We start from the raw sequence: 288,358 nt of genomic DNA, 5'->3' as shown, positions 1-288,358 counted from the left end.
GTGAGAAGACAAGAAGAAAAGATGTACATCCTAGAAAGAAACCAACAGAACTCACTGGTGATGAGAAGTTTCTGTTAAAACATGGTTATGAACCACAAGGTTTTCTTTGGAAACCTAAAACAGAAACAAAGGTTGAGAAAGTTCCTGATGTGAGAGACTACTGAGAAAAGGACTATGTGATAAAAGAGTATGCCACTGACTTAGCTGAGTACCAGAACTCAACCTCACTAGTTAAAACACCAAGAGAGTATGGTTGTGAAACAGACAATTCAGACAATCTAGAACTCACTCATGAAGATCCTGAACCAACAACACTCACTTCCCAAGCTGTGTCTGAAACTGAATCTGATGAGCTGCAAGTTGATAAGGCTTGCACTTCATCACTCAACTAATCAAACTTTTTCTTATGTGCAGGAACAGTCCACTCCTCTGAATGACATATGGTACATGGATAGTGGTTGTTCTAGGCACATGACTTGTGACAAGAGGTCTCTTGTCAATTATGAAGAAAAGTTTGAAGGTCCTGTAGCTTTTGGGAGTGATGAAAATGGTGGAAAGATTGTTGGAAAAGGAATCTTAACAAATGGAAAAGTTTCATTTGATAATGTGTTTCATGTTGAAGGTCTTCAGTACAATCTACTGAGTATATCACAAGTGTGTGATATGGGATACAAAGTCAGTTTTGATGATTCAAACTGTTTCATTCTAAAACCTGAGTTTGTGATTCCACCTGAAATGATTATGATGATGGCACCAAGAAATGGCAACTTGTATGAATTGAATATGAAAGAAGCTGTTTCAAGAGGAGGTGCATGTTTTGTTTCCAAAGCCACTGAAAATGAGTCAAAATTGTGGCATAGGAAGCTGTGTCATGTGAACTTGAAGAACATTAATAGACTTGTCAAAGGTGAGCATGTCATTGGCTTACCTACAAGAGAGTTCAAGTTGGAAGATCATTGTAGTTCATGCCAAAAGGGAAACCAACACAAATCCACATAAGCCAAAAATCATCAACTCAATTGATCAAGTACTTGAATTACTTCACATGGATCTCTTTGGTCCTGTGAGTGTGCCAAGTATAGGGAAGAAAAGATATTGTCTTGTGATCATTGATGACTATTCAAGATACACTTGGGTTTATTTCCTAAGTACCAAGGATGAGACTGCAGAGTTGATTAAAAGTTGTGTAATAATAATTGAGAACAAGGTGAATAAGAAAGTTAAGATGATGAGAAGTGACAATGGGACTGAGTTCAAGAATGGAGTTATGCAAGAAAGTTAATCGGCTGTTACTTGGGGCATCGGTTTACGTAATTTGGAAGGAACGAAATAACCGGCTTTTCAGGAACTCTTTGAAGACTCCAAAGATTGTTGCTGATGAAATCATTAAGGGTACTCGCCTAAAGCTTATGACTCTAAAGTTCAAGAATTCTGATCGGGTCAATCGGGTTCTCGAAGATTGGCACTTTCCGAGGGGAGTTTCACACCAAATTGATGATAATGGTTGATCTGTTTTTGTTATGCTTGTTTCTTTGGTTCTTGTGTAGGCTTTAGCAGTGTTTACCTTTGTTTGGTGGTTTTGGTTTTGGTAGCTTTTGGTAGTGATGAAAATGGTGGAAAGATTGTTGGAAAAGGAATCTTAACAAATGGGAAAATCTCATTTGATAATGTATTTCATGTTGAAGGTCTTCAGTACAATCTGCTGAGTATACCACAAATGTGTGATAAGGGATACAAAGCCACTTTTGATGATTCACACTGTTTAATTCTAAAACCTGAGTTTGTGATTCCACCAGAAATGATTATGATGATGGCACCAAGAAATGGTAACTTGTATGAACTGAATATGAAAGAATCTGTTACAAGAGGAGGTGCATGTTTTGTTTCCAAAGCCACTGAAAATGAGTCAAAATTGTGTCATAGGAAACTGTGTCATTTTAACTTGAAGAACATGAATAGACTTGTTAAAGGTGAGCATGTCATAGGCTTACCTACAAGAGAGTTCAAATTGGAAGATCAATGTAGTTCATGCCAAAAAGGAAAACAACACAAATCTACTCATAAGCCAAAACTCATCAACTCAATTGATCAAGTACTTGAATTAATTCACATGGGTCTCTTTGGTCCTGTGAGTGTACCAAGTATAGGGAAGAAAAGATATTGTCTTGTGATCATTGATGACTATTCAAGATATACTTGGGTTTATTTCCTAAGTACCAAGGATGAGACTGCAGAGTTGATTAAGGGTTGTGTAACAATGATTGAGAACAAATTGAATAAGAAAGTGAAGATGATGAGAAGTGACAATGGCACTGAGTTCAAGAATGGAGTTATGCAAGAATTCTGTGATGTAAAAGGAATACAACAACAATACTCAGCTCCTAGAACTCCTGAACAAAATGGTGTTGCAGAAAGAAGAAATAGAACTTTGATTGAAACTGCAAGAACCATGTTAGCAGATGCTAATCTGCCTGTCACTTTCTAGGTTGAAGCCATAAAGACAGCCTGCTATGTTCAGAACAGGGTACTTGTCAACAAAAGGCATAACAAAACTCCATATGAAATATTTCACAATAGAAAGCCTTACATTAAGTTTTTCAAGCCCTTTTGATGCAAATGTTTTCTTCTGAACACAAGGGACTATCTTAACAAGTTTCAAACAAAATCCCTGGATTGTTTCTTTGTTGGATATTCTACACACTCAAAGGCTTACAAAGTATATGTGAAAGACCGCTTGAGTGTTATAGAATCATCTGACATCATCTTTAATGAGAATCAATTCAATACAGTTGATGATGCAGCATGGCTGTTTGATCATGAGAAGTTTATAAGGTCCTTCAAGATTTATCCTGAAGACTTTGATGACTCATTCTACAAGACCAGTGCAATTTAAGAGAAAAAGAAGAAATCATTGGACTTGGAAGAATTATGGAAGAAGGTTGCTAGAAAAGAAAGGGAGTATACATTTGTGAAGAATTCCTCATGTGACATTGGTGAATATGATCATATTGAGAACACTCAAGACAATCAAGATGTGCAGAATGATCAAGTTCAGAATGAGGGTGACTCAAGCAACCATGCAAGTGGAGAAGAAGCTGCCTCTACAGTAAGATTTCAAGATCTATTTCAAATATTAAATTTAGAAAACAATGGTGCATCTACTTCAGGACAACCTAATGATGAAGCACCAGAATTTCATGATGCAGAAACTGATTTTATCATTGAAGAACCAGAGCTCAATGAAACAAATCTCGACACAAATTTGTCTACAAATATGATTATACAAACTCCTTATGTGGAAAAGAATCATCCTTCTGAAAACATCATTGGAGATTTGCATGAAAGAGTTACAAGAAGTCATTCTGAAATTGCAAACATCTGTCTTTAGTCATGCTTTCTATCCCAAATAGAGCCAAAGAACATTGCTCAAGCACTAAAAGACAATAGTTGGGTAGAAGCAATGCAAGAGGAACTGGCACGGTTCAGAGATCTACATGTGTGGGATCTTGTTGAAAGGCCAATTGACAGATATGCAATAGAAACCAAATGGGTTTTTAGAAACAAAAGGGATGAAAGGGGTTTGTGATTAAGAATAAAGCTAGACGTGTAGCACTGGGATGTCTTCAAGAAGAAGGAATAGATTTTGAGGAAGTCTTTGCTCCTGTTGCAAGACTTGAAGCTATCAGGATTTTCTTGCATATGCTGCCTCAAAGAACATTAAAGTGTTCCAGCTTGATGTTAAGTCTGCATTTATAAATGGAAATATTGATGAAGAGGCGTATGTTGCTCAACCTCCAGGTTTTGAGGATCCAATGTATCCAAACAGGGTGTATAAGCTAAACAAAGCCCTTTATGGATTGCATCAGGCTCCTAGAGCATGGTATGATGAGCTGTCAAATCATCTACTTGAAAATGGTTTTAAAAGGGGAGCCATTGACAAAACACTCTTCTACAAAAGAAAGGGATCAGACTTACTTCTGTTACAAGTGTATGTGGATGACATCATGTTTGGATCTACAAAGGAACAAATGTGCATGGAGTTGAAGGGGTAATGAAGTCCAAGTACAGCATGAGTTCTATGGGAGAAATAAACTTCTTTCTTGGATTGCAAGTTCAACAAAAGGCTGAAGGGATCTTCATTCACCAAAACAAATATGTGAAGGACATGTTGAACAAGTTCAACTGTCATGAATACAAAACTGCTTCAACTCCAATGGACACCAAAGAAAAGATGATTGCTGATGAAAAGGGGGAGCCTGTGGATGGACATGAATATAGAGCCAAAATTGGATCTCTGATATATATGACTGCAACAAGACCAGATATTATTTTTGCTGTATGTGTGTGTGCAAGATTCCAATCAAGTCCAAAAGTCTCCCACATGAATGTTGTTAAAAGAATATTCAGATACTTGAAGGGAAAATCAGACTTAGGAATTTGGTATCCAAAGAACAAATCTTTTGATCTGATTGCATATACAGACAGTGATTATGATGGCTGTAACATGAGCAGAAAGTCAACCTCAGGAGGATGTCAATTTTTGGTGAAAGGCTAGTGTCATGGCAATGCAAAAAGCAGACTATAGTCTCAATCTGCCTGTTGTGCACAAGTTCTATGGATTCAAAATCAGATGCTGGACTATGGTTTGAATTTTCTGAACACCCCTATTCTTATTGACAATACTGCTGCATATTTTACTGTTAAGAATCCAGTTCAACATTCTAAAACTAAGCACATTGAAATCAGGCATCATTTCATCAAAGATTGCAGTGAGAAAGGCTTGATTGAAATGCAAAGATTTGATAAAAGTGATAATTTGGCTGACCTATTCACCAAACCACTTGATAGAACCAGGTTCAACTTTCTTCTGAAAGCCCTGGGAATGATCAACTCTGATGAAATCTAATTAAGGATGTGTGCCTGGTTGTGTACCTCTATGTGCTAACTGATTATTTATTTAGAGGTTTCACAAATTGAATGTTATGTGAATATGCTTGAGTATGTTACTGATTATGCTACTGAATATGTGAACTTGTATGTGCTTTAACTGATGATGATTGCATAGTTTTGACATGATTGATCTGTGCTTGTTTGATTATCAATTGATGTTCATTTGTGATGTTAGTATAAGTGTCTCTGTTAAGATTTACTTGTTAGAGTAAGCTTATCTGACATCTTTGCTTAATTGCTTGAATATGTGCTTTATCTGATCTTCTGATGTTATTAAGATAGGTTAGACTTTGAATGATAGTAATATTTACTTGTCCTGATAATATTAAGTTTGATTAAGATTTGATTATGTTACAACTGTTTATGTCAAAATGTGTTTTATGTCAAAATTAAGTGATAAAATGAATTCTATAATGAATTTTGCATAAATACTCTATTTTGGTCAAAACATGAGCAAGTTGATTAATGGTGTAGAGATATGATAAGATTATTCAGTTCATGCTTTAAAGAAGCTCAAAAGAAGGATTTTTAATGAAAAGACTCAAGTAGTTATTTTTGCTGAAAATTGAGTTATTTGCCCATTTGGAAGGACATGCACTTGTGTATGTTTGGTCCTTAAATCTCTACAGATTCAAAGGATAACCATTGACCTAAAAACTGAATGCATTTGGGGCAATCATAACTTGTTTCCTATTCGTTCACTTAAAACTATTTCAATAGCTCTGAATTTGAAAGGACATATATTCACATGCATGTTTGGTCCTGCTGATCACATGTGGTCAAACAGGATAGCCATTTACCTGCCAAGTTAAGAGATATTGGGGTGATTGAATATTAAACTGAACTAATGTTGGGAAATGATAGTACATTGACTACATAGCCAATCATATGGAATTAATAGGCTAAAAAGACCTTAGTATAGTCATTAACATGTATGTTTGTTTTCTCATGATGATGTAAAATCTAAGGTGATATAAACATAATAAATATGCTAATCTATATGTGGAGATACATAGTTGTCTTTGCATGTCTCAAAATAAATGTCTCCAAATGATAGGCAGAAAAGTGATTACCCAGTCATACACAAGCCTGTTGTTATTTGGTCAACCAAAAATGAAACATCTTTAAATATGACAAAGAACATGCTTTACGAAAATTTGAGAAAATATCAAAAACAAGGGGAAGAATGAATAAATCAACCAAAAGTTGATAAGTGTTTTAAATATTTTATCAAACAAGAGGGTTACAACTAAGAACTACAAAGATGTTGACAAATCTGTCTCATCTTGAATGAAAGGCCTGTTATTTAACTGTATGTCCAACGTTCAACCTTTATACATGTTTGAAAATCAAAAATACAAAAAGATACAATAAGTTCTGTCATACAAAAACAATTTTTGACCAAATACAGGAGGTTGGAGTCAAATTGGGGTGATCTGGGAAAAGCCAAATAAGCTTTGAGAAGAGATATGAGGCATCATAGCACAATGTTGACCATTAATGCATTATGCTTAAATTGAACCTTAATCATATTACCAAAGAAATGAAAGTCATACTAAGTTTATACCTGCTGTTAACCTATCTATGTTGCCAGAATAATGCTGAGAATGAAGTATTGAGAAAGCTACTTAGTCAATATGATCCCATTCTTGAGATCTTTATAGAAAATGGAAGAAACTGTTTTCAAGAGAAATATAACTGAAATTTGATCTCTAAATGCACCATTTTCTCTTAAACTATGATCTCTAATGAAAAATATATTTTGATAAATGGTTTAAGTCAAAAAATGTTGCATTTTGCCTTTAATAGGTTGAATATGTAAGTTCGGGTAAGGTTTGGTGTTTTATAACCTTTCCGGGCACAAAACAGTTGAATATGTTGAATATGTTATTTCGGGTAAGGTTTGGTGTTTTATAACCTTTTCGGGCATAAAACAGTTGAATATGTTTGAATATGTTATTTCGGGTAAGGTTTGATAATTTGTGACCTTTCCGGGCAAGCTTAGTCATTTTTGACTAGGTTTATGATTTTCGGGCATGCTTTGAAGTGTTTACACTTTTTGGGTGGAGTAAACTCTTGTACTAATTTCCCGAGCAAGCTTGAAGTCTTGAGATGTTTATGTGTTGTAGCTAGCTTTTAACAAGGATTTCTTGTTTCGGGCAAGCTTTGCATTTTAAATGCTGATTGTTAGTTCAAGCAAACTTTGTGAACTTAGGATTAGTACACCAAGTAAGATTTGTGATTTGTGTGAATATGTTGTTAGGAAAGGTTAGTTAATCTTTCCGGGCACACTTAGATATTATTATTTAAGTTTGTCATGATCGGGTATGGTTTGATATGTTGAAATCCTTCGGGTAAGGGCATACCTGATGATTGAATATGTGTATCCTAGTAAGCTTATTGCTAACATAGGTGTTTCGTGCAAGCTATTTGAAATTCTATACTGTAGCACACTTATCTGTTTATGTGTTTTAATTTCATTCCTAGCATGCTCTGTGATATTTGTGCTTATGATTTCTTTGAAATTACAAGTGTTTTCGGGCAAACTTTGTTTTCCGGGCACACTTTATATTTCGGGTACACTTTTGTTTTTTTTTGGGTAAAGGGATTCACCCGGTTAAATGCATTCCACACAACCAAAAAAGTACAAGTAATATGACAGAGTGCCATATTAGTTCTCATGTATGACATGCCATACAAGAGTAAACAAAACCAAAACCACCAAACACTGGTAAACATCGGGTACACTTTTGTTCCCTCAATATACTTTGTAATTTCAAAACTGGACTTTCCGAGTACACTGTCTGCTAGAAGTCCTTTTCCAGACACACTTTGTACTATAGGAAAGTTATTCGGGTATACTTTGCATAAGAAGGTTGTTCGGGCAAGATAAAACATTGTGAAGGTTGCACGGGCACACTATGCTTCCAAGTATACTTGACTGAATATGTTTATTACGTATGTCTGATTGATTATGTTTTCTTTTTAATAGAGTTTATGCTAGATTAAGTCATTTAATTTGAGTTTAAGAAATTTATATGGGGATCTTAATTGATTCCTAGCAAGGATGTTTATTTGATGCTAAATACTTGATTATTTGTCTTGTGGTTAATTTCTCAAGAAATCTGGTATCTCGGGTAAGCTTTCTTCAACAGTGTCTTGACTTTAAATTATCTGGTTTGACCAAGCAAGGTTTGATGTTTTTATTATTCGGGTATGCTCTGTGTAAGGGGAAGTATATCGAGTAGACTTTGGATATATTAATATTCCGAGTAAGGTTTTATTAACTTAAAAGATAAATATTGTTTTTAATATTGCAAGTGAATAATGTTACTGTTTGACATCTAATAATTCACAAAATGACAAAAAGCATTTAAAACCCACTTTCAAAAGGTATTCTTAAGAGGGAGTTAGGCAAAATTTTCAACATTATTTTTCCCTCTCTCTCCTTCCACTGCAACTGCTTACTCACAAAGAAACCTAACCGACTTATCGCATTCAACTTTAATCCAAACCCTAACTTGAATTAGCCATCTAATTCCGACTCGGTAAGCAATAATAATGTGTTTTCCGATCACGATTAGACTGTAATGGGCTTTGATTATGTATTTGATTACCAGTACTCTGTTTATGTGATTAGGTTACAAACTTGTCGAAGAACAGGTTCTTGATGATTTTCTATCTCTATTTCTTCTTCATTTTTATAACTTGAAATTATCTAAAGTTGAGAACTTTGTGACTAATTTCACTTTGAATATGTTTATTTATGTGATTCAGATATGGCAGAAGATCAACCCAAATATGTCTTCGAACCAAAACATAACATGTGTGCACTGTTACAAGTCACACCTGACAATGAGCCGTTGGCGAGGATGATAAAATGGATGGCTCGGTCAAAGTCGGCTTTGCGTTCACTGAATATCATCTACAGAAATCATTCATTAGATTTCTGGAGATCTGCAGAACTCGTTGAGGACATAAATGGAAAGAGAATCGAAGCAGCCGTTGCAAGACAAGAAATACACATAACAGAGAGGTTGATAAGAAGATGTTTACGGTTAAATGATGGTGATCATAATTCTATAAACTTCAGCACACCTCACTTGATGAAGATATTTGAAGAAACGATGGGGTATCAAGGAACTGTACATGATGGACAATTTCAAAAGGGAATGTTCCCTATGTTGTATAGGTTTCTTATCCATCATGTGATACATGGATTTGCTCCAAGGAAGGGATCATGGACCTTGATGAGTCATGATTTGGCAAATACCACGGTTGGAATTATGTATGATCTACCTTTCAATTTTTCAAAGATGATATTTGAAGGATTAGTAGAAAACTTAAAGAAGGCAGAGAAGAACAGATTCTTACAATATCCAAGGTTCCTACAGATAATATTCAACAGTGAACTCCAAGATCTACCCACTGTTGGAATTACACATCTACTGCAAAACCCTGACACATACAGAAGAATTAAAAATCCAGGTGTTTCCAATATGTATAACTCAAATGTCCCATTTGAGATATTGCCATGGTTATTGGACCATGACTTGAATGTGATGCCAGTGCCTGAGTTAAGCTCAGAGGAGGAAGGAGGAGATGATGATGAGAGTGACGATGATGGCGATTCTGATGATGGAGATGATAATTTTGATGGAGATGAAGGAGGAGCTGGAATAGCTGTGGATATTGTTGCACCTGATCAGGGGGAGCAATTTGAGAAAACAGAACAACCTATTTCAACACCACCACAGTCACCACCACAAACTCCACCCCATCAAACCACTCAATCCCCACTTCAAACCCTAACCATCACCACCACAAACACCACCAACATATAGCCCAACTCACACAGATTCACTTATTACAAGCCCACCTCATACACAATCACCACCACTATCCTTATTTCAAACCCACACCACAAACCAAGAACAACCTGAATATGAACAATTCACTACATCACCACCTACAACACCACCCACTGACACTGACCTGTTGACCTTGCTAAAAGAAAATGCTGAACTGAAGAGAAGGAATGAGGAGGTGACAGAGGAGAATGTGATGCTGTTAGAGAAGTTGGTACAAGCAAACTTGAGAATTCAAGCCATGGTGCAGGAGGTTGAGAAGACCTCAGCTGCCCCAAAACAGGGGGGAGAATGAAGAAATACCAACTGTCTTTGGTGTAAATGTTGAAGAAACTGTAACATTTGTGGAGACTGCAGATAGTTTAAAACTGATTATGAATGGTGAGGAGAGTGGTGAGGAGGGTAGTGAGGAGAGGAGAGCTGAGGATGATGAGTATGGTGGTGATAGATCAGATGTGGGAGAACAAGATTATGATTGCAATGATGAAACAGTAAATATGGAGAGGGATGGAGAGAATGTTGAGACAGAGGACAGGATTGAAAAGTTAAATGTTGAGGAGAATGTAGTTGCTACTGATATAGCTACTGATGTCTAAACTGACATGCAAACTGGAGTTGAGACTAAAGAAGGTTGAATGAAGGAATTACTGCTGCTGAGGAGCCCATCACTCAAACTGAACAACCTGAAAGCTCCAATAGGGCAGAGTATGATCCTGAGTTAGAGGCACTAGAAAAAGAGATTGATGACTATGTACATTCTGAGGATGAAGAGGATGTGAGGAGGAGAATTGAGAAAGGTAAGGCAAAAATCAGTGTAGAAGAGCCTGTTAAGGCATATCCATAAAAAGATGTGTCATTTAAAGATGATGCTATTGCCAATGAAGATGCCTTGAGAGAACAAGAGAACATTCTGAGAGAAACAAGGGATAGAGAGATACTGGCTCAATCCATGACTCCTGAAGAAATAGCAGAACAAGAAATCTTGATCAAACAAGCCAAACTTGCAAAACAAATTTTTGATGATGAGGCTGATCAGAAGCAGTTGAAACACTGATTATGATGAACACAACTGAGGAAGCTGACAATTCCTTGGCTATGGTGATAAGTATGTTTCAACCACAGAGCCAACCTGAAAAGGAATCTGAAAAGGCATGTAAATCTGAAGAAATGCCTCAAAAGGAACCTGAAAGGCCAACTAGTGAATCTGTTGAAGAAATGATGGCTAATATCACCAGAATCAGGATGGAAAGAGCCAAAAGATTTGAGCAAGTATACACAAGAAAAAGGAAGTTTGATGAACATAAAAAGAATGATGAGAGGAAAACAAAGAGAGGGAGATGTGATGAAAAGAACAAATGCTATGTTGAGACTCCTGATGATGAAGGTGATAATGATAATAGCCTAATCAGGGCAATTCCATTGCAGACACTACAACCAGGATAACAGATTCCAGGTGTTCCTGATGTGCCTGCTAGGTCTGAACAGAATCAAGATCATCCACCCTCAGATGAACCAAAGATAGATGCAGTCAATGTATCAACTGAAGAGGATGATGAAACTGATGATTCTGATGAAAACAATGATGATCAAGGAAAAGGTGGAGAAGCTGTGAATGTTGAATCTCCACAAGTTGAAATGACAGATGAGCAGAGAGCCAACATTAAGTTGAGTATGAGAGAAGCTAAAAAGAGTCATACTTTGGTTGTAAAGCTAAGAAGATATGGGATATGTTTTGAATCTTTGGCTGATCTTGATGATGATCAGTTGCAAAAGAGACTTAATAAAGAGAGGGATGCCTTGATGAAAAAGAAGGAAGAGAAAAACAGGGAGAGTCAAAAGTTTAGAGAATACCTTAGAAGGCATAACTATTCAAAGAAAGATCTATCTCACTTTAACTTTGACCAACTCCAAGATCTATATAACAGTGAGAGAGAAAAGGTGATTGAGAAATGTGTTAGAGAAAATGAAAATCTTGAGAAGTTGGAAGCTTTGAAGAAAAAGAATGGAGGTATGTGTGGATACCTGCTGGAGAGAGGTATGAAGCCTGAGATTGTTGAGAACCTATCTTGAGAATCAGTGTTGGACCAGTACAACAAGTTGAAAAGAAAAGAAAAATTGAAGAGAGTCCAAACTGAGAGCTCTACCAAACTGTCTGAACCAACTGATGAACCTCAAGCAAAGAAAAGAAGAATTCAGACCATGAGGGAGAAGTTAAAAGAACAGGTCAGATCAGTTGAAACCCCTACCCCACAAGAAGAGAAACCAGAATCTGAAGATGAACCCATTGTTCCTTGGGAGAATGAAGAAATGATAAATATTCTGAGGAAAATAATGATCAATCAAAGGGGTATGAGTGAAGCAGACTTTAATGTCTTGGAAAAGGAGGATTCAAAGAACCTTTTCTATATTCAAAAGGAAAAGTGGGAGAAAACCTTAGAAGCTATGTAGATGGAAAGTTTGTACCAGCTGGTCTGTCTGATAGACTTGGTATGGCAAAGATGCTGCTTGATCTTAAGGAACTAGCAGGCTTGGACATTGTTGATCTTGCCAACCTTCCACCAGAAATGGTTGAGGCCATCTACATTAAAGTCTTCAACTTGAGACCAGGAAAACCAAAGAAGTCTATTCCCTTTAGGCCTCCAATCTCAAGAAGACAACCACAAGGAGGAAGAGGTGAATCAAGTAGATCTGCACAACAAAAAACAACAAGACCACAATCTGATGTGGATCTTCCAAGAGAAATCTACTTTAATTCTGTTACTGAGTCCTTGAAGGTGATTATGGAAAGTAGGCAATTGAGAGAAATTGTTGTAAGAAGTGATTTTCGTGAGTATACAGAAGAGCAACTGGAAAGAATGGCCAATCTTAATCTGTATGACTTCAGAAACAGGAACAAGAAGGCTGGAAGGCAGATGAACGATCTGTCAAAGTTTTTGAGAGATGAAGCTGACAAGGGGTTCAAGTTCTTAAAGGAAAAGAGAAGTTGGAGAATGATTCAACTTCACAGGTCAAAGAGGACTGAAAAGTTGAAAAGAATGGATATTGCTGAAAGAGACTTTGTGATGAATATCACAGGAATGAATCCACTATCAAATATGAATACATGCATAATCTTAGGAAGAAGAATGATATGCCCCAACCACACAGTGCAAAGAAATGGCGTTATAACTAAAATAGAGTACAAAGAAAATAATGACCGTTACCTGCTGAAAAACTCAGATGGAAAAATATTGGGGATTATCAAGAAAGATGAAGACTTGACCAACCTGCATGATGAAGACTTAATGGATATAAGGGATTTGGTTATACCAGAAAGTCATACTCATTACCGAATCCTTAATATCTTCAAAATGAAAGCTGCATCAGAGATAATCAATAGAAGACAAGCCGCTCATAATGCAACAAAGAGACAAGATTAATAGAGTAGGCTTTGTGATGTAATGTCTTCAGACAGTTTTTGATTATGTAATTATTTTATGTCATTTGAATATGTAATTTGACTTTTAATTTGATGTGTATTTTAACTAAGTGTAAGTAACCTTAGAAATGTTTTGGGTCAGCTAATGTGTTCCCATCTAAGGGGAGATTGTTGAGTCAATGATTTGACCAAAATGAAGTATATGGAAGATTGGAATTTTCTCAACCTCCTCAGAATTCGCTAAGTATGGATCCGGGCACACCTTAGACCTCTGAGCATGCTTTTACTTAGCCGAGTACGATATTTTGTCTATCGGGCAAGGTTATCTTCAAGATGTTTTTATTAGTTGATATCCGAGCTGGGTTTGAAAATTAGTGCATTACCGGGTAAGGTTCACTAGTTTATATAAACCCGAGCAAGGTTCACTTTATCAAGCAAGTCTGTTCTTCAAAGCCAAGTATAGTTCACTCCCGAGTAAGCTTTTGGCTAACCAAGTCCATGATGCCAAGTGATTGGAAGACCGGGCAAGGTATTCATTAATAATAGTGGTCCAAGCAAGCTTGATGATTGAATGGAATATCTCCAAGTAACATCGGGCAAGGTTCAACTCAAGCAAGGAACAGTACTCCGGAGTACACTTCGCTAATAAGTTATTTTATAGCAAAGAGTTGAATATGGACCATTGAAGAACAAGGTTGCTTGTAAGGGTTTGTCGGGCAAAGTCTGACAAATTCAAGAAGACTTCAGTCTACCCAGTGAGTATTTTACTTGGTAAAATACTCTTCTAGTAAAGTCTACTCGGAAACTGATCCCGGGCACACTTCTATGTTACCAAGTCCTGAAGGATGGAAGAGTACACAGCGTACTCGGAGAATGAAGATTAATGCAAAGCCTACCTGGAAGACTTGTTTTACACTTAGACTATTTTCTGATTATGTAATTTGAATATGTATTTATGTTTGGGGTTTCTAGAAGGAGTGATAGCTGTCCCAGGGTGGCAGGCCTATAAATAGAATTTTTTAGGGCACGCCGCCTACGGACAAGGTAGACGGATACATTAATTAAGAAAGAATATTGTGTGTGTGACGGCTGTCCTAGGATTTGTACGGAAAAACCCTCCTTCAAGAACCCTAAACGATTATCCGATTTGTATGATGAATGTTATATGAATGGAAATATTTTGAGTGAATCTTGTTTCTGTTGGTTACCTTTTAATACTGATTATACAACCGTATGTTTGTTATTGATTCCGCCTTTAACAAACGGTCATCTTTCTAAATATAGAAACCTGTCATTAACTCCCTTGTCGACACATCAATTTTTGTGAGTTATGACATGATTAAGTATGATCCAGCTGAAATCAAGGGACCAGACAGAATATGATGGAGCTTCTTCTTCAAACAACTTCACTCCATCACCAAACGTGAAAATCAAAGAAGCTGAACAAAACTTTTCGTTTCTTTGTGCGTTTATGACTTCGTATGAGAATCTGTTGGGTAGTAAAATTGAATCGAGTGAATTGATTGATGAAGATTATGATCAAGTAGACCCTGATGATTTGGAACTTATGGATCTAAAGTGGAACATGGCAATGATCATGAGATAAGTGAAGAAATTCATGCAAAGAACTGGAAAAGATTTACTTGCGTTAAACCAGAAGATTGGTTTGACGAGCTAAAAGTCAAGTGCTTCAACTATCAAGAATTTGGTCATTTCGCTAAAGAGTGTGATAAACCAAAGAAAGAATATAATGGACCGTGAAATTCTGACAGAAAAAGTGATAATGGTGACAAACCATCTGGTGGTAAACCGTCTGCTTCGGGATCACATGCCTTACTTTCTGCTGCTGATGGAACGGATTGGTCTCAACGTTTATTAAGCAACGAGAATCAAGAGAATTTGGCTATGTTTGAGACACACGAAAGATTTCAAGATGCAAGTTGGAATGAATTGTCATCGGACAATGACACTGATTAAAACTCTGATGATTCCTGTCATATGCAGCCAACTACATTTGCTTGCATGGCTAAGATCGATGAGGTTAGTTCTTCTTCCTCTAACTCTGTTAAATTGTCTGCTAATGTGCCTTGTGTTACATGTGAGACAAATAAGCCTAAGTTAGAAACTTTGAAAGCACATAATGAGAGTTTGGTAAAAGAAATTGCTTCACTTAAGGAAACTTATAGACAATCATTAAAATCTCAAATGAGATTTAGGGATAAAATTAAAGCATTGTCTATTAGTAATCATGATCTTAAAGCTGAATTGTCTGCCAAAATGACAATTAATGATCAAAAATTTCAAGAAATCTAGAAACATCATTCCAATATAACAGAACTTGAAAATGAGGTTCTTGAGTTGAAGAATAAATTGGGTATATTTAAAAATTCTTTATTTTTGCTAAACGAAATTATTGAAGTATCAGGTAAGCAAAAAGATTCAAAGAAAGGTGTAGGTTTTGTTGAAGTACCACCACCTATTCACAATGATTACACAGCAAATCCTTTTGCTTGAAATGAAGAAACTGTTGTTAATGAACCTATTGTTGACACAAAATCTAAAATTGCTAAAAGTGACAAAGTGACTGTTCGATCTTCATCACAAAAACCTCAAATTCAAAGCAAAAAGGTCTTTGTTGAAAATAATGCTGAGAAAGTACTTGTTGAGGATGTATTTGAACCAGAAGTCACACACAAAAATCAGGACTTTCTACATTCGAATCACATTTTATGTGAACCTCATGAATTTGAGGAACCTGTGTATCGTTCACATACAACTCAAGTGAAAAAGGATAAACAAGTTAAGGTTAAACCAAAGAAATCTGAAAAACCAAAGATTTCGGATGAGGATTCGCTACGTTTTGTAAATCCTCTAGTTTCTGATTCTTCAACTGGAGGTGTGTTTAAACTAAAAGAAATTAGCAAAGTTTTCACCGAGAAAGACATTCCGCTTAATCTAATCAAGCCTGAGTTGATTGAAAGCGTCTTTCAAAATGAAACTTCCAAAATGCAAAAACGTGAACAGGAATTTGTGAAATCTAAGACATGAAATGTTGTGGATCCTTTAGTAAAAGCAAAACAATTGTTAACATCTGCTAAAAACGTTCAATTTGTAAAATCTCATGGAACTGATTCATTGCAAAGTTTTTTAATTTTTTCAAACTTGGATTTCTATATGAAAATGAAATCTGTGACATTTAATGACTTAGATAAAGGACCATTACTGGAGTTTATCATCAACCTTCGGTTGAGTCTGTTTCTGCACCACCTCATTGTGAACGTGTTGATATGAGAACTTGCTTTCTCTGTGGTGAACTAAGTCACGTGGTCAGAAACTGTGGCTTGAAGAAATCTCAGAATCTTCATCCATTTATCAAGGACCAATCTAAACCGACTTCTGTGATAAAGGAGATTTTGAAAAGACCAATGTCTTTGGATGATGAAACTCACATTATGTTTTCTGATGTGAATCCTCGCAAAGTGTTTCATGTTAATGAAAAATTGGTTAATGTAAAACCAAAATTTGTCCCAACCGAACCTATTTCTAAGAATGTGAATGCAAATGTCATTCAAGCTGCCTATCTAAGACGAAAGTCTAAACCCCCTGTAACTTATTCACAAGTTGCTGAACAACAATTGAATTCTGTTAATTTTGATTCTTCACATGAAACTCAAAAGGTGCCCAAGACCGAGGTCAGGGCTGCCTTTTTGAACTAATCATTTTCAATTTGTGTGTAGGGTACATACAAGACCGTGTCTGGTGAGAACTGGATAAAGGACAGTGGATGTTCTCGTCAAATTACTGGCAATCTTGACCTTTCAAAAAATGTTAGAAATATTCAAGGAGGATATGTTGCTTTTGCTGGAAATTCTGGTGGTATGATAACACAAGAGGGTGAAGTTTCAAATGGGCATATTACGTTTGAGAAAGTCAACTACTGTGACAAAGATGATCATAATTTATTGAGTGTGTCGCAAATTTGTGACAAAAAGTACACTACAGTATTTAATGATAAGGAATGCATTATGCAAAAACCAGGATATGTCATTCCTGAAGATATGATTGTCATGCGATCCGTTCGATCGAATGATATTTATGTCTTGAACATGAGTTCTAAGGTATCTACATCAATTGAAACATGTTTTGTCTCTAAAGCAACTGAGAAGGACTTTTTTCTATGGCATCGTAGGATGGGTCATATTCATGTTTGAAAGATGAATTATTTAATGGCTAGTGACTTGGTCGAAGGTGTTTCCTTGAAACACTTTAAGTTAATTGATCACTGTGTTGCTTGCAAGAAAGGCAAAAAGAAGAAAAAGTCAAACCCTTCTAAGTTAAACAATTCCGTTGATACTCCTTTAGAACGACTTCATATGGATTTGTTTGGTCCAGTGAATCGTGCAAGTATCGCTGGTGATTGGTACTGTGTAGTCGTCATTGATGATTATTCAAGATAATCGTGGGTGTTATTTATGAGTTCAAAAGATCAAACACCCATTTTAATTCAAATTCTAATCACTAAGATCGAATCACTGTATAAACTAAAGGTGAGACGTATTCGAAGTGATAGTGGTACGGAGTTCAAAAACAATGTGTTGGATTTTTTTTGTATTCAGAAGGAAATTCATCGAGAATATAGTGCTCCTTATGTACCACAACAGAATGCGGTAGCTGAGAGAAAGAATAGGACACTGATTGAAACGGCTCGAACAATGCTTGCAGATTCTAAACTTCCGGTTCAATTCTGGAAAGAGGCTGTGAATACTGCTTGCTACACGTTGAATCGTGTGTTGACGGTAAAGAGACTCCAAAAGACGAGTTATGAACATTTGAACAAACGAAAGCCTAGCTTAAAGTACTTGAAACCATTTGGGTGTCGTTGTTCAATGTTGAAAAGAGATGAGGGTAAATTTGAAGAAAAGGCTATTGAAGGTTATTTCTTGGGTTACGCATCACCTAAGAAAAGGGTATTTAATTTTACTTCGGGATGTGTTGAAGAGTGGTACCACGTTGATTGCCAAAGGTACACCATACCTCCTCAAGGTAAAGGACCTGACTGAATGTTCGATTATGAAGGTTTATTTGACTCGTTCACTCGATTAACCGAGCAGCCAAATTAAGACTTGGTGCGTGCTTTTTTTTAAGATCAATTCTTACCTCCAAGATCTTCTGGTTCTTTTTATGACGATGCTTCACAAGATGATCTTCCTGATAAGTCTGATGTGATTTCGATCTGATCTGATGATGGTCATTTTGTTGATTCCTCCTCAGCTCCTCTTCTTGAATCACATGAGACTGGTGAATCGTCTCATGATGCGGAGGAGAATAACACTAATTTATCTGAAACAGTTGTTGTGCTTGAAAATCCAACTCTTCGGATTCATTCTTATCATCCGCAGGACAACATCATTGGTGATCTTGATGTAGGTGTGAAAATACGTCACAAAATTTCTAATTCTACGGATTCAATTTTATGTGCTTATGCTGACATGCAATCTTCGGGAATCAAGAATCTCGCAAAATACACTTGCTTTCTATCTCAAGTAGAACCAACAAATGTCTGTGTGGCTCTCGCTGATCCATCTTGGGTAGAAGCAATGCAGGAAGAACTGAAACAGTTTCATCGACTCGGTGTATGGGATCTAACTGATAAACCTGATAAATTTAAGAAACCAATCCCTACGAAATGGGTATTTAAGTGTAAAAAGGATGATCCTGGTGTGATGGTCAGAAACAAAGCAAGACTCGTTGTTCAAGGATTTCATCAGCAAGAAGGCATAGATTACACTGAAGTGTATGCTCCTGCCGCTCGATTGGAAGCTATACGATTTTTCTTGGCCTTTGCTGCGTTCAAGAACATCAAAGTTTATCAGATGGATGTGAAGAGCGCATTTCTAAATGAAGAGTTACATGAAGATGTGTTTGTTTTACAGCCTCCTTGCTTTGAAGATCCAGATTATCAGGACCGAGTTTACCGTTTGAACAAGGCCCTGTATGGTCTCCATCAAGCCCCGAGAGCTTGGTATGGCACGCTTGATGACCATCTTACTGAGAACAGCTTCAAGCGAGGAACTGTTGACTGCACTCTATTTTATATGAATTTTGGTGATGATCTACTCCTTTTCCAAATTTACGTTGATGATATCAATTTTGGTTCAACAAACGACAAGCTGCGTAGGGATTTAGAGAAGTATATGCAAACGAAGTTCGAGATGAGCTTGATGGGAGAGATGAAATTTTTCTTAGGGTTGTAGGTTCACCAGTCTGATAACGGACTCTACATTCATCATACCAAATATTTGAACGACTTCTTAAGCCAATTCAAGATAACCGCCGGAAAACCCCTTCAACTCCTCTCCCCGTGGGTCACAATTTATCACCGGATGAATTGGATGATAACGTTGATCCTACCCTTTATCGTTCAAATTGGTTCATTAATGTATCTAACTGCTTCTCGACCTGACATAGTGTTTGCAGTTTGTTTGTGTGCTAGGTACCAATCAAGTCCCCGAGTGACTCACCTGACAGCGGTTAAACGTATACTTTAGTATCTGAGGGGTAATCCTGACATCGGATTATTTTATCTCAAGGATGATAACTTTGAACTCACTGTGTTTTACGATTCGGACTATGAAGGTTGGAAGATCAATTTCAAATCGACAACGGCGGGTTGTCAATTTTTAAGAAGCTGGCTTGTTTCCTGGCAGTGTAAGAAGAAGACAACGGTCTCCATTTCAACCGCTGAAGCAAAATACGTGGCAGCCGTGAGTTGCTGTTCACAGGTTTTATGGATACAACAACATCTGTGCGACTAAGGTTTGATATTTCTTACTACAATTTTAATTGATAACTCTGCCGCGATCAGTATCACCAAAAATCCTGTGCAACATTCGAAAACAAAACATATTGAAATTCGATATCATTTCATACGCGATTTTTTTGAAAAGAAGCTAACTGATATTGAAAAAGTGCACACGAATTTTCAACGCGCTGACCTTTTTACCAAGGCATTTAACAAAACTCGTTTTAACTTTTTGCTTGGTCTAAATGGTCTAAAAACATTTACTGAGGTCCTTAAACAAGGATAATTATCTTTATTTCGTTTTTAGTTTATGTTTTTCTTTCATTTATTCTTATATTTTGGGTTTTGGGGTGAAACATGAAAAATACAAAAAATATTGTGATTCTTGTTTGTATAGAGAAAAACCAAAACCATTTACGAACGATGATAAATACAAAATTATTGTGCGTTTTGTTCTGAAAATTCCGAAAAACCAAAAAGATTGTAAAATTTTTAAAGTTTGTTTTATAAAAATTCGAATAAGACAAAAATATTGTGTTTTTATGTATGTAAAGAGAAAATCCAAAAAGATTTTTGCATACGTTCGCTGAAAATTATGTCAATTACTTACATTTGAAGGACATATACGTGTATATGATTGGTCCTGATGTTTACTTGTAAATGTTCAGGATAGCCATTTACCTGACAATGAAATATAGTTGGGGCGATCGTTATACGTTTTACTTTATTCTTTCGTTGAAAATTATGTTAGTTATTTAAGTTTGTGGAACATGCTTGCATGTTTTGGTCCTGTTATCTACTTGTAGATTGTTAGGATAGCCATTAATCTATAGGCTGAAAGTGACTGGGGCGATTGAATTTATTTGTATGCTCCTCAAAAATGAGTTTTTGAAGCAAAAAGAGAAAATGATAGTACATTGATCATCTGGTCCCATATCGAGAAAGAAATAAGCTTAAAAGACTGGGTGCTTAATTGCATTGGTGCATTGATAGGTCTTAAACAAGTTGTTAGAGTAAGTATGTGATATAAACATAAAGAAATGCCAAATTGAAAGAGGTGTTAGTCTCTAACGAAAATCTCGGTAAGGAAGGCATAAATGTAAGAACTTATCATACTCAAGCCTTATATTTGTCTGATCACCAAAAACAAAATAAAGCGAATAACAAGCATTAGGCTTCTGGACACTATGATTCTTTATACGGTAAAATAATCTCGGTATTCATATGCATGAATATTCCAATCGCTTTTAGAGCAAACCCAAAGTCATTAAACCAGAATGAAGTATATGGAAGATTGGAATCTTCTCAACCTCCCCAGAATTCGCTAAGTATGGATCCGGGCACACCTTAGACATACGAGCAAGGTTTTACTTAGCCGGGTATGATATTTTGTCTAATGGGCAAGGTTTACTTCAAGAAGTCTTCTTTAGTGGATATCCGAGTAGGGTTTGCAAATTAGTGCATTGTCGGGCAAGGTACACTAGTTTATGTAAATCCGGGCAAGGTTCACTTTATCAAGCAAGTTTCTCTTCCGAGTAAGGTTTGGTTAACCAAGTCCAAGAAGCCAAGTGATTGGAAGACCGGGCAAGGTATTCATTAATAAATATGGTCCAAGTAGGCTTGATGAAGATGGAATATCTGTAAGTAACATCGGGCAAGGTTCAACTCAAGCAAGGTATTATTCTCCAGAGTACACTTTGCTAATAAGTTATTTTAGCAAAAAGTTGAAATGGATCATTAAAGAACAAGGTTGCTCGTAAGGGTTTGTCGGGCAAAGTCTGGCAAAGTCAAGAAGACTGAAGTCTACCCGGACTCTTCAAGCAGAGTCTACCCGGAAACTGATCCCAGACATACTTCTATGTTACCAAGTCCTGAAGGATGGTAGAGTACACAACGTACTCGGAAAATGAAGATTTATGAAAAGCCTACCCGGAAGACTTGTTTTACACTTAGTTTATTTTAAATATGTTATTTGAATATGTACGTTGTATTTAGGGTTTATAGAAGGAATGACAGTTGTCCTAGGTTGGCAAGCCTATAAATAGAATGTTTAGGGCAAGCTGCCAAAGAAACAAACAGAGAAAGACACATACACACGAGACACGATATTCACGGATAAGGATAGACAGACACATTTATTGAGAGAGAACATCGTGTGACGGCTGTCCTAGGATTCCTAAAACCCTAAATCGATTATCCACTTTGTATGATGAAAATTATATAGATGGAAATCTTTTGAGTGAATCCTGTGTGTGTTTTCTACCTTTGATTATTCATTGCAACTACCCTGTTTGTTATTGATTCCTCCTTTAACAAACAATAATCTTTCAAAATATAGCAACCCGTCATTAACTCTCTTATCGGCACATTAATCTGTGTGAGTTATGACATGATTAAGTAAGATCCAGCTGAAATCGAGGGGCCTGACAAGTGGTATCAGAGCTTGTTACTGCTATTTTGGAAAGATTGTTGTTGATTGAAGATTTGAAGAAGAATGACGTAAGCAGACCACTGTTCCATTGATTTGTGACGTCAGCAGCCCTATTTTAATTTTTCTTCCAGATCTACAATCTACCGGTGTTTTCTCTTCCTTATTTCAATTAAAGTTCTAATCTTTATATCTAAATCTTTTTCTAATCACATCAGACACATCAGATCTGAGCATTATGTTTTCAGATTTGATTATTTTGAAACTCTGTTTTTTTTACAAAGAAACTGATTTTTGATTTCTCAGAATGTCTGGATATGAGGAACAAGAAGTGTCTACTAACAAGATACCAAGGTTGTATGGTCAGGAAAACTTTACCAAATGGAAATTACTCTTTGAAGCAGCCGTTTGCTACAATGATGTTGATATGTGGAATTCCGTCAAGAATGTTCCACAAGCTACCATTGAAGAAGGTGCAAATCCGCAAGCAACTGCTGCTGTGAGAGAAAGGATGAGAAAGGTTGATGACAAGGCTTTAGCTATGTTGAAGCTAGGTCTGTCTTGGGAAATACTTACCAAAGTTGCACATCATCCCAATGCCAAGGCAATGTATGATGCAATTCTTGAGATGTTTGAAGGAAATGTTGAGTTCAAAAACATCAAGAAGCAGAGGTTAAAGCAGCAGCTAGAAAGATTCAAGTATAAAGAAGGAGAAAGGTTGAAATCAATTATGGAGAGGTTTCTGGGAATTGTGAATGAGCTAAGAACCACAGACTATGTCATGACTGACTTTGACCTCAATACCAAGCTGCTCAACTCTATACCAAAGGAATGGTATACTGCCTGCATGTTCATCCTTACAAAGCATAACTTCAATGAGCTAAAAGTAGATGATGTAGTGTGCTTTCTTCAAGCTGCTGAGATAGAGATGATAGAGAATGAGATGATAAAGGAGGAAAGACCCTTCTTCAATGTTTCAAATGCATTGATTGCACCTATGGGTAATCTGACTACCAAGAATCAACAACAGATTCCTACCATTGAAGAACCAACTGAACATAGCACTAACAATCCAAAATCATTTGTTGGTGGTAGCACAAGTAATCATGGAAACCAGCAAAGATTCAATGTGCAGCTGATTGATGACACTTATTCTGCTTCTATGGCAAGTGGGAATGCTCCTCACACTAGTGGTGGAAATGGTCAAAGCAGCGATAAACAGACATTGCTTTCAATGTTCACTGAGTCATATAATGCTTTTGTTGCAAAGAATTTAATCCACACCAGTGTAGTACAAGATGATCTTGAGCAGATAGATGCTAATGATTTGGAGGACATGGATTTGAAGTGGCAAGAAGCTATGTTGGCTCTTAGAAGCAAGAGGCTTTACAACAGGACTGGTAGGTCACTCCTATCAGGACCAAATGAAAGAATTGGTTTTGACAAGTCAAAAGCCATTTGCTACAATTGCCAACAACCTGGTCATTTTGCAAGAGAATGTAACATGCCAAGAAATTTTCAAGTAAACCAATTTCAGAACCAACCAAGAAATCAGCATCCTCAGTATCAACAGCAGCCTCAATATCAGTAGAGACCAAACACCAACAACTTCAACAACAATCCCAACAACAACTATAATCCCAACTTCAACAACTTCCAACCTCAAATGAACAATCATGATCAAGGAGTGCCTCAAAATCAAGGTTTTCAAAGAAATAATCAAAACATTCAAAATGTTCCAAACAACACTGCTCCAGCCAATCAAAACCAGATCAGAAATCAAGGAAATTTTGCTGTAACAACACATAATGAAGGTAACTTTGATTGGAGTAATCATGAAGAAGATATTGCAGATGATATCAAGAGGGCAAATGTGGCATTCATGGCCATAATTGAGAAAGAAGCTGGATCAACTTCTCATGTACATTCTGCTCCTACTATTGATTTAACTAAAGTTATCAATGATTTGAAAATGAAAGTAGGCAAGTTGGAAAGTGAGTGTTCTAAGAAACAAAGTATCATCAATGCATATGAGGCAAGAACATCAAGAAGCAGAGATTGAAGCAGCAACTAGAAAGACTCAAGTATAAAGAAGGAGAAAGGTTGAAATCAATTCTGGAAAGGTTTCTGGGAATTGTGAATGAGCTCAGAACCACAGATTATGTCATGACTGATTTTGATCTCAACACCAAGCTGCTAAACTCTATGCCAAAGGAATGGTATACTGCCTGCAAGTTCATCCTCACAAAGCACAACTTCAATGAGCTAAAGGTAGATGATGTGGTGTGTTTTCTTCAAGCTGCAGAGATAGAAATGATAGAAAATGAAATGATAAGGGAGGAAAGACCTTGCTTCAATGTTTCAAATGCATTGATTGAATCTATGGGTAATCTGACTACCAAGAATTAGCAACAGATTCCTATCATTGAAGAGCCTGTTGAGCATAATTCTGACAATATAAAGGCTTTCATTGGTGGTAGCACAAGTAATCAAGGAAACCAGCAAAGATTCAATGAGCAACTGATTGATGACACTGATTCTGCTTCTATGCCAAGTGGAAATGTTCCTCATACTGGTACAGGACATGGTCAAAGCAATGATACACAGGCTTTGTTGTCTATGTTTACTGAGTCATATAATGCATTTGTTGCAAAGAATTTGATTCACACAAGTGTAGTGCAAGATGATCTAGAGCAGATAGATGCTGATGATTTGGAGGACATGGATTTGAAGTGGCAAGCTGCAATGTTAGCTTTGAAAAGTAAGAGGTTGTATAATTGAACTGGTAGATCTCTAGTTTCTGGTCCAAATGAAAGAATTGGATTTGACAAGTCAAAGGCAATCTGCTATAATTGCCAACAGCCAGGACATTTTGCAAGAGAATGCAACTTACCAAGGAACTATCAGATGAATCAATTCCCGAATCAACAGCCAAGAGGTCAACAACAATACCAGCAAAATCAGCAAAGAAACAACAACCAAAACTTCAATAACAACTTCAATCCCAACAACAACTATAATCCCAACTTCAACAACTTTCAGCCTCAAATGAATAATCTGAATCAAAGTATGCATCAGAATCAAGGTTTTCAAATGAACAACAATCAAAACCTTCAAGCTGCTAAAAATGTTCCAAACAACACTGTTCCAGCCAACCAAAATCAACCAAGAAATCAAGGAAATGTAGCAGTGACTAGACAACATGAAGGAAATTTTGATTGGAGTAATCATGAAGAAGACATTGCAGATGATATCAAGAGGGAAAATGTGGCATTCATGGCTATAATTGAGAAAGAAACTGGATCATCATCTCAGGTACACTCTGCTCCTACTGTTGATTTAAATGAACTTATTAATGAATTGAAAACAAAAGTAGGCAAGCTGGAAAGTGAGTGTTTTAATAAACAAAGTATCATCAATACATATGAGGCAAGTGAACTAGTGAGTGAAGAAAGAATGAAAAGTTTAGAGGAAGACTGTGTAAACAGTTACAGAGCTCAGAAAAGATTCACCACTGAAATTGACGGGTTGAAGAAAATGATTATAGAAGAGAAGTTGTTAAACACAAAACTGCAAGTTAACAATGAATTCTTGAAGAACTTGGTCTCCACTGGAAACATCTGTGGAATTCTGAACCAAGTTAAGGAAGAGGACAAATACAAAGCAGTACCTCCACCATTCAACAACAACTTTATGCCAAAAGTTGATAAAGAGAAAAGAAATGCATATCTACAACAATTCAAAGATGTCTTTCAAGACAAAGAAGAACTTGTAGATTTGTACAAGAATGTTGAAGTCAGTGAAGAAGGAGAGTTTGTTGTGAAGAAAGAACTGAAAGAAGAAAAGTCAATTAGTGTTCAATTCTCTGAAGATGATCTTGAATCAATTGATTTGAATCAAGATGACTTGAGTGATTTGAGTGATCAAATTACTGAAGAGGAACTTAAAGCTGCTGAAAGAGGAAGAAGATACAAGAAGCCAGAATCAATTGATAAACTTCCAGAGTACCCACCAGTCACACCAAAAATGAAGAAACAGAATGAAAGAATGAAAAGAGAACATGTGTCTTTTGACTTATGTGAAAGAAAGAAGGTGAATTACAATGCTGTAAGGCCTCCTAGCAAGGATGTATTGGATAAGATAAAGAAAAACAGCTAGAAAAAGATAAAAGAAGATGTGAATGTTAAAAACTTTATTCCAGTTTACCTTATTTTCTCAAGCATTGAAGATTTTGACATTGGTGAAGTAGAAACAATGGAAGAATATGAAAAGAGGAAATTGAGACAAAGGGAAAACATTAAGGAAGAATCCTTGAGTACAAGAGAAATTGTTTTTGTGAAAGGGAAAGTGGAAAGAAGTGACATAAGAATAGCTGAGTTTGTTCCCTTCTCAATTGACTTTGACAGTTTAAAGTCTAAAAGGACAATTGGAGTTTATCCACCAAGACCAAGTGAAAGGTTCAAGAAGCCAAAAAAACATGAAATATTCAAAGGAAAGGTTTGGTTCAAGAAATGTGATGAATATGGTCATCACACAGACTCATGTAATGAAAGATTGAAATTCCAACATTTCCATGTACCAGATGGAACAAAGTATGGCCAAGACTTTGTTCTATACAAACAGAAGTATGATATATATCAGGGAAAAGGAAAGGTGTGTGGAAATGAAACTTTGAACAGAGAAGAAAAGAAATTTACAAAGGAGACAAGGAGTGAAAAGAAAACTGATGTTAAAACAAAGAAACAAATGACTAAATTAGTAAGAAGAAGTGTGTCTTCTAAGAAAAATGAGAAATTGGTGAAGAAGAATTATCAGCCTGTAGAAATCAGACAAGACAGTCAATTAGTCAAATCTGATAGCTCTCATAGATCATCAAACAGTGAGATAACAAGAAGAAAAGATGCACATTCTAGAAAGAAACCAACATAACTCACTGGTGATGAGAAGTTTCTACTAAAGCATGGATATGAACCACATGGTTTCCTTTGGAAACCTAAGACTAAGAGTAAGGTTGAGCAAGTTGCTGATGTGAGAGACTACTCTGAGAAGAAGGACTATGTGATAAAGGAGTATGCCACTGACTCAGCTGAATACCAGTGTCCAACCTCACTTGTTAAAACTCCAAGAGAGTGTGGTTATGAAACTGATAATTCAGACAACTTAGAATTGACTCATGAAGATCCTGAACCAACAACACTCACTTCCCAAGCTGTGTCTAAAACTGAATCTGATGAGCTGCAAGCTGATAAGGCTTGCACTTCATCACTCAACTAATAAAACTTTCTTTGTATGTGCATGAACAGTCCACTCCTCTAAATGACATATGGTATATGGATAGTGGTTGTTCTAGGCACATGACTTCTGACAAGAGATCTCTTGTCAATTATGAAGAAAAGTATGAAGGTCCAGTAGCTTTTGGGAGTGATGAGAATGTGGAAAGATTGTTGGAAAAGGAATCTTAACAAATAGGAAAGTCTCATTTGATAATGTATTTCATGTTGAAGGTCTTCAGTACAATCTGCTGAGTATATCACAAATGTGTGATAAGGGTTACAAAGTCAGTTTTGATGATTCACACTGTTTCATTTTAAAACCTGAGTTTGTAATTCCACCTGAAATGATTATGATGGCACCAAGAAATGGTAACTTGTATGAATTGAATATGAAAGAAGCTATTTCAAGAGGAAGTGCATGTTTTGTTTCCAAAACCACTGAAAATGAGTCAAAATTGTGGCATAGGAAACTGTGTCATGTGAACTTGAAGAACATGAATAGACTTGTCAAAGGTGAGCATGTCATAGGCTTACCTACAAGAGAATTCAAGTTGGAAGATCATTGTGATTCATGTCAAAAGGGAAAACAACACAAATCTACTCATAAGTTAAAACTCATCAATTCAATTGATCAAGTACTTGAATTACTTCACATGGATCTCTTTGGTCCTGTGAGTATACCAAGTATTGGGAAGAAAAGATATTGTCTGGTAATCATTGATGACTATACAAGATACACTTGGGTTTATTTCCTCAGTACCAAGGATGAGACTGCAGAGTTGATTAGAGGTTGTGTAACAATGATTGAGAACAAGTTGAATAAGACAGTCAAGATGATGAGAAGTGACAATGGCACTGAGTTCAAGAATGGAGTTATGCAAGAATTCTGTGAAGCAAAAGGAATACAACAACAATTTTCAGCTCCTAGAACTCCTGAGCAAAATGGTGTAGCAGAAAGAAGAAACAGAACTTTAATTGAAGCTGAAAGAACCATGTTTGCAGATGCTAATCTGCCTGTCACTTTTTGGGCTGAAGCCATAAATACAGCCTGCTATGTTCAGAACATAGTACTTGTGAACAAAAGGCATAACAAAACTCCTTATGAAATATTTCACAAAAGAAAGCCTTACATCATGTTTTTCATGCCCTTTGGATGCAAATGTTTTCTTTTGAATACAAGGGACTATTTGAACAAGTTTCAAACAAAATCCCTGGATTGCTTCTTTGTTGGATATTCTACACACTCAAAAGCCTACAGAGTTTATGTGAAAGATCACTTGAGTGTTATAGAATCATCTGACATCATCTTTAATGAGAATCAATTCAATACAGTTGATGGTGCAGCATGGCTGTTTGATCATGAGAAGTTAATAAGGTCTTTCAAGATTTATCCTGAAGACTTTGATGACTCATTCTACAAGACCACTGTAATTGAAGAAAAGAAGAAGAAAACATTGGACTTAGAAGAATTATGGAAGAAGGTTGCTAGAAAAGAGAAAGAATATTTTTTTTGTGAAGAATTCCTCATGGAGCACTGATGAACTTGATCATGCTGAGCACAATCAAGACAATCCAGATGTACAGAATGATACAATTCAGCCTGAGGATGACACAAGCAACCATGCAAGTGAAAATGAAACTGCATCCCTGCAAGATCTCAAGATCTATTTCTGAGACTGAACTTAGAAAACAATGGTGCATCTACTTCATGACAAAATAATGATGAAGCACCAGAATTTCATGATGCAGAAGCTGATTTGATCATTGAATATCCAGAACTCAATGAAACAAATCTTGACACAAACATGTCTGCAGATATGATTGTACAAACTCCTTATGTGGAAAAGAATCATCCTTCTGAAAACATCATTGGTGATTTGCATGAAAGAGTTACAAGAAGTCATTACGAAATTGCAAACATCTGTCTTTACTCTTGTTTTCTGTCCCAAATAGAACCAAAGAACATAGCACAAGCATTAAAAGACAATAGTTGGGTGGAAGCAATGCAAGAGGAATTGGCACAATTTAGAGACCTGCATGTGTGGGATCTTGTTGATAAACCATTTGACAGATATGCAATTGGAACCAAATGGGTTTTTAGAAACAAAAGGGATGAAAGAGGTTTGGTGATTAAGAATAAAGCTAGACTTGTTGCACTGGGATGTCTTCAAGAAGATGGAATAGACTTTGAGGAAGTCTTTGCACCTGTTGCAAGACTTGAAGCTATCAGGATTTTTCTTGCATATGCTGCCTCAAAGAACATTAGAGTGTTCCAGCTTGATGTTAAGTCTGCATTTCTAAATGGAAAGATTGATGAAGAGGTGTATGTTGTTCAACCTCCAGGTTTTGAGGATCCAATGTATCCAAACAGGGTGTATAAGTTAAACAAAGCCCTTTATGGATTGCATCAGGCTCCTAGAGCATGGTATGATGAGCTGTCAAATCATCTTCTTGAAAATGGTTTCAAAAGAGGAGCCATTGACAAGACACTCTTCTACTAAAGAAAGGGATCAGACTTGCTTCTGTTACAAGTGTATGTGGATGACATCATCTTTGGTTCTACAAATGAACAAATGTGTATGGAGTTCGAAGGGGTAATGAAGTCCAAAAACAACATGAGTTCTATGGGAGAAATGAACTTCTTTCTAGGACTGCAAGTTCAACAGAAGGCTGAGGGGATTTTCATTCATCAAAACAAATATGTGCAGGACATCTTGAACAAGTTCAACTGTCAAGAGTACAAGACTGCTTCAACTCCAATGGACACCAAAGAAAAGATGATTGCAGATGAAAAAGGGGAGCCTATAGATGAACATGAATATAAAGCCAAAATTGGATCTCTGATGTATCTGACTGCAACAAGACCAGATATCATGTTTGCTGTATGTTTGTGTGCAAGATTCCAATCAAGTCCAAAAGTCTCCCACATGAATGTTGTTAAAAGAATATTCAGATATTTGAAGGGAAGACCAGACCTAGGGATTTGGTATCCAAAGAACCAATATTTTGATCTGATTGCACATACAAACAGTGATTATGATGGGTGTAACATGAGCAGAAAGTCAACCTTAGGAGGATGTCAATTTTTGGGTGGAAGGCTAGTGTCATGGCAATGCAAAAAGCAGACTGCAGTCTCAATCTCTACTGCAGAAGCTAAATATGTTGCTGCATCTGCCTGCTGTGCACAAGTTCTATGGATTCAAATTCAGATGCTGGACTATGGTTTTAATTTCTTGAACACCCCTATTCTTATTGACAATACTGCTGCATATTTTACTGTTAAGAATCCAATTCAACATTCCAAAACTAAGCACATTGAAATCAGACATCATTTCATCAGAGACTGCAGTGAAAAAGGTTTGATTGAAATGCAAAGAGTTGATACAAGTGACAATTTGGCTGACCTTTTCACCAAACCACTTGAAAGAACCAGGTTCAACTTTCTTCTGAAAGCCCTGGGAATGATCAACTCTGATGAAATCTGATTAAGGATGTGTGCCTGGTTGTGTGTCTCTCTGTGATAACTGATTATTTTGTTAGAGATTACACATATTGAATGTTTAGTGAATATTCTTGATTATGTTACTTAAGTATGATATTTGAATATGCTACTGAATATGTTAACTGTTATGTGCCTTAACTGTGTATGTATGCAAAATTTGACATGTTTGATCTGATAGATAGGTTTGCATGATTATCAGTTGATGTGCATTTGTGATGTAAGAATAAGTGTATGTGTTATGATTTACTTGTGAGAGTAAGCTTATTTGACATCACTGCTTTAATGCTTGACTATGTATTTTATCTGATCATCTGATGTTGTTAGGATAGGCTTACACATGAATGTTGTTAAATGTTTGCTTGTCCTGATAATATTGAGTGTCATTCAGATTTAATTATGAACTGCAACTGTTTATGTCAAAATGTGTTTTATGTCAAAATTAAGTGATTTAATGAAATTTCTAATGAATTTTGCATAAATACTTTATTTTGATCAAAACATGAGCATGTTGTTAATGGTTCTGAGATATGATAAGATTATTCAGTTCAAGCTTTAAAAGAAGCTTAAAAGAAGGATTTTTTTTAAGAAAAGTCTCAAGTAGTTGTTTTTGCTGAAAACTATGTCATTTGCCCAGTTGGAAGGACATGCACCCGTGTATGTTTGGTCCTTAAATCTCTACAGATTCAAAGGATAGCCATTGACCTGAAAACTGAATGCATTTGGGGCAATAATAACTTGTTTCTTATTCCTTCACTTAAAACTATGTCAATAGCTCTAACTTTTAAATGACATATATTCACATGTATGTTTGGTCTTGTTGACCACTTTTGGTCAAACAGGATAGCCATTAACCTGACAATGAAGAGATATTGGGGTAATTGAATATTAAACTGTGTTTAATGGGAAATGATAGTACATTGACTACTTAGCTGATCATATAGAATTAATAGGCTAAAAAGACCTTAGTATAGTCATTAACATGTATGGTTGCTTTCCCATGATGATGTAAAATCTTAGGTGATATAAACATAATGAATATGCTGATCTTTAGGTGGAGATACATAGTTGTCTTTGCATGTCTCAAGATAAATCTCTCCAAATGATAGGCAGAAAAGTGATTACCCAGTCATACACGAGCCTGTTGTTATTTGGTCAACCAAAAATGAAACATCTTTAAATATGACAAAGAACATGCTTTAAGAACATTTGAGAAAATATCAAAAACAAGGGGGAGAATGAATAAATCAACCAAAAGTTGATAAGTGTTTTAAATATTTTATCAAACAAGAGGGTTACAACAAGAACTACAAAGATGTTGACAAAATCTGTCCCATCTTGAATGAAAGGCATGTTATTAACTGTAAGTCCAACGTTCAACCTCTATATATGTTTGAATCTCAAAAAATACAAAAATACAATAAGTTCTGTCATACAAAAACAATTTTTGACCAAATACAGGAGGTTTGAGTCAAATTGGGGTGATCTGGGGAAAGCCAAATAGGCTTTGAGAAGAGATATGAGGCATCATAGCACAGTGTTGACCATTAATGCATTATGCTTAAATTGAACCTTAATAATATCACCAAAGAAATGAAATTCATGCTAAGTTTATACCTGCTGTTAACCTATCTATGTTGTCATAATAATGCTGAGAATGAAGTATTGAGAAAGCTACTTAGTCAATATGATCCCATTCTTGAGATCTTTTCAGAAAATGGAAGAAACTGTTTTGAAGAGAAATATAACTGAAATTTGATCTCTAAATGCACCATTTGCTCTTAAATTATGATCTTTAATGAGAAATATATTTGACAAGTGGTTTAAGTCAAAAAGTGTTGCATTTTGCCTTTAATTGGCTGAATATGTATGTTCGGGTAAGGTTTGATGTTTTATAACCTTTCCGGGCGCAAAACAAATGAATATGTTTGAATATGTTACTTTATGATTTTCGGGTAAACTTAGTCATTTTTGACTAACTTTATGATTTTCGGGCATGCTTTGAAGTGTTTACACTTTCCGGGTAGAGTACACTGTGTACTCATTTCCCGATCATTTAAAACTCACTTTCAAAAGGTATAAAAGAGGGAATTAGGCAAAATTTTCAGCATTATTTTTCCCTCTCTCTCCTTCCACTGCAAACTGCTTACTCTCAAAGAAACCTAACCGACTAATCGCATTTTACTTCAATCCAAACCCTAACTTGAATTAGCCCTCTAATTCCGACTCGGTTATAAGTTTGTCGAAGAACAGGTTCTTGATGATTTTCTCTCTTTTCTTTCTTCTTAATTTTTATACCTTGAAATTATCTAAAGTACTGAACTTTATGACTAATTTCACTTTGAATATGTTTTGATTGTGATGTTCAGATATGGCAGAAGAAGAACAGCCGAAGTACTTCTTTGAAAAGAAACATAATATATGTGCACTTCTGCAAGTCACACCTGACATTGAGCCGGTGGCACCAATGATTAGATGGATGGCTCGTTCAAATGTCAGTTTTGCCTTAACTGAATATCCAGTCATCTACAGAAATCACTCACTTGATTTCTGGAGATCTGCAACACTGGTAGATGACATCAATGGCCGAAGAATTGAAGCCTCTGTTGCTGGCCATGAGATACATGTGACTGAAAGGATGATAAGAAGATGTCTACAGTTGAATGATGATGATCATAACCATATAGATTTCAATATAGCACACCTGATGAGAATATTTGAAGAGACTATGGGTTATCAAGGAACAGTCCATGATGGACAATTTCAGAAGGGGATGTTCCCAATAATGTACATATTTCTCATTCACCATGTGGTACAGGGGTTTGCTCCAAGAAAATGATCATGGACTTTGATGAGTCATGATTTAGCAAATGCCACTGTTGGGATTATGTATGATCTACCCTTTAATTTTTCAAAAATGATCTTTGATGGACTGGTTTCAAACTTAAAGAAGGCAGAGAAGGACAGATTCTTACAATATCCAAGGTTCCTGCAGATAATCTTTAACAGAGAATTACAGGATCTACCCACTATGGGAATTACGCACCTACTGCAGAACCCTGACACTTACAAGAGAATTAAGAATCCAGGTGTTGCTAATAGATTCAATGTTGAAGCTCCATTTGAGATCTTGCCATGGTTGTTAAACCATGACTTGGAGATAATGCCAGTACCTGAGTTAAGCTCAGAGGAGGAAAGTGCTGATAATGATGACAGTGATGATGATGGAAATTCTGATGATGAAGATGGTAATGTTGATGGAGATGAAGGAGAAGCAGGAGTAGCTTTGGAAGTTGTTGCACCTGATCAGGGGGAGCAATTTGAGCAAATTGAACAAACTATTCCAACACCACCACAGTCACCACAACACATTGACCAATCCATTACACAATCACAACCACAATCTCCACCTCAAACACTAACCATAAAGCCAACCAGAAATCTCAACACATACATCACCAACACCACAAACACAACCAACAACTAGTTCAATCCAGTCTGATCCATTCATTTCTTGCCCACCTCATATACAATCACCACCACCATCCATTTTCCAAACTCATACCACAGAACAACCTGAGTTTGAACCTTTCTCTACATCACCACCTATAACTCCACATACAGACACCTTTCAAAGAAAATTGGACTTACTATTTGAAAATGCTGAGTTGAAAAGAAAAATTGAAGAGGTGAGAAGAAAAAATGAGGAGGTAACAGATGAAAATGTGATGTTGATTCAGAAGTTGGTAGAAGCTGAATTGAAAATTAAGTCCCTGGTGCAGGAGGTTGAGAAGACCTCAGTTGCCCCAAAATAGGGGGAGAATGAAGAAAGGCCAACTGTCTCTAATGTGAATATTGAAGAAGCTGCAACAGTTGCAGAGACTGCTGATGCTTTAAAGTTGATTATGAATATGTATGATGATGAAGAGGAGAGCAGTGATGAAAGGAGGATTGATGATGATGAGTATGAAGGTGATATGTCTAAGGGCGCAGAACAAGATTATGATTACATTGATGAAAGGAGGAATGAGGAGAATGTTGAGAGAATAAATGAGACTGAAATGACAAATGTTGAAGAGCATGTTGAGACTGAGGAAAGGATTGAAGAGATGAATACATAAGAAAATGTGACTATCACTGACGTGGCTACTGATATTCCTACTGACATTGCTACTGATGTCTTGACTGACATACAGACATAAGTAGAAACTGAAGTGATAAATGAAGAAGATTATGCTACTGAGGAGATTGTGCTCGCTGAACTAGAAAATGAACAAGCAGAATGCTCCAAGAATGTAGAATGTGATGATGAGATGGATGAACTTGAAAAAGAAATTGATAATTTCCCTCCAGAAAGTGAAGAAGAGTTAAAGAAAAGGATGGACAAAGGAAAAGCAAAAGTTACAGAAGAAGAGCCTGTTAAGGCATATCCTGAAAAGGATGTATTATTTAGAGATGATTCTATTGTTGCTGATGCTGCCTTAAGGGAACAAGAAAGAATTATCACAGAAGCAATGGAAAGGGAGAAAATAGCCCAATCCTTAACTCCTGAAGAAATGGCAGAGCAAGGGATCTTGATCAAACAAGCCATTCTTGCAAAAGAAATGATTGATGATGTGGCTGATCAGGAGATGATTGAAGAATTGACTATGATGAACAGAGTTGAGGAAGTTGACAATTCCCTAGCTATGGTGGTTAGCAAGTTCCAGTCTCAAAGTCAACAATCAGAAACTGCTAAACCAACCAATCTGAAGTCTCAAAGTCAACAATCCTGAAAATAGCCCAATCCTTAACTCCTGAAGAAATTGGTGAGTCCATTGCTTCAATGGCTGCCAAGGAATGGACTGAGCAAGTAAAAGAAGATCTGAAGAAGAATCCTACTAACAGCCTGTCAGAAAGGGTGAATGTTACTGAGCCTCATGAAACACTTAACTAGAAAAGAGAAAGACTTTCTAAACTTCATGAAGAATTTGCTGAAAAAGTCAATAAGTTTGCCAAGACCTACATGAGGAGAAAGAGGACATATGAGCAGCCTGAGCATGAAAAAGCTGCTAAGAGGGGCAAGTGGGATGATAAGAACAAGTATTCTGTTGAAACACAAGAAGATGAAGCTAGTCCTCTAAGGGCTGTCCCACTACAAACCTTGTAACCAGGTGAAAGAGTTCAAGGTGTCCCTATTGTGCCAAACAGAAGTGAACCAGATCATCCACCTTCTGATGAACCACAGATTGATGCAATGAATGATCTATCTGAAGGAGATGATGAATCTGAGGATTATGATGATGATGATGATGATGACCATGAGAATGATCAAGGGAAAGTTGGTGTAGCTACTTATGTTATGTCCCCACAAGTTGAATTGACTGATGAACATAGGGAAAACGTTGAGCTGAGTGTTCTGGAAGCTAAAAAGAAAAATCCATTGTTTGTAAAGCTAAGAAAGCATGGAATAAGTTTTGAATCTTTGACTGATCTTGATGATGATCAGTTGCAAAGAAGACTTGATAAAGAGAGAGATGCCTTGAAGAGAAAGATGGAGGAAAAGAATAGAGATGCCCAGAAATACAGAGATTATCTCAGAAGGCATGACTATTCAGAAAAAGATCTATCTCACTTCACCTTTGACAAACTCCAAGATCTTTAGAACAGTGAAAGGGAGAAGGTGATTGAAAAATGAGTAAAAGAGAATGAAAAGCTTGAGAAGATTGAGGAGTTGAAGAAAAAGTTTGGAGGAATGTGTGGTTATTTACTGCAGGAGGTATGAAGCCTGAGATTGTTGAACATTTATCCAGAGAATCAGTGTTGGACCAATACAACAAACTAAAAAGAAAAGAAAAATTGAAAAGGGTCCAAGCTGAGAGCTCTACCAAACAGGCTGAAGCAACTTATGAACCCCAAGCTAAAAGAAGAAGAATTCAAACTCTGAGGGAGAAGGAAAAAGAACAAGACAGATCAGCTGAAACCTCTGCTCCTCCAGATGCGAAACCTGAACCTGAGGATGAACCATTAGTTCCATGGGAAAATGAAGAAATGATAAATATACTGAGAAACATAATGATCAACCAAAGGGGAATGATTGAAGCAGACTTCAATGTATTGGAAAAGGAGGATTTGAAATACCTCTTTTATATTAAAAAGGATGAATGGGAAAAAGCCCTAAGGGAAGGAGAGAACCCAAGATACTATGCTGATGGTAGGTTTGTACCTGCTGGATTGGCAAGAACTCCTGGCATGGATAAAATGTTAAAAGAACTTAAAGCAGCAGGACACAATGTTGTTGAACTTGCCAATCTACCAACAGAGATGGTTGAGGCTGTATACATTAATGTCTTTAACTTGAGGCCTAGCAAACCAAAGAAGTCCATTCCCTTCAGGCCTCCTATTTCAAGAAGATTTCCAAGAGGAGGAAGAGATCAAGGAGGAAGAGGTGAATCAGGCAGTTCAGCACAACAAAGAACAAGTGTCACACCCGGCCCTGAACGGCGGAAACAGCCGGGCGCGCGCGAGTGGGGATTGATACTTAAGCACGGGCCATTGCAAACATTCAAAGTAAGATTTTCATTGCGCGTGAAATGTTTAATACAAATACATTACATTGTTTAAAAATTACATAAAAACATCCAAGTATAGAAACTGTTGAAGATTTCCACGCCATATCCCCTTGCGCGGCGGGAACAACCACGCGCATCGAAGGGATAGAACTAAAATCTTCCAAAAAGCTAGTTTTAGATGTTCAGCGTGAGGTGCTCTAAGTGTGACTCCATGCGCTACCTAGTTATCTCCTGAAAGACACGTAAAACATTTGAATCAGTATAAACTGAGTGAGTTCACAAGTTTTAGTAACTTGATAAATCGTATCGCGTCATAATTTGATAAAAATCATTCTGAAACATAATTCTGATAGCATCATTAAAACACATGCTTGGTAAATCATAGTTCTATCAACATATTCTGATAAAATCGTTCCGCGGGTTACGCGCGAACATTTCTGGGAACTGTGCTCGTCTGTGTAAGTGGCGCTGCCACTACGAGCGAAATAAGTAATACCGTCCCGCGGGTTACGCGCGGACACTTCTGAAAAATCGTGCTCGTCTGTGTAAGTGGCGCTGCCACTACGAGCGAATAATACCGTCCCGCGGGTTACGCGCGGACGTTGTGCCGGAAAACAAGGCGCTCGTTTGCGTAAGAGGAGCGACCTCTACGAGCGGGCTCAAACCCATAGTACTGCCCCGTGCTAGGCACTCGTCTGTGTAAGAGGTGCGACCCCTACGAGTGGGTGGATCAAACCAGCAGTCCCTACCCTTAGAGTTCCAATGGTAAAGTGATCACTTACTCGAATCTGGTGCACTAACATCGAAAAACCATAGATAACCGTTTGCATTGCTCGTAAATATACCATAATGAAACATTATTTAAACACATAATTGCTTGTATTGCTTGTAAGAGAATCATGATAAAACATAATTTAGGTACGTGTCCCTCGCCCCGAAAACAGTTTAAAATAGTGAAAACAGTGAAAATAGGGGCTGTGAGACTCACCTGTGGTTCTTGTTAAGGGATTAATCGAGATTCGGGTTTTCTTGGTGTTGGCACTTGAATTGAAGGTCTAGAATACGATTAATCAAGAAGTATATATATTAAGATCAAGAAATAGGAGAATATAAGGGTTGGAGAGTAGATCTCAAGGTTATAATCTCGGCTTACCTAGTAACAGGATCGGAAATGAAAATAACGGATGCTTGGGAGATGATTAGTGCAAGTTTGCAGTTCTTAAGAGAGAAGTTTGAAGTGTGTTTGGGTGATAATTTGGGTTACATATTTATAGGCAAACTCAAGGGAACACAATCCCTTGCTTTAGGGAATTGTAATCTTTTCATATCTAGGTGTAATGATGATAAAGTATGGAAATTATTATTATTTATTTAAAAGTGGAGGAGTGGATAAAAGATTTTGATTTGATTTGGACAGGGCATGCAGGTCTGTGGTTGGTGGGAGTAGGGTGGCTGACAGTTGACTTTTCATGTTACAGCATGCTTTTTCAGGTGCTTTTGTCAGTGTACAGTTAAAAAGTAGAAATTTCTGAAACACGCTACTGTTTCCTTTTGGGCGGGAATAATCCTCCTTAAATCTGGAGATTAGGCTAAGTGTTCTGCGCATATAACTTTGTGCGCATAGCTTTCTGCGTGAAGGACATTTCTTTGCTGCGGGTAGGTGCGTAACCTTCTCGCAGTTAGGGACATTGAGTTTCATTTGTAGATTCTCCAGGTGGTCTTGGTATTTCAACATAGGGATCAGTCATGTTGAAGTCATTTCCATCTTGGAGCTTCAGACAAACTAGCTCTCAATGTTCCCGCCATGCGGGGAGGTTAGTTCCCTTCCGCACGCGCATAAACGATTTAGGATGCACCCGCCTTAGCATCATGCGGGACGGTCAACCCATTAGACAACATAACGTTAAGTTACATGAAAACATAAAGTCAAAACATTCGCGCATGGCGCATATAACATATGCCCACGCTGGTTCTTACATCGCGCGCTCGCGCAGGGCGCACATAACGTGCCCATGCTGATTCTAACATAGCGCGCTCGCGCAGGGCGCACATAACACATGCCCGCGCTGATTCTAACATAGCGCGCTCGCGCAGGGCGCACATAACATGCCCGCGCTGACTCTAGCATAGCGCACATAACATGCCCGCGCTGACTCTAGCATAGCGCACATAATATTCACAATCACCTAATTATTAGGTTGATTACTTAGTTTATAGGGTTGGGAAATTACCGGGTGTCACAACAAGACCACAATCTAATGTGGATCTACCAAGAGAACTGTACTTTGATTCTGTTACTGGTGCATTAAAGGTGATTATGGAGAGTAGAAAATTGAGAGAAATTGTTGTGAGAAGTGACTTCCATGAATTCAATGAAGAACAATTGAGAAGGATGGCCACTCTCAGATTGTATGATTACAGAAACAGAAGCAGATTGGCAGGTAGACAGATGAATGATCTATCAAAATTTTTGTGGGAAGAAGCTAACAAAGGGTTCAAGTTCCTAAAAGAAAAGAGAAATTGGAGAACAACCCAAACTCACAAGTCAAGAAGGACTGCAAAGCTAAAAAGAATGGACATAGCTGAGAGAGACTATCAGATGACTTTCAGAGAAGAGAATCCATTGTCCAACATGAATACTTGTATAAGTATGGGAAGAAGAATGAGACACCCCAACTTCACAGTACAGAAGAATGGCATTATAACTGAAATTGAATACAAGGAAGATGATGATCATTTTGTACTGAGAAACTCTGATGGAAAAATACCGGGGATCATTAAGAAAGATGAAGACTTGACATGCCTGCACAATGAAGACTTTATGGATATAAGGGATTTGGCTATACCAGAAAGTCACATTCACTACCAAGCCCTTAATATCTTTAAAATGAAAGCTACTTCAGAGATAATCAATCGAAGACAAGCCATTCATAATGCAGGAAAGAGACAAGATCAATAGAATAGACTTTGTTTTGTAATGTCTTCGGACAACTTTTTGAATATGTAATTTGCTTATGTTATTTGAATATGTAATTTTGATTTTTGATTTGATGTGTATTTTTGCTAAACGTAAGTAACCATAGAAATGTTTTGGGTCAGCTGAGGTGTTCCAATCTAGGGGGAGATTGTTGAGTCAAACAATTGACCTAAGGGGGAGATTGTTGAGTCAAAGATTTGACCAGAATGAAGTATATGGAAGATTGGAATCTTCTCAACCTCCTCAGAATTCACTAAGTATGGATCCGGGCACACCTTAGACATCCGAGCAAGGTTTTACTTAGCCGGGTATGATATTTTGTCTATCGGGCAAGGTTTACTTCAAGAAGTCTTCTTTAGTGGATATCCGAGCAGGGTTTGCAAATTAGTGCATTGCCAGGCAAGGTACACTAGTTTATGTAAATCCAGGCAAGGTTCACTTTATCAAGCAAGTTTGTTCTTCAGAGCCAAGTATATTACTCTTCCGAGTAAGGTTTAGTTAACCAAGTCCAAGAAGCCAAGTGATTGGAAGACCGGGCAAGGTATTCATTAATAAATATGGTCCAAGTAGGCTTGATGAAAATGGAATATCTCTAAATAACATCGGGCAAGGTTCAACTCAAGCAAGGTATTATTCTCCCGAGTACACTTTGCTAATAAGTTATTTTAGCAAAAAGTTGAAATGGATCATTAAAGAACAAGGTTGCTCGTAAGGGTTTGTCGGGCAAAGTCAGGCAAAGTCAAGAAGACTGAAGTATACCCGGACTCTTCAAGTAGAGTCTACCCGGATTCTGATCCCAGACATACTTCTATGTTACCAAGTCCTGAAGGATGGTAGAGTACACAGCGTACTCGGAAAATGAAGATTTATGAAAAGCCTACCCGGAAGACTTGTTTTACACTTAGTTTATTTTGAATATGTAATTTGAATATGTACGTTGTATTTAGGGTTTCTAGAAGGAATGACAGTTGTCCTAGGTTGGCAGGCCTATAAATAAAATGTTTAGGGCAAGCCGCCAAAGAAACAGACAGAGAAAGACACATACACACGAGACACGATATTCACGGATAAGGATAGACAAACACATTTATTGAGAGAGAATATAGTGTGACGGCTGTCCTAGGATTCCTAAAACCCTAAATCGATTATCCACTTTGTATGATGAAAATTATATAGATGGAAATCTTTTGAGTGAATCCTGTGTGTGCTTTCTACCTTTGATTATTCATTGCAACTACCCTGTTTGTTATTGATTCCGCCTTTAACAAACATTAATCTTTCTAAATATAGGAACCCGTCATTAACTCTCTTGTCGGCACATTAATCTGTGTGAGTTATGACATGATTAAGTAAGATCCAGCTGAAATCGAGGGGCCTGACAGGATACAATATATGTAAGCCTACAGATGGACTCGTGCATACTCACTCACAATAAAGGAAACTTGATGCATTTCGCAAAAACTTCTATAAATTCACATTTTGATCGATAATATAATGGTTTAAGTCAAACTAGGGTGATACGGGAAAAATCAAATTAAGCTTGAACCGAGATTATAGACTGATAGTTTATGATATTATGTGCTTTAATTGAACATTTGATCATATCACAAAAATGCTTGAAAGTTTTTATAAGATTTAACTGGACAACAATATCAATGACTGGCTTAACGCCAGTCATAATATCGATGAAATATAAAACTGTGATGTAAGGGCAATTTGGTCAACATGATTCTCTGATTAAACTCGTCAAAAGTCCAAAAAATATTACTTCTTTTAAAAAAAACATACAAAAACACAAAAATATTTTATTTTCTGCTTTATATTTTATTTTCGAATATTTAACATGTAAATATTTTGAAACAAAAATGTAAAATACCAAAAAGATTTTACTTTTAAGTTTACATATTATTTAATTGTTTTAAGTTAAGTGTTTTGGGCGTAAAACACGTTAAGGTATTTCAATTTACCACATCGGGTAAAGTTATTTAAAGTATTTGATCATCGGAATACGGGATTTCGTTGAATTATTTACTGATTTAAAATATTCTTTTATTCATATATTTAATTAATTTAATTATTCAATTTAAAATTAAATAAATGTAATTCGTCACTTATGAATAATGAATGGGGTCATTTATAACGAATTATTTCAATTCGTTAGCAAATTCGCTTCGGCCACTCTGTAATGAATGTCCATAATTCGTCATCCATAACTTAACGAATTAAGCACGAACTAAGCACAAATTTATGCTACTTCGTTATTGATTCGTGTTACTTATTTAACGAATTCGTGTGCCACGTGTTCCAAATGTGAATAACGAAGCAACTGATTCGTTATTTTAAAATCTGATTCGTTGCCTTGGAAACTGTGTCAACTCGTTATTTATAGAGAAGTGTGAAGACAGTTCGTCTTCATTCACTATTCATTATCTTCAACCTTATGCAAGGTTACTCTGCCCAAATTTTCCAGAAAATCCGAAATTAACCAAACCCTATTTTGATCCTTATTTTAGAAGCGCAGGGTAATGGGGAATAATGCGTGATGTTTTTCGTCAGATTATTTGGCCATTTAGAGGGTCAATTGATTGATTATATAGTCGGTTTTAACTTATATTTATAAACTTCAATTTACCTATTTTAGATCATGAATCGGTCATAATGGAAAACAATAATCATATATCGATGTGTTTTCGAGATCATTGAGATCCTTTGTTCGGCTTTAAATCGTAGATTATGTGTTAATCGATTCCATATATGAACTTTGAATTTTAGTTTTCTTTTTAATTTTGACTTGGACTCAAATTAGTCAAACATTAAGCTTTATAGGTGGCCATTCGTCAAAGGATAACGAATTGAAACAAGTTCTTGATTAATTCGTTACTAAGTTCGTGAAAATGATAACGAATCAATGCTCATTCGTTCCTTAATTCGTTATTTTTTTCACCATTGATTCGTTATAACTAATTCGTATAAGTTACATGATAACGAATTAGTCAATTCATTATACCTTAACATCAGTTTGTTATAACGAATCAGACTATCTAACGAATGACATTTTAAATTGTTATAAAATAAAATTTTAAATTAATTTAATATTATTATTGTTCGTTTTACTAAGTCTCGGGTTTATTTATTATCAGTTATAGCTGAAAAAATTGTTCAAGATCCTCCTTCTGCTGACCCACAACAACAACAAGAACAAAATCTTCCGTTGCTCCCGTACGACAAGAAGCGTAACATTTGTGCCTTTGTCGGTACAAACTTTACTGATGAGAACCTAATTGGAGATATGCTAGCTTTCTTGAGGAGATCTCGTATACATTATGCTATAACTGCTAGACCGACTGTACATTTCAGCATTGTACGTCAATTCTGGAACTCAGCATGTTATATTGAAGCAGAAGATCACATTGTGGCTGAGATTAACAGACATCCAATCACCATTACTCACGGTGTGATTAGACGGGTGCTGCAGTTTGGGGACACAATGGACGACCCCAGTTAATTTGACAAGGTGCTGATACGAGGTTTATTTAATCGGGTTTCTATACTGGGGATCTTGGCAAGTCTATGTACAACAAAGCATACGTCTGTTCCACTTACAAGTATCAGTTACATGTCCTTATTCATTGCCTCGGTGGGAGAAAGGGTGGATTTGATGAATGCCAAATCATGCTTCAATTGACATTTGTTGCGTTTATTCTGAACAAGCGATTCAATTTCTCAAAGATGATCTTCTATCATATTAAGGAGTTTTGTACGATGAAGTATAGATGTGGGAAGTATCTGATGTATCCATGTTTCATTCAGCTGATGGTTCAAGATTTGATTCCAAATTGGTGATTGATCAAACCATAGTGAATGATGTGCTGCCACTGGAATATATGACAGTTGATACTGTCAAAAGAATGAAGTCTTACAGGCGGGAACCACATCCTCGGAATAAACGCTTGATTGGTCATCTAGCTAATCCTGATTATGTATGTCCTTCTGATGATCGCTGGATCCATGATGATTCAGATTCTGGGCGTGAAGAGGGACCAGGTGGGAACGACGATAATGATGGCGATGATGGTGGAGATGATCACCAATATCGTGCTGAAGTTGAGGTAGCTGTTGCTCAAGAGGTGGCTAGTGGAGAGCCATATAAACGATGGGTAACTGCAGGAGTCGGTGTATCATTTGGAGTTCAGCCTCCGAGGTCGTCTACTATTCACAGACCGGTGGTACCGCTTACTACTAGCACCCCAGAACTTACATTGACGACTACACTCACTTCAAATCCTAGGCTTGGTATGATTCCGCAATCTTTTTTATCTACATTGCCAAGGCCTACTAGTGCTACATCGGTGGTTTCACCAACACCGACGATGATGCCACCACCGCCAATGGATATTTCATTCATGAGGATTAATAGTCCTCAAGGTCCTGTGCAGCCGGTGCCACCATCATTTCATGCTATGCCTCAGGAGAATCAGACGAACATGCTCTTGAGTCTGCTTCATCTTTAAGAAAATCAGATGGCTGCTGACCGTCTGGCTCAAGAGCGTATGCTGGAAAATCAATGAAAGCTGATGAGCTATGTCTCCTTCTGTCAAAAGGAGACCAAAGCCCTCCGTGATAATGTTACGGCTCAGGGGTGAAGATGAAAGAACAAGAGGATCTCATTCTGCAGCTTACATGTAAAGACGATGCATTAAAGAAGCTGAAGAATGCTGACGATGATCCTGATGCCTCGGGTACCAGAGGTAGTGAGCCGAAACAAGCTCGTGGTTCATATTCCGGTGCAGGTACGAGTGAGGCTGGTGATTTGGGGAAAAAGTTGGTCGTTTATCAGTACTCGACGAATGTAAAACCTATTGAGTCGATAAAGGCTAATACTGTTATATTTATGGATAATACGGCGGTGGTTAGGAGCATTCTGGATGCTGATGAGATAGAAGCGGGGTAGTACGTTGATCGGTCATTGACACGAGAGCATATTTCTATACTGTTGGGCTTAAATGATGAAGAATTTGATGTGTTAGAGGGCGAGAATGATGCCGGGGTTCAGAACGACGAGGAAGTCTTGGATGATATGACAATTCCGATAAACACATCGTTTATTTACGAAGATGAGGAGGTCGAGATTCTGGACGTGAAAGCTTAGGAATACCCTGATCGATTTCAGTGATCAAATGTTGATCAGGGTGTCCTGTATTTACTGAAGAAAACGTTAAAGCAGCCGAAGATCACCTGGAGAAAGTATCAAAGGGTAAGGGCATTGAAACAAGATTTGACTCGAAGCCTAATACGCCGATTGATGATATTGTTGAATGGTTCAAGTACCGGAGCAAACGGGCAAATAAGATTAATGAGGCGTACAAGTACGTAGATAAAGAACAAGAGCAAGAGGCCACTGCACGTGCTAAAGCTAATCAAATGACTTCTTTCCAATCCGTTTCTAAAGTGCGAGGTGATATTATTTCATGGTTGTATGATTCGGATTTAAAGGTTTGTATTGTTAAATGGGAGAACGGCTTCCAGTATTTTGAAAACATTACTGCCATTCTCTCATTACTGCGTTGGGATGTATGAACCCTCGCGTGTCGACCTTTCATTAACCGTGGTGGAAATCATCGAGAAGAATGGTTTCATCAACATTTGCTCTTCGAGGTCAATCATGGGTTTAAGTTCTTTAAGCCGCATATTCCAATTCGTAAACGTATTGACGAGATAGATTCAAGAACGGGTTGGAGGAAGCTCGTTCCTATAGTGAAACCACCTAAGACAATGAAGCGTGTACCAGTTAAGACTAATCAGCATATTTATTTATCATTCAATCGTGGTATTTTGAAAATTGTACTGGCGAGGCCGTTATTTTTTTGGGAAAAGGTTTGAAGACTGAGCTGATTAAGATTATCGATCCAATATGGCTCGTTAATTTAACTGAGACGGACAATGACATGCTGTTCAAGAATAAAATATTGATAGAGCGCCATGAATACTATGACCGAGCGATGCAGTTTCAACGTGTCGATCGTGTGTGTCATGAGTACGGAATCCATAGCTGTCAGGACTGGCAAACTATGCGCTTCAAATAAATTAAAGACAAGACAAAGAGCTCAAGACGAGGGGGGTGTCTGTTAGTGCACGATTTTGGCGTCCCAAGTCTTTGTATTTATCGTCTTTGTATTTATTATTATTATAATGAAAAAGATATTTATCTTATTAAGTTAGTTCGTTAATGTAAGGCTAGTTCATTAAGGATGTTTAACGAACTAGCCAGTTTGTTTAAGTTAACACCCATTCGCTAAGGATGTTTAACGAATGGGCTATTAGTGCATTATGTATGTTTCCGTTCGTCATGGAATGTTGACGAATGGGGCATAACGAATCAAGTAATTCATTATGTTTCCTTCAGAGTCTGTAATGTTGAATTGGACTCTAGTTCGTTACGGCATGTGTAACGAACTGGGTCCATCGTCTATATATAGAGGTTTAGACCTCTGCATAATTTAAGCTTTTGATTTAATGTAACAACACTCTGTCAAAATTCTCTCTCTATCAAAGCTTCGTTAATCAATTAATATACTACACCTAATACAACTAATATATAATATATATAACCTAATTAAGAGTAATCATGAACTAGATCCGTTTAATATATTAGATCTACGATTTACGGTTGATATCGTTTTAGATCTGAATATTAGCTTTCACACTGTGTAAGAAGCAGACAAGGGTCTCCACTTCAACCGCAAAAGCCGAATACGTGGCAACCTCGAGATTCTATTCATAGATTTTATGGATCAAGCAACACTTGCGGGATTATGGTTTGAAGTTTGTTACTACTCCTATATTTATTGATAACTCTAGTACTATTTGTATTACTAAGAACCCCATTCACCAATCTAAAACGAAACATATTGATATTAGATATCATTTTATTCATGACTGCTATGAAATGAAATTAATTGACATAGAGAATGTGCACACGGATTATCAAAAGGAGGACCTTTTTACCAAAACATTTGATAAAATAAGATTTAAATTTTTCTCGGTCTAAATGGTTTAAAAAAACTCTTGCTAAAATCTCTAAGCTCGGATAATCACTTTTTATTTGTATAGTTTTGTGTCAGGACCGATATATCAACCACGACAATCAGTCTCGTAACCAACAACAGCGTTTTGACAAGATGGTTACGAGTTCTGCTCTTGTGAAGATCTAATGCACTTAAACGCGGAATCAATAATATTCAAAGTGTTGCTAGACGAACATAAACGAAACAAACACAGAAAGTAACTCAAAAGATTTCCATTAATATTATGAAGGATACAACAAAAATCGATTTGGTTTTCTAGGTGCAATGTTTGTATTTTAGGCAGCTTTTCGTATAGAATTATTCTTTTACGAGAAAGTGTCAGCCGTCAAATCACAATATTCCCATTGTGTCCGTTGTTCCTCTCTTGACATAAATGTGACCTAAAGATTCCTTAAATAGGCAAACCTGATGTGACATTCGTGACAAAACGAGGTATATTATATTCACTATGTAGCAAGTAAACGATAAATTGGCTAATTCGTAGTTCTTAAACGAGTAACCGACCGATACTAATTATGACCCGTATACATACTGAGGGGTCATATACGAGTGATAGATATATTATAGAGGCTAACATATTGATATTTAGGCCCCAGTACATTTAAAACCATTTAAACGAAAAAGGTTTCGTTTATTGATACGCTATGAGTTTAAACGCAATCGTTAACATCAAAACGAGCATTGTAGCATCCGTTAAGCCGAAAAAGATTTATAAAACATTTATATGACATGTTCTAGGCAATCTGTGAAAATATTTTGGATTTTTAAAACGAGTCAGTACGTTTTTCTTATTTTACAAAAATGGGCTGAAAAACACTCGTTTTCGCGCTATTTTTCGCACTCGAACTAGTTTTCTTGCGAAAAACCGAACCCGAATTAAATTTTGGACCGACTTTTACGTGTGGCACGAAAAACGAGGCACCAATGGGCCAAAAAGAGGCCCAATGGGCCCCATTCATGAGCCGGCCGCAAATAAGGGTATATCCCTTTTGTTTCTAGCTTGTTGTATAAGTTAAAAATATTTTAACACACAAACCAACCAAGAACAAGATCAGCTCATTTCTTGCATCTTCCAGCCAAAACCTCCAAGGTAACAATCAAAACTCATGAGATTTTACTTGATTAACAAAGTTTAACCATGAAAAATTAATTCTTGATTAGTGTTAAACATGTTTAACCATCCAAAAACCCTAAAAATCACCTAAAATCATTTTTTGATGTCAAACATGTTTACAAGTCAGTACCATGTGGATTTTTGGCCAAAAACACGGATTAGAACATGAAATGTCGTTTTTACGGTTCGAAAGTTCGGTTTGAAACCAAAACCGAAACCCTAATTAACAAGGTTGTTATATGGATGACTTATGCTTATTTTGATGTTATATGATATGTAGATACACTGAGTTTGTGACCCAAGACCTGGAGAGTTGTTTAAACCATCAAAACTCATCGAAAACCGACAAGGTAAACCCGTAACACTCGTTTTGGGGCTGTTTAGTATTTGGTTGTGACTTTCTTGTTGTTAGCTTGTGAAAATTTGCAGGGACATTAAGGATCATTTAAATGAGTCCCTGTTCAAATTTGGTAATTTTCCGATAAACAGAGAATATTTGACGAATTTATTACCGTTTATTGGCGTTTATTCGGGAAAAATAGTTAAACTTCTTAAAAGATTATGAAATTTGGCTTGGAACCCATAAATGTTATGTGAATATCACTGGCAAAGTTTGAGGACATTTGGAGATGTTTAGGTATTTTTGTGCAATTGTGTTGTAATCGAGTTTTAACAGCCGAAACACACGCAAAAAAGGCATTTTGTCAAAAGAGTTAGGTTCTAGAGATTTTTCAAGAGCTATGTAATAACATTGAGGCCATTTTTAAAAATTATTGGATTTTTCGTAGGTCGTTTGATATAAACGGGCCATTTATTACACGATTATAACCTATTAAATGAATTTTTATAAATAAATAATTAATCATAAAATTTCTGAAAATATTTTTATTAAATTCTCCATATTTTAATGTATTTTTACAATAATTTACATAATTTATATATAAGTACCTATTTAGTTATGATTAATCAAAGATTTAAATTATTATTGTTTTAAAGAAACCGGCAGTTTGATGTTTAACGGACTGACTGGTACGTCAAAATATCAAAAGTGGTCAAATATTGTATTTTTGGATGAAATTGATAAAAACGAACTTTTTACGAGAATTCCGGACAATTCGGATGAATTGTACGCGCTTCGTATAATCAAAACCGTAAGAAAACGGAAACGAAACCTGTGATCAATCCATATACCGAAACCTTAAAATTCTTTTATAAATCAAATCATTTTATCAATCAATATGTTTACTTATGATCTTACCTATTTCCAAAACGCATAAACGATCAACTTGGCTAGGCTCGGAAAACGGTGAAACTGAGCCAAATCCAGTTTTAAACATTTCATAGTATACAACGTCACAATCTAAGACTGTGGTCATGTTTTGGGCCTAACAGCTATAACCAGACTAGTTATACAGCCCGATTTGGTTTAAACACTGTACTAGTATTAACATTACGATACCGATTATAGGATACGAGTTATAATCGAGGCATAACACTTATTGACGTATATTACATGCTCGAACTACAATAAGGTGAGTTTAACGACCCCACTTTCTAAACTGTTTTACGAACTTTTGGGGTGGAAAGCATGTTTACATATACTTATATACTTGAAAACTTGTGGTGATATGAATTATCTAAGTACTAACACTTGAAAGTCCCCACAAACACAAGTGATTAACTTCGTGCCGGTGACGTGTGGATAGTACTATCGGTTTGACAAACCCAACTGACAGAGCCGGTGGGGTATGCCGGAACATGTTAACCCAGTTGCACATTGTCATTTATACTTACTACATTCTGCTATGTGGTGTTAGACATAGTACATACTTGGGGCAAAGTGGCTGTTAAATGCCAACGGGAGTGCATGGGCAGGGGTGGCCATGTGTTTTAGCTCGTTTCGGTTTCGCTTGTGGCTTAGTATAATACATCATACACATACTATATTTGAGGCGGAGGTGGGCGAAATGATTGCTCGCCACCTACAAGAAGTGATACTGACTATTGTAGCGCAAGTCACTTCTGGCATACGTGAAAATACAACAGTTAACCAACCGTGAGCACTGATACAACCGCTAATACTACACCTCCGCCGAACACTAATACAGCTACGATTAGTATTTCCCCGTTGAATACAAATAATGTCACGAATATAACTCCCCCACTGTATACTAATATTTCTGGTAACACGAATTCCCCGCGAGAATGTTCGTATGAAAAGTTTATGTCGTGTAGACCTATAAATTTCAGTGGTACTGATGACCTAGCGGATTGGTGAAATGGATTGAGAAAACCGAGTCTGTAATCAACATTAGTGAATGTCCACCGGACCGTATAGGCAAATTCACCACTACTATGTTTCTGGATCATTCCTTGATGTGGTGGAACACAGTGATACAATTAAGGGGACAAGATGCTATAAACCATATGTCCTGGACCGAACTTAAAGTATTAGAACATTTTTGCCCAAGAAATGAGATCCTGAAATTAGAATACGAACTTTGGAATTTGGAAATGAGAGACGCTGATCATTTAAGTTACACAAATCGTTTCAATGAATTGACTCGTTTAGTACCATGGTCAATTATTCCAGAATTCAAGCGCATTGAGCGTTATATTTGGGGACTGACCCCCAGCCGTGAGAAGTATAGTCAATTCCACAACCCACCCAACTTTAGAAAGTGTTGTGTCACAATCCAGCGTTGTTACCTTTGACCTTACAAGAAATGGTGTATTAAGAGTACCAGGAGAATCGTCCGGTTTTAAAACGAACTAGTTATATCTCTAGAACACAAGTGAAATCTCAGAATAAACGAATCTGCCCTACAACTCAGAACTATGCTAAGACCAGTTCCGACATGAAACAAGATGCATACAAAGGGTTGTTGCCAAAGTGTGGAAAGTGTAATTTGCATCACACTGGTGAATGTCGAACGACCATATGTCAAAGATGCGGAATGATTGGGCATTATACCACAAGTTGAACTATAATGAATACTTCAAACCGACAGTCTCAAACAACCCAACCTCGTTATCCACAAACACCTAGTCCCAACCATTTCGACAACAATCTAATCAACAAACCCCATCTTCAATGAGCCTCCAGACATGTTATAAGTGCGGGTAGTACGAAACACTTTAGGAGACACTGCCCCAAATTGAATCCCGATATAGTAAAACGACAAAATCAAGGGCAACATCAACTTCCTATCCGGCTAGGGGATGCGCTTCCGTAAATGGATCAGGCGAAGCGTGACAAGACCCACATGTAGTAATAGGAAGTTTTGATGTTATAGTCGGTATGGATTGGCTATCTAAGTATAAAGCTGAAATTGCCTGTAAAGATAAGACTGTTAGGATACTTCATTCGAATGATGAGGCAATGGTATTTCAAGGCGAGAAATCTGGTACTATGTTGCATCTCGTATCCCAACTTAAGGCTTTAAAGTATTTGCGCCAAGGTTGTATATTATACTTGGTGAGCGTAACAGTCAAAGACCCCGATGAAAAGAGAATAGAAGACATCCCAGTGGTACACGAGTATTCAGATGTATTTCCTGACGAGTTGCCTGGTTTACCACCAACCCGACAAGTTGAATTCCGTATTGACTTGATACCGGGAGCAGCACCCATTGCTAAGGCACCTTATCGACTTGCACCTTCTGAAATGCAAGAACTGTCCAACCAGTTACAAGAATTACTGGACAGGGGTTTTATCTAACCTAGTTACTCGCCGTGGGGAGCACCAGTGTTATTTGTGAAAAAGAAAGATGGAAGTTTTCGGATGTGTATTGATTACCGGGAATTGAATAAAGTGACTATAAAGAATATATACCCCTTACCTCGAATTGATGACTTGTTTGATTAGCTCCAGGGTGTGAAGTATTTTTCAAAAATTGCTCTTAGATCTGGTTATCATCATGTAAGAATTCAGGAAGAAGACGTACCAAAAACAGCTTTCCGAACTCGGTATGGTCACTATGAATTTTTGGTTATGCCGTTTGGGTTGACAAATGCACCTTCAGTGTTTATGGACCTCATGAACCGAGTTTGCAAACCTTACCTTGACAAGTTCGTGATAGTGTTTATCGATGACATTTTGATATATTCGAGAAGTAAGGAGGAACACGAACAACATTTGCGGGAAATCTTAGAATTATTGAGGCAAGAGAAGTTATACGCAAAGTTGTCCAAATGTGAATTTTGGCTACAAGAAGTACAGTTTTTGGGGCACATTGTGAACCATCAAGGGATCCAAGTAGACCCAAGTAAAATTGAGGCCATTAAAAATTGGCAAGTGCCTAAGTCACCAAGAGAAATTCGCCAATTCTTAGGACTAGCCGGGTATTTAGAAGATTCATTGAAAACTTTTCAAGTATTGCCCAACCTCTAACCCTCCTAACTCAAAAAGATCGAGCGTATGAATGGGGGAGAAGAACAAGAAATGGCCTTCCAAACGTTAAAACAGAAGTTATGTGAGGCTCCAATATGAAGCCTTCCAGATGGAACTGATGAATTGGTGGTATATTGTGACGCGTCTCGTAAAGGTTTAGGATGCGTACTGATGCAAGGAAAGAAAGTAATAGCATATGCCTCCCGACAATTAAAGATACACGAGAAGAACTATACAACCCACGATTTGGAATTGGGAGCGGTTATTTTTGCATTGAAGATCTAGAGACACTACTTGTACGGCACAAAATGTACTATCTATACTGATCACAAAAGCCTACAACACATATTTGATCAGAAAGAGCTAAACATGAGACAAAGGAGATGGGTAGAGTTGTTAAATGATTATGATTGTGAGATTAAATACCATCCGGGTAAGGCCAACGTAGTAGCTGATGCTTTAAGCCGAAAAGACAGAGTCAAACCATTAAGGGTACGAGCACTCGGAATGATTGTTCAAAGTAGCCTAACCGAACAAGTTCGTGTTGCACAAGATGAGGCTTTGAAGGCAGATCAGCTAGAAAAAGAAGAACTACATGGGAATGAAAGGAATTTTGAGAAGAAAATTGATGAAGTATATTATTACAAAAACCGGGTCTGGATTCCAACACTTCATAAACTCCGAAAGTTGATTCTTGATGAAGCACATAAGTCCAAATATTCTATTCATCCAGGTACTGATAAGATGTATAAGGATGTTAAAGAATTATACTGGTGGCCTGGCATGAAAAAGGATATAGCCGTGTATGTAGGTAAATGTGCAACGTGTGCAAGATTTAAAGCCGAATATCAAAAACCTTCGGGAATGTTACAACAACCCGAAATCCCACAATGGAAATGGGAACAAATTACCATGGACTTTGTGACGCACCTTCCTAAAACCTCCAGAGGACACAATGCTATATGGGTAATTGTTGACCGATTAACCAAATCCGCACACTTTATTCCCATCCGTAACAACTACACCACCGAAAAACTCGCTCAAATTTACATCGATGAAATTGTATCCCGACACGGAGTACCTCTTTTGATTATTTCAGATCGAGACAGTCACTTTACTTCACATTTCTGGCAAGCAGTACAAGAATATTTGGGAACTCGAATAGATTTGAGTACCGCCTACCATCCCCAAACCAACGGCCAATCTGAGCGAACCATTCAAACCTTAGAAGATCTACTTCGTGCTTGTGTACTTGATTTCAAAGGAAACTGGGATCAACATCTCTCGCTTATTGAATTTTCCTATAATAATAGCTACCACAGTAGTATAAAAGCTACACCTTATGAAGCTATACGGGCGAAAATGTAGATCACCACTATGTTGGACGGAAGTGGGTGATACCCAAATTTCAAGGTCAGATTTAATTCAGGAAACCACCGATAAGATTCACTAGATTAAGCAAAAATTGAAAGCTGCCCGCGACCGACAAAAGAGTTATGCCGATGTTCGCAGAAAACCGTTATCTTTTGAAATAGGTGATAAGGTGTTTTTAAAAGTATCGCCGTGGAAAGGTGTTATAAGATTTGGAAAGACTGGTAAACTAGCCCCGAGATACATCGGACCTTTCGAGATTATTGCAAAAATTGGTCCCGTAGCTTACCGATTAAAACTACCCTTAGAACTGAGCACTATTCACAACGTGTTTCATGTATCGAATCTAAAAAAGTGTTTGACTGATGAAACGACAATAGTACCACTGGAAGATGTTCAGATCAACGAAAAGCTCAACTTCGTAGAGGAACCGGTAGTAATTGTGAATGGGAAAACCAAACAGTTACGACACAACAAAATTTCATTGGTAAAAGTTCGGTGGAATTCAAAACAAGGACCCGAATATACTTAGGAATGAAAGGACGAATTCCGAAAGAAATACCCACACCTGTTCCCTAAAAAAGAAACCGATGACACATTAAATTTCGAGGACGAAATTTCTTAACGGGGGGAGAATGTGACATTCGTGACAAAACGAGGTATATTATATTCACTATGTAGCAAGTAAACGATAAATCGGTTAATTCGTAGTGCTTAAACGAGTAACCGACCGATACTAATTATGACCCGTATACATACTGAGGGGTCATATACGAGTTATAGATATATTATAGAGGCTAACATATTGATATTTAGGCCCCAGTACGTTTAAAACCATTTAAACGAAAAAGGTTTCGTTTATTGATACACTATGAGTTTAAACGCAATCGTTAACATCAAAACGAGCATTGTAGCATCCGTTAAGCCGAAAAAGATTTATAAAACACTTATATGACATGTTCTAGGCAATCCGTGAAAATATTTTGGATTTTTAAAACGAGTCAGTACGTTTTTCTTATTTTACAAAAATGGGCTGAAAAACACTCGTTTTCGCGCTATTTTTCGCACTCGAACTAGTTTTCTTGCGAAAAACCGAACCCGAATTAAATTTTGGACCGACTTTTACGTGTGACAAGAAAAACGAGGCACCAATGGGCCAAAAAGAGGCCCAATGGGCCCCATTCATGAGCCGGCCGCAAATAAGGGTATATCCCTTTTGTTTCTAGCTTGTTGTATAAGTTAAAAAAATTGGATATTTTAACACACAAACCAACCAAGATCAAGATCAGCTGATTTCTTGCATCTTCCAGCCAAATCCTCCAAGGTAACAATCAAAACTCATGAGATTTTTACTTGATTAACAAAGTTTAACCATGAAAAATTAAGTCTTGATTAGTTTTAAACATGTTTAACCATCCAAAAACCCTAAAAATCACCTAAAATCATTTTTTGATGTCAAACATGTTTACAAGTCAGTACCATGTAGATTTTTGGCCAAAAACACGGATTAAAACATGAATATGTCGTTTTTACGGTTCGAAAGTTCGGTTTGAAACCAAAACCGAAACCCTAATTAACAAGGCTGTTATATGGATGATTTATAGTTGGTTTGATGTTATATGATATGTAGATACACTGAGTTTGTGACCCAAGACCTGGAGGGTTGTTTAAACCATCAAAACTCATAGAAAACCGACAAGGTAAACCCGTAACACTCGTTTAGGGGCTGTTTAGTATTAGGTTGTGACGTTCTTGTTGTTAGCTTGTGAAAATTTTCAGGGACATTAGGGATTATTTAAATGAGTCCCTGTTCAAATTTGGTAATTTTCCGATAAACAGAGAATATTTGGCGAATTTATTAGCTTTTATTGGCATTTATTCGGGAAAAATAGTTAAACTTCATCAAAAATTATGAAATTTGGTTTGGAACCCATAAATGTTATTTGAATATCACTGGAAAAGTTTTAGGACATTTGGAGATGTGTAGGTATTTTTGTGCAATTGTGTTGTAATCGAGTTTTAACAGCCGAAAAACACGCAAAAAAGGCATTTTGTCAAAAGAGTTAGGTTCTAGAGATTTTGAAGGGGCTATGTAATAACATTGAGGCCATTTGTATAAATTATCGGATTTTTCGGAGGTCTTTTGATATAAACGGGCCATTTATTACACAATCTATAACCTATTAAATGAATTTTTATAAATAAATAATTAATCATAAAATTTCTGAAAATATTTTTATAAAATTCTCCATATTTTAATGTATTTTTACAAAAATTTACATAATTTATATATAAGTACATATTTATTTATGATTAATCAAAGATTTAAATTATTATTGTTTTAACGAAACCGGAAGTTTGATGTTTAACGGACTGACTGGTACGTCAAAATATCAAAAGTGGTCAAATATTGTATTTTTGGATGAAATTGATAAAAACGAACTTTTTACGAGAATTCCGGACAATTCGGATGAATTGTACGCGCTTCGTATAATCAAAACCGTAAGAAAACGGAAACGAAACCTGTGATCAATCCAGATACCGAAACCTTAAAATTCTTTTATAAATCAAATCATTTTATCAATCAATATGTTTACATAAGTTTATATGATCTTACCTATTTCCAAAACGCATAAACGATCAACTTGGCTAGGCTCGGAAAACGGTGAAACTGAGCCAAATCCAGTTTTAAACATTTCATAGTATACAACGTAGTTTACTAGACGTAGTTGACCCGTTTTAACATGCCTTTCAGGTAAAGCAAAGGTGGAATGATTTGCTTACATTCTTGGTGTTAGGAATGAAGTTGAATAGCTGTGAATAGACGCAGATATATAATATTGAATAAGAAGCTCGTAAACAGGTTATGTGATTCTCATCTAGTTTGTAAACATAGTACCAACCCATGTATTATGATGTAAATTAGTTTGTGAATTTCTTTATAAACAATGTTGTTGATACCAGTATTATCTGTTACACTCCCGTTTTACGCTTCCGCAACTACCTAGTCGGGGTGTGACACCTGAAACCTTATAGAAACCCTAATGATTGTTACAAAACGTATTCTAACATATTCAAAAATAATACAAGTGTAAGCAGGTCTTCGAGTAAGCTTGTAAGCTTTTATCCTTGACGAGCAGACCTTGTAACCATAAGTGTGCCTGGAACAGTTTTACGAGTAAGCTTTACTTATAATATTTTCCTTAGAAAATATTCTTCAAGCAGACTTCAATCTTCATGATAATATCAAACTTTGCTCGATATAATTCTACTAGCAAACTTGTTCTTCATTGATCCCTTCAACATTTTTTCTTTAACTTATTTGAGGTTGAACCTTGCTCGTTGGAAGTCCTTAGAATAATTTCTTCAATGACTTCCTTCAAGTGTGCTTGGACCACTGTTTATTATCTAACCTTGCTCGATCCACAAAATAGTTGGTTTTAGCTTGGTTAAGTCTAGGGTTTGCTTTGAAACAAACCTTGCTCGACTAGAAGAACAACCTTGCTTGATGAAGTGCACTTTGCTCGAAATAACACTTGGAAGAATTCTAGAAGATAACTTTGCTCGAAAGTAACACTTGGAAGAATTCTAGAAGATAACTTTGCTCGAATTCTAGAAGATAACTTCTAGAAGATAACTTTTCCTTGGTTCTTGTGTAAGCTTTAGCTGTGTTTACCAGTTTTGGTGGTTTTGGTTTGTCTACTCTTGTATGGCATGTCATACTTGAGAACTAATATGGCACTCTGTCATATTACTTGTATTTTTTGGCTGTGTGAATGCATTTAACCGGGGTGAACCCCTTTACCCAAAAAAAAAAAGTTATAGGCTTGCTCGAATTCCATACTTAGCCATTTCTTTGAGGAGGTTGAGAAGATTCCAATCTTCCTTAGTCAAAACTTGATCCCAACAATCTCCCCCTAGATTGGAACAAACTCAGATGCACCAAAACACCTGCATGTTACTTAGACTTTTCAAAATACACATCAAATCTCTAAAAGCAATAAATTACATAAATTACATCAAATTTAAACAAAAAAAAACAAAACGGCCTTTATCTTCTTGAGCTTCCAGCCAGTCTTATGTCAAACTTGACTACATCTACATTCTTCTGAAATAAGGAGATCTCCCTGTGATGTGGATGTTGAGACAACAGATTCCATCTGATTATGTCTTTAAGATCTTCCACATGGAGATAATCCAAATCCATGTCATGCTCAATAATGCCAGTCCTTCCATTTGGAGATACTCCAAATCTGTGTCATGCTCAATTGAGTATTCTGCTCATAGATTATCTTTAAAATTCTTCCATTCTTTTGGACTTCATAGTTCGGCCTCGTCATCTGTTGCTTCATGCTGATACACTTTCATGGTGGCCAGAGGATTAGAGGATTTTCTTGATTTCTTGTAGGATAGTTCAGTCATCCTAATGTCACTCATCCTTCTCTACCTCTTTGTTCGTTCAACTTGAGAGTATTCCAGCTTCCTTTTCCTGTTAAGTAAAGGAAATCCCTTTCTAGATTGTTCTTTTAAGAACTTAGAAAGTTCATTCCTTTGTTGTCTTGCAAATCTGTTTCTTTCTGGTAATCATAAAATGAAGTCTATCCAACTACTCCACTTGTTCTCTATTATAGTCTTGAAAATCAAATTTGAACACAATATTCCTCAATTCACCGCTTGACATAATAACTTTGATGGTCTTTAGTTCTTGAGTCATAGTAAAGGTTTTTATGTAGGTCCACCTTTGAAGGTGGCATGTGTTTTCTTTGCAGCTTTGACCTTGTGGTTGGAATCGGGACACTTACAGTGGAGGCCCTTGAAGTATATTGTCTTTTAGGTTAGGGTCTTCTCACATGCCCTTTTTGTTCATACAACTTCACAATTTCACTTTTTCTCATCATTATCAACTTTAGATAGTCACCCCCTTCTTTAGACAGTGTGTTGATCATCTCCATTGTCTCTCTATCAAGTTGTTCAGTTTGAGGAGATCTTTGTCTTTGCACTGGTTATCCCTTTGGACCATATTGAAATGACATTAGTCTTCTGTGTTCTTATTCCACTTTCCTCCCAATGAACCTTTTTAGTGTAAAACAGATTTTTTAATTGTGCTTAGCCAATATTATCAAAGACACTTGCAGACATCCCTTTGATCAACATTGCTTGTCTCAGTGTTTTGATTCTATTTGCATCTTCCCATGTCATGAGATTTGTTCTTATACCAGTAACAAGAGGTTCTTCTTTCACTATAGTTATTAGGGAAGTAGCTTGAGATGGTTTATCAGTGTTGTAGGCTTCTTTCAACTCCTTCAATATCTGGCACGTTTTGACTCATATAGTTCTTCTTTGAGTTTCAGTCAGCTTGCTGATCTCATCTCCCACTCCTATTGCTTCCATCAATCTTTCAAGAAGAATTATTCTTTCTTGTGATAACTTCTTTTTCTCCTCCTCAGCCAACCATACTATGGGTCTATCAGCCTTTTCTTTCCTTATTCTAATTTCATCCTCTTCTTGCTTTGATCCTTTTATTTTTCTTTGTTTCATTTGTTCAGCATCTGCTTCCCTTTTTAATCTTTTTGATATTTGCCTGAACAACATCTCCACATCTTTCTTCTGCATTATTTCAGTATGTTCAAATGGAATACCATTATCGTCCAGAAGTTTAGTTTTTCCTCCAAACTTCCTCAATACACTAGCTTTTCTTTTTAGTTCATCCACTATTCTTTGTTCAGGTCTTCTTTTATCATCCCCTGCTTCCTTTGTTTCTACAACTTTAAACAATTTTTCTAAGTCTTCACCATTCATATTGATTAGCGGTATTTCAGTGTAATTGTGTAACTTGAGATAATTCATATACTGTTTTGTCAGTCTTTTCTTGTTTTCTCTTATCTTCCTTACCTCCTCTCTTTTTCTTTCAAACAATATATCCAAATCTTCTTCATTCATCACAGCCAAATCTTTAAATCTCAATCCTTGTGCCATTAGACTTTTGATCCTAGTATCTTTTTTAAGCTTATCAAGCATGGCCTATATATATTATTCCTGTGAATCTCAATCAAATTCACTTGTGGAGAATCATGTACTTCTTCATTATTTTCACCCACCTAATTGTCCTCAACATCAGTCAAATCATTTAAGGCATCAGTATGTGGCTAACGCATATAATCATTAGGTTTTATTGATTGTAGAGGTACAACATTAATAACACCTTCCTTCTTTTTAGGCAAAGCTTCTTCAGGGATGTTTTCAGCACCATACCTCTTTCTCTTCCTTGAATATCTTAACAGATTGACTGGCCAACTCTTCACATCCTATTTCATTTCCGCAAACAAACTTTCAATCACCTTTTCATTTACTTTCTTGATCATTTCATCTTGAATTGTTTTTGCATCAAGGTCAGCACCAACTACTTATCGGATATTTCAGTCACAGGTTCAGCAGCGGGAACAGTTAATTCAGGTTCAGGAGTTTGTTCAGGGGTTTTGGGTTGCTGGAATTTGTAGATAACAATTACTAATGCATTGTCAGCTTCTTCAGCTTGTCGTAACATCAACAACCCCTCAATTACCTCTTGTTCAACCTCCACTTTTTCTTCATCCAACTTCTTTCTCCTCATATTCTTCCAACAAAATCCTTTGTTTCTCCACCTCCTTATCAGTTAAATACCTGTTAAGCATATCTCTTTGAATCCACTCTCCAACAATTTTATCATTTCTTTTAATTTCTTCTTATACTGAATCATAAACAAAAAGTATCTCATCACAGGATTCAATTTTCTTTTGTTTCAAGGGTTGCAGTCGGCCCTCATGTTTAGCAACAACCTTGCCCTTGATCCTTGTATTTTCATCTTTTATGTCTTCAAGCCTTGATGGACCTACTTCCCTAACCACAGTGGGTGGGAATTCATCAATCTCCTTCATTAACTCCTCTAATTCATCATCAACTTCTTTCTCTTCCTCTCAATTAATGATTCAGTGTTGTCATAATCTTCATTTAGTACTTCAAGGTTAGAATCATTTTGACTTTTATCATTATCATCTCCAGTCTTCATAACCTCATTACCTAAATATTTAGTCACATTCTCAACTACATTCTCCACAATTATATCATCATTTAGCTTATCTTCATCATTCATTTCTACCTCAACCTCCTGCTCATTCACATCATCATCAATGTTCATATCAATAGCATTGTCTGCCTCAAATTCATTCTCATGGGCATTTACAAGATTTCGCTATGGTTCAGTTTCATAATACATAAATGAATAACACTTATTGCACTATGATGTTCCATATCTCTTCTCAAGGCTTCTTTGGCTTTCTTTAGATCACCCCAAATTGACTTGAACCCCAACATATTTGGTCAAAATATTTTTATGACAGAACATTTACAAGATTTCTTAGTTATTCAACTTTCCAAAACTGTTCAAATATTTGAGGTTGAATGATGGACTTACTTTCCATGAAATACGGACTTACATGCCTTTCATTCAAGGTGTTAAGGATTTACTTTGATGCCCCACCTCTGTAGTTCTAGTTAAAACCCTCATGTTTCTAATTTTATCAAATTTTGGTTGATATATAATATTTTTACTAAAATTTGTTCTTCGTCATATTTTAATTGTTTCATTTTGAGTGACCAAATACCAACATGCTTGTGTATGACTTGGTAATTACTTTTCTGCCAATCATTCGGAGAGATGTATCTTGAAACTTGCATATTTCAAAAATGTATCTTCACATTAAGTTTAGCATATTCATTATGTATTTATCATCTCATATTTTACACATCATGGAAAGCTACCATACATATTAATGACTGAATTAATAGTATTTTTATCCTATTAAATCCATATGATTGGTATAAATAATCAATCTACTATCACTTCCCAAAAGGTTGGATCAATTTTCATTGAAAAACCTTTTAAGCTTTTATAAAGCATGAACTGTATAATCTTATCGTTTCTTTACCCCACTAACTTGCTCATTTTGTCAAAAATGATTCACTTTGAAAAACTTTTTTGAAATATGTTCATTTGAGCAGACAAGTTTAAAATCAAAGCATAATTTTGATATAAGCGATCAATAACATATTCAAGAATAACCACCAATGAATGGTATGCATTAACACAATTTAGAATAACATAAAGTTCTGACCAACATAAATTACGCAAAGTCTATCATGTCCTAAGCACATTATCATTTCAGATTATTCACTCTCAAGCAAGATATCAGATAAGCATGCTGACTCATCATTTCAAAGCAGATATAGACACACCTATCTAGACATCATTATCAATCACTGAATTCGTACCTAAGCATCATAGATCCTTAAGTCAAATATTGACATTCGAAGTATCAGTCAAACAGAAACACAAAGTCAAACATATAACACAACTTACTCACTCAAGACCTTTTAAAAGATAGCCAGTTAGCACAATGAGCATAAATCATTAATCAGAGTTCATCAGCGTTAATCATGCCTAAAGCTTTGAATAGAAAATGAAATCGTGTTTTATCAATTGGCTTGGTGAATAAATCTGCCAAGTTGTAACTAGTGTCAACTCTTTTCATTTCTATTAGAGCTTTCTCATTGTAATCTCTGATAAAATGGTGTATGATTTCAATATGCTTGGTCTTTGAGTGTTGGACCGGATTCTTAACAATGAACAATGCATTAGTATTATCAATATAAATAGGAGTGTTCAAGTAATTAAGACCATAGTTAGGCAGTTGCAACTGAATCCAGATGACTTGAGAACAACTGCAACAATGTATTCAGCTTCAACAACTGAGATTCAAATGGTTGTTCGCTTCTTCTATTGCCAAGATACTAGTTTGTCTCCCAAGAATTAGCAACCACCTAATGTAGACTTACTACTCATGTTGCAACCATAATAACCACTATTAGTGTGTGCAAGTAGATTAAGGCATGGTTGTTAGGATACCTGATACCCAAATCAGGATTTCCTTTTAGATATCTAAAGATTCTCTTGACAGCCGTCGTATGAGAAACTTTTGGACTTGATTGGAATATTGCACACACACATACAACAAACTTAATGACTAGTTTTGAAGATGTTAGATACATCAATGATCCAATCTTAGCTCTATATTCATGTTCATCCACAGACTCCCCCTTTTCATCAGCTACCATCTTCTCTTGAGTGTCCATTGGAGTAGAAGCAGTCTTCATGTCTTGGCATTTGAACTTGTTCAATATGTTTTGCACATACTTGGATTGAAATGAATATTCCATCCATATTTTGTTGAACTTGCAATTCAAGGAACAAATTCGTCTCTCCCATTGGGCTCATACAATACTTAGACTTCATAATTTCTTCAAACTTCAAACACATTTGTTCATTTGTAGATCCGAAGATGATGTCATCAACATATACTTGAACCAGAAGCAAATCTCTTCCTTTTTTCTTATAGAAGAGGGTTTTCTCAATGGCTCCCCTTTGAAAACCATTCACAAGTAGATGGTTTGACAACTCATCATACTAAACTCTTGGAAGTTGAGTGACATACTCCTCCTCTTCTATCTTTCCATTCAAGAAAGAAATTTTGACATCTAATTGGAACACTCTGATATTTTTTGAAACAACATAGGCTAAGAAGATTCTGGCTTCTAGCCTTGCTACTGGAGCAAACACCTCTTCAAAATCAATCCCTTCTTCCTAAAACAACTAATGTTGCTTTGTTCTTCATTACAATCCCTCTTTCATCCTTATTATTCCTAAAAACCCACTTGATGCCAATTGCAAATGTTCCTCTTGTCTTATCAACAAGTTCTCATACTCGCAGATTTCTACCCAATTGTTATCTTCAAAGCTTGAACTATGTTTTTAGGTTCAATTTGGGATAGAAAACATGTACAAACAAATGTTTTAAGTTTCAGATGCACTTATGGTCTCTCTTCCATTCAGATCACCAATTATGTTTTCACTAGGATGATTTCTTTCAACAAAGGAAGTTTAGTTGATTTGATCTAAAGTTAAAGTTGAATCAAGATTTTTTGTTCATTGTAGCTTCATCTTCATTCTGATTTGATGTTGATGCTATGTAATTTCCCATATTCAAGTTTGGAAACCTCAAAACTTGATTGTCTGTCAGCTTGGTTTTGATCTTGTTGGTTACTTGTTTGTTCATCTTTTAGGACAGGATTTTCTTGATCTTGTGGATGATCAAGATTGTCATTCTGTTCATCAACATATTCAACATTAGAAGCATTCTTATCAAAGTAAAATTCAGTGTTCTTTTCAGCAACCTTGGACCATATTCTGTCCAAATTAACATTCTTCTCTGAAGTAGCTTTAGGGACACTTGTTCTATATAAAGTATCATCAAAGTCCTTAGGGTAAAGTTTGAAGGATTTGATTAACTTCTCCAGATCAAATAACCAAGATGGTCTATCAACAGTTTTGAATTGAATTTCATAAAAAATGATATCTGAAGATTCTATCACACTCAGATGATTTTTCACATAGACGCTGTAAGCTTTTGAGTGTGTGGAATATCTATTCGCCGATTGCATTAACAGGAATCTTAATTGACTCTTGGTCTAACACAAAATCAATGAAAATGAATTCAACATTGTTGAGGTGTCTACTAACAAGATTCCAGTGCACCCATAATTTCTGAACAAAGGATTCATTACAATAACATGAACAATCCAATGAACGTTTCTAAAATTATTGGCTCACTAGACTCTTGTTAGTAGAGACCTCTTGGTCATTCATTTGTTCATAAATGTTTTTGGTATTTTTGAAACATTTTAGAAATGAAAATTACTTAAAACTTAACAAATTTGATAAAAACAATAAAATCTGAGAATAAGATCCTTAGATCTGATGAAAATAGATGGATAATACCAAGATCTAGACTCAAATAAATAATAAACAAGGTAAATCTGAGTATATAACACTTTTGAACCTTAACAGATTGTAGATCTAAAAATTGAATAACAGAGAGTTGACGTCACTAACCAATGGAACCGTGCTCAGTTGACGTCATCATCTTCTTCTTCAAAACCAGAAAATAATCATCAAAAACTTCACAATCAGCAGCAATAGGACCTTCACAAGAGCAAAACCATACTTTTGATGCCACTTGTCAGGACGGATCTAACACAAAATCAATCTCGTAACCAATAACATTGTGTTAACAAGACGGTTACGAAGGATGATAGTGTGAAAGTCTGATGAACATCAAAAGCGGAATTAATATTATTCAAGGTGTTCCTGGATAAAAAAAATATAAAAAACACACACAAGTCACTCAAAAGATTTCCATTAATATTATCTAAGAATACAATGAAGATCTATTAGGGTTTCTAGGTGGAATGTCAGGTGTGAGGCTGCTTTCTGTACAAAATATTCTATTTACAAGAAAGTTGTCAGCCGTCAAATCACACAATATTCGCTCAGGTGTTTTTCTTAAACGTGAAATAATCTTTCAATAAATAGGCACACCTGACATCTTCTAAAAACCCAAAATGATTGTTACAAAGCATATTCAAATGTATTCAAAAATATTACAAGTGTAAAATGTCTTCGAGTAAGCTTTGCCTTTGTCGAGCAGACCTTGTAAACCATAAGTTTGCTTGGAATAGTTCTCCGAGCAAGCTTTACTTAGAATATTTTCTAAGAAAATACTCTTCAAAAAGACTTCAATCTTCATGATAATATCAAACTTTGTTCGAAAAAATCCTACGAGCAAACCAGTTCTTCTTGATTTTTCAACCTTTTGTCTTTAACTTATTTAAACAAACCTTAGTGTAGTTTTCTTGAACTAACACATAAAATAATAATAGAAGATAATTTTACTCGAAAGTAAAATAACTTGCTTGAATAAGTTCTAGGCTTGCTCGAAGTGCCAAGTTTGCTTGTATTCCACACTTAGCCATTTCTTTGAGGAGGTTGAGAAGATTCAAATCTTTCTTTATGAAATCTTGATCCAAACATATGATCGTACTTAAAGTTTAGAAGTTCATACATAGAATTGGTAAAGATTTACCGACATTGAACAAGCGGGTTGGCTTCGACAAGCTTAAAGTAAAATGCTACAATTGTCAATAATTTGGTCATTTTGCCAGGGAGTGTGACAAGCCAAAGAAGGAATATAATGGACCCCGCAATCAAGACAGAGGTTCGTAAAATAGGTACAATGATTCAACTAAAAACACTTTTGCGGGTGATTCTTTGTAAAGCTTTAGGTTCACAAGCCTTACTCACAGTTGACGGTATTGATTGGAATCAACGGCTACTGGGCAACAACAATCAAGCTAACCTTGTTGTTTTTTAACAAGCTGAACACTTTCAAGATGCTCAAGATAATGGGCTGAATACCGAGATCGACTCAGAGACTGAATCAAACTCAGATATCTCATGCAATATGCAACGAACTACGTTTGCATGTATGGCGAAGATTGATGAGGTTAGTCCTATTATTGATTCTTCTGTGCCTGACTGTGAAAATTTATCAACTAAAACTGTTAAATTATCTGAAATTGTTAAATGTGATACTTGTGAGGAATAATGTGACTTGATTCAAGATCAAAATGATTCACTGATGAAAGAACTTGCTTCAGTGAAAGATAACTACAGACAATCATTAGAGTCCCAAATGAAATCTAAGGATAAAATTAATGGTTTGTCGGTTAGTAATCATGATCTGAAAGCAGAACTTTCAGTAAAATTGACCATGAATGAAAAAAGTTCAAAGAAATCCTCAAACAAAAAACAAAAATAACTGAGCTTGATAATGTTATTCTGGAGTTGAAAAGCAAACTAGACAAATTTAGAAATTCATCCTTTTTGTTGAATGAAATAATTGATGTACCTGGTAAACAAAAGGGTTCAAAAATGCTCCACCATTTCATGATGACTATTCCCAAAATTCATTTGCGGGAAAAGAAGAAATTGTTAATGAACCAGTCATTCATCAGGAGAAACATAAACCAAGTGAAACAGAGAAAGTGATTACTCAAACATCAACTCAAGGAACACATATTCAAAGAAACAAAGTCTCTTTTAAGGACGTCATCCGGATGTAGTTGAACCCGAATTTTTACACAAAAAACAGAAAATCTACGTTCTAATCATATCTTGTTGGAACCTCAAGAATTTGAGGAGGTTGTGTGCAGTTCAAGTACATCTAAAGTGAAGATGAAAAAACCAGCTAAGGTGCTAAGAAATCAGAAAAACCAAAAATTTCTGATGAGGATTTAATTCTTTTCATTAATCCTTCTGGTAATATAAACACTGGTCGAGCGTTTAAATTAAAGGGTCTTAGTCAAGTATTCAAAGAGAAAGACATTCCCCTGCATTTAATCAAACCTGAGTTGAGTGAGAGTGTTTTTCACCAAGAAACTTCAAAAGTAAAAGATCTTGAGCAAGCTTTTGCTAAATCTAAGGTATCAAACACAACCGATCCATTTATTAAAGCTACACAGTTCTTCATATTTGTTAAGAAAGTTCATTTTTTTAATTCTTCTGGAACTAACACTTTACAGAATTTCTCTGATTGTTCAAACCTAGATTTTTATATGAAAATGATACCTGTTACGTTTGATGACTTGGATAAAGTACATGCTTCTGGTGTTTCTAGTAACTCAACGATTCCACAAGCACCTGTCAAACCACGACATCCGTTTGTGGATATGAGAACATGTTTCTTATGTGGTGAACAAGGACATGTTATCAGGAATTATAGATTGAGAAAGAATAAGAATGTTAAATATGTTAACAAGGAACAACCAAAAAACATTTATGTTGTTCAAGAAATTCTCAAAAGACAACAATCTCAAGAAGATGAAAATCACATTTTGTTTGAAAATGTGTAAGGTGGTTCATGTTGATTAAAACAATCTTAAGTTAAAAGCCAAATTGTTTGTTCCCACACAACCAATTTGTAAATATGTGAACACAAACATGGTTCAACATGCATATCTGTGACGAAAGTCTAAGAGACCTTCTATTGAAATTAAATAGGTGCCCAAGACTGAGGCATGGGCTTCCATTTTGGACTAATCATGTTTTCTTTATGTGCAGAGTTTATCCAAGACTATATCAGGAAAAGACCAGATTATGGATAGTGGATGCTCTTGTCATATTACCAGCAATATTGACCTACTAACCAATTTCAAGAATATTCAAGGGGTTTATGTAGCGTTCGCATGTAATTCTAGGGTATGATTACAAAGGAAGGAGTATTTCAAAAATACAAAAACATTGGAAAATTATGCTCCTCAAAATGAGTTTTGAAGCAAAAAGAGAATATGATAGTACCTTGATCATCTAGTCTCATATCCAGTAAGAAATAAGCTTAAAAGATTCAGTTCTTAACCGCATTGGTGCATTAGTAGGTCTTAAACAAACTATTAGGGTAAAGTCTGTGATATAAACATAAGAATTGCCAAATTGAAAGAGGTGTTAGTGTCTTTTAAAAGTCTCGGTAATGAAGGTAGGTATGTTTGTTTGATCACCAAAAACAATAAATCTAAATAAAATGCATCTAGTTTATGGTTAACACATCAATGGTGTAGGGTCGTATGGCTTCAAATCCTGTATTGATGGGATGGATCCGTTTTCTCGACACTGTGAGTCTTTATGCGGCTTATTATTTGGGTATTCATAATCTGAATATTTCAAAAGCTTTGAGAGCAAACCCTTAGTTAATAAACTTGATCACTACTGTACTTCGTACAAACTCATTATTGACTTGATCAAAATCTGTTGTGAGTCATACATTGTTTCTCCCTTGCGTGCTTCTTAATACCATTAAGAACCAGACCCCAGGGGAGACAATGTTTGTAAGCCTACAGATGAACTCGTGCAACTCATTCACAGTAAATGAAGCTTGGTGTATTGCTTGATAACGAGGGTATACCTTGTAGTGGGGATTATGAACTTAGATTGTTTATTCAATATAAATCATATAAACTATATATTTTGATCTTCAGGCATAATGGTTTAAGTCAAGTTGAGGTGACATGGTAAAAGTCAAACTACGCCTAAATCGAGAATAGAGGCTAATATTTTTTGATATTCTGTACCATAATTGAAATTATATCGTATCATAAAAATACTTGAAAGTTTGTTATAAAATTTAAGTGGACAACAATAATAATGAATGACTAAATGCTAGTCATAATAACGCTGGAATATCAAACTGAGAAGGAAGAGCGATTTGGTCAATATGATTAACTGCTCAACACAAATAGATGTGTCGACTCACACAAAAAGATATGTCGACAAGGGAGTTAATGACGGGTTGCTATATTTAGAAAGATGACCGTTTGTTAAAGGCAGAATCAATAAAAAAACATACGGTTGCTTAATCAATATTCAAAGGTAACCAACACAAAAAAGATTCACTCAAAAGATTTCCATTTATATAATATTACTCATACAAGCGATAATCTATTTAGGGTTTCTTGAAGGAAGGTTTATCCGTACGAATCCTAGGATAGCCGTCACTTTCAAGAAATATTCTTTCTTATCCGAAAAGTGTAAAGGCTCAAAAATCCGTAGGAGGCCTGCCCTAAATTATTCTATTTATAGGCCTGCCATCCTAGGACAGCTGTCATTCCTTCTAGAAACCCCAAACATTAATACATATACAAATTACATAATCACAAAATATTCTAAGTGTAAAACAAGTCTTCCGGGTAGGCTTTGCATCAATCTTCATTTTCCGAGTAGGCTGTGTACTCTGTCATCCTTCACAACTTGGTAACATAAAAGTGTGTCCGGGATCAGTTTCCTGGTAGACTTTACTTAAAGAGTATTTTACCAAGTAAAATACTCACCGGGTAGACTTCAGTCTTCTTGACTTTGCCAGACTTTGCCCGACAAACCCTTACGAGCAACCTTGTTCTTCAATGGTCCATTCAACTCTTTGCTATAAAATAACTTATTAGCAAAGTGTACTCGGCAGTACTGTTCCTTGCTTGAGTTGAACCTTGCCCAATATTACTTAAGGATATTCCATTCAATCATCAAGCTTGCTTGGACACTATTATTAATGAATACCTTGCCCGGTCTTCCAATTACTTGGGTTCATGGGCTTGGTTAGCCAAAAGCTTACTCGGGAGTGAGCTTTACTTGACTCTGAAGAACAGACTTGCTTGATAAAGAGAACATTGCCCGGATTTACATTAATTAGTGAACCTTGCCCGGCAATGCACTAATTTGCAAACCCTGCTCGGATATCCACTAAAGAGACTTCTTTAAGATAACCTTGCCCGATAGACAAAATATCGTACCCGGCTAAGTATAAAGCTTGCTCGGAGGTCTAAGGTGTGCCCAGAACCATACTTAGCGAATTCTGAGGAGGTTGAGAAGATTCCAATCTTCCATATATCTCATTTTGGTCAAATGTTTGACTCAACAATAATCAAATGTACTCATTCGTTATGTCTATTCACTTATTCCAGCCTGATAACGTATGACCTTATTCGTCATTTTTTGGTAACGAATTAAGAACGAATATTTTGTTATACGTTATGATTTTAACTTATTGTTTGATTCATTGTTGATTCGTAACAGATAAGTAACGAATGTGACCATTCGTTTTCACTGGGAAGTGTGCAGATCTGAGATTATATAATCAACAGTGGAGAACTAATTTACTCATTCGTTCACATCCACTATCATCTTCCATAACAGACCTCTTGCAAAAAATTTTCAGAAAAATCGATCATCATTAAACTTGTTTTTGTTGATTGATTTAGACTTATAATGTCACACCCCGACTAGGTAATTGCAAAAGCGTAATACCGAATGTAACAGACACCTTTGGTATCAACCACATTGTTATAAAGAAAGTTTAAAAACTAATTTACATCATATTACATTTGTTGGTACTAAGTTTACAAACTAGGAGAAAAACACATAACCAGTTCTCGGGGATTCTTATTCTTTATTATATACTTGCATCTATTTAAAGCGATTCGACTTCACTCTTGACACCGAGCGTGTAGTCAATTCGTTCCAACTTTGGCTCACCTGAAAAGCATGTTAAAAACGGGTAAACTACGTCTAGTTGGTGAGTTTCAAGTTTCACAAGTATGAACAAAAACCAGTATACGTGTAGTTCAGAGTATGTATGTATGTGTATGATGTTTTTATTCTAAGCCATAAGTGAAACCGAACGAGCTAAAAACACATGGCCACCCCTGTCCATGCACTCCCGTTGGCATTTAACAGTCACTTGCACCAAACAGGTACTATGTCTAACACCACATAGCATAATGTAATTAGCTTAATTGACAATGTGCAATTGGGTTAACATGTTCTGGCATACCCCTCCGGCCCAATCTGTTAGGTTTGTCAAACTGAGAGTATTATCCATACGTCACTGGCACAAAGTTAATCACTTGTGTTTGTGGGGACTTTCAAGTGTTAGTACTTAGATAATTCACATCATCACAAGCTTTCAAGTATATAGGTATGTGTAAACATGATTTCCACCCCAAAAGTTCGTAAAACAGTTTAGAAGGTGCGGTCATGACACTCACCTTATCATAGCTCAACTGGTAATACGTATCAGTAACTAGTGTGCCTCGATTATAGCTTGAATCCAATAATCGGTATAGTACTATTAACACTAGTACAATGGTTAAACTAAATCGAGCAGTATAACTAGTCTGGATATGGCTGTTAGGCCCAGAACATGTCAATAGTCTTAGATTATGAAGTTGTATTTTATGAAATGTTTAAAACCAGACTTGGCTCAGTTTCACCGTTTTCCGTGCCTGGCCAAGTGGATCGTTTACGCGTTTCGGAAATAGGTAAGATCACACAAACTTAAGTAAACATACTATTTGATAAAATGAATTGATTTATAAAAGAAATCTAGGGTTTTAGTATATGGATTGGTTGAAGGGTTCGTTTTCATTTTGATACGGGTTTGATCATATAAAACGTGTACAATCCACCCGAACTGGCTGGAAATCTAGTAAAAAGTTCATTTTTAACAAATTCACTCAAACTATGATATTTGACCACTTTTGACGTTTTGACATACCAGTCAGTTCGTTAAACATAATGCTGCCGGTTTTGTCAAAACATATATATCTTAAATCTTTAAATTATAACTAACGATGTACTTATATATAAATTATGAGAATTTTTGTAAAAATAAATAAAAATCTGTACAATTTTATAAAAATATTTTCAGAATTATTATACTTAGTTATTTATTCATAAAACTTCATCTTATGTGTTATAATTCACCGATAATTATCCCGTTAGTAAATGATTCTCAAAAAATCCGATAATTTTTCTAAGAGGTCAAAATACCATAAAATAACCCTTGTATAATTTCCAGAACCTAATTCTTTGGCCAAAAACCTTTTTGTGCATTTTTTGGCTGTTAAAACCCGCGTAAAACGCAAATACACAAACTGTACTTAAACATCTCCAAATGATCCCAAATTTTACCAGTGATCTTACCATCATATTTCAAAGTTCCAAACCATGTTTCATAATTTTTAAAGAAGTTTAACTATTTTTCAAGAAGTAATAAATTCACCAAATATTCTTCATTTATCAAAAACATACAAAATTTGAACAGGGACTCTCTTATATGATCTCTAATGTTTCTACAAAGTTTCACAAACTAAAAACAAGTACGTCACATTCTCTCCATGTTAAGAAATTTTGTCCCTAATATTTGATGTGTCAATGGTTTTCTTTTTAGGAAACGGGTGAGGGTATTTCTTTTGGAATTCGTCCTTTCATTCCCAAGTAAATTCGTTCCTCGTTGTGAGTTCCATCGAACCTTTACCATTGAGATTTTGTCGTGCCGTAACTGTTTAGTTTCCCCGTCCTCAATTTCTACTGGTTCCTTTACAAAGTTTAGCTTTTCATTTAACTAAACATCTTCCTGTGGTACGCTTGACGTTTCATCAGTAAGACACTTTTTCAGATTCGACACATGAAACACATAGTGAATGGTGCTCAGTTTCAGGGGTAATTACAGTCGGTAGGCTACGGGGCCAATTTTAGAAATAATATCGAAAGGTCCATTGTATCTCAGAGGTAACTTATCGGTCTTTCCAAAACTTATAACACCTTTCCATGGGGATACTTTCAAAAACACTATGTCGCTTATTTCAATAGATTACGGCTTTCTACGAACATCGGCATAGCTCTTTTGTCGGTCACAGGCAACTTTCAGTTTTCATTTAATCTTATGAATCTTATTGGTTGTTTCTTGCATCAAATCGGCTCTTATAATTTGAGTATTACCCACTTATTTCCAACAAAGTGGCGATCTACAGTTTTCGCTCGTATAATGCTTCATAAGGTGCTGCTTGTATATTACTGTGGTAACTATTATTGTAAGAGAACTCAATGAGTTGGAGGTGTTGATCCCAACTCCCATTTGAAATCCAGTACACAAAAACGAAGTAAATCTTCTAAGGTTTGAATGGTTCGTTCGGACTAGCCATCCGTTTGAGTTCGGCCCATAACATACGATTTATAGCCTCTTGTCCTCTTATCTGAACCAATGTGTTCCACCACATCAAAGCATGATCCAAAAACATACTGGTAGAGAATTTGACTCTACGATCTGGTGGGCATTCACTAATGTTAATAACGGATTCGGTCTTTTAAATCCACTTAACCAAATCTTTAGGTCCCTCAGTACCTTAGAATTCAGTCGGGTTACACGTTGTGAATTGCTTAAACGCATATTCCTGACGCGGAGGTTCTTGGTTGTTATGATTGTTACTGGTATTTGGTTTAGCGTTAACATTCGCAGTTGTATTAGTATTCGGTGTGGGAGTTGGATTTCAATAGATATCGGCTTTCCAAAACTTATAACACCTTTCCATGGGGATACTTTCAAAAACACTTTGTCGCCTATTTCAATAGATATCGGCTTTCTACGAACATCGGCATAGCTCTTTTGTCGGTAACAGGCAACTTTCAGTTTTCATGTAATCTTATGAATCTTATTGATTGTTTCTTGCATTAAATCGGCTTTTGTAATTTGAGTATCACCCACTTTTGTCTAACAAAGTGGTGATCTACATTTTAGCTCGCATAATGCTTCATAAGGTGCTGCTAGCATATTACTGTGGTAACTGTCATTGTAAGAGAATTCAATGAGTTGGAGATGTTGATCCCAATTCTCTTTGAATTCCAGTACACAAGCACGGAGTAAATCTTCTAAGGTTTGAATGGTTCGTTCGGTCTAGCCATCCGTTTGGGGATGGTATGCGGTACTCAGGTCTATTGGGGTTCCCAAAGCTTCTTGAACTGGTTGCCAAAAATGTGAGTTAAAGTGACTGACTCGGTCTGAAATAATCAAAAGAGGTACTCCGTGTCGAGATACAATTTCATCGTTGTAAATTTGGGCGAGTGTTTCGTTAGTGTAGATGTTATAAATGCAATGAAGTGTGCGGATTTGGTTAATCGGACTACAATTACCCAAATTGCATTGTGTCAGCAGGAGGTTTTGGGAAGGTTTGTTACGAAGTCCATGGTATTTTTGTTATGCAAGCTCTCACGTTAATTCTGCATCGAAAGGTTCGTATTGAACGATCGTTCCGTTTTCATCGTCATTGTGAAAAATTAAATATTATCAATATTTGCTTTGCGGATGATCTGTTCCTGTTTGCTCGAGGTGATGTGAATTCTGCTAAAACTATTATGGGGGCTCTGAATGATTTCAAAGATATGTCCGGGCTTACTCCGAGTGTTCCGAAAAGTACCGCGTTTTCCTGTAATGTCCCGGACCGCGTTAAAAGTGGTATTCTGAATATTATGCCCTTCGTTGAAGGAAGGCTCCCGGTTAAATACTTGGGAGTTCCTCTTATTTCTACGAGGTTAAATTACCATGATTGTAAGAGGTTGCTGGATTGTATGGATAGTCGGATTGGAGATTGGAAGAATAAAACTTTATCTTTTGCGGGTAAACTTCAGCTGGTCAAGTCTGTTCTGTCGCCTTATATATTTATTGGTCTGCTGTGTTTTCACTCCCTTCTAGACTTATTGCTGATCTTGAGAAACAGATTAAAAATTTCCTTTGGGACTATGGTCACAATAAGGGAAAGCATAAAGTCTCTTGGGATATTGTGTGTCAGCCGAAATGTGAAGGTGGTTTGGGTATCCGGCGTATCCGGGATGTCAATAACTCTCTTCTGGTTTATCATATTTGGAGTTTAATCAATGGTCGTAATTCGTTGTGGGTTAAATGGATTCATGAGTATAAAATGAAGGGGCGAAATTTTTGGAGCTTGCAGATTCCTAACTCGTGTACTTGGGGGTGGAGGAAAATTCTTCAGTTTCGTCCTCGTATTAGACAGTTTATTTGGCATGATATTGGTAATGGGAGATCTACTTCAGTTTGGTATGATAAATGGGATGATCTTTGTCCTTTAAGTGATTATATTAACCCGAGAGCTATACATCGGGCTGGCTTGTCTTTAGAGACCTGTGTCAATGATGTTGTTCATCATAATAACTGGGGTTGGCCGCCTGATTGGATTTTGAGATATCCAATTCTTTCGAACTTAAAAGAGGTCAGTATTTGTCCGGATAAGAGGGACAAGATCGTGGTAATGGATGAGAATGGGACTTCAATGAATTTCTCGGCTTCAGGAATATGGCATCTTCTTCGGAGACCGGCTGATAAGGTGTCTTGGGTGCATGTTGTTTGGTTCTCTCAATGTGTTCCAAAACACTCCTTTATGTTGTGGACTGTGCTTCATGATAGGTTGAGCACGCAGAATCGTATTATGGGGTGGAAAATTGGTGGGTATCCAAATCATAACTTGTATTGCTGCCTTCTTTGTAATGGAGAGCCGGATTCTCGTAATCATCTCTTCTTCGAGTGTAAGTTATCTTCTGAGGTTTGGAGTATTGTAAAAATGAAAGGGAAGTTTCAGGGGTGCAGGAATGGTTGGGCGAATATTCTTCAATATGTGTCTCAATTTGGAATGTCCAACTCTATTGATAATGTTGTTAATCGGCTGTTATTTGGGGCTTCGGTTTACGTTATTTGGAAGGAGCGAAACAACCGGCTTTTCAAGAACTCTTTGAAGACTCCTAAGATTGTTGCGGACGAAATCATTAGGGGTACATAAAGCTTATGACTCTAAAGTTCAAGAATTCTGAACGGGTTAATCGGGTTCTCGAGGATTGGCACTTTCCGCGGGGAGTTTCCCACCAAATTGATGATAATGGTTGATTTGTTTTTGTTTTGTTTATTTACTTGGTTCTTGTGTAAGCTTTAGCTGTGTTTACCAGTGTTTGGTGGTTTTGGTTTTGTTTACTCTTGTATGGCATGTCATACATGAGAACTAATATGGCACTCTGTCATATTACTTGTACTTTTTTGGTTGTGTGGAATGCATTTAACCGGGTGAATCCCTTTACCCAAAAAAAAAAAGTCCATGGTATTTTTTTGCAATTTCCATTGAGGTATTTTGGGTTGTTGTAACATTTCCGAAGGTTTTTGGTATTCAACCTTAACCCGAGTACAAGTTATAAATTTACTTACATGCGTGGCTATTTCCTTCTTCATATCAGGCCACAAGTAAATTCCTTACCATATTTTATACATATTATCAGTACCTGGATAAATAGAATATTTTGATTTATGTGCTTCATCAAGAATCCGTTCACGAAGATTATGAAGTGTTGGAATCCAGACCCGGTTTTGGAGTAGAATATTCTGTCGGTTTTCCTTTCAAAGTTCTTTTCAATCCTGTGCAGCTCCTCCTTTTTTAACTGATTTTCTTTTAAGGCTCACCTTGGGCAACATGAATTCCGTCGGTTTTCCTTTCAAAGTTCTTTTCAATTATGAAGTGCTCGTACCCTCAACGGTTTAACTCTCTATCCTTTTGGCTTAAAGTATCAACTACTATGTTAGCCTTGCCGAGATGGTATTTTATTTCACAATCTTATTCACAAAACAGTTCAACCCATCTTCTTTGCCTCATGTTCAACTCTTTTTGATCAAAAATATGTTGTAGACTTTTGTGGTCCGTATAAATGGTACATTTGGTGCCGTACAAGTAGTGTCTCCAGATTTTCAATGCAAAGATAACTGCTCCGAATTCTAAATCATGAGTTGTATAATTCTTCTCATGTACGTTTAATTGTCGGGAGGCGTACGCTATTACTTTCTTTCGTTGCATCAGTACGCATCCTAAACCTTTATGAGATACGTCAAAATAGACTACCAAGTCATCAGCTCCATCTGGTAGACTTAGAACTGGAGCTTCACATAATTTTTGTTTTAACGTTTGGAAAGCCATTTCTTGTTCTTCTTCCCAGTCATACGTTCAATCTTTTTGAGATAGAAGGATTAAAGTTTGCGCAATACTTGAAAAGTTTTCAATAAATCTTCAATAATACCCAACTAATCCCAGCAATTGGTGAATTTCTTTTGGTGATTTAGATACTTGCCAATTCTTAATAGCCTCAATTTTACTGGGGTCTACTTAAATTCCTTGTTGATTCACAATACGTCCTTAAAATTGTACTTTTGTAGCTAGAGTTCACATTTGGACAGCTTGGCGTATAACTTTTCTTGCCTCAATATTTCCAAAATTACCCGCATATGTTGCTCGTGTTCTTCTATAGTTTTTGAGTATATCAAGATGTCGTCAATAAATACTATCACGGATTTGTCAAGGTAGGGTTTACAAACTCGGTTCATGAGATCCATAAATACGGTAGGTGCATTGGTTGATCCAAACGGCATAACCAAAAGTTCATAGTGACCGTACCGAGTTCGGAAGGCTGTTTTTGGGACATATTCTTCCTGGATTCTTACTTGATGATAACTAGATCTGAGATCAATTTTTTAAAAATACTTTGCACCCTAAAGTTGGTCAAGCAAGCCATCAATTCGAGGTAATGGGTATCTTTTCTTGATAGTCAATTTTTTAATTCCCGGTAATCAATACACATCTTAAAGCTTCCATCTTTCTTTTTCACAAAATAACCGGTGCTCCCCATGGTGAATAACTAGGTCATATAAAGCCCCTATCTAGAAACTCTTGCAATTGGTTGGACAGTTCCTGCATTTCAGAAGGTGCCAGTCGGTAGGTGCCTTAGCAATGGGAGCTGAATGGTATTAGGTCAATACGGAATTCAACTTGTCGGGTTGGTGGTAAACCAGGTAACTCATCAGGAAACACATCTGAATACTCTTGTACCACTGGGATGTCTTCTACACGTTTTTCATCAACGTTCTTAATTGTTACACTCGCCAAGAATAATTACAACCTTGACACATATACTTTTGTGCCTTAAGTTGGGATACAAGAGGTAATACGGTACCAGATTCTCACCTTGAACAATCGTTGCCTCATCATTTGAAAGAGGAATTCTAACTGTCTTATCCTTACAAACAATTTCTGCTTTATACTTAGATAGCCAGTCCATACCGACTATAACATCGAAACTTCCTACATCCACTAGAAGTAAATCAAAATGAAACGGGTGGTCGTTTAGGATAAGGGAACAATTTTGGACTATATGATTAACTAGTATAGACTTACCATTAGCGAGTTCTATAGTGTAGGATTTTTTTTGCTCACTAACCGGTATAATTTCTAAGGGTAAAAAGTTAACAGACACGAAACTTCTATCGACACCCGTATCAAATAAAACTGAAGCATACTGACCGGAAACTAAGAATGTACCTATTACCACGTTTGGATCATATAGCGCTTGACCTGATCCTATTACAAAAGCATGTACCCTAGCTGCGTTGGAAGTTGATACATGTGCTTGGTTCTGTCTTCTCACTGCACCCTGATTCAACTTGGGGCAGTATCTATGGTAGTGTTCCATACTACCACATTCGTAGTAGGTAAAGAGGTTCATTGTAGGTGGGTTTTGTTTATTGAGTTGTGGTCGGGTCAGTTGAGGTCGAGGTGGTTGTTGAGGACGACGGGGTTGGGTTGTTTAAGATTGTCGGATTGGAGTATTCATTATAGTTCTACAATTTGGTTCATAATGCCCAATCTTCCCACATCTTTGACATATAACTGTTTGATATTCACCAGTATGTTGCAAACTACACCTTCCGCACTTCGACAATGACCCTTTGTATGTATCTTGTTTCACCTATGCACTGGTTATGGCATAATTTTGAGTTGTTGGGCGGGCTCGTTTATTTTGAGGGTTTCCTTGCATTCTATTCCCATAATTAGATCATTTTAAACTTGATGTTCCTCACGGCATCCTTATCACTCCACTTCTCATGAGGTCAAAAGTAACTACACCAGCTTGGGAACAGCACTTTCCAATGTTGATTGGGCTACTGAGTTTACTTTCCTACTCACAGCAGGGGTTAATCCCCAAATATAACTTTCTATACGTTTAGATTCAGGTGTAACTAGCCACGGCACTAAGTGAGACAGTTCGTTAAAACGGTTAGTATACCCCATATGGTCAGCACCTTTCATATCCAAATTTCATAATTCGTGTTCTAACTTTTGAATTTAACTTTTTGGAAAAAAAATTTCCATTAAAAGGGTTTTGAGTTCGGCCCATAACGTACGATTTATAGCCTCTTGTCCCTTTATCTGAACCACTGTGTTCCACCACATCAAAGCATGATCCGGAAACATACTGGTAGCGAATTTGACTCTACGATCTAGTGGGCATTCACTAATGTTAATAACGGATTTGGTCTTTTCAATCCACTTAACCAAACCTTTAGTTCCCTCAGTACCTTTGAATTCGGTCGGGTTACACGATATGAATTGCTTAAACGCATATTCCGGACACGGGGGTTCTTGATTGTTACGATTGTTACCGGTATTTGGTTGAGCGTTAACATTCGCAGTTGTATTAGTATTCGGTGTGGGAGTTGGATTTGTGACATTATTGGCGTTCAAAACAGGTTCAGGGTTTCCAACGACATTAACAGTCGGACGAGTATTATTACAATTTATAACATTATCAGTAGTCAGCGGAGTAAAAACGCTAAAGGCTACATTAGTATCCGACGGAGGTATATTATCAGTGGCCATAGTGATGCTCGAGGGTTTATTGACAGTATTATTGGCACATATGCTAGTAGTGACTTGTGTTACAATAGTCGGTATCACTTCTTGTAGTTGGCGAGATGCGGCCACTTCCGCCTCATATAGAGGGTTAGCTTTCTTCGGGGCCATTCTATAACCATAATCAAATATATAATAATTTATAACGTTTCCACCATAATAAGCACAATATCACGATACTACAATTCACAAACACATAACTATGCCAAAGAACACATTTGTATTACCCATAATCATTACTGTACATATACATCTCAAAATTAGCAGTATAGGGCAGCGCTTGTATATGCATATCAAAATTTTTCACTAATTAATAGATAGACTTAACCCTAAGGGCCAGTGCTTGTAATAGTAGAAAACCAAACATTTCCCATGTCAGCCAAACATGATTCTACAAAATGCTGCATGGGACGTCAAAAGACTATGTAAACCAAACTATACTACTAGTGTTCTACCCATTCATAAGTACATGGTACAACAACCACACAACAACAGCCATTAGGGCTGTACTAACCGCCATACAAGCTCCCAACAGTGTCAACGTCGGATCCTAATGCCAACGATGGTAAGCATTCGACCTCTGTACATCCCTCACTTCTCGCTGATGTACCACATGTGATCTTGTGGGTAGTCTGACTGTTCCTAATAGTGGGTGGGGGTACTGGTATATGATGCACAGGTGGAGTAGGGGATTTGGGAGATCTAATCGGTGAATGATACGCACTAGTAGCTCCAGCCTCTAGCCTAGGTGTTTCTTTAGTAGAGTAACATCGCATCTGTAGCCCGATAAATCAGGCTGGTCGGTCGGCACCTGGCGTGGTACTACGGTGTCCCCCAAGCTCTCACCTATTTCTTCCTCCTCTGATCCCTCTTCGGGTTCCTCTTCTGGGTCCTCTTCGTCATCATGAAATAGTGGTACTTCGTCAGATAGACGATCTGTAGCTCTCTACATATTTCGGCACAAGGGTTAGTAATAAGAATAATACTTTTCAATAATATTAATTATGTATTCGTTACAAGATAAAAATAATATTTCGTTTGAACATATATATATATATATATATATATATATATATATATATATATATATATATATAATCCAATAAACGAATGTCTCGTAAATAATTAAATTCGTGTATCAAAAAACATATACATATGTATATATATTAAATCTGATATATACATATACACACGAACACGTTATGAATAAGTGCACGTGATCTTGCGAACTTCAACTCTTAAATAACTAAACCCCTAGATATGAATGAATATAAAGACGTGTGTAGGCAATTATAAACACACTACAACAAAAAGTGTTTTTTAGTATGCACAAAAACGTTCTAAAATGCTATTTTACATGACCTTTCATTTAATAGGACCAACGAGAAAAGCGTTTCATGAAAAGGGGCCATAATAAGTCTCGTAACTCAAAAAGCGTCCTGATATCCCAAATAAGACTACTAAACAAATTTTATGGTCGCATAAAATATCCATTAACAACCCAAAAAGCGTCCCAATAAAAATATATTATGACACTTTTAGATTGTTTTAACATGGGCTTACCTACCTTTAATCTTTTGATACACATAAAAGCGTTCTTAAAAGTTAATTTATAAGACCCTTATGGTATAACATTATAGGTACTTTAGTACCAAGAAAAAAAGTCCAGATATCCCAAATAAAATTATGAAACCAATTTTATGGTCGCATAATATATTCGTTAACAACCAAAAAAGCGTCCCAATAAAAACATATTAGGACACTTTTACAATGTTTTGACATGTGCCTACCTAATCACTATTACAAAAAAAGTGAGAAAATATGATGTTTTCAATCAAATATGGCGGCAAATCAACCGCCTAACAAGACAAATAAAAACATCGCTAAGACAGAAAAAGTGAGCAAATAAACATCATATCCAAACAATGAACCATCTTAAAAATAGCTAAAACAGCTAAAGCATCCATCTTGACCGTTAGTCTAAATTATTCGTTTTTTTAACATACATATTATTAAAGCGTCCAGTTTAACACAAATAAAACAATCATCCAAAAACCTCCATAACTTCGTGCAAAACACAGAAAAATGTTTGTTAGTCACCATTAAAGATTAATATAAAGCAAGATCTCCTTAGTTTGAAATAAATAAGTCATAATAGAGTCAACATTAAAACAAAGCCCTATTGTGCTAATAAAAAACCCGTAACAATATGTGTGATATGTGTTGTCAAAATCCCTTTAGAGCGTGTAGGCCTTGAGGTCAAATGAACGACAAGTCAAAATGGATGAATGTGTCAAAGTGACTCAACCATCCGTGTAATTAACTCTCAATACAATAAATAGACTGTGTCCCAAGGGCCGAGTCTCACTCTCAAGTGTACTAAACAAATAATTTATAGAAAATGAAAAAAAAAATTAACACTTATAAAAGAGTATAATACTAATATACTGACCTTCGTCAGTCCTCCTAATCCTTTCCATCACACAATGACATAAACAAAGTATTACCCATACAGTTGCAACGGCTTCTACAGCACCAGCTGCTCCGAGAAATTAACCGATCATCGATTTTGTAGAGTTCACTCGCAATTGCAAAATGTTAAAAAAGTTTTTTTTTTCTAATATGGTAAAAAAACAAACACATATTTCTCCGTTTGGTTAGGTTTGGTTTGGTTTTGTACCTCTTTATTCTGGCCAAAAAAATGAAGAAAAGCTTGGTATTCCTTGAGGTCGCCGGCAGGTGTCGATGTACCATGCGCATTTATGTAGTTCACATCCTCCCTGCTTACCCCAGCCTGCGACAACGCTTTCTATGTAGTTCACACCGGTACCTAATGATAAACATAAACACATAGATCACATGCTTCATCTTCATTTCATTTATAAACCAACCAACAAAAGAACATACATACGTTGAGGATGAGGCTCGGTCATATGATAAGCATCAAAAGTGAAGCTTCCACCGAAAAACTCAGCATAGATTGTAGCACCCTTCTCTATTCAAATAAACAAATTGCTCATTAGCATCCAACGGGAACGAAAGATAGAAACACTAACTATTAATTAATATCCACCACCTTAGCATGCTCAAGTTCTTCCAGCAATAGAACTTCAGTTCCTTCTCCCATAACAAACCTGTCACGCCCCTGTATGAACTATGGATTTTCATCAAATAATTTTATTTAAATGATATACTACAACAAGTAAAATGAGTCTTACCGAATCCCATGGTCGGGACGCATTGTCAGGGTCATTGTTTCTCTCAGATAGAGCCCTGCCTGCCACAAATCCTCCCAATCCTACATCAGTAAGTATCGATTACATTAACAAACAAACGAACTTGCACTAGAAAACTAATAATAATAATAATAATAATAATCAAATTACCTATATGTATAATGAAAACATCCTCTAGACTGTCAGATAAATAAACATAAATAAAGATGTTCAACTGACTGGTAAAAACATACTTTTTTTTCTTATAAAGTTAAAATTATCAAAAAATGGATAAAAGGAATAAAAGATAACATCTTTGACCGATTTACCCTTGCAACCAACACTAAAAGATTTTTTGGATTGCAAAGAATGATGTAACACATGTCTTGTTCATGCGTAATGTTCGTGAACATTAATGTTTGTTCCTTTAAAGTCACTCGTTTACATTCGTTATTTTAAGTTTCACTAAGTTCATTCGTTTATGTTCATTAATATATTCATCTGTTTGTTAGGCCTATTAGTCCATTACAATTTAGTTTACTTTAATAAACTTTTACACCCAACATATTGTTGTTCGCATTTACATTCAATCGAATTTAGTTCACTTATGCTCGTTTATCTTTGTTTTCGTATGACCGTTCATTTACGCCCATTAACCATTCTTCATAATATAACGAACAAACATAAATGAACAAAACCATGTTCACAAAATGAACACGAACAAAAAAAATTTGTTTGTTCAATTGTTCGTGTTTGACCTTAGTTCGGTTTAAGTTAAACGAACTAACACAAACATGCGTGTGTTCATTTACGCGCCTACATAAGATGATACCTCTATTCATTTGAGGGCACCAAGGAGGATATATAATTATATGCTCTTAAACTGCCGATATATAATAAGAAGGTTAGTATTGTTGATATTTTGGTGTTTTAAGGAGCATGAAGATGTGAATTACCACATATACTGTGAAACAAAATTTTGAAGAAATATAGAAGATTAAAGGTATGCCTGCTTAAAGTTTCAAACCTATAATCTGTTCCAAATCGAACCGAAACAATTAGCCCGCCTAGTGAAAGCAAGTAAGTCCTACACCACTGTTTCCTTTTGAACTTGCTGGTGTATTTGCAAATGGATTACGGTTTCCACCGTCTCTCTTATTGGTCGAAAAAAGTAAAAACCCGCTACCAATTACTAATCAAACAAACACGAATCAATTATTTAAAGAAAAATTAGTGCAGTTGTTCACCTATCAAGCATCCAACAAAGAATAAAGCCATACTAAACGCTACTTGACATTCCATTGGTGTCCCAGTAATTGTTTAATAACCTGGCCATCAAAGTCCTATAGAAATGTACATAAAAATAAGTAGAAAACTAAAACACATGATATGTCAATAGGTAACCAATAATGGATACCACACTAACTTAGAGAGATTATACAGAAAACAACCTAAAAATAACTCAAATGGTCAAGTTGAAACATATATTTCATATCAAAATAATCAATTAAGGTGTAAAAAGTGATACTTAGTAAAAAATCTGTTGCATGCCTAAATATACCTTGATTCTGACAAACAGCAAGGCAATCGGTTTCGTGAGAGGCTTGAGAAGGAAGATGTTTAAAAATAACATCTATCCATGCTTTTTTACTTCTGGTAAAATAAAGTATCTCAGACAAGTAATCCTTCTCCTAAGCAAGGTGTTGTAAGCACTTTTGAAACTATTTTATGCACACTTTTGGCTTTTGAAGTAATTTTCCATCCACTCCTGCTTGATTATTCTCATCGCCACAATATCTCAATTTTTCACAAAGAGATCTAGATGCACATTTGATTATTCTCATCGCCAACAAAGCATGACACACCCAATCTTGCCCTTTCCAATCCATGCCAAAAGTCACCCTTTTGACCGTGTCGACTTTTGGTCCGTTTAGACCCATTGTCAATGAACCACGGCTGCAACTAGCTTTGACGCCAAGTAGCTGACCACAGATCATAATTTACAACTACTATTTCATTTGCATATACAACTAAAGGTGTTCATCAGTTTGGTTCTCAGTTTGTTCAGTTCAGTTTATTTGGTTCTGAATTTTTTAGACCTATTAAAAACCGAATAGAAAACTTTTATAACCGAACTGAATTCAACTTATATTCAATTCAGTTCGGTTAACCAAACCAAAAATCAGTGAACCTTGTTTAGCCAGAAACATTTTCAAATTGGTTTAACTTTTTACGATATACTTTAAAACAATTCAAGCAGAATAAATCAAAACAGATTTTGGACTCAGGTGGATAATAGCTTCCAAATTAATAATGCAGAAGCAAAAACCAATAAGCAATGCACAAATACTAAAACAATATAAACTCTACTTATTCATCCAAAAATTAAGCACCCATACAACCAATCACTGCTGAAACTTATAAATTAGACAACTTTGATTGACAAATCGAAGAGCAACTAAAAACTAAATCAATCACAATAACACAAATCCAAAAGCAATCGAGTAATCAGATTCAACAGCTATAAAAAAGTGTATATACGAGGAAAGAGGGGCTGGTGGAAGAGGGGGAGATGGAAGACGAACACGGTGGCAAATCTGATTGCAAACGATAATTGAAGGAATTAGGGTTTGAGTGTGATGTGAAGAAGAGGAATATCACATAGAAGAACTTCGATTGAAGGAGTCAAGGGTGCGGTTATGGTAGGGTTTAGGTATCGGGTAAAGGATGGAGAGGGAGTCGGAGGATGCAGATGATGAAAGCGATTGATTTTACCCATTGACGTGGTATTTGAAATGATATAACCTATAAGAGTTATTTGGGTAAAATATGGCTAAATTAATGAGATGTCTTCATTTAGAAATCAAGCGATTTGGTGACTCTAAAAGGGGTGGGGAGCGATGTGAGAGCGCACGTATGATTTTATGGTAGGTAATTATAGATAGATAGATATATACCACACACACAAGAATACAATAATAATAATAAAAAATAATGAAGAAGGCGATAAATAGTTGCCCCACCCTTATCTCCCCTAAAATCGTCGTGGGGGATGGGGGTGTGGTCGTCGGCCATTGCCCGAATTCGCTCAAAGGTGGCGCCCAATACGGGTAGCCTAAGAGAGAGAGAGAGAGAGTGTGTGTGTGTGTGTAAGGCTAAGGCCACCTGTAGTGAGCGACCTCTTCCGGCGAAATTTGGGCGATAGGGGCGACAAAACCGCACCATCTAAACGTCATGTAGATGTTAAAATTATAAGACCCAAGTGTCAAGTGTCATATTAAGTTATGCTATAATAAAACTCTAGCGAATAAGCATACTATAGAACATATGTTTCATGACTGCAATATAAGTGTCCAATTACGGTATATTATAATCACACCACAGTGATTAAGCGTCCTATAAAGGTTAAAGTTATAAGACACAAGTGTCAAGTGTCATGTTAAGTTACGTTATAATAAAAATCTAGCTAATAAGCGTCTAAAAACCAGATGTTTTGTGACTAAAATATCAAATGTCCTATTACGGTGTATTATAATAACACCACATGGTTATGCATCTTATAAAGGTTAACGTTATATGACCATAATGTAAAATGTTCTATTAAGTTATGTTCTAATATGACTTCGACTAGAAAGGGCCCTATAACACCGAACATTTATGACTTAACTACAAAGTATCCTATTAAGTTATGTTATAATAAGACCTCTAGTAATAAAGTGACCTATTACATTACCACATAATGGGACACCAACAAGTACATGTCTTATAGAGTACTTTATTAGGATTTACATTTTAAGTGTCTTATTAAGTTATATGATAATACGACCCCAAAGAATCATCCATCCTATTAAATAACTCTTTAGGAAATCGGCTCTTTAGCATATATTTTAAAAGGACCCTATTTGTCATATTAAATAAATTTTAGGGCCCTACTTTACAAGCGTCCCACACAAAATGTCCTAAAAAGCCTTTCTTGACAGTTTTCAAAATTTTGAAAAAACACTTAACTCATAGCAAACACTTAAAATATAAAAGTATGGAGTATTATTCAATTATTGATTTGTTTTGATACACTCACTCCCAAACCTAGTAAAAAAGCATGATAGCTTAATGTCACAGACCAAATATTTGAAGATCGAGATGCTTAATTTGGGTTCTAACGCTTGGGTTTGTTGGCTCGTCCCGGACTTCATTGGGCACGGCCTCAGCGGAAAAGAAGGCGTACATGCCTAGTCGTGCTTGCACGACGAACGCATCGCTGGTTGCGAGATGTTGCCGCTCGCCTGATGAGTCCAAGGCAGGACGAAACCAGCAAGCGCTCATCATGAGCGACCGATTGGCTGGCCATCGGGCGCCACACATAGTTAAAGTTATAGCTCCGTGACAAGTGGTATCAGAGCAGGTCGAACCTCAGATTCATTGGAACGTGTACACTCAACCAAACAGAGGTTAAAAATGTCAAGGATGAGTAATTCAATGGTGGTGGGAGAAGACCGAATGGTCTTTATAAGCCGCGAGTATGGGATCGTGAGCTCCGCCCTAGTCCAGTGAAGTGAAGCCCACTGTGCTTGTGTTAAAAGTTTTATGGTGTGGCAGATCCGTAATCTAGGTTGAAGTCTTCTAGGTTGGCGAACGTCGGCCTCATATAATCCGACGGCATAATTAACCGACACGGCTAACTCGCATTTTGGCAGAACTACCGGGCGTCCCATTTATCAGAGTGAATCATTCTCAAAACTCATGGCTTCAGCTTGCTAGCTACTATGGGACGGAGAACTTGCCCTTCAGACATGCATGGCATAGGGGAAGACCAACGTCTAAGTCTTGCACGACGGTATGGAACGATAAGTTCATGCACGAGGACGTGCGTGGTTATGGTGGTGGGAGAGTGTCACGGACCATATATTTGAAGATCGAGATGCTTAACTTGTGTTGTAACGCTTGGGTTTGTTGGCTCGTCCAGGACTTCATTGGGCACGACCTCAGCGGGAAAGAAGGCGTACATGCCTAGTCGTGCTTGCACGACGAACGCATCGCTGGTTGCGAGCTGTTGCCGCTCGCCTAATGTGTCCAAGGCAGGACGAAACCAGCAAGCCCTTATCATGAGCGGACCGATTGGCTGGCCTTCGGGCGCCACATGGAGTCAAAGGGATAGCTCCGTGACATTAAGCTTCAATATCACCCATCTATCAACTTTAATAATTTTTTGGTTTAAAATGACCACTACATGTGAAGCGTGGCCCCATCCCCTGCCACATTTCAAGACGCACACTCACACCGAATAAAATCCCATAATTCATGGGAAAGCAAAGTCAACACCCACTTCTAAGTTTCCCTCCCTCACTCACTCTATCGAACGAACTCTTCATTCATACTTGACAAACTTTCATCCAAGAATCCATTACATACTTTATTTTTGTTTGAAAATGTATTTGGTTGACCAAATACCAACAGGCTTGTGCATGACTGGATAGTCACCTTTCTGCCTATCATGTGGAGAGATTTATATTATGAAATGCATATTTCATCAAAATGTATTTTCACATTAAGTTTAGCAAATTTAATTAGTTTATATTATTTCAGCTTTTACACATCTTGGAAAGTTACCATACATATTAATGACTACACTAATGGCCTTTTTCGCCTAATAAATCCATAAGGTCAGTGTAAATAGCCAATTTACCTATCATTTTCCATAAGATTGGATAATATTTTCATTTGAAAATCTTTTAAGCTTCTAGAAAGGTTAAACTAAATGATCTTATCATTTCTCATAACACCAAAAGTTTGCTTTTGGTAAAAACATTTCACTCTTTTGAAAACTTCTTTGATTTATCATTTACTCATATTAGATTCAACTCAAAAAAAAGTTTAAAGGCACAAAAAATTCAAACTTCATACAAACATAATCTCATGAATAGCAGTTACACAATTGCACAAACACAAGTAGGCAGACATGAAATATATTCAATTCAAAACACATGCATAAACCTACTTGTTAGAACTAAAAAATGCACAATCATTTCAAAGCAACCATAATCAATCATTAATCAGGTATGTAGAGTAATCATTTCAAATCAAGCACATTCATACTTTTCAATTGATCATGAAACATAATAACAACATCACAATCAAGCATCACAATCACATCATTCATCAGATAGTCAGTTAAGCAGATAGCAAACATCACATAATTACCCAAAAACATATAAAACACTTAAGACCTTGCTAGAGAAATTCAGTTAGCAAAATGAGCATAAATAATTAATTAGACTTCATCAGAGCTGATCATGTCTAAAGCTTTCAACAGAAAATTGAATCTAGTTTTGTCTAGTGTCTATGTGAACAAGTCTACCAAGTTATCACTAGTCTCAACTCTTACCATTTCTATCAAGCCTTTCTCATTACAATCTATGATAAAATGGTGTCTAATTTCTATATGACTGGTCTTTGAGTGTTGCAGAGGGTTTCTAACAATGAACATTGCAGCAACGTTATCAATGTGTATAAGAGTAATCATAAAATACAGGCCATAATCTAGCAATTGATTTTGAATGCAAAGGACTTATGCACAGTAGGAAGCTACAACAATATATTCAGTTAAAAAAGTGTGGAAAATAAGGTTTTCTCTCTGGGCGATTATGGGCAATTATGGGCGATTAGGGTTTTTCTTTTCTTCTTGATTCAAATCTGTGCATCGATCTTCTTTATCGTTTCTTTTTTGAATTAGGGTTTCGTTGTCGTTCATCCGTATCATACCCTTTGATTCTGATTGCTTAGTAGGTCTGTTACCGATCGCGGCTATTGCTATAGTTCAGCTAGATTGGTACGAATTCTATTAACCTTTTAAGGATCATTGGTTCTTTGTGATTTGGATCTTGTGATTCTGGTTTTTTTCTCGTCCGTTTTTTTTTGGCAGAAGTTAAGCCTCTCTTGTGCTTTTGATGTCCGAGTATGGAGTCTAAAGAGGAGGTCAATCTTGTTACAAAGGTCAAGAACATTGATGGTGCTCCGATCCGTAGTATTCTTAAGAAACATAATCATGATGTTTCTACTCATGTGGCGGCTGATTCTAAGGTGGCTAGGGTTCCACATAATACAAAGGTGGCTAGGGTTTCTTATAATATTCATGATTCTATGAATCAGGATATTATTTTACCAAATTCAGTTAACAAAAATGGAGGTGTTTCCCGAAATATTAATGATCTGAATGTTGATTTGGAGGATGATAAGATTGCTGATCCCAAAGGCGATTCTGGTAGGAAATCATCAATAAAGGAGGTCAATGAAAGGTACGAAAATACTTTGTATGGTTACTTTTTGGACAAAAGACTCCCGTTTCCGGTTGTTGAATCATATGTTAAAAATACTTGGGTTAAGTTTGGTATCCAACGATGCATGATGAATGCGGATGGATTTTTCTTTTTTAAATTTGATTCAAAGGAGGGAATGGATAGAGTTATGGAACATGGTCCTTGGCTAATCAGGTCGATGCCTCTTATTTTAAATATATGGACCCCGTTTACTGTTTTATGTAAATCTGAAGTTACCCGTGTCCCGGTTTGGGTTAAAATGCATCATGTGCCGTTAGTTGCTTATACGGAGGATGGGTTAAGTATGTTAGCCACAAAGGTTGGTGATCCGATTATGTTGGATTCTTATACATCATCAATGTGTGTTGATTCTTGGGGTCGTAGTAGCTATGCTAGAGCTTTGATTGAATTGAAAGCTGATCATGAGTTTAAAGATTCTTTAGTGGTTGGAATTCCAGCGTTGCTCGGAGAGGGTGTCATTAAACAAACAGTGGAGATTGAGTATGAATGGAAACCCCCTCATTGTAGCACTTGTAAATCGTTTGGCCATGCTGATAGGAAGTGTCCAAAACAAGTTAAGGAGATTGTTAAAGAGAAGAATCGGAATGATGAGGAGGGATACCAACAAGTTCAACGAAAGCATAAATCAAAAGCTGGTGGTAGTGAGCATAAGATTATTGAGGGTGTTCATCTCTCTAAACCTAAGCCAAAATTCGTTTACCGTGTTAAAAAAATTCAGAACTCTGATAAAATGAAAGGGATTGAAAATTCTTTTGCACCTTTGTCAGAAACCATAGGAGATGTGGATGGGTTCAATGAAGAGTCGGATGATGATATTGAGGAAGTTTTTAATGAGATTAATTGTAAGGTAAATTCTGAGGGGGCAAGCACTCCCGTTTCAATGGTTCCCAATGTTTAATGCTATGTCTTGGAATGTGAGGGGTGTGAACCGCTCCCCTAAACAAAGTGAGGTTCGGCAGGTTATAGCTGAAAATAAGATTTCGTTATGTGCTATTTTAGAATCGCATGTTCAACCTTCTAATTTGAATGGGATATGTAGTAGGATATTTCGTAATTGGAGCTGGAGTTCGAATGGAAATGTTTGTGATAAGTATTCTCGGGTTATTGTTGGATGGGATACGAATGTGATGGATTTGATGATTCTCTCTCAATCGGATCAAGTGGTTCATACGCAAATTACCCTTAAGGCTGATCGGAAAGTAATTTTCTTTTCTTTTATTTATGCTCATAATTCGTATCTTTTGAGGCGTCAATTGTGGCAAAATCTTCTGATTCATAACAATTTTGTAAATAATCAGCCTTGGATTGTGATGGGGGACTTTAATACTATTATGAGTCTGGATGAGTCTACTTCTAGTTCCTCTTCGAGGAATATCTCGATGGTTGAGCTTAAGGATTGTATTCTAGAGCTGGAAATTTTAGATTTAAAATTTTCTGGTCTTCAATACACTTGGAACCAAAAACCTAAGGGTGATTCGGGTCTAATGAAGAAGCTGGATAGAGTAATGGGGAACCAGGTTTTCAATGATGTTTTCCCGGGGTCTTATGTTGAGTTTCTGCCTTATAGAATATCGGACCACACGCCGGCTATTATTTCTATTCCGTTGTCCAAGAAGTTCTGTCCGAAGCCGTTTAAGTTTTCAAATGTTCTAATTTCGCATCCAGGTTTTAAACAGGTGGTTACGGCTGGTTGGAATATAGAGGTAGAGGGCTATTATATGTTCTCTTTGATTAAAAAGCTGAAAAATTTGAAGAAACCTCTTCGTAAACTGTTATATGACAAGGGTAATCTTCATACTAGAGTTAATAAATTGCGGATGGAAGTGGATTCTGTTCAAAGGAGTATTGATGCGGATCCGTTTAATCAGATCTTGCGCGAGGATCATGCTGCGTTAGTTTTTGCGCTGAATGATGCTATTTTGGATGAGGAACGTTTTCTTAAACAAAAGGCAAAGGTGGAATGGCTAAAGTTGGGTGAGTCGAATACAGCTTATTTTCATAAAGTTGTCAAAGCTAATCAGTCTCGTAATCGGATCGATTGTATTGAAAATGAGGCGGGAAATGTGTTTCATGGGGAGGATGTTGCTAGAGTTTTAGTAAATTATTTTAAAGGTTTTCTTGGTAATATGGGTACGGTGTCTGAGTTGGATGATCAAGATCTTTTTCGTACAAAACTTTCGACGACTCAAGCTAACAGTATGGTAGGTCCCGTTTCGTGTGAGGAGGTTAGAGGTGCTATGTTTGATATTGGAGATGATAAAGCCCCCGGTCCGGATGGTTTTTCAGCCGCTTTCTTTAAGAGTTCGTGGGATATTGTCGGTCCTTTAGTGATTTTGGCGGTGCAGGATTTCTTTATGTCGGGGAGATTGCTTAAAGAAGTTAATCATACTATTCTCTCCTTATTACCTAAGGTGGGAAATGCTCGTTATCCGAAAGATTATAGGCCTATATCTCTTTGCAATGTGGTGTATAAATGTATTACTAAAATCATTGCAAATCGTATTAAAGGTTCGTTGGAGGGTATAGTTGATATAAATCAATCGGCTTTTATTCCTGGTAGGAGTATTTCAGATAACATTTTACTCGCCCAGGAGTTGATGCATAGCTACCACCTTGATCGTGGAACGCCTCGATGTGCTTTCAAAGTGGATATTCAGAAAGCCTATGACACTGTTGATTGGTCGTTCTTGAAGAGGATTTTAAATGGTTTTGGGTTTCATCCTAAAATGATCAATTGGATCATGACTTGTGTTACCTCGTCCTCTTTCTCAGTTTCGGTGAACGGCATTCCGCATGGTTTCTTCGTGGGTAAACGTGGATTGCGTCAAGGGGACCCGTTATCCCCCTATTTATTTACTCTTGTTATGGAGGTTCTCACTCTTATTTTGAAGCGTAGGGTTCGAAATTCTGGGGGTTTTATTTATCACCCGAATTGTGAAGACTTGGACATTGTTAATTTATGTTTTGCGGATGATCTCTTCATTTTTCTCCATGCAGATCCGGTGTCAGTTCAAGTTATTATGGGAGGTTTGGAGGAATTTAAGGATGTGTCGGGTTTGGCTCCTAGTTTACCAAAGAGTACTGCTTTTTTCTGCAATACTCTGAACCATGTCAAACTAGCTATTCTAAATATCTCCCCTTTTGCTGAAGGTAATTTGCCCGTAAAGTATCTTGGTGTACCGCTGGTTTCTAAAAGTCTTTCTTACAAGGATTGCCGGGTTTTAGTGGATCGTGTTCGAGGAAGGTTAGCTGATTGGAAAAATAAGAGTTTGTCTTTTGCGGGTAGGCTTCAATTAATTAAATCAGTTATTTCTTCTATGCATATTTATTGGGGTATGATGTTCTTACTTCCGGCTAAATTAATCACTGAAATTGATAAACTCATGAGAAGATTCTTATGGTCTAATGGGGATAGTTGTCGGGGAAAAGCTAAAGTGGCTTGGGAGGCTGTATGCCTTCCTAAATCTGAAGGTGGTCTTGGTATTCGAAGGTTTTCCGAATTTAATGTTGCGCTTTTGTCTGCTCATATATGGAAGTTGCTTAGTAATAAGGAATCTCTTTGGGTCAGATGGATTCATACATATAAACTGCGGGGTGTAAGTTTCTGGGCTGTCCAAAATCGGGGTAATATGTCTTGGACTTGGAGAAACCTCTTACATATTCGGCAAATGGTGAGACAATTTTTCTGGTTTCGAATAGGGAACGGTGAATCTACTTATGTCTGGTATGATAACTGGTGTGCTATGCGTCCTCTGATTGATATGGTTTCTACTAGATCAATCCATCGGGAGGGTTTTTCGTTATCTGACAAAGTTTCAAATTTGGTTGAAGAGGGTTTTTGGAGGTGGCCGGTTGAATGGAATTCTATTTTTCATTCAGTGCAGTTTCCTTCAATTCAAAATCATAAAGATGATGAAGTTTGGATCAAAGATTTGAATGGAAAGTTTGTTCAGTTTTCTGTTAAGGATATTTGGCATGCTTTTCGAACTAAGGATCGCAAGGTCACTTGGTGTAATGTTGTATGGCATCCTAACTGTATTCCAAAGCATGCATTTTTATTGTGGCTGATCATTAAGAATCGTTTAAAAACTCAGGATAAGGTGAGGTATTGGGAGACCCGAACTGATGTCAGCCAGGTATGTCCGTTTTGTGATTCTCAACCCGATTCTCATGATCATCTATTCTTTCGATGCTCGTTTTCGCTTAAAGTCTGGAAAGGTGTTTGTGATTTTGCTAAGATTGAGTCCTATTCTGATTTTTGGGGGGATATCTTGGTGAAATACGAGTCTCTTACTTCTTGTAAAGCGGCGGATGTGGTTACTGCTAAACTTGTTTTAGCTGCGTGTTGCTACTTGATTTGGCAGGAAAGGAATTTAAGACTATTCAAAAATCAAAAGAGGGATTGCAATCAGATCATTGAAGCGGTAGTGGGCATTGTCAGATTGAAACTTCTCTCGAGTCGGTTACGTTCGGGCTCAAGGAAGTGGATGGAAGTTTGGAAGCTGCCTAATGCTACGTTGGAAGTCTAATGTTTATTTGGTTTTCTTGTAGTTTTATGGGCTGTGTTTAGTGTGTTTTGGACTAGCGAGTGGTATGCCTCTCGTCTAGTTTGTGGTTGTGTTTTTTTGTTGCCGTTTTGATACTCTGTCATTACGCCAGTTTTTAATTTTAATATAGCCTGGGTAACCCCCTTTTACCCAAAAAAAAAAAAAAAAACAATATATTCAGTTTCAGCAGTTGAAATGGACACTTTAGTTTGCTTCTTGCATTTCCATGACACTAGCTTGTTTCCCAAAAACTAACCACCACCAGAAGTAGACTTCCTGCTCATATTGCATCCATCATAATCACTATTGGTACATGGAAGTTATTCATATGATGTATTCTTTGTATAACAAATACCCAAGTCTGGCTTTCCCTTCAGAGATCTGAAGATCCTTTTAATATCCAACATATGAAAGACTTTAGGATTGGCTTGAAATCTTACACATACACACACAAAAAACATGATATCAGGTCTAGAAGAAGTAAGGTACATCAATGATCCTATCTTGGTCCTGTATGAGTTGATCTATTGGCTCCCTCTTTTCATCTGCAGTCATCTTCTCATGTGTGTCCATAGGAGTTGAAGCTTTTTTCACATCATGGAATTTGAAATTGGTCAAGATGTCTTGCACATACTTGGATTGGTTAACGAATATTCCATCATGTTATAGTTGAACCTGCAACCCAAGAAAGAAGTTCATCTATCCCGTAGAACTCATGCTATATTTGGACGTCTTCACATATTCAAACTCCTTGCACATATCTTCATTTGTACAGCCAAAGATGACATCATCAACATATACTTGTAATATAAGTAAATCTTTTCCTTTCTTCTTGTAGAATAAGGTATTGTCAATGGCTCCCCTATTTAAACAATTTGCTAGAAGATGGTTTGAAAACTCATCATACCAGGCTCTTGGAACTTGATAAGTCCATATAGGGCTTTATTCAATTTATACACCCTATTAGGATACCTAGGGTCTTCAAAACCTGGAGGTTGAGAGACATAAACCTCCTCATCTATCAATTTATTAAGGAATGAAGATTTAACATCTATTTGAAACACTCTGATGTTTTTGGATGCTGCATATGCCAAGAAAATCTTGATGGCTTCCAATCTATCCACATGTGCAAACACTTCTTTAAAATCAATACCTTTTTCTTGTAAACATCCAAGGGCTAAGAGTCTTGCTTTGTTTTTCTTTACAATTCCCATCTCTATTGTTTCTTAAAACCCGTTTAGTGCCTATTGTATACTTTCCTCTTGGTTTATCAACAAGTTCTCAAACTTTAAAATTTCTAAACTAGGCCAATTCAATCTGCATATCTTCCACCCAACTGTTGTCTTTCAATGCTTAAACAATGTTCTTGGTTTCAATTTGGGATAGATTGTAGCACCCTTCTCTATTCAAATAAACAAATTGCTCATTAGCATCCAACGGGAACGAAAGATAGAAACACTAACTATTAATTAATATCCACCACCTTAGCATGCTCAAGTTCTTCCAGCAATAGAACTTCAGTTCCTTCTCCCATAACAAACCTGTCACGCCCATGTATGAACCATGGATTTTCATCAAATAATTTTATTTAAATGATATACTACAAAAAGTAAAATGAGTCTTACCGAATCCCATGGTCGGGACGCTTTGGCAGGGTCATTGTTTCTCTCAGATAGAGCCCTGCCTGCCACAAATCCTCCCAATCCTACATCAGTAAGTATCGATTACGTTAACAGACAAACGAACTTGCACTAAAATACTAATAATAATAATAATAATCAAATTACCTATAGGTATAATGACAACATCCTCTAGACTGTCAGATAAATAAACATAAATAAAGATGTTCAACTGACTGGTAAAAACACATACTTTTTTTTCTTATAAAGTTAAAATTATCAAAAAAAATGGATAAAAAGAATAAAAGATAACATCTTTGACCGATTTACCCTTGCAACCAACACTAAAAGATTTTTTGGATTGCAAAGAATGATGTAACACATGTCTTGTTCATGCATAATGTTCGTGAACATTAACGTTTGTTCATTTAAAGTCACTCGTTTACATTCGTTATTTTAAGTTTCACTAAGTTTATTCATTTATGTTCATTAGTATATTCATCTGTTTGTTAGGATCATTAGTCCATTACAATTTAGTTTACTTTAATAAACTTTTACACCCAACATATTGTTGTTCACATTTATATTCAATCAAATTTAGTTCACTTATGCTCGTTTGTCTTTGTTTTCGTATGACCGTTCATTTACGCCCGTTAACCATTCTTCATAATATAACGAACGAACATAAATGAACAAAACCATGTTCACAAAATGAACACGAACAAAAAAACTTTGTTCGTTCAATTGTTCGTGTTTGACCTTAGTTCGGTTTAAGTTAAACGAACGAACACAAACATGCGTGTGTTCATTTACGCGCCTACATAAGATGTTACCTCTATTCATTTGAGGGCGCCAAGGAGGATATATAATTATATGCTCTTAAACTGCAGATATATAATCAGAAGGTTAGTATTGTTGATATTTTGGTGTTTTAAGGAGCATGAAGATGTGAATTACCACATATATTGTGAAACAAAATTTTGAAGAAATATAGAAGATTAAAGGTATGCCTGCTTAAAGTTTCAAACCTATAATCTGTTCCAAATCGGACCGAAACAATTAGCCCGCCTAGTGAAACCAAGTAAGTCCTACACCACTGTTTCCTTTTGAACTGGCTGGTGTATTTGCAAATGGATTACGTTTTCCACCGTCTCTCTTATTGGTCGAAAAAAGTAAAAACCCCCGCTACCAATTACTAATCAAACAAACACGAATCAATTATTTAAAGAAAAATTAGAGCAGTTGTTCACCTATCAAGCATCCAACAAAGAATAAAGCCATACTAAACGCTACTTGACATTCCATTGGTGTCCCAGTAATTGTTTAATAACCTGGCCATCAAAGTCCTATAGAAATGTACATAAAAATAAGTTGAAAATTAAAACACATGATATGTCAATAGGTAACCAATAATGGATACCACACTAACTTAGAGAGATTATACAGAAAACAACCTAAAAATAATTCAAATGGACAAGTTGAAACATATATTTCATATCAAAATAATCAATTAAGGTGTAAAAAGTGATACTTAGTAAAAAATCTGTTGCATGCCTAAATATACCTTGATTCTGACAAACAGCAAGGCGATCGGAGCAGTGAGAGGCTTGAGAAGGAAGATGTATAAAAATAACATGTATCCATGCTTTTTTACTTCTGGTAAAATAAAGTATCTCAGACAAGTTATCCTTCTCCTAAGCAAGGTGTTGTAAGCACTTTTGAAACTATTTTATACACACTTTTGGCTTTTGAAGTAATTTTCCATCCACTCCTGCTTGATTATTCTCATCGCCACAATATCTCAATTTTTCACAAAGAGATCTAGATGCACATTTGATTATTCTCATCGCCAACAAAGCATGACACACCCAATCTTGCCCTTTCCAATCCATGCCAAAAGTCACCCTTTTGACCATGTCGACTTTTGGGTCAATCTGGTCTTAACTTTTTAAACCCATATGAAATATTACCTTTTTGGTCCGTTTAGACCCATTGTCAATGAACCACGGCTGCAACTAGCTTTGACGCCAAGTAGCTGACCACATATCACAATTTACAACTACTATTTCATTTGCATATACAACTAAAGGTGTTCATCAGTTTGGTTCTCAGTTTGTTCAGTTTAGTTTATTTGGTTCTGAATTTTTTAGACCTATTAAAAACCGAATAGAAAACTTTTATAACCGAACTGAATTCAACTTATATTCAATTCAGTTCGGTTAACCAAACCAAAAATCAGTGAACCTTGTTTAGCCAGAAACATTTTCAAATTGGTTAACTTTTTACGATATACTTTAAAACAATTCAAGCAGAATATATCAAAACAAATTTTGGACTCAGGTGGATAATAGCTTCCAAATTAATAATGCAGAAGCAAAAACCAATAAGCAATACACAAATACTAAAACAGTATAAACTCTACTTATTCATCCAAAAATTAAGCACCCATACAACCAATCACTACTGAAACTTATAAATTAGACAACTTTGATTGACAAATCGAAGAGCAACTAAAAACTAAATCAATCACAATAACACAAATCCAAAAGCAATCGAGTAATCAGATTCAACAGCTATAAAAAAGTGTATATACGAGGAAAGAGGGGCTGGTGGAAGAGGGGGAGATGGAAGACGAACACGGTGGCAAATCTGATTGCAAACGATAATTGAAGGAATTAGGGTTTGAGTGTGATGTGAAGAAGAGGAATATCACATAGAAGAACTTCGATTGAAGGAGTCAAGGGTGCGGTTATGGTAGGGTTTAGGTATCGGGTAAAGGATGGAGAGGGAGTCGGAGGATGCAGATGATGAAAGCGATTGATTTTACCCATTGACGGGGTATTTGAAATGATATAACCCGTAAGAGCTATTTGGGTAAAATGTGGCTAAATTAATGAGAGGTCTTCATTTAGAAATCAAGCGATTTGGTGACTCTAAAAGGGGTGGGAGCGATGTGAGAGCGACACGTATGATTTTATGGTAGGTAATTAAAGATAGTTAGATAGATATATACCACACACACAAGAATACAATAATAATAATAAAAAATAATGAAGAAGGCGATAAATAGTTGCCCCACCCTTATCTCCCCTATAATCGTCGTGGGGGATGGGGGGTGTGGTCGTCGGCCATTGCCCGAATTTGCTCAAAAATGGCGCCCAATACGGGTAGCCTAAGAGAGAGAGAGAGAGAGAGAGAGAGTGTGTGTGTGTGTGTAAGGCTAAGGCCACCTGTAGTGAGCGACCTCTTCCGGCGAAATTTGGGCGATAGGGGCGACAAAACCGCACCATCTAAACGTCATGTAGATGTTAAAATTATAAGACCCAAGTGTCAAGTGTCATATTAAGTTATGCTATAATAAAACTCTAGCGAATAAGCATACTATAAAACATATGTTTCATGGCTGCAATATAAGTGTCCAATTACGGTATATTATAATCACACCACAATGATTAAGCGTCCTATAAAGGTTAAAGTTATAAGACACAAGTGTCAAGTGTCATGTTAAGTTACGTTATAATAAAAATCTAGCTAATAAGCGTCTAAAAACCAGATGTTTTATGACTAAAATATCAAATGTCCTATTACGGTTTATTATAATAACACCACATGGTTATGCATCTTATAAAGGTTAACGTTATATGACCATAATGTAAAATGTCCTATTAAGTTATGTTCTAATATGACTTCGACTAGAAAGGGCCCTATAACACCGAACATTTATGACTTAACTACAAAGTATCCTATTAAGTTATGTTATAATAAGACATCCAGTAATAAAGTGACCTATTACATTACCACATAATGGGACACCAACAAGTACATGTCTTATAGAGTACTTTATTAGGATTTACATTTTAAGTGTCTTATAAAGTTATATGATAATACGACCCCAAAGAATCATCCATCCTATTAAATAACTCTTTAGGAAATCGGCTCTTTAGCATATATTTTAAAAGGACCCTATTTGTCATATTAAATAAATTTTAGGGCCCTACTTTACAAGCGTCCCACACAAAATGTCCTAAAAAGCCTTTCTTATTGTAGTGACAGTTTTCAAAATTTTGAAAAAAACACTTAAAATATAAAAGTATGGAGTATTATTCAATTATTGATTGGTTTTCGTACACTCACTCCCAAACCTAATAAAAAAGCATGATAGCTTAATGTCACGGACCAAATATTTGAAGATCGAGATGCTTAATTTGTGTTCTAACGCTTGGTTTTGTTGGCTCGTCCCGGACTTCATTGTGCATGGACTCAGCGGGGAAAGAAGGCGTACATGCCTAGTCGTTCTTGAACAACGAACGCATCGCTGGTTGCGAGATGTTGCCGCTCGCCTGGTGAGACCAAGGCAGGACGAAACTAGCAAGCGCTTATCATGAGAGGACCGACTGGCTGGCCATCGGGCGCCACACGTAGTTAAAGTGATAGCTCCGTGACAAGTGGTATCAAAGCAGGTCGAACCTCAGATTCGTTGGAATGTGTACACTAAACCAAACAGAGGTTAAAAATGTCAAGAATGAGTAATTCAATGGTGCTGGGAGAAGACCGAATGGTCTTTATAAGCCGCGAGTATGGGATCGTGAGCTCCGCCCTAGTCCAGTGAAGTGAAGCCCACTGTTCTTGTGTTAAAAGTTTTATGGTGTGGCAAATCCGTAATCTGGGTTGAAGTCTGCTAGGTTTGTGAACGTCGGCCTCATATAATCCGACGGCATAATTAACTGACACGGCTAACTCACATTATGGCTGAACTACCGGGCGTCCCATTTATCAGAGTGACTCATTCTCAAAAATCATGGCTTCGGTTTGCTAGCTGGTATGGGACGGCGAACTTGCCCTTCAGACATGCATGGCATAGGGGAAGACCAACGTCTAAGTCTTGCACGTCGGTATGGAACGATAAGTTCATGCACGAGGACGTGCATGGTTATGGTGGTGGGAGAGTGTCACGGACCATATATTTGAAGATCGAGATTCTTAACTTGTGTTGTAACGCTTGGGTTTGTTGGCTCGTCCAGGACTTCATTGGGCACGACCTTAGCGGGAAAGAAGGCGTACATGCCTAGTCTTGCTTGCACGACGAACGCATCGCTGGTTGCGAGATGTTGCCGCTCGCCTGATGAGTCCAAGGCAGGACGAAACCAGCAAGCGCTCATCATGAGCGGACCGATTGGCTGGCCATCGGGCGCCACACATAGTTAAAGTGATAGCTCCGTGACAAGTGGTATCAGAGCAGGTCGAACCTCAGATTCGTTGGAACGTGTATACTCAACCAAACAGAGGTTAAAAATGTCAAGGATGAGTAATTCAATGGTGGTGGGAGAAGACCGAATGGTCTTTATAAACCGCGAGTATGGGATCGTGAGCTCCGCCCTAGTCCAGTGAAGTGAAGCCCACTGTGCTTGTGTTAAAAGTGTTATGGTGTGGCAGATCCGTAATCTGGGTTGAAGTCTTCTAGGTTGGCGAACGTCGGCCTCATATAATCCGACGGCATAATTAACCGACACGGCTAACTCGCATTTTGGCAGAACTACCGGGCGTCTCATTTATCAGAGTGAATCATTCTCAAAACTCATGGCTTCAGCTTGCTAGCTACTATGGGACGGAGAACTTGCCCTTCAGACCATATATTTGAAGATCGAGATTCTTAACTTGTGTTGTAACGCTTGGGTTTGTTGGCTCGTCCAGATCTTCATTGGGCACGACCTTAGCGGGAAAGAAGGCGTACATGCCTAGTCTTGCTTGCACGACGAACGCATCGCTGGTTGCGAGCTGTTTCCGCTCGCCTAATGTGTCCAAGGCAGGACGAAACCAGCAAGCCCTTATCATGAACAGACCGATTGGCTGGCCTTCGGGCGCCATAAGGAGTCAAAGGGATAGCTCCGTGACATTAAGCTTCAATATCACCCATCCATCATCTTTAATAATTTTTTGTTTTAAAATGACCACTACATGTGAAGCGTGACCCCATCCCCTGCCACATTTCAAGACACACACTCACACCGAATAAAATCCCATAATTAATGGGAAAGCAAAGTCAACACCCACTTCTAAATTTCCTTCCCTCACTCACTCTATCGAACGAACTCTTCATTCATACATGACAAACTTTAATCCAAGAATCCATTACATACTTTATTTTTATTTGAAAATGTATTTGGTTGATCAAATACCAACAGGCTTGTGCATAAATAGATAGTTACCTTTCTGCCTATCATGTGGAGAGATTTATATTATGAAATGCATATTTCATCAAAATGTATTTTCATATTAAGTTTAGCAAATTTAATTAGTGTATATTATTTCAGCTTTTACACATCTTGGAAAGTTACCATACATATTAATGACTACACTAATGGCCTTTTTCGCCTAATAAATCCATAAGGTCAGTGTAAATAGCCAATTTACCTATCATTTTCCATAAAATTGGATAATATTTTGATTTGAAAACCTTTTAAGCTTCTATAAAGGTTAAACTAAATTATCTTATCATTTCTCATAACACCAAAAGTTTGCTTTTGGTAAAAACATTTCACTCTTTTGAAAACTTCTTTGATTTATCGTTTACTCATATTAGATTCAACACAAAAAATAGTTTAAAGGCACAAAAATTTAAACTTCATACAAACATAATCTCATGAATAGCAGTTACACAATTGCACAAACACAAGTAGGCAGACATGAAATATATTCAATTCAAAACACATGCATAAACCTACTTGTTAGAACTACAAAATGCATAATCATTTCAAAGCAACCATAATCAATCATTAATCAGGTATGTAGAGTAATCATTTCAAATCAAGCACATTCATACTTTTCAATTGATCATGTAACACAATAACAACATCACAATCAAGCATCACAATCACATCATTCATCAGATAGTCAGTTAAGCAGATAGCAAACATCACATAATTACCCAAAAACATATAAAACACTTAAGACCTTGCTAGAGAAATTCAGTTAGCAAAATTAGCATAAATAATTAATTAGACTTCATCAGAGCTGATCATGTCTAAAGCCTTCAACAAAAAATTGAATCTAGTTTTGATTAGTGTCTATGTGAACAAGTCTACCAAGTTATCACTAGTCTCAACTCTTACCATTTCTTTCAAGCCTTTCTCATTACAATCTATGATAAAATGGTGACTAATTTCTATATGACTGGTCTTTGAGTGTTGCAGAGGGTTTCTAACAATGAACATTGCAGCAACATATCAATGTGTATAAGAGTAATCATAAAATACAGGCCATAATCTAGCAATTGATTTTGAATGCAAAGGACTTATGCACAGCAGGAAGCTACAACAATATATTCAGTTTCAACAGTTGAAATGGACACTTTAGTTTGCTTCTTGCATTGCCATGACACTAGCTTGTTTCCCAAAAACTAACCACCACCAGAAGTAGACTTCTTGCTCATATTGCATCCATCATAATCACTATTGGTACATGGAAGTTATTCATATGATGTATTCTTTGTATAACAAATACCCAAGTCTGGCTTGAAATCTTACACATACACACACAAAAAACATGATATCAGGTCTAGAAGAAGTAAGGTACATCAATGATCCTATCTTGGTCCTGTATGAGTTGATCTATTGGCTCCCTCTTTTCATCTGCAGTCATCTTCTCATGTGTGTCCATAGGAGTTGAAGCTTTTTTCACATCATGGAATTTGAAATTGGTCAAGATGTCTTGCACATACTTGGATTGGTTAACGAATATTCCATCATGTTATAGTTGAACCTGCAACCCAAGAAAGAAGTTCATCTATCCCGTAGAACTCATGCTATATTTGGACTTCATCACATATTCAAACTCCTTGCACATATCTTCATTTGTACAGCCAAAGATGACGTCATCAACATATACTTGTAATATAAGTAAATCTTTTCCTTTCTTCTTGTAGAATATGGTATTGTCAATGGCTCCCCTATTTAAACAATTTGCTAGAAGATGGTTTGACAACTCATCATACCAGGCTCTTGGAACTTGATAAGTCCATATAGGGATTTATTCAATTTATACACCCTATTAGGATACCTAGGGTCTTCAAAACCTGGAGGTTGAGAGACATAAGCCTCCTCATCTATCAATTTATTAAGGAATGAAGATTAACATCTATTTGAAACACTCTAATGTTTTTGGATGCTGCATATGCCAAGAAAATCTTGATGTCTTCCAATCTATCCACATGTGCAAACAGTTCTTTAAAATCAATACCTTCTTCTTGTAAACATCCAAGGGCTAAGAGTCTTGCTTTGTTTTTCTTTACAATGCCCATCTCTATTGTTTCTGAAAACCCGCCTATTGTATACTTTCCTTTTTGTTTATCAACAAGTTCTCAAACTTTAAAATTTCTAAACTAGGCCAATTCAATCTGCATAGCTTCCACCCAACTGTTGTCTTTCAATGCTTGAACAATGTTCTTGGGTTCAATTTGGGATAGAAAGCAGGAATATAGACAGATTTTTGCAGTCTCAGATAGGGGATTTCAAAAACATCCGAATCCGGATCCGAAATATCCTAAAGTATGTATCCGAATTGTCCGAAAATTCGGATATCCGAATCTTGTATTTTAGAATTTTTAGATTCTGATTCGGATAGTGATTTCGGGAATTTTTGGATATTTCGGATATCAGATACCCAAAAAGTTATAGCATAGTTTTCATTAATAATTAATTATATATAAACATGTATAGATTTGGAAACCCTAAATGCTTTATTATTCAAAATACACAGCCAGCCGCCACTTTCACTCTCAACATAGATGTCATAGATCTACCTATATAACCCACGCTTCTTCATATCATTAACCAACCGGCCACCATCGTGACCTCATGGCGGGCTCACGCCGTCGCATTTCCTCATCACCGGTGGCTGAATGGAAACTTACCGTGGTCGCATCTCACTGTCATCTTCGTCGTCGTCGAATTCTGGCTTTTACGATGGCTGTTAGCCATTAAACTCTTTAAGATCTCTATATGTATTTGCTGATATGTTAGTTTGTAACAACAGAGATTATTTTACTTTGTTAATTTGTTACAGACGGGGAGTTAGTTTTTTAAATATGAAACAATTTTCTTTTTTTTAATTTGGATATCCAATTCACTATCCGAACGAATATCCGAAACTCCATATATCCGACATAGACCATCCCTTGTCTCAGAGGCACTTCTGGTAACTCTTTCATGCAGGTCACCAATGACGTTTTCAATAGGATGATCTCTTTGAACTAAATAGGTTTGGATGATTGAACTTGTAGTTAGATCAATATCTAAGTTTGAGTCATTTAAATCAGGTTCATCATTAATTTGATTTGAAGTGTTGGATGTTGAAGCAACATTATTTGAAAACCTATGATTTTCAAATAAAGATTCAAGCATGGAGCATTGGGAATTGTGCTTTTAGACTTGTACACTTGGGATAGACATATACAGACAAATAAGATTGTGTTTTAGTATTCTAATTTTCTAGAATATGGAAGATCTAAGTGCTTTCGTGACACCTCCATCAACCCTACTTCAAAATTTGAACCTTGAGAATGAAATGGGAACATCTAACAAGCCATCGGATCTGCTTAAGATGAATGACTATCCAAACTAGGCCGATAAGTTTGAAACACATGTTCAAGCTGGAAGTTATGACACATGGCTTGCTGTTAAAGAAGAGTGGTACATCATTTCAAAGAATGAAAATGGCACCAACTATCGTTTATCACATATTCAGGATGATGACAATGCTACATTCCTATGGAGAGAAAAATGTTGAATCTGTTTTAACAAGTGATTAAAGCCGAAATCTTTCAATTGCTTCAGCATAACAGTTCTTGTTATTCTATCTGGCAAGCTCTTCTTAACAAAGACATGGGTAATCCTAACATGAGAAAGTACGGTGTTGCTAAAGAAGGAACTTTATATATTCACTACATCATCCACTTTCAATTTATCAAAGTTGGGTTTTTAAGGATGAATTTGCAGGCAGTGTACCATTCTTTCGACATTGAATTTAGTAGCTTGGTATTCAGGTCAAAATCAGTCATAGCATTGTCATTTGTTCGTAGGTCATTCACTATTACCAAAAATCTATAAAAGATAGACTTCAATCTTTCACCATCCTTGTATCGGAACCTCTCAAGCTGCTGCTTGAGACGTTGTTTCTTTATGTTCTTGAGCTTAGTGTTCCCCTCGAACATTTCAAGGATTGCATCATATATTGCCTTTGCGGTAGGATGATGTGCGACCTTGGTAAGGATTTCCCAAGACAGTCCTAGCTTAATCATGGCTAGAGCCCTGTCATCCACTTTCCTCATCCATCAGAAGCTTGTGGACCATTTTGATAGAGTTCCACATGTCTACATCATTGTAGCACACAGCCGCTTCATATAATACTTTCCATTTGGTGAAGTTTTCCTGCCCATACAATCTAGGAATCTTATTAGTGGAAACTTCTTGTTCTTCAAAACCAGACATTTTGATGTTTTGAAAAAACAGAAACAGAGGAACCTTAGAGTAAAAATCAAAATTTTCTTTGAAAATAATCAATTCTGAGTATCAAACCCTCAGATTTGATATATCTGGTACAATTGGAACAAGAAATGGTAATAAAGATGTAAACTTTAACTAAAATATGGAAAAGAAAACACTGGATAGTTGTAGATTTGGACGGAAATGAAGAACAGAGCAATTGACGTCACTCTTCAATGGAACAGTGTTCTGGTGACGTCATTGTTCTTCTTCAGATCTTCAATCAGCAACAAAATCTTTACCCGAATCAGCAATCAACAGGCTCTGATACCACTTGTCTGTCCCGATTAGTCACTCAATACTCACAACAATGTCATAACCCACACATTAAATATGTCGACAATAGGGTTAATGACAGATTGCTCTTGTTTGTTAACGGCGGAATCAGAAACAAACAAGTTTGTTGCTAAAGAGGTTAATAAAAGTAACAGACACGAACAATAACTCAAAAGATTTCCATTTATATAAACTGATTCATACAAATGTTAATCGATTAGGGTTTGTTGCCGGGAATGTATTTTCAGTAATAACCTATGACAGCCGTCACACTCAATCAGGAATATTTGTTCTTATCCGAAAAGTGTAAAGGTTGCTGTCTATTCTATCCTTCGGAGGCGTACCCTAAAATATTCCTTTTATAGGCCTGCCACCTCCTGATAGTTGTCATTCCTTCTAAAAACCCTAATGATTGGTACATAATCAAATTACATATTCAAAACTATACTAAGTGTAAAAACGGGCCTTCCGGTTAGACTTTGTAACATTTGTCTTCTCCGAGTAGGCTTTGGGCCATTTTGTCCTATACAGTAGACCTGGTAACCTTGAAGTGTGCTCGGCAACAGTTCTTCGGGAAGACTTTACTTAGAGTATTTTCCTAAGAAAATACTCACCTAGCAGACTTCAATCTTCTTGACCATAGCAAACTTTGCTCGATATGCTTCTACAAGCAAACTTGTTCTTCTGAGGTCCATTCAACTCTATGCTATGAGAATAACTTTTTAGCAAAGAAATGTGTACTTGGTAACACTTTAGCTTTCTCGGAGTTGAACCTTGCTCGATGAGTCGTTAGATAATTCATTAACTTCCATCAAGTATACTCGGACCACTGTTTATTAATGAATACCTTGCTAGATCTTCCAAGTAATTCGCTTCAACAGCTTGGTGTGACCAAGGGTTTGCTAATAAGCAATCTGTGCTCGGCCATTAAGAACAACCTTGCTAGACATAGTGAATCTTACTCGAATATATACTAAAGAAGATTTCAAGAAGATAACTCTGCCCGATAGGCAAAATATCATGCCCGGCCAAGTAAAACCCTGCTCGGATGTCCAAGTGTGCTCGGTTCAATACTTAGCGATTCTGAGGAGGTTGAGAAGATTCCAATCTTCCTTATACTTCTTTTAGGTCAAATATTTTACTCAACAACCCTAATTTTAACAACTACCAGCAGCCAAAATGAACAATCAGCAAGTTGTACCTCAGTACAATATTTACCAAAGAAATAACCAAAACCCTCCAAATGCTCCCAACAACCCCAACAGAAATAATCAAAATCAGCCCAGAAACCAAGGAAATGTAGCAATTGCTGCACGACAAGAAGGGAATTTTGATTGGAGTGATCATGCAGATGACATCACCAAGGCCAATGTTGCATTAATGGCAAAATTTGAAAATGAGGCTAAATCTTCTTCTTCACAGGTACACCCAACCTTCACACTTGATTTACTTGAAACAATTGATGCATTGAATGTGAAAGTATGTAAGTTGGAGAGTGAATGCTTTTGAAAACAGAGCATGATAAATGGGTATCAAGCAAGTGACATAATTTATGAAGAAAAGATCAGAAGCCTTGAAGATGATTGTGTAAGTAGTTATAGAACTCAGTCAAGATATGTGACTGAAATTGATGGCCAAAAGAAAATGGTTGTTGAAGAAAAGGTGAAGAATACCAAGTTACAAGTTGAGAATGAGTTTCTAAAGAACTTAGTATCTACAGGAAACATTTGTGGTATTTTGAACAAGATAAGAGAAGAAGATAAATATGAGAAAAGGCAGTCAAGACACAAGGGAAACTCGGATGAAGAGCCTATGAATTTGCAGAAAATCATCTTTGTGAAAAGCAAGACAGAAAGACAAGATATCAAAATTGAAGAGTTTGTACCTTTTTCAATTGATTTTGATGGTTTGAAAACTCAAAAATCACTTGGTATTAAACCACCTAGACCAAGTGAGAGATTCAAGAAGGGGAGTGCTCATGAAAGTTTCAATGGAATAGTATGAGGTAAAAAGTGTGATGAATATGGCCACCATACTGATTCTTGTAATGAATGGTTCACCTTCAAACCCTTTCATGTTCCCAATGAAACAAAGTTTGGTTAAAAATTTGAAATCTACAAACAAAAGTATGATGAATATTTGGGAAAAGGAAAGGTTTGTGTGAATGAGCTAAAGGTTGTTAACAGTATGAAGAATGATGGGAAGGGTGAAGAGAAACCAAAGACGAATGTGACTGATCAAGTCAAAAGAAATATCTTTCCTAGCAAATATGAAACTGGTGTGAAAAGACACTTTCAACCTTTGAGAATTGTTCCCAATCAAGACTCAAAATCAGTTCAGTCTGATGATTCTCAGAAATCACCTGCCAATGATAAGAAAGGAAAGAGGAATGTTCTCTCAAGAAAGAAACCAAAAGAATTGACTGGTAATGAAAAATTCCTTTTAAAACATGGGTTTGAACCTTGTGGATTTCTTTGGAAACCAAGGGGTGAAGTTCAAGAGAAAAAGGACTTTGATGTGAGAGATTTTTCAAGCACAAAGGACTATGTAGTTCAAGAGTGCAAGAGCATAATCCCTTATGGGAAAAGCTCATATGAAAATAATGAGAAAAGCCCAACTAATAGTGGCTATGAATTAGAGAAATCTGAGGTTTGTGAACTCATCTATGAAGATCCTAAGCCTTTTCCTCTCACATAAATATTGTTTCTATCAGATTTGCAAGTTGATTCAGCTTGTAGTTCATCACCCAACTAATATCTTTCTTTAATTTGTGCAGGAACAGTCCACTCCACTGAATGAAGTATGGTACATGGATAGTGGATGTTCTAGGCACATGAGTTGTGACAAGAGTTCACTTGTTAACTATGAAGAGAAGCTTGAAGCTCTAGTAGCATTTGGAAGTGATGAAAATGGTGGAAAATAGTTGGAAAAAGGATCTTGACCAATGGAAAGGTCACATTTGATAATGTCTTTTATGTGTAAGGATTACAGTATAACCTTTTGAGCATATCACAAATGTGTGATAAATGTTATAAAGTTGGGTTTGATGACTCTCACTGTTTTATACTCAAACCTGATTTTGTAATCCCTCCAGATATGATTATGATGATGGCCCCAAAGAATGGCAATTTATATGAAGTGAACATAAAATATGTCATACCCCGTTAAGCGAATTGCGAAAAAGCGTAAAATGGAAATGCAACAGATACAACTGGTATCAAATACATTGTTCATAAAGAAACATTACTAACTAATTTACAATATATTACATTGTTCTAACATCTTTTACAAACTAGGTGATACAATTAAACCTGTTCTTCAATCACTTTACTTCTAACTCAAATGCCCACGACATCAATCACCAATCGGACACGTAACGCACAGGAAATTACTTCTCATATCTGATTACCTGAAAAGCATGTTAAAACAGGTCAACTACGAATAGTTTGTGAGTTTCATAAGTTTTAACGAAATCGGTTCTGCGCACCATACAGTCTAGTTTGTATGTACGCGCGTATGTAAAAATATGTATTTACGGTTGTATAAATATGTACAGCCATATCCTTGTGTGTGCATATGCACACATGTAGGTTTATAATATAAATTCGAAATTTCGGTAAAATCGTGATTGTTTGTTCGTACTACCTGTTTCCAATTTCCGTGTTTAACCAACAACTGTGGACCCCCTTTATCCCACAACGGTTCCACATAAACTCAACCACTGTGGCCTCCCTTCCGCCCACAACGGTTCCGCGTTAACATCAACCACTGTGGTCCCCCTTCCACCCACAATGATTCCATGTAAACTCAAACATTATATAGTGTACATGCAAATAATTAGTATATTCTACACATAGTATTTCCTACGGCTAATCACATAGCTTGTATATAGACACATATACACATATAGTATTTATCACGTATCACCAAATACTGTGGCTCCCCATTCGCCCACAATACGCATAATCACATTATTTTCTTAACATTCATGTCATAATCAAGTTAGTTCGTTTAATAAGTTGCAGCAGAACTTGGCTCACAGGCCATACTCAACTTTAGTTTATAAGTTGCAGCAGAACTTGGCTCATAGGCCATACTCAACTTTAGTTTAGTAAGTTGCAGCAGAACTTGGCTCATAGGCCATACTCAACTTTAGTTTATAAGTTGCAGCAGAACTTGGCTCTTAGGCCATACTCAACTTTAGTTTAGTAAGTTGCAGCAGAACTTGGCTCTTAGGCCATACTCAACTTTAGTTTGTTACTATTGTGGCCCCCCTTCTGCCCACAATAGCCCCATAATCATCACAAACCACGTTATCCACATGGCCATTACAGACCACGTTGTCTCCCAAATTAGTTATGCTTAACATTACATAACGTGTTTGTATAAACATGCTGTCACGTGTAATTTCATTATGTTTTGCAATTCGTATTATCTCCACTCAATATATCAATCAACGATAATAATCATCTTTCATCAGCAAGTAGTCAATCATTATGTTTGTAGGGACTTTTCATATATAAATGTTCAGATATTTTATATCCTGATCCGTGTTTAGATAAATAACGTGTATAAACATGCTTTCCACCCCAAAATTTCGTAAAATAGTTTAAAGAGTGGGGTCATGAAACTCACTGTTTTGTAGGCACTCAGTGCGAGATCAGCACGGGGTTCGTTTCCTTTGCTATCACTTAGTCCCTATAGTCCATATTATAATAATATTAATATTTTAATATTATTATAATCTCAGTATTAAACTAGGCTGTATAACTAATCTGGGTATAGCTGGTACGCCCAAAAAGTGGTAATAGGCTTAGGCTGTGATGTTGTTTAATGTCTAATACTTAAAACTGAACTTGGCTCAGATTCCCGTTTTCCCAGCTGGGCCAAGTTGTTCGTTTACGCGTTCAGAAAACAGTTATGGGAAAATAAGCTTGGGTAAATGTATTGGTTAATAAAATAATTAAGTTATAAAGAAGGATCACATACTGGGGTACCGGATTAGCCTCGGGGTCCGTTTCCGTTTATTCAGTTTGATTTAAGAAGAAACGCGCACAATCTATCCGGATTGTCCAGGTTTTTCATAGAAAAGTTCGTTTTTACTTAATTAGTCCAAAAATATAATTTTTGATCACTCTTGGTGTTCTGATATTCCCGCAGGTTCGTTAGTCGCGAACTTGCCGGTTTTTATAAAAACTGAATTTGTTTAATCTTTAAATTAGCATAATGAATTAACCGTTAATCATTAAATTATGAAAATTTAGCCACTTATCAATTAAAATATTTAGATTTTAATAAAAATATTTCTGGAATTATTTACTGATTTAATAATTTATAAAAATTCATTTTATCAGCTATATTTCGCCTGAAAATCGTTTGTTTATCCCAAACAATTCCCAAAAATTCCACAAAATTTCCCGAATACACAAATCATGTCCCAAAACAACCTGTATCAATTCCAGAATGTAAAAAGTCTGTTCAATATTCTTTTCGGCCCAAATTCGGCTATAAAAATTCGCATGAACGCATATGTACAAAACACCCTTAGACTTCTCCAAATGATCTCAAAATTCATATGTTATCAAAATACATTAAATCTGAGTTCCCAGAAAAATTTCATAATTTTTGAAGTATTGTAGCTATTTTTCCCAAATAAACGTCCCAATTCGGTAATAAATTCGCCAAATATTCTCGGATGGTCAAAAAATTACCAAATTTGAACAGGGACTCATTTATATGATCCCTAATGTCCCTGAAAATTTTCACAAGCTAAAAACAAGCACGTCACAACCTAATACTAAACAGCCCTTAAACGAGTGTTACGGGTTTACCTTGTCGGTTTTCGATGAGTTTTGCTAGCTTAAACGACTTTCCGGGTCTCGGGTTGCAAACTCAGTGTATCTACATATCATATAACATCAAACCAAGCATAAATCATCCATGTGACAGCCTTGATAATTAGGGTTTCGGTTTTGGGTTCAAACCGAACTTTCAAACCGTATAAACGTTGTATTCATGTTCTAATCCGCGTTTTTGACCAAAAAAGTATATGTTCCTGGTTTGTAAACATGTTTAACATCAAAACATGGTTTTACTTGATTTTTATGGTTTTTGGATGGTTAAACATGTTTTAAAACTAATCAAGAACTAATTTTTCATGTTTAAACTATGTTAATTAAGTATGGAATCAATGAAAAGTAGAGGGTTTACCTCAAAACTTTGGCTGAAACTTGAAGAACACAGCTGAGAGGTTTCTAGGTTGTATTTGGAATAACTTATATTTTTAAGGCCGAGCTTATTTAACAAGCTATACAAAGGGGTCCACCCCCCCAACTTGCGGTCGCAACTAATAAGGGCCCATTGGGCCTCTTTTTGGCCCAATGGTGCCTCGGTTTTCGTGCCACGCGTAAAAGTCTGTCCAAAATTTAGTTCGGGTTTGGTTTTTCGCAAGAAAACTAGTTCGAGTGCGAAAACCAACGCAAAAACGAGTGTTTTTCAGCTTCTTTTTGTAAAATAAGAAAAACGTACTGACTCGTTGTAAAATTCCAAAATATTTTCACGGATTGCTTAGAACATGTCATATAAGTGTTTTATAAATCTTTTTCGGCTTAACGGATGCTACAATGCTCGTTTTGATATTAACGATTGCGTTTAAGCTTATAGCGTATCAATAAACGAAACCTTTTTCGTTTAAAGAGTTTTAAACGTACTGGGGCCTAAATATCAATATGTTAGCCTCTATAATATATATATATAACTCGTATATGACCCCTCAGTATATATACGGGTCATAATTAGTATCGGTCGGTTACTCGTTTAAGCACTACGAATTAACCGATTTATCGTTTACTTGTTACGTAATGAATATAGTATACCTCGTTTTGTCACGAATGTCACATATATCGCTTATAGATAGCACCCTGGGATATCCGGACCATAACCAGACCCGTTTGGTTATTCGTTTGTTCGTTACGCAATAAGCGGTTAAACGCTTATTCGAGTTTGTAAGTACTAAGGTGTACTCGGTTTTGCCACGGATGTCACATTCTCCCCCAGTTAAGAAATTTCTTGCCCGAAATTCAATATGCTAAATATGCTCTTTTTGGGGAAAATTTTATAATCATTTGTTTCGGAATTCGTTTTTCTGTTTCCGAACACGTTTGATTCCCCGTTGTGGATTCCACTGAATTTTATTCAATGAGATTTTATTGTGTCACAACTGTTTGATTTTCCCTGCTCAGAATTTTCACGAGTCTCTTTATAGAGTTTAGTTGTATAAAAGTTTTCAAATAATACTAATTCTGCCCTGTCAGTAAGGTACTCGTTTTGATTCGATATATGTAATATCGGGAGTGAAATAATTTTGTTTAATACGTTATGGAGTTAACTTTCAAGGCAATTTTGTACAGTGCTATATATTTTAGAATCAACTCACCATTCCTCAACTCAACTAACAACTTTCAAAATTTGATAACTTCTCGTATTTCTCAGTATAGCCCTCTTGTTAGCCTTAGGCGGCTTTCGGTTTGTTATTAATATTACGAGCTTTATTTATGATTCTCGAAATCGAATCGGATTTTGTATTTTGGATGTCACCAATTTTTTTTTTTAATAAGATGGCGAGTTACATTCTTGCTCGTATAATATAGTATATTACCACTTGTATAATATTATGATGACTGTTAATGTACGAGGATTGAAATTACTGACCTCACTTTCCTCTATTGTATGAATAGTTTATTTAATTTGATTGTTTTATAGAGGATTATAGACCGTGCTTAGGCCAATTAGGGATCTAAAATTTCATACACAATTCACCAAGAGTAAGATTTTGTTAAGGTGAGTTTTTCAGTTGGATAGTTGTTACAAATCAGAAGAAGGTATTTGGAGTGGATTAGTCAGGGAACTATCATTCAGCTTGAATTGCTTTCTTGGGATGTTTAAGGAACACATATTAAAGGTTCTATTTTAGTTTGTTTCCCACTTCCTGTAACATCCCGAAATTTCTAAAGTAATATTTAATATATTATTTTGTCGGGTGAAATAAACGAGTTAGTGGAACGATAATAATAATAGCAAAATATGAAGACTTAGTAGGATAATTAGATGGGATTAGATATGGACCAAAAGGAAATATGGGCCTTCGGTCTATGGGCTTAAGGGAGTATAAATACCCCCTTAGACCCCAATCCTTTCCATTCCATCCATTTATCCATCCTAATCTCTACACACACCCAAAACACACACGACCCGAACCAAAATCCAAAGGCGAGGACCCGAGCTTGTTGGTGCTAGATCGTCGTGACGAACCAAAGCAACAAGACTAGCTCGTGTTCGTAGTTCGACTCATTTACGGTACGTTTATATCGAGAACTTGTTCGTTTAGGTTTGGGTTAGTATAGAAATGATAGATCTGTGTTTGTATGGTAAAAACGAATCCAACAAAGCTAAACTTACTGAAAATGGTTATGATTTGATGGGTTAATCGATTGATAAAAGAACCCGTAACCTATATGCCTAAATCGCACCCTTTAAACATCGATGTTAGGTCGATTTGATGGTTGGGGTTTGTAGGCGCTGGTCAGACGATTCCGTGGATACCTAAATCGAGTTATTTGGTTAAGAAACGAAGATGATTAAGGGATTTAAGAACGAACAGTACCGCAGCTGGACAACTTCGCCTGCAAGCTAAGTTCGCCTGATGAACTTCGCCTGCAAAGCTAAGTTCGCCTGATGACAACTTCGCCTGCAAAGCTAAGTTCGCCTGATGACAACTTCGCCTGCAAAGCTAAGTTCGCCTGATGACAACTTCGCCTAAAGCTAAGTTCGCCTAAGGTTTAACTTCGCCTAAAGCTAAGTTCGCCTAAGGTTTAACTTCGCCTAAAGCTAAGTTCGCCTAAGGTTTAACTTCGCCTAAAGTCAAGTTCGATTAGAAAATAAATTAAAAACGATAAGTAAAAGTAAGCTAATACTAGGCCACCAGATTAGATCAGGCGAGTATTGATACGTGTAACTTATACAGTCAGCCGAGCTCAGTTAAAGAAGGGATTTACAACTATCGGAGGAAGAAGCAGAGTTCAGGTGAGTTTCTAGCCCCAATTATGTGTTATGTTTTCGGGGCTGTGTGCATACTCGATATGTTTGTTAATACGCTTATCCTAAGAGATAAGTGTATGCCTTATGTGAATGATGTGATATGTGAATGATGGTACGTGAACGATCTTCGGATATTGCACGTACTGTCAGGTTGTAACGCTAAGTATAAAGTAAGTATGATATGTATGCTTATGTGTATGAATGTGATAAAGTTAATAAAAGAAGGAAAGGATGGTTGTATGGTAACGAAGAGGGAATCGAACCCTACTAATATTCGAGAACTAGGGAACCGAACCCTACTAATATTCGAGGAAAGAGGGACCGAGCCCTAATAATACTCGAGGAAAGAGGGTACCGAGCCCTAATAATACTCGAGGAAGGAGGGTACCGAGCCCTAATAATACTCGAGGAAGGAGGGTACCGAGCCCTAATAATACTCGAGGAATGTAGGGCGTAATGCTCTTTATAACGTAAGATATGAAAGTAAGTTAATGTATGCCTTATGTGAATGATGTGATATGTATGAATGATGGCTTGACGGTACGTGAACGATCTTAGGATATTGCACGTACTGTCAGGTTGTAACGCTAAGTATAAAGTAAGTATGATATGTATGCTTATGTGTATGAATGTGATAAAGTTAATAAAAGAAGGAAAGGATGGTTGTATGTAACGAAGAGGGAATCGAACCCTACTAATATTCGAGAACTAGGGAACCGACCCTACTAATATTCGAGGAAAGAGGGACCGAGCCCTAATAATACTCGAGGAAAGAGGGTACCGAGCCCTAATAATACTCGAGGAAGGAGGGTACCGAGCCCTAATAATACTCGAGGAAGGAGGGTACCGAGCCCTAATAATACTCGAGGAATGTAGGGCGTATTGCTCTTTATAACGTAAAATATGAAAGTAAGTTAATACAAAAGAAAGTATGAAAGTATGAAAGTATGAATGTAAGAATATAAGTTTATGTGTATTGTATAGTGTATGATTAACTAGAACTCACTCAGCGTAGCTGACTTTTAGTATGCACGCAGGTGAGTAAGATGAGGCAGCTCGCTTGAGGAGACACGTGGCACTGAATAAGAGGCTGGCATCGGAAGACTCAAGACGTTTAAGTTTAATGTTTCGTTTATTTTGAAAGACAAAATGATGTTTTAAGACAAGACGTGTTTTGTTATGAAAAGTTTTATGAAAGTTTTTATATTCCGCGAATGTTTTAATGAACTCTGATTTGTAAGAACTGTGTTTATGAGTAAATCCGACGCTAAAGTAGGGCTACCGGGTTCGAGGCCTTACAAGTTGGTATCAGAGCATAAGTTCGAGAGAATTAAGCATCCTACATGCTTAGACTCGAACAGAGAATGAGATTTAAAATGAGAAAGAAAGAAGATGCCAGTTCAAGATAGCCATGTGTCACTCAAGCAAGCTCAGTAAAGGTAAAGTGTATGGTAAATGGTGTATGTTAATGTTGGCTTATTTGCTAAATGAAAAATGAGTGCAGGTTAGGGATAGGATTAATTGATCTTAACTGATTAACTGTTTAAGAGTATAAACAAGCACAAGTGAAATCATGAAGGGAAGTATGTAGAACCTGAGGAGTAACGCAAATAGTTAATTACACTTGATCAACGTCATTAACTACTTACTTTACAAATCATGTGCTAAATAATTCCTAGAGTGATGACGTTTGTGTTTTCCCTTTTAGAATACTAATGGCTGGAGCTGGAGAAATTGTTGGAACTGGAGGTCGCACTGGACGTCGTGGCAGGCCTCGTCTTTTCCGGCAACCCTCGGTAGAAGAAGCTTCCAACACCGGAGACGAAGGAGGCGCAGCTGGAGGAAACTCGAGCAACAACGAAGGACATCAACTTGATCCTGCTGTTCTAGCTGCCATTGCCCAAGCTGTGGCAACTGCCATGAAGACTGGGAATCCCGAAGGATCTGCTGGAAGAATTGCTGAAGGATCAGGAGAGAATGGTAGGAAGGATGGTGAGGGAGGGAAGGGTGACTCGAGTGAAGCTTCTTCTGGTAAATTAATTGAGACGCTATGATCGGTGAAATAGTACAATCTTTCTAGTAGGATTTCTGTCTCGGTGAAACTAGCTGCTGAGTTTTGTGAAAATGCATGAAATATGATACTTGCTAATTTATTATCGTGTTATGACCAAATTGCCCTTGAGGGGAATGATTGCAAGATAATTGTCGTGTTTTGACTAAAATGCCCTTGCGGGGAATAACTACTAATTGATTGTCATAATTTGACCAAAATGCCCTTATGGGGAATAATGGCTAGTTAATTGTTATTTGTTGACCAAAATGCCCTTACGGGAAAAATTGCTAGTAATGTACGTTATGAATACATGACACGTATATGATTGCTTACACATGTGATGTGTCACAAAAACACTTGTTAAAGTCACACACGATTCACGAACGAAACACGAAACATGTTATGTGCATAGGTATTATGTGCCGGGTCTAGAGACTCGATAATATTCCGACACTTAGAAAAATCTCTTTGTTGTTTTAGAACGTTAGAGAGAGTTTTTCGGTGACGCTCATCTTGGTGATTTATTTTGGGAAATTCTTCGCAAACAGTGAGTTTCACTTTCCCCTCTTTAAACTGTTTTCAAACGCTTTTCACTTGGGGGAGATAACATACTCCACAACGCATTTAAGATTTTGTTATAAATTATATATCACTTGTAAAGGCTAAGTGGCAAACGAAATATTTGAAGTCCTACACATCGAACCGGTTAATATTTAGAATAGCGAGTCACTGTTGAGTAGTACTACTGGGTTTGACAAACCCCACCCAACGCTAAACTCGACTGGAGGTCGAGCGGGTGTAATTTTGGCTAACACGTACCATGGTCTGGAGGACCTGGCGACAAGGCACTTACTAAACGAGTCAGCTTCGGTGTCGAACACTTAGTAATACTTGTTGTATAGACTAGCTACCTATCGATATATAATTTGACATAACACTATCTGGTAACGCAAAACGCTTAACGCAAAACGCCTAACGCAAAACGCCGTAACGTGGTTACGCAAAACGCTTAACGTAAAACGCTGAACGCAAACGCTACGATTTATTTTATATAACTTGTGAACTCACCAACCTTGTGTTGACACTTTTAGTATGTTATTCTCAGGTAGCCGAGGCGGGCGCGCGGTTTAGGAACATGCATTGATTGAAAACGCTTTTGTCCTGCAAACTTATTTTTAACGGTTATCTTTGGTTTTAAGTCGTCCTGCGTGACGCGACTTTTTGATTAAAGATTTTTACGCTTCCGCATTTAATTACTCGTAAACGTTTTCATGGTTTTGAAACTTTATTTTATGGTTTGATTATAACTGATGATTCCGATCCTGCCAGTTCACACCCTCTGACGGTAAAACTCCGTTAGTGGATTTTGAGGGTGTGACATATTGGTATCAGAGCCATTGGTTATAGCGAACTAGAAGCTGCATGCATACTAGACTATAACCGCGACGACCCATTAGTTATAATGATACGCACTGCATAGGTTTGTGTAGTCTAGTAATCTTATCTCTTTACCTCTTTCACTCATACGCGCGCGCATACACGGCTTACCTGTAGGAATGTCGACGCCACCCTCATCATCATCCGATTCGATGACGCATGCTCACGGGAAGGAACCGCAGTTACCTACCGCCTAACCACCCCGAGTAGTCCCGGAACTCGAAGCTCCCGCACCGAAGAGGTACCGCTTATCCGGAGGCATTTACGAAAACGACGTTAGCTGGGATTGGTACCCTAACATGATCAGACGTATGGTCTATCGCGAACAAGTTCCCCCGTTACCTCACCCGAACCACCCTGCTTATCCCAACACCCTGCCACCCATAACCGAACCTGTAGAGAGAGTTCTCGCAGCTGTTGTTTCATGCTTGGAGCGTGACGTGGGTTACATGCGCTATACGAGGGAGAACGTTTCCAGAATGTTAAAAGACGGAACCGAGACTAAGGAGGAGATTGCCCGCATGGCAGCGGCAATGAAAGAAATGCAAGAGACTAGCGATCAATAGATGAAGGTTATGATGAAGATGCAAGCTGAGATGATAGACGTGAAAGAGCAACTCCAAGAAGCAAGGACCCGAACCAAGATAGCTCTAGAGCGTTGCGATGTCTTACAAATGCAATTTGCTCAGAACGCAGCCGAACCTGAGGCAGAGCCTGAGGCCGAGCCTGGGGCAGAGCCTGAAGTGGAACCTGAAGAAGATCCCGAGGAAGATCCCGAGGAGGAACCCGAAGAAGAACCGGAGGAAGAACCGGCTGAGGAAGAAGCACACTCAGAGGTGTCCTCAGATGACGACATCTAGTAATGATGACACTTAGATGGAGGGGTTGTCTCCATCCGAACTATTATTTTTCTATGATTTTAAGGATTGATTGGAAATACTTTGTAGCGAATACAATGGTTTTAATCATGAAATTTTTTTAGACTAATATGTGGTTGTGATGTGATGTTGTTTCTTATTTCTTTCTTACCTATCTTTTTATTACATGTATGGTGTGTTATATATGAAAGAAAAATTAATGTCTAACATTTTATACGGTGATTCTAGGAAATGGCTGGAAGAAACGCTGGACGAGGACGTGGTAACATCAGCTTGACTGCAGCTGAACTCCAAACTCTGCTGAACGACCATGTTGCGGCCGCTTTAGCCGCACACGTTCAGAGTCAAGCTGGAGGTCCGAGTGGAACGTGTACCTTCAAGAACTACCTTGACTGCAAGCCCAGTACGTTTAAGGGCACTGAGGGAGCTATAGGCTTCCTGCGTTGGGCTGAGAAGGCCGAGTCGGCCTTTGAGATGTGTAATTGTCCCCCTGCCATAGGGTCAAATTCGCTGCTGGGACACTTGAGGATTCCGCCCTCACTTGGTGGAATTCGAACGTCCAGATCCTTGGATTGGAACTGGCAAATGCGATGAACTGGGAGGAGTTCAAAAATATGATGCGAGAGGAGTACTGTCCGAGAGAGGAGATTTCGAAGTTAGAGTCGGAATTTTGGTCACTGAAGATGGTGGGTTCGGAAATCGAAGCCTACACTACCCGTTCGCACGAGTTGGCTGTGATGTGTCCGCGGATGGTGGATCCGCCAAGCAAGAGGATAGAAATGTACATTGATGGATTAGCACCGCAGATTCAGGGCATGGTGACGTCTTCCAGACCAGCCACGATCCAACAAGCGATCCGTTTAGCTCACAAACTGACGGATCAGGCTGTGACCCAAGGTGCGTTACCACCTAGGGGTTCGACCGTTAAAGCCCGTGACAACCAGAGTAACGACAATAACAGCAATAGCAACCCGAACAGCGGGAAGAGGAAGTTTGACAACACCAGATCTTCATCCTCGAACCTCCCACCGCAACAACACTACCGTAAGCCCGAATTCACACGGAGCTTTAACACTCAGAATCACAACAACAACAACAACAACGGTAGCGGGCAGGTTTCGAGCGGATATGCTGGGAAATATCCAAAGTGCAACAGGTGCAACTATCATCATGTTGGCCAGTGTGACCGTGCCAAGTGTCAGAGATGCGGAAAGATGGGTCACCAAGCGAAAGAATATAGAGGAGACCTTGCGGCAAAGGGTGCTCCTAAGCCACCTATGATGACGAAGGGATGCTTTGAATGTGGGCAGGAAGGTCATTTCAGAAAAGATTGCCCCAAGCTGAAACAGAATGACAACAATGGGGGTAATGGAAGTGGCAGTAATGGTGGAAGCAATGGCAAGGGAAGAGCGTTTGTGATTGGGTCGGGTCAAGCCCGCAATGATCCGCACGTGGTGACTGGTAAGTTCCCTGTAAACGATTGTTTTGCTTCTGTATTGTTTGACACTGGAGCTGATAGGAGTTTTGTGTCGAAAGCCTTTAGTCAACTCTTAGACGTAACTCCAATTCCGTTAGATGCTAAGTTTCCTGTTGAATTAGCTGACGGTAAGACCATAGTAACGACTCATGTACTTGCGGGATGTAAGTTAAAACTGTCAGGTCATATCTTTGATATCGACCTTATTCCTTTTACGCTTAGTAGTTTCGATGTCGTTGTCGGCATGGACTGGTTATCCGAGAACCGAGCGGAGATTATATGCCACGATAAGATAGTCCATATTACCACCCCTTCCGGCGAGATCATTTCAGTCCGAGGCGAGAGAAGCGGCATGACCACCAGCGTCATTACCCTTATGAAGGCGCAGAAGTATCTACGAAAGGGTCATCCGGCAATTTTGGCGCAGATTGTTGAGAAACCCGCGGAGGAGAAACGAATTGAAGATATACCTGTTGTGCGAGACTTCCCGGAAGTTTTCCCGGAGGATTTGCCCGGACTCCCTCCTATTCGTCAAGTCGAATTCCAAATCGAGTTGACACCCGGTGCAGCACCCATAGCACGAGCCCCGTATCGGCTCGCACAGGTGGAACTTCAGGAGTTGTCCACTCAGTTGCAAGATTTATTGGATAAGGGTTTTATCCGACCTAGCTCATCGCCGTGGGGAGCCCCTGTCTTGTTTGTCCGAAAGAAAGACGGGACTTTCCGAATGTGCATCGACTACCGGGAATTGAACAAGGTGACGGTCAAGAACCGTTATCCTTTACCCCAAATAGATGATTTGTTTGATAAGCTTCAAGGATCGAGTTACTACTCGAAGATCGATCTGCGATCTGGTTATCACCAACTAAGAGTGCGCGAAGAAGATATCTCAAAGACGGCTTTCAGAACACGGTATGGTCACTATGAGTTTTCGGTTATGCCTTTTGGCCTAACCAACGCACCAGCCGTATTTATGGATCTCATGAATCGAGTATGCAAGGCGTACCTCGACAAGTTTGTGATTGTTTTCATCGATGATATTCTCGTCTACTCCAAGAACGAGACTGACCACGAAGAGCACTTAAGGGTAATTCTGGAACTATTGAAGAAGGAACAACTGTATGCGAAACTCTCGAAATGTGAATTTTGGCTTCGCGAGGTTCACTTTTTAGGACATGTGATCAACGAGAATGGTATCCATGTCGATCCCGGTAAGGTAGAGGCCATCAAAAACTGGGAAGCACCTAAGACTCCGACTGAGGTGCGACAATTCCTAGGACTGGCCGGCTACTACCGGCGTTTCATCGAGGGATTTTCAAAGATTGCTCAACCCCTCACCGCTTTGACTCACAAAGGCACTAAGTACAATTGGGGTGACGCGCAAGAATCCGCCTTTCAACTATTGAAAACCAAACTCTGCAGCGCCCCTATTCTAGCCCTCCCCGAGGGAACGAAAAATTTTGAGGTACACTGTGACACATCTATACAAGGTCTCGGTTGTGTGCATAGCAACTCGAGAAGGTTATAGCCTACGCCTCTCGACAACTACGGGTTCACGAGAAGAACTACACGACCCACGATTTGGAACTCGGAGCTGTGGTGTTTGCTCTTAAGATATGGAGGCATTACTTGTACGGTACCAAGTTTACCATTTACACCGACCACAAGAGTCTCCAACATATCTACGATCAGAAGGAGCTGAACATGCGACATCGTCGTTGGGTCGAGCTACTCAAAGATTATGATTGTGCCATCAAGTACCACCCTGGCAAGGCCAATGTGGTGGCCGACGCCCTCAGCAGAAAAGAAACAGATAAACCCAGACGGGTGAGAGCATTGCAACTCACGATTCATGCCAGCTTACCCGATCAGATTCGCGATGCGCAACTTGAAGCTTTGAAAGATGACAATCTTCCATCGGAACTCATGCGGGGCATGAACAAACAACTTGAAACCAGATTGGACGGGGTTCGATATTTTGAGAACCGGATTTGGGTTCCACGATACGGAGAGTTGAGAACTCTAGTGATGGACGAAGCACACAAGTCCCGATATTCTATCCACCCTGGCTCAGATAAAATGTATCATGATTTAAAGGCACTTTACTGGTGGCCGAACATGAAAGCCGACATTGCCACCTACGTGAGCAAATGCTTGACTTGTGCCAGAGTCAAGATAGAATACCAGAAACCATCTGGTCTACTGCAACAACCGGAACTCCCAATGTGGAAATGGGAACACATCTCAATGGATTTTATTACGGGTTTACCAAAGACACCGACGGGATGCGATACCATATGGGTGATCGTTGACCGGTTGACTAAGTCGGCACACTTTCTGGCGATTAAAGAAACGGACAAAATGGAAAGACTGACTCGTGTTTACATGAAGGAAGTAGTGTCTAGACACGGAGTGCCTGTCTCAATCATTTCTGATCGAGATTCTCGTTTCACTTCGCACTTTTGGAAGTCGCTGCAAAGCGCACTAGGCACCCGTCTCGATATGAGCACAGCATACCATCCTCAGACGGATGGGCAAAGTGAACGAACTATTCAGACTCTGGTGGATATGTTGCGTGCATGCGTTTTGGATTTCGGAAAAAGTTGGGAACCCCACTTACCCTTGGTAGAGTTTTCGTACAATAACAGCTACCACGCAAGTATTAAGGCAGCGCCGTTTGAAGCGCTGTACGGACGGAAGTGTCGATCACCACTCTGCTGGGCAGAGGTGGGTGACAACCAAATCACTGGTCCGGAACTGGTACTCGAAACTTCGGAAAAGATTGTTCAAATCCGAAATCGCATGGCAGCAGCACGAGATCGCCAAAAGAGTTACGCCGACAAGCGCCGAAAACCTCTCGAATTTCAAGTGAACGATCGGGTGTTACTCAAAATCTCACCTTGGAAAGGTGTGGTTCGCTTTGGGAAGCGAAACAAACTCAACCCACGGTATGTTGGTCCGTACCGGATAACTGAGCGCATTGGTCCGGTGGCGTACCGACTGGACCTACCAACAGAACTCAGTGGCGTACACAATGTATTCCACGTGTCAAATTTGAAGAAATGCCTATCTGATGAAACCCAAGTAGTCCCTTTGGAGGAACTACAAGTTGATGAACAGTTACGTTTCATTGAGGAACCAGTCGAGGTTTTGGATTGGGAAACCAAAACGCTCAAACACAGCAAAATTCCAATCGTTAAGGTTCGTTGGAACTCGAGACGTGGACCGGAGTTCACGTGGGAACGCGAGGATCAAATGATGAAAAAGTATCCTCACCTTTTTGAAGGGCTAACCAAACACAGAAAACCGCGACACTCGGCAAACCGTCAGACATCACCGGAGGTATGAATTAAATTTCGGGACGAAATTTCTATCTACTAGGGGATGATATGACAAACTCAAATTTTTTTTCTTACTCTTTCAGACTCTCATCACTACTTGACTCAAATTTTCGGGACGAAAATTCTTTAACATGGGAATGATGTGACAATCGTCAATTTCAGGTTAACTCCGTTAACTCAACTCCGTCAATTCAAACTTAAGATCATTGAATCTATAACGCACACTTCATTACATTTAAACTAGGGTTTAAATGACGCTTAACACTTACTACATGTGTAGTCTTTCGGGAATTGCACCGAAACGCAAACAAGTTGACGCAAACGATTGAGGAATAAACGAAAAATGTCAACATAATAATTATGTGATAATTATGTGTTAACATATGTGTTACTTGATTATATGGTGTGTAATGCTAGACAAGAAACAAGAAACTAAGTTAGTTAAGTTAGAAAAACAACACTTGAAAGTAGAGGGACTTGAGTGTAACTTGTATATCTATAAATATATCCTTAACAAACCCTAACTTATTATTACTCTAAACCCAAAAACCCCGATCGGAGCTTCTCATACCCCTCCCCCAAGGCTGCCGTCCATAATACACACACATACAACATCAAATCAAGTGTTTGATTGAAGAACTAGGTGCTAGGAAGGTATAATTGATCATCCTTTACATTCTTGTTGCTTGATTTTGATGTTTAATGGGTTAATTGAAAACCCTAGGCAGCCGATTTTGTGTGTATGTATAGCTAATATGATTGTGATTGATTGAATGATGAGTTGATAACTAGATTGAATCTTGTTGCATGGTGATTGTTGTGTCTTTGATTTGAGTTCAAACACAAACCCTAATCTTGTATGTAATGTGAAATTGATGTGCATGAATGGTGTTTATGGGTCTAGAGGGTTATATGGATGCATGATAGTTCATAGATTGTTATTATGTTGAGTTTGGATGCAAACAGATTCTGGACAGAATGTGTATACGATGTTTAAGTGACTGTAACGAAGTGTAAACGTGAAAGTTGGTTGAGATTGTGGGTATTGCAGTAAACTAGGTTGAGTCTAGTTTCTATAAAGTATAAGTTTGTAATTTTTGGACAAGTAGAAGTTAACTTTTATGATTTTATAAAAACGTTGTGCAAAGCTGAGCTGTTAGACCTGCTGTTAGGTTATGTTGTAAATGTTATATCTCATGAACTACGAGACCAATTGGGTTGGTTCCACTTCTGGAAGTTGACTCATTGAGTTAGGAACCAAACCCAAGTGGTCTTGCATTTATTGGATTTTTTATTTAACGGGAATTGCAAATAACATTCTGTTGTGCATGAATCTGACTGTTATGAGTTTGCTGTAATGATTTGATGATTGTGAGAAAACTATGAGGAATAAAAATGTAATAAAACGCGCACAATCTATCCGGATTGTCCAGGTTTTTCATAGAAAAGTTCGTTTTTACTTAATTAGTCCAAAAATATAATTTTTGATCCCTCTTGGTGTTTTGATATTCCCGCAGGTTCGTTAGTCGCGAACTTGCCGGTTTTTATAAAAACTGAATTTGTTTAATCTTTAAATTAGCATAATGAATTAACCGTTAATCATTAAATTATGAAAATTTATCCACTTATCAATTAAAGTATTTAGATTTTTATAAAAATATTTCTGGAATTATTTACTGATTTAATAATTTATAAAAATTCATTTTATCAGCTATATTCCGCCTGAAAATCGTTTGTTTATCCCAAACAATTCCCAAAAATTCCACAAAATTTCCTGAATACTCAAATCATGTCCCAAAACAACCTGTATCAATTCCAGAATGTAAAAAGCCTGTTCAATATTCTTTTCGGCCCAAATTCGGCTATAAAAATTCGCATGAACGCATATTTACAAAACACCCTTAGACTTCTCCAAATGATCTCAAAATTCATATGTTATCAAAATACATTAAATCTGAGTTCCCAGAAAAATTTCATAATTTTTGAAGTATTGTAGCTATTTTTCCCAAATAAACTACCCAATTCGGTAATAAATTCGCCAAATATTCTCGGATGGTCAAAAAATTACCAAATTTGAACAGGGACTCATTTATATGATCCCTAATGTCCCTGAAAATTTTAACAAGCTAAAAACAAGCACGTCACAACTTAATACTAAACAGCCCTTAAACGAGTGTTACGGGTTTACCTTGTCGGTTTTCGATGAGTTTTGCTAGCTTAAACGACTTTCCAGGTCTCGGGTTGAAAACTCAGTGTATCTACATATCATATAACATCAAACCAAGCATAAATCATCCATGTGACAGCCTTGATAATTAGGGTTTCGGTTTTGGGTTCAAACCGAACTTTCAAAACGTAAAAACGTTGTATTCATGTTCTAATCCGCGTTTTTGACCAAAAAAGTATATGTTCCTGGTTTGTAAACATGTTTAACATCAAAACATGGTTTTACTTGATTTTTATGGTTTTTGGATGGTTAAACATGTTTAAAACTAATCAAGAACTAATTTTTCATGTTTAAACTATGTTAATTAAGTATGGAATCAATGAAAATTAGAGGGTTTACCTCAAAACTTTGGCTGAAACTTGAAGAACACAGCTGAGAAGTTTCTAGGATGTATTTGGAATAACTTATATTTTTAAGGCCTAGCTTATTTAACAAGCTATACAAAGGGGTCCACCCCCCCCCCCAACTTGCGGTCGCAACTAATAAGCGCCCATTGGGCCTCTTTTTGGCCCAATGGTGCCTCGGTTTTCATGCCACGCGTAAAAGTTGGTCCAAAATTTAGTTCGGGTTCGGTTTTTCGCAAGAAAACTAGTTCGAGTGCGAAAACCAACGCAAAAACGAGTGTTTTTCAGCTTCTTTTTGTAAAATAAGAAAAACGTACTGACTCGTTGTAAAATTCCAAAATATTTTCACGGATTGCTTAGAACATGTCATATAAGTGTTTTATAAATCTTTTTCGGCTTAACGGATGCTACAATGCTCGTTTTGATATTAACGATTGCGTTTAAGCTTATAGCGTATCGATAAACGAAACCTTTTTCGTTTAAAGAGTTTTAAACGTACTGGGGCCTAAATATCAATAAGTTAGCCTCTATAATATATATATAACTCGTATATGACCCCTCAGTATATATACGGGTCATAATTAGTATCGGTCGGTTACTCGTTTAAGCACTACGAATTAACCGATTTATCGTTTACTTGTTACGTAATGAATATAGTATACCTCGTTTTGTCACGAATGTCACATATATCGCTTATAGATAGCACCCTGGGATATCCGGACCATAACCAGACCTGTTTGGTTATTCGTTTGTTCGTTACGCAATAAGCGGTTAAACGCTTGTTCGAGTTTGTAAGTACTAAGGTGTACTCGGTTTTGCCACGGATGTCACAAAATATGCTATTTCAAGTGGTGGTACATGTTTTGTGTCAAAAGCCACTGAAAATGAAACCAAATTGTGGCATAGAAATCTGTTTCATGTCAATCTGTAGAATATGAACAAACTAGTCAAGGGTGAGCATGTTACTGGTTTACCTAATAGGGAGTTCAAGTTGGATGAAAATTGTATCTCACGTCAAAAGGGCCAGCAACACAAGTCTTCACACAAGACTAAACTCATCAACACAATTGATCAAGTGCTTGAGATGCTTCAGATGGATCTTTTTGGTCCTGTGAGTGTACCAAGTAATGGAAAGAAGAGATATTGCCTTATGATCATTGATGACTTCTCAAGATACACTTGGGTTTATTTCCTAAGAACAAAAGATGAGACGGTTGAGTTGACTAAGAATTGTGTAACTAGGATTGAGAACCAATTGGATGCAAGGGTGAATGGAGTCATGGAAGAATTATGCAATGAGAATTGAATACTTCAACAATTCTCAGCTCCTAGAACTCCTGAACAAAATGGTGTTGCAGAAAGAAGAAACAAAACACTCATAGAAGCTGCAAGAACCATGCTAGCAGATGCTTTCTTACCTGTCACTTTTTGTGAAGAAGCAATTAATACAGCCTTCTATGTTCTTAATAGAGTACTTCTCAACAAAAGTCAACACAAAACTCCTTATGAGATTTTGTTTAAAAGAAAGCCCTACATCAATTTTCTCCAGCTATTTGGAAGCAAATGTTATCTTTTCAACACCAAGGATTATCTCAACAAGTTTCAAGCAAAATCCTTGGATTGCTTCTTTGTTGGTTACTCTACACACTCAAAAGCCTACAGATATATGTAAAAGATCATTTGAGTGTGATTGAATCTTTAGATGTAATTTTTAATGAAAATCAACAAAATACAGTTTATGGGGCTGCATGGCTGTTTGATCCTGAAAAATTGATCAAGTCTTTCAAGATTTATCCTGAAGACTTCGATGAATCATTCTATAAGACTAGTGAGATTGAAGAGACAAATCAGAAGAAATTAGACATGGAAAAGTTATGGTCCAAGGTTGCAGGAAAAGAAAGTGAATATACATTCATAAAGGATCCCTCAAGTGCTGAAATTGAACAAGATCAAGTAAATGATGATCAAGACAATCAAGTAGTGCAAGATGATCAAGTTCTTAATGAGGAAGATCCAAGAAACCACACCAGTGAAGAGGAGGCTGCAAGAAGAGAAAGGTTTGAAGATTTGTTTGAAAGGTTAGATTTGGGAAACAATAGTGCAACTACCTCACAACAGAACAATGAAAATACACCAGAATTTCATGATACATCAACAAATTTGATCAATGATGAACCAGATCTCAATGATTCAAATCTTGACTCTACTGTGTCTACTGATATGATAGTTCAATCCTCTTATGTTGAAAGAAATAATCCTTCTGATAACATCATTGGAGATATAAATGAAAGAGTTACAAGAAGTCATTCTGAATCTGCAAACATTTGTTTGTACTCCTGCTTTCTAACCCAAATTGAACCCAAGAACATTGTTCAAGTATTGAAAGACAACTGTTGGGCGGAAGCAATGCTAGAGGAGTTGGCCCAATTTAGAGGTCTACATGTGTGGGAACTTGTAGATAGGCCAAGAAACAGATATGCCATTGGAACAAAATGGGTTTTCATAAACAAAAGGGATGAAACACGAATTGTGATTAAGAACAAATAAAGACATGTTGCTTTGGGATGCCTACAAGAAGAATGAATAGACTTTGAGGAAGTATTTGCTCCAGTAGTAAGACTTGAAGCCATAAGAATTTTTCTTGCTTATGCTGCCTCAAAGAACATAAGGGTATTCCAGCTAGATGTCAAATATGCTTTCTTAAATGGAAAATAGAAGAGGAAGTGTATGTGACTTAGCCACTAGGATTTGAGGACCCTGATTATCATAACAGAGTTTACAAACTGAACAAAGCTTTGTATGGACTACCTCAAGCTCCAAGAGCTTGGTATGATGAGTTATCTAACCACCTGCTTGAAAATGGTTTCTCAAGAGGAACTATTGATAAGACACTCTTTTACAAGAAAAGAGAAAGATATTTGATTTTTTACAAGTCTATGTGGATGACATCATTTTTGGCTCAACAAATGAACAAATGTGCCATGAATTTGAAGATGTTATGAAATCCAAGTACTCAATGAGCTCAATGGGAGAAATGAACTTCTTCTTGGATTACAAGTTCAACAAAAGGCTGATGGCATCATTATATTCCAGTCTAAGTATGTACAAGACATTTTACTAAGTTCAAGTGTCATGATTTCAAAACTACTTCAACACCCATGGACACTCATGAGAAAATGATAGCAGATGAAAAGGGGGAGCCTGTGGATGAGCATAAATACATAGCAAAAATTGGATCCTTGATGAACCTAACTGCTTCAGGACCTGATATCATGTTTACTGTATATGTATGTGCATGATTTCAATCAAGTCCTAAGGAGTCTCACATGACATCAGTCCAGAGGATTTTTAGGTACTTGAAGGGAAAGCCTGATTAGGGGATTTGTTACCAAAAGAACCAATTCTTTGATCTTATTGCCTACACTGACAGTGATTATGATGGATGCAACATGAGTAGGAAGTCAACTTCTGGTGGAAGTCAATTTTTGGGAGACAGGCTAGTTTCTTGGCAGCGCAAGAAGCAAACAACAGTGTCCATCTCAACTGCTGAAGCTGAGTATATTACTGCATCTGCCTGTTGTTTACAAGTTCTTTGGATTCAGAATCAAATACTGGATTATGGTCTGAATTTCTTGAACACTCCTATTTTCATTGATAATATTACTACATATTTTATTGTTAAGAATCTAGTACAACATTCTAAGACCAAGCACATTGAAATCAGACATCATTTCATCAGATACTATAATGAAAAAGGTCTAGTAGAGATGAAAAGAGTTGATTCAAGTGATAATTTGGCTGACCTATTCACAAAACCACTTGATAGAACCAAGTTCAACTTTCTTTTGAAAGCCCAGGGAATGATCAACAGATGAAGTCTAATTAATGATTTGTGCCTCTATGTGCTAATTGACTATTTTGATTTGAGGGTCTAAGTGATTGTTGTGTGTGTTTGAATATGCTACTGTTTGATGTTAACTGATATGTGCTTAATTGATTATATGTGCAACTTAGGTATCTTTGATGCCTATGTTTGTTTATCAATTGACTTATAGGATGTCATGATAAGTGTTTTAAATTGATATACTTGAATATATGCTTATATGATGTCGTAATTGAGTGTTTGATTATGTGTGTAATCTAATTAGATGATGTTATTAGGATATATTAGACTATGCATTTCAGTAAAGTCTTCTTGTTTTGATGATGCCATTTTTGATTGAGATTTGATTATGTTACACTTTTGTTTGTGTCAAAATGTGCTTTTGTGTTAAAAAGTTATGCTCAAATGAAAACTTTTAAGAAAATTTTTGATCAAAAGAATTTTTAATAAAACAAAGCAAGTTGATTAATGGTGCTGAGATATGATAATATTATTCATTTCCAGCTTTATAGAAGCTTAAAAGAGGGTTTCAATGAAAAGACTCAAAAGAGTTACTTTTGCTTAAAATTATATCATTTGCTCAAGTTGAAAGGACATATACTTGTATATGTTTGGTCCTGTAATCTATTTCTAGACTCAAAGGATAGCCATTAACCTAACGACTGAAAGCATTCAGGGCAATTGTGATTTGTTTTTATTCTTTCACTAAAAATTGTTTCAATAACTCTATGTTGAAAGGACATGTATTCTCATATATGTTTGGTCCTGTTGACCACCTGTGGACAAACAGGATAGCCATTTACTAGACAACTAAGAGTGATTGGGGTGACTGAACTTTTAAAATGAGTTTTTCAATGTATTCTCATGTATTCTCATATATGTTTGGTCCTGTTGACCACCTGTAGTACATTGACTACTTAGCCAATCATATGGATTTAATAGGCTAAAAAGACACTTAGTATAGTCATTAACATGTATGGTTGCTTTCCCATGATGTGTAAAATCTAAAGTGATATAAACATAAAGAATCTGCTAAGCTTAATGTGGAATTACATTGTTGTCTATGCATGTTCCAAGATACATCTATCCGAATGATAGGCAGAAAAGTGAATATCCCGTCATACACGAGCCCGTTGGTATTTGGTCCCCAAAATGAAATATTTATAATAGAATGACAAAGAACAAAAGTGAGCAAATTGTACTGTTTAAACAACACAATGTTGTTATATGTTCACAAACTTATGTTATTAAAAAAAATAAAAAAATTATAAGTTCTGTCATTAAAAGGTGATTAACTAAAAACAGGGGTCAAAGTCAAATCAGGGTGATCTGGATAAAGCCTAATAAGCCTTGAGAATAGATATGGAGCATCAGAAAACAAATTGTGTTATCCATTGAGTATTATGCATCTTAAATGAACCTTAATCATATCACCAAAGAAATGAAATTCATGCTAAGTCTAGACCTGTTGTTAACCTCTCTATACTGTCATAATAATGCTGAGAATGATGTATTAAGGAATCTACGTAGTGAATATGATCCCATGATTGAGATCTTTTCAGACAAAGATAGAAAATGTTTTGCAAGGAAAGAAAATTGAAATTTGATCTCTTAATGCTGTCAGGTCCCCGATTTCAGCTGGATCTTACTCAAATCATGCCATAACTCACACAAATAGATGTGTCGACAAGAGAGTTAATGACGGGTTGCTATATTTAGCAAGATTACCGTTTGTTAAAGGCGGAATCAATAACAAACGATGTGGTTGCTAGACAGTAATCAAATGTAACTAACACACACAAGATTCACTCAAAAGATTTCCATTTATATAATGTTCATCATACAAAGGGTAATCGATTTAGGGTTTCTTGAAGGAAAGTTATGTCCGTACTATTCTAAGACAGTCGTCACACTCAATAATATTCTCTCTAAATTAATGAGTCTGTCTGCCTTAGGAGGCGTGCCCTAAATTATTCCTTTTATAGGACTGACACCTCCTTTACAGCTGTCATTCCTTCTAGAAACCCTAAATGCTAAAACATATTCAAATTACATATTCAGAATTATTCTAAGTGTAAAACAAGTCTTCTGGGTAGGCTGTGTAACAATCTTCATTTTCCGAGTACGCTGTGTGCTCTGCCATCTTTCAGGACTTGGTAACATAGAAGTGTGTCCGAGATCAGTTTCCGGGTAGACTTTACTTTAAGAGTATTTTACCAAGTAAAATACTCACCAGGTAGACTTCAATCTTCTTGACTTTGCCAGACTTTGCCCGACAAACCCTTACGAGCAAACTTGTTCTTCGATTGTCCATTCAACTCATTGCTAGAGAATAACTTATTAACAAAGTGTGCTCGGTAGCACTGTTCCTTTCTTGAGTTGAACCTTACCCGATGTTACTTAGAAATATTCCATTAAAACATCAAGCCTACTTGGACCACAATTATTGATGAATACCTTTCCCGGTCTTCCAATCACTTGGCTTCATGAGCTAGGTTAGCCAAAAGCTTACTCGGGAGTGAACATTACTTGGCTCTGAAGCACAGACTTGCTTGATAAAGTGAACCTTGACCGGATTTGAATAAACTAGTGAACCTTGCCCGGCAATGTACTAATTTTCAAACCTTGCTCGAATTTCCACTAAAGAAGACTTCTTGAAGATAACCTTGCCCGATAGATAAAATATCTTACCCGGCCCAGTAAAAGCTTGCTCGGAGGTCTAAGGTGTGCCCGGATCCATACTTAGTGAATTCTGAGGAGGTTGAGAAGATTCCAATATTCCATATGTCTCTTAGAACAAATCTTTGACTCAACAATCTCCCCTCTTAGGTCAATTGTTTGACTCAACAATCTCCCCCTAGATTGGAACACCTCAGCTGACCCAAAACATTTCTATGGTTACTTACACTTAGTCAAAATACAAATCAAATCAAAATCAAAGTACATATTCATAACATAAACAAGTTACATAATCAAAATTCTGTCCGAAGACATTACATAACAAAGCCTAATCTATGAATCTTCTCTCTTTCTTGCATTATGGGCGGCTTTTCTTCTGTTTACTATTACCGATGCAGCTCTCAGCCTAAAGATATCAAGGATTTGGTAGTGAGTATGACTTTCTGGTATGACCAAATCCCTTATATCCATCAGATACTCATCATGCAGGTAAGTCAAGTCTTCATCCTTCTTAATTATCCCTAGTATTTTTCCATCAAAGTTTCTCAGCAAGTAATGGCCAACATTTTCTTTGTATTCAACTTCAGTTATAATGCCATTTCTTTGAACTGTGTAGTTGGGGCGTGTCATTCTTCTTTCAAGGCTTATGCATGTGTTCATGTTTGACAAAGGATTTCTGTCTCTGACATTCATTTGGTAGTACAGTTCAGCCTTGTCCATTTTCTTTAACTTCTCTGACCTTCTTGATCTGTGAAGTTGAATCATTCTCCAACTAGTATAAATAGATGTTTTTATTCATTTGTCTAGTATGAGTGAGTGTATTGTGTATGTGTGAGATTTAGGGTTTTATCCCTTTGAGAGAGTCTCCGCCTCCAGGATGAGCTCTCCTGGTGGGGGCTGATATTTCTTGTGTGTGTATGTATGAATGTATGTATGAGTGGTTCTTCTTTATGAGAATTATTCGACTAATGAAATCATACTGCCAGTTCTATCTTTTGTGTTTTGATTACAATTCTTCATCCTATTATTGATTTTTAATCAAATCAGGCTCTCTTCCAATACATCTCATCCGTCCAAACATCTTTCAAGAGTGAATACGAGTTAGATTCGATCCTAACCCTAGATCTGAGCTCCACCGTTAATACCGATTATTCACGCTTCCGCACCGGAGCTCGGTTCTCACAACCCCTGTATCACATGATGAATAAGAAATCTATACAGCATAGGAAACATCCCTTTTTGAAACTGCCCATCATGTCTAGTTCCCTGATAACCCATCGTCCGCTCAAATATCCCCATCAAGTGAGCTGTATTGAAGTTTATTGGGTTATGGTCATCATCATTTAACTGCAAGCATCTTCTAATCATTCTTTCTGTCACATGTATCTCAGAAATCTAGTGAATGATTTCTGTAGATGACTGGGCATTCAGTAAAAGCAAAACTGACATTCGATCAAGCCATCCATTAAATCATTCTCGCCACCGGCTCGTTATCAGGTGTGACTTGTAATAGTGCACACATGTTATGTTTCTTCTCAAAGAAGTATTTGGGTTGTTCTTCTTCTGCCATATCTGAACAACACAATCAAACATATTCAAAGTGAAATTAGTCATAAAGTTCAGTACTTTAAGTAATTTCAAGTTATAAAAATGAAGAAGAAAGAGAGAAAAATCATCAACAACCTGTTCTTCGACAAGTTTATAACCTAAACACATAAAAAGAGTATTAGTAATCAAATACATAATCATAGCCTATTATAATCTAATAGTGATCGGAAAACACATTATTATTGCTTACCGAGACGGAATTAGAGGGCTGATTCGAGTTAGGTTTTGATTAGAAATGAATGCGATAAGTCGGTTTAGGTTTCTTTGTGAGTAAGCAGTTGCAGTGGAAGGAGAGAGAGGGAAAAGTAATGTTGAAAAATATTTCTAACTCCCTCTTATATACCTTTTGAAAGTGGGTTTTAAATGCTTTTTTGTCGTTTAATGAATTATTAGCTGTCAAACCTTACTCGGAAAAGTGAATCTTTGCAAAGTTTACTCGGTATACTTCCACTTACACACAGCTTACCCAATAAAAATATCAGACCTTGCTTGGTCAAGCTAAGTAATTTAAATTCAAGACACTATGAAGAAAGCTTACCCCAAATACCAGATTACTTTAGAACTTAATCACAAGGCAAATAATCAAGTATACAATATCAAATAAACATTCTTGTTAGGAATCAATTAAGGCACCCGTATAAATTTCTTGAATTCAAATTAAATGACTCAATCTAGCATAAATCCTATCAGAATAAGAATCATATTCAAACAAGCATACATGGTTGCACAGTGTACCCGAGCAACTTTCCTGATTTATAGTGTGCTCGAACACCTTCTTATGCAAAGTATACCCGAATAACCTTCCTATAGTACAAAGTGTGCCCGGAAAAAAAGGTTTGCTCGAAAACACTTGTAATCTCAAAGAAATCATAATCACAAATATCACAGAGCATGCTAGGAATGAAATTAAACATAAAAACATACTATAGTCTAAAATTTCAAAGAGCTTGCCCGAAATTCCTATGTTAGCACTAAGCTTACTAGGATAAACATATTCAACCATCAGGTATGCCTGAGAACTAAATTAAACAGTTTAGTCTACCCGAAATACTTTAACATATCAAACCAAACCCGAAAATGACAAACTCAGATAATAGTATTCTAAGTGTGCACGGAAAGGTTAACAAGCCTTTCCTAAAAACATATTCACACAAATCACAAAGCTTACTTGGTGTACTAAACTAAGTCACAAAGTTTGCTAGGTATAACAATCAGCATATAAAATGCAAAGCTTGCCTGGAACAAGAATTTCTTGTTAAAAGCTAGCTACAACACATAATCATCTCAAGACTTCAAGCTTGCTTGGCAAATTAGTACAATAGTGTACTCTACCTGGAAAGTGTAAACACTTCAAAGCATGCCCGAAAATCATAAAGTTAGCCCAAAAGTGACTAAGCTTGCCCGGAAAGGTTATAAAGCATCAAACCTTACCCGAAAATACATATTCAAACATATTCAACTGTTTTGTGCCCGGAAAGGTTCTAAAACATTAAACCTTACCCGAACTTACATATTCAACCTATTAAAGGCAAAATGCAACACCTTTTTTACTTAAACCACTTTGTCAAAATATATTTTTCATCACAGATCATAGTTTAAGAGCAAATGGTGCATTTAGAGATCAAATTTCAGTTGTATATTTCTTCAAAACAGTTTCTTCTATTTTCTGAAAAGTTCTCAAGAATGGGATCATATTGACTAAGTAGCTTTGTCAATACTTCATTCTCAGAATTATTATGACAACATAGACAGGTTAACAACATGTATAAACTTAGCATGAATTTCATCTTTTTGGTGATATGATTAAGGTTCATTTAGTAGCATAATGGATTAATGGTCAACACTGTGCTATGATGCCTCATATCTCTTCTCAAAGCTTATTTGGCTTTCCCAGATCACCCCAATTTGACTCCAACCTCTTGTATTTGGTCAAAAAAAAATTTTGTATGACAGAAATTATTGGATCTTTTTGTATTTTTGATTTTCAAACATATATAGAGGTTGAACGTTGGACTTACTGTTAAATAACAGGCCTTTCATTCAAGATTAGACAGATTTTGTCAACATCTTTGTAGTTCTTAGTTTAACCCTCTTGTTTGATAAAATATTTAAAACACTTATCAAGTTTTGGTTGATTTATTCATTCTTCCCATTGTTTTTGATATTTTCTCAACTTTTCTCTAAACATGTTCTTTGTCATATTTAAAGATGTTTCATTTTTGGTTGACCAATTAACAACAGGCTTGTGTATGACTGGGGAATCACTTTTCTGCCTATCATTTGGAGAGATTTATCTTGAGATATGCAAAGACAACTATGTATCTCCACATAAAGATTAGCATATTCATTATGTTTATATCACCTTAGATTTTACATCATCATGGGAAAGCAACCATACATGTTAATGACTATACTAAGATCCTTTTAGCCTATTAAATCCATATGATTGGCTAAGCAGTCAATGTACAATCATTTCCCATATTAATACAGTTTAATATTCAATCACCACAATATCTCTTCATTGGCAGGAAAATGGCTATCCTGTTTGACTACAAGTGAACAATAGGACCAAACATACATGTGAATATATGTCCTTTCAAAGTAAGAGCTATTGACATAGTTTTTAATGAAGGAATAAGAAACAAGTCATTATTGCCCCAAATGCATTCAGCTTTCAGGTTTGTTGGGATTTAACAAGATTATCCTTTGAATCTGTAGAGATTTAAGGACCTACACAAGTTGTTGGGATTTAACAAGATTATCAAAGTCCATATAACCCATTATATAGAAAAACGCAGCGGAAATAATTAGTTTTAAATCTTGTTTACCAATACATATAAAACCCGTTTTATATAAAACCCAATGCCCGAATCCATATACGAAATACATGCTATCAAAAACAACCATAGGGTGTTGCATGAATCATACCTTCAAGTCCGAAAGATATGAACGGCTAGCTTCCAATGGAGGAAACCTCAAGCTTGTATACCCAACGAGCTCCAACAAACACCTTGGTTGCTAGGATCCTTAACACTTGCAAGAACAAACACTTTTGTTCTTCCTTTTCTCCTTCTTGATTTCGGCTCCAATGGAGGAGAGAAAAGAGAAAGATGTGTGTGTGAGAGAAGGTGTAAATTATTATACACCCAAGAATAATGATATTCCAATGGAATCTCTTGCATGTCTTGAAAGAAATAAAATGAGGAGAGAGAAGAGGGAGGAATTTTCCCACCCAAATTTCAAATCACCTTTTAATTACTTACAATTATTTACTTATAATATTTATGTTATTAAACATATCATAAATAATATGCAATATGTTATTTAATCAATTTAAATAACATCTCTCAAAATATAAATTATCCATATAATTTATTTAACACATAAATGCAAATATTTAGAAAACCCAATTTCCAAATATTATAAGTGTTGATAATCATTACTTAGATCATATCTAATAATAATTATTGTGGTGTTTGTCTAGCTTGTTATTGGGTATGACCCGACTTGGATCATAACGTACTAGCCACATCAACTCTAATATGTGTCTTGGGCAGACCGATTCCAACAATCTCCCGCTTGCACAAGATACATAGAAGATTGATGCAAATAGCAAATACCGCCTAACAACGGTTTACTATCCCTAATACGCATGACGAAGTGCCATTCAATAACATCATCTCCTTCAAGTCCCATACTCGAAAATGATTTAGGTGAAACTATCATTTATCCTTTTGCCACGGATGTCATGTCAAATCCAAAGACACAGAATGATCATTCTTTGTTGATTTAACTTAGCATGCCTTAGACATCTCACTCTCAATGAATAAGAGGGACAAATCCCCTATTGACTACATACGTCTCTCACTATCACCTTGTACTACACTTGAGCTCAGCCTTATGTACTGACATGTTTCAGAGCAGCGAAGAACTAAGTCAAAGTATAATAGTCGATGAAAATCAAGATCCAATATGTATTTTCAGGTCGGAGGATACTATGATGTTCTCCTTTACTCAAATTTACTTATGATCACAAATCACACGGATTCCATACAGTAAAATTTGAGGGCGGGTCATATCCAATATTTATCCCATAAATATCTATGAACCTTGGCAGCAAACCCTTTGCTATATTCATACCTTATGAATATCTACCAATCCAAGTTCATAATAGTCTTACTTTCATATTTGTTCCCAAAAGTATGATCGACTACAGACATTTAGAATAATTCAATTATTCACGGATTTAAACATGCTAAAATGGAACATAAATCAAAAGTCATAATCATAAACCATAATCATATGAATGAGTCATAATAACATTTGTTCCAATATCCAAATACAAAATAGATCAAATCCAATCACTAGAATATCGAAGTCCTAAGGCGCAAGTATGACCCTCATGCTTCGGCCTTTCAAGGAGCTTCGTGAGTGGATCCGCAATGTTTTGATCAGTGTGAACTTTGCGAATACAAATCTATCCTTTTTCAACTTCATCCCTTATGTAGTTGAATCTCCGCTTAATATGCCTAGTCTTTTGATGTACACGGGGTTCTTTGATTTGAACAATCGCACCCTCGTTGTCACAAAAGATTTCTAGAGGGTCCTGAATGGTATGGAGTACCCATAGATCGGCAATGAACTTTCTAATCCACGCAGCTTCTTGAGCTGCCAAGGAGGCGGCGATGTATTCAGATTCAGTGGTGGACAAGGCTACCACGTCTTGTTTTGCGCTCTTCCAAGAGACAGCACCACCATTTAGAACGAAGACATATCCCGATTGTGATCGAGTATCATCTCGATCAGTTTGGAAACTCGCATCTGTGTAACCCATTACAACGAGTTCTTCCTCACCAGAGCCATATATCAGAAACATATCCTTAGTCCTCCTAAGGTATTTCAATATGCTCTTAACCGCCATCCAATGGCTGGTTCCCGGATTTTGTTGGTATCGACTTGTCATGCTCAAAGCACATGACACATCCGGTCTGGTGCAAATCATGGCATACATGATGGATCCTATAGCATATGCGTATGGGATTCCATTCATTTTCTCTTGCTCATCCTTTGAGCTTGGACATTGAGAAGTACTCAACATTGTTCCTCTTTGAATAGGTACCAAACCTTTCTTAGAGTTTTCCATCTTGAACCTTTTCAAGATCTCGTCAATGTATGCACTTTGATTCAAACTTGTCAACCGCCTTGATCTATCCCTATAGATCCTTATTCCCATAATATAGGCGGCCTCACCAAGATCCTTGATGGAAAAACAGCTCCCAAGCCAGGCTTTTACACCTTCCAAGGTTGGAATGTCATTTCCAAACAGTAATATGTCATCGACATATAATACCAGAAAGATAATGATGCTCCCACTAGCTTTCTTATACACACAAGCTTCATCAGCGTTTTTGGTGAATCCAAATTTCTTAACTTCATCATTAAAACGGTGATTCCAACTCTTAGATGCTTGTTTCAATCCGTAGATTGATCTCTTCAACTTGCATACCTTATTAGGATGTTGTGGATCGACAAAACCTTCAGGCTGAACCATATAGACATCTTCCTCAAGATGCCCATTTAGAAAAGCAGTTTTTACATCCATTTGCCATATCTCATAGTCAAAATATGCGGTTATGAAAAACAATATCCTTATAGACTTTAGCATCGCCACGGGCAAGAAACCCACTTACTTCCAACCAGTTTGGAATCAAGAGGTGGAGCAACCAAGTCCCATACTTGGTTATCATGCATGGATTGCATCTCAACGTTCATGGCTTCCAGCCATTTATCACAATCAGATTGTGACATTGCATCTCGGTATGTGGTTGGTTCATCGGAATCCACCTCATAGCAACCATCCATGAAAAATCCATATCTTCGGGATATCCTACAAAGATACACTAAGTGGATCGGCTTTCACGTTTGTCTGGGGTGTAGATCTTAACATAAGCCTCACAACCCCATACCCTTAAATATGATAACGATGGAACCTTTCCATGCCATAATTCAAAAGGTGTCCTTTCCACTTTCTTGGTTGATGCCATATTTAAAATACGGGCATAAGAGACCAGTGCGAAACCCCAAAATGATAGAGGTAATGTGCTTCTAGCCATCATGGATCGAACCATATCCAATAAGGTTCGATTCCTCCTTTCAGACACACCATTATGTTGTGGTGTTCCAGGTGGAGTAAGTTGTGAGACAATCCCACAACTCCTAAGATGTTCTAGAAACGCATCATTGAGGTATTCACCTCCTCTATCGGAACATAGTACTTTGATTGTTTTGTTGAGTTGATTTTGTACTTCATTTTGGAAGACTTTGAACATTTCAAAGGCTTCATTTTTGTGTCTTAACAAGAACACATACCCATATCGACTATAATCGTCGGTAAAGGTAATGAAGTATCTTTCACCATTCCTTGTCATTGTCCTAAAAGGACCACATACATCCGAATGTATGATACCTAATAAGTCTTTTGCCCTTTCATTAGTTCCACTAAAAGGCTCCTTGGTCATCTTTCCCAATAAACAAGATTCACATTCATCAAATGAATCATCACTTGATTTCAAAAGACTTTTGAAGTGTATGAATGCGATCTTTGTTTATGAGACCAAGGCGACAATGCCAAAGAAATGTTTTACTCAAATCTAATTTGAGTCTTTTGGTGCTAGCTTGGTACAAAGAGTTATCAATGGATGTATCATCATGAACCAATTCATAAATGCCATTAAACGGCATCGCTTTAAAATAAAAGACATCATTCATGAATACATAAAAACCATTGTATACAAACTTCAAATCATAACCAAATTGTCTTAAAAGAGAAACGGAGATAATGTTCCTAGTCAAACTAGGAGCATACAAAATGTTTTTCAAAATAACTTTCAAACCATTTGGAAGCTTCAAAACGTAATCTCCTCGGGCTTGGACGTCAGCCTTAGCTCCATTGCCCATGAAGAGACTTATATCTCCTTTCTTCACACCATTTCTTCTTTTGAACCCCTGTAATGAATTGCAGATATGAGTTCCACATCCGGTATCCAATACCCATGTGTTAGAAGAAACAATATTAAGATCAATGTGGATCATGAAAGTTGTACCTGAGGTTTGCCCCGCATCCCTCTTAGCTTTCAATTCTTTGAGATAGGTCGGACAGTTTCTCATCCAGTGACCTATCTCCCCACAACCAAGGAACGGATCCTCAGCGCTAACCTTAGCTTCTTGAGTTTGGGTTCCGCCTTTGCCTTCCCCTTGAACCCCTTCTTGACTTGCCCCTTACCAACTACAACCTTTGCCTTTGATTCCGGGTGATGCCTCTTCTTCAATCCACCCACATTGATCGCAAGAACGGGTAAAACCTTTTTACCCATGCCGGCTTCGGCTGTCTTAAGCATTGTGTGAAGCTCACCAACGCTTTTGTCCCATCCGTTCATGTTGTAGTTCATGATGAATGTCTCAAACCTTTTAGTTAGGCCGTTCAGGATCAAATCCGTGGCTAACTCTTTTGAGACGGGACAGTTAAGCCGTTCAATCCGATCAATGTGGCTTTTCATCTTAAGCACATAAGATGTCACGGATTGGGTTTCTTCCATATGACATGCATGAAGTGCTTGAACCGTTTCGAAGCGCTCCACCCTTGCTTGAGTAAGGAACATTTCCTTAAGCTGGGTGATCATGTCATACGCCCCATGATTCTCAAAATCCTTTTGGATCTCGGGAATCATTGTTCCCAACATGAGGCAAGAAACTTGCACCGAATCTTCGGTGTATTTCAGCCAATCCGCATAGGCATCCAAGTTATTGACGTCGGGTTCATCGGGAATAGGATCATCTAAAATATAGGACTTCTTCTCTTGCTTGAGAACAATTCTCAAGTTTCGATACCAGTCCATAAAGTTGTTAAAGTTTAGACGATCCTTGTCTAGAATGGATCTAATTGATAGATTATGCACATGAGGGATAATAGCGTTCTGTGAATTGTTGATTGCGGCCATCTATAACAGAATTTAACAAAGTTCATTTAGTATTTTCCATATCAATAAATTTTAATCTTTAATACCCTTTAATGTCTCCAAGACAATTATTTATTAAAATCTAGAATCCAACGTTTCATTCAAATAGTAGTTAGGTGACCCTTACCCTACTATTCAAATTAACAAGGTAGTCAACGTTTGACAATTGCAACCCTTTGCAACTTCTAGTTTTATGGGATCGGTTAAACATCATATGTTTAGTTGGCATGTTTAATCCCATCAACACCTTTGAACGCCATGTGCCGGTGACCCTATTCACATGGTTTCAAATAAATTCGTCCTACTTACACACATGTGTGAGTTTACACGTGTGAGTTTACACATACAAGTGGTTAGGTGACCCTCATCCCACAAGTATTGTAAAACCACCTCAAGATCACAAGTTTCCTTAAATGTGATTAGGTGACCCTATTCCATGATTCAAGTCTACAAGTGACTTAAGTGTCGTATAAAAGGATGGTGTTCAACTTGTTTTAAAATGGATTTTAGTTTTCAAAATTCTAGATTGGAAAACTATTTAATGTACCTTCCATTTGCATGCATTCAAATATATGGTACCTTTTATGCTAGTTGTCAATTTTAATTGTTAACATCCATTTTAACAATTTTCAAATTCCTTTTAATAAAACCCATTTTATTATGAAATCATTATCCTTTAATAAAACCAATTTTATCACTTAATAATTTCAAAGGAATCACTTTTATGCTAGTTGTTGATTTTAATTGTTAACATCCAAACATGATAAAACAATAAACATAAATCAACCACACAAGCATAAAAACAAACACAAGTCCATAACCATAACCACCTAGAATGACAACACTTGTTGACCGAAACAAGTGTGCCAAAAGGTCTCTCATAAGGGACGAGAATGCACAAGGCATGTGTCGGTGAACTCCCACTTGATCCCGCATCCATATGCTTCAAGTGTCCACCTTGTGTTGTGACTTCCACTTTATATGGGCTTCCATTTGGGCCCCAACATCAGCTCCTTGCTTCCATGAGCCTCCAAGTTTGGGCTTTGGCCATTGGGCTAAAATCCCATTTTGGACTAAGAAGTCTATTAAGGCCCAAAACCAAAACCGTAACTTTGTTGCATCTTCTTTTACAAAAAATATATTACAAAAAGAAACACAACTAATCTACTTATTATTACAAACCAAAATGAATGAATAAATAGATTACAAACCCAAATAAAATAATATTACAACCAAATTGAATAAACTGAATAAATCACAACACAAACACACATCCAAAGGTCATGGCTAGGTTATGAACATCCAAATGCACATCCAAATATGCAAGGTCTTAGAAGACCAAAATGGTTCCCCTCTAACCCATAAAACTTTCGGCCAAGAGGAACAAAACCGAAAGTTTCGGGTTTGTCCAAACAAAATAATTAATCATCCATATGACTTAATTCTTCAAGATTATCACTTGCATGTAAAGTATAATCTTGAGGAACCAAGGGGTAACCAAAAACCAAAAAAACTTTCGGCCATATACTGAACTACACCATAAAACCCGAAAATTTTAGATCTATGAAGCATGTATCCGTATAAGCGGCTCTTGATGTCATTGTTGGGATTTAACAAGATTATCAAATTCCATATAACCCATTATATAGAAAAACGCAGCGGAAATAATTAGTTTTAAATCTTGTTTACCAATACATATAAAACCCGTTTTATATAAAACCCAATGCCCGGATCCATATACGAAATACATGCTATCAAAAACAACCATAGGGTGTTGCATGAATCATACCTTCAAGTCCGAAAGATAAAGAGGATGAATGATATAAACGACTTGCTTCCAATGGAGGAAACCTCAAGCTTGTATACCCAACGAGCTCCAACAAACACCTTGGTTGCTAGGAACCTTAACACTTGCAAGAACAAACCCTTTTGTTCTTCCTTTTCTCCTTCTTGATTTCGGCTCCAATGGAGGAGAGAAAAGAGAAAGATGTGTGTGTTAGAGAAGGTGTAAATTATTATTCACCCAAGAATAATGATCTTCCGATGGAATCTCTTGCATGTCTTGAAAGAAATAAAATGAGGAGAGAGAAGAGGGGGGAATTTTCCCACCCAAATTTCAAATCACCTTTTAATTACTTACAATTATTTACTTATAATATTTATGTTATAAAACATATCATAAGTAATATGCAATATGTTATTTAATCAATTTAAATAACATCTCTCAAAATATAAATTATCCATATAATTTATTTAACACATAAATGCAAATATTTAGAAAACCCAATTTCCAAATATTATAAGTGTTGATAATCATTACTTAGATCATATCTAATAATAATTATCGTGGTGTTTGTCTAGCTTGTTATTGGGTATGACCCGACTTGGATCATAACGTACTAGCCACATCAACTCTAATATGTGTCTTGGGCAGACCGATTCCAACAAAGTGCATGTCCTTCCAACTGGGCAAATGACATAGTTTTTTAGCAAAAACAACTACTTGAGACTTTCCTTAAAAAAAATCTTTCTTTTAAGCTTCTTTAAAGCTTGAACTGAATAATCTTATCATATCTCAACACCATTAATCAACTTGCTCATGTTTTGACCAAAATAAAGTATTAATGCAAAATTCATTAGAAAACTTCACTTTATTACTTAATTTTGACATAAGACTCATTTTGACTCAAACAGTTGTCACACATAAACAAATCTTAATCAAACATAATATCATCAAGATAAGCAGACAATACTAACATTCAAGGTCTATCCTATCCTAATAATATCAGAAGATCAGATAAAGCACATATTCAAGCAATTAAGCAATGAGGTCAGATAAGCTTACACTTCCAAGTAATTCATAACAAGAACACTTATCCTAACATCACAAATGTAGATCAACTGATAAACATGAAAACATATCAAATTAATCATGTCAAATTTTGCACACATAATCAGTTAAAGCACATTCATTTAACATATCAAGCAATATAATCAAGCATATTCACTAAACATTCATTATGTGTGACCTCTAACAATATAATCAGTTAGCACAGAGAGGTACACAACTAGGCACACATCCTTAATCAGATCTCATCAGAGTTGATCATTCCCAGGGCTTTCAGAAGAAAGTTGAATCTGGTTCTATCAAGTGGTTTGGTGAATAGGTCAGCCAAATTGTCACTTGTATCAACTCTTTGCATTTCAATCAAACCTTTTTCACTGCAATCTCTTATGAAGTGATGTCTGATTTCAATGTGGTTAGTTTTAGAATGTTGAACTGGATTCTTAACAGTAAAATATGCAGCAGTATTGTCAATAAGAATAGGGGTGTTCAGAAAATTCAAACCATAGTCCAGCATCTGATTTTGAATCCATAGAACTTGTGCACAGCAGGCAAATGCAGCAACGTATTAAGCTTCTACAGTGGAGATTAAGACAGTAGTCTGCTTTTTGCATTGCCATGACACTAGCCTTTCACCCAAAAATTGACATCCTCCTGATTTTGACATTTTGCTCATGTTACAACCATCATAATCACTGTCCGTGTAGGCAATTAGACCAAAAGATTCATTCTTTGGATACCAAATTTCCCAGTCTGGTCTTCCCTTCAAATATCTAAAAATTCTCTTCACACCATTCATATGGGAGACTTTTGGATTTGATTGGAATCTTGCACACACACATACAGCAAACATGATATCTGGTCTTGTTGCAGTAAGGTACATCAGGGACCCAATTTTCGCTCTATATTCATGTTCATCTACAGGCTCCCCCTTTTCATCAGCAATCATCTTTTCTTTAGTGTCCATAGGAGTTGAAGCAGTTTTGTATTCATGACAATTGAACTTGTTCAAAATGTCCTGCACATATTTGGTCTGGTAAATGAAGATCCCTTCAGCTTTTTGTTGAACTTGCAATCCATGAAAGAAGTTCATTTCTCCCATAGAGCTCATGCTGTATTTGGACTTCATTACCCCTTCAAACTCCATGCACATTTGTTCATTTGTAGATCCAAAGATGATGTCATCCACATATACTTGTAACAGAAGCATGTCTGATCCCTTTCTTTTGTAGAAGAGTGTCTTGTCAATGGCTCCTCTTTTAAAACCATTTTCGAGAAGATGATTTGACAGCTCATCATACCAAGCTCTAGGAGCTTGATGCAATTCATATAGGGCTTTGTTCAACTTATACACCCTGTTTGGATACAAAGGATCCTCAAAACCAGGAGGTTGAGCTACATACACCTCTTCATCAATCTTTCCATTTAGAAATGCAGACTTATCGTCAAGCTGGAGCACCTTAATGTTCTTTGAGGCAGCATATGCAAGAAAAATCCTGCTAGCTTCAAGTCTTGCAACAGATGCAAAGACTTCCTCAAAGTCTATTCCTTCTTCTTGAAGACATCCCAGTGCCACAAGTCTAGCTTTATTCTTAATCACCAAACCCCTCTCATTCCTTTTGTTTTTAAAAACCCATTTAGTTCCTATTGCATATCTGTCTATTGGCCTGTCAACAAGATCCCACACATGTAGGTCTCTGAACTGTGCCAATTCTTCCTGCAATGCTTCCACCCAACTATTGTCTTTCAGTGCTTGAGCAATGTTCTTTGGCTCTATTTGGGATAGAAAGCATGAGTAAAGACAGATGTTTGCAATTTCAGAATGACTTCTTGTGACTCTTTCATGCAAATCTCCAATGATGTTTTCAGAAGGATGATTCTTTTCCACATAAGGAGTTTGAACAATCATATCTGTAGACACATTTGTGTCAAGATTTGTTTCATTGAGATCTGGTTCTTCAATGATCAAATCAGTTTCTGCATCATGAAATTCTGGTGCTTCTTCATTATGTTGTCCTGAAGTAGATGCACCATTGTTTTCTAAATTCAGTCTTTGAAACAGATCTTGAAATCTTGCAATAGATGTAGCTTCTTCTTCATTTGCTTGGTTGCTTGTGTTTCCCTCATTATGAAGTTAATCATCCTACAAGTAAGACTAACCACTTAATCTATTTTACCTGTTTTCTGTTTTAAAGGAGATCTTGGCCGATCACTTGGATCTTGGTGTTGCTTGGCCGATCTTGATCTTGATCTTGGCTGATTGTTCTTGGCCGATCTTAATCTTGGCTGATCTTGGCTGTTTCTTGGTCGATTAGGGTTTGTCTTGATCGATCTTGGCTGATTAAGGTTTGTCTTGATCGATCCTAGGGGGATCTTGGCTAATCTTGGCCGATTCCTTGGGTCTTGGTCAATCTTGTTCTTTGTTCTTGTTATTGATCTATTTGCTTGGCCGATCTTGATCTTGATTAGGGTTTTCTTGATCTTGATCCATCTTGATCTTGATTAGGAGTTGCTTGATCTTGATCCATCTTGGCCGATCTTGATTAGGGTTTTCTTGGTTGATCTTGTGCGTTTCTTGGGGAGATCATTGTTGATCTTGGCTGATCTTGATCTTTCTTGGCAGATCTTGATTGATTCTTGGGGAGATCTTGGCTGATCTTGGTCAATCTTGATCTTTGGTTCTTGCTCTTGATCGTTTCCTTGGATCTTGGTGTTGCTTGGCCGATATTGATCTTGATCTTGGCTGATTGTGCTTGGCTGATCTTGATCTTGATCTTGATTGTTCTTGGCAGATCTTGATCTTGATCTTGGCTGATTGTTGTTCTTGGCAGATCTTGATCTTGATCTTGGCTGATTGTTGTTCTTGGCCGATCTTGATTGGGGTTTTCTTGGCTGGTTTTTGGTGTTGCTTGAATCTTGATCTAATCCGTGGTTCTGATTGCTTAGTAGGTTTGTGTTGATCACGGCTATCTGTGATAGTTTAGTTAGATTGATACAATCCTATTAACTGATTAAGGACCTCGTGGTTAATCAAGGTTAGGGTTCTTTCAGCTGTTCGTTGAGTGAGTGACCGATTAGGGTTTGTGAAGTGTTTTCGTTCTTGGGTTTGCATGGAGCAGAAGGGTGGTAATGGTTTTGTTGATCGTGTTAAGCAAGGGTTTTCAGCCAATCGGGTAACGAACATTGATGGGGTTCTCCCACGTAGGGGGGCTCTGAAATCTGGTTCGTCGGGAAACCCTAACGCTACGAGTTCGTTTGTTTCGTTTGCTGCAAACACTACATTCAATGCTCCTTTAAATGATGTAATAAACAAAGATGGTGGTTGTTCAGCCGTGGGGAAAAAAGATAGTGGTTGTTCGAATGATAACAAGGTTATTGGTTCAGATTCGTTAAATATTCAACAAGATGGAGGTTTTTCTGCCTTTGTCTCGGACAACAACAAGGCGTTTGGATCTGAATCATTTAATATTCAAAGGGATGTAGGGAAGGAGCAACATATGGAAAATTCGAAGCCTTCGTATATGAGTGTTGTCCAACTTGAAAACAAGACAACTAAGGTAACATTAAGAAAACTAAATGTGGAGTCTACAATGGAAGGAGTTCATGTGGTTATCCCGGTTGAATCTGTCAAGAAAGTTAACGATAGGTCTAATAATACCTTGTTTGGTTATTTTCTGGGTAACAGACTTCCTTTTCCGGTTGTTGAGTATTTTGCTAAGAAAAATTGGAACAAATATGGGCTTACGAGACTTATGATGAATGCGAAAGGGTTTTTCTTTTTCAAGTTTCATACGGAAGCTGGGATGATGCAGCTGATTGAAGATGGTCCTTGGATGATTAGGAATGTCCCCATTATTCTTAATATTTGGACTTTAGAGTCAGATTTAGAAAAGGAGGATATACGGTCTGTTCCGGTTTGAGCCAGATTACAGAATATTCCTCTGGGTGCATTTACTGAGGAGGGTCTAAGTATGCTCGCTTCAAGAATTGGGGATCCGATAAGTATGGATTCTTACAATGCCAATATGTGTAAGGAATCGTGGGGAAGAAGTAGTTTTGCTAGAGTTCAAGTTGAACTTCATGCAAACCAGGACATTAAGAGGAAGCTGGTTGTAGCTGTTCCAGATACGTTGGGGGAGACAAACAAGATATCGGAGATTAAGATTGAATATGATTGGGAGCCCCCCAGATGTTCCTTATGTGAAGTGTTTGGCCATTCAAACACTCAATGCCCGAAACAAGTTCAGGAGAAAATGTTAAATGAAGAACCAATGAAAGTCAATAATGATGATGGTTTCCAGAGGGTGAAGGGAAAGAAAAAAGTTAATACGCAAGTCAAGAAACATAATCTTGTCTATCGACCGGTTACTAAACCTGCTGTGACACAGCCTGCAAATAAACCACCCTTTCAAAGACAAGACACTAATCATCCAGTGGGTAAACCTGCAGCTTCTAAGGCGGTGGGGGTTGAGTCAAAGGAAATGCATTCTATCCAAACCCATAACCGGTTTGATAATTTGGTGGATGAACCAGAAAGTGATGAAGATGAGGATGATGTGGAGGAGCTGTTTACGGATGTGGCTAACAGTATGAAAGCGGATATTGGTTCTGAGGGTGCAAGCACACCCGGTGAATTGGGTGCTTAATGGGTACTATTGCAGATTTGGTTCGTGATTGTGATAAAGGTACTCGGATTATTGTGGGGTGGATTTGTAAAAAGAAGATTTGTAAAAATTGGGATTGGACCAGCAATGGTAGTGTTTGTGATAAAGGTACTCGGATTATTATGGGGTGGAATACGGATTTGGTTGATCTTATGGTTATTGATTATTCGAACCAGGTTCTTCACGTTCAGTTAAAGTTTAAGCTTGATAGCAAGGTGATGTATGGTTCTTTCGTGTATGCTGAGAATTGTTATTTGAAAAGAAGGGAGTTATGGCATAATCTTGCTGTTCATAAACAATTCACTCGTGGTAAACCTTGGGCTTTACTTGGAGATTTTAATTGTGCTCTTAATTTGGAAGACAGCTTGCATGGTTCTTCCAAAATTTCCACTGGGATGCTTGATTTTCGTGATTGTGTTAAGAACATTGAAGTTGAGGATATTAATGGGGTCGGACTCCAATTCACTTGGAGCAATAAACCGAAAACGGGTATGGGTCTTTTCAAAAAGCTTGATAGGGTGATGGGAAACTCTAAGTTCATGGAGATTTTTAATGATTCTTCGGCGGTATTCCTTCCGTACCGGATCTCAGACCACTCTCCATGTCTATTGAAATTCCCCTCTCTTATTAAAGGTAAGCCTAAACCGTTTAAATTCCCTAATTTCTTGATTGGAAAACCGGGTTATAATGATATTATTGCTAACGGCTGGAATATTGAGGTGAATGGTTATCACATGTTTCGCGTGGTAAAGAAACTCCAAAACTTAAAACATCCTATCCGTTCTTTGCTGCACCGGCAAGGCAATCTCCACAAGAAAGTTAATGATCTTAGAACCCTTCTGGATGCTTGTCAAACCCGTCTAGACATTGATCCTACTAATTTGGAGATGATTCGGGAGCAGAGTAGTTATCTCAAGGCTTATCATGAGGCGGCTAAAGATGAGGAAGAATTCCTTAAACAGAAGGCTAAAGTTGATTGGTTAAAGCTTGGTGACTCTAACACTGCGTACTTTCACAATTCCTTGAAAATGCGAAACCATAGGGGTCGTATTGATATTATAAGTGATGCTCAGGGTCGTTTATTTGAGGGGTTGGATGTTCCTTCGGTGTTTGTTAATCATTTTAGGAACATTTTTGGTTCAGATTTGCAACCATTGAGAAAACCGGATAATCAGATTTTTACTACTAAGCTCACGGCCTCTCAGGCGGAGCTTATGGTTAGACCTATATCCGATTTGGAAATCAAGGATGCGTTTTTCTCTATTGGGAATTCCAAAGCGCCGGGTCCTGATGGGTTCTCCTCGGCTTTCTTCAAAAGTTCTTGGGATATTGTTGGGAAAGATGTTTGTTTGGCGGTTCATGAATTTTTCAGAAAAGGAAGTCTCCTTAAACAGGTAAACCACACTATTATTGCCCTTATTCCCAAAGTGACCAACATTGTGACTCCTAATGATTTTCGCCCCATCTCGTGCTGCAACACTTTATATAAATGCATTACCAAGATTATCTCGGTTCGTATGATGAAGGGTTTGGAGTCGTTAATTGATATCAATCAGTCTGCGTTTGTGCCTGGGCGTAGGATTTCTGATAACATCCTTTTGACCCAAGAGTTAATGCATAATTATCACACTAATAATGGTCCGCCTAGATGTGCTTTTAAAGTTGATATCCAGAAAGCTTACGATACGGTCAGTTGGGACTTCATTCGTGATATTCTTTTTGGGTATGGTTTCCACGATAAGATGATTCATTGGATAATGGAGTGCATAACCACTTCTTCCTTTTCGATATCCGTTAATGGGAACTTACACGGGTTCTTTAGTGGTAAAAGAGGTCTGAGACAGGGAGATCCGATGTCCCCTTATATTTTCACACTGGTTATGCAAGCTCTCACGTTAATTTTGCATCGAAAGGTTCGTATTGAACGCTCGTTCCGTTTTCATCGCTATTGTGAAAAATTAAATATTATCAATATTTGCTTTGCGGATGATTTGTTCCTGTTTGCTCGAGGTGATGTGAATTCTGCTAAAACTATTATGGGGGCTCTGAATGATTTCAAAAATGTGTCCGGGCTTACTCCGAGTGTTCCGAAAAGTACCGCGTTTTTCTGTAATGTCCCGGACCGCGTTAAAAGTGGTATTTTGAGTATTATGCCCTTCGTTGAGGGAAGGGTCCCGGTTAAATACTTGGGAGTTCTACTTATTTCCACGAGGTTAAATTACCGTGATTGTAAGAGGTTGCTGGATTGTATGGATAGTCGGATTGGAGATTGGAAGAATAAAACTTTGTCCTTTGCGGGTAAACTGCAGCTGGTCAGGTCTGTTCTGTCGTCCTTATATATTTATTGGTCTGCTGTGTTTTCACTCCCTTCTAGACTTATTGCTGATCTTGAGAAACGGATTAAAAATTTCCTTTGGGACTATGGTCACAATAAGGGAAAGCATAAAGTCTCTTGGGATATGGTGTGTCGGCCGAAATGTGAAGGTGGTTTGGGTATCCGGCGTATCCGGGATGTCAATAACTCTCTTCTAGTTTATCATATTTGGAGTTTAATCAATGTTCGTAATTCGTTGTGGGTTAAATGGGTCCATGAGTATAAAATGAAGGGGCGAAATTTTTGGAGCTTGCAGATTCCTAACTCGTGTACTTGGGGGCGGAGGAAAATTCTTCAGTTTCGTCCCCGTATTAGACAGTTTATATGGCATGAAATTGGTAATGGGAGAGCTACTTCAGTTTGGTACGATAAATGGGACATTCTTTGTCCTTTAATTGATTATATCAACCCTAGAGCAATTCATCGGGCTGGATTGTCTTTAGAGACCTGTGTCAGTGATGTTGTTCATCATAATAACTGGGGTTGGCCGCCTGATTGGTCGTTGAGATACCCAATTCTTTCGAACTTAAAAGATGTAAGTCTTTGTCCGGATATGAGGGACAAGATAGTGGTTTTGGATGAGAATGGGACTTCAATGAATTTCTCGACTTCAGGTATATGGCATATTCTTCGGAGACCGGCAGATAAGGTGTCCTGGGTGCATGTTGTTTGGTTCTCTCAATGTGTTCCAAAACACTCCTTTATGTTGTGGACTGTGATTCATGACAGGTTGAGCACGCAGAATCGTATTATGGGGTGGAAGATTGGTGGGTATCCAAATCATAACTTGTATTGCTGCCTTCTTTGTAATGGAGAGCCGGATTCTCGTAATCATCTCTTCTTTGACTGTAAGTTCTCTTCTGAGGTTTGGAGTATTGTAAAAATGAAGGGGAAGTTTCAGGGGTGCAGAAATGGTTGGGCGAATATTCTCCAATATGTGTCTCAATTTGGAAGGTCCAACTCTATTGATAATGTTGTTAATCGGCTGTTATTTGGGGCGTCGGTGTACGTTATTTGGAAGGAGCGAAATAACCGGCTTTTCAGGAACTCCTTGAAGACTCCTACGACTGTTGCTGAAGAAATTATTAGGGGTACTCGCCTAAAGTTTATGACTCTAAAGTTCAAGAATTCGGAACGGATTAATCGGGTTCTCGAGGATTGGCACTTTCCGCGGGGAGTTTCCCATCAAATTGATGATAATGGTTGATTTGTTTTTTTGTTTTGTTTTTTCCTTGGTTCTTGTGTAAGCTTTAGCTGTGTTTACCAGTTTTGGTGGTTTTGGTTTGTCTACTCTTGTATGGCATGTCATACTTGAGAACTAATATGGCACTCTGTCATATTACTTGTATTTTTTGGATGTGTGAGTGCATTTAACCGGGTGAACCCCTTTACCCAAAAAAAAAAAAACCCTTATCACACATTTATGATATACTCAGTAGATTATACTTAAGACCTTCAACATGAAACACATTATAAAAAAAAACTTTTCCATTTGTTAATATTCCTTTCCCAACAATCTTTCCACCATTTTCATCACTCCCAAATGCTACAGGACCTTCAAACTTTTCATCATAATTGACAAGTGACCTCTTATCACAAGTCATCCGTCTAGAACAACCACTATCCATATACCATATGTCATTCAAAGGAGTGGACTGTTCCTGCACAAAAGAAAGAGTTTGATTAGTTGAGTGATGAAGTGCAAGTTAGATCAACTTGCAGCTCATCAGATTCAGTTTCAGTGGCAGCTTGGGAACTGAGTGTTGTTGGTTCAGGATCTTCATGAGTGACTTCTATATTGTCTGAATTATATGTTTCATAACCACCCTCTCTTGGGGTTTTAACAAATGAGGTCGAGCTTAGACAGTCATCTGATGCAGTGTCACACTCCTTCACCACATAGTCTTTCTTTTCAGAGTAGTCTCTTACATCAGCAACTGTCTCAACCTTAGTTTCGGCCTTGGGTTTCCAAAGGAATCCTTCAGGTTCAAACCCATGTTTCATTAGAAATTTTTCATCACCAGTGAGTTCAGTTGGTTTCTTTCTGGAAATGCACCTTTGATACTTGTCTTCTCACTGCTTGATGATCCTTGAGAACTATCTGATTTGACAGATTGAGTCTCCATTTTAGGGATGATTCTCAAGGGTTGAGAGTTCTGTTTGACCTTTCTCTCATGCTTTACAGGAGATTTACTCCTTTGAGCATGCTTAGCCACAAGTTTCTTGGCTTTCATTGAAGGCTTTTGGCTTTCTTTCTCCAGAACTTCCTTTCACAAACTTTTCCCTTTCCTAGGTATTCATCATACTTTGCTTGTACACAACAAAGTCTTGTCCAAACTTTTTTTTATCTGGGACATGAAAATGCTTGAATTTGAGTCTTTTATTACAAGAGTCTGTAAGCTAACCATACTCATCACATTTCTTACACCAAACCTTTCCTTTGTATTTCTCGTGTTCTTTTTCTTTCTTGAATCTTTCACTTGGTTTGGGTTCTTTGACTCTAATGGTCTTCTGATACTTTAGACTATCAAAGTTGATTGAGAAAGGAACAAATTTCTCAATTTTGATGTCTTGTCTTTCAGTCTTTCTCTTTACAAACACAATTTTTTGCATATTCAGTGGTTCTTCATCTTGATTTTCTCTATGTCTTGATTTTCTCTTTTCATATTCTTCCATGTTTTCCACTTCTCCAATATCAAGGACTTCATGATTAGAGAAAATAGGGTAAATTGGGATAAAAGTTCGACATTCACTTCTTCTTTCACCCTTTTCTTGTTGTTCTGCTTTAACTTTTCCAACAAATCTTTGCTTGGAGGTCTTACAGCATTGTAATTTACCTTCTTCTTTTCACATATGTCAAAGAACACATGCTCTCTCTTCATTCTATCATTATGTTTCTTCATTCTAGGTGTGACTGGTGGATACATTGGAAGTTTGTCAATAGTTTCTGGTTTCTTGTATTTTCTTCCTCTTTCAGCAGCTTTGATTTCCTCATCAGTGATTTGATCACTCAAATCACTCAAGTCAACTTGATTCAAAACAATTGAGTCAAACTCATCTTCAGAGACTTGAACTCCAATTGACTTTTCGTCTTTCTAATATTTCTTCACAACAAACTCTCCTTCTTCACTCACCTCGACATTCTTATACAAATCCACAAGTTCTTCTTTGTCTTGAAAAACATCTTTGAATTGTTGTAGATATGCATTTCTTTTCTCTTTATCAACTTTTGGCATAAAGTTGTTGTTGAATGGTGGTGTACTTCTTTGTACTTGTCTTTTTCCTTAACTTGGTTTAGAATTCCACAGATGTTTCCACTGGAGACCAAGTTCTTCAAGAATTCATTGTTAGGTTGCAGTTTTGTGTTCTGCACCTTCTCTTCTATAATCATTTTCTTCAACCCTTCCATTTCAGTTGTTAACCTTTTCTGAGCTCTGTAACTGTTTACACAATCTTCTTCCAAAGTTTTCATCCTTTCTTCACTCATCAGTTCACTTGCCTCATATGCATTGATGATACTTTGTTTCTTAAAACACTAACTTTCCAGCTTGCCTACTTTCATTTTCAAATCATTGATAACTTCATATAAATCAATAGTAGGAGCAGAGTGTACCTGAGATGATGATCCATTTTCTTTCTCAATTATGGCCATGAATTCCATATTTTCTTTCTTGATATCATCTACAATGTCTTCTTCATGATTGCTCCAATCAAAGTTACCCTCATGCTGTGTTGTTACAGCAACATTTCCTTGAATTCTGATCTGATTTTGGTTGGCTGGAATAGTGTTGTCTGGAACAGTTTGAAGGTTTTGGTTGTTTCTCTGAAAACCTTGATTCTGAGACATTCCTTGATTATGATTGTTCATTTGAGGTTGGTAGTTGTTGAAGTTGGGATTATAGTTGTTATTGGGATTATTGTTAAAGTTGTTGTTGAAGTTGTTGTTGATTCTCTGCTGATTCTATTGATATTGAGGTTGTTGATTTCTTGGTTGGTTTTGAAACTGGTTCATTTGAAAGTTTCGTGGCATGTTACATTCTCTTGCAAAATGACCAGACTGTTTTTGGGTAAAGGGATTCACCCGGTTAAATGCATTCACACAGCCAAAAAAATACAAGTAATATGACAGAGTGCCATATTAGTTCTCAAGTATGACATGCCATACAAGAGTAGACAAACCAAAACCACCAAAAACTGGTAAACACAGCTAAAGCTTACACAAGAACCAAGGAAAAAACAAAACAAAACACAAATCAACCATTATCATCAATTTGATGGGAAACTCCCCGCGGAAAGTGCCAATCCTCGAGAACCCGATTAATCCGTTCAGAATTCTTGAACTTTAGAGTCATAAGCTTTAGGCGAGTACCCCTAATGATTTCGTCAGCAACAGTCGTAAGAGTCTTCAAAGAGTTCCTGAAAAGCCGGTTATTTCGCTCCTTCCAAATAATGTACACCGAAGCCCCAAATAACAGCCGATTAACAACATTATCAATAGAGTTGGACCTTCCAAATTGAGACACATATTGAAGAATATTCGCCCAACCATTTCTGCACCCCTGAAACTTCCCTTTCATTTTTACAATACTCCAAACCTCAGAAGAGAACTTACAATCAAAGAAGAGATGATTACGAGAATCCGGCTCTCCATTACAAAGAAGACAGCAATACAAGTTATGATTTGGATACCCACCAATCTTCCACCCCATAATACGATTCTGCGTGCTCAACCTGTCATGAATCACAGTCCACAACATAAAGGAGTGTTTTGGAACACATTGAGAGAACCAAACAACATGCACCCAAGACACCTTATCAGCCGGTCTCCGAAGAAGATGCCATATACCTGAAGCCGAGAAACTCATTGAAGTCCCATTCTCATCCATTACCACTATCTTGTCCCTCTTATCCGGACAAATACTTACCTCTTTTAAGTTCGAAAGAATTGGGTATCTCAAAAACCAATCAGGCGGCCAACCCCAGTTATTATGATGAACCACATCACTGACACAGGTCTCTAAAGACAATCCAGCCCGATGTATAGCTCTAGGGTTGATATAATCAATTAAAGGACAAAGATCATCCCATTTATCGTACCAAACTGAAGTAGATCTCCCATTACCAATTTCATGCCATATAAACTGTCTAATATGGGGACGAAACTGAATAATTTTCCTCCACCCCCAAGTACACGAGTTAGGAATCTGCAAGCTCCAAAAATTTCGCCCCTTCATTTTATACTCATGAATCCATTTAACCCACAACGAATTACGCACATTGATTAAGCTCCAAATATGATAAACCAGAAGAGAGTTATTGACATCCCGGATACGCCGGATACCCAAACCACCTTCACATTTCGGCCGACACACAATATCCCAAGAGACTTTATGCTTTCCCTTATTGTGACCATAGTCCCAAAGGAAATTTTTAATCCGTTTCTCAAGATCAGCAATAAGTCTAGAAGGGAGTGAAAACACAGCAGACCAATAAATATATAAGGACGACAGAACAGAAATGACCAGACTGTTGACAATTATAACAAATGGCTTTTGACTTATCAAAACCAATTCTTTCATTAGGCCCTGATAGGAGTGACCTACCAGTCCTGTTGTATAGCCTTTTGCTTCTAAGGGCCAACATGGCTGCTTGCCACTTCAAACCCATGTCCTCCAAGTCATCAGCATCTATCTGCTCGAGATCATCTTGTACCATACTTGTGTGAATTAAGTTCTTAGCAACAAATGCATTATATTACTTTGTAAACATTGAAAGCAAGGTTTGTGCTTCACTGCCTTGACCATGTCCACCACTAGTTTGAGGTACATTCCCACTTGCCATTGAGGCAGAATCAGTGTCATCAATCAGTTGCACATTGAATCTTTGCTGGTCTCCAAGATTACTTGTGCTACCTCCAACAAAAGACTTTTGAGTATCAGTACTATGCTCAACTGGTTCTTCAATAATAGGAATTTGTTGTTGATTCTTGGTAGTCAAAATTCCCATTGGTGCAATCAATGCATTTGAAACATTGAAGAAAGGCCTTTCCTCCTTAATCATCTCATTCTCTATCATATCAATCTCTGCAGCTTGAAGAAAGCACACTACATCATCCAATTTTAAGTCATTGAAGTTGTGCTTCTGAAGGATGAATTTGCAAGAAGTGTACCATTCCTTTGGCATAGAGTTGAGCAGCTTGGTATTCAAGTCAAGGTCAGTGATGACATAGTCTGTGGTTCTAAGATCATTCACTATTGCTAAGAACCTTTCAAGAACAGACTTCAACCTTTCTCCATCTTTATACTTAAATCATTCTAGCTGTTGTTTCAGTCTCTGCTTCTTGATGTTTTTGAGCTCAACATTTCCCTCAAACATTTCAAGTATTGCATCATACATTGCCTTTGTGGTGGGATGATGTGCAACCTTGGTAAGTATCTCCCAAGACAGACCTAATTTCAACATTGCTAAAGCCTTGCCATCTACTTTTCTCATTCTCTCCCTCACAGCAACAGTTGCAGCTGGATTTGCACCTTTCTCAACAGTGCCTTGTGGACCATTCTTGATTGAGTTCCACATATCAACATCATTATAGCAAACGGTTGCTTCAAACAAGACCTTCCATTTAGTGAAATTTTCCTGTCCATACAATATAGGAATCTTGTTAGTAGGCACTTCTTGTTCTTCGTAACCAGACATTTTGAGAAATCAAAAGTAGTTTCTTTGTAAAAACAGAGTTAAAAAATAATCAGATCTGAAAACCGGTTGTTCAGATCTGAGTTGTCTGATGCGTTTAGAACAAGATTTATATATACAAATTAAAGATTTAAACAAAATAAGAGAAAACACCCAATGATTGTAGATCTGGAAGAAAAATGAAGAACAGAGCTTCTGACGACACTTTTCAATGGAATAGTGGTCTGCTTACGTCATCTTTCTTCAAATCTTCAATCAGCAACAATCTTTCCAAAATAGCAGCAACATGCTCTGATACCACTTGTCAGGTCCCCGATTTCAGCTGGATCTTACTCAAATCATGCCATAACTCACACAAATAGATGTGTCGAGAAGAGAGTTAATGACGGGTTGCTATATTTAGAAAGATTACCGTTTGTTAAAGGCGGAATCAATAACAAACGATGTGGTTGCTAGACAGTAATCAAATGTAACTAACACACACAAGATTCACTCAAAAGATTTTCATTTATATAATGTTCATCATACAAAGAGTAATCGATTTAGGGTTTCTTGAAGGAAAGTTATGTCCGTACTATTCTAAGACAGTCGTCACACTCAATAATATTCTCTCTAAATTAATGAGTCTGTCTGCCTTAGGAGGCGTGCCCTAAATTATTCCTTTTATAGGACTGACACCTCCTTTACAGCTGTCATTCCTTCTAGAAACCCTAAATGCTAAAACATATTCAAATTACATATTCAGAATTATTCTAAGTGTAAAACAAGTCTTCCGGGTAGGCTGTGTAACAATCTTCATTTTCCGAGTACGCTGTGTGCTCTGCCATCTTTCAGGACTTGGTAACATAGAAGTGTGTCCGAGATCAGTTTCCGGGTAGACTTTACTTTAAGAGTATTTTACCAAGTAAAATACTCACCAGGTAGACTTCAATCTTCTTGACTTTGCCAGACTTTGCCCGACAAACCCTTACGAGCAAACTTGTTCTTCGATTGTCCATTCAACTCATTGCTAGAGAATAACTTATTAACAAAGTGTGCTCGGTAGCACTGTTCCTTGCTTGAGTTGAACCTTGCCCGATGTTACTTAGAAATATTCCATTAAAACATCAAGCCTACTTGGACCACAATTATTGATGAATACCTTGCCCGATCTTCCAATCACTTGGCTTCATGAACTAGGTTAGCCAAAAGCTTACTCGGGAGTGAACATTACTTGGCTCTGAAGAACAGACTTGCTTGATAAAGTGAACCTTGCCCGGATTTGCATAAACTAGTGAACCTTGCCCGGCAATGTACTAATTTGCAAACCTTGCTTGGATTTCCACTAAAGAAGACTTCTTGAAGATAACCTTGCCCGACAGACAAAATATCGTACCCGGCCCAGTAAAAGCTTGCTCGGAGGTCTAAGGTGTGCCCGGATCCATACTTAGCGAATTCTGAGGAGGTTGAGAAGATTCCAATCTTCCATATGTCTCTTAGAACAAATCTTTGACTCAACAATCTCCCCTATTAGGTCAATTGTTTGACTCAACAAATGCACCATTTGCTCTTAAACAATGATCTTTAAAGATAAATATGTTTGATAATAGGTTTAAGTCAAAAAGAGTTGCATTTTACCATCAAAAGGTTTGAATATGTATCTTCGAGTAAGGTTTGATGTTTTATAACCTTTTTGAGCAAACTTAGACATTTTGGTCTAAGTTTATCCTTTTCGAGCATGCTTTGAAGTTTTTACATTTTTCGGGTAGAGTTTACTATTTTACTTGAAATTTAACTTTCCGAGCAGGCTTGATATTTGATTATGAATCAGTTTTCAGGTCTTGGCATTTGAACTTGTTCAAGATGTCTTGTACATACTTGGATTGGCAAATGAATATACCATCCATTTTCTGTTGAACTTATAATCCAAGAAAGAAATTCATCTATACCATAGAGCTCATACGATACTTAGATTTCATAACTTCTTCAAACTCCAAACACATATGTTCATTTGCGGATCTGAAGATGATATCATCAACATATACTTGAACTAGAAGCAGATTTCTTCCTCTTTTCTTGTAGAAGGGGGTCTAGTCAATGGCTCCCCTTTGAAAACAATTTACAAGAAGATGATTAGACAACTCATCATACCAAGCTCTTGGATATTGATGCAAACCATATAGAGCTTTGTTAAGTTTATACACTCTATTTGGATACTCATGATCCTTAAAACCTGGAGGTTGAGTGACATACACCTCCTCTTATATCTTGTCATTTAAGAAATCAGATTTTCATCCAGTTGAAATACTCTGATATCTTTGGAAGCAGCATAGGCTAAGAGGATTCTGATTGCTTCTAGCCTTGCCACTGGAACAAACACTTCTTCAAAATCAATCCCTTTTTTCTCGTAAGCATCGTAGTTCAACTAGTCATGCTTGGTTTTTCATTACAATTCCTATTTCATCCTATTCTTGAAAACCCATTTGGTGCCAATTGCAAAATTTCCTCTTGGCTTATCTACAAGTTTCCAAACTTGCAAATTTTTGAATTGAGCCAACTCCTCTTGCATAGCTTCTACACAACTATTGGCTTTTAAGGGTTGAACAATGTTCAGATGCACTTCTTATTACTCTTTCATGAAGATCACCAATTATGTTTTTAGCAGGATGGTTCCTTCCAACATAAGATGTTTGGATGATTTGATTTGAAGTAATTATGGAATCAAGATTTGTATCATTGAGATCAGGCTCTTCATTGACTAAATCTTAAGCTGCATCATTCATTTCATCTTCTTCTTCAACAATCTCTTGTGAGGTTCCCATGATCAAGTTTTGAAACAATGTTTCAAAACATGATTGTCTTTCAGCTTGTTCTTGATCTTGTGGGTTATTAGTTTGTTCATTATTAAAGACATGATTTTCTTGATCTTGTGGATGATCAAGATTATCATTCTGCTCATCTACTGATTCAACATCAGAAGCATTCTTATCAAATGAAAATTCAGTGTTCTTTTCAGCAACCTTGGACCATAACTTGTCTTAATCAACATTCTTCTCTGAAGTAGTTTCAAGGACACTTGTTCAGTATAAAGTATTACCAAAGTCCTCAGGGTAATATTTGGAGGATTTGATTAGCTTATCTAGATCAAATAGCAATGATGCTCCATCAACAGTGTTGAACTGATTTTCATTGAAAATAACATCTAAAGATTCAATCACACTCAAATGATCTTTCACATAGACTCTGTAAGCTTTTGAGTATGTGGAATATCCAACAAAGAAACACACTAGATATTTTGACTAAAACTTGTTCAAATAGTCTTTAGTATTCTACAAAGAACACTTGCAACCAAAAGTCTTGAAGAACTTGATGTAGAGCTTCCTTTTAAACAAAATCTCATAAGGAGTTTTGTTATGACTTTTGTTGAGAAGGACTCTGTTTTGATCATAACAAGAAGTGTTAATAGCTTCTGCCTAAAATGTAACTGGCAAGTAATCATCTTCTATCATTGTTCTTGCAGCTTCAATCAGTGTTCTGTTTCTTCTTTCTACTACTCCATTCTGTTCAGGAGTTCTAGGGGCACTGAATTGTTGGAAAATTCCTTAAGCGTGACAAAATTCAGTCATCACCCCATTCTTGAACTCAGTCCCATTATCACTTCTGATGACCTTCACCCTTACATCTAGTTAGTTCTTAATCCTTGTCACAAAAATTTTAATCAATTCAACAACCACATCCTTTGAGTTCAGAAAATAAACCCATGTATATCTTGAAAAATCATCAACGATCAGCAAACAATATCTCTTCTTACCAATGCTTGGAATACTTACAGGACCAAAGAGATCCATATCAAGCAACTCAAGTACTTGTTCAATTAAGTTTATCAGCTTTATTTGTGTGATGATTTATGTTGCTTTCCCTTTTGACAAGAAACACACTTTTCATTCAGATTGAACTCCCTTGTAGGTAAACCAATGACATGTTCACATTTAACAAGTTTGTTAATAGTTTTCAAATTGACATGACAAAGCTTTCTGTGCGCACAATTTTGTTTCATTTTCAATGTCTTTTGATACAAAACTGGTACCACCTCTAGAAATGGATCTTTCATTCTCAATTCATACAATTTCCATTTCTAGGAGCCATCATCATGATCATATCAGGAGGAATTACAAATTCAGGTTTGAGGATGAAACAGTGTGATTCGTTAAATCCAACCTTATAACTTTTATCACACATCTGAGATATGCTCAAAAGATTATATTGTAATCCTTCCACATAAAACACATTATCAAATGACACTTTACCATTGTTAAGAATGCCTTTCCTCACATTTTTCCCTGTATTTTCATCACTACCAAATTCAACTGGTCCTTCAAATTTCTCTTCATAGTTGACCAATAATCTTTATCACAAGTCATATGCCTAGAACATCCATTGTCCATGTGCCATATATCATTCATTGTGGTGGACTGTTCCTACACAAATTAAAGAAAAGATATTAGTTATGTGATGAATCACAAGTTGATTCAGCTTGCAAATCATCAGCAATTTCATCATCAGTTGCAACTGGTTTGGGATCTTCATAAACTAGCTCACAAGACTCATTCGTCTCATAGCCAGTTTCAAATGGATTTCCAACATAGGGAACCCATGCTTGTGCATTCTTCAATGAAAAATTCCTTTTTCATGATTTGTCACTTGAGCTTCAGACTTTGGTTTCCAATGGAAACCATGTGGCTCAAAACCATGTTTCAAAAGAAAATTTTCATCTCCATCGAGTTCTTTTGATTTCTTTCTCTTGAAAACATTCTTCTTAATCTTGCTCTCACTTTCACAACTTGTTGATTTCTCATAATCAGTAGACTTCACAGATTGTTGAGACATATCATATCCATTTCTAATAGGTTTCTTGATCATAGGATCCTGTTTCTTCTTTTTCAAATCCTTTTACTTATCAAATTCAACCTTAGTTTTGATATCTTCACCAATATCCTTCTTCTTGCTCTTAGTAAAATTCAAAATTGTGTTCCACATGTTCAACAATCATCATTCAACCTTAGTAAAATAACATCACCTGGAACCTTACGTCGTCTCGTAAATGATCACTCAAACTCACAATAAATGTCACAACCCACACGGATAAGCGTGTCGACAAGAAGGTTGGTGACTGTGCTATTTAGGGTAAGAACGACTGTTTGTTAACGGCGGAATCAGAAACAAATAGAATTGTTGCTTAAAGACTAATAAATTTAACAAACACAAACAATAACTCAAAAGATTTCCATTTATAGAAAGGTTTCATACAAATGTAAATTGATTAGGGTTTCTTGTAAGGAATGTTTTATCCGTACTAATCCTAGGACAGCTGTCACACTTAATCAGGAATATTCAATTAGGTCTGAAAAGTGTAAAGTGGCAAATCAGTGTCTCTTGTCTGTGGAGGCGTGCCCTAAATTATTCTATTTATAGGCTTGCCACCACCCGACAGCTGTCATTCCTTCTAGAAACTCTAATGATTGTTACATAATCATATTACACATTCAAAAACATTCTAAGTGTAAAAACAGGTCTTCGGGCACACTTTGTGTCATTTGTCTTCTACGAGCAGACCTGGTAACCTTGAAGTGTGCTGGTGAACAGTTCTCTGGGTAGGCTTTACTTAGAGTATTTTCCTAAGAAAATACTCACTTAGCGGACTTCAATCTTCTTGATCATAGCAAAATTTGCTCGATATGGTCCTACGAGCAACTTGTTCTTCTTGAATCCCTTCAACTCTTTGTTAAATAATAACTTATTAAGCAAACCAAAGTGTGTTGGTAACACTGTTTGAACTGTGCTAGTAGCACTGTAGCTTGCTTGGAGTTAAACTTTGCTGGAGAAAGTACTTAGAATATTTCTTGATCACTTTCAACAAGCATGCTCGGACTATTGTTTATTAATCAAACCTTGCTAGATCTTCCAATTACATGGCTACAAAATCTTGGTTTAGCCAAGGGTTTGCTAGTAAGCAAACTATGCTTGACTTGAAGAACACCTGCTCGGATCATCACTTAAGAAGACTTCAAGAAGATAACCTTGCCCGATAGATAAAATACCTTGCTAGGACAAGTAAAAACCTGCTCGGATGTCCAAGTGTGCTCGGTTTCCATACTTTTCCATTTCAAAGGAGTGTTGAGAAGATTCCAATCTCCCTTAATATTCCTTAAGTTATTTCAAGTCAAATTCTTGACTCAACAACCTCAGCTGTCCCAAAACACCTCTAAGGTTACTTACAGTTAGTCAAAATACACATCAAATCAAAATCAAATTACATATTAAAATCAAAAGATTACATATTAGAAAATTTGTCCATTGGACATTACAAAGCAAACCCAACACTAAAGATCTTCATTTTGTTGCATTGTGGGCTGTTTGTCTTCTTACAACTATTATTGCTCCTGCTCTCTACTTGAAGATGGACAGTATTTGATAGTGAGGGTTCAGGAATTGTCATTTCCAAAATATCCCACAAATCTTCTCTATGTAAAAAGGTCAAGTCTTCATCGTTTCTGATAATTCCTAAAATAAGTCCATCTGAGTTTCGATAAATGTAGTGGGCATCATTTTCTTTGTAGTCGATCACAGCAATTCGGCCATTCTTCTGGACTTCATGGTTTGGACGTGTCATTCTCCTTCTCATACTTATACAAGTGTTCATGTTGGACAAGGGATTTTTGTTTCTGACTTTTGAAACATAATCATATTCAGGATCCCTTATGTTCCTCAAACGCTTGGCTCGTCTGTTCTTTTCATGTTTTGTCATTTCCCATTTCTTTCTTTGATCCAGCAGTGGGAACCCTTTTTCAGCTTCACTTCTTAAGTACTTTGACAGCTCATTGTGTTGTCTCCCGGCCATCTTGTTTCGATCATGATAGTCATATAAGTCAAGATTGGCCATTATCTCCAGTTGCTCTCTTTTGTAATCTGCAAAATCATCGTTGAAAATTATCTCCCTTAGCTGTCTGCTCTGCATGATCACTTTCAGAGTTTGGGAAACAGAGTCATAGTAGAGTGTCAATGGCAAGTCTATGTCAATTAGGGGCCTTTCTACCCTTAGAGTTTCAGCTCTACTTGACTCCCCCGGTTGTTGAGGTGTATCTCCTTGAAGCAGAGAGCCTTGTGGGAATAGACTTCATTGGTTTAGTAGGCCCTGTGACTCCAAATGTCTTCATATACATCCCTACAATCAACTCAGTAGGCATTGTAGCTAGTTCAAATAGGTTTTCACCTCCATCCCTGTGTAGTCTTCCAATCATATCCAAAATCTTCTCATCACCCAGCTATCCAGTTGGTACAAATCTTCCTCCAACGAAGCTTCTGGGATTTACACCATCTAACAGAACTTTCTCCCATTCTGCCTTTTGTTCAGAAAGTAATTGTTTCAATTGTGCCTTACCCAATATATCAAAGGCATTTTCATTCATCCATTTCTGCTTTACCATCACATCTTTCATTATTTTGTTCATTTCTTCATTATCCCCATGGATCTGTGGGTTCATCTGGTTCTGGCTTTACTTCCACTGGGATTGGAATATCTTGTGTTTCAGCTCTTTTCAATACATTTTCAGCTTTCTGTTTCTCTCTCAATGTCATAATCCTGCGCTTATTGGCTGGTACCTAAAGTTGATCTCTCTTTGATTTTTCTTTCTTTAACAATCTGCTATAGTGAGACTCAACTGCAGCATTTGACAGACTATCCACCATCTCAAGTGCCATTCCTTTTTCAATCAAATAACCACATTTTCCTGCAAATCTTTTCTTCAATTCTTCAATTTTTCTTTCAATATTTCATTTTCTTCTCTTTCCCTTCTTTATCTATTTGCGTTAAAAGTTTCTTTAAGATCTTTGAAGGTCATCTTGGTTAAGTCTTTTTCAGAGAGTCCACAACCTCTCAAATAATTCCTGTATCTCAAATAATCACGGTTTTTCTTTTGCATTCTCCTTTTCATCTCATCGTTTTCTTTTTCAATCAACTTCTGCAACGCCTCATCAGAAAGTGGAGCCAGATCTTCAAACTTGTGCCCAAATGTGGTCAGTTTTACAATTAATGGATTTTTCTTTTGAGCTTCATCTAAACTTTGTTTGATATTTTCCCTTTGTTCATTTGTCATTTCAACATGTGGCGACACAATATCAACTTTTTCAGCCTCAACAGCCTTATCGCCCTGTTCATTATCATCATGATCATCTTCAGATGTATCTTCCTTTTTAGTGGATTCACTCACAGCATCAATCTTTTCTTCTTCAGGATTGAGTAAGTCCTCAGGCCTAACAATCTGAATTGGAACAGGCCTAATTGTACTTGGCTGCTCCTCTGGGTCCACAAAGTACTCATATTGATTATTCCATCTGGCTTCTTTCAGTTGGGTAGGCCTTTGAGTTTTAAGTGGAACAGGCCTCAAGAGGCTTTCTTTTTCTTCAACAAAATATTCATTCTTTTCATCTCATTTACCCCTTTTAGCTGATTTTTCTTTTTCAGCTTGTTCCTCAGCATTCCTCTTTCTTGTATATATCTTTGCAAATCTATTCACCTTTGCTGCAAACTCTTCATGCAACTAGGAGAGCTTTTCTTTCATCCTTTCTATTGTTTATCCAGTTTCCCCCTTCTTTGAAGATTCTTCATGTTCAATTTTCTTAGTTTCCTTCTCAGGTTCCTTGTCAGGTTGTTTTTGTGATTGACTGAACATACTCACAACCATAGCCAAAGAATTATCAACCTCTTCAACTATTTTCATATTTATCAAGATCTCAATTACCTCCTGTTCCACAACACCTTCTTCATCAATAACTTTAATAATAATGGCCTGTTTAATCAATGTTTCCTACTTTGCCAGCTCTTCAGCACTTAGGGTTTGGGCAATGAGTTCCTTCTCCCTTGTTTCTTTTAATACTTGTTCTAGCCTTCTGGCAGCAACAGCATTTTCATCTTCTTCCTCTTCATCAAACATTTGCCTTAACAGGCTCATCCTCCTCGTCCCTTGTAGCAATAGCTTTCCCCTTATCAACTCTTCTTTTCTTTTCCTCTTCTGTTTCTGGGGGAAATTTGTCAATATCATCAGACAATTCATCCATCTCCTTGTCATGCTCAGCATTCTTTGACCCTTCTTCATGATTTTTAGTTAAAATAGGTTTCTCATGTCTGGTCCCTTGATTTCAGCTGGATCATACTTAATCATGTCATAACTCACACAAATAGATGTGTCGACAAGGGAGTTAACGACGGGTTGCTATATTTAGAAAGATGACCGTTTGTTAAAGGCGGAATCAATAACAAACATACAGTTTCATAATCAGTATTCAAAGGTAACCAACACAAACAAGATTCACTCAAAAGATTTCCATTCATATAACATTCATCATACAAATCGGATACTCGTTTAGGGTTTCTTGAAGGAGGGTTTTTCCGTACAAATCCTAGGACAACCGTCACACACACAATATTCTTTCTTAATTAATGTGTCCGTCTGCCTTGTCCGTAGGCGGCGTGCCCTAAAACATTCTATTTATAGGCCTGCCACCCTAGGACAGCTGTCATTCCTTCTAGAAACCCCAAACAAAAATACATATTCAAATTACATAATCAGAAAATAGTCTAAGTGTAAAACAAGTCTTCCGGGTAGTCTTTGCATCTTCATTCTCCGAGTACGCTGTGTACTCTGCCATCCTTCAGGACTTGGTAACACAGAAGTGTGCCCGGGATCAGTTTCCGGGTAGACTTTACTTGAAGAGTATTTTACCAAGTAAAATACTCACCGGGTAGACTTCAGTCTTCTTGACTTTGTCAGACTTTGCCCGACAAGCCCTTACGAGCAACCCTGTTCTTCAATGGTCCATATTCAACTCTTTGCTATAAAATAACTTATTAGCGAAGTGTACTCGGGATTACTGTTCCTTGCTTGAGTTGAACCTTGCCCGATGTTACTTAGAGATATTCCATTCAATCATCAAGCTTGCTTGGACCACTATTATTAATGAATACCTTGCCCCGTCTTCCAATCAAGGCTTCATGGACTTGGTTAGCCAAAAGCTTACTCGGGAGTGAACTATACTTGGCTTTGAAGAATAGACTGGCTTGATAAAGTGAACCTTACCCGGGTTTATATAAACTAGTGAACCTTACCAGGTAATGCACTAATTTGCAAACCCTACTCGGATATCCACTAAAGAAGACTTCTTGAAGATAACCTTGCCCGATAGACAAAATATCGTACTCGGCTAAGTAAAAGCATGCTAGGAGGTCTAAGGTATGCCCGGATCCATACTTAGCGAATTCTGAGGAGGTTGAGAAGATTCCAATCTTCCATATACTTCATTTTGGTCAAATCTTTGACTCAACAATCTCCCCCTAGATTGGAACACATCAGCTGACCCAAAACATTTCTAAGGTTACTTACACTTAGTCAAAATACACATCAAATTAAAAGTCAAATTACATATTCAAATGACATAAACAAATTACATAATCAAAAACTGTCCGAAGACATTACATCACAAAGCCTACTCTATTAATCTTGTCTCTTTCTTGCATTATGAGCGGCTTGTCTTCTATTGATTATCTCTGATGCAGCTTTCATTTTGAAGATATTAAGGATTCGGTAATGAGTATGACTTTCTGGTATAACGAAATCCCTTATATCCATTAAGTCTTCATCATGCAGGTAGGTCATGTCTTCATCTTTCTTGATAATCCCCAATATTTTTCCATCTGAGTTTCTCAGCAGGTAATGGTCATTATTTTCTTTGTACTCTATTTCAGTTATAACACCATTTCTTTGCACTGTGTAGTTGGGGCGTATCACTCTTCTTCCTAAGCTTATGCATGTATTCATATTTGACAATGGATTCATTCCTGTGATATTCATCACAAAGTATCTTTCAGCAATATCCATTCTTTTCGACTTTTCTGTCCTCTTTGACCTATGAAGTTGAATCATTCTCCAACTTCTCTTTTCCTTTAAGAACTTGAACCCCTTGTCAGCTTCATCTCTCAAAAATTTTGACAGGTCGTTAATCTGCCTTCCAGCCTTCTTGTTCCTGTTTCTGAAGTCATACAGATTAAGATTGGCCATTCTTTCTAGTTGCTCTTCTGTATACTCACGGAAGTCACTTCTTACAACAATTTCTCTCAATTGCCTACTTTCCATAATCACCTTCAAGGACTCAGTAACAAAATCAAAGTAGATTTCTCTTGGAAGATCCACATCAGATTGTGGTCTTGTTGTTCTTCGTTGTGCAGATCTACTTGATTCACCTCTTCCTCCTTGTGGTTGTCTTCTTGAGATTGGAGCCTAAAGGGAATAGACTTCTTGGTTTTCCAGGTCTCAAGTTGAAGACTTTAATGTAGATGGCCTCAACCATTTCTGGTGGAAGGTTGGCAAGATCAACAATGTCCAATCCTGCTAGTTCCTTAAGATCAAGCAGCATCTTTGCGATACCAGGTCTATCAGACAGACCGGCTGGTACAAACTTTCCATCTACAAAGCTTCTAGGGTTTTCTCCTTCCCTTAGAGCTTTCTCCCACTTTTCCTTTTGAATATAGAAAAGGTTCTTTAAATCCTCCTTTTCCAAGACATTAAAGTCTGCTTCACTCATACCCCTTTGATTGATCATTATGTTCCTCAGAATATTTATCATTTCTTCATTCTCCCAAGGAACAATAGGCTCATCTTCAGATTCTGGTTTCTCTTCTTGTAGGGTAGGGGTTTCAACTGATCTGACCTGTTCTTTTAACTTCTCCCTCATGGTTTGAATTCTTCTTTTCTTTGCTTGAGGTTCATCAGTTGGTTCAGACAGTTTGGTAGAGCTCTCAGTTTGGACGCTCTTCAATTTTTCTTTTCTTTTCAACTTGTTGTACTAGTCCAACACTGATTCTCTAGATAGGTTCTCAACAATCTCAGGCTTCATACCTCTCTCCAGCAGGTATACACACATACCTCCATACTTTTTCTTCAAATATTCAATCTTCTCAAGTATCTCATTTTCTCTCACACACTTCTCAATCACCTTCTCTCTTTCACTGTTATATAGATCTTGGAGTTGGTCAATGTTAAAGTGAGATATATCTTTCTCTGAATAGTTATGCCTTCTGAGGTATCTCTAAACTTTTGACTCTCCCTGTTTTTCTCTTCCATCTTTTTCTTCAAGGCATCTCTCTCTTTATCAAGTCTCTTTTGCAACTGATCATCATCAAGATCAGCCAAAATTCAAAACTTATCCCATATCTTCTCAGCTTTACAACCAATGGATTACTCTTTTTAGCTTCTCTCATACTCAACTCAATGTTGGCTCTCTGCTCATCTGTCATTTCAACTTGTGGAGATTCAACATTCACAGCTTCTCCACCTTTTCCTTGACCATCATTGTTTTCATCAGAATCATCAGTTTCGTCATCCTCTTCAGTTGATACATTGATTGCATCTATCTTTGGTTCATCTGAGGGTGGATGATCTGGATTCTGTTCAGACCTAACAGGCACATCAGGAACACCTGGAATTTGTTGTCCTGGTTGTAATGTCTGCAATGGAATTGCCCTGATTGGGCTAGCATCATTATCACCTTCATCATCAGGAGTCTCAACATAGCATTTGTTCTTTTCATCCCATCTCCCTCTCTTTGTTTTCCTCTCATCATTCCTTTTCTGTTCATCAGACTTCCTCTTTCTTGTATACACTTGTTCAAATCTTTTGGCTCTTTCCATCCTGATTCTGGTGATATTAGCCATCATTTCTTCAACAGATTCACCAGTTGGCCTTTCAGGTTCCCTTTCAGGTTCCTTTTGAGGCATTTCTTCATATTCACAAGCCTTTTCAGATTCCTTTTCAGGTTGGCTCTGTGGTTGAAACATACTAATCACCGTAGCCAAGGAATTGTCAGCTTCCTCAGTTTTGTTCATCATAATCAATGTTTCAATTGCTTCTTCATCAGCCACATCATCAAAAATTTCTTTTACAAGTTTGGCTCGTTTGATCAAGATTTCTTGTTCTGCCATTTCTTCAGGAGTCATGGATTGAGCCAGTATCTCCCTATCCCTTGTTTCTCTCAGAATGTTTTCTTGTTCTCTTAAGGCTTCTTCATTGGCAATAGCATCATCTTTAAATGACACATCTTTTTCTGGATATGCCTTAACAGGCTCTTCTACATTGATTTTTTCCTTACCCTTTTCAATTCTCCTTCTCACATCCTCTTCATCCTCAGACTGTAAATAGTCATCAATCTCCTTTTTCAAGTGCTTCTAACTCAGGGTCATACTCTGCCCTCTTGGAGCTTTCTGGTTGTTCAGTTTGAGTGATGGGCTCCTCAGCAGCGATATTCCCTTCATTCAACACTTCAGTCTCAACTCCAGTTTGAATGTCAATTAAGACATCAGTAGCTATATCAATAGCAGCTACATTCTCCTCAACATTTAACTTTTCAATCAAGTCCTCTGTCTCAACATTCTCTCCATCCCTCCCCATATTTACTGTTTCATTATTGTAATCATAATCTTGTTCTCCCACATCTGATCTATCACCATCATACTTATCATCCTCAGCTCTCCTCTCCTCACCATCATCATAAACATTCATAATCAGTTTTAAATTGTCTACAATCTCCACAACTGTTACAGTTTCTTCAACATTTACACCAGAGATAGTTGGTATTTCTTCATTCTCTCCCTGTTTTGGGGCAGCTGAGGTGTTCTCAACCTCCTGCACCAGGGCTTGAATTCTCAAGTTTGCTTGTACCAACTTCTCTAACAGCATCACATTCTCCTATGTCACCTCCTCATTCCTTCTCTTCAGTTCAGCATTTTCTTTTAGCAAGGTCAATAGGTCAGTGTCAGTGGGTGGTGTTATAGGTGGTGATGTAGTGAATTGTTCATATTCAGGTTGTTCTTGGTTTGTGGTGTGGGTTTGAAATAAGGATAGTGGTGGAGATTGTATATGAGGTTGGATTGTAATAAGTGAATCTGTGTGAGTTGGGCTACATGTTGGTGGTGTTTGTGGTGGTGGGGATGTATGTGTTGATGTTTCTGGTTGGCTTGTGGTTAGGGTTTGAAGTGGGGATTGAGTGGTTTGATGTGGTGGAGTTTGTGGTGGTGACTGTGGTGGTGTTGGAATAGGTTGTTATGTTTGCTCAAATTGCTCCCCCTGATCAGGTGCAACAATATCCATAGCTATTCCTGCTCCTCCTTCATCTCTATCAAAATTATCATCTCCATCATCAGAATCGCCATCATCATCACTCTCATCATCATCTCCTCCTTCCTCCTCTGAGCTTAACTCAGGCACTTGCATCACATTCAAGTCATGGTTCACTGTTGAAGATTATCTCAAATGGGACATTTGAGTTATACATATTTGAAACACCTGGATTTTTGATTCTTCTGTATGTGTCAGGGTTTTGCAGTAGGTGTGTAATTCCAACAGTGGGTAGATCTTGGAGTTCACTGTTGAAAATTATCTGTTGGAACCTTGGATATTGTAAGAATCTGTTCTTCTCTGCCTTCTTCAAGTTTCCTACTAATCCTTCAAATATCATCTTTGAAAAATTGAAAGGTAGATCATACATAATTCCAACCGTGGCATTTGCCAAATCATGACTCATCAAGTTCATGATCCCTTCCTTGGAGCAAATCCATATATCACATGATGGATAAGAAACCTATAAAACATAGGGAACATTCCCTTTTGAAACTGTCCATCATGTACAGTTCCTTGATACCCCATCGTTTCTTCAAATATCTTCATCAAGTGAGGTGTGCTGAAGTTTAAAGAATTATGATCACCGTCATTTAACCGCAGACATCTTCTTATCAACCTCTCTGTTATGTGTATTTCTTGTCTTGCAACGGTTGCTTCGATCCTTTTTCCATTGAAGTCCTCAATGAGTTCTGCAGATCTCCAGAAATCCAATGAATGATTTCTGTAGATAATAGGGCATTTAGTGAACGCAAAACTGACATTTGACCGAGGCATCCATGTTATCATCCTCGCCATCGGCTCGTTGTCAGGGATGACTTGTAACAGTGCACACATGTTATGTTTTGGTTCGAAGACATATTTGTGTTGATCTTCTGCCATATCTGAATTAAATAAATAAACATATTCAAAGTGAAGTTAGTCATAAAGTTCACAACTTTAGGTAATTTCAAGTTATAAAAATGAAGAAGAAAAAGAGAGAAAATCATCAAGAACTTGTTCTTCGACAAGTTTATAACCTAAACACATAAACAGAGTATTAGTAATCAAATACAAAATCAAAGCCCATTACAGTCTAATCGTGATCGGAAAACACATTATTATTGCTTATCGAGTCGGAATTAGAGGGCTAATTCAAGTTAGAGTTTGGATTAAAGTTGAATGCGATAAGTCGGTTAGGTTTCTTTGTGAGTAAGCAGTTGCAGTGGAAGGAGAGAGAGGGAAAAATAATGTTGAAATTTTGCCTAACTGTGGATTTTAAATGCTTTTTGTCATTTTGTGAATTATTAGCTGTCAAACAGTAACATTATCCACTTGATATATTAAAAACAATATTTATCTTTTAAGTTAATAAAACCTTACTCGGAAGATTAATATATCCAAAGTCTACTCGGTATACTTCCCCTTACACAGAGCTTACCCGAATAATAAAAACGTCAAACCTTGCTTGGTCAAACCAGATAATTTAAAGTCAAGACACTGTTGAAGAAAGCTTACCCGAGATACCAGATTTCTTGAGAAATTAATCACAAGATAAATAATCAAGTATTTAGCATCAAATAAACATCCTTGCTATGAATCAATTAAGATTCCCATATAAATTTCTTAAACTCAAATTAAATGACTTAATCTAGCATAAACCCTATTAAAAGGAAAACATAATCAATCAGACATACGTAATAAACATATTCAGTCAAGTATACTTGGAAGCATAGTGTGCCCGAGCAACCTTCACAATGTTTTATCTTGCCCGAACAACCTTCTTATGCAAAGAATACCCGGAAAACTTTCCTATAGTACAAAGTGTGCCTGGAAAAGGACTTCTAGCAGACAGTGTACTCGGAAAGTCCAGTTTTGAAATTACCAAGTATATTGAGGGAACAAAAGTGTACCCGAAATATAAAGTGTGCCCGGAAAACAAAGTTTGCCCGAAAACACTTGTAATTTCAAAGAAATCATAAGCACAAATATCACAGAGCATGCTAGGAATGAAATTAAAACATATAAACATATAAGTGTGCTACAGTATAGAATTTCAAATAGCTTTCCTGAAACACCTATGTTAGCAACAAGCTTACTAGGATACACATATAAGATCATTAGGTATGCCCTTACCCGAAGGATTTCAACATATCAAACCATACCTGATCATGACAAACTTAAATAATAATATCTAAGTGTGCCCGGAAAGATTAACTAACCTTTCCTAACAACATATTCACACAAATCACAAAGCTTACTCGGTGTACTAATCCTAAGTTCACAAAGTTTGCTTGAACTAACAATCAGCATATAAAATTCAAAGCTTGCCCGAAACAAGAAATCCTTGTTAAAAGCTAGCTACAACACATAATCATCTCAAGACTTCAAGCTTGCTCGGGAAATTAGTACAAGAGTGTACTCTACCCGAAAACTTCAAAGCATGCCCGAAAATCATAAACCTAGTCAAAAATGACTAAGCTTGCCCAGAAAGGTCACAAATCATCAAACCTTACGCGAAATAACATATTCAACTGTTTTGTGCCCGGAAAGGTTATAAAACACCAAACCTTACCCCAACTTACATATTCAACCTATTAAAGGCAAAATGCAACACTTTTTGACTTAAACCATTTATCAAAATATAGTTTTCATTACAGATCATAGTTTAAGAGCAAATGGTGCATTTAGAGATCAAATTTCAGTTATATTTCTCTTCAAAACAGTTTCTTCCATTTTCTGAAAAGATCTCAAGAATGGGATCATATTGACTAAGTAGCTTTCTCAATACTTCATTCTCAGCATTATTATGACAACATAGATAGATTAACAGCAGGTATAAACTTAGCATGACTTTCATTTCTTTGGTGATATGATTAAGGTTCAATTTAAACATAATGCATTAATGGTCAACACTGTGCTATGATGCCTTATATCTCTTCTCAAAGCTTATTTGGCTTTCCCCATATCACCCCAATTTGACTCCAACCTCCTGTATTTGGTCAAAAATTGTTTTTGTACGACAGATCTTATTGGATCCTTTTGTATTTTTGATTTTCAAACATGTATAGAGGTTGAACGTTAGACTTACAGTTAAATAATAGGCCTTTCATTCAAGATGAGACAGATTTGTCAACATCTTTGTAGTTCTTAGTTGTAACCCTCTTGTTAGATAAAATATTTAAAACACTTATCAACTTTTGGTTGATTTATTCATTCTTCCCCTTGTTTTTGATATTTTCTCAAATTTTCTTAAAGCATGTTCTTTGTCATATTTAAAGATGTTTCATTTTGGTTGACCAAATAACAACAGGCTTGTGTATGACTAGGTAATCACTTTTCTGCCTATCATTTGGAGAGATTTATTTTGAGACATGCAAAGACAACTATGTATCTCCACATAAAGATTAGCATATTCATTATGTTTATATCACCTTAGATTTTACATCATCATGAGAAAGCAACCATACATGTTAATGGATGATTAACCCAATGCAATCGGCTGCATAGGGTTTTGGCTTTTCTTGGTCTTTTGTTGCTTTGATCTTGATCCAATCCTTGGTTCTGATTGCTTAGTAGGCTTGTTATTGATCACGGCTATTGTTATAGTTTAGTTAGATCGATACTATCCTATTAATTGATTAAGGATCTTGTGGTTAATCAAGGTTAAGGTTGTTTGTTCTTGATCGATCCTAAGGTTTTCTTAATCTTGATCCCTCTTGTTCCATTGGCCGATCTTGATTAGGGTTTCTTGGCTGATTGGTTCCTTGGTTTGGCCGATTTGGTGCCTTGGATATTGATCTTGGCTGATTGATCTTGATCTTGATTGTTCTTGATCTTGAGTTTGATTGTTCTTGTTCTTGATCTTGGTGATTGTTCTTGATCTTGGTGATTGTTCTTGGCTGGTTTGGTTCTTTGGATCCGGATTTGGCAGATTTGGTTCGTGATTTTGGCTGATTTTGGAAGATTTGGCAGATTTGGATCCTGATCTTGGCAGATTTGGTTCTTGATTTTGGCTGATTTTGGGCAGATTTGGCAGATTTGGCAGATCTTGATCTTGATTTTTGCAGATTTTGGCAGATTTGGTTCTTGATCCTAGTTCTTGATCTTGATTAGGGTTTCTTGGCTGAGATTTTCTTAATCTTGATCTTGATCTTGTTTTGGATCTTGGCCGATTTGGTTTTGATTGTTTGGCCGATCTTGATCTTTATTTTTTGGGTTTTCTTGGCTGTTTTGTGACCGACTTGGGGTGGCATGGAACAGAAGGGAGGAAACGATTTTGTTGAACGTGTTATGCAAGGGTTCTCAGCTAATCGGGTAACGAACATTGATGGGGTTCTCCCTCGTAGGGGGGCTATGAAAACTGGTTGATCGGGAAACCCTAATGCTACGGGTGCGTGTGTTTCGTTTGCTGCAAACACTACATTCATTGCTCCTCTAAATGATGTTAGCAAAAAAGATGGTGGGTGTTCAGCCATGGGGAACAAAGATAGTGGTTGTTCGAGTGATATTAAGGCTATTGGATCAGACTCGTTAAATGGGCAACATGATGAAGGTTTTTCAGCCTTTGTCTCGGACGACAACAAGGTGTTTGGATCTGAATCGTCTAATGTTCAGAGGGATGTAGGAAAGGAAAAACATATGGAAAAGTCAAAGCCTTCGTATGTGAGTGTTGTCCAACTTGAAAACAAGACATCGAAGGTAACATTAAGAAAAGTAAATGTGGAGTCAACAATGGAAGGAGTTGATGTGGTTATCCCGGTTGAATCTGTCAAGAAAGTTAACGAAAGGTTTAATAATACTTTGTTTGGCTATTTTTTGGGTAACAGGCTTCCTTTTCCGGTTGTTGAGGATTTTGCTAAGAAAAATTGGAACAAATATGGGCTTACGAGACTTATGATGAATGCGAAAGGGTTTTTCTTTTTCAAGTTTCATACGGAAGCTGGGATGATGAAGCTGATTGAAGATGGTCCTTGGATGATTAGGAATGTCCCAATTATTCTTCATATTTGGACTATGGAGGCAGATTTGGAGAAGGAGGATGTACGGTCTATTCCGGTTTGGGTCAAATTACAAAACATTCCCCTGGGTGCTTTTACTGAGGAGGGTCTAAGTCTGCTCGCTTCAAGAATTGGGGATCCGATAAGTATGGATTCTTATACTGCCAATATGTGTAAGGAATCGTGGGGAAGAAGTAGCTTTGCTAGAGTCCAGGTTGAGCTTCAGGCAAATCAGGATATTAAAAGGAAGCTTGTTGTTGCTGTTCCGGATACGTGGGGGGAGACAAATAAGATCTCGGAGATTAAGATTGAATATGATTGGGAGCCCCCCAGATGTTCTCTATGTGAGGTGTTTGGTCATTCGAACACTCAATGCCCGAAACAAGTTCATGATAAAAAGTTAAATGAAGAACCAACGAAAGTCACTAATGATGATGGTTTCCAGAGGGTGAAGGGAAAGAAAAAAGTTATTATGCAAGTCAAAAAACATAATCTTGTCTATCGACCGGTCGTTAAACCTGCTGTGTCACAACCTATAAATAAACCACCCGCTCAAGGACAAGTTAAGAATCATCCTGTGGGTAAACCTACAACTCCTATGGCGGTGGGGGTCCAGTTAAAGGAAAAGCATGCTGTCCAAACAAGTAACCGGTTTGGTAATTTGGCGGATGAAGCGGAAAGTGATGCAGATGATGATGATGTGGAGGAGCTGTTTACGGATGTGGCTAAAGCTATGACAACAGATATTGGTTCTGAGGGTGCAAGCACACCCGGTGAATTGGGTGTTTAATGGGTACCATCGCCACATGGAATATAAGAGGGTTGAACCGCCCTCTTAAACAAAAAGAGGTTCGTAAGGTAATCCAAGAGAATAATATTCAGGTGTGTGCTATTCTTGAGTCTCACGTCAAATTAAACGCGGTTTTTGATGTTTGTAAGAAGATTTGTAAAAATTGGGATTGGACCAGCAATGGTAGTGTTTGTGATAAAGGTACTCGGATTATTGTGGGGTGGAATACGGATTTGGTTGATCTTATGGTTATTGATTATTCGAACCAGGTTCTTCACGTTCAGTTAAAGTTTAAGCTTGATAGCAAGGTGATGTATGGTTCTTTCGTGTATGCTGAGAATTGTTATTTGAAAAGAAGGGAGTTATGGCACAATCTTGCTGTTCATAAACAATTCACTCGTGGTAAACCTTGGGCTTTACTTGGAGATTTTAATTGTGCTCTTAATTTGGAAGACAGCTTGCATGGTTCTTCCAAAATTTCCACTGGGATGCTTGATTTTCGTGATTGTGTTAAGAACATTGTGAAGTTGAGGATATTAATGGGGTCGGACTCCAATTCACTTGGAGCAATAAACCGAAAACGGGTATGGGTCTTTTCAAAAAGCTTGATAGGGTGATGGGAAACTCTAAGTTCATGGAGATTTTTAATGATTCTTCGGCGGTGTTCCTTCCATACCGGATCTCAGACCACTCTCCATGTCTATTGAAATTCCCCTCTCTTATTAAAGGTAAGCCTAAACCGTTTAAATTCCCTAATTTCTTGATTGGAAAACTGGGTTATAATGATATTATTTCTAACGGCTGGAATATTGAGGTGAATGGTTATCACATGTTTCGCGTGGTAAAGAAACTCCAAAACTTAAAACATCCTATCCGTTCTTTGCTGCACCGGCAAGGCAATCTCCACAAGAAAGTTAATGATCTGAGAACCCTTCTGGATGCTTGTCAAACCCGTCTAGACATTGACCCTACTAATTTGGAGATGATTCGGGAGCAGAGTAGTTATCTCAAGGCTTATCATGAGGCGGCTAAAGATGAGGAAGAATTCCTTAAACAGAAGGCTAAAGTTGATTGGTTAAAGCTTGGTGACTCTAACACTGCGTACTTTCACAATTCCTTGAAAATGCGAAACCATAAGGGTCGTATTGATATTATAAGTGATGCTCAGGGTCGTTTATTTGAGGGGTTGGATGTTCCTTCGGTGTTTGTTAATCATTTTAGGAACATTTTTGGTTCAGATTTGCAACCTTTGGGAAAACCGGATAATCAGATTTTTACTACGGGGCTCACGGCCTCTCAGGCGGAGCTTATGGTTAGACCTATATCCGATTTGGATATCAAGGATGCGTTTTTCTCTATTGGGAATTCCAAAGCGCCGGGTCCTGATGGGTTTTCCTCGGCCTCCTTCAAAAGTTCTTGGGATATTGTTGGGAAAGATGTTTGTTTGGCGGTTCATGAATTTTTCAGAAAAGAAAGTCTCCTTAAACAGGTAAACCACACTATTATTGCCCTTATTCCCAAAGTGACCAACATTGTGACTCCTAATGATTTTCGCCCCATCTCGTGCTGCAACATTTTATATAAATGCATTACCAAGATTATATCGGTTCGTATGATGAAGGGTTTGGAGTCGTTAATTGATATCAATCAGTCTGCGTTTGTGCCTGGGCGTAGGATTTCTGATAACATCCTTTTGACCCAAGAATTAATGCATAATTATCACACTAATAATGGTCCGCCTAGATGTGCTTTTAAAGTTGATATCCAGAAAGCTTACGATACGGTCAGTTGGGACTTCATTCGTGATATTCTTTTTGGGTATGGTTTCCACGATAAGATGATTCATTGGATAATGGAGTGCATAACCACTTCTTCCTTTTCGATATCCGTTAATGGGAACTTACACGGGTTCTTTAGTGGTAAAAGAGGTCTGAGACAGGGAGATCCGATGTCCCCTTATATTTTCACACTGGTTATGCAAGCTCTCACGTTAATTTTGCATCGAAAGGTTCGTATTGAACGCTCGTTCCGTTATCATCGCTATTGTGAAAAATTAAATATTATCAATATTTGCTTTGCGGATGATTTGTTCCTGTTTGCTCGAGGTGATGTGAATTCTGCTAAAACTATTATGGGGGCTCTGAATGATTTCAAAGATATGTCCGGGCTTACTCCGAGTGTTCCGAAAAGTACCGCGTTTTTTTGTAATGTCCCGGACCGCGTTAAAAGTGGTATTTTGAGTATTATGCCCTTCGTTGAGGGAAGGCTCCCGGTTAAATACTTGGGAGTACCACTTATTTCCACGAGGATAAATTACCGTGATTGTAAGAGGTTGCTGGATTGTATGGATAGTCGGATTGGAGATTGGAAGAATAAAACTTTGTCCTTTGCGGGTAAACTGCAGCTGGTCAGGTCTGTTCTGTCGTCCTTATATATTTATTGGTCTGCTGTGTTTTCACTCCCTTCTAGACTTATTGCTGATCTTGAGAAACGGATTAAAAAATTCCTTTGGGTCTATGGTCACAATAAGGGAAAGCATAAAGTCTCTTGGGATATTGTGTGTCGGCCGAAATGTGAAGGTGGTTTGGGTATCCGGCGTATCCGGGATGTCAATAACTCTCTTCTGGTTTATCATATTTGGAGTTTAATCAATGTTCGTAATTCGTTGTGGGTTAAATGGGTTCATGAGTATAAAATGAAGGGGCGAAATTTTTGGAGCTTGCAGATTCCTAACTCGTGTACTTGGGGGTGGAGGAAAATTCTTCAGTTTCGTCCCCGTATTAGACAGTTTATATGGCATGAAATTGGTAATGGGAGAGCTACTTCAGTTTGGTACGATAAATGGGATGTTCTTTGTCCTTTAATTGATTATATCAACCCTAGAGCAATTCATCGGGCTGGATTGTCTTTAGTGACATGTGTCAGTGATGTTGTTCATCATAATAACTGGGGTTGGCCGCCTGATTGGACGTTGAGATACCCAATTCTTTCGAACTTAAAAGATGTAAGTCTTTGTCCGGATATGAGGGACAAGATAGTGGTTTTGGATGAGAATGGGACTTCAATAAATTTCTCGACTTCAGGTATATGGCATCTTCTTCGGAGACCGGCGGATAAGGTGTCTTGGGTGCATGTTGTTTGGTTCTCTCAATGTGTTCCAAAACACTCCTTTATGTTGTGGACTGTGATTCATGACAGGTTGAGCACGCAGAATCGTATTATGGGGTGGAAGATTGGTGGGTATCCAAATCATAACTTGTATTGCTGCCTTCTTTGTAATGGAGAGCCGGATTCTCGTAATCATCTCTTCTTTGACTGTAAGTTCTCTTCTGAGGTTTGGAGTATTGTAAAAATGAAGGGGAAGTTTCAGGGGTGCAGAAATGGTTGGGCGAATATTCTCCAATATGTGTCTCAATTTGGAATGTCCAACTCTATTGAGAATGTTGTTAATCGGCTGTTATTTGGGGCGTCGGTGTACGTTATTTGGAAGGAGCGAAATAACCGGCTTTTCAGGAACTCCTTGAGGACTCCTACGACTGTTGCTGAAGAAATTATTAGGGGTACTCGCCTAAAGCTTATGACTCTTAAGTTCAAGAATTCGGAACGGATTAATCGGGTTCTCGAGGATTGGCATTTTCCGCGGGGAGTTTCCCATCAAATTGATGATAATGGTTGATTTGTTTTTGTTTTGTTTTTTCCTTGGTTCTTGTGTAAGCTTTAGCTGTGTTTACCAGTTTTGGTGGTTTTGGTTTGTCTACTCTTGTATGGCATGTCATACTTGAGAACTAATATGGCACTCTGCCATATTACTTGTATTTTTTGGATGTGTGAATGCATTTAACCGGGTGAACCCCTTTACACAAAAAAACCATACATGTTAATGACTATACTAAGGTCTTTTTAGCCTATTAATTCCATATGATTGGCTAAGTAGTCAATGTACTATCATTTCCCATATAATTACAGTTTAATATTCAATCACCCCAATATCTCTTCATTGTCAGGTAAATGGCTATCCTGTTTGACCACAAGTGATCAGCAGGACCAAACATACATGTGAATATATGTCCTTTCAAAGTCAAAGCTATTGACATAGTTTTAAGTGAAGGAACAAGAAACAAGTCATTATTGCCCCAAATGCATTCAGTTTTCAGGTCAATGGCTATCCTTTGAATCTGTAGAGATTTAAGGACCAAACATACACAAGTGCATGTCTCTACAATTTTCAGCAAAAATAACTACTTGAGTCTTTTCATTAAAAATCCTTCTTTAGAGATTCTTTAAAGCTTGAACTGAATAATCTTATCATATCTCTACACCATTAATCAACTTGCTCATGTTTTGACCAAAATAGAGTATTTATGCAAAATTCATTATAGAATTCATTTTATCACTTAATTTTGACGTAAAACACATTTTGACATAAACAGTTGTAACATAATCAAATCTTAATCAAACTTAATATTATCAGGACAAGTAGACATTACTATCATTCAAAGTCTAACCTATCTTAATAACATCAGAAGATCAGATAAAGCACATATTCAAGCAATTAAGCAATGATGTCAGATAAGCTTACTCTAACAAGTAAATCTTAACAGAGACACTTATACTAACATCACAAATGCACATCAATTGATAATCAAACAAGCATATCAATCAGATCAATCATGTCAAAACTACGCAATCATCATCAGTTAAAGCACATATCAGTTCACATATTCAGTAGCATAATCAGTAACATACTCAAGCATATTCACATAACATTCAATTTTTGGGTAAAGGGATTCACCCGGTTAAATGCATTCCACACAATCAAAAAGTACAAGTAATATGACAGAGTGCCATATTAGTTCTCATGTATGACATGCCATACAAGAGTAAACAAACCAAAACCACCAAACATTGGCACATAGAGGTACACAACCAGGCACACATTCTTAATCAGATTTCATCATAGTTGATCATTCCTAGGGATTTCAGAAGAAAGTTGAACCTGGTTCTATCAAGTGGTTTGGTGAATAGGTCAGCCAAATTATCACTTGTATCAACTCTTTGCATTTCAATCAAGCCTTTTTCACTGCAATCTCTGATGAAATGATGTCTGATTTCAATGTGCTTAGTTTTAGAATGTTGAACTGGATTCTTAACACCAAAATATGCAGCAGTATTGTCAATAAGAATAGGGGTGTTCAGAAAATTCAAACCATAGTCCAGCATCTGATTTTGAATCCATAGAACTTGTGCACAGCAGGCAGATGCAGCAACATATTCAGCTTCTGCAGTAGAGATTGAGACTGTAGTCTACTTTTTGCATTGCCATGACACTAGCCTTTCACCCAAAAATTGACATCCTCCTGAGGTTGACTTTCTGCTCATGTTACAGCCATCATAATCACTGTCAGTATATGCAATCAGATCAAAAGATTGGTTCTTTGGATAACAAATTCCTAAGTCTGGTCTTCCCTTCAAGTATCTGAATATTCTTTTAACAGTATTCATGTGGGAGACTTTTGGACTTGACTGGAATCTTGCACACACACATACAGCAAACATAGTATCTGGTCTTGTTGTAGTCAGATACATCAGAGATCCAATTTTGGCTCTATATTCATGTTCATCCACAGGCTCCCCCTTTTCATCAGCAATCATCTTTTCTTTGGTGTCCATTGGAGTTGAAGCAGTCTTGTACTCATGACAGTCCTGCACATATTTGTTTTGGTGAATGAAGATCCCTTCAGCCTTTTGTTGAACTTGCAATCCAAGAAAGAAGTTCATTTCTCCCATAGAGCTCATGTTGTATTTGGACTTCATTACCCCTTCAAACTCCATGCACGTTTGTTCATTTGTAGATCCAAAGATGATGTCATCCACAAACACTTATAACAGAAGTAAGTCTGATCCCTTTCATTTGTAGAAGAGTGTTTTGTCAATGGCTCCCATTATAAAACCATTTTCAAGTAGATGATTTGACAGCTCATCATACAATGCTCTAGGAGCCTGATGCAATCCATAAAGGGCTTGTTTAGCTTATACACCCTGTTTGGATACATTGGATCCTCAAAACCTGGAGGTTGAGCTACATACACCTCTTCATCAATCTTTCCATTTAGAAATGCAGACTTAACATCAAGCTGGAACACTTTAATGTTCTTTGAGGCAACATATGCAAGAAAAATCCTGATAGCTTCAAGTCTTGCAACAGGAGCAAAGACTTCCTCGAAATCTATTCCTTCTTCTTGAAGACATCCCAGTGCTACAAGTCTAGCTTTATTCTTAATCACCAAACCCCTTTCATCCCTTTTTGTTTCTAAAAACCCATTTGGTTCCTATTTCATATCTGCCAATTGGCCTTTCAACAAGATCCCACACATGTAGATCTCTGAACTGTGCCAGTTCCTCTTGCATTGCTTCTACCCAACTAATGTGTTTTAGTGCTTGAGAAATGTTCTTTGGCTCTATTTAGGATAGAAAGCTGAGTAAAGACAGATGTTTGCAATTTCATAATGACTTCTTGTAACTCTTTCATGCAAATCTCCAATGATGTTTTCAGAAGGATGATTCTTTTCCACATAAGGAGTTTGTATAATCATATTTGTAGACAAATTTGTGTTGAGATTTGTTTCATTGAGCTCTGGTTCTTCAATGATCAAATCAGTTTCTAAGTCATGAAATTTTGGTGCTTCATCATTAGGTTGTCCTGAAGTAGATGCACCATTGTTTTCTAAATTTAATCTTTGAAATAGATCTTGAAATCTTGCTGTAGAGGCAGCTTCTTCTCCACTTGCATGGTTGCTTGAGTCACCCTCATTCTGAACTTGATCATTATGCACATCTTGATTGTCTTAATTGTTCTCAGTATGATCATATTCACCAATGTCACATGAGGAATTCTTCACAAAAGTATACTCCCTTTCTTTTCTAGCAACCTTCTTCCATAATTCTTCCAAGTCCAATGATTTCTTCTTTTTCTCTTCAATTGAACTGGTCTTGTAGAATGAGTCATCGAAGTCTTCAGGATAAATCTTGAAGGACCTTATCAACTTCTCATGATCAAAAAGCCATGCTACACCATCAACTGTATTGAATTGATTCTCATTAAAGATGATGTCAGATGATTCTATAACACTCAAGTGGTCTTTCACATATACCCTGTAAGCCTTTGAGTGTGTAGAATATCCAACAAAGAAACAATCCAGGGATTTTGTTTGAAACTTGTTCAGATAGTCCCTTGTGTTCAGAAGAAAACATTTGCATCCAAAGGGCTTGAAAAACTTAATGTAAGGCTTTCTATTGTGAAATATTTCATATGGAGTTTTGTTATGCCCTTTGTTGACATGTACCCTGTTCTGAACAAAGCAGGCTGTATTTATAGCTTCAGCCTAGAAAGTGACAGGCAGATTAGCATCTGCTAACATGGTTCTTGCAGTTTCAATCAAAGTTCTATTTATTCTCTCTGCAACACCATTTTGTTCAGGAGTTATAGGAGTTGAGTATTGTTGTTGTATTCCTTTTACTTCACAGAATTCTTGCATAACTCCATTCTTTAACTCACTGCCATTGTCACTTCTCATCATCTTCACTTTCTTATTCAATTTGTTCTCAATCATTGTTACACAACCCTTAATCAACTCTGTAGTCTCATCCTTGGTACTTAGGAAATAAACCCAAGTATATCTTGAATAGTCATCAATGATCACAAGACAATATCTTTTCTTCCCTATACTTGGTACACTCACAGGACCAAAGAGATCCGTGTGAAGTAATTCAAGTACTTGATCAATTGAGTTGATGAGTTTTGGCTTATGAGTAGATTTGTGTTGTTTTCCTTTTTGGCATGAACTACAATGATCTTCCAATTTGAACTCTCTTGTAGGTAAGCCTATGACATGCTCACCTTTAACAAGTCTATTCATGTTCTTCAAGTTCACATGACACAGTTTCTTCCTATGCCACAATTTTGACTCATTTTCAGTGGCTTTGGAAACAAAACATGCACCTCCTCTTGAAACAGCTTCTTTCATATTCAGTTCATACAAGTTACCATTTCTTGGTGCCATCATCATATTCATTTCTGGTGGAATCACAAACTCAGGTTTTAGAATGAAACAGTGTGAATCATCAAAACTGACTTTGTATCCCTTATCACACATTTGTGATATACTTAGCAGATTGTACTGAAGACCTTCAACATGAAATACATTATCAAATGAGACTTTCCCATTTGTTAAGGTTCCTTTTCCAACAATCTTTCCACCATTTTCATCACTACCAAAAGCTACAAGACCTTCAAATTTTTCTTCATAATTGACAAGAGACCTCTTGTCACAAGAGGAGTGGACTGTTCCTACACATAAGAAAAAGTTTGATTAGTTGAGTGATGAGTGCAAGCCTTATCAACTTGCAGCTCATTAGATTCAGTTTCAGACATAGCTTGGGAAGTGAGTGTTGTTGGTTCAGGATCTTCATGAGTGAGTTCTAGATTTTCTGAATTGTTTGTTTCATAACCACACTCTCTTGGTGTTTTGACTAGTGAGGTTGACTTATGGTACTCACTTGAGTCAGTGGCATACTCTTTTATCACATAGTCCTTCTTTTCACAGTAGTCTCTCACATCAGGAACTTTCTCAACCTTTGTTTCTGTTTTAGGTTTCCAAAGAAAACCTTATGGTTCATATCCATGTTTTAACAGAAACTTCTCATCACCAGTGAGTTATGTTGGTTTCATTCTAGGATATACATCTTTTATTCTTGTCTTCTCACTGCTTGATGATCCTTGAGAACTATCAGATTTGACAGATTGAGTATCTTGTTTGAATCTCAAGGGCTGATAGTTCTTTTTGGTCACTTTTTCATGCGTCTTAGGAGATATACTTCTTCTTGCTGATTCAGTCACTTCCTTCTTTGTTTTGACATCAGCTTTCTTCTCAATCCTTGTCTCCTTTGTTGATTGCTTTTCTTCTCTGTTCATGGTTTCATTTCCACACACTTTTCTTTTTTCCAGATATTCATCATACTTCTGTTTGTACATAACAAAGTCTTGGCCATACTTTGTTCCATCTGGGACATGAAATGGTTGAAATTCAATCTTTCATTGCATGAGTCTGTGTGGTGACCATATTCATCACACTTCTTGCACCATACCTTTCCTATGAATTTTTCATGTTCTTTTGGTTTCTTGAATCTTTCACTTGGCTTAGGTGACTTGACTCCTATAGTCTTCTGATTCTTTAAACTATCAAAGTTAATTGAGAATGGCACAAACTCCTCAATCTTGATATCTTGTCTTTCAAGTTTCCTTTTGACAAAGACAAATTTCTCCATAATCATAGGTTCTTCATCAATACTTTCTCTAACCCTTGACTGTCTCCTCTTATACTCTTCCATAGTTTCTACTTCTCCAACATCTAACACTTCATGACTAGAAAATATTGGATAAACTGGGATAAAATTCTCTGTATCAACTTCTTCAGTCACCATCTTCTTTTTGTTTTTTTTATCCTTTCCAATACAGCCTTGCTTGGTGGCCTGACTTCATTGTAGCTTATCTTCTTCCTTTCACAAATGTCAAAAGAAACATGTTCTCTTTTCATTTTATCATTTTGTTTCTTCATTCTTGGTGTGACTAGTGGATACTTTGGAAGTTTGTCAATGGACTCTGGCTTCTTGAATCTTCTTCCTCTTTCATCAGTTTTAATTTCCTCCTCAGTAATTTGATCACTCAAATCACTCAAGTCATCTTGATTCAAATCATCAGATCCAAGGTCATCTTCAGAGACTTGAACTCCAATTGACTTTTCTTCTTTCAAATCTTTCTTCACAACAAACTCTCCTTCTTCACTCACCTCAACATTCTTGTACAAATCCACAAGTTCTTCTTTGTCTTGAAAGACATATTTGAATTGTTGTGGATATGCATTTCTTTTCTCTTTATCAACTTTTGGCATGAAGTTGTTGTTGAAAGGTGGTGGTACTGATTTGTACTTGTGTTCTTCTTTAACTTGGTTTAGAATTCCACAGATGTTTCCAGTGGAAACCAAGTTCTTCAAGAATTCATTATCAGCTTGCAGTTTTGTGTTCTGCACCTTCTTCTATAATCATTTTCTTCAACCCATCAATTTCAGTGGTGAATCTTTTCTGAGCTCTGTAACTGTTTACACAGTCTTCTTCCAAACTTTTCATTCTTTCTTCACTCACTAATTCACTTGCCTCATATGCATTGATGATACTTTGTTTCTTAAAACACTCACTTTCCAGCTTGCCTACTTTCATTTTCAAATCATTGATAACTTCAGTTAAATCAATAGTAGGAGCAGAATGTACCTAAGAAGTTGATCCAGCTTCTTTCTCAATTATGGCCATGAAGGCCACATTTGCCCTCTTGATATCATCTGCAATATCTTCTTCATGATTACTCCAATCAAAGTTACCTTCATGTTGTGTTGTTACAGCAACATTTCCTTGATTTCTGATCTGGTTTTGATTGGCTGGAACAGTGTTGTTTGGAACATTTTGAATGTTTTGATTATTTCTTTGAAAACCTTGATTTTGAGGCACTCCTTGATCTTGATTGTTCATTTGAGGTTGGAAGTTGTTGAAGTTGGGATTATAGTTGTTGTTGGGATTGTTGTTGAAGTTGTTGGTGTTTGGTCTCTGCTGATATTGAGGCTGTTGTTAATACTGAGGATGCTGATTTCTTGGTTGGTTCTGAAATTGGTTTACTTGAAAATTTCTTGGCATGTTACATTCTCTTGCAAAATGACCAGGTTGTTGGCAATTGTAGCAAATGGCTTTTGACTTGTCAAAACCAATTCTTTCATTTGGTCATGATAGGAGTGACCTACCAGTCCTGTTGTAAAGCCTCTTGCTTCTAAGAGCCAACATAGCTGCTTGCCACTTCAAATCCATGTCCTCCAAATCATCAGCATCTATCTGCTCAAGATCATCTTGTACTACACTGGTTTGGATTAAATTCTTTGCAACAAAAGCCTTATATGACTCAGTGAACATTGAAAGCAATGCCTGTGTATCGCTGCTTTGACCATTTCCACCACTAGTGTGAGGAGCATTCCCACTTGCCATAGAAGCAGAATCAGTGTCATCAATCAACATTGAATCTTTGCTGGTTTCCATGATTACTTGTGCTACCACAAACAAATGATTTTGGAGTGTCAGCGCTATGTTCAATTGGTTCTTCAATGATAGGAATCTGCTGTTGATTCTTGGTAGTCAGATTACCCATAGGTGCAATCAATGCATTTGAAACATTGAAGCAGGGTCTTTCCTCCTTTATCATCTCATTCTCTATCATCTCTATCTCAGCAGCTTGAAGAAAGCACACTACATCATCTACTTTTAGCTCATTGAAGTTATGCTTTGTAAGGATGAACTTGCAGGCAGTATACCATTCCTTTGGCATAGAGTTGAGCAGCTTGGTATTGAGGTCAAAGTCAGTCATGACATAGTCTGTGGTTCTGAGCTCATTCACAATTCCCAGAAACCTCTCCAGAATTGATTTCAACCTTTCTCTTTCTTTATACTTGAATCTTTCTAGCTGCTGCTTCAACCTCTGCTTCTTGATGTTTTTGAGTTCAACATTTCCTTCAAACATTTCAAATATTGAATCATACATTGCCTTGGCATTGGGATGATGTGCAACCTTGGTAAGTATTTCCCAAGACAGACCTAGCTTTAACATAGCTAAAGCCTTGTCATCAACCTTTCTCATTCTTTATCTCACAGCAGCAGTTGCTGCTGGATTTGCACCTTCTTCAACTTCCCCTTGTGGACCATTCTTGATGGAGTTCCACATATCAACATCATATAGCAAACGGCTGCTTCAAACAAGACCTTCCATTTTGTGAAATTTTCCTGTCCATACAATCTAGGAATCTTGTTAGTAGACACCTCTTGTTCCTCGTAACCAGACATTTTATGAAAACAAAAGCAATTTCTTTATAAAAACAGAGTTTTAGAAAGATTTAGATCTGAAAATCGATTGTTCAGATCTGAGGTGTCTGATTCGATAAGAACAAGATTTAAATATAAAGATTAAAACTTTAAATAGAACAAGGAAGAGAAAACACCAAAAGATTGTAGATCTGGAAGAAAAATGAAGAACAGAGCTGCTGACGTCACTTTTCAATGTAACAGTGGTCTGCTTACGTCATTCTTCTTCAAATCTTCAATCAGCAACAATCTTTCCAAAATAGCAATAAACAGCTCTGATACCACTTGTCTGGTCCCTTGATTTCAGCTGGATCTTATTTAATCATGTCATAACTCACACAAATAGATGTGTCGACAAGGGAGTTAATGACGGGTTGCTATATTTAGAAAGATACCGTTTGTTAAAGGCGGAATCAATAACAAACATACAGTTGCATAATCAGTATTCAAAGGTAACCAACACAAACAAGATTCACTCAAAAGATTTCCATTCATATAACATTCATCATACAAATCGGATAATCGTTTAGGGTTTCTTGAAGGAGGGTTTTTCCTTACAAATCCTAAGACAACCGTCACACACACAATATTCTTTCTTAATTAATGTGTCCGTCTGCCTTGTCCATAGGCGGCGTGCCCTAAAACATTCTATTTATAGGCCTGCCACCCTAGAACAGCTGTTTTTCCTTCTAGAAACCCCAAATATAAATACATATTCAAATTACATAATCAGAAAATAGTCTAAGTGTAAAACAAGTCTTCCGGGTAGGCTTTGCATTAATCTTCATTCTCCGAGTACGTTGTGTACTCTGCCATCCTTCAGGACTTGGTAACATAGAAGTGTGCCCGGGATCAGTTTCCGGGTAGACTTTACTTGAAGAGTATTTTACCAAGTAAAATACTCACCGGGTAGACTTCAGTCTTCTTGACTTTGTCAGACTTTGCCCGACAAACCCTTACGAGCAACCTTGTTCTTTAATGGTCCATATTCAACTCTTTGCTATAAAATAACTTATTAGCGAAGTGTGCTCGAGAGTACTGTTCTTTGCTTGAGTTGAACCTTGCCCGATGTTACTTAGAGATATTCCATTCAATCATCAAGCTTGCTTGGACCACTATTATTAATGAATACCTTTCCCGGTCTTCCAATCACTTGGCTTCATGGACTTGGTTAGCCAAAAGCCTACTCGGGAGTGAACTATACTTGGCTTTGAAGAACATACTTGCTTGATAAAGTGAACCTTGCCCAGGTTTATATAAACTAGTGAACCTTACCCGGTAATGCACTAATTTGCAAACCCTGCTCGGATATCCACTAAAGAAGACTTCTTGAAGATAACCTAGCCAGATAGACAAAATATCGTACCCGGCTAAGTAAAAGCATACTCGGAGGTCTAAGGTGTGACCGGATCCATACTTAGCGAATTCTGAGGAGGTTGAGAAGATTCCAATCTTCCATATACTTCATTTGGTCAAATCTTTGACTCAACACCTCAACTGCAGCAATCTCAGTCATCACTGCATCAGCTATCACAGTATCATCCACAACATCATCATTCACAACATCAGTTGCTATTTCAGTTACTACAGCTTCAGATGTCAGCACATTTTGAATTTCCATTTCCTCCACAATCTTTTTCCCTTTCTCATTAGATCATCATCAAAGTCACCATACAAAGTGTTGAATATTCACATTATTCACATCATAGTTTTGAACATCATCATCTAATCTATCACCTTCATAATCTTCTTCAAGGATCATTCTCTCTCCACTATCCTCCTCATCTTCACTGTCACCATAAGCAATTAAGATGTTTTTCAGACTATCAGTGGCAATTTCAATCTCAACCTCAGCCATCTCCTCATCACCATTAGCAGCAGTTGCCTCATCAATTGGAATATTCTCCCCATGTTTTGGGGCAGCTGAGGCCTTCTCAACCTCCTGCTCAAGGGTTTGAATTTTTTACAGTGCGTGGGCCAACTGAGCTTTCAAGTTTCATTCTCCTTTCTGAGTTTAGTATTCTCTCTCTCTTCAGGTCAATATTCTGGATATCAAATCAAAGTTTCTTTGTAGCAAAAAGGCATTAGAGGGAGGGGTTGGTTGTGGTGAAGTAGAGAAAGGTTCAGGTATAGGTTCCATGGTATGGGTTTGTGGTAATGGATCATTTGTGGATTGGGTAGGTTTGGTGGGTTGGATGGGTTGGGATGTGGTTTGGGTTATGGGATGGTTTAAGGTTTGGTCTCTGGGTAGGTCTTGGGATGTTGTTGGTGATTGAGGTGGTGTTGGTGAGAAGTTTTGTAAGTGTATAGGGATGGTTTTTGGAATGTACGGTTCATGGTCATGGGTTTGGGTTAATGGTTGGGTGATGGTGTGAGGTGGGCTTAGGCTTAAGGTTTCATGTGGGCTATGGGTTAGGGAAGGTGGTGTTTGAGGTGGGGATTGGTGGATTTGGTCATTTGGTGATGGTAGGTAAAGTGGTGTTTGTGGTGGTGTGTCTAAGGGTGTGGTTGGTGGTGTTGACATTGGTTGAAACTCCCCCTGGTCTTGTACATTCTCCACAACAACTCCTTCTCTTACTCCTTCATTACCATCTCCACCATCACCTCCATCATTATTGGCATCACTATCATCATCCTCCATCTCATCATCCACCTCCTCCTCCTCTGATTTAACTCAGGTACTTGCATGATCTCCAAATCATGGTTCACTAACCATGGCAATATCTCAAACGGAGTGTTTGGATTAAATCTGCTAGTGCTTCCCTAATTAGCAATCCGTTTGTAGGTGTTGGGATTCTGCAAGACATGTGTTGTACCCATTGTGGGCAAACCTTCCACCTCTTGGTTAAAGATGATTTGAAGAAATCTGGGATAAGCTAAAATCTTGTCTTTGTTTGATTTCTTCAATATGCTCACCATTCCTTCGAAAATCATCTTGGAAAAATTAAATGGTAGGTCATGGACTATGGCAACAGTTGTGTTGGCCAAATCACGACTCATGAGAGTCCAAGAACCCTTCCTAGGGCAAAGCCCTGAATAAAGTGGTGTATCAAGAATCTGTAAAATTGGGGGACACTCCCTTTTTGAATTATCCTTCGTGCACTGTCCCCTAATATCCTATTGTTTGCACAAAAATCTTGAGCAGATGATCAATTGTGAAGTGAATAGGATTGTGATCATCATCATGTAGCTCCAGGCATATTCTAACTAATCTTTCTGTTATATGGATTTCTTGCCTTGCCACGGTAGCCTCTATTCGCCTACCATTTATGTCATCATTTAATTGGGCTGAGCGCCAAAAATCAAGTAAATGATTTATGTACAACACCGGGTCGGTTGATCATCTTCCGCTATATCTGAACACACAAACAAACATACTCAAAGCAGAAATTAGTCCTAAAGTTCACAGCTTTAAGTAATTTTAAGTTATAAATTTAAGAAGATAAGTAGAAATTTCATTAAGAACCTGAGCTTCGACAAATTTATAACCTACACACAAAACAGAGAGTTTTTTTTGGGGTAAAGGGTTTTACCCGGTTAAATTCATTCCACACAACCAACAAAGTACAAGTAATATGACAAAGTGCCATATTAGTTCTCAAGTATGACATGCCATACAAGAGTAAACCAAACCAAAACCACCAAACAATGGTAAACACTGCTAAAGCCTACACAAGAGCCAAACAAACAAACATAACAAAAACAAATCAACCATTATCATCAATTTGGTGGGAAACCCCTCTCGGAAAGTGCCAATCATCGAGAACCCGATTGACCCGTTCAGAATTCTTGAACTTTAGAGTCATTAGCTTTAGGCGAGTACCCTTAATGATTTCGTCAGCAACAATCATTGGAGTCTTCAAAGAGTTCCTGAAAAGCCGGTTATTTCGTTCCTTCCAAATTACGTAAACCGAAGCCCCAAGTAACAGCCGATTAATAACATTATCAATAGAGTTGGACATTCCAAATTGACACACATATTGAAGAATATTCGCCCAACCATTCATGCACCCCTGAAACTTACCTTTCATTTTGACAATACTCCAAACCTCAGAAGAGAACTTACACTCAAAGAAAAGATGATTACGAGAATCTGGCTCTCCATTACATAAAAGGCAGCAATACAAGTTATGATTTGAATACCCACCAATTTTCCATCCCATTATACGATTCTGCGTGCCCAATCTATCATGAAGCACAATCCACATCATAAATGAGTGTTTTGGAACACATTGAGAGAACCAAACAACATGCATCCAAGAAACCTTATCAGCCGGTATTCGAAGAAGTTGCCATATTCCTGAAGCCGAGAAATTCATTGAATTCCCATTCTCATCCATTACCACGATCTTGTCCCTCTTTTCCGGATAAATACTCACCTCCTTTAAGTTCGAAAGAATAGGGAATCTCGAAATCCAATCAGGCGGCCATCCCAAGTTATTATGATGAACAACATCATTGACACAGGTCATTAAAGTCAAACCAGCCCCATGTATTGCTCTCGGGTTAATATAATCACTTAAAGGACATAAATCATCCCATTTATCATACCAAACTGAAGTAGATCTCCCATTACCGATTTCATGCCATATAAAATGTCAAATACGGGAACGAAACTGAAGAATTTTCCTCCACCCCCAAGTACAAGAGTTAGGAATCTGCAAGCTCCAAAAATTTCGCCCCTTTATTTTATACTCATGCATCCATTTAACCCACAACGAATTACGATCATTGATTAAACTCCAAATATGATAAACCAGAAGAGAGTTATTGACATCCCGGATACGCCGGATACCCAAACCACCCTCACTTTTCGGCTGACAAACAATATCCCAAGAAACTTTATGTTTTCCCTTTTTGTGTCCAAAGTCCCAAAGGAAATTTTTAATCCGTTTTTCAAGATCAGCAATAATTCTAGAAGGAAGTGAGAAAACAGCAGACCAGTAAATATATAAGGACGACAAAACAGACCTGACCAGCTGAAGTTTACCCGCAAAAGATAAAGTTTTATTCTTCCAATCACCAATCCGATTATCCATACGATCCAGCAACATCTTACAATCACGGTAATTTAGCCTCGTAGAAATAAGAGGAACTCCCAAGTACTTAACCGGGAGCCTACCTTCAACGAAGGGCATAATATTCAAAATCCCACTTTTAACGCGATCCGAAACATTACAGAAAAACGCGGTACTTTTCGGAACACTAGGAGTAAGCCCGGACATATCTTTGAAATCATTCAGAGCCCCCATAATAGTTTTAGCAGAATCCACATCCCCTCGAGCAAACAGGAACAAATCATCCGCAAAGCAAATATTGATAATATTTAATTTTTCACAATGACGATGAAAACGAAACAAGCGTTCAATACGAACCTTTCGATGCAGAATTAACGTGAGAACTTGCATAACCAGCGTGAAAATATAAGGAGACATCGGATCACCCTGTCTTAGACCTCTTTTACCACTAAAGAACCCGTGTAAGTTCCCATTTATAGATATCGAAAAAGAAGAAGTGGTTATGCATTCCATTATCCAATGAATCATCCTATCGTGGAAACCATACCCATATAGAATATCACGAATGAAGTCCCAACTGACCGTATCGTAAGCCTTCTGAATATCAACTTTAAAAGCACATCTAGGCGGACCTTTATTAGTGTGATAATTATGCATTAATTCTTGGGTCAAAAGGATGTTATCAGAAAACGCAGACTGATTGATATCAATTAACGACTCCAAACCCTTCATCATACGAACCGAGATAATCTTGGTAATGCATTTATATAAAGTGTTGCAGCACGATATGGGACGAAAATCATTAGGAGTAAAAGTGGTGGTCACTTTGGGAATAAGGGCAATAATAGTGTGGTTAACCTGTTTAAGGAGACTTCCTTTTCTGAAAAATTCATGAACCGCCAAACAAACATCTTTCCCATCAATATCCCAAGAACTTTTAAAGAAGGCCGAGGAAAAACCATCAGGCCCCGGCGCTTTGGTATTCCCAATAGAGAAATTGGTAATGGGAGATCTACTTCAGTTTGGTACGATAAATGGGATGATCTTTGTCCTTTAATTGATTATATCAACCCTAGAGCTATACATTGGGCTGGATTGTCTTTAGAGACCTGTGTCAGTGATGTGGTTCATCATAATAACTGGGGTTGGCCGCCTGATTGGTTTTTGAGATACCCAATTCTTTCGAACTTAAAAGAGGTAAGTATTTGTCCTGATAAGAGGGACAAGATAGTGGTAATGGATGAGAATGGGACTTCAATGAGTTTCTCGGCTTCAGGTATATGGCATCTTCTTCGGAGACCGGCTTATAAGGTGTCTTGGGTGCATGTTGTTTGGTTCTCTCAATGTGTTCCAAAACACTCCTTTATGTTGTGGACTGTGATTCATGACAGGTTGAGCACGCAGAATCGTATTATGGGGTGGAAGATTGGTGGGTATCCAAATCATAACTTGTATTGCTGCCTTCTTTGTAATGGAGAGCCGGATTCTCGTAATCATCTCTTCTTTGATTGTAAGTTCTCTTCTGAGGTTTGGAGTATTGTAAAAATGAAAGGGAAGTTTCAGGGGTGCAGAAATGGTTGGGCGAATATTATTCAATATGTGTCTCAATTTGGAATGTCCAACTCTATTGATAATGTTGTTAATCGGCTGTTATTTGGGGCTTCGGTGTACATTATTTGGAAGGAGCGAAATAACCGGCTTTTCAGGAACTCTTTGAAGACTCCTACGACTGTTGCTGACGAAATCATTAGGGGTACTCGCCTAAAGCTTATGACTCTAAAGTTCAAGAATTCTGAACGGATTAATCGGGTTCTCGAGGATTGGCACTTTCCGCGGGGAGTTTCCCATCAAATTGATGATAATGGTTGATTTGTTTTTTGTTTTGTTTTTTCCTTGGTTCTTGTGTAAGCTTTAGCTGTGTTTACCAGTTTTTGGTGGTTTTGGTTTGTCTACTCTTGTATGGCATGTCATACTTGAGAACTAATATGGCACTCTGTCATATTACTTGTATTTTTTGGCTGTGTGAATGCATTTAACCGGGTGAATCCCTTTACCCAAAAAAAAGCATCCTTGATTTCCAAATCGGATATAGGTCTAACCATCAGCTCCGCCTGAGAGGCCGAGAGCTTAGTAGTAAAAATCTGATTATCTGGTTTTGTCAATGGTTGCATATCCGAACCAAAAAGGTTCATAAAGTGATTAACAAACACCGAAGGAACATCCGATCCCTCATATAAATGGCCCTGAACATCACTTATAGTATCAATACGACATCTATGGTTTCGCATTTTCAAAGAATTGTGAAAATACGCAGTGTTAGAATCACCAAGCTTTAACCAATCGACTTTAGCTTTTTGTTTTAGGAATTCTTCCTCATCTTTAATTGCCTCATGATAAGCCTTAAGATAACTACTCTGCTCCCGAATCAACTCCAAATTAGTAGGGTCAATGTCAAGCCGGGTTTGACAAGCATCAAGAAGGGTTCTTAGATCATTAACTTTCTTGTGGAGATTGCCTTGTCGGTGCAACAAAGAACGGATTGGATGTTTTAAGTTTTGGAGTTTCTTTACCACACGAAACATGTAATAACCATCCACCTCAATTTTCCAGCCGTTAGCAATCATATCATTATAACCCGGTTTGCCAATTAAGAAATTAGGGAATTTAAACGGTTTAGGCTTACCTTTAATAAGAGAGGGGAATTTCAATAAACATGGAGAGTGGTCTGAAATCCGGTATGGAAGGAACACCGCCGTTGAATCATTAAAAATATCCATGAATTTAGAGTTTCCCATCACCCTATCAAGCTTTTTGAAAAGACCCATACCCGTTCTCGGTTTATTGTTCCAAGTGAATTGGAGCCCGACCCCATTTATATCCTCAACTTCAATGTTCTTAACACAAGCACGAAAATCAAGCATCCCAGTGGATATTTTGGAAGAACCATGTAAGCTGTCTTCCAAATTAAGAGCACAATTAAAATCTCCTAGTAAAGCCCAAGGTTTACCACGAGTGAATTGTTTATGAACTGCAAGATTATGCCATAACTCCCTTCTTTTCAAATAACAATTTTCAGCATACACGAAAGAACAATACATCGCCTTATTATCCAACTTAAACTTTAACTGAACGTGAAGAACCTGGTTCGAATAATCAATAGCCATTAGATCAACCAAATCCGTATTCCACCCCACAATAATCCGAGTACCTTTATCACAAACACTACCATTGCTAGTCCAATCCCAAGTGTTACAAATCTTCTTACAAACATCAAAAACCGAATTTAATTGTACGTGAGACTCAAGAATAGCACACACCTGAATATTATTATCTTGGATTACCTTACGAACCTCTTTTTGTTTAAGAGGGCGGTTCAGCCCTCTTATATTCCATGTAGCAATAGTACCCATTAAACACCCAATTCACCGGGTGTGCTTGCACCCTCAGAACCAATATCCGCTTTCATACTGTTAGCCACATCCGTAAAAAGCTCCTCCACATCATCCTCATCTTCATCACTTTCTGGTTCATCCACCAAATTACCAAACTGGTTACTAGTTTGGACATAATGCTTTTCCTTTGACTCAACCCCCACAGCCATAGAAGTTGTAGGTTTACCCACGGGATGAATAGTGTCTTGTCTTTGAGAGGATGGTTTATTTACAGCTTGTGTCACAGCAGGTTTAGCTACCGGTCGATAGACAAGATTATGTTTCTTGACTTGCGTAGTAACTTTTTTCTTTCCCTTCACCCTCTGGAAACCATCATCATTAGTGACTTTCATTGGTTCTTCATTTAACTTTTTATCATGAACTTGTTTCGGGCATTGAGTGTTTGAATGGCCAAACACCTCACATAAGGAACATCTGGGGGGCTCCCAATCATATTCAATCTTAATCTCCGAGATCTTATTTGTCTCCCCCCACGTATCCGGAACAGCAACAACCAGCTTCCTTTTAATGTCCTGATTTGCATGAAGTTCAACCTGAACTCTAGCAAAACTACTTCTTCCCCACGATTCCTTACACATATTGGCAGTGTAAGAATCCACACTTATCGGATCCCCAATTCTTGAAGCGAGCATACTTAGACCCTCCTCAGTAAAGGCACCCAGGGGAATATTCTGTAATCTGACCCAAACCGGAACAGACCGTATATCCTCCTTCTCCAAATCTGACTCCATAGTCCAAATATTAAGAATAATGGGGACATTCCTAATCATCCAAGGACCATCTTCAATCAGCTGCATCATCCTAGCTTCCGTATGAAACTTGAAAAAGAAAAACCCTTTCGCATTCATCATAAGTCTCGTAAGCCCATATTTGTTCCAATTTTTCTTAGCAAAGTACTCAACAACCGGAAAAGGAAGTCTGTTACCCAAAAAATAACCAAACAAAGTATTAGTAAACCTATCGTTAACTTTCTTGACAGATTCAACCGGGATAACCACATCAACTCCTTCCATTGTTGACTCCACATTTAATTTTCTTAATGTTACCTTCGTTGTCTTGTTTTCAAGTTGGACAACACTCACATATGAAGGCTTAGAATTTTCCATATGTTTCTCCTTTCCTTCATCCCTATGAATATTTAAAGAATCAGATCCAAACACCATGTTATCATCCGAAACAAAGGCTGAAAAACCTCCATCTTGTTGAATAGTTAACGAATCAGATCCAAGAGCCTTGTTAACATTCAAAGCCACGGCTGAACAACCACCATCTTTGTTGATTACATCATTTAAAGGAAAATTGAATGATGTGTTTGCAGCAAACGACACAGACGAACTCATAGCATTAGCGTTTCCCTAGGAACTAGTTTTCAGAGCCCCCCTACGAGGAAGAACCCCATCAATGTTCGTGACCCGATTGGCTGAAAACCCTTGCTTGATACGATCAACAAATCCATTACCACCCTTCTGCTCCATGCAAAACCCTAACCCGATAAACACCCAAGTACAAGAGCTAAGAACAAGAACGAAAATTCCAATCAACAAATAACACCCTAGAATAAGAACCAAAATTCCAAACGAACCAAGAACGGCTGTTTGAAAACCCTAGTACTCGTTAATAAGCAAGAACACGGCTGCACCAAGAAGAAACCCTAATCGGCCAAGAAACCCAAAATTCATGCAGCAATACACCAAGAAACGGCCAAGAAAACCCTAAAACGGCCAAGAAACGGCCAAGAAAACCCTTAATCGGCCAAGAAGAACACGGCTGCACCAAGAATCATGCAGCAATAAACCAAGAAACGGCCAAGAAAACCCTAATCGGAACACGGCTGCACCAAGAACCCTAATCTTGATTAACCACAAGATCCTTAATCAGTTAATAGGATTTATATCGATCTAACTAAACTATATCAAATAGCCGTGATCTACAAACCTACTAATCAATCAGAACCAAGGATTAGATCCAGATTCATGCAGCAAAAACCAAGAAACGGCCAAGAACCCTAATCGGTTCTCTCTCTCTCTCTCTTTCTCACAAAACAGAGAGTTAGTAAACATGAATAATCAAAGTCCATTATCAAATAATTGTGGTCGGAAAACACTTAATTGATGCTTACCGAGTCGGATTGTGTGGGCTGACAAACTAGGGTTAGGTATTTTGATGAATGCGATAAGTCGGTTGGGTGTCTGAAATGAAAGCAAGTGTGGAAGGAGAGAGAAGTGAGAGTGATGAAAATTTCACTAACTCCCTCTTTTATACCTTTTTTTTTGGGTAAAGGGTTCTACCCGGTTAATTCATTCCACACAACCAACAAAGAACAAGTAATATGACAAAGTGCCATATTAGTTCTCATGTATGACATGCCATACAAGAGTAAACAAAACCAAAACCACCAAACAATGGTAAACACTGCTAACGCCTACACAAGAACCAAAAAACAAACATAACAAAAACAAATCAACCATTATCATCAATTTGGTGAGAAACTCCTCTCGGAAAGTGCCAATCTCAAGAACCCGATTGACCCGTTAAGAATTCTTGAACTTTAGAGTCATTAGCTTTAGGCGAGTACCCTTAATGATTTCATCAGCAACAATCTTTGGAGTCTTCAAAGAGTTCCTGAACAGCCGGTTATTTCGTTCCTTCCAAATTACGTAAACCGAAGCCCCGAGTAAAAGCCGATTAATAATATTATCAATAGAGTTGGACATTCCAAATTGAGACACATATTGAAGAATATTCGCCCAACCATTCATGCACCCCTGAAACTTACCTTTCATTTTGACAATACTCCAAACCTCAGCAGAGAACTTACACTCAAAGAAGAGATGATTACGAGAATCCGGCTCTCCATTACATAAAAGGCAGCAATACAGGTTATGATTTGGATACCCACCAATATTCCACCCCATTATACGATTCTGCGTGCTCAATCTATCATGAAGTACAATCCACAACATAAAGGAGTGTTTTGGAACACATTGAGAGAACCAAACAACATGCATCCAAGAAACCTTATCAGCCGGTATTCGAAGAAGTTGCCATATTCCTGAAGCCGAGAAATTCATTGAAGTCCCATTCTCATCCATTACCACGATCTTGTCCCTCTTTTCCGGATAAATACTCACCCCCTTTAAGTTCGAAAGAATTGGGAATCTCGAAATCCAATCAGGCGGCCATCCCCAGTTATTATGAAGAACAACATCACTGACACAGGGTTCTAAAGTCAAACCAGCCCCATGTATAGCTCTCGGGTTAATATAATCACTTAAAGGACATAAATCATCCCATTTATCATACCAAACCGAAGTAGATCTCCCATTACCGATTTCATGCCATATAAAATGTCTAATACGGGGACGAAACTGAAGAATTTTCCTCCACCCCCAAGTACAAGAGTTAGGAATCTGCAAGCTCCAAAAATTTCGCCCCTTCATTTTATACTCATGCATCCATTTAACCCACAACGACTTACGATCATTGATTAAACTCCAAATATGATAAACCAGAAGAGAGTTATTAACATCCCGGATACGCCGGATACCCAAACCACCTTCACTTTTCGGCTGACAAACAATATCCCAAGAAACTTTATGCTTTCCCTTTTTGTGTCCAAAGTCCCAAAGGAAATTTTTAATCCGTTTTTCAAGATCAGCAATAAGTCTAGAAGGAAGTGAGAACACAGCAGACCAGTAAATATATAAGGACGACAGAACAGACCTGACCAGCTGAAGTTTACCCGCAAAAGATAAAGTTTTATTCTTCCAATCTCCAATCCGATTATCCATACGATCCAGCAACCTCTTACAATCACGGTAATTTAGTCTCGTAGAAATAAGAGGAACTCCCAAGTATTTAACCGGGAGCTTACCTTCAACGAAGGGCATAATATTCAAAATCCCACTTTTAACGCGATCCGAAACATTACAGAAAAACGCGGTACTTTTCGGTACACTAGGAGTAAGCCCGGACATATCTTTGAAATCATTCAGAGCCCCCATAATAGTTTTAGCAGAATCCACATCCCCTCGAGCAAACAGGAACAAATCATCCGCAAAGCAAATATTGATAATATTTAATTTTTCACAATGACGATGAAAATGAAACGAGCGTTCAATACGAACCTTTCGATGCAGAATCAACGTGAGAACTTGCATAACCAGCGTGAAAATATAAGGAGACATCGGATCACCCTGTCTTAGACCTCTTTTACCACTAAAGAACTCGTGTAAGTTCCCATTTATGGATATCGAAAAAGAAGAAGTGGTTATGTATTCCATTATCCAATGGATCATCCTATCGTGGAAACCATATCCATATAGAATATCCCGAATGAAGTCCCAACTGACCGTATCGTAAGCTTTCTGAATATCAACTTTAAAAGCACATCTAGGCGGTCCGCTATTAGTGTGATAATTATGCATTAATTCTTGGGTCAAAAGGATGTTATCAGAAATTCTACGCCCAGGAACAAACGCAGACTGATTGATATCAATTAACGACTCCAAACCCTTCATCATACGCACCGAGATAATCTTGGTAATGCATTTATATAAAGTGTTGCAGCACGAGATGGGATGAAAATCATTAGGAGTAAAAGTGGTGGTCACTTTGGGAATAAGGGCAATAATAGTGTGGTTAACTTGTTTAAGAAGACTTCCTTTTCTGAAAAATTCATGAACCGCCAAACAAACATCTTTCCCAACAATATCCCAAGAACTTTTATAGAAGGCCGAGGAAAAACCATCAGGTCCCGGCGCTTTGTTATTCCCAATAGAGATAAAAGCTTCCTTGATTTCCAAATCGGATATAGGTCTAACCATTAGCTCCACCTGAGAGGCCGAGAGCTTAGTAGTAAAAATCTGATTATCTGGTTTTCTCAATGGTTGCATATCCGAACCAAAAATATTTATAAAATGATTAACAAACACCGAAGGAACATCCGATCCCTCATATAATTGGCCCTGAACATCACTTATAGTATCAATACGACATTTATGGTTTCGCATTTTCAATGAATTGTGAAAATACGCAGTGTTAGAATCACCAAGCTTTAATCAATCAACTTTAGCTTTTTGTTTTAGGAATTCTTCCTCATCTTTAGTTGCCTCATGATAAGCCTTCAGATAACTACTCTGCTCCCGAATCAACTCCAAATTAGTAGGGTGAATGTCAAGACGTGTTTGACAAGCATCAAGAAGGGTTCTTAGATCATTAACTTTCATGTGGAGATTGCCTTGTCGGTACAACAAAGAACGGATTGGCTGTTTTAAGTTTTGGAGTTTGTTTACCACGCGAAACATGTAATAACCATTCACCTCAATTTTCCAGCCGTTAGCAATAATATCATTATAACCCGGTTTACCAATTAAGAAATTAGGGAATTTAAACGGTTTAGGCTTACCTTTAATAAGAGAGGGGAATTTCAATAAACATGGAGAATGGTCTGAAATCCGGTATGGAAGGAACACCGCCGTTGAATCATTAAAAATATCCATGAATTTAGAGTTTCCCATCACCCTATCAAGCTTTTTGAAAAGACCCATACCCGTTCTCGGCTTATTGTTCCAAGTGAATTTGAGGCCGACCCCATTTATATCCTCAACTTCAATGTTCTTAACACACGCACGAAACTCAAGCATCCCAGCGGATATTTTGGAAGAACCATGTAAGCTGTCTTCCAAATTAAGAGCACAATTAAAATCTCCAAGTAAAGCCCAAGGTTTACCTTTTTTAAAGTGAGTTTTAAATGCATTATGTCATGTAGTGAGTTAATAGCTGTCAGTAACATTATCCATTAAATATATACACATTTAAAACCTTGCTCGATAAAGTTCATTTAGCAAACCTTGCTCGGAAAAAGTCAGTTTTTACAAAGTGTTCCACTTTCTCAAAGCTTGCTCGTTTCAGAGTTATTTCAAAACATAAAGTATTTTAGAAATAAATCTAAGTAAAATGAAGAAATCATACTCGGCATCCAAGATTGCTCGAGAAATAAATCACAAGACTAATAATCAAGTATACGTTATCAAATAGGCAACCTTGCTAAGAATCAATTAAGAATCCTAAAAATAATAACTTAGACATATTCCTAAATGCCAACCTTGCTCGAATGTCTGACTAACTCAAACCTTACCCGAAAATGTAAAGACAGTTAGCAAATAATCAGTCAAGTAAATTGTTATACATAGTATGCCCGAGACATTGTTGAATAAGCAAAGTGTGCTGGAGTTGAGTTGTAGTCACAAACTATACTCGTAAGGCAAAAATCTGAATAATTACCAAGTACGTTAAGAAAACACTTTAGGATTTCAAAGTGTGCTCGGAACATAAAGTGTGCCCAGGAAACTAGGTTTGCCCGAAAACACTTGTAATTTCCAAGAAACATATTCAAATTCATATAATCATCAATGTGCTAGAATTTTAAGTTTACTTGAACATAATAAGACAAATTCAAGAACACACTCAAAATCACAAAGCTTGCTAGAATGAATTCAAATAGTTAAACAATCACATAAGTGTGTTAGATAGGCCAAAAACATTAAACTTGTTGGAAGTAACATGTTCAATTACAAAGCTTGCTGGACTGACTTACAAAAACCTATAAAACAGTTAACTTTGCTAGAAAGTTTGGAAATCAACAAAGCTTGCTAGAATAATCAAACATATCAAATAGATTGCTATTAACAGTTATACTTGAAAACAAAGCAATAAAGTATGCTAGAAAGTCTTAACTATATAAAAGCTTGCTAGTAAACATCATATTCGGACATAATCAAATATCAAGCCTGCTCAGATGGTTAAAATTTAAAGTTAAGTAGTAAACTCTACCCGAAAAGTATAAAAACTTCAAAGTATACTCGATATGGAGAAACTTAGACCAAAATGTCTAAGTATGCTCGAAAAGGTTATAAATCATCAAACCTTACTCGAAAATACATATTCAAATCTTTTGAAGTAAAATGCAACTCTTTTTGACTTAAACCAATTATCAAACATATTTTTCATTAAAGATCATTGTTTAAGAGCAAATGGTGCATTTAGAGATCAAATTTCAGTTATGTTTCCTTGCAAAACATTTTCTTTCTTTTTCTGAAAAGATCTCAAGAGTGGGATCATATTGACTAAGTAGCTTTCTCAATACTTCATTCTCAGCATTATTGTGACAGTACAGACAGGTTAACAGCGGGTTTAGACATAACATGAATTTCATTTCCTTGGTGATATGGTTAATGTTCAGTTAAGATGCATAATACTCAATGGATAACACATATTGTTTTCTGATCCTCCATATCTTTTCTAAAGGCTTATTTGGCTTTCTCCAGATCACCCTGATTTGACTTTGACCCATTGGATTTGGTTTAAAATCTTTTAATGACAGAACCTATAATTTTTTAAATTTTTTTTCTTTTTTTTTTAAACATAAGTTTGTGAACATTTAACAAAATTGTGTTATTTGATCAACATATTGTTCACTTTTGTTCTTGTCATTCTTTGAATAAATACTTCACTTTTGGGACCAAATACCAATGGGCTCGTGTACGACTGGACAATCACTTTTCTGTCTATCATACGGAAAGATTTATCTTGGAACATGCATAGACAATAATGTACCTCCACATTAAGCTTAGCAGATTCTTTATGTTTATATCACCTTATATTTTACACATCATGGGAAAGTAACCATACTTATTAATGACTGACTAAGTGCCTTTTTTAGCCTATTAAATCCATATGATTGGCTAAGTATTCAATGTACTATCATTTCCCATATTTAAATTTTTAGTCACCCCAATTACTCTTAGCTTCAGGTTAATGGTTATCTTGACTGTCTATACAAGTAGTCAGCAGGACCAAACACATAAATAAATACATGTCCTTTTGGCTTAGAGTCAATGGCATAGTTTTAAGTGAAAGAACAAATTACTATTGCCCCAAATGCTTTCATTCATTAGACTAATGGCTATCCTTTTAAATCTACAAGTAGATGACAAGACCAAACATATACAGGTATATGCTCCTCTGACTTGGGCAAATGACATTGTTTTTGTGACATTCGTGACAAAACGAGGTATATTATATTCACTATGTAGCAAGTAAACGATAAATCGGTTAATTCGTAGTGCTTAAACGAGTAACCGAACGATACTAATTATGACACGTATACATATGGAGGGGTCATATACGAGTTATAGATATATTATAGAGGCTAACATATTGATATTTAGGCCCCAGTACGTTTAAAACTCTTTAATCGAAAAAGGTTTCGTTTATCGATAAACTATAAGCTTAAACGCAATCGTTAATATCAAAACGACCATTGTAGCATCCGTTAAGCCGAAAAAGATTTATAAAACACTTATATGACATGTTCTAAGCAATCCGTGAAAATATTTTGGAATTTTACAACGAGTCAGTACGGTTTTCTTATTTTACAAAAAGAAGCTGAAAAACACTCGTTTTCGCGCTCGAACTAGTTTTCTTGCGAAAAACCAAACCCGAATTAAATTTTGGACTAAAGTTTACGTATGGCACGAATACCGAGGCACCATTGGGCCAAAATGGAGGCCCAATGGGCCTTATACATTGGCGGCCGCAAAGGGGGCAGCCCACCCCCTTCTAGTATTTTCTATATAAAAAAAAATTTAGAGATATTTTGGACCAACTTTTCCAGAAAATACTTACCCCTTATACATTGGCGGCCGCAAAGGGGGCAGCCCACCCCCTTCTAGTATTTTCTATATAAAAAAAAATTTAGAGATATTTTGGACCAACTTTTCCAGAAAATACTTACCCTTGCTGTTCTTCTTCATCCTCCAGCCCAAACCCTAAGGTAAATATTGATTTTTACATTGATTTTAACCATGATTAACATAGTTTAACCATGAAAAATTAATCCTTGATTAGTTTTAAACATGTTTAACCATCCAAAAAGCATAAAAATCAAGTAAAATCATGTTTTGATGTTAAACATGTTTACAAACCAGGAACATATACTTTTTTTTTATCGAAAACGCGGATTAGAACATGAATACAACGTTTTTACGGTTTAAAAGTTCGGTTTGAACCCAAAACCGAAACCCTAATTATCAAGGCTGTTACATGGATGATTTATGCTTGGTTTGATGTTATATGATATGTAGATACACTGAGTTTACAACCCGATACCCGGAAAGTCATTTAAGCTAGCAAAACTCATCGAAAACCGACAAGGTAAACCCGTAACACTCGTTTAAGGGCTGTTTAGTATTAGGTTGTGACGTGATTATTGTTAGCTTGTGAAAATTTTCAGGGACATTAGGGATCATATAAATGAGTCCCTGTTAAAAATTTGGTAATTTTTCGATAAACAGAGAATATTCGGTGAATTTATTTCCGTTTATGAGCGTTTATTTGGGAAAAATAGCTAAACATTTTTAAAAATTATGAAATTTGGTTTTGGAGATTAATATGTGATGGTAAGATCACTGGTAAAGTTTGGGTATCATTGGAAATGCCTAAGTATGGTTTGTGCAATTATGATTTAACCGAATTTTAACAGCCGAAAAACGCACAAAAAGGCATTTTTCAAAAGATTTAGGTTCTGGAGATTTTGTAGGGGCTAATTAATAACATTGAGGCCATTTGTAAAAATTATCGGATTTTTCTGAGGTCGTTTGATATAAACGGGCCATTTATTACACGATTATAACCTATTAAATGAATTTTTATAATAAATAATTAATCATAAAATTTCTGAAAATATTTTTATAAAATTCTCCATATTTTAATGTATTTTTACAAAAATTTACATAATTTATATATAAGTACATATTTAGTTAGGATTAATCTAAGATTTAAATTATTATTGTTTTAACGAAACCGGCAGTTTGATGTTTAACGGACTGAATGGTACGTCAAATTATCAAAAGTGGTCAAATATTGTATTTTTGGATGAAATTGATAAAAACGAACTTTTTACGAGAATTCCGGACAATTCGGGTGGATTGTACGCGTCTTGTATAATCAAACCCGTGTGAAAACGGAAACGAACCCTGCGATCAATCCAGATACCGAAACCTTAAAATTCTTTTATAAATTAAATCATTTTATCAATCAATATGTTTACTTAAGTTTTTATGATCTTACCTATTCCCGAAACGCGTAAACGATCAACTTGGTTAGGCTCGAAAAACGGTGAAACTGAGCCAAATCTGATTTTAAGTATTTCACATTATACAACGTCAAAATCTAAGACTATGGTCACGTTTTGGGCCTAACAGCTATAACCAAACTAGTTATGCAGCCCGATTTGGTTTAAACACTGTACTAGTATTAACAGTACGATACCGATTATAGGATACAAGCTATAATCGAGGCATAACACTTATTGACGTATATTACCTGCTCGAACTACAATAAGGTGAGTTTCACGACCCCACTTTCTGAACTGTTTGATTTGGGGTGGAAAGCATGTTTACATATACTTATATACTTGAAAACGTGTGATGATGTGAATTATCTAAGTACTAACACTTGACAAATCCCCACAAACACAAGTGATTAACTTCGTGCCGGTGACGTGTGGATAGTACTATCGGTTTGACAAACCCAACTGACATAGCCGGTGGGGTATGCCGGAACATGTTAACCCAGTTGCAAATTGTCATTTAAACTTATTACATACTGCTATGTGGTGTTAGACATAGTACATACTTGGGGCAAAGTGGCTGTTAAATGCCAACGGGAGTGCATGGGCAGGGGTGGCCATGTGTTTTAGCTCGTTTCGGTTTCACTTGTGGCTTAGTATAATACATCATACACATGCATGTATACATGCACACTGTAAACTTTACGAACTCGTATACTGATTTCGTTGATACTCGTGAAACTTGAAACTCACCAACTAGACGTAGTTGACCCGTTTTAACATGCTTTTCAGGTAAAGCAAAGGTGGAATGATTTGCTTACGTTCTTAGTGTTAGGAATGAAGTTGAATAGCTGTGAATAGACGCAGATATATAATATTGAATAAGAAGCTCGTAAACCGGTTATGTGATTCTCATCTAGTTTGTAAACATAGTACCAACCCATGTAATATGATGTAAATTAGTTTGTGAATTTCTTTATAAACAATGTGGTTGATACCAGTATTATCTGTTACATTCCCGTTTTACGCTTCCGCAACTACCTAGTCGGGGTGTGACAGTTTTAAGCAAAAGTAATTCTTTTGAGACTTTTCTTTAAAAAATTCTTTTAAGCTTCAATAAAGCTTGAACTGAATAGTATTATCATATCTCTTCACCATTAACAACTTGCTATGTTTTATCAACAATGTTTTGATCAAAAATTTTCTTAGCAATTTTCATGTGAGCATAACATTTTGACACAAAGACAAGTAACATATTCAAATCATATTCATTAATGACATCATTAAAACAAGTAGACTTCACATCTTGTATAGTCTACTTCATCCTAACAACATCATCAGATCAGATTACTCACAGATAATCAGTTAAACATCAAAAAGTATCATAATCAAACACATATACACAACATCCATTGAGACTTTGAAAAGATATTCGGTTTGCTCAACAAGCACACATCATGAATCACACTTCATTATAGTTTATCATCCCCAGGGCTTTCAAAAGAAAGTTGAACCTGGTTCTGTCAAGTGGTTTTTTGAATCGGTCATCCAAATTATCACTTGTATCAACTTACACTTCAATTAAACCTTTTTAACTACAGTCTCTTATAAAATGATGTCTGATTTCAATGTGCTTGGTCTTGGAATGTTGCACAAGATTCTTAAAAATAAAAGATGCGGCAGTATAATCAATGTAAATAGGGGTGTTTAAGAAATTCAGACCATAATCTAGCATCTGATTTTGAATCCATAGGACTTGTGCACGGCAGGCAGATTCAACAATCTACTTAGCTTTTGCAGTTGAGATTGACACTGTTGTCTGCTTCTTGCACTGCCATGACACCAATCTGTCTCCCAAAAATTGACAACCTCCTGAAGTTGACTTCCTACTCATATTGCACCCATCATAGTCACTATATGTGTAAGCAATCAGATCAAATGACCGGTTCTTTGGATACCAAATTCCCAAATCAGGTCTTCCGTTCAAATATCTAAAGATCCTCTTGACTTCATTCATGTGAGAAACTTTAGGACTTGATTGAAATCTTGCACAAACACACACAGAAAACATGATATCAGGCCTTGAAGCAGTCAGATATATCTATGATCCAATTTTTGCTCTATATTCATGTTCATCCACTGACTCCCCCTTTCATCAGCTATCATCTTTTCTTTTGGATCTATAGGAGTTGAAGCTATCTTAAGATCATTACACTTGAAATTGTCTAGTATGTCCTGCACATACTTAGACTGGTAGATGAAAATCCCATCATCCTTATGTTGAACTTGCAGTCCAAGAAAGAAGTTCATTTCTCCCATTGAGCTCATATTGTACTTGGTATTCATTACCCCTTCAAAATCCATACACATCTGTTCATTGATTGACCCAAATATAATGTCATCCACATAAACTTGTAACAATAGCAAATCACTTCCTTTCCATTTGTAAAAGAGGGTCTTGTCAATAGCTCCCGTTTGGAAACCATTTTCAAGTAGTAGATTTGATAACTCATCAAACCAAGCTCTAGGAGCTTGATGCAATCCATACAAGGCTTTGTTTAGCTTATACACCTTGTTAGGATACACTGGGTCCTCAAATCCTGGTGGTTGTGTCACATACACCTCCTCTTCTATTTTTCCATTTAGGAATGCGGATTTGACATCAAGTTGGAATACCCTTATATTCTTTGAGGCAGCATAAGCTAAAAAAATCTTATTGCTTCAAGTCTTTCAACTGGTGCAAAGACTTCCTCAAAGTCAATCCTTTCTTCTTGTAGGCATCCCAATGCAACAAGTCTAGCTTTGTTCTTAATCACAATACCTCTTTCATCCCTTTTATTCTTAAACCCCATTTGGTTCCTATTGCATATCTGTTTCTTGGCCTGTCTACAAGTTCCCAAACATTTAGATCTCTGAATTGAGCCAACTCCTCTTACGTAGCCTCTACCCAACTGTTTTCCTTCAATGCTTGAAAAATGTTATTTGGTTCTATTTGGGATAGGAAGCAGGAGTACAAACAAATGTATGCAGATTCAGAATGACTTCTTGTAACTCTTTCATTTATTTCTCCAATGATGTTCTCAGAAAGATGATTCTTTTCAACATAAGAGGTTTGAACTATCATATCTGTAGACCTGTAGTGTCAAGATTTGATTCACTGAGATTTGGTTCATCAAAGACCAAATCAGTTGTTGTATTATCAACTTCAGGTGCTTCCTTATTGTTTTGCCTTGAGGTAAATGCACCATTGTTTCCCAAATCTAATCTGTCAAATAAGTCTTGAAACCTTGTCCCTATGGGAGTTTTTTCTTCTCCAGTTTGGTCACTTGGATCTTCCCCATTTTGAACTTGATCAGCTTCTACTACATGATTGTCTTGATTATCATTTACTTGATATTGTTCTGGACTCTAATTGTGTTCTTGATCCTTATCTTGAACTTGGTCAACATTTGCACTTAGAGGGATCATTTATGAATGTATATTCACTTTCTTTACTTGCAACCTTGTTCCACAGCTTTTCCAAGTCCAATGTTTTCTTATTTGTCTATTCAATCACACTGGTCTGGTAAAATGAATCATCAAAGTCTTCAGGATAACTCTTGAAAGACTTGATCAATTTCTCAAGGTCAAACAACCATGTTGCACCATCAACTGTGTTGAATTGATTTTCATTAAAGACTACATCAGAGTACTCAATCACACTCAAATGATCTTTCACATATACTCTGTACGCCTTTGAGTGTGTAGAGTAGCCAACAAAGAAGAAATCCAAGGATTTAGCTTGAAACTTCTTAAATAATCCTTGGTGTTCAATAGTGAACATTTACATCCAAATGGCTTAAGAAACTTGATGTAGGGCTTTCTTTTAAATTAAATTTCATAAGAGTCTTGTCATGACTTTTGTTGAGAAGTACCCTAGTCTGAACATAGCAGGCTGTGTTAATGGCTTCTGCCCGAAGAGTAACATGTAGATAAGCATATGCTAACATGGTTCTTGCAGCTTCAATGAGTGTTTTGTTCCTTCTTTCTGCAACACCATTTCTTTCAGGAGTTCTAGGAGCTGAGAGTTGTTGAAGTATTCCCTTTGAGTTTCAGACTTCTTCCGTAACTCCATTCTTCAACTCAGTACCATCGTCACTTCTCATTACTTTAACCCTTGCATCCAGTTGATTCTCAATCCTGGATACACAATTCATAATCAACTCAGCAGTCTCATCTTTTGAACATAGGAAATAAACCCAAGTATATCTTGAGAAATCATCAATGATCACAAGACAGTATCTTTTCTTCCCAATGCTTGGTACACTCATAGGACCCAAGAGATCCATGTGAAGCATCTCAAGCACTTGATTAATTGTGTTGATGAGTTTAGTCTTTTGAGAAGACTTGTGCTGCTTTCCCTTTTGACATGAGATACATTTTTCATCCAACTTGAACTCTCTAGTGGGTAACCAATGACATGCTCACCCTTGACTAGTTTGTTCATATTCTTGATATTGACATGACACAACTTTCTATGCCCCAATTTTGACTCATTTTCAGTGGCTTTAGAAACAAAACATGTACCACCCCTTGAAACAACATCTTTCATGCTAAGTTCATATAAATTGTCATTCCTTGGGGCCATCATCATGATCATATCAGGTGGGATCACAAATTCAGGTCTTAAAATGAAATAGTGTGAGTCATCAAAACCAACTTTATAACCCTTATCACGCATCTGTAATATGCTCAAAAGGTTATATTGTAGTCCCTTCACATAGAACACATTGTCAAATGAGACCTTTCCATTGGTCAAGATTCCTTTTCCAACTATTTCTCCACCATTTTCATCACTACCAAATGCCACTGGACCCTCAAATTTCTCTTCATTGTTAACAAGTGACCTCTTGTCATAAGTTATGTGCCTAGATCATCCACTATCCATATACCATACTTAATTTAGTGGAGTGGACTGTTTCTGCACATATTAAAGAGAGTTATTAGTTAGATGAGGAACTACAAGCGGATTCAACTTGCAAATCATCAGAATCAGTAACAATGGATACATTGTGAGAGGAATGGGCTTAGGATCTTCATGGGTAATTTCAATGTTAACTGAGTTATCTGTTTTATAGCCACATTCCCTTGGAGTCTTCACAAAAGGTGTTGTGCTTTGGTAGTCATTCACCACATAGTCCTTTGTGCAAGAGTAATCTCTCACATCAAATTCCTTTTTCTCCTGAACCTCACCTTTTGGTTTTCAAAGAAATCTTTGAGGTTCAAATCCATGCTTTAAAAGAAACTTTTCATCACCAGTTAGTTCAGTTGGTTTCTTTCTTGGAAAGACACCATTGTTTCTTTTCTTTTCATTGTTTGGTGAATTTTGAGAATCATCAGACTTGACTGATTTTGAATCTTGATTAGGGATAATTCTCAAAGGTTGATAGTTCTTCTTGATAACAGTTTTAGATTTCTTGGGAGATGTGCTTCTTTTGACTTGTTTAGCCACAATTTTCTTTGGTTTGCTTTCATTTTTCCCATCCTTCTTAACACTGTTGTCAGCTTTCTAATAAGTTTTGCTCTCAGTCTCCTTTCCACATACTTTTCCTTTTCCCAAGTATTCATCATACTTTTGTTTATAAAGCACAAAGTTTTTACCAAACTTTGTATCATTGGGAACATGAAAAGGTTTGAAGTTGAATCTTTCATTGCAAGAATCAGTGTGGTGACCATATTCACCACACTTTTCCTTTGAAACTTTCATGAGCATTCCCTTTATTGAATCTTTCACTTCGTTTAGGTGGTTTACCCCCAAGTGTTTTCTAAGTTTTCAAGCTATCAAAATCAATTGAAAAAGGAACAAATTCTTCAATTTTGATATCTTGTCTTTCAGTCTTGCTCTTACAAACACAATTTTCTGCATATTCATAGACTCTTCATCTAGGCTTCCCATATGCCTGGACTGCCTCTTCTGATATTCTTCCGTAGTTTCAACCTCTCATATGTCAAACACTTCATGACTAGAGAAAACTGAGTAAACTGGAATGAAGTTATCGCCAACCATTGTTTCAGTGACCTTTTTCATGTTGTTGTCACTTATCTTCTTCAAAATAGCCTTGCTTGGTGGCCTTACTGCATTATAGCTTTCCTTTATTCTTTCACATATGTCAAAGGACACATGTTCTCTCTTCATTCTTTCATTTTGTTTCTTCATTTTTTGGTGTCATAGGTGGCAACAATGGAAGTTTGTCTATTAAGTCTGGTTTCTTCAGTCTTCTGTTTCTCCCTATAGCTTGAATCTCTTCATCTGTGATCTGATCACTTAAGTCACTTAAGTCATCTACATTCAGATCATCATCATCATAGTCATCCTCAGAGACTTGCACACCAATTGACTTATCATCTCTAATTTCTTCCTTTATTGTAGTCTCCCTCTTCACTCACTTCAACCCTCTTGTAAATGTCAATGAACTCTTCTTTGGCTTGAAAGACATCTCTAAACTGTTGAATATCCCTCTCTCTTTTCTTTGTCAACCTTGGATAAATAATTGTTGTTGAATGGTGATGAAACAACTTTGTATTTATCTTCTTCTTTTACCTTGGTCAAAATACCACAAATGTTTCCTGTAGAAACCAAGTTCTTCAGAAATTCATTCTCAACTTGTAACTTGGTATTCTTCACCTTCTCTTCAACAATCATTTTCTTCAAACCATCAATCGCAGTCACATACCTTGACTGAGTTTTATAGCTAATCACACAATCATCTTCAAGACTTCTTATCTTTTCTTCATAGACTATATCACTTGCTTGATACCCATTAATTATGCTTTGTTTTCTAAAACACTCACTCTCCAACTTACCTACCTTCACATTCAATGCATCAATTGTTTCAAGTAAATAAGTTGTAGAGAGTGAAGGTACCTGTGAAGAAGAAGATGATTCGGCCTCATTCTCAATCTTTGCCATCAAAGCAACATTTGCCTTTGTGATGTCATTTGCATGATCACTCCAATCAAAATTCCATTCTTGTTGTGCAGCAAGAGTTACATTCCCTTGGCATCTGGGTTGATTTTGATTTTGATTGTTGTGCAGCAAGAGCTACATTCCCTTGGTTTCTTGTATTGGCAGCAGGTTGAGGATTCTAGTTTCTTTGGTAGTTTTGGTTATGAGGCACAACTTGTTGATTATTCACTTGTGGCTGCTGGTAGTTGTTGAAATTGGGGTTGTAGTTGTTGTTTCTTTGCTGGTTCTGTTGGTATTGCAACTGATTTCTTGGCTGTTGGTTCTGAAACTGATTCACTTGGAAATTTCTAGGCTGGTTGCATTCTCTAGCAAAGTGTCAAGGTTGTTAGCAATTGTAACAGATTGCCTTGGACTTATCAAAGCCAATCCTCTCATTTGGACCAGAGACTAGAGATCTTCCAGTCATGTTAAATAGCCTCTTGCTTCTGAGTGCTAGCATTGCCGCCTACCACTTCTAGTCCATGTCTTCAAGGTCATCAGCTTCAATCTGCTCCAAATCATCTTGAATGACATTGTGTGGATCATATTTTTTGCTACAAATGCATTGTATGACTCAGTGAACATAGAGAACAATGCCTGATTTTCACTTCCATGACCATTGTTTCCACCAGAATAAGGTAAATGTGCACTTGCCATGGAGGTAGAATCATTGTCATCTATGAGTTGAACATTGAACCTTGACTGGTTTCCTTGGTTACTTGTACTGCCTCCAACAAATGCTTTAGGTGTATCAACACCATGTTCAGTTGGTTCCTCTATGATGGGAATCTGTTGTTGGTTTTTGGTGGAAAAGCTTCCCATAGGTGCAATAAGAGCATTGGACACCTAGAAACATGGCTTCTCTTCTTTTATCATTTCGTTCTCAATCATCTCTATCTCAGCAGCCTGAAGAAAGCAAATTACATTATCCAACTTAAGTGTTCAAAATTTGGTTTTTGAAGGATGACTTTTTTGGTTGTATACCACTCCTTTGGCATTGAAGTCAGTAACTTAGTGTTCAAATCAAAGTCTATCATCACATAATTAGCGGTTCTTAGGTCATTCACAATAGCTAGAAATCCATCAAGAATTGATTTCAGTCTATCTCCATCCTTATTCTTGAATCTCTCAAGTTGTTGCTTGAGTCTTTGTTTCTTGATGTTCTTCAGCTCAGAATTCCCTTCAAACATCTCAAGGATAGCATCATACATAGCCTTAGCTGTTGTTTGATGTGCAACCTTGGTTAAAATTTCCCAAGACAGTCCCAGCTTGATCATAGCTAGAGCCCTGTCATCTATCGTTCTCATTTTATCACGCACGACAATGTTTGGATTAGCACCATCAGCTGCTTGTGGACCATTCTTGATTGAGTTCCACATATCAACATCGTTATAGCAAACAGCAACCTCGTACAATACGACTTGGTGAAATTTTCCTGTCCGTACAGTCTAAGAATTTTGTTAGTGGACACCACTTGCTCTTCAAAACCAGACATATTTTTGGTATTTTTTAAGGTGATTTTAAAGAAAAACAGAGAAAAGATTTAACAAATTGAAAATCGAGTTCTGAAAAAAATCAGATCTGAGAATCAAATATTCAAATCTAATGTAGCTGGTTTGATTGGAGCAAGATTAAGTAATAAAGATGCAAGCTTTAATTAAAATAAGTAACATAAGACACCGGAAATTTGCAAATCTGAAAGAAAAATGAAGAATAGAGGTGATGACGTCACTATTCAATGGAACAGTTCTCTGCTTACGTCATTCTTCATCTTCAGTAAATCAACAAATAGCAACAAATTTTCACCCAAACAGCAACAAACAGGCTCTGATACCACTTGTCGGTCCCGTAAATGATCACTCAAACTCACAATAAATGTCACAACCCACAAGGATAATCGTGTCGACAAGAAGGTTGGTGACTGTGCTATTTAGCGTAAGAACAACTGTTTGTTAACGGCGGAATCAGAAACAAACAGAATTGTTGCTTAAAGACTAATAAATGTAACAAACACAAACAATAACTCAAAAGATTTCCATTTATAAAAAGGTTTCATACCCATGTAAATCGATTAGGGTTTCTTGTAAGGCACGTCAGCGTACACCAAAGTCCAAGCACGGATTCTCTTTCTCGTAGCATACGTTCGTATTCGGTGATAACCTTTTGTTGTTGCAGCTGCAACCATTCTTCAGGAGACTAGATCTCCTCAGATCTAACATTCTGACGGTAAGACCTCGCGGGGGAAGAACTTCCAGACCTGTTTTCCAGATCTGTCTCCCAACGAACTCGAAGAGCTTCCACCGTCACATGTCCTAAATCACTAGAATTCGGTCACGCCAGAGCCGGATCTCTGCCTGAACGTCGGGTTACTGCCGGAGTTTCCGTCGGACTTTGAAGAGATTGACTCGTATTACACAAACAAACAAACTCTTACAATTCTAGCACAAATACGGATGGCGTCAATAAAAAAGCACAGATCTGAACCTGGATAGGTTTAGACCGATGGTTCCACAGGATACGGGTCGGGTAATGAACAACACAGTAATAGGATCGTGTCTCCCTAAGTCTGATGATGGAAACCTGCAAAAAATCCACTATGAGCTCGTTATGGCAAGGGCAAGAGGGTGGTTCTTCCCGTAACCAGCTCCGGCGTGAGAATAAGTAAAGTTCTATAGATATTAAGTACTTCGAGTAATTGGTGAGACTTAGTCTGCGAATGAATACCTTTTGGTGATGACGAAGGTATTTAAAGCCGAAGGGTTAGGGAATATTTTTGTACAATTGTTCCTTTCTAGAAGATGCTTTTATAACAACATCGACATGTGTACGCATGTGATAGGACGAGCTAGGTGGCCATGTGCATGGTTATAGCAACCTCACCAGCTGTCCTTTTCTAATTGGTTGTTACATCACGTGCTTTTCAAGGAAAGATCTTGCGTAAATACTATAGCAGAAGTGTGACATTCGTGACAAAACGAGGTATACTATATTCACTACGTAGCAAGTAAACGATAAATTGGTTAATTCGTAGTGCTTAAACGAGTAACCGACCGATACTAATTATGACCCGTATACATACTGAGGGGTCATATACGAGTTATATATATAATATAGAGGCTAACATATTGAAACTTAGGCCCAGTACATTTAAATCTCTTTAAACGAAAAAGGTTTCGTTTATCGATACGCTATAAGCTTAAACGCAATCGTTAATATCAAAAAGAGCATTGTAGCATCCGTGAAGCCGAAAAATATTTATAAAACACTTATATGACATGTTCTAGGCAATCCGTGAAAATATTTTGGATTTTTACAACGAGTCAGTACGTTTTTCTTATTTTACAAAAAGAAGCTGAAAAACGCTCGTTTTTGCGTTGGTTTTCGCACTCGAACTAGTTTTCTTGCGAAAAACCAAACCCGAACTAAATTTTGGACTGACTTTTACGCGTGGCACGAAAACCGAGGCACCATTGGGCCAAAAAGATGCCCAATGGGCCCTTGTTAATTGCGGCCGCAAGTTGGGGGGATGGACCCCTTTGTATAGCTTGTTACATAAGTCACACTTTAAAGATATTTTACACATTCCAAACCATCCAAGAACAATCTCAGCTGACTTCTTCATATTTTTCTGCCCAAACCTAAAGGTAAACCTCTAAATACATGAGATTACACGCTTGATTAGTAAGGTTTAATCATGGAAAATTAGTTCTTGATTAGTTTTAAACATGTTTAACCATCCAAAAACCATAAAAATCAAGTAAAACCATGTTTTGATGTTAAACATGTTTACAAACTAGGAAGATATACTTTTTCGGTCAAAAACGCGGATTAGAACATGAATACAACGTTTTTATGGTTTGAAAGTTCGGTTAAAACCCAAAACTGAAACCCTAATTATCAAGGCTGTCACATGGATGATTTATGCTTGGTTTGATGTTATATGATATGTAGATACACTGAGTTTGCAACCCGAGACCCGGAGAGTCGTTTAAGCTAGCAAAACTCATCGAAAACCGACAAGGTAAACCCGTAACACTCGTTTAAGGGTTGTTTAGTATTAGGTTGTGACTTGCTTGTTGTTAGCTTGTGAAAATTTTCAGGGACATTAGGGATCATTTAAATGAGTTCCTGTTCAAATTTGGTAATTTTTTGATAAACGGAGAATATTTGGTGAATCTATTTCCGTTTATGAGCGTTTATTTGGGAAAAATAGCTAAACATGTTGAAAAATTATGAAATTTGGTTTTGGAGATTAATATGTGATGGTAAGATCAATGGTAAAGTTTGGGGATCATTGGAAATTCCTACGTATGGTTTGTGCAATTATGAATTAACCGAATTTTAACAGCCGAAAAACGCACAAAAAGGCATTTTGTCAAAAGAGTTAGGTTCTGGAGATTTTTCAGGGGCTATGTAATAACATTGAGGCCATTTTTATAAATTATCGGATTTTTTGGAGGTCGTTTGATATAAACGGGCCATTTATTACACGATTATAACTTATTAAACGAATTTTTATAAATAAATAATTAATCATAAAATTTCTGAAAATATTTTTATAAAATTATCCATATTTTAATGTATTTTTACAAAAAATTACATAATTTATATACAAGTACATATTTAGTTATGATTAATCAAAGATTTAAATTATAATTGTTTTAATGAAACCGGCAGTTTTGTGTTTAACGGACTGACTGGTATGTCAAAATGTCAAAAGTGGTCAAATATCATATTTTTGAATGAAATTGATAAAAACGAACTTTTTACGAGAATTCCAGACAATTCGGGTGGATTGTACGTGTTTTGTATAATCAAACCCGTGTGAAAACAGAAACGAACCCTGCGATCAAACCAGATACCGAAACCTTATAATTCTTTCATAAATCAAATCATTTTATCAATCAATATATTTTCTTAAGTTTTTATGATCTTACCTATTCCCTAAACTCATAAACGATCAACTTGGCTAGGCTCGGGAAACGGTGAAACTGAGTCAAATCCAGTTTTAAACATTTCATAGTATACAACGTCACAATCTAAGACTATGGTCATGTTCTGGGCCTAGCAGCTATACCCAGATTAGTTATACAGCCCGATTTAGCTTAAACACTGTACTAGTATTAACGATACGATACCGTTTATAGGAATCAGGCTATAAGCGAGGCACCTGACCTATTGATACATAAATTATGTGCGAACTACGATAAGGTGAGTTTCACGACCCCACTTTCTAAACTGTTTGATGAACTTTTGGGGTGGAAAGCATGTTTACATATACTTATATACTTGAAAACGTGTGATGATGTGAATTATCTAAGTACTAACACTTGACAAGTCCCCACAAACACAAGTGATTAACTTCGTGCCGGTGACGTGTGGATAGTACTATCGGTTTGACAAACCCAACTGACAGAGCCGGTGGGGTATGCCGGAACATGTTAACCCAGTTGCACATTCTCATTTAAACTTATTACATACTGCTATGTGGTGTTAGACATAGTACATACTTGGGGCAAAGTGGCTGTTAAATGCCAACGGGAGTGCATGGACAGGGGTGGCCATGTGTTTTAGCTCGTTTCGGTTTCACTTGTGGCTTAGGATAATACATCATACATATACATGTATACATACACACTGTAAAATTTACGAACTCATATACTGATTTCGTTGATACTCGTGAAACTTGAAACTCACCAACTAGACGTAGTTGACCCGTTTTAACATGCTTTTCAGGTAAAGCAAAGATGGAATGATTTGCTTACGTGCTTGGTGTTAGAAGGAAAGTTGAATAGCTGTGAATAGATGCAAATACGTACTAATGAATAAGGAACCGAGAACTGGATATGTGTTCTTCATCTAGTTTGTAAACATAGTACCTACCAATGTAATATGATGTAAATTAGCTGTTGAATTTCTTTATAAACAATGTGGTTGATACCAGTGTTATCTGTTACATTCCCGTATTACGCTTCCGCAACTACCTAGTCGGTGTGTGACAAAAAGTTAGTTACAACTTATTCTCTGACGTCACCCTCTTGTCATCTTTGTGAGTGAAGGGATCAAATTGCGGATGACTTCTGAGGATGTCTTGATCAACCAGCAAATATTCTCCAGAGTTTATTCGTAATCTTCCTCTTACTTGAATTATGCGGGTGATAAGAATGATCCACATGTGAATTCTAAGGAAGTCTCGGACGACCCACGGATGATCTATTTGGGTCTTTTCACTACCCTACCTCTAAAGGAGACTAGATATACAACCCAATTCAGTTTAATGGCTGTACTAGTATTAAGAATGCAACATATGTGTATAAAATATAATAATAAATAAATATCTGTGTATATAAACGATTATTTGTGCTTATGTGTATAAATACCTGCATGTATTTTACTATGATTAATATAGAAGGATATTATTCTTATTACTAACCATTGTGCAGGAATATGTCAAGATCTACTGATCGTTTATCTAATACCCTACCAACATGGTCTGAGGAGGAGGAGGAGGATCCAGAAGCGGAAACTGGGGAGGAATCAGAGGAAATGGAAGAAGGTTCAGATGCGGTAATTCCCCACGAGGTACCCTCAGGTCAACCCGACTTATCGGGTTACCGTTGTGACACCTATCCCCCTAGGGAATCCCCTAGGAATGTTGTAGGACAGGGAGCTACTAGTGCTTATCATTCACCGATTAAAGCACCCAGATCCCCTACTCCACCCGTACAGCATACACCAGTACCCCCACCCACTATTAGAAACCGTCGGACCGCTCGTATTTCAGTGCGGCCACCTGAGCGTACTCTCCCCCACCTCGATCTACGTACCATAGGGGAGAAACATCACGTGTCCAGGTCACTGAGATACCTATTCCTACTTGGGGTTTACCCGCCCCGGTACCCGAGCCACCTCGTCATTCTGATCCAGCATGGTTGGGTTTAGCGACTGATCAGATTTTAGAACAATCACATTCGATAAGTAACCTAAACCAGCATAGACATGATATGCAAGATCACATGTGGTACATGCAGCAAGAAATCAGAAATGTGCAAAGATCTAGTGCTCACAGCCACGGGCGTCAGGATCGGGCAATGATACTGCTAGGAGCATGTTTAGCGGTTAATGCAGCCCTAGTGGCTGCTGTTGTTTGGTTATGGCTTCATGTTACAAAGAATGGATAGGACATAGTAGTCTAGCCTTATGTATATAGTCTTTTGATATCCCAAGCAGCATTTTGTTACAGCGTGTTGGGCTGGCTTGGGAGTTGTTTACAGTTTGGTACTATTACAAGCACTGGCCCTTATCGGGTTAAGTCTATATGTCACTTAGTGACAAATTTTGATACGCATATATAAGCGCTGGCCTATACCAGGTTAAGCCTATGCGCTAATTTTGGATGCATATGTACAGTAATGATTATAATTAATACAAATGTGTTTTCTTTGGCATAGTTGTGTGTTGTGAAATTGTAATATCGTAAAGTTGTGCTGGTTATAGTGAAACGATATTAATTATTATATAATTGATTATTTTATAGAATGGCCCCGAAGAAAGCAAACCCTTTGTCTGAGGCGGAAGTGGCCGCAATGATTGCTCGTCAACTACAAGCAGTGATACCAACAATTGTAGCACAAGTCACTGCAGGCATACGTGCTAACAATACTGTTAATCAACCTACGAGCACCACCACAGCCACTGCTAATATACCTCCGCCGGACACTAATGTAGCCCCGAGTGTTACTACCCCGGTGAATACTGATAATGTTATAAACACTAATAATACTCGCCCGACTGTTAATGCTGTTGGGAACCCTGAAACCGTTTTGAACCCAAATAATGTCACGAATCCAAACCCCGTACCGGTTATCAACCCAACTGTTAATAATAACACTCAACCAAATACTGGTAATGATCGTAATAATCCCAAACCCCCACGTCAGGAGTACGCATACAAACAATTTACATCATGTAAACCGATTGAGTTTAAGGGTATTGAAAGACCTAGCGGGCTGGTCAAATGGATAGAAAAGACCGAATCAGTAATTAATATCAGTGAGTGTCCACCGAACCGCGTGGTCAAATTTGCTACCAGTATGTTTCTAGACCAAGCGCTGATGTGGTGGAATACGGTAGTCCAAATAAGGGGACAAGATGCTATTAATCGTATGTCATGGACTGAATTAAAAACCCTCATGCTAGAGCATTTTTGTCCTAAAAGTGAGATTCAAAGGTTGGAACACGAGTTATGGAATCTGGAAATGAAAGGAGCGGACCATGTGAGATACAAGAATCATTTTAACGAACTGTCCCGCTTAGTTCTGTGGTTAGTTACACCGGAAGCGAAGCGAATTGAACGTTATATCTGGGGACTGACCCCTGCTGTGAGAAGTATAGTGAATTCAGTAGCCCACCCAACATTAGAAATAGCTGTATCTCAAACGGGTGTCGTTACTTTTGATCTGATGAGAAGTGGAGTGATAAGGATGCCAGGTGAGACAACAAGTTTAAAACGAACTGATTATGGGACAAGGATGCAAGGAAACCCTCAAAACAAACGGGCCCGTCCGAATACCCGAAGTTATGCCATGACCAGTTCTAATGTAAAACAAGAGACCTATAAAGGGACGTCACCGAAGTGCAGAAGATGTAACTTTCATCATGTGGGTGATTGCAAACCGATCATTTGTCAAAAGTGTGGAAGAACGGGACACTATGCCCCCAACTGTAGAACCCCCACCAACACTGTTAACCGTCCACCGCAATCAACTCAACTACCTCGACCTCAACCAACCCGCCCACAACTCAACCAACAAACCCCACCTACCACGAACCTCCGTGCCTGCTATGAATGTGGCAGTACGGAACACTTTCGGAGATACTGCCCCAATCTGAACCAGGGTGCAGCGAGAAGGCAAAACCAAGCACAAGCATCAACCTCCAACGCAGCTAGGGGACGCGCGTTTGTATTAGGACCGGGTGAAGCGCGTCATGATCCGAATGTGGTGACAGGTACATTCTTAGTTTCGGGTCAGTATGCTTCAGTTTTGTTTGATACGGGCGCCGATAGAAGTTTCGTATCTGTTAACTTCTTACCTTTAGAAAATATGCCGGTGAGTGAGCTAACAAAACCATATACTATAGAATTTGCTAACGGTAAGTCTATACTTGTTAACCGAATAGTCCGAAACTGTTCCCTCATCCTAAACGACCACCCATTCCTTATTGATTTACTTCCAGTGGAATTGGGAAGTTTCGATGTTATAGTCGGTATGGACTGGCTATCTAAGTACAAGGCTGAAATTGTCTGTAAGGATAAGACTGTTAGGATACCTCTTCCGAATGATGAGGCTATGACTGTTCAAGGTGAGAAATCTGGTACTATGTTGCCTCTCGTATCCCAACTTAAGGCATTAAAGTATTTGCGCCAAGGTTGTACATTATACTTGGCGAGCGTAACAGTTAAGGAACCCGAGGAAAAATGAATGGAAGACATCCCAGTGGTACACGAGTATTCAGATGTATTCCCCGATGAGTTGCCTGGTTTACCACCGACCCGACAAGTTGAATTCCGTATTGACTTGATATCGGGAGCAGCACCCATTGCTAAGGCACCTTATCGACTTGCACCTTCTGAAATGCAAGAACTGTCTAACCAGTTACAAGAATTACTGGACAGGGGTTTTTCCGACCTAGTTACTCACCATGGGGAGCACCAGTGTTATTTGTAAAGAAGAAAGATGGGAGTTTTCAAATGTGTATTGATTACCGGGAATTGAATAAAGTGACTATAAAGAATAGATACCCCTTACCTCGAATTGATGACTTGTTTGATCAGCTCCATGGTGCGAAGTATTTTTCAAAAATTGATCTTAGATCTGGTTATCACCAAGTGAGAATTCAGGAAGAAGACGTACCAAAAACAGCTTTCCGAACTCAGTATGGTCACTATGAATTTTTGGTTATGCCGTTTGGGTTGACAAATGCACCTGCAATGTTTATGGACCTCATGAACCGAGTTTGCAAACCTTACCTTGATAAGTTCGTGATAGTGTTTATCGATGACATTTTGATATATTCGAGAAGTAAGGAGGAACACGAACAACATTTGCGGGAAATCTTAGAATTATTGAGGCAAGAGAAGTTATACGCAAAGTTGTCCAAATGTGAATTTTGGTTACAAGAAGTACAATTTTTGGGGCACATTGTGAACCATCAAGGGATCCAAGTAGACCCAAGTAAAATTGAGGCCATTAAAAATTGGCAAGTGCCTAAGTCACCAAGAGAAATTCGTCAATTCTTAGGACTAGCCGGGTATTATAGAAGATTCATTGAAAACTTTTCAAGTATTGCCCAACCTCTAACCCTCCTAACTCAAAAAGATCGAGCGTATGAATGGGGAGAAGAACAAGAAATGGCCTTCCAAACGTTAAAACAGAAGTTATGTGAGGCTCCAATATTAAGCCTTCCAGATGGAACTGATGAATTGGTAGTATATTGTGACGCATCTCGTAAAGGTTTAGGATGCGTACTAATGCAAGGAAAGAAAGTAATAGCATATGCCTCCCGACAATTAAAGATACACGAGAAGAACTATACAACCCACGATTTGGAATTGGGAGCGGTTATTTTTGCATTGAAGATCTGGAGACACTACTTGCACGGCACAAAATGTACTATCTATATTGATCACAAAAGCCTACAACACATATTTGATCAGAAAGAGCTAAACATGAGACAAAGGAGATGGGTAGAACTGTTAAATGATTATGATTGTGAAATTAAATACCATTCGGGTAAGGCCAACGTAGTAGCTGATGCTTTAAGCCGAAAAGACAGAGTCAAACCATTAAGGGTACGAGCACTCGGAATGATTGTTCAAAGTAGCCTAACCGAACAAGTTCGTGTTGCACAAGATGAGGCTTTGAAGGCAGATCAGCTAGAAAAAGAAGAACTACATGGGAATGAAAGGAATTTTGAGAAGAAAATTGATGAAGTATATTATTACAAAAACCGGGTCTGGATTCCAACACTTCATAAACTCCGAAAGTTGATTCTTGATGAAGCACATAAGTCCAAATATTCTATTCATCCAGGTACTGATAAGATGTATAAGGATGTTAAAGAATTTTACTGGTGGCCTGGCATGAAAAAGGATATAGCCGTGTATGTAAGTAAATGTGCAACATGTGCAAGGGTGAAGGCGGAATATCAAAAACCTTCGGGAATGTTACAACAACCCGAAATCCCACAATGGAAATGAGAACAAATTACCATGGACACAATGCAATTTGGGTAATTGTGGACCGATTAACCAATCCGCACACTTTATTCCCATCCGTAACAACTACACCACCGAAAAACTCGCTCAAATTTACATCGATGAAATTGTATCTCGACACGGAGTACCTCTTTCGATTATTTCAGATCTAGACAGTCACTTTACTTCACATTTCTGGCAAGCAGTACAAGAAGCCTTGGGAACCCGAATCGACCTAAGTACGGCTTACCATCCCCAAACCGATGGTCAATCCGAACGAACCATCCAAACCTTAGAAGATCTACTTCGTGCTTGTGTACTGGACTTCAAAGGGAATTGGGATCAACACCTCCCGCTCATTGAATTCTCATACAATAACAGTTATCACAGTAGTATACAAGAAGCACCTTATGAAGCCTTATACCCAAATTTCAAGGTCAGATTTAATTCAGGAAACCACCGATAAGATTCACCAGATTAAGCAAAAATTGAAAGCTGCCCGCGACCGACAAAAGAGTTATGCCGATGTTCGCAGAAAACCGTTATCTTTTGAAATAGGTGATAAGGTGTTTTTAAAAGTATCGCCGTGGAAAGGTGTTATAAGATTTGGAAAGACTGGTAAACTAGCCCCGAGATACATCGGACCTTTCGAGATTATTGCAAAAATTGGTCCCGTAGCTTACCGATTAAAACTACCCTTAGAACTGAGCACTATTCACGACGTGTTTCATGCATCGAATCTAAAAAAGTGTTTGACTGATGAAACGACAATAGTACCACTGGAAGATGTTCAGATCAACGAAAAGCTCAACTTCATAGAGGAACCGGTAGTAATTGTGGATGGGAAAGCCAAACAGTTACGACACAACAAAATTTCATTGGTAAAAGTTCGGTGGAATTCAAAACAAGGACCCGAATATACTTAGGAACGAAAGGACGAATTTCGAAAGAAATACCCACACCTGTTCCCTAAAAAGAAAACCGATGACACATTAAATTTCGAGGACAAAAATTTCTTAACGGGGAAGAATGTGACATTCGTGACAAAACGAGGTATATTATATTCACTATGTAGCAAGTAAACGATAAATCGGTTAATTCGTAGTGCTTAAACGAGTAACCGACCGATACTAATTATGACCCGTATACATACTAAGGGGTCATATACGAGTTATAGATATATTATAGAGGCTAACATATTGATATTTAGGCCCCAGTACGTATAAAACCATTTAAACGAAAAAGGTTTCGTTTATTGATACGCTATGAGTTTAAACGCAATCGTTAACATCAAAACGAGCATTGTAGCATCCGTTAAGCCGAAAAAGATTTATAAAACACTTATATGACATGTTCTAGGCAATCCGTGAAAATATTTTGGATTTTTAAAACGAGTCAGTACGTTTTTCTTATTTTACAAAAATGGGCTGAAAAACACTCGTTTTCGCGCTATTTTTCGCACTCGAACAAGTTTTCTTGGGAAAAACCGAACCCGAATTAAATTTTGGACCAACTTTTACGTGTGGCATGAAAAACGAGGCACCAATGGGCCAAAAAGAGGCCCAATGGGCCCCATTCATGAGCCGGCCGCAAATAAGGGTATATCCCTTTTGTTTCTAGCTTGTTGTATAAGTTAAAAAAATTGGATATTTTAACACACAAACCAACCAAGATCAAGATCAGCTGATTTCTTGTATCTTCCAGCCAAAATCTCCAAGGTAACAATCAAAACTCATGAGATTTTTACTTGATTAACAAAGTTTAACCATGAAAAATTAAGTCTTGATTAGTTTTAAACATGTTTAACCATCCAAAAACCCTAAAAATCACCTAAAATCATTTTTTGATGTCAAATATGTTTACAAGTCAGTACCATGTAGATTTTTAGCCAAAAACACGGATTAAAACATGAATATGTCGTTTTTACGGTTCTAAAGTTCGGTTTGAAACCAAAACCGAAACCCTAATTAACAAGGCTGTTATATGGATGATTTATACTTGGTTTGATGTTATATGATATGTAGATACACTGAGTTTGTGACCAAAGACCTGGAGAGTTGTTTAAACCATCAAAACTCATCGAAAACCGACAAGGTAAACCCGTAACACTCGTTTAGGGGCTGTTTAGTATTAGGTTGTGACGTTCTTGTTGTTAGCTTGTGAAAATTTGTAGGGACATTAGGGATCATTTAAATGAGTCCCTGTTCAAATTTGGTAATTTTCTGATAAACAGAGAATATTTGGCGAATTTATTAGCTTTTATTGGCGTTTATTCGGGAAAAATAGTTAAACTTCATCAAAAATTATGAAATTTGGTTTGAAACCCATAAATGTTATTTTAATATCACTGGAAAAGTTTTAGGACATTTGGAGATGTTTAGGTATTTTGTGCAATTGTGTTGTAATCGAGTTTTAACAGCCGAAAAACACGCAAAAAAGGCATTTTTTCAAAAGAGTTAGGTTCTAGAGATTTTGAAGGGGCTATGTAATAACATTGAGGCCATTTGTAAAAATTATCGGATTTTTCGGAGGTCGTTTGATATAAACGGGCCATTTATTACACGATTATAACCTATTAAATGAATTTTTATAAATAAATAATTAATCATAAAATTTCTGAAAATATTTTTATAAAATTCTCCATATTTTAATGTATTTTTACAAAAATTTACATAATTTATATATAAGTACATATTTATTTATGATTAATCAAAGATTTAAATTATTATTGTTTTAACGAAACCGGCAGTTTGATGTTTAAAGACTGACTGATACGTCAAAATATCCAAAGTGGTCAAATATTGTATTTTTGGATGAAATTGATAAAAACGAACTTTTTACGAGAATTCCGGACAATTCGGATGAATTGTACGCGCTTCGTATAATCAAAACCGTAAGAAAACGGAAACGAAACCTGTGATCAATCCAGATACCGAAACCTTAAAATTCTTTTATAAATCAAATCATTTTATCAATCAATATGTTTACATAAGTTTATATGATCTTTTTTGGGTAAAGGGATTCACCCGGTTAAATGCATTCCACACAACCAAAAAAGTACAGGTAATATGACAGAGTGCCATATTAGTTCTCATGTATGACATGCCATACAAGAGTAAACAAAACCAAAACCACCAAACACTGGTAAACACAGCAAAAGCTTACACAAGGACCAAGGAAATAAACAAAACAAAAAACAAATCAACCATTATCATCAATATGGTGGGAAACTCCCCGCGGAAAGTGCCAATCCTCGAGAACCCGATTAACCCGTTCAGAATTCTTGAACTTTAGAGTCATAAGCTTTAGGCGAGTACCCCTAATGATTTCGTCAGCAACAATCTTAGGAGTCTTCAAAGAGTTCCTGAAAAGCCGGTTATTTCGCTCCTTCCAAATAACATAAACCGAAGCCCCAAATAACAGCCGATTAACAACATTATCAATAGAGTTGGACATTCCAAATTGAGACACGTATTGAAGAATATTCGCCCATCCATTCCTGCACCCCTGAAACTTCCCTTTCATTTTTACAATACTCCAAACCTCAGAAGAGAACTTACACTCAAAGAAAAGATGATTACGAGAATCCGGCTCTCCATTACAAAGAAGGCAGCAATACAAGTTATGATTTGGATACCCACCAATTTTCCACCCCATAATACGATTCTGCGTGCTCAACCTATCATGAAGCGCAGTCCACAACATAAAGGAGTGTTTTGGAACACATTGAGAGAACCAAACAACATGCACCCAAGACACCTTATCAGCCGGTCTCCGAAGAAGATGCCATATTCCTGAAGCCGAGAAATTCATTGAAGTCCCATTCTCATCCATAACCACAATCTTGTCCCTCTTATCCGGACAAATACTGACCTCTTTTAAGTTCGAAAGAATTGGGTATCTCAAAATCCAATCAGGCGGCCAACCCCAGTTATTATGATGAACAACATCATTGACACAGGTCTCTAAAGACAAGCCAGCCCGATGTATAGCTCTCGGGTTAATATAATCACTTAAAGGACAAAGATCATCCCATTTATCATACCAAACTGAAGTAGATCTCACATTACCAATTTCATGCCATATAAACTGTCTAATACGGGGACGAAACTGAAGAATTTTCCTCCACCCCCAAGTACACGAGTTAGGAATCTGCAAGCTCCAAAAATTTCGCCCCTTCATTTTATACTCATGAATCCATTTAACCCACAATAAATTACGAATATTGATTAAACTCCAAATATGATAAACCAGAAGAGAGTTATTGACATCCCGGATACGCCGGATACCCAAACCACCTTCACATTTCGGCTGACACACAATATCCCAAGAGACTTTATGCTTTCCCTTATTGTGACCATAGTCCCAAAGGAAATTTTTAATCCGTTTCTCAAGATCAGCAATAAGTCTAGAAGGGAGTGAAAACACAGCAGACCAATAAATATATAAGGACGACAGAACAGACTTGACCAGCTGAAGTTTACCCGCAAAAGATAAAGTTTTATTCTTCCAATCACCAATCCGATTATCCATACGATCCAGCAACCTCTTACAATCACGGTAATTTAACCTCGTAGAAATAAGAGGAACTCCCAAGTATTTAACCGGGAGCCTTCCTTCAACGAAGGGCATAATATTCAAAATACCACTTTTAACGCGGTCCGGGACATTACAGAAAAACGCGGTACTTTTCGGAACACTCGGAGTAAGCCCGGACATATCTTTGAAATCATTCAGAGCCCCCATAATGGTTTTAGCAGAATTCTCATCACCTCGAGCAAATAGGAACAAATCATCCGCAAAGCAGATATTGATAATATTTAATTTTTCACAATGACGATGAAAACGGAACGAGCGTTCAATACGAACCTTTCGATGAAGAATTAACGTGAGAGCTTGCATAACCAGCGTGAAAATATAAGGGGACATCGGATCACCCTGTCTCAGACCTCTTTTACCACTAAAGAACCCGTGTAAGTTCCCATTAACGGATATCGAGAAGGAAGAAGTGGTTATGCACTCCATTATCCAATGAATCATCCTATCGTGGAAACCATACCCAAATAGAATATCACGAATGAAGTCCCAACTGACCGTATCGTCTTTCTGGATATCAACTTTAAAAGCACATCTAGGCGGACCATTATTAGTATGATAATTATGCATTAATTCTTGGGTCAAAAGGATGTTATCAGAAATCCTACGCCTAGGAACAAACGCAGACTGATTGATATCAATTAACGACTCCAAACCCTTCATCATACGAACCGAGATAATCTTGGTAATGCATTTATATAAAGTGTTGCAGCACGAGATGGGACGGAAATCATTAGGAGTCAAAATGGTGGTCACTTTGGGAATAAGGGCAATAATAGTGTGGTTTACCTGTTTAAGGAGACTTCCTTTTCTGAAAAATTCATGAACCGCCAAACAAACATCTTTCCCAACAATATTCCAAGAACTTTTGAAGAAAGCCGAGAAAAAACCATCAGGCCCCGGCGCTTTGGAATTCCCAATAGAGAAAAAAGCATCCTTGATTTCCAAATCGGATATAGGTCTAACCATAAGCTCCGCCTGAGAGGCCGAGAGCTTAGTAGTAAAAATCTGATTATCCGGTTTTCTCAATGGTTGCATATCTGAACCAAAAATGTTCATAAAATGATTAACAAACACCGAAGGAACATCCGACCCCTCAGATAATTGGCCCTGAACATCACTTATAGTATCAATACGACCTCTATGGTTTCGTGTTTTCAAAGAATTGTGAAAGTACTCAGTGTTAGAGTCACCAAGCTTTAACCAATCGACTTTAGCCTTCTGTTTAAGGAATTCTTCCTCATCTTTAGCCGCCTCATGATAAGCCTTAAGATAACTACTCTGCTCCCGAATCAACTCCAAATTAGTAGGGTCAATGTCAAGACGGGTTTGACAAGCATCCAGAAGGGTTCTTAGATCATTAACTTTCTTGTGGAGATTGCCTTGCCGGTGCAGTAAAGAACGGATTGGATGTTTTAAGTTTTGGAGTTTCTTTACCACGCGAAACATGTGATAACCATTCACCTCAATTTTCCAGCCGTTAGCAATACTATCATTATAACCCGGTTTTCCAATCAAGAAATTAGGGAATTTAAACGGTTTAGGCTTACCTTTAATAAGAGAGGGGAATTTCAATAAACATGGAGAGTGGTCTGAAATCCGGTACGGAAGGAACACCGCCGATGAATCATTAAAAATCTCCATGAATTTAGAGTTTCCCATCACCCTATCCAGCTTTTTGAAAAGACCCATACCCTTTTTCGGTTTATTATTCCAAGTGAATTGGAGCCCAACCCCATTTATATCCTCAACTTCAATGTTCTTAACACAAGCACGAAAATCAAGCATCCCAGTGGAAATTTTAGAAGAACCAAGTAAGCTGTCCTCCAAATTGAGAGCACAATTAAAATCTCCTAGTAAAACCCAAGGTTTACCACGAGTGAAATGTTTATGTACTGCAAGATTGTGCCATAACTCCCTTCTTTTCAAATAGCAATTATCAGCATACACGAAAGAACAAAACATCGCCTTATTATCCAGCTTAAACTTTAACTGAACGTGAAGAACCTGGTTCGAATAATCAATAACCATAAGATCAACCAAATCCGTATTCCACCCCACAATAATCCGAGTACCTTTGTCACAAACACTACCATTGCTAGTCCAATCCCAATTTTTACAAATCTTCTTACAAACATCAAAAACCGCATTTAATTGAACGTGAGACTCAAGAATAGCACACACCTGAATATTATTATCTTGGATTACCTTACGAACCTCTTTTTGTTTAAGAGGGCGGTTCAACCCTCTTATATTCCATGAAGCGATAGTACCCATTAAGCACCCAATTCACCGGGTGTGCTTGCACCCTCAGAACCAATATCCAATTTCATACTGTTAGCCACATCCGTAAAAAGCTCCTCCACATCATCCTCATCTTCATCACTTTCTGGTTCGTCCACCAAATTACCAAACCGGTTATGGGTTTGGACAGAATCCATTTCCTTTGATTCAACTCCCACAGCCTTAGAAGTTATAGGTTTACCCACTGGATGATTAGTGTCTTGTCTTTGAGAGGGTGGTTTATTTACAGGCTGTGTCACAGCAGGTTTAGTAACCGGTCGATAGACAAGATTCTGTTTCTTGACTTGCGTATTAACTTTTTTCTTTCCCTTTACCCTCTGGAAACCATCATCATTATTGACTTTCATTGGTTCTTCATTTACCATTTTCTCCTGAACTTGTTTCGGGCATTGAGTGTTCGAATGGCCAAACACTTCACATAAGGAACATCTGGGGGGCTCCCAATCATATTCAATCTTAATCTCCGATATCTTGCTTGTCTCCCCCCACGTATCCGGAACAGCAACAACCAGCTTCCTCTTAATTTCCTGGTTTGCATGAAGTTCAACTTGAACTCTAGCAAAACTACTTCTTCCCCACGATTCCTTACACATATTGGCAGTGTTAGAATCCATACTTATCGGATCCCCAATTCTTGAAGCGAGCATACTTAGACCCTCCTCAGTAAATGCACCCAGAGGAATATTCTGTAGTCTGACCCAAACCGGAACAGACCGTATATCCTCCTTTTCCAAATCTGACTCCAAAGTCCAAATATTAAGAATAATGGGGACATTCCTAATCATCCAAGGACCATCTTCAATCAGCTGCATCATCCCAGCTTCCGTATGAAACTTGAAAAAGAAGAACCCTTTCGCATTCATCATAAGTCTCGTAAGCCCATATTTGTTCCAATTTTTCTTAGCAAAATACTCAACAACCGGAAAAGGAAGTCTATTACCCAAAAAGTAGCCAAACAAAGTATTATTAAACCTTTCGTTAACTTTCTTGACAGATTCAACCGGGATAACCACATCAACTCCTTCCATTGTTGACTCCACATTTAATTTTCTTAATGTTACCTTCGATGTCTTGTTTTCAAGTTGGACAACACTCATATACGAAGGCTTTGAATTTTCCATATGTTTTTCCTTCCCTACATCCCTTTGAATATTAGAAGATTCAGATCCAAACACCTTGTTGTCGTCCGAGACAAAGGCTGAAAAACCTCCATCTTGTTGAATATTTAACGAATCTGATCCAATAACCTTGTTATCATTCGAACAACCACTATCTTTGTTCCCCACGGCTGAACAACCACCATCTTTGTTGATAACATCATTTAAAGGAGCATTGAATGTAGTGTTTGCAGCAAACGAAACAAACGAACTCGTAGCATTAGGGTTTCCCGATGAACCAGTTTTCAGAGCCCCCCTACGAGGAAGAACCCCATCAATGTTCGTTACCCGATTGGCTGAAAACCCTTGCTTGACACGATCAACAAAACCATTACCACCCTTCTGCTCCATGCAAAACCCTAGGACGAATAAACACCCAAGAACAATAACCAAGCACCAGAACCAAGATTCCAAACAACAAAGATTGAAACCCTAGTACACGTTACTAATCAAAACCACGGCTACCAAGCAATCCGAACCAAAGAAAAGATCAAGATTCAAGCAGCAAAAAACTCCAAGAATGAAACCCTAACCTTCAATCGGCTGGATGAATGAAACCCTAACCTTGATTAACCACAAGATAACCAAGGATTAGAACAAGATTCATGCAGCAAAACTCCAAGGAACAAGACCCCACAACCCTAACCGATCGCACAAGTTCCTTAATCAATTAATCAAGCTTCAATCGGCTGAAAGAAACAAGCTTCAATCGGCTGAAAGAAAAACCCTAACCTTGATTAACAAGATCCTTAATCAATTAACAGGATTGTATCGATCTAACTAAACTATAACAATAGCCGTGATCAATAGCAAACCTACTAAGCAATCAGAACCAAGGATTAGATCAAGATATAAGCAACAAAAATCCAAGAACCCTATGCGGCCGATCGCATAGGGTTTATTCTCCAAAATCGCCTTCTAAGTTTATATGATCTTATCTATTTCCAAAACGCATAAACGATCAACTTGGCTAGGCTCGGAAAACGGTGAAACTGAGCCAAATCCAGTTTTAAACATTTCATAGTATACAACGTTACAATCTAAGACTATGGTCATGTTTTGGGCCTAACAGCTATAACCAGACTAGTTATACAGCCCGATTTGGTTTAATCGAGGATACGAGTTATAATCCCTCCACTTATTGACGTATATTACCTGCTCGAACTACAATAAGGTGAGTTTCACGACACCACTTTCTAAACTGTTTTACGAACTTTTGGGGTGGAAAGCATGTTTACATATACTTATATACTTGAAAACGTGTGGTGATGTGAATTATCTAAGTACTAACACTTGAAAGTCCCCACAAACACAAGTGATTAACTTTGTGCCGGTGACGTGTGGATAGTACTATCGGTTTGACAAACCCAACTGACAGAGCCGGTGGGGTATGCCGGAACATGTTAACCCAATTGCACATTGTCATTTATACTTGCTACATTCTGCTATGTGGTGTTAGACAAAGTACATACTTGGGGCAAAGTGGCTGTTAAATGCCAACGGGAGTGCATGGCCATGTGTTTTAGCTCGTTTCTGTTTCACTTGTGGCTTAGTATAATACATCATACACATACATGTATACATACACACTGTAAACTTTACGAACTCGTATACTGATTTCGTTGATACTCGTGAAACTTGAAACTCATCAACTAGACGTAGTTGACCCGTTTTAACATGCCTTTCAGGTAAAGAAAAGGTGGAATGATTTGCTTACGTTCTTGGTGTTAGGAATGAAGTTGAATAGTTGTGAATAGACGCAGATATATAATATTGAATAAGAAGCTCGTAAACAGGTTATGTGATTCTCATCTAGTTTGTAAACATAGTACCAACCCATGTATTATGATGTAAATTAGTTTGTGAATTTCTTTATAAACAATGTTGTTGATACCAGTATTATCTGTTACACTCCCGTTTTACGCTTCCGCAACTACCTAGTCGGGGTGTGACACCTGAAACCTTATAGAAACCCTAATGATTGTTACAAAACGTATTCTAACATATTCAAAAATAATACAAGTGTAAGCAGGTCTTCGAGTAAGCTTGTAAGCTTTTATCCTTGACGAGCAGACCTTGTAACCATAAGTGTTCTTGGAACAGTTCTACGAGTAAGCTTTACTTAGAATATTTTCCTTAGAAAATATTCTTTAAGCAGACTTCAATCTTCATGATAATATCAAACTTTGCTCGATATAATTCTACTAGCAAACTTGTTCTTCATTGATCCCTTCACCATTTTTTCTTTAACTTATTTGAGGTTGAACCTTGCTCGTTGGAAGTCCTTAGAATAATTTCTTCAATGACTTCCTTCAAGTGTGCTTGGACCACTGTTTATTATCTAACCTTGCTCGATCCACCAAAATAGTTGGTTTTAGCTTGGTTAAGTCTAGGGTTTGCTTTGAAACAAACCTTGCTCGACTAGAAGAACAACCTTGCTTGATGAAGTGCACTTTGCTCGAAATAACACTTGGAAGAATTCTAGAAGATAACTTTGCTCGAAAGTAACATACCTTGCTTGAATAAGTTATAGGCTTGCTCGAATTCCATACTTAGCCATTTCTTTGAGGAGGTTGAGAAGATTCCAATCTTCCTTAGTCAAAACTTGATCCCAACAATCTCCCCCTAGATTGGAACAAACTCAGATGCACCAAAACACCTGCATGTTACTTAGACTTTTCAAAATACACATCAAATCTCTAAAAGCAATAAATTACATAAATTACATCAAATTTAAACAAAAAAAACAAAACGGCCTTTATCTTCTTGAGCTTCCAGCCTCATGTCTTATGTCAAACTTGACTACATCTACATTCTTCTGAAATAAGGAGATCTCCCTGTGATGTGGATGTTCAGACAACAGATTCCATCTGATTATGTCTTTAAGATCTTCCACATGGAGATAATCCAAATCCGTGTCATGCTCAATAATGCCAGTCCTTCCATTTGGAGATACTCCAAATCTGTGTCATGCTCAATTGAGTATTCTGCTCATAGATTATCTTTAAAATTCTTCCATTCTTTTGGACTTCATAGTTCGGCCTCGTCATCTGTTGCTTCATGCTGATACACTCTTTCATGGTGGCCAGAGTATTAGAGGATTTTCTTGATTTCTTGTAGGATAGTTCAGTCATCCTAATGTCACTCATCCTTCTCTACCTCTTTGTTCGTTCAACTTGAGAGTATTCCAGCTTCCTTTTCCTGTTAAGTAAAGGAAATCCCTTTCTAGATTGTTCTTTTAAGAACTTAGAAAGTTCATTCCTTTGTTGTCCTGCAAATCTGTTTCTTTTTGGTAATCATAAAATGAAGTCTATCCAACTACTCCACTTGTTCTCTATTATAGTCTTGAAAATCAAATTTGAACACAATATTCCTCAATTCACCGCTTGACATAATAACTTTGATGGTCTTTAGTTCTTGAGTCATAGTAAAGGTTTTTATGTAGGTCCACCTTTGAAGGTGGCATGTGTTTTCTTTGCAGCTTTGACCTTGTGGTTGGAATCGGGACACTTACAGTGGAGGCCCTTGAAGTATATTGTCTTTTAGGTTAGGGTCTTCTCACATGCCCTTTTTGTTCATACAACTTCACAATTTCACTTTTTCTCATCATTATCAACTTTAGATAGTCACCCCCTTCTTTAGACAGTGTGTTGATCATCTCCATTGTCTCTCTATCAAGTTGTTCAGTTTGAGGAGATCTTTGTCTTTGCACTGGTTATCCCTTTGGACCATATTGAAATGACATTAGTCTTCTGTGTTCTTATTCCACTTTCCTCCCAATGAACCTTTTTAGTGTAAAACAGATTTTTTAATTGTGCTTAGCCAATATTATCAAAGACACTTGCAGACATCCCTTTGATCAACATTGCTTGTCTCAGGGTTTTGATTCTATTTGCGTCTTCCCATGTCATGAGATTTGTTCTTATACCAGTAACAAGAGGTTCTTCTTTCACTATAGTTATTAGGGAAGTAGCTTGAGATGGTTTATCAGTGTTGTAGGCTTCTTTCAACTCCTTCAATATCTGGCACGTTTTGACTCATATAGTTCTTCTTTGAGTTTCAGTCAGCTTGCTGATCTCATCTCCCACTCCTATTGCTTCCATCAATCTTTCAAGAAGAATTATTCTTTCTTGTGATAACTTCTTTTTCTCCTCCTCAGCCAACCATACTATGGGTCTATCAGCCTTTTCTTTCCTTATTCTAATTTCATCCTCTTCTTTCTTTGATCCTTTTATTTTTCTTTGTTTCTTTTTTTTGGGTAAAGGGATTCACCCGGTTAAATGCATTCCACACAAACAAAAAGTACAAGTAATATGACAGAGTGCCATATTAGTTCTCATGTATGACATGCCATACAAGAGTAAACAAACCAAAACCACCAAACATTGGTAAACACAGCCAAAGCTTACACAAGAACAATGTAAATAAACAAAACTAAAACAAATCAACCATTATCATCAATCTGGTGATAAACTCCTCGCGGAAAGTGCCAATCCTCGAGAACCCGAAAAACCCGTTCAGAATTCTTGAAGTTTAGAGTCATAAGCTTTAGGCGCGTCCCCCTAATGATTTCGTCCGCAACCATCTTCGGAGTCATGAAAGAGTTCTTGAAAAGCCGGTTGTTTCGCTCCTTCCAGATAACGTAAACCGAAGCCCCAAATAGCAGCCGATTAACAACATTTTCAATAGAGTTGGACATTCCAAATTGAGACACATATTGAAGAATATTCGCCCAACCATTCCTACATCCCTGAAACTTCCCTTTCATTCCTACAATACTCCAAACCTCAGCAGTGAACTTACACTCAAAGAAGAGGTGGTTACGAGAATCCGGCTCTCCATTACAAAGAGGGCAGCAATACAAGTTATAATTTGGATACCCACCAATTTTCCATCCCATAATACGATTCTGCGTGCTCAACCTATCATGAAGCACAATCCACAACATAAAGGAGTGTTTTGGAACACATTGAGAGAACCAAACAACATGCACCCAAGACACCTTATCAGCCGGTCTCCGAATAAGATTCCAAATTCCAGACGCCGAGAAATTCATTGAAGTCCCATTCTCATCCATTACCACGATCTTGTCCCTCTCATCCGGACAAATGCTGACTTCTTTTAGGTTCAAAAGAATTGGATACCTCAAAATCCAATCAGGCGGCCAACCCCAGTCATTATGATGAACAACATCACTGACACAGGTCTCTAAAGACAAGCCAGCACGATGAATAGCTCTAGGGTTAATATATTCAATTAAAGGACAAATCTCATCCCACTTATCATACCAAACTGAAGTAGATCTCCCATTCCCAATTTCATGCCATATAAATTTTCTAATCTGAGGGCGGAACTGAAGAATTTTCCTCCATCCCCACGTACACGAGTTAGGAATCTGCAAGCTCCAAAAATTTCGCCCCTTCATTTTATACTCATAAATCCATTTAACCCACAACGAGTTACGCACATTGATTAAGCTCCAAATATGATAAACCAGCAGAGAGTTATTGACATCCCGTATACGCCGGATACCCAAACCACCTTCACACTTCGGCCGACACACAATATCCCAAGAGACTTTATGCTTTCCCTTATTTTGACCATAATCCCAAAGAAAGTTTTTAATCCGTTTCTCAAGATCAGCAATAAGTCTAGAAGGGAGAGAAAACACAGCAGCCCAATAAATATATAAAGACGAAAGAACAGACCTGACCAGCTGCAATTTACCCGCAAAGGATAAAGTTTTATTCTTCCAATCTCCAATCCGACTATCCATACAATCCAGCAACCTCTTACAATCCCGGTAATTTAACCTCGTGGATATAAGAGGAACCCCCAAGTATTTAACCGGGAGCCTTCCTTCAACAAAGGGCATAATATTCAAAATACCACCTTTAACACGGTCCGGGACATTACAGAAAAACGCGGTACTTTTCGGAACACTCGGAGTAAGCCCGGATATATCTTTGAAATCATTCAGAGCCCCCATAATAATTTTAGCAGAATTCACATCACCACGAGCAAACAGGAACAAATCATCCGCAAAGCAAATGTTGATAATATTTAACTTTTCACAACATCGATGAAAACGGAACGATCCATCAATACGAACCTTTCGATGCAGAATCAACGTGAGAGCTTGCATAACCAGCGTGAAAATATAAGGGGACATCGGATCACCCTGTCTCAGACCTCTTTTACCACTAAAGAACCCGTGTAAATTCCCATTAACTGCTATCGAAAAAGAAGAAGTGGTTATGCACTCCATTATCCACTGAATCATCTTATCGTGGAAACCATACCCAAAAAGAATATCACGTATGAAGTCCCAACTGACCGTATCATAGGCTTTCTGGATATCAACTTTAAAAGCACATCTAGGCGGACCTGTATTAGTGTGGTAATTATGCATTAATTCTTGGGTCAAAAGGATATTATCAGAAATCCTACGCCCAGGTACAAACGCTGACTGATTAATATCAATTAACGACTCCAACCCCTTCATCATACGAACCGAGATAATCTTGGTAATGCATTTATATAAAGTGTTGCAGCACGAGATGGGACGAAAATCATTCGGAGTCACAATATTAGTCACTTTAGGAATAAGGGCAATAATGGTGTGGTTTACCTGTTTAAGGAGACTTCCTCTGCTGAAAAATTCACGAACCGCCAAACACACATCTTTCCCAACAATATCCCAAGAACTCTTGAAAAAGGCCGAGGAAAAACCATCAGGTCCCGGCGCTTTGGAATTCTCAATAGAGAAAACCGCATCCTTGATTTCCAAATCGGAGATAGGTCTAATCATAAACTCCGCCTGGGAGGCCGAGAGTTTAGTAGTAAACATCTGATTATCCAGTTTCCTCAATGGTTTCAAATCAGAGCCAAAGATGTTCGTAAAATGATTAACAAACACCGAAGGAACATCCAACCCCTCAAATAAACGGCCCTGAGCATCACTTATAATATCAATGCGACCCCTATGGTTTCGCATTTTCAAGGAATTGTGAAAGTATGCAGTGTTAGAGTCACCAAGCTTTAACCAATCAACTTTAGCCTTTTGTTTAAGGAATTCTTCCTCATCCTTAGCCGCCTCATGATAAGCCTTAAGATAATTACTCTGTTCCCGAATCAACTCCAAATTAGTAGGGTCAGTGTCAAGGCGGGTTTGACAAGCATCCAGACGGGTTCTTAGGTCAGTAACTTTCTTATGGAGATTGCCTTGCCGGTACAGCAAAGAACGAATAGGGTGTTTTAAGTTCTGGAGTTTCTTTACCACGCGAAACATGTGATACCCGTTCACCTCAATATTCCAGCCTTTAGCAATAATATCATGATAACCCGGTTTTTCAATCAAGAAATTAGGGAATTTAAACGGTTTAGGCTTACCTTTAATAAGAGAGGGGAATTTCAAAAGACATGGAGAGTGGTCTGAAATCCGGTACGGAAGGAACACCGCCGAAGAATCATTAAAAATCTCCAAGAATTTAGAGTTTCCCATCACCCTATCAAGCTTTTTAAAATGGCCCATACCCGTTTTCGGTTTATTGCTCCAAGTGTATTTGAGTCCGACCCCCTTTATATCCTCAACTTCAATGTTGTTAACACAATCACGAAAATCAATCATTCCAGTAGAAATTTTGGAAGAACCATGCAAGCTGTCTTCCAAACTAAGAGCACAATTAAAATCACCAAGTAAAGCCCAAGGTTTATCACGAGTGAGTTGTTTATGAACAAGAAGATTACGCCATAACTCCCTTCTTTTCAAATAACAATTCTCAGCATACACGAAAGAACCATACATCACCTTGCAATCAAGCTTAAACTTTAACTGAACGTGAAGAACCTGATTCGAATAATCAATAACCATAAGATCAACCAAATCCGTATTCCACCCCACAATAATCCGAGTACCTTTATCACAAACACTACCATTGCTGGTCCAATCCCAATTATTACAGATCTTCTTACAAACATCAAAAACCGCATTTAATTTGACGTGAGACTCAAGAATAGCGCATACCTGAATATTATTATCTTGTATTACCTTACGAACCTCTTTTTGTTTAAGAGGGCGGTTCAACCCTCTTATATTCCAAGTGGCGATGGTACCCATTAAACACCCAATTCACCGGGTGTGCTTGCACCCTCAGAAAAAACATCCGCTTTCATAGCTTTAGCCACATCCGTAAACAACTCCTCCACATCATCATCATCTTCATCACTTTCCGACTCGTCCGCCAACTTACCAAACCTGTTACTGGTTTGGACAGTATGATTTTCCTTTAACTGGACCCCCTTAGCCATGGAAGTTGTAGGTTTACCCACAGGATAATTATTGTCTTGTTCTTGAGCGGATGGTTTATTTATAGTTTGTGGCACAGCAGGTTTAACCACCGGTCGGTAGACAAGATTATGTTTCTTGATTTGCGTATTAACTTTTTTCTTTCCCTTCACCCTCTGGAAACCATCATCATTAGTGACTTTCGTTTGTTCGTCATTTAACTTTCTATCGTGAACTTGTTTCGGGCACTGGGCGTTCGAATGGCCAAACACCTCACATAAAGAACATCTGGGGGGCTCCCAATCATATTCAACTTTAATCTCCGAGATCTTATTTGTCTCCCCCCACGTATCCGGAACAGCAACAACAAGCTTCCTTTTAATCTCCTGATTTGCATGGAGCTCAACCTGTACTCTAGCAAAACTACTTCTTCCCCACGATTCCTTACACATATTAGCAGTATAAGAGTCCATACTTATCGGATCCCCAATTCTTGACGCGAGCATACTTAGACCCTCCTCAGTAAAGGCACCCAGGGGAATGTTTTGTAATTTGACCCAAACCGGAACAGACCGTACATCCTCCTTCTCCAAATCTGACTCCATAGTCCAAATTTGGAGAATAATGGGAACATTCCTAATCATCCAAGGACCATCCTCAATCAACTTCATCATCCCAGCTTCCGTATGGAACTTGAAAAAGAAAAACCCTTTCGCATTCATCATTAGTCTCGTAAGCCCATATTTGTTCCAATTTTTCTTAGCAAAATCCTCAACAACCGGAAAAGGGAGTCTATTACCCAAAAAATAGCCAAACAAAGTATTATTAAACCTCTCTTTAACTTTCTTGACAGAATCAACCGGTATAACCACATCAACTCCATCCATCGTTGATTCAACATTTACTTTTCTTAAAGTTGCCTTCGATGTTTTGTTTTCAAGTTGAACAACACTCATGTAGGAAGGCTTTGAATTTTCCATATGTTTTTCCTTCCCTACATCCCTCTGAATATTAGACGATTCAGCTCCAACCACCTTATTTTCGTTCGGAACAAAAGCTGAACAACCCTTATCTTGTTGACTCTTTAGCGAACCTGATCCAATACCCTTGTTATCGCTCAAGCAACCACTAGCTTTGTTCCCCACGGCTGAACAACCACCAACATTATGGATAACGTCATTTAACGGAGCAGTGAATGTAGTGTTTGCAGCAAACGAACCAAAAGAACCCGTAACATTAGGGTTTCCCGAAGAACCAGTTTTCAGAACCCCCCTACGAGGGGGAGCCCCATCAATGTTCGTTACCCGATTCGCTGGAAACCCATGTATAACCTGATCAACAGAACCAATGCCACCCTTATTCTCCATGCAACCCCAATAAAAATCCAGCCAAGATACCCCAAAATCAATATCAAGATCAAGATCAATAAATAAGGAAACACGAATCAGCCAAGATCAAATCAAATCAAGAACAATATCTCACTCACAATAAACCAAATCAGCCAAGAACAAGATCAAAAACAAGAATCGGCCAAACCAATATCAAGATCAAGATCAAGAACAAGGTCCGCCAATAACAAGATCAAGATCAAGATCAGGAGCAAGATTCAGCCAAGAACAAGATCTCACGTAACAGCCAAGAACGAAGAAACCAAGAACAAGATCAAGAACCAATAACAAGAACCTTAATCCAGCCGAATCCAAGAAACCCAAGCCAGCCGAATCCAAGGAACCAAGAGGAGAATGGAACCTTAATCCAAATCTGCCCAAAGATCCAAGATCTAACAACCCCAAGAACGAACAAGATCAAGAAACAAGAAACAACCCTAACCTTGAAAACCACAAGATCCTTAATCAATTAATAGGGTGTTATCGATCTAACTAAACTATAACAATAGCCGTGATCAATAACAAACCTACTAAGCAATCAGAACCAAGGATTGGAACAAGATTAGAGCAACAAAAAACCCAAGGAAAGCCAAAAACCCTATGCGGCCGATCGCATAGGGTTAGATACCAAAATCGCCTTTCTTTAACACAAGGATAACATGTAAAAAAAGAAATCAACTATGATTAGAACTTGCTTTTTAAATGAAAAATCTTTGAAGATGGAAAAAGTCATGATTGTGAGAGGATGAATATAATATAGAAGCAATGAAAAGATTGATGAATTTAAACGTTTCTTAATCAAATATAGTGATTGAATCAGTTATCAGCAAAACAACAGGGGATGAACCTCCTAGACCTAGTGAGTGATTTAAGAAGGGAAACTCGATTGCCAATCAAAAGGGATAAGTGTGGTGTAAAACATGTGATGGTTAATGGGCATCACACTGACTCTTGTCAAGAGAGATTCGCTCCTGAACCTTTCACGTTCTTCATTGTACCATGTTTGGACAAGATTTTGTTTTTTACAAAAAAAGATATGTTGAGTGCTTGAGGAAGGTAAGAAGAAGGATGCTAAAGTAACTGAGAAGATAGAAGATGTGATTGTAAAAAAGTTGGAGAAGAAACCATCAATCAAATCTCAAAGTTTAGAACAATCAATTGACTATTCAAATTCAATACCATCTGATTAGAAAAGACAGGTTATAAAATTGTTTTCAAAACAAAACAATGTAAATAATTAACGGGTGATGATAAAGTTCATTTTGAAAGGTTTTATGTGTCACACCCCATCTTAAGGAAAAAATGTCGGGGCGCGAACTGATTGTTCACAGCTCACATGTACTATCATACAGAATTTAAAGGTGACAATATCTGTTTATTTAAATAAAAACATTCAATCAAAGAAAGTTTTCTCAAATGAAAATGTCCAAGATGGTAGTAGAGTTAAGACTCCCATGAATTCAAACATCTAGAATGAAGAAGATTCAAAGAGAGATGAATGTTATCCACCGATATACCCTATATTCTCTAATCATGAACTTTTTGATACTGAGGTTGTAGAATATTACTCAAGAAAATGGTAAAAGACCAATAAAGAAATCCAATTAAATGAAAAATCTTTGAAGATGGAAAAAGTCATGATTGTGAGAGGATGAATATAATATAGAAGCAATGAAAAGATTGATGAATTTCAACGTTTCTTAATCAAATATAGTGATTGAATCAGTTATCAGTAAAACAACAGGGGATGAACCTCCAAGGCCTAGTGAGTGATTTAAGAAGGGAAACTCGATTGCCAATCAAAAGGGATAAGTGTGGTGTAAAACATGTGATGGTTAATGGGCATCACACTGACTCTTGTCAAGAGAGATTCTCTCCTGAACCTTTCACGTTCTTCATTGTACCATGTTTCGACAAGATTTTGTTTTTTTACAAAAAAAGATATGTTGAGTGCTAGAGAAAAGTAAGAAGAAGGATGCTAAAGTAACTGAGAAGATAGAAGATGTGATTGTAAAAAAGTTGGAGAAGAAACCATCAATCAAATCTCAAAGTTTAGAAAAATCAATTGACTCTTCAAATTCAATACCATCTGATTAGAAAAGACAGGTTTTAAAAGTGTTTTTAAAAGAAAACAAGGTAAATAATTAACAGGTGATGATAAAGTTAATTTGAAAGGTTTTATGTGTCACACCCCATCTTAAGGAAAAAATGTCGGGCGCGAACTGATTGTTCACACCTCACATGTACTATCATACAGATTTTAAAGGTGACAATATCTGTTTATTTAAATAAAAACATTCAATCAAAGAAAGTTTTCTCAAATGAAAATGTCCAAGATGGTAGTAGAGTTAAGACTCCCATGAATTCAAACATCTAGAATGAAGAAGATTCAAAGAGAGATGAATGTTATCTACCGATATACCCTATATTCGCTAATCATGAACTTTTTGATACTGAGGTTGTAGAATATTACTCAAGAAAATGGTAAAAGACCAATAAAGAAATCCAATTAAATGAAAAATCATTGAAGATGGAAAAAGTCATGATTGTGAGAGGATGAATATAATATAGAAGCAATGAAAAGTTGATGAATTTCAACGTTTCTTAATCAAATATAATGATTGAATCAGTTATCAGTAAAACAACAGGGGCTGAACCTCCAAGACCTAGTGAGTGATTTAAGAAGTGAAACTCGATTGCCAATCAAAAGGGATAAGTGTGGTGTAAAACATGTGATGTTTAATGGGCATCACACTGACTCTTGTCAAGAGAGATTCTCTCCTGAACCTTTCACGTTCTTCATTGTACCATGTTTGGGCAAGATTTTTTTTTGTACAAACAAAGATATGTTGAGTACTAGAGAAAAGTAAGAAGAAGGATGCTAAAGTAACTGAGAAGATAGAAGATGTGATTGTAAAAAAGTTGGAGAAGAAACCATCAATCAAATCTCAAAGTTTAGAAAAATCAATTGACTCTTCAAATTCAATACCATCTGATTAGAAAAGACAGGTTATAAAAGTGTTTTCAAAACAAAACAAGGTAAATAATTAACGGGTGATGATAAAGTTCATTTTGAAAGGTTTTATGTGTCACACCCCATCTTAAGGAATAAATGTCGGGGCGCGAACTGATTGTTCACACCTCTCATGTACTATCATACAGAATTTAAAGGTGACAATATCTGTTTATTTAAATAAAAACATTCAATCAAAGAAAGTTTTCTCAAATGAAAATGTCCAAGATGGTAGTAGAGTTAAGACTCCCATGAATTCAAACATCAAGAATGAAGAAGATTCAAAGAGAGATGAATGTTATCCACCGATATACCCTATATCCTCTAATCATGAACTTTTTGATACTGAGGTTGTAGAATATTACTCAAGAAAATGGTAAAAGACCAATAAAGAAATCCAATTAAATGAAAAATCTTTGAAGATGGAAAAAGTCATGATTGTGAGAGGATGAATATAATATAGAAGCAATGAAAAGATTGATGAATTTAAACGTTTCTTAATCAAATATAGTGATTGAATCAGTTATCAGCAAAACAACAGGGGATGAACCTCCTAGACCTAGTGAGTGATTTAAGAAGGGAAACTCGATTGCCAATCAAAAGGGATAAGTGTGGTGTAAAACATGTGATGGTTAATGGGCATCACACTGACTCTTGTCAAGAGAGATTCGCTCCTGAACCTTTCACGTTCTTCATTGTACCATGTTTGGACAAGATTTTGTTTTTTACAAAAAAAGATATGTTGAGTGCTTGAGGAAGGTAAGAAGAAGGATGCTAAAGTAACTGAGAAGATAGAAGATGTGATTGTAAAAAAGTTGGAGAAGAAACCGTCAATCAAATCTCAAAGTTTAGAAAAATTAATTGACTCTTAAAATTCAATACCATCTTATTAGAAAAGACAGGTTTTAAAAGTGTTTTCAAAAGAAAACAAGGTAAATAATTAACAGGTGATGATAAAGTTCATTTGAAAGGTTTTATGTGTCATACCCCATCTTAAGGAAAAAATGTCGGGCACGAACTGATTGTTCACACCTCACATGTACTATCATACAGATTTTAAAGGTGACAATATCTGTTTATTTAAATAAAAACATTCAATCAAAGAAAGTTTTCTCAAATGAAAATGTCCAAGATGGTAGTAGAGTTAAGACTCCCATGAATTCAAACATCTAGAATGAAGAAGATTCAAAGAGAGATGAATGTTATCCACCGATATACCCTATATCCTCTAATCATGAACTTTTTGATACTGAGGTTGTAGAATATTACTCAAGAAAATGGTAAAAGACCAATAAAGAAATCCAATTAAATGAAAAATCTTTGAAGATGGAAAAAGTCATGATTGTGAGAGGATGAATATAATATAGAAGCAATGAAAAGATTGATGAATTTCAACGTTTCTTAATCAAATATAGTGATTGAATCAGTTATCAGTAAAACAACAGGGGATGAACCTCCAAGACCTAGTGAGTGATTTAAGAAGGGAAACTCGATTGCCAATCAAAAGGGATAAGTGTGGTGTAAAACATGTGATGTTTAATGGGCATCACACTGACTCTTGTCAAGAGAGATTCCCACCTGAACGTTTCACGTTCATCATTGTACCATGTTTGGACAAGATTTTGTTTTTTACAAAAAAAGGTATGTTGAGTACTTGAGAAAGGTAAGAAGAAGGATGCTAAAGTAACTGAGAATATAGTAGATGTGATTGTAAAAAAGTTGGAGATGAAACCATCAATCAAATCTCAAAGTTTAGAAAAATCAATTGACTCTTCAAATTCAACACCATCTGATTAGAAAAGACAGGTTATAAAAGAGTTTTCAAAACAAAACAAGGTAAATAATTAACAGCTGATGATAAAGTTCATTTTGAAAGGTTTTATGTGTCACACCCCATCTTAAAGAAAAAATGTCGGGGCGCGAACTGATTGTTCACACCTCACATGTACTATCATACAGAATTTAAAGGTGACAATATCTGTTTGTTTAAATAAAGACATTCAATCAAAGAAAGTTTTCTCAAATGAAAATGTCCAATATGGTAGTATAGTTAAGACTCCCATGAATTCAAACATCTAAAATGAAGAAGATTCAAAGAGAGATGAATGTTATCTACCGATATACCCTATATTCTCAAATCATGAACTTTTTGATACTGAGGTTGTAGAATATTACTCAAGAAAATGGTAAAAGACCAATAACGAAAATCGAATAAAATGAAAAATCTTTAAAAATGGAAAAAGTCATGATTGTGAGAGGATGAATATAATATAGAAGCAATGAAATGATTGATGAATTTCAACGTTTCTTAATCAAATATAATGATTGAATCAGTTATCAGTAAAACAACAGGGGCTGAACCTCCAAGACCTAGTGAGTGATTTAAGAAGTGAAACTCGATTGCCAATCAAAAGGGATAAGTGTGGTGTAAAACATGTGATGTTTAATGGGCATCACACTGACTCTTGTCAAGAGAGATTCTCTCCTGAACCTTTCATGTTCTTCATTGTACCATGTTTGGGCAAGATTTTGTTTTGTACAAACAAAGATATGTTGAGTACTTGAAAAAGGTAAGAAGAAGGATGCTAAAGTAACTGAGAAGAAAGAAGAAGGGATTGTAAAAAAGTTGGAGAAGAAACCATCAATCAAATCTCAAAGTTTAGAAAAATCAATTGACTCTTCAAATTCAATACCATCTGATTAGAAAAGACAGGTTATAAAAGTGTTTTCAAAACATAACAAGGTAAATAATTAACGGGTGATGATAAAGTTCATTTTGAAAGGTTTTATGTGTCACACCCCATCTTAAGGAAAAAATGTCGGGGCGCGAACAGATTGTTCACACCTCACATGCACTATCATACAGAATTTAAAGGTGACAATATCTGTTTATTTAAATAAAAACATTCAATCAAAGAAAGTTTTCTCAAATGAAAATGTCCAAGATGGTAGTAGAGTTAAGACTCTCATGAATTCAAACATCTAGAATGAAGAAGATTCAAAGAGAGATGAATGTTATCTACCGATATACCCTATATTCTCTAATCATGAACTTTTTGATACTGAGGTTGTAGAATATTACTCAAGAAAATGGTAAAAGACCAATAATGAAATCCAATTAAATGAAAAATCTTTGAAGATGGAAAAAGTCATGATTGTGAGAGGATGAATATAATATAGAAGCAATGAAAAGATTGATGAATTTCATCGTTTCTTAATCAAATATAATGATTGAATCAGTTATCAGTAAAACAACAGGGGCTGAACCTCCAAGACCTAGTGAGTGATTTAAGAAGTGAAACTCGATTGCCAATCAAAAGGGATAAGTGTGGTGTAAAACATGTGATGTTTAATGGGCATCACACTGACTCTTGTCAAGAGAGATTCTCTCCTGAACCTTTCACGTTCTTCATTGTACCATGTTTGGGCAAGATTTTTTTTTGTACAAACAAAGATATGTTGAGTACTAGAGAAAGGTAAGAAGAAGGATGCTAAAGTAACTGAGAAGATAGAAGATGTGATTGTAAAAAAGTTGGAGAAGAAACCATCAATCAAATCTCAAAGTTTAGAAAAATCAATTGACACTTCAAATTCAATGCCATCTGATTAGAAAAGACAGGTTATAAAAGTGTTTTCAAAACAAAACAAGGTAAATAATTAACGGGTGATGATAAAGTTCATTTTGAAAGGTTTTATGTGTCACACCCCATCTTAAAGAAAAAATGTCGGGGCGCGAACTGATTGTTCACACCTCACATGTACTATCATACAGAATTTAAATGTGACAATATCTGTTTATTTAAATAAAAACATTCAATCAAAGAAAGTTTTCTCAAATGAAAATGTCCAAGATGGTAGTAGAGTTAAGACTCCCATCAATTCAAACATCTAGAATGAAGAAGATTCAAAGAGAGATGAATGTTATCTACCGATATACCCTATATTCTCTAATCATGAACTTTTTGATACTGAGGTTGTAGAATATTACTCAAGAAAATGGTAAAAGACCAATAAAGAAATCCAATTAAATGAAAAATCTTCGAAGATGGAAAAAGTCATGATTGTGAGAGGATGAATATAATATAGAAGCAATGAAAAGATTGATAAATTTCAACGTTAAGATTGATAAATTTCAACGTTTCTTAATCAAATATAATGATTGAATCAGTTATCAGTAAAACAACAGGGGCTGAACCTCCAAGACCTAGTGAGTGATTTAAGAAGTGAAACTCGATTGCCAATCAAAAGGGATAAGTGTGGTGTAAAACATGTGATGTTTAATGGGCATCACACTGACTCTTGTCAAGAGAGATTCTCTCCTGAACCTTTCATGTTCTTCATTGTACCATGTTTGGGCAAGATTTTGTTTTGTACAAACAAAGATATGTTGAGTACTAGAGAAAGGTAAGAAGAAGGATGCTAAAGTAACTGAGAAGATAGAAGATGTGATTGTAAAAAAGTTGGAGAAGAAACCATCAATCAAATCTCAAAGTTTAGAAAAATCAATTGACACTTCAAATTCAATACCATCTGATTAGAAAAGACAGGTTATAAAAGTGTTTTCAAAACAAAACAAGGAAAATAATTAACGGGTGATGATAAAGTTCATTTTGAAAGGTTTTATGTGTCACACCCCATCTTAAGGAAAAAAATGTCTGGGCGCGAACTGATTGTTCACACCTCACATGTACTATCATACAGAATTTAAAGGTGACAATATCTGTTTGTTTAAATAAAAACATTCAATCAAAGAAAGTTTTCTCAAATGAAAATGTACAAGATGGTAGTAGAGTTAAGACTCCCAAGAATTCAAACATCTAGAATGAAGAAGATTCAAAGAGAGATGAATGTTATCTACCGATATACCCTATATTCTCAAATCATGAACTTTTTGATACTGAGGTTGTAGAATATTACTCAAGAAAATGGTAAAAGACCAATAAAGAAATCCAATTAAATGAAAAATCTTTGAAGATGGAAAAAGTCATGATTGTGAGAGGATGAATATAATATAGAAGCAATGAAAAGATTGATGAATTTCAAAGTTTCGTAATCAAATATAGTGATTGAATCAGTTATCAGTATAACAACAGGGGCTGAACCTCCAAGACCTAGTGAGTGATTTAAGAAGGGAAACTCGATTGCCAATCAAAAGGGATAAGTGTGGTGTAAAACATGTGATGTTTAATGGGCATCACACTGACTCTTGTCAAGAGAGATTCCCACCTTAACCTTTCACGTTCATCATTGTACCATGTTTGGACAAGATTTTGTTTTTTACAAAAAAAGATATGTTGAGTACTTGAGAAAGGTAAGAAGAAGGATGCTAAAGTAATTGAGAAGATAGAAGATGTGATTGTAAAAACGTTGGAGAAGAAACCATCAATCAAATCTCAAAGTTTAGAAAAATCAATTGAGTCTTCCAATTCAATACCATCTGATTAGAAAAGACAGGTTATAAAAGTGTTTTCAAAACAAAAAAAGGTAAATAATTAACGGGTGATGATAAAGTTCATTTTGAAAGGTTTTATGTCTCACACCCCATCTTAAGGAAAAAATGTCGGGGCGCGAACTGATTGTTCACACCTCACATGTACTATCATACAGAATTTAAAGGTGACAATATCTGTTTATTTAAATAAAACATTCAATCAAAGAAAGTTTTCTCAAATGAAAATTTCCAAGATGGTAGTAGAGTTAAGACTCCCATGAATTCAAACATCTAGAGTGAAGAAGATTCAAAGAGAGATGAATGTTATCTACCAATATACCCTATATTCTCAAATCATGAACTTTTTGATACTGAGGTTGTAGAATATTACTCAAGAAAATGGTAAAAGACCAATAAAGAAATCCAATTAAATGAAAAATCTTTGAAGATGGAAAAAGTCATGATTGTGAGAGGATGAATATAATATAGAAGCAATGAAAAGATTGATGAATTTCAACGTTTCTTAATCAAATATAATGATTGAATCAGTTATCTGTAAAACAACAGGGGCTGAACCTCCAAGACCTAGTGAGTGATTTAAGAAGGGAAACTCGATTGCCAATCAAAAGGGATAAGTGTGGTGTAAAACATGTGATGTTTAATGGGCATCACACTGACTCTTGTCAAGAGAGATTACCACCTGAACCTTTCACGTTCATCATTGTACCATGTTTGGACAAGATTTTGTTTTTTACAAAAAAAGGTATGTTGAGTACTTGAGAAAGGTAAGAAGAAGGATGCTAAAGTAACTGAGAATATAGTAGATGTGATTGTAAAAAAGTTGGAGATGAAACCATCAATCAAATCTCAAAGTTTAGAAAAATCAATTGACTCTTCAAATTCAACACCATCTGATTAGAAAACACAGGTTATAAAAGTGTTTTCAAAACAAAACAAGGTAAATAATTAACAGCTGATGATAAAGTTCATTTTGAAAGGTTTAATGTGTCACACCCCATCTTCAAGAAAAAATGTCGGGGCGCGAACTGATTGTTCACACCTCACATGTACTATCATACAGAATTTAAAGGTGACAATATCTGTTTGTTTAAATAAAAACATTCAATCAAAGAAAGTTTTCTCAAATGAAAATGTCCAAGATGGTAGTATAGTTAAGACTCCCATGAATTCAAACATCTAGAATGAAGAAGATTCAAAGAGAGATGAATGTTATCTACCGATATACCCTATATTCTCAAATCATGAACTTTTTGATACTGAGGTTGTAGAATATTACTCAAGAAAATGGTAAAAGACCAATAACGAAAATCGAATAAAATGAAAAATCTTTAAAAATGGAAAAAGTCATGATTGTGAGAGGATGAATATAATATAGAAGCAATGAAATGATTGATGAATTTCAACGTTTCTTAATCAAATATAATGATTGAATCAGTTATCAGTAAAACAACAGGGGCTGAACCTCCAAGACCTCGTGAGTGATTTAAGAAGTGAAACTCGATTGCCAATCAAAAGGGATAAGTGTGGTGTAAAACATGTGATGTTTAATGGGCATCACAGTGACTCTTGTCAAGAGAGATTCTCTCCTGAACCTTTCATGTTCTTCATTGTACCATGTTTGGGCAAGATTTTGTTTTGTACAAACAAAGATATGTTGAGTACTTGAGAAAGGTAAGAAGAAGGATGCTAAAGTAACTGAGAAGATAGAAGATGTGATTGTAAAAAAGTTGGAGAAGAAACCATCAATCAAATCTCAAAGTTTAGATAAATCAATTGACACTTCAAATTCAATACCATCTGATTAGAAAAGACAGGTTATAAAAGTGTTTTCAAAACATAACAAGGTAAATAATTAACGGGTGATGATAAAGTTCATTTTGAAAGGTTTTATGTGTCACACCCCATCTTAAGGAAAAAATGTCGGGGCGCGAACAGATTGTTCACACCTCACATGTACTATCATACAGAATTTAAAGGTGACAATATCTGTTTATTTAAATAAAAACATTCAATCAAAGAAAGTTTTCTCAAATGAAAATGTCCAAGATGGTAGTAGAGTTAAGACTCTCATGAATTCAAACATCTAGAATGAAGAAGATTCAAAGAGAGATGAATGTTATCTACCGATATACCCTATATTCTCTAATCATGAACTTTTTGATACTGAGGTTGTAGAATATTACTCAAGAAAATGGTAAAAGACCAATAAAGAAATCCAATTAAATGAAAAATCTTTGAAGATGGAAAAAGTCATGATTGTGAGAGGATGAATATAATATAGAAGCAATGAAAAGATTGATGAATTTCATCGTTTCTTAATCAAATATAATGATTGAATCAGTTATCAGTAAAACAACAGGGGCTGAACCTCCAAGACCTAGTGAGTGATTTAAGAAGTGAAACTCGATTGCCAATCAAAAGGGATAAGTGTGGTGTAAAACATGTGATGTTTAATGGGCATCACACTGACTCTTGTCAAGAGAGATTCTCTCCTGAACCTTTCACGTTCTTCATTGTACCATGTTTGGGCAAGATTTTGTTTTGTACAAACAAAGATACGTTGAGTACTAGAGAAAAGTAAGAAGAAGGATGCTAAAGTAACTGAGAAGATAGAAGATGTGATTGTAAAAAAGTTGGAGAAGAAACCATCAATCAAATCTCAAAGTTTAGAAAAATCAATTGACACTTCAAATTCAATGCCATCTGATTAGAAAAGACAGGTTATAAAAGTGTTTTCAAAACAAAACAAGGTAAATAATTAACGGGTGATGATAAAGTTCATTTTGAAAGGTTTTATGTGTCACACCCCATCTTAAAGAAAAAATATCGGGGCGCGAACTGATTGTTCACACCTCACATGTACTATCATAGAGAATTTAAATGTGACAATATCTGTTTATTTAAATAAAAACATTCAATCAAAGAAAGTTTTCTCAAATGAAAATGTCCAAGATGGTAGTAGAGTTAAGACTCCCATGAATTCAAACATCTAGAATGAAGAAGATTCAAAGAGAGATGAATGTTATCTACCGATATACCCTATATTCTCTAATCATGAACTTTTTGATACTGAGGTTGTAGAATATTACTCAAGAAAATGGTAAAAGACCAATAAAGAAATCCAATTAAATGAAAAATCTTCGAAGATGGAAAAAGTCATGATTGTGAGAGGATGAATATAATATAGAAGCAATGAAAAGATTGATAAATTTCAACGTTTCTTAATCAAATATAATGATTGAATCAGTTATCAGTAAAACAACAGGGGCTGAACCTCCAAGACCTAGTGAGTGATTTAAGAAGTGAAACTCGATTGCCAATCAAAAGGGATAAGTGTGGTGTAAAACATGTGATGTTTAATGGGCATCACACTGACTCTTGTCAAGAGAGATTCTCTCCTGAACCTTTCATGTTCTTCATTGTACCATGTTTGGGCAAGATTTTGTTTTGTACAAACAAAGATATGTTGAGTACTAGAGAAAGGTAAGAAGAAGGATGCTAAAGTAACTGAGAAGATAGAAGATGTGATTGTAAAAAAGTTGGAGAAGAAACCATCAATCAAATCTCAAAGTTTAGAAAAATCAATTGACTCTTCAAATTCAATACCATCTGATTAGAAAAGACAGGTTATAAAAGTGTTTTCAAAACAAAACAAGGAAAATAATTAACGGGTGATGATAAAGTTCATTTTGAAAGGTTTTATGTGTCACACCCCATCTTAAGGAAAAAAATGTCTGGGCGCGAACTGATTGTTCACACCTCACATGTACTATCATACAGAATTTAAAGGTGACAATATCTGTTTGTTTAAATAAAAACATTCAATCAAAGAAAGTTTTCTCAAATGAAAATGTACAAGATGATAGTAGAGTTAAGACTCCCATGAATTCAAACATCTAGAATGAAGAAGATTCAAAGAGAGATGAATGTTATCTACCGATATACCCTATATTCTCAAATCATGAACTTTTTGATACTGAGGTTGTAGAATATTACTCAAGAAAATGGTAAAAGACCAATAAAGAAATCCAATTAAATGAAAAATCTTTGAAGATGGAAAAAGTCATGATTGTGAGAGGATGAATATAATATAGAAGCAATGAAAAGATTGATGAATTTCAACGTTTCTTAATCAAATATAATGATTGAATCAGTTATCTGTAAAACAACAGGGGCTGAACCTCCAAGACCTAGTGAGTGATTTAAGAAGGGAAACTCGATTGCCAATCAAAAGGGATAAGTGTGGTGTAAAACATGTGATGTTTAATGGGCATCACACTGAATCTTGTCAAGAGAGATTCCCACCTGAACCTTTCACGTTCATCATTGTACCATGTTTGGACAAGATTTTGTTTTTTACAAAAAAAGGTATGTTGAGTACTTGAGAAAGGTAAGAAGAAGGATGTTAGGTAACTGAGAATATAGTAGATGTGATTGTAAAAAAGTTGGAGATGAAACCATCAATCAAATCTCAAAGTTTAGAAAAATCAATTGACTCTTCAAATTCAACACCATCTGATTAGAAAAGACAGGTTATAAAAGTGTTTTCAAAACAAAACAAGGTAAATAATTAACAGCTGATGATAAAGTTCATTTTGAAAGGTTTAATGTGTCACACCCCATCTTCAAGAAAAAATGTCGGGGCGCGAACTGATTGTTCACACCTCACATGTACTATCATACAGAATTTAAAGGTGACAATATCTGTTTGTTTAAATAAAAACATTCAATCAAAGAAAGTTTTCTCAAATGAAAATGTCCAAGATGGTAGTATAGTTAAGACTCCCATGAATTCAAACATCTAGAATGAAGAAGATTCAAAGAGAGATGAATGTTATCTACCGATATACCCTATATTCTCTAATCATGAACTTTTTGATACTGAGGTTGTAGAATATTACTCAAGAAAATGGTAAAAGACCAATAAAGAAATCCAATTAAATGAAAAATCTTTGAAGATGGAAAAAGTCATGATTGTGAGAGGATGAATATAATATAGAAGCAATGAAAAGATTGATGAATTTCATCGTTTCTTAATCAAATATAATGATTGAATCAGTTATCAGTAAAACAACAGGGGCTGAACCTCCAAGACCTAGTGAGTGATTTAAGAAGTGAAACTCGATTGCCAATCAAAAGGGATAAGTGTGGTGTAAAACATGTGATGTTTAATGGGCATCACACTGACTCTTGTCAAGAGAGATTCTCTCCTGAACCTTTCACGTTCTTCATTGTACCATGTTTGGGCAAGATTTTGTTTTGTACAAACAAAGATACGTTGAGTACTAGAGAAAAGTAAGAAGAAGGATGCTAAAGTAACTGAGAAGATAGAAGATGTGATTGTAAAAAAGTTGGAGAAGAAACCATCAATCAAATCTCAAAGTTTAGAAAAATCAATTGACACTTCAAATTCAATGCCATCTGATTAGAAAAGACAGGTTATAAAAGTGTTTTCAAAACAAAACAAGGTAAATAATTAACGGGTGATGATAAAGTTCATTTTGAAAGGTTTTATGTGTCACACCCCATCTTAAAGAAAAAATATCGGGGCGCGAACTGATTGTTCACACCTCACATGTACTATCATAGAGAATTTAAATGTGACAATATCTGTTTATTTAAATAAAAACATTCAATCAAAGAAAGTTTTCTCAAATGAAAATGTCCAAGATGGTAGTAGAGTTAAGACTCCCATGAATTCAAACATCTAGAATGAAGAAGATTCAAAGAGAGATGAATGTTATCTACCGATATACCCTATATTCTCTAATCATGAACTTTTTGATACTGAGGTTGTAGAATATTACTCAAGAAAATGGTAAAAGACCAATAAAGAAATCCAATTAAATGAAAAATCTTCGAAGATGGAAAAAGTCATGATTGTGAGAGGATGAATATAATATAGAAGCAATGAAAAGATTGATAAATTTCAACGTTTCTTAATCAAATATAATGATTGAATCAGTTATCAGTAAAACAACAGGGGCTGAACCTCCAAGACCTAGTGAGTGATTTAAGAAGTGAAACTCGATTGCCAATCAAAAGGGATAAGTGTGGTGTAAAACATGTGATGTTTAATGGGCATCACACTGACTCTTGTCAAGAGAGATTCTCTCCTGAACCTTTCATGTTCTTCATTGTACCATGTTTGGGCAAGATTTTGTTTTGTACAAACAAAGATATGTTGAGTACTAGAGAAAGGTAAGAAGAAGGATGCTAAAGTAACTGAGAAGATAGAAGATGTGATTGTAAAAAAGTTGGAGAAGAAACCATCAATCAAATCTCAAAGTTTAGAAAAATCAATTGACTCTTCAAATTCAATACCATCTGATTAGAAAAGACAGGTTATAAAAGTGTTTTCAAAACAAAACAAGGAAAATAATTAACGGGTGATGATAAAGTTCATTTTGAAAGGTTTTATGTGTCACACCCCATCTTAAGGAAAAAAATGTCTGGGCGCGAACTGATTGTTCACACCTCACATGTACTATCATACAGAATTTAAAGGTGACAATATCTGTTTGTTTAAATAAAAACATTCAATCAAAGAAAGTTTTCTCAAATGAAAATGTACAAGATGATAGTAGAGTTAAGACTCCCATGAATTCAAACATCTAGAATGAAGAAGATTCAAAGAGAGATGAATGTTATCTACCGATATACCCTATATTCTCAAATCATGAACTTTTTGATACTGAGGTTGTAGAATATTACTCAAGAAAATGGTAAAAGACCAATAAAGAAATCCAATTAAATGAAAAATCTTTGAAGATGGAAAAAGTCATGATTGTGAGAGGATGAATATAATATAGAAGCAATGAAAAGATTGATGAATTTCAACGTTTCTTAATCAAATATAATGATTGAATCAGTTATCTGTAAAACAACAGGGGCTGAACCTCCAAGACCTAGTGAGTGATTTAAGAAGGGAAACTCGATTGCCAATCAAAAGGGATAAGTGTGGTGTAAAACATGTGATGTTTAATGGGCATCACACTGAATCTTGTCAAGAGAGATTCCCACCTGAACCTTTCACGTTCATCATTGTACCATGTTTGGACAAGATTTTGTTTTTTACAAAAAAAGGTATGTTGAGTACTTGAGAAAGGTAAGAAGAAGGATGTTAGGTAACTGAGAATATAGTAGATGTGATTGTAAAAAAGTTGGAGATGAAACCATCAATCAAATCTCAAAGTTTAGAAAAATCAATTGACTCTTCAAATTCAACACCATCTGATTAGAAAAGACAGGTTATAAAAGTGTTTTCAAAACAAAACAAGGTAAATAATTAACAGCTGATGATAAAGTTCATTTTGAAAGGTTTAATGTGTCACACCCCATCTTCAAGAAAAAATGTCGGGGCGCGAACTGATTGTTCACACCTCACATGTACTATCATACAGAATTTAAAGGTGACAATATCTGTTTGTTTAAATAAAAACATTCAATCAAAGAAAGTTTTCTCAAATGAAAATGTCCAAGATGGTAGTATAGTTAAGACTCCCATGAATTCAAACATCTAGAATGAAGAAGATTCAAAGAGAGATGAATGTTATCTACCGATATACCCTATATTCTCAAATCATGAACTTTTTGATACTGAGGTTGTAGAATATTACTCAAGAAAATGGTAAAAGACCAATAACGAAAATCGAATAAAATGAAAAATCTTTAAAAATGGAAAAAGTCATGATTGTGAGAGGATGAATATAATATAGAAGCAATGAAATGATTGATGAATTTCAACGTTTCTTAATCAAATATAATGATTGAATCAGTTATCAGTAAAACAACAGGGGCTGAACCTCCAAGACCTAGTGAGTGATTTAAGAAGTGAAACTCGATTGCCAATCAAAAGGGATAAGTGTGGTGTAAAACATGTGATGTTTAATGGGCATCACACTGACTCTTGTCAAGAGAGATTCTCTCCTGAACCTTTCACGTTCTTCATTGTACCATGTTTGGGCAAGATTTTGTTTTGTACAAACAAAGATATGTTGAGTACTTGAGAAAGGTAAGAAGAAGGATGCTAAAGTAACTGAGAAGATAGAAGATGTGATTGTAAAAAAGTTGGAGAAGAAACCATCAATCAAATCTCAAAGTTTAGAAAAATCAATTGACTCTTCAAATTCAATACCATCTGATTAGAAAAGACAGGTTATAAAAGTGTTTTCAAAACATAACAAGGTAAATAATTAACGGGTGATGATAAAGTTCATTTTGAAAGGTTTTATGTGTCACACCCCATCTTAAGGAAAAAATGTCGGGGCGTTTACAGATTGTTCACACCTCACATGTACTATCATACAGAATTTAAAGGTGACAATATCTGTTTATTTAAATAAAAACATTCAATCAAAGAAAGTTTTCTCAAATGAAAATGTCCAAGATGGTAGTAGAGTTAAGACTCTCATGAATTCAAACATCTAGAATGAAGAAGATTCAAAGAGAGATGAATGTTATCTACCGATATACCCTATATTCTCTAATCATGAACTTTTTGATACTGAGGTTGTAGAATATTACTCAAGAAAATGGTAAAAGACCAATAAAGAAATCCAATTAAATGAAAAATCTTTGAAGATGGAAAAAGTCATGATTGTGAGAGGATGAATATAATGTAGAAGCAATGAAAAGATTGATGAATTTCATCGTTTCTTAATCAAATCAGTTATCAGTAAAACAACAGGGGCTGAACCTCCAAGACCTAGTGAGTGATTTAAGAAGTGAAACTCGATTGCCAATCAAAAGGGATAAGTGTGGTGTAAAACATGTGATGTTTAATGGGCATCACACTGACTCTTGTCAAGAGAGATTCTCTCCTGAACCTTTCACGTTCTTCATTGTACCATGTTTGGGCAAGATTTTGTTTTGTACAAACAAAGATACGTTGAGTACTAGAGAAAAGTAAGAAGAAGGATGCTAAAGTAACTGAGAAGATAGAAGATGTGATTGTAAAAAAGTTGGAGAAGAAACCATCAATCAAATCTCAAAGTTTAGAAAAATCAATTGACACTTCAAATTCAATGCCATCTGATTAGAAAAGACAGGTTATAAAAGTGTTTTCAAAACAAAACAAGGTAAATAATTAACGGGTGATGATAAAGTTCATTTTGAAAAGTTTTATGTGTCACACCCCATCTTAAAGAAAAAATATCGGGGCGCGAACTGATTGTTCACACCTCACATGTACTATCATAGAGAATTTAAATGTGACAATATCTGTTTATTTAAATAAAAACATTCAATCAAAGAAAGTTTTCTCAAATGAAAATGTCCAAGATGGTAGTAGAGTTAAGACTCCCATGAATTCAAACATCTAGAATGAAGAAGATTCAAAGAGAGATGAATGTTATCTACCGATATACCCTATATTCTCTAATCATGAACTTTTTGATACTGAGGTTGTAGAATATTACTCAAGAAAATGGTAAAAGACCAATAAAGAAATCCAATTAAATGAAAAATCTTCGAAGATGGAAAAAGTCATGATTGTGAGAGGATGAATATAATATAGAAGCAATGAAAAGATTGATAAATTTCAACGTTTCTTAATCAAATATAATGATTGAATCAGTTATCAGTAAAACAACAGGGGCTGAACCTCCAAGACCTAGTGAGTGATTTAAGAAGTGAAACTCGATTGCCAATCAAAAGGGATAAGTGTGGTGTAAAACATGTGATGTTTAATGGGCATCACACTGACTCTTGTCAAGAGAGATTCTCTCCTGAACCTTTCATGTTCTTCATTGTACCATGTTTGGGCAAGATTTTGTTTTGTACAAACAAAGATATGTTGAGTACTAGAGAAAGGTAAGAAGAAGGATGCTAAAGTAACTGAGAAGATAGAAGATGTGATTGTAAAAAAGTTGGAGAAGAAACCATCAATCAAATCTCAAAGTTTAGAAAAATCAATTGACTCTTCAAATTCAATACCATCTGATTAGAAAAGACAGGTTAAAAAGTGTTTTCAAAACAAAACAAGGAAAATAATTAACGGGTGATGATAAAGTTCATTTTGAAAGGTTTTATGTGTCACACCCCATCTTAAGGAAAAAAATGTCTGGGCGCGAACTGATTGTTCACACCTCACATGTACTATCATACAGAATTTAAAGGTGACAATATCTGTTTGTTTAAATAAAAACATTCAATCAAAGAAAGTTTTCTCAAATGAAAATGTACAAGATGGTAGTAGAGTTAAGACTCCCATGAATTCAAACATCTAGAATGAAGAAGATTCAAAGAGAGATGAATGTTATCAACCGATATACCCTATATTCTCAAATCATGAACTTTTTGATACTGAGGTTGTAGAATATTACTCAAGAAAATGGTAAAAGACCAATAAAGAAATCCAATTAAATGAAAAATCTTTGAAGATGGAAAAAGTCATGATTGTGAGAAGATGAATATAATATAGAAGCAATGAAAAGATTGATGAATTTCAACGTTTCGTAATCAAATATAGTGATTGAATCAGTTATCAGTAAAACAACAGGGGCTGAACCTCCAAGACCTAGTGAGTGATTTAAGAAGGGAAACTCGATTGCCAATCAAAAGGGATAAGTGTGGTGTAAAACATGTGATGTTTAATGGGCATCACACTGACTCTTGTCAAGAGAGATTCCCACCTTAACCTTTCACGTTCATCATTGTACCATGTTTGGACAAGATTTTGTTTTTTACAAAAAAAGATATGTTGAGTACTTGAGAAAGGTAAGAAGAAGGATGCTAAAGTAACTGAGAAGATAGAAGATGTGATTGTAAAAACGTTGGAGAAGAAACCATCAATCAAATCTCAAAGTTTAGAAAAATCACTTGAGTCTTCAAATTCAATACCATCTGATTAGAAAAGACAGGTTATAAAAGTGTTTTCAAAACAAAAAAAGGTAAATAATTAACGGGTGATGATAAAGTTCATTTTGAAAGGTTTTATGTCTCACACCCCATCTTAAGGAAAAAATGTCGGGGCGCGAACTGATTGTTCACACCTCACATGTACTATCATACAGAATTTAAAGGTGACAATATCTGTTTATTTAAATAAAACATTCAATCAAAGAAAGTTTTCTCAAATGAAAATTTCCAAGATGGTAGTAGAGTTAAGACTCCCATGTATTCAAACATCTAGAGTGAAGAAGATTCAAAGAGAGATGAATGTTATCTACCGATATACCCTATATTCTCAAATCATGAACTTTTTGATACTGAGGTTGTAGAATATTACTCAAGAAAATGGTAAAAGACCAATAAAGAAATCCAATTAAATGAAAAATCTTTGAAGATGGAAAAAGTCATGATTGTGAGAGGATGAATATAATATAGAAGCAATGAAAAGATTGATGAATTTCAACGTTTCGTAATCAAATATAGTGATTGAATCAGTTATCAGTAAAACAACAGGGGCTGAACCTCCAAGACCTAGTGAGTGATTTAAGAAGGGAAACTCGATTGCCAATCAAAAGGGATAAGTGTGGTGTAAAACATGTGATGTTTAATGGGCATCACACTGAATCTTGTCAAGAGAGATTCCCACCTGAACCTTTCACGTTCATCATTGTACCATGTTTGGACAAGATTTTGTTTTTTACAAAAAAAGGTATGTTGAGTACTTGAGAAAGGTAAGAAGAAGGATGCTAAAGTAACTGAGAAGATAGAAGATGTGATTGTAAAAAAGTTGGAGATGAAACCATCAATCAAATCTCAAAGTTTAGAAAAATCAATTGACTCTTCAAATTCAACACCATCTGATTAGAAAAGACAGGTTATAAAAGTGTTTTCAAAACAAAACAAGGTAAATAATTAACAGCTGATGATAAAGTTCATTTTGAAAGGTTTATTGTGTCACACCCCATCTTCAAGAAAAAATGTCGGGGCGCGAACTGATTGTTCACACCTCACATGTACTATCATACAGAATTTAAAGGTGACAATATCTGTTTGTTTAAATAAAAACATTCAATCAAAGAAAGTTTTCTCAAATGAAAATGTCCAAGATGGTAGTATAGTTAAGACTCCCATGAATTCAAACATCTAGAATGAAGAAGATTCAAAGAGAGATGAATGTTATCTACCGATATACCCTATATTCTCAAATCATGAACTTTTTGATACTGAGGTTGTAGAATATTACTCAAGAAATTGGTAAAAGACCAATAAAGAAATCCAATTAAATGAAAAATCTTCGAAGATGGAAAAAGTCATGATTGTGAGAGGATGAATATAATATAGAATCAATGAAAAGATTGATAAATTTCAACGTTTCTTAATCAAATATAATGATTGAATCAGTTATCAGTAAAACAACAGGGGCTGAACCTCCAAGACCTAGTGAGTGATTTAAGAAGTGAAACTCGATTGCCAATCAAAAGGGATAAGTGTGGTGTAAAACATGTGATGTTTACTGGGCATCACACTGACTCTTGTCAAGAGAGATTCTCTCCTGAACCTTTCATGTTCTTCATTGTACCATGTTTGGGCAAGATTTTGTTTTGTACAAACAAAGATATGTTGAGTACTTGAGAAAGGTAAGAAGAAGGATGCTAAAGTAACTGAGAAGATAGAAGATGTGATTGTAAAAACGTTGGAGAAGAAACCATCAATCAAATCTCAAAGTTTAGAAAAATCAATTGAGTCTTCAAATTCAATACAATCTGATTAGAAAAGACAGGTTATAAAAGTGTTTTCAAAACAAAAAAAGGTAAATAATTAACGGGTGATGATAAAGTTCATTTTGAAAGGTTTTATGTCTCACACCCCATCTTAAGGAAAAAATGTCGGGGCGCGAACTGATTGTTCACACCTCACATGTACTATCATACAGAATTTAAAGGTGACAATATCTGTTTATTTAAATAAAACATTCAATCAAAGAAAGTTTTCTCAAATGAAAATTTCCAAGATGGTAGTAGAGTTAAGACTCCCATGAATTCAAACATCTAGAATGAAGAAGATTCAAAGAGAGATGAATGTTATCTACCGATATACCCTATATTCTAAAATCATGAACTTTTTGATACTGAGGTTGTAGAATATTACTCAAGAAAATGGTAAAAGACCAATAAAGAAATCCAATTAAATGAAAAATCTTTGAAGATGGAAAAAGTCATGATTGTGAGAGGATGAATATAATACAGAAGCAATGAAAAGATTGATGAATTTCAACGTTTCTTAATCAAATATAATGATTGAATCAGTTATCTGTAAAACAACAGGGGCTGAACCTCCAAGACCTAGTGAGTGATTTAAGAAGTGAAACTCGATTGCCAATCAAAAGGGATAAGTGTGGTGTAAAACATGTGATGTTTAATGGGCATCACACTGACTCTTGTCAAGAGAGATTCCCACCTTAACCTTTCACGTTCATCATTGTACCATGTTTGGACAAGATTTTGTTTTTTACAAAAAAAGATATGTTGAGTACTTGAGAAAGGTAAGAAGAAGGATGCTAAAGTAACTGAGAAGATAGAAGATGTGATTGTAAAAACGTTGGAGAAGAAACCATCAATCAAATCTCAAAGTTTAGAAAAATCAATTGAGTCTTCAAATTCAATACCATCTGATTAGAAAAGACAGGTTATAAAAGTGTTTTCAAAACAAAACAAGGTAAATAATTAACGGGTGATGATAAAGTTCATTTTGAAAGGTTTTATGTCTCACACCCCATCTTAAGGAAAAAATGTCGGGGCGCGAACTGATTGTTCACACCTCACATGTACTATCATACAGAATTTAAAGGTGACAATATCTGTTTATTTAAATAAAACATTCAATCAAAGAAAGTTTTCTCAAATGAAAATTTCCAAGATGGTAGTAGAGTTAAGACTCCCATGAATTCAAACATCTAGAGTGAAGAAGATTCAAAGAGAGATGAATGTTATCTACCGATATACCCTATATTCTCAAATCATGAACTTTTTGATACTGAGGTTGTAGAATATTACTCAAGAAAATGGTAAAAGACCAATAAAGAAATCCAATTAAATGAAAAATCTTTGAAGATGGAAAAAGTCATGATTGTGAGAGGATGAATATAATATAGAAGCAATGAAAAGATTTACGAATTTCAACGTTTCTTAATCAAATATAATGATTGAATCAGTTATCTGTAAAACAACAGGGGCTGAACCTCCAAGACCTAGTGAGTGATTTAAGAAGTGAAACTCGATTGCCAATCAAAAGGGATAAGTGTGGTGTAAAACATGTGATGTTTAATGGGCATCACACTGACTCTTGTCAAGAGAGATTCTCTCCTGAACCTTTCATGTTCTTCGTTGTACCATGTTTGGGCAAGATTTTGTTTTGTACAAACAAAGATATGTTGAGTACTTGAGAAAGGTAAGTGTCACACCCGGCCCTGAACGGCGGAAACAGCCGAGCGCGCGCGAGTGGGGATTGATAATTAAGCACGGGCCATTGCAAACATTCAAAGTAAGTTTTTCATTGCGCATGAAATGTTTAATACAAATACATTACATTGTTTAAAAATTACATAAAAACATCCAAGTATAAAAACTGTTGAAGATTTCCATGCCATATCCCCTTGCGCGTCGGGAACAACCACGCGCATCGAAGGGATAGAACTAAAATCTTCCAAAAAGCTAGTTTTAGATGTTCAGCGTGAGGTGCTCTAAGTGTGACTCCATGCGCTACCTAGTTATCTCCTGAAAGACACGTAAAACATTTGAATCAGTATAAACTGAGTGAGTTCACAAGTTTTAGTAACTTGATAATTCGTATTGCATCACAGTCTTGATAAAAAAAAATCATTCTGAAACATAATTCTGATAGCATCATTAAAACACGTGCTTAGTAAAACATGGTTCTGATAACATATTCTGATAAAATCGTTCCACGGGCTACGCGCGAACATTTCTGGGGACCGTGCTCGTCTGTGTAAGTGGCGCTGCCACTACGAGCGAAATAATACCGTCCCGCGGGTTACGCGCGGACGTTGTGCCGGAAAACAAGGCGCTCGTCTGCGTAAGAGGAGCGACCTCTACGAGCGGGCTCAATCCCATAGTACTGCCCCGTGACATGCTAGGCACTCGTCTGTGTAAGAGGTGCGACCCCTACGAGTGGGTGGATCAAACCAGCAGTCTACTTAGAGTTCCAATGGTAAAGTGATCACTTACTCGTATCGCACTCTCATCGAAAACCATAGATAACCGTTTGCATTGCTCGTAAGTATACCATAATGAAACATTATTTAAACACATAATTTCTTGCATTGCTTGTAAGAGTATCATGATAAAACATAATTTAGGTACGTGTCCCTCGCCCCGAAAACAGTTTAAAAATAGTGAAAACAGTGAAAATAGGGGCTGTGAGACTCACCTGTGGTTCTTGTTAAGGGATTAATCGAGATTCGGGTTTTCTTGGTGTTGGCCTCGGAATTGAAGGTCTAGAATACGATTAAATAACAAGTATATATATTAAGATCAAGAAATAGGAGAATATAAGGGTCGGAAAGTAGATCTCAGGGTTATAATCTCGGCTTACCTAGTAACAGGAACGGAATTGAAAATCAAACGGATGCTTGGGAGATGATTAGTGCAAGTTTGCAGTTCTTAAGAAAGAAGTTTGAAGTGTGTTTGGGTGATAATTTGGGTTACATATTTATAGGCAAGATTTAGGGGAACACAATCCCTTGCTTTAGGGGATTGTAATCTTTTCATATCTAGGTGTAATGATGATAAAGTATGGAAATTATTATTATTTATTTAAAAGTGGAGGAGTGGATAAAAGATTCTGATTTGATTTGGACAGGGCATGCAGGTCTGTGGTTGGTGGGAGTAGGGTGGCTGACGGTTGACTTTTCATGTTACAGTGTGCTTTTTCAGGTGCTTTTGTCAGTGTACAGTTAAAAAGTAGAAATCTCTGAAACACGCAACTGTTTCCTTTTTGGGCGGGAATAATCCCTTATATCCGGAGATTAGGCTAAGTGTTCTGCGCGTATAGCTTTGTGCGCATAGCTTTCTGTGTGAAGGACATTTCTTTGCTGCGGGTAGGTACGTAACCTTCTCGCAGTCAGGGACATTGAGTTTCATTTGTAGATTCTCCAGGTGGTCTTGGTATTTCAACATAGTGATCAGTTATGTTGAAGTCAATTCCATCTTGGAGCTTCAGACAAACTAACTCTCAATGTTCCCGCCATGCGGGGAGGTTAGTTCCCCTTCCGCACGCGCATAAACGATTTGGGATGCACCCGCCTTAGCATCATGCGGGACGGTCAACCCATTAGACAACATAAAGTTAAGTTACATGAAAACATAAAGCCAAAACATTCGCGCATGGCGCACATAACGTGCCCGCGCTGACTCTAACATCGCGCGCTCGCGCAGGGCTCACATAACGTGCCCGCGCTGACTCTAACATAGCGCGCTCGCGCAGGGCGCACATAACACATGCCCGCGCTGACTCTAACATAGCGCGCTCGCGCAGGGCGCACATAACACATGCCCGCGTTGATTCTAATATAGCGCGCATAATATTCACAATCACCTAATTATTAGGTTGATTACTTAGTTTATAGGGTTGGGAAATTACCGGCTGACGTCGCTGGCAGAAGCCATGCTCTGAAAGAGATGTGGGTATTTCTTGCGTATTTGATCTTCTCTTTCCCAAGTGAATTCAGGCCCACGCCTTGAGTTCCATTGAACCTTTACTAACTTGATTCTGCTTCTGCGTAACTTTTGTTCTTTCCAATCGGTTACTGCTATAGGTTCTTCTACGAAGTGCAGTTGTTTGTCGATGTGAATCTCTTCCAACGGCAAAATCAACGTTTCGTCAGATAAGCACTTTTTGAGGTTGGATACATGGAACGTATCATGAACTCCACTGAGTTCGGCGGGTAAACGGAGTTTATAAGCAACCGGACCGATCCTTTCCAGGATCTCAAATGGTCCAATGTAGCGCGGATTTAACTTTCCTCGCTTGCCGAAACGGGGGACTCCTTTCCATGGAGAGACTTTCAAAAGTACTCTATCCCCTACTTGAAACTCCAACGGTTTCCTTCGCACATCTGCGTAGCTCTTCTGTCTGTCGCGCGCTGTCTTAAGGCGATCCCGTATCTGAAAAATCTTGTCTGTTGTTTCTTGGATCAATTCTGGACCAGTCATTTGCTTGTCACCCACTTCAGCCGAGCACAGTGGGGATCTACACTTGCGCCCATACAAAGCTTCAAACGGCGCAGCCTTGAGGCTTGTGTGATAACTGTTGTTGTAAGAAAATTCAACCAATGGGAGGTGAGTATCCCAGCTACCTCCGAAATCGATTGCGCACGCGCGCAGCATATCTTCCAATGTCTGGATTGTTTGCTCGCTTTGCCCATCCGTTTGGGGATGATATGCCGTACTCATGTCAAGACGAGTACCTAAAGCCCCTTGTAACGATCTCCAAAACCTTGAGGTGAACCGACTATCTCTATCAGAAATGATGGACACTGGGACTCCATGTTTTGAAACTACTTCTCGAATATACAATCGGGCTAACTTTTCCATCTTATCGGTTTCCTTGATCGGCAGGAAGTGCGCTGACTTAGTTAGCCGATCTGCAATAACCCAGATCGTGTCATAACCCCCAGGTGTCCTTGGCAGTTTGGTGATGAAGTCCATAGAGATTTGTTCCCACTTCCACATGGGAATTTCTGGCTGCTGAAGTAACCCCGACGGCTTCTGGTATTCAGCCTTCACCTTCGAACACGTCAGGCACTTACTGACATACGTCGCGATGGCACCTTTAAGATTGGGCCACCAATACAGCGCTTTAACATCTTGGTACATCTTGTCTGCGCCAGGATGTACGGAATACCGCGTCTTGTGAGCTTCATTTAATACTTGCTCGCGCAATCCTCCCTTGAGAGGGACCCATATGCGGTTAACGAAATATAGATTGCCGTTCTCTTTAAGTTCCAAACTCTTAATCATACCCCCAAGGGATTCGTTTTTAACAAACTCTGGTTTCAAGGCTTCTTGCTGAGCGTCTCGGATGCGGGTAGAGAGATCTGCGCGAATGGTCAACCTTAGAGCCTTGACTCGTAGCGTTTTTATTCGCTCCTTCCTACTTAGCGCGTCTGCTACCACATTCGCCTTTCCAGGGTGGTACTTAATTTCACAATCATAATCATTCAACAACTCCACCCATCTTCGTTGCCTCATGTTTAAATCCTTTTGATCAAATATATGTTGAAGGCTCTTGTGATCCGTAAAGATTACACACTTTGTACCATAGAGGTAATGGCGCCAAATCTTTAGCGCGAAGACAACCGCTCCAAGTTCCAGATCATGCGTTGTGTAGTTCTTTTCATTGGTCTTGAGTTGGTGCGAGGCATACGCTATGACTTTGTCTCGCTGCATAAGGACACATCCGAGTCCCTGATGGGAAGCGTCGCAGTAAACGACGATGTCATCCGTCCCCTCGGGCAGAGACAAAATTGGCGCACTACATAACTTCTGTATTAACATTTGAAATGCCGCTTCCTGATTTTCGCCCCAAACAAACTTCTTGTCTTTCTGAGTTAGCGCGGTCAGAGGTAGAGCTATCTTGGAGAAGTTCTCAATGAAGCGTCGATAGTAGCCAGCTAGTCCTAGGAATTGCCTCACCTCAGTTGGGGTTTTTGGCGCTTCCCAGTTTTCGATGGCCTTGACCTTGGAAGGATCGACGTGTATTCCTTTCTCGTTTACAACGTGACCGAGAAAGTGAACTTCTCTAAGCCAAAACTCACACTTGGAAAACTTCGCATACAACTTTTCTTTCCTCAACAATTCCAAAATCAATCTCAGGTGTTGCTCATGCTCGGCCTTGGTCCGAGAGTAAATTAGAATATCATCTATAAACACAATCACAAACTTGTCCAAGTATGGTTTGCACACGCGGTTCATCAGATCCATGAATACAGCCGGCGCATTAGTTAGCCCGAAAGGCATTACTAAGAACTCATAATGGCCGTATCTAGTTCGGAAGGCTGTTTTCGGCACATCTTCCTCATGGACCCTAAGTTGGTGGTATCCTGACCGTAGATCTATCTTCGAATAATAACTGGATCCCTGCAACTGGTCAAATAAGTCGTCAATCCTCGGTAAGGGGTACCGATTCTTGACTGTCAGCTTGTTCAGCTCCCTGTAGTCAATACACATCCGGAAGGAACCATCCTTCTTCTTTACAAACAGTACTGGAGCTCCCCAAGGTGAGAAGCTTGGGCGTATGAAACCCTTATCCAATAGTTCCTGTAGCTGATTGGATAGCTCTTGCATCTCAGATGGAGCTAATCGATAAGGCGCTCGAGCTACTGGCGCAGCTCCTGGAACTAAATCAATACGAAATTCGACTTGTCGCGGCGGCGGTAATCCGGGCAAATCTTCAGGAAAAACTTCTGGAAATTCGCGCACTACTGGTAAGTCTTCAATTCTTCGCTCATCTCCTTCCTTCTCTACTACATGCGCCAGGAAGGCGTAGCACCCTTTCCTTAGGCACTTGCGCGCCTTTAGGCACGAAATCAGTTTCGTCGCAACTCCCCTTCTTTCCCCTTGAATTACCAAGGTTTCTCCGTTCGACAGTGGAATCCGAACCTGCTTCTCATGGCAAATAACTTCCGCGTGGTTCTCGACTAACCAATCCATACCTACCACAATGTCAAAACTTCCCAAGTCTATTGGCAACAAGTTAATATTGAACCCGTGACCTCCCATGACTATTACACATTGCTCAGTTCTTTCGTTCCCGCATAACTGCCTACCATTGGCTAGTTCTATAGTATAAGGTGTGTCTAGCCTACTGGTTGCTAGGCCTAGGGAGTTTTTAAACTCAGCGGATATAAAACTTAGGTCAGCGCCAGTATCAAATAAGACAGATGCAAAATGGCCGTTAAGCAAAAACGTACCGGTTACCACATTCGGCTCTTCTTTAGCTTCGCCCGCGCCGATCACAAAAGCTCTCCCGCGAGCTTGGTTTCCCTTTTGCGGGCAATCCCGACTAAAATGCCCTGGCTTCCCGCATGCGTAGCAGTTGTCGCTCGCTCCAGCTTCTCTGATACGGCAATTCATCGTCTTGTGCCCTGGCATGTTACATTTGGCGCACGTGACGCTCGCGCATTCACCCTCGTGGTGAAACATGCATTTGTTGCACCATGGGTAAGGCCCACTGTATCCTTTCCTTGATGGCTCCGCGGCTTGGATCGCGTAAACCCTCGCGCTCTCCTGCTTCTTGAATGGTGGCTGCTTGGAGTCGGACCCTCGGTGGTGAAAGTTCCATTTCCTCTTGGAGTCAGAGGTTCGCTGCTCGTTTCCGCGCGTAGTCAACATACCCGCACGGACCGTATCCCTTGTAAGGGTGATGGCCCGCGCTACCGCCTCATCAAAGGTTGGAGGCGCTGCGGCGTTGAGCGGAACCCTAACAACAGGAGGTAACCCAAAGATATATCTCTCGATCTTCTTTTCCTCCGTGTTTGCCATGTCTGGCACCAACTGGCAAAGCTCGTTGAACAGGTTGTTGTAGGCGTCGATATCCGTTCCTACCATGGTGTGGTTCCAGAATTCCTGCTGCAGACTCTGAATTTCTGAGCGAGAGCAGAACTTTCTCATCATCATTTCCTTCAGCTCCTCCCAGGTCTTGTGAAGAGCAACTTCTCGCCCCATAGTCTTCACTTGAAGCTTCCACCAAGACGAAGCTGCTTCTTGGAACATGCAGGTCGCGTAAAGGACCTTCTGGTTCTCACTACATCCGCTAATGGAGAGAACTGTCTCCATCTTGTCAATCCAGTTGTAGAGCCCAATGGCCCCTTCGGTACCTTTGAATGGCCAAGGCCTACAGGCCATAAATGTCTTATAGGAGCACCCTTTGTCCAAGGCTCCTGATTCGGGTTCTGGGGTCTCGTTCTGACGACCCTGACTAGATTCGGCCTTGCTGGCCTCATGTGTCGCGATCGCCTGCGCGATTATTTCCGCGAGTTCCTCGGGTGTCATGGTAATTCCCTTGGCTCTAGTTGGAGGCATTCTCGCTTTAAAAGAGTGAAAATATATCAAACTTAGCGCATGTACTCTGAGCACATAATGTTCTTTATCTTTATTCACTAGACACTGTGCGACCCGTGTTCCTAAGTGTGTGTATAGTTTCTTTTGAAAATATTTTCTTTGAAAAATATTTCATGCGATTCCCCAACGGTTATAGTCTAGGTTAAAACTTCTTTTCCTAGTTCGCTATAACCAGTGCTCTGATACCAATCTGTCACACCCGGCCCTGAACGGCGGAAACAGCCGGGCGCGCGCGAGTGGGGATTGATAATTAAGCACGGGCCATTGCGAACATTCAAAGTAAGATTTTCATTGCGCATGAAATGTTTAATACAAATACATTACATTGTTTAAAAATTACATAAAAACATCCAAGTATAAAAACTGTTGAAGATTTCCACGCCATATCCCCTTGCGCGTCGGGAACAACCACGCGCATCGAAGGGATAGAACTAAAATCTTCCAAAAAGCTAGTTTTAGATGTTCAGCGTGAGGTGCTCTAAGTGTGACTCCATGCGCTACCTAGTTATCTCCTGAAAGACACGTAAAACATTTGAATCAGTATAAACTGAGTGAGTTCACAAGTTTTAGTAACTTGATAATTCGTATTGCATCACAGTCTTGATAAAAAAAAAATCATTCTGAAACATAATTCTGATAGCATCATTAAAACACGTGCTTAGTAAAACATGGTTCTGATACACATATTCTGATAAAATCGTTCCGCGGGCTACGCGCGAACATTTCTGGGGACCGTGCTCGTCTGTGTAAGTGGCGCTGCCACTACGAGCGAAATAATACCGTCCCGCGGGTTACGCGCGGACGTTGTGCCGGAAAACAAGGTGCTCGTCTGCGTAAGAGGAGCGACCTCTACGAGCGGGCTCAATCCCATAGTACTGCCCCGTGACATGCTAGGCACTCGTCTGTGTAAGAGGTGCGACCCCTACGAGTGGGTGGATCAAACCAGCAGTCCCTACCCTTAGAGTTCCAATGGTAAAGTGATCACTTACTCGTATCGCACTCTCATCGAAAACCATAGATAACCGTTTGCATTGCTCGTAAGTATACCATAATGAAACATTATTTAAACACATAATTGCTTGCATTGCTTGTAAGAGTATCCTGATAAAACATAATTTAGGTACGTGTCCCTCGCCCCGAAAACAGTTTAAAAATAGTGAAAACAGTGAAAATAGGGGCTGTGAGACTCACCTGTGGTTCTTGTTAAGGGATTAATCGAGATTCGGGTTTTCTTGGTGTTGGCCTCGGAATTGAAGGTCTAGAATACGATTAAATAACAAGTATATATATTAAGATCAAGAAATAGGAGAATATAAGGGTCGGAAAGTAGATCTCAGGGTTATAATCTCGGCTTACCTAGTAACAGGAACGGAATTGAAAATCAAACGGATGCTTGGGAGATGATTAGTGCAAGTTTGCAGTTCTTAAGAGAGAAGTTTGAAGTGTGTTAGGGTGATAATTTGGGTTACATATTTATAGGCAAGATTTAGGGGAACACAATCCCTTGCTTTAGGGGATTGTAATCTTTTCATATCTAGGTGTAATGATGATAAAGTATGGAAATTATTATTATTTATTTAAAAGTGGAGGAGTGGATAAAAGATTCTGATTTGATTTGGACAGGGCATGCAGGTCTGTGGTTGGTGGGAGTAGGGTGGCTGACGGTTGACTTTTCATGTTACAGTGTGCTTTTTCAGGAGCTTTTGTCAGTGTACAGTTAAAAAGTAGAAATCTCTGAAACACGCAACTGTTTCCTTTTTGGGCGGGAAAAATCCCTTATATCCGGAGATTAGGCTAAGTGTTCTGCGCGTATAGCTTTGTGCGCATAGCTTTCTGTGTGAAGGACATTTCTTTGCTGTGGGTAGGTACGTAACCTTCTCACAGTCAGGGACATTGAGTTTCATTTGTAGATTCTCCAGGTGGTCTTGGTATTTCAACATAGTGATCAGTTATGTTGAAGTCAATTCCATCTTGGAGCTTCAGACAAACTAACTCTCAATGTTCCCGCCATGCGGGGAGGTTAGTTCCCCTTCCGCACGCGCATAAACGATTTGGGATGCACCCGCCTTAGCATCATGCGGGACGGTCAACCCATTAGACAACATAAAGTTAAGTTACATGAAAACATAAAGCCAAAACATTCGCGCATGGCGCACATAACGTGCCCGCGCTGACTCTAACATCGCGCGCTCGCGCAGGGCGCACATAACGTGCCCGCGCTGACTCTAACATAGCGCGCTCGCGCAGGGCGCACATAACACATGCCCGCGCTGACTCTAACATAGCGCGCTCGCGCAGGGCGCACATAACACATGCCCGCGCTGATTCTAATATAGCGCGCATAATATTCACAATCACCTAATTATTAGGTTGATTACTTAGTTTATAGGGTTGGGAAATTACCGGGTGTCACAGTAAGAAGAAGGATGCTAAAGTAACTGAGAAGATAGAAGATGTGATTGTAAAAAAGTTGGAGAAGAAACCATCATTCAAATCTCAAAGTTTAGAAAAATCAATTGACTCTTCAAATTCAATACCATCTGATTAGAAAAGACAGGTTATAAAAGTGTTTTCAAAACAAAACAAGGTAAATAATTAACGGGTGATGATAAAGTTCATTTTGAAAGGTTTTATGTGTCAATCCCCATCTTAAGGAAAAAATGTCGGGGCGTGAACCGATTGTTCACACCTCACATGTTAAGAATTTAAAGGTGACAATATCTGTTTATTTAAATAAAAACATTCAATCAAAGAAAGTTTTCTCAAATGAAAATGTCCAAGATGGTAGTAGAGTTAAGACTCCCATGAATTCAAACATCTAGAATGAAGAAGATTCAAAGAGAGATGAATGTTATCTACCGATATACCCTATATTCTCTAATCATGAACTTTTTGATACTGAGGTTGTAGAATATTACTCAAGAAAATGGTAAAAGACCAATAAAGAAATCCAATTAAATGAAAAATCTTTGAAGATGGAAAAAGTCATGATTGTGAGAGGATGAATATAATATAGAAGCAATGAAAAGATTGATGAATTTCAACGTTTCTTAATCAAATATAGTGATTGAATCAGTTATCAGTAAAACAACAGGGGCTGAACCTCCAAGACCTAGTGAGTGATTTAAGAAGGGAAACTCGATTGCCAATCAAAAGGGATATGTGTGGTGTAAAACATGTGATGTTTAATGGGCATCACACTGACTCTTGTCAAGAGAGATTCCCACCTGAACCTTTCACGTTCATCATTGTACCATGTTTGGACAAGATTTTGTTTTTTACAAAAAAAGATATGTTGAGTACTTGAGAAAGGTAAAAAGAAGGATGCTAAAGTAACTGAGAAGATAGAAGATGTGATTGTAAAAAAGTTGGAGAAGAAACCATCAATCAAATCTCAAAGTTTAGAAAAATCAATTGACTCTTCAAATTCAATACCATCTGATTAGAAAAGACAGGTTATAAAAGTGTTTTCAAAACAAAACAAGGTAAATAATTAACGGGTGATGATAAAGTTCATTTTGAAAGGTTTTATGTGTCACACCCCATCTTAAGGAAGAAATGTCGGGCGCGAACTGATTGTTCACACCTCACATGTACTATCATACAGAATTTAAAGGTGACAATATATGTTTATTTAAATAAAAACATTCAATCAAAGAAAGTTTTCTCAAATGAAAATGTCCAAGATGGTAGTAGAGTTAAGACTCCCATGAATTCAAACATCTAGAATGAAGAAGATTCAAAGAGAGATGAATGTTATCTACCGATATACCCTATATTGTCTAATCATGAACGTTTTGATACTGAGGTTGTAGAATATTACTCAAGAAAATGGTAAAAGACCAACAAAGAAATCCAATTAAATGAAAAATCTTTGAAGATGGAAAAAGTCATGATTGTGAGAGGATGAATATAATATAGAAGCAATGAAAAGATTGATGAATTTCAACGTTTCTTAATCAAATATAGTGATTGAATCAGTTATCAGTAAAACAACAGGGGCTGAACCTCCAAGACCTAGTGAGTGATTTAAGAAGGGAAACTCGATTGCCAATCAAAGGGGATATGTGTGGTGTAAAACATGTGATGTTTAATGGGCATCACACTGACTCTTGTCAAGAGAGATTCCCACCTGAACCTTTCACGTTCATCATTGTACCATGTTTGGACAAGATTTTGTTTTTTACAAAAAAAGATATGTTGAGTACTTGAGAAAGGTAAGAAGAAGGATGCTAAAGTAACTGAGAAGATAGAAGATGTGATTGTAAAAAAGTTGGAGAAGAAACCATCAATCAAATCTCAAAGTTTAGAAAAATCAATTGACTCTTCAAATTCAATACCATCTGATTAGAAAAGACAGGTTATAAAAGTGTTTTCAAAACAAAACAAGGTAAATAATTAACGGGTGATGATAAAGTTCATTTTGAAAGGTTTTATGTGTCACACCCCATCTTAAGGAAGAAATGTCGGGGCGCGAACTGATTGTTCACACCTCACATGTACTATCATACAGAATTTAAAGGTGACAATATATGTTTATTTAAATAAAAACATTCAATCAAAGAAAGTTTTCTCAAATGAAAATGTCCAAGATGGTAGTAGAGTTAAGACTCCCATGAATTCAAACATCTAGAATGAAGAAGATTCAAAGAGAGATGAATGTTATCTACCGATATACCCTATATTCTCTAATCATGAACTTTTTGATACTGAGGTTGTAGAATATTACTCAAGAAAATGGTAAAAGACCAACAAAGAAATCCAATTAAATGAAAAATCTTTGAAGATGGAAAAAGTCATGATTGTGAGAGGATGAATATAATATAGAAGCAATGAAAAGATTGATGAATTTCAACGTTTCTTAATCAAATATAGTGATTGAATCAGTTATCAGTAAAACAACAGGGGCTGAACCTCCAAGACTTAGTGAGTGATTTAAGAAGGGAAACTCGATTGCCAATCAAAAGGGATATGTGTGGTGTAAAACATGTGATGTTTAATGGGCATCACACTGACTCTAGTCAAGAGAGATTCCCACCTGAACCTTTCACGTTCATCATTGTACCATGTTTGGACAAGATTTTGTTTTTTACAAAAAAAGATATGTTGAGTACTTGAGAAAGGTAAGAAGAAGGATGCTAAAGTAACTGAGAAGATAGAAGATGTGATTATAAAAAAGTTGGAGAAGAAACCATCAATCAAATCTCAAAGTTTACAAAAATCAATTGACTCTTCAAATTCAATACCATCTGATTAGAAAAGACAGGTTATAAAAGTGTTTTCAAAACAAAACAAGGTAAATAATTAACGGGTGATGATAAAGTTCATTTTGAAAGGTTTTATGTGTCACACCCCATCTTAAGGAAGAAATGTCGGGGCGCGAACTGATTGTTCACACCTCACATGTACTATCATACAGAATTTAAAGGTGACAATATCAGTTTATTTAAATAAAAACATTCAATCAAAGAAAGTTTTCTCAAATGAAAATGTCCAAGATGGTAGTAGAGTTAAGACTCCCATGAATTCAAACATCTAGAATGAAGAAGATTCAAAGAGAGATGAATGTTATCTACCGATATACCCTATATTCTCTAATCATGAACTTTTTGATACTGAGGTTGTAGAATATTACTCAAGAAAATGGTAAAAGACCAACAAAGAAATCCAATTAAATGATAAATCTTTGAAGATGGAAAAAGTCATGATTGTGAGAGGATGAATATAATATAGAAGCAATGAAAAGATTGATGAATTTCAACGTTTCTTAATCAAATATAGTGATTGAATCAGTTATCAGTAAAACAACAGGGGCTGAACCTCCAAGACCTAGTGAGTGATTTAAGAAGGGAAACTCGATTGCAATCAAAAGGGATATGTGTGGTGTAAAACATGTGATGTTTAATGGGCATCACACTGACTTTTGTCAAGAGAGATTCCCACCTGAACCTTTCACGTTCATCATTGTACCATGTTTGGACAAGATTTTGTTTTTTACAAAAAAAGATATGTTGAGTACTTGAGAAAGGTAAGAAGAAGGATGCTAAAGTAACTGAGAAGATAGAAGATGTGATTGTAAAAAAGTTGGAGAAGAAACCATCAATCAAATCTCAAAGTTTAGAAAAATCAATTGACTCTTCAAATTCAATACCATCTGATTAGAAAAGACAGGTTATAAAAGTGTTTTCAAAACAAAACAAGGTAAATAATTAACGGGTGATGATAAAGTTCATTTTGAAAGGATTTATGTGTCACACCCCATCTTAAGGAAGAAATGTCGGGGCGCGAACTGATTGTTCACACCTCACATGTACTATCATACAGAATTTAAAGGTGACAATATATGTTTATTTAAATAAAAACATTCAATCAAAGAAAGTTTTCTCAAATGAAAATGTCCAAGATGGTAGTAGAGTTAAGACTCCCAAGAATTCAAACATCTAGAATGAAGAAGATTCAAAGAGAGATGAATGTTATCAACCGATATACCCTATATTCTCTAATCATGAACTTTTTGATACTGAGGTTGTAGAATATTACTCAAGAAAATGGTAAAAGACCAACAAAGAAATCCAATTAAATGAAAAATCTTTGAAGATGGAAAAAGTCATGATTGTGAGAGGATGAATATAATATAGAAGCAATGAAAAGATTGATGAATTTCAACGTTTCTTAATCAAATATAGTGATTGAATCAGTTATCAGTAAAACAACAGGGGCTGAACCTCCAAGACTTAGTGAGTGATTTAAGAAGGGAAACTCGATTGCCAATCAAAAGGGATATGTGTGGTGTAAAACATGTGATGTTTAATGGGCATCACACTGACTCTAGTCAAGAGAGATTCCCACCTGAACCTTTCACGTTCATCATTGTACCATGTTTGGACAAGATTTTGTTTTTTACAAAAAAAGATATGTTGAGTACTTGAGAAAGGTAAGAAGAAGGATGCTAAAGTAACTGAGAAGATAGAAGATGTGATTATAAAAAAGTTGGAGAAGAAACCATCAATCAAATCTCAAAGTTTACAAAAATCAATTGACTCTTCAAATTCAATACCATCTGATTAGAAAAGACAGGTTATAAAAGTGTTTTCAAAACAAAACAAGGTAAATAATTAACGGGTGATGATAAAGTTCATTTTGAAAGGTTTTATGTGTCACACCCCATCTTAAGGAAAAAATGTCGGGGCGCGAACTGATTGTTCACACCTCACATGTACTATCATACAGAATTTAAAGGTGACAATATATGTTTATTTAAATAAAAACATTCAATCAAAGAAAGTTTTCTCAAATGAAAATGTCCAAGATGGTAGTAGAGTTAAGACTCCCATGAATTCAAACATCTAGAATGAAGAAGATTCAAAGAGAGATGAATGTTATCTACCGATATACCCTATATTCTCTAATCATGAACTTTTTGATACTGAGGTTGTAGAATATTACTCAAGAAAATGGTAAAAGACCAACAAAGAAATCCAATTAAATGAAAAATCTTTGAAGATGGAAAAAGTCATGATTGTGAGAGGATGAATATAATATAGAAGCAATGAAAAGATTGATGAATTTCAACGTTTCTTAATCAAATATAGTGATTGAATCAGTTATCAGTAAAACAACAGGGGCTGAACCTCCAAGACTTAGTGAGTGATTTAAGAAGGGAAACTCGATTGCCAATCAAAAGGGATATGTGTGGTGTAAAACATGTGATGTTTAATGGGCATCACACTGACTCTTGTCAAGAGAGATTCCCACCTGAACCTTTCACGTTCATCATTGTACCATGTTTGGACAAGATTTTGTTTTTTACAAAAAAAGATATGTTGAGTACTTGAGAAAGGTAAGAAGAAGGATGCTAAAGTAACTGAGAAGATAGAAGATGTGATTGTAAAAAAGTTGGAGAAGAAACCATCAATCAAATCTCAAAGTTTAGAAAAATCAATTGACTCTTCAAATTCAATACCATCTGATTAGAAAAGACAGGTTATAAAAGTGTTTTCAAAACAAAAAAAGGTAAATAATTAACGGGTGATGATAAAGTTCATTTTGAAAGGTTTTATGTGTCACACCCCATCTTAAGGAAGAAATGTCGGGGCGCGAACTGATTGTTCACACCTCACATGTACTATCATACAGAATTTAAAGGTGACAATATATGTTTATTTAAATAAAAACATTCAATCAAAGAAAGTTTTCTCAAATGAAAATGTCCAAGATGGTAGTAGAGTTAAGACTCCCATGAATTCAAACATCTAGAATGAAGAAGATTCAAAGAGTGATGAATGTTATCTACCGATATACCCTATATTCTCTAATCATGAACTTTTTGATACTGAGGTTGTAGAATATTACTCAAGAAAATGGTAAAAGACCAACAAAGAAATCCAATTAAATGAAAAATCTTTGAAGATGGAAAAAGTCATGATTGTGAGAGGATGAATATAATATAGAAGCAATGAAAAGATTGATGAATTTCAACGTTTCTTAATCAAATATAGTGATTGAATCAGTTATCAGTAAAACAACAGGGGCTGAACCTCCAAGACTTAGTGAGTGATTTAAGAAGGGAAACTCGATTGCCAATCAAAAGGGATATGTGTGGTGTAAAACATGTGATGTTTAATGGGCATCACACTGACTCTAGTCAAGAGAGATTCCCACCTGAACCTTTCACGTTCATCATTGTACCATGTTTGGACAAGATTTTGTTTTTTACAAAAAAAGATATGTTGAGTACTTGAGAAAGGTAAGAAGAAGGATGCTAAAGTAACTGAGAAGATAGAAGATGTGATTATAAAAAAGTTGGAGAAGAAACCATCAATCAAATCTCAAAGTTTACAAAAATCAATTGACTCTTCAAATTCAATACCATCTGATTAGAAAAGACAGGTTATAAAAGTGTTTTCAAAACAAAACAAGGTAAATAATTAACGGGTGATGATAAAGTTCATTTTGAAAGGTTTTATGTTTCACACCCCATCTTAAGGAAGAAATGTCGGGGCGCGAACTGATTGTTCACACCTCACATGTACTATCATACAGAATTTAAAGGTGACAATATCTGTTTATTTAAATAAAAACATTCAATCAAAGAAAGTTTTCTCAAATGAAAATGTACAAGATGGTAGTAGAGTTAAGACTCCCCTGAATTCAAACATCTAGAATGAAGAAGATTCAAAGAGAGATGAATGTTATCTACCGATATACCCTATATTCTCAAATCATGAACTTTTTGATACTGAGGTTGTAGAATATTACTCAAGAAAATGGTAAAAGACCAATAAAGAAATAAAATTAAATGAAAAATCTTTGAAGATGGAATAAGTCATGATTGTGAGAGGATGAATATAACATAGAAGCAATGAAAAGATTGATGAATTTCAACGTTTCTTAATCAAATATAATGATTGAATCAGTTATCAGTAAAACGACAGGGGCTGAACCTCCAAGACCTAGTGAGTGATTTAAGAAGTGAAACTCGATTGCCAATCAAAAGGGATAAGTGTGGTGTAAAACATGTGATGTTTAATGGGCATCACACTGACTCTTGTCAAGAGAGATTCTCTCCTGAACCTTTCATGTTCTTCATTGTACCATGTTTGGGCAAGATTTTGTTTTGTACAAACAAAGAAATGTTGAGTACTTGAGAAAGGTAAGAAGAAGGATGCTAAAGTAACTGAGAAGATAGAAGATGTGATTGTAAAAAAGTTGGAGAAGAAACCATCAATCAAATCTCAAAGTTTAGAAAAATCAATTGACTCTTCAAATTCAATACCATCTGATTAGAAAAGACAGGTTATAAAAGTGTTTTCAAAACAAAACAAGGTAAATAATTAACGGGTGATGATAAAGTTCATTTTGAAAGGTTTTATGTGTCACACCCCATCTTAAGGAAGAAATGTCGGGGCGCGAACTGATTGTTCACACCTCACATGTACTATCATACAGAATTTAAAGGTGACAATATCTGTTTATTTAAATACAAACATTCAATCAAAGAAAGTTTTCTCAAATGAAAATGTCCAAGATGGTAGTAGAGTTAAGACTCCCATGAATTCAAACATCTAGAATGAAGAAGATTCAAAGAGAGATGAATGTTATCTACCGATATACCCTATATTCTCTAATCATGAACTTTTTGATACTGAGGTTGTAGAATATTACTCAAGAAAATGGTAAAAGACCAATAAAGAAATCCAATTAAATGAAAAATCTTTGAAGATGGAAAAAGTCATGATTGTGAGAGGATGAATATAATATAGAAGCAATGAAAAGATTGATGAATTTCAACGTTTCGTAATCAAATATAGTGATTGAATCAGTTATCAGTAAAACAACAGGGGCTGAACCTCCAAGACCTAGTGAGTGATTTAAGAAGGGAAACTCGATTGCAATCAAAAGGGATATGTGTGGTGTAAAACATGTGATGTTTAATGGGCATCACACTGACT

General features: G+C 37.1%; 1 long non-coding RNA gene across 1 annotated transcript; it reads left to right on the top strand.

The window, feature by feature from the left end:
• The first annotated feature begins 49,243 nt into the window (after positions 1 to 49,243).
• Positions 49,244 to 225,227, top strand: LOC143539283 (uncharacterized). Its single transcript, XR_013136411.1, has 3 exons — positions 49,244 to 49,315; positions 212,646 to 212,709; positions 225,158 to 225,227. It is a non-coding gene; the product is annotated as an uncharacterized LOC143539283 (long non-coding RNA).
• Positions 225,228 to 288,358: the final 63,131 nt, after the last annotated feature.

This window comes from Bidens hawaiensis, unplaced genomic scaffold, assembly GCF_021521415.1.
Source record: "Bidens hawaiensis isolate Kalapana, Puna unplaced genomic scaffold, B.hawaiensis_p1.1 tig00011859_1, whole genome shotgun sequence".
Classification (NCBI taxonomy): domain Eukaryota; kingdom Viridiplantae; phylum Streptophyta; class Magnoliopsida; order Asterales; family Asteraceae; genus Bidens; species Bidens hawaiensis.
This window is presented reverse-complemented; position numbering and strand designations above follow the sequence as displayed.